This window comes from Podarcis cretensis, assembly GCF_951804945.1.
Source record: "Podarcis cretensis genome assembly, chromosome: 14".
In the NCBI taxonomy this organism is placed as follows: Eukaryota; Metazoa; Chordata; class Lepidosauria; order Squamata; family Lacertidae; genus Podarcis; species Podarcis cretensis.
In genome coordinates this window covers 41,747,136-41,965,857 of record NC_137183.1, presented here as the reverse complement: position 1 = coordinate 41,965,857, position 218,722 = coordinate 41,747,136, and the positions used below count along the sequence as shown (strand labels likewise).

At 43.7% G+C, this 218,722-nt stretch overlaps 7 protein-coding genes and 1 long non-coding RNA gene across 25 annotated transcripts; 4 read left to right on the top strand and 4 right to left on the bottom strand.

Moving 5' to 3' along the window:
- Window positions 1-4,378: 4,378 nt before the first annotated feature.
- VPS35L (VPS35 endosomal protein sorting factor like) lies at window positions 4,379-87,452 on the bottom strand. Of its 4 annotated transcripts, none has more exons than XM_079953724.1 (31): window positions 87,434-87,452; window positions 80,402-80,501; window positions 79,465-79,629; window positions 76,534-76,656; window positions 75,713-75,737; window positions 74,394-74,470; window positions 72,723-72,851; window positions 70,348-70,432; window positions 68,477-68,536; window positions 61,675-61,771; window positions 59,376-59,423; window positions 58,738-58,831; window positions 57,911-57,988; window positions 56,603-56,725; window positions 52,942-52,988; window positions 51,135-51,246; window positions 49,607-49,723; window positions 48,846-48,899; window positions 47,724-47,804; window positions 46,488-46,550; window positions 45,801-45,886; window positions 40,253-40,333; window positions 34,992-35,055; window positions 34,341-34,439; window positions 33,453-33,530; window positions 33,067-33,181; window positions 21,606-21,745; window positions 20,288-20,453; window positions 13,801-13,919; window positions 7,756-7,902; window positions 4,379-4,946 (listed from the first exon to the last, which is right to left on the bottom strand). In XM_079953724.1, coding segments are annotated over exons 1-31 (2,874 nt in total). In that variant the 5' UTR covers window positions 87,436-87,452; the 3' UTR covers window positions 4,379-4,847. The 4 variants fall into 4 exon arrangements, with proteins under 4 accessions (XP_079809850.1, XP_079809847.1, XP_079809849.1 ...); XM_079953721.1 differs by lacking the exon at window positions 87,434-87,452 and adding an exon at window positions 86,212-86,250; XM_079953723.1 differs by lacking the exon at window positions 87,434-87,452 and adding an exon at window positions 86,074-86,102.
- Window positions 87,453-89,197: 1,745 nt separating this feature from the next.
- Window positions 89,198-90,503, top strand: LOC307203377. The gene is made up of 2 exons (XR_013833207.1): window positions 89,198-89,314; window positions 89,712-90,503. It is a non-coding gene; the product is annotated as an uncharacterized lncRNA (long non-coding RNA).
- Window positions 90,504-90,949: 446 nt separating this feature from the next.
- Window positions 90,950-122,664, bottom strand: CCP110 (centriolar coiled-coil protein 110). 7 transcript variants are annotated; one of them, XM_079953682.1, is made up of 15 exons: window positions 121,901-122,662; window positions 116,898-117,055; window positions 111,421-111,549; window positions 108,117-109,731; window positions 106,860-106,987; window positions 105,312-105,495; window positions 104,924-105,051; window positions 103,771-103,887; window positions 102,851-102,952; window positions 101,083-101,199; window positions 99,409-99,503; window positions 97,224-97,286; window positions 97,021-97,080; window positions 94,911-94,993; window positions 90,950-92,272 (listed from the first exon to the last, which is right to left on the bottom strand). In XM_079953682.1, the coding sequence occupies exons 1-15, from the start codon at window positions 122,355-122,357 to the stop codon at window positions 92,220-92,222; spliced, it is 3,489 nt and encodes a 1,162-aa protein (XP_079809808.1). In that variant the 5' UTR covers window positions 122,358-122,662; the 3' UTR covers window positions 90,950-92,219. The 7 variants fall into 7 exon arrangements, with proteins under 7 accessions (XP_079809808.1, XP_079809809.1, XP_079809814.1 ...); XM_079953683.1 differs by having other exon boundaries at window positions 99,424-99,503; window positions 121,901-122,658; XM_079953688.1 differs by having other exon boundaries at window positions 116,898-117,050; window positions 121,901-122,010.
- A 964-nt stretch (window positions 122,665-123,628) lies between these two features.
- On the top strand, window positions 123,629-132,007 carry GDE1 (glycerophosphodiester phosphodiesterase 1). Of its 2 annotated transcripts, XM_079953976.1 has the most exons (6): window positions 123,637-124,012; window positions 127,432-127,607; window positions 128,421-128,526; window positions 129,425-129,517; window positions 130,200-130,411; window positions 131,522-132,007. In XM_079953976.1, exons 1-6 carry the CDS (start codon window positions 123,758-123,760, stop codon window positions 131,667-131,669), a joined length of 990 nt encoding a protein of 329 aa, XP_079810102.1. In that variant the 5' UTR covers window positions 123,637-123,757; the 3' UTR covers window positions 131,670-132,007. The 2 variants fall into 2 exon arrangements, with proteins under 2 accessions (XP_079810103.1, XP_079810102.1); XM_079953977.1 differs by lacking the exon at window positions 129,425-129,517 and having other exon boundaries at window positions 123,629-124,012.
- Window positions 132,008-133,161: 1,154 nt separating this feature from the next.
- On the bottom strand, window positions 133,162-168,598 carry TMC5 (transmembrane channel like 5). 2 transcript variants are annotated; one of them, XM_079953757.1, is made up of 23 exons: window positions 167,727-168,598; window positions 160,820-160,992; window positions 158,631-158,848; window positions 157,682-157,789; window positions 155,571-155,678; window positions 153,752-153,851; window positions 152,895-152,976; window positions 150,542-150,790; window positions 149,145-149,296; window positions 148,195-148,339; window positions 146,583-146,738; window positions 144,485-144,651; window positions 143,171-143,249; window positions 142,414-142,511; window positions 141,921-142,016; window positions 140,977-141,052; window positions 140,172-140,305; window positions 138,107-138,280; window positions 137,913-137,991; window positions 136,615-136,698; window positions 136,180-136,284; window positions 134,874-134,907; window positions 133,162-133,732 (listed from the first exon to the last, which is right to left on the bottom strand). In XM_079953757.1, exons 2-23 carry the CDS (start codon window positions 160,894-160,896, stop codon window positions 133,620-133,622), a joined length of 2,634 nt encoding a protein of 877 aa, XP_079809883.1. In that variant the 5' UTR covers window positions 160,897-160,992; window positions 167,727-168,598; the 3' UTR covers window positions 133,162-133,619. The 2 variants fall into 2 exon arrangements, with proteins under 2 accessions (XP_079809883.1, XP_079809884.1); XM_079953758.1 differs by lacking the exon at window positions 167,727-168,598 and having other exon boundaries at window positions 160,820-161,086.
- Window positions 168,599-179,000: 10,402 nt separating this feature from the next.
- TMC7 (transmembrane channel like 7) lies at window positions 179,001-198,343 on the top strand. 3 transcript variants are annotated; one of them, XM_079953776.1, is made up of 16 exons: window positions 179,001-179,114; window positions 181,511-181,754; window positions 182,238-182,386; window positions 183,527-183,694; window positions 183,814-183,899; window positions 185,476-185,621; window positions 186,881-187,028; window positions 187,922-188,095; window positions 188,835-188,989; window positions 189,654-189,771; window positions 190,021-190,118; window positions 191,073-191,256; window positions 192,698-192,828; window positions 193,625-193,780; window positions 195,256-195,334; window positions 196,622-198,343. In XM_079953776.1, exons 1-16 carry the CDS (start codon window positions 179,057-179,059, stop codon window positions 196,679-196,681), a joined length of 2,154 nt encoding a protein of 717 aa, XP_079809902.1. In that variant the 5' UTR covers window positions 179,001-179,056; the 3' UTR covers window positions 196,682-198,343. The 3 variants fall into 3 exon arrangements, with proteins under 3 accessions (XP_079809902.1, XP_079809903.1, XP_079809901.1); XM_079953777.1 differs by lacking the exon at window positions 179,001-179,114 and adding an exon at window positions 179,381-179,407; XM_079953775.1 differs by lacking the exon at window positions 179,001-179,114 and adding an exon at window positions 179,635-179,842.
- A 1,650-nt stretch (window positions 198,344-199,993) lies between these two features.
- LOC307203171 (uncharacterized protein) lies at window positions 199,994-212,299 on the bottom strand. Of its 5 annotated transcripts, none has more exons than XM_079953778.1 (9): window positions 211,960-212,299; window positions 210,419-210,503; window positions 209,466-209,645; window positions 207,932-207,981; window positions 206,359-206,470; window positions 205,942-206,090; window positions 202,952-204,311; window positions 201,581-201,711; window positions 199,994-200,132 (listed from the first exon to the last, which is right to left on the bottom strand). In XM_079953778.1, the coding sequence occupies exons 1-9, from the start codon at window positions 212,022-212,024 to the stop codon at window positions 200,036-200,038; spliced, it is 2,229 nt and encodes a 742-aa protein (XP_079809904.1). In that variant the 5' UTR covers window positions 212,025-212,299; the 3' UTR covers window positions 199,994-200,035. The 5 variants fall into 5 exon arrangements, with proteins under 5 accessions (XP_079809904.1, XP_079809907.1, XP_079809905.1 ...); XM_079953781.1 differs by having other exon boundaries at window positions 201,581-201,706; XM_079953779.1 differs by having other exon boundaries at window positions 211,900-212,027.
- Window positions 212,300-212,444: 145 nt separating this feature from the next.
- On the top strand, window positions 212,445-217,489 carry COQ7 (coenzyme Q7, hydroxylase). Its single transcript, XM_079954028.1, has 6 exons — window positions 212,445-212,586; window positions 213,732-213,931; window positions 214,849-214,963; window positions 215,062-215,201; window positions 216,207-216,275; window positions 217,329-217,489. Exons 1-6 carry the CDS (start codon window positions 212,460-212,462, stop codon window positions 217,404-217,406), a joined length of 729 nt encoding a protein of 242 aa, XP_079810154.1. The 5' UTR covers window positions 212,445-212,459; the 3' UTR covers window positions 217,407-217,489.
- The last annotated feature ends 1,233 nt before the right edge of the window (window positions 217,490-218,722 follow it).

Sequence of the window (218,722 nt, the reverse complement as noted above, 5' to 3'; positions counted from 1 at the left end):
TGCTTCCAAGCTTACTTTTCAGTAGCCCGGAGCACTGGGATTAGACCCACAGTACAGTGGTACCTCGGGTTAAGTACTTAATTTGTTCCGGAGGTCCGTTCTTAACCTGAAAATGTTCTTAACCTGAAGCACCACTTTAGCTAATGGGGCCTCCTGCTGCCGCCGCGCCACCAAAGCATGATTTCTGTTCTCATCCTGAAGCAAAGTTCTTAACCTGAGGTACTATTTCTGGGTTAGCGGAGCCTGTAACCTGAAGCGTATGTAACCAGAGGTACCACTGTAGTGACAGAATGCCCACAGCTAAAGAGTTCAGGAGAGACATGGGTTTGAAAAGGCTGAAGCAGCGGAAGCTGGGTTAGCTATGTCTTACCATGCTCCCAAAAAGCTGAACAAAAGATGTCCAGAAATGAAATGTCGACTGCTGCCTTTTGATTGACACATCTGTTGCCCGATAGTCAGGAGAACATGCAAAGTACAATTTAAATAAGCAGTGCACTTGAAACCCTGCGTCATCCGACTTGATCAGTCTTCAAGAGACTTTATGAAGAGCCGTGCATAAAATGGTTTGTGCAGCAGTGTCCCATTCAGGTTTCACAGAGCATTTGGGATACTTCCAGCATCCAGAGCTTCCATGTCTAAATCGGTTATTTTTTAAAATAAAAATAAAAATCCACAACCAATAGTTGGCATGAGATGTCTCAAAATACGATCCACCCCTTTTTGGAATAATCACAGAACTTTTTCATTGTAGTTGCTTTCTAGGTAAAATCAGGGGTTCTCAAACTGCTCTGTGGGCCATCAGTGGTCTGCAAAGCTTCAGGTGATCCGTGGCATGTCTGTGGATTTGTGGTTGAAGGCGGCACATCCATCACAGTAAATATTCATAGTGACTTTTAATTGCATTTTATTGCTGCTTTTGTTTCTTATGTTATTCATTGTATTAGTTTCACCTAATGTTCACCTGCTGTTAAGCTGAAATGATTGGGTGATGGAAGTAGGTGAAATAGCTAGGAGTAGCTTTGGGTCTGGGAACTGTTTAATTCCTTCCTTGTCAACAGTAATCCCACTCTCCCATCCATCTACTTTTTTATCTGTAGGGAGAAAGATACAGGGAACTTGCATCTTTTTCTCTTTGGTGGGGGGTGAATGGGAAATCTTCTGAGTGGACAGGGCAAGGAGAGTTAAAACAGGCCCTTCTTCTGTAAGCTTGTTCTCGGTTCAAGCTGAAGCCATGCCAGAGCTGCACTGCATCTTTTCCCCCTGAAAAGAATTGGCTGGGGGAAACAGCCATGGCTCTTAACTGTATCATGAGTTGAAGCCACAATGAACAGGAAACTCATGACATTCCTGTATGTTACAAATCGAGATCACAAGCCAGTCCTGTTCCAGCCTGCACTGTATAATCCCTCCCCTGCATGGTAGGAAGAGTTCCAATACGCAAGTTGCTTGTTTGCATGTTACACCTTCTGATAATGCCTCTTGCTTTTCTGAATGGAGGGGGGAGTGTGCATAGAAACTAGCCTACTGTGCAAAGGTAAGATTTGCATTAGTCACTCTGCCTACTTTTCCTCTGATCCCGCCCACCGCTGGCATGCAGCTTCTGGGTTGCCCCAAAGGGGCTGTGGCTGGACTACAGCAGCACTCCTTTCCATTGGCCAAGCTGGGATGTCGGAAGTTAAGAGTCCAACAACATCTGGAGTGTCCAGAATCCTCACAAGCATTAAGCTGCACTCAAGAAAACAGAAAGCAGTTCTAATTAAGTGGTGATTGGCAGTTTTGATGAGAGTTGATGCTGGTATGCTGAGGGTTGCACAAAGATTGACAGTATGAGCGACGGTTGGGCACTGGCAAGTCTCTACTGCCTCAGCCAGGGGGTCGATGGGATTTACCTATCCTGTTGGCTTGCCAGCTGTTGAAGCTGCACCTGTCCCTCTCTCTTTAAGAGCAGTTTGGTCTGCAAGAAGCAGCAACTGATTCCCCCCCCCCACTATATCTAGCAAAGCCTCAAGTTCCTGAACTCTGCATATCAAACCTTTCAAAGGCACAAGGGCAGACCTGCTCTTGGCTCCCCACCTCCACCAAGCTGGCAACCTACCTCATAGGTGGCCAGATAACTGCAATAGTTCCAAAACCCCAATATTTAATTATAGTCCTGTTAGAGCTGCCATTTAAAAACAACAACTTTAGTCTAGAAGCCATGAAGTCCCACATTACTTGTTTGCATAAAACATTCTGCATTGGGTTTGCCCAACTGACTTGTGAGTTGGTTCATCTGCAGATACGCCAGATCACACCCATCCCTTCCCCTCCACCTACTGCAGTCTATTATGTCCTCACATGGCAAATTGCATTCTGCCCAAAAGATGTTTGCTTGTTCTGCAAGCATAATAGCTTCCCCTCAGCTTTCTGCCCACAGCTTCCTTGGTGGCTGCTATTATTAAGGCAGTAGAATTCTGCTTGGCAAAATGGCTCAGCAAGTCTCATCATCCCCCTCCCTTTTATACACGATGCACTTACTAAGCCCCTAGCAACCACTCCCTTAACAGCAGCTGACTTTGATTTGTCCAGTTTTTGAACTCATTCCTAGTTTCCAGCATCCTTGTTCTCTCTGCCTCATTTTCTTCTGTCCTCAGATGCATGGTGCTCCTTCCTACACGACTCATTGTATAAGCAAAGCTTGCAGACAGACAGCTTAAACAACTTGTCCTTCATTATGTTTCTCTCCATGTTCCACTGAGCATGGGTGGGATTCCATTTGTTTAAACAGAATTACGAGCAAACCTCTATGGCTGATATTTCCAATGCAACACCAGCAACAAATACGTTTGCTCCTGCAAGGACATGCAATACCATGCAGTGACCTCATGGCAGCGATGCCATCAAAGGGCACTGTGCACAGTGCTTTATTGTAGCAAAAACCTCTTACCATACAGGACCACCAAATCCCAACTATTTTTCTTGAAAATGAAAAGGTCTGGCCAGCAGAGTTATCCTTAAGGACATTGCAGGGATACTCTAGTAATTGTGCCCCTTACCCTTTTAAAGCTCTTCACAATATTACTGCACCCTGTTTTGGCCCTGGCTTCTCACTGTCACCTCTGCTACCCCAGTTCCTGCACCCTCAGCTACACAAAGACCACTTGCTGTTTAACACAGGCCTGATGTAGCAGCCAGATTCCCTGGTACTGCAGAGCCAAAGGGAGGCACACTGGACTCTACCATTGGTCAGGGCAACCAAGGGTTACTGGGAGGCTGGAGCCTTTGCCTTCTGGTAAGAATATCACAGCAAGTCAAGAGCAGCTGCAGGGACCTTGCTTCCTCCCTCAATGCCAGAAAGGACAACTCTGCTGCAACCTCCTGGTGTTCTTGAACTATGAAACCAAAGGGAGGTACACACTGGCTTGTGCCATGAGCCATAGAATTAAAGGCTGCCAAGCCATGGCTACATTCTACCTCCACTGCTGGAGCTTGTATGCCTCAGAATACTGGTTGCTGGGGAGAGCGATGTCCTGATTGGGGGTTCCCATTGGCATTGGTTGGCCACTGTGAGAACAGGAGGCTGGACTAAATGAGCCTTTGGCTTAATCCCGCAGGCTCGTCTCATGACCTGGGTTTGCAGAGGTGAGCTTTCGTATTACAACAACTTGGTAAACCACCTAGAGAATCGTTTAGTTCAAGGGCTGGTTCAAAAACCTCAAAATAATGCTCCCTTTCTGGCCCTGTATGTGAAACTTTCTCAAGAGGTGTGGTCTTTATATGAGCATTGCCTCTTTTCCTTCTCAGATCCCTCCTCAGAACTCACCTTCTCTGCATGGCTTTCAGTGTACCTTATATGATCACATCTGTCCGCATTCATCTTTCCTGTGTTTCCCCAAATTGTCTATTTGGAAAGAGCAAGCTCTTTGCAGGCAGGGACATTTCCATTTTTGCCTCTCTAAGGCATCATGTACATTGCTGGTGCTGAACTGAAAGGTACACCCCATCCATTTTAATACGCTGCTCGCCCATTCTCAAAGGGATGTGTTAACTAGTAATTTAAAGAATTTTTTTATAAAAAGCTCAAGCTGCTCACATGGGCTTACAATCAAAAGGCAAATGAAGGCTGGGTTATGCAGCATAATAATAAGTGTGCCTAATGATTACAAAATAGCAGGCTAAGCACTGCTTGCAAAGTTCGGTAATGGGAATGAATACAAATGTGATGTATCCATGATTAGATCTTTTTTTAAATACAGCGATGCATTTTGAGCTTAGCCACCAAAGCTTCCGGGACACATTTGCTTCCAAGTATTTCTCAAGGTCTACCACAAACGCTCAAGAATCTCTCCATTTACATGATGCTTTAAAATTAAAAAAAAAAAAAGGCCCAACTGCAAGGTGTTCTGAGAGGTATATTCAAGATGAACGCTGAGTAACATCTCCCTGTTAATCAGATGTACAAGCCCATCTTTCAAAGGCTGCAGCACTCAAAAGACATTGCTCAAACATGCTGGCACAAGTTATCTCTCCTCTTTTCTTTACAGCCCCATCAGATTTGGATAGAAAAGTTATTTCCAGTCTGAAATTGTAAGATACTGTTTCACCGACCCCCAGTTAGCATTTAAATCACCTTTTAATGGTTAGTGGCTGTGCAGTGGGGAAACAAAACCTCATTTCAAAAATGATAGCACTGTCAGGACACATTTCCCTTCTGTCTCTGACCAAATAAATCTGTCACGCACCAAGGGACTCTACAAAATGAAAAAAAGATATTGAACTCCAATAACAGCCTAAGATGCAGCCTGGGGGGTTTATAGGCCTTAGAGAAGGACCCTCCAGCACATCCAAGTTCAAGAGGCTATGATTTGTCAGGTCCTTGACTGCAGAGGAAGTCTTGCAGCCAGATCGGTAAAATGGCTCAGCTCAGGGTGTTTGCTTTGCTTCTTGATGTATTCCAAGGTTTTGACCTAAGATAGAAAGAAGCGGGGGGGGGGGGGGGAATAAACAATGAAAATCAAGTCCTCTCTCTACAGGTAATGTGTATCTGCTTCAGGATGGGTTTGAAACCACTGAACAGTGTGGAAATTTGACAGTGCCCTAAGCAACATCTGTGGAAGTCCTCAAAAACCAACAAGGTGACAGAGGCTTCCAAACAGCAGAGTTTGGTGATAAACTGTGATGTTGTAAAAAGCTGCATTGGCACCAGCTGGCAAGGTGATGGGTGAAACTGCTGCAGTTCTCATCATGGAAGCTGAGGTGCTTTTACCTCAGCACCTTGCAGCCTGTGGCCAATACAGCTGGCCCCAGCCTGCTGCTCATCTGGGGATGTGTGTAAAGCAGGCGTAGGCAAACTCAGCCCTCCAGATGTTTTGGGACTACAACTCCCATCATCCCTAGCTAACAGGACCAGTGGTCAGGGATGATGGGAGTTGTAGTCCCAAAAACATCTGGAGGGCTGAGTTTGCCTATGCCTGTTGTAAAGGCTCCTGCCCCCAGCTGAGTGAGCCCCGAGTCCACTTCCACTCACGTGTGACCACCAGGTGACTTGGGGCTCCTTGGCTAGGCTGCTGGGGGCGGAAAGCTCCTGCCCCCAGCAGAGGCAGCCCTGGTGTCCCTGCCACTCGCGCTTGAGCAGCAAGGACCTTGGGGCTCCTTGGCCAGGCTGCCTCCACCTTCACTGGTGGGGGGGGGCAAGCAAGCTACCTTCCACTTTCGCCCCCCACTTCCCAAAGACAGACCAGTAGCCAAGTGCCTGTTGGGCTGTGTGGATTTGACTGCCTTAAGCCTTCGCCCATGCAGGTGCACTGCCTCTGTCCTCTGGGGGTTGCCTTGCCTGGCTGCCTTGCACCAGGAAGGTGGGCTCCATCTTTCTGGGCGGAAAGGCACAGCACACCCTCCCAGATGAAGGCAGGCAGGCGGTAGCCAAGCACGGCTGCAGACCCGATCCTGCTCCTACTCAAGTGCAAGCAGGAGTGGGGTCCTGGCTCTCTCAGCAGAGAAGGGCAAGCTTTGCTCTTCCCAGCTGAGCAGCCCCGATCCCACTCCTACCCCCATGCAAGCAGCAACAGGGTCAGGGCTCTTGCAGCTGGGTTAGGACCCCCATCCTGCCACTGGCTCCTGCAAACTGGTGGCAGTTGCCAATTCAGGGGCAGAGTGCGATTGCAGTTTCACCAGTGGTATATCGCCGGTGAATCCGCTGCCACTTGAGTCCCTCTGCCTCCAGCTCCTGACTAGTTTATTTCTTCCTCAACATGCTGGGCGGCAGAGGGACTCAAGAGCAATGATGCTGAGTGAAGTTGTCATCGCAGTCTACCCTCACATACTGGTCCTGGGCGAGATATATTGATATATCGCCCAGTGTTAGTTGGGAGCAGGGCTGAAATGCCCTGCAGAGCATCCTGACCCCTGAGCACAACCAAAATCAAAGGGCAGGCAATCTTGAAAGCTTGCTTAAGGTGTGTCTATTATGTAAATCACAGAGAAAGAAGCTGCCTCCTAATGACTTGAGCCTGCTCTGACCTGCAGCAGCTTACTGGCCCCAATTGCAGAAGGGGGTCTCTGTCTGTCTCTCTTGCTGAAACCAAGGCCCATTAACTGGAAGCAGCAGCATGCATTTGCCATGAAAAATGCATAAGCTCTGCCACTGGGCTATGGGCCATCGGTCAATCTGAGTTACCTTGGGAGCACAGCTCCGATTTTGTAAAAATTAATTTTGGGCACTTAAAAGTGCATGGAACACACAGCCCTGGGTTTTTACAATGCCACAAAGATACCCATTTTCCAGGTCTAAGGTAGGCAGTTGCACTTCCTAATGAACAGCACGGCTTATTCTGGGTAAATGCAGTTAGCAGCATTCTCCCTATATTTTCCTGAGGGGCATAGAGTGAAATGGAACAGCTGTGCACTCAGTGGTGAGTCTGACTTTGGGGGAAGGAAAGAAGTTACAAAAGAAAATCATCAAGCCATGCAAAAGTTATTTAGCAATGATTTTCTGAATTAAGGTCCATCTAGTCCATCGTCCTATGGCCAACCAGGTGCATCCTCAAAGGCAACAAGCAAGGCTTGAAGTCAATAGCCCTCCCCTGCTGTTGGCCCCTTGGCAGTTGGTACTGGAGTGGCACACGACCTCTGAAAATGGATAATTCCTATGGCAGCCATGACTAGTAGTGACTGAGGGATATATTATGTTACCCTATCAAGACATCCAGGTCTGTGAGCATCAACACATCTTTTGACAATGAATCACATGACTAATTATGTGTTGTGCATCTTCTCCTATGTCTGCTTCAAATCTGGTGCCAGTCAAGTTCACTGGGTGACCCTGAGTTCCAGTTTTATGGGGAAAGTGAGGTTGACATGAGGTGTCTTCTTGCTGTGCAGCTCTGCTTTTAAGTAGGGTGGCAAACTGGGTTTCAGGGTCCAGTGGAGTCAGGCATGAACCATTATTCCAATTAAAACAGGGAAGCTTGGATACACTAATTCGAAAAATTTAAATTATTAGACAATGTCGAAAGAGACAATTCTGCTAAACCAAGTCTTCTACAGATGGAAACAAAACAAAGCAAACTGACCCTTTCCCTTCATTGCCATTTGGTCCCATTTTTCCTCTCTGTAGCTATTTATTTTATAGCTGCCAACTCCTTGCATCTGATGAAGTGGATTCCAGCCCATAAATATTGATGCTACAATAAATCTGTTAAGTCTTTTAAGATGCTGCAAAACTCTGTTGTTTGAATACAAAGGTCACCCCCTGCCCAGCCTCAAAATCTGCCTTACCGTGATTTTTGTGTCTGCATAGCCGTGCCTCTGAGCCAGGTTCCACAAGTTAACAGCGAGCTGGTTGAGTTTGTTGTTTCTCAGGTCTCCGTGGGCCAAGATGCTATTGAAGAGGTTGAGGGCCAGCTGGCTCTGCCGCTTTAAAGTCTACAACATTTTAAAACACAGAATTCTTTTAGCAGACAGACATGTAGCTTGCAAGTTCATACACAGGGTTGCATGGGAGAGGAGAGAATCAACTGATGGAATGTCAGGCTGCAGATGTTGCATTTCATTTGGGACCATTTTTAGTTTTTTTAGCCTGCACCTATTGATTCATATCTACCTACTGACAATGCCACATCATGCATCTGATGAAGTGGACTCTAGTCCACAAATGTTTGTGCTATAATAAATCAGTATTAAAATTGACAAAAGACTTTTTCTTGTTTGATTACAGACATTCAACCAACAAATGTCAAGCCTTTTGCCTTGTTTTGAGATCAACATATAATGATAATAATGATGATAATAATAATAATAATAATAATAATAATAATAATAATAATAATAATAATAATTTATTTATACCCCGCCCATCTGGCTGGGTCTCCCCAGCCACTCTGGGCGGCTTCCATAGAAACCAAAAATACAGTAAAATATCACACGTTAAAAACTTCCCTGAACAGGGCTGCCTTAAGATGTCTTCTGAATGTCAGGTAGTTGTTTATCGCTTTGACATCTGCTGGAAGGGCGTTCCACAGGGCGGGCGCCACTACCGAGAAGGCCCTCTGCCTGGTTCCCTGTAGCTTTGCTTCTCGCAATGAGGGACCCGCCAGAAGGCCCTCGGCGCTGGACCTCAGCGTCCGGGCAGAACGATGGGGGTGGAGATGCTCCTTCAGGTATACTGGACCGAGGCCGTTTAGGGCTTTAAAGGTCAGCACCAACACTTTGAATTGTGCGCGGTAACGTACTGGGAGCCAATGTAGGTCTTTCAAGACTGGTGTTATATGGTCTCGGCGGCCGGCCCCAGTCACCAGTCTAGCTGCCGCATTCTGGATTAGTTGTAGTTTCCGGGTCACCTTCAAAGGTAGCCCCACGTAGAGTGCATTGCAGTAGTCCAAGCGGGAGATAACCAGAGCATGCACCACTCTGGCGAGACAGTCCGCAGGCAGATAGGGTCTCAGCCTACGTACCACATGGAGCTGGTAAACAGCTGCCCTGGACACAGATTTGACCTGTGCCTCCATGGACAGCTGTGAGTCCAAAATGACTCCCAGGCTGCGCACCTGGTCCTTCAGGGGCACAGTTACCCCATTCAGGACCAGGGAATCCTCCACACCTGCCCACCTCCTGTCCCCCAAAAACAGTACTTCTGTCTTGTCAGGATTCAACCTCAATCTGTTAGCTGCCATCCATCCTCCAACAGCCTCCAGACACTCACACAGGACCTTCACCGCCTTCACTGGTTCTGATTTAAAAGAGAGGTAGAGCTGGGTATCATCCGCATACTGATGAACACCCAGCCCAAACCTCCTGATGATATCTCCCAGCGGCTGCATGTAAATGTTGAAAAGCATGGGGGAGAGGACAGAACCCTGAGGCACCCCACAAGTGAGAGCCCAGGGGTCTGAACACTCACCCCACCACCACCACCACTTTCTGAACACAGCCCAGGAGGAAGGAGCGGAACCACTGTATGACAGTGCCCCCAGCTCCCAGCCCCTCAAGACGGTCCAGAAGGATGTTATGGTTGATGGTATCAAACGCCGCTGCGAGATCCAGCAGAACTAGGAAACAGCTCTCACCTTTGTCCCTAGCCCGCCGGAGATCATCAACCAGTGCGACCAAGGCAGTTTCAGTCCCATGATGAGGCCTGAATCCCGACTGGAAGGGATCCAAATGGTCCGCTTCTTCCAGGCGTGCCTGGAGTTGTTCAGCAACCGCTCGCTCAATCACCTTGCCCAAGAATGGAAGATTTGAGACTGGGCGATAGTTGGCCATCGTGGCCACATCTAAAGATGGTTTTTTAAGAAGCAGTTTAATAACCGCCTCTTTCAGGGGGTCTGGGAAGGCTCCCTCACGGAGGGAAGCATTCACCACCCCACGAAGCCCATCGCCCAGTCCTTCCCGGCTAGCTTTTATAAGCCAGGATGGGCAAGGATCCAGGAGACAGGTGGTTGGTTTCACTCGTCCAAGCAGCCTGTCCACATCCTCGGAGGTAACAGATTGGAATTGATCCCACTCAACTTGACTAGACAAAACTCTAGCACTCTCCCGCCCCGGCCCTGCTCCCACGGTGGAGTCTACTTCTTCCCGAATCTGAGCGATTTTATCTGCAAAAAACTTTGCAAAATCATTGCAGGAGAACATGTGGCCTGTACTGGGCCCCGATGTTGCAGGTGGTTCCGCTAAATTGTGAACCACCTGAAAAAGTCTCCTGCTGCTGTTTTCTGCAGATGCAATAGAGGCGGTGAAGAAATTCTTCTTCGCCGTCGCTATCGCCACTTGGTAGGCTCAACGTTGAGCTCTAACCTGTGTCCGGTCAGATTTGGAATGAGTTATCCACCACCGGCACTCTAGCCATCTCAACGATTGTTTCATTGCCCTCAGATCCGTGGAAAACCACGGGGCTGTCCGGGCTCCATGCAATCGGAGAGGGCGCTTCAGAGCCAAACTGTCAATAGCCCTGGTTAACTCCACATTCCAGCGGGCCAACAGGGAATCAGCTGAAGGGCCATCAACATGGGATAAAGCACCCCCTACCACTCTCTGGAAACCATTTGGATCCATTAAGTGGCGGGGGCAGACCATCTGAATTGGTCCCACCTCCCTGCAGAGGTAATTATGTAATCATGGATGATGGAGATAATACTATTTTTTATTTTTATCATCCATATGTCATCTTTTGTTTCTAAAGGGAATTGCATTTCCCTTAGGCTGAAGCTGCAATGAAAGCACTTGACTGACAGGCACATTAACCTACGGCTGAGCAACCCCTTTTGTTCCCTTATCAGCACCTCCCTTCATGTCTTCTGCCTACTTTAAATTTTTAAACCCTCTTGGAAACAACAGTGTCATTCTGCAGTATTGCACGCAACACTGTTAGAACACATTACAAAACAGCAAAAACAAAGGCAGTGTCACATAAACACTGACTTGCACATGCAGACTGTCCCTAGTTCAATCCCATTCCAAAGAATCTCAAGTAGGAAAGCTGGAAGAGATCTCATCCAGACACGTAGAGAGCCATAGTAAGACAATGCTGAGCTAGATAAGCCAACGATCTAACCTCAGTAGAAGGGAGTTTCATATGCTCATATATGTTTACCCTGAAGATGCTTCATAAAAGCACCACATCAGGGATTCTCTAGGGCAGCTGCCAAGCCCTAGAGGTGCTCCATAGCAATGCCAGCATTACCCCTGTGTAGTAGGCTGAATGCTCTTTTGATCATCCCCTTTGTCAGGATGCACTTTCTGTTCAACTTGGGAAGAGCAAGAGCCGCTTGCCCTCCCCTCCCCCCTTTTAGAGGCAGAGCTGCCAGCCATCGCCCCAAGGAATCAAATCAGCTGAAGAATAGTTGGAAGCTGCTGAGCCATTGTGGCTGACCTGCCACATTAATTAATGCATTTTATACTTCACCAGAGCCCTCTCTCAATTCACCCAGCCTTAACTGTTGCCCGGTGTGAATTACTGCTGAAGCAAGCAGGGGAAAGAAATTAAAACGCTGCCTAAACGCTGCTACCAGGACTACTCGCTCATGCGTGCACACATGCAACCCAGCAAGAAAGAGTTTATGTTGAATGTAACATAGGGAAAGGCTCTCCCAAGAAGATGTTGCTGCAGTTGGACATCATGCATCTACAGCTACCTCATTCTACAGTAACATTAAAGGTAAAGGTAAAGGTACCCCTGCCCGTACGGGCCAGTCTTGACAGACTCTGGGGTTGTGCGCCCATCTCACTTAAGAGGCCAGGGGCCAGCGCTGTCCGGAGACACTTCTGGGTCACGTGGCCAGCGTGACATCGCTGCTCTGGCCAGAGCCAGAGCCGCACACGGAAACGCCGTTTACCTTCCCGCTGGTAAGCGGTCCCTATTTATCTACTTGCACCCGGAGGTGCTTTCGAACTGCTAGGTTGGCAGGCGCTGGGACCGAGCAGCGGGAGCGCACCCCGCCGCAGGGATTCGAACCGCCGACCTTTCGATCGGCAAGTCCTAGGCGCTGAGGCTTTAACCCACAGCGCCACCTGCGTCCCTACAGTAACATTAGCCCTGCTAAAATCAAGCAACTGCTCTCTCCACACTCCCAATGAGTGGGCAATGAGAGATGTTCTTATACAGCACTTATATTGCTTTATGAGCTCATAGGGTGCATTGCAGTAGTCCTTTCTCAACGTTGCCAATGAACAAATCACTGTGGCCAGGCTAATGCTCTGTCTAGGAACGGCCAGAGCTGGCACAAAAGCTAAAACTGATAAAAGACACTTTTCACCACTGTAGACACCTCAGCTTCTAGTGACAAAAACAGTTAAAATTGCAGACTACAAACTAGATCCCATCCAGAACAGGCCTGAAAGCCACCCATCTTCACAGCCTGCACCTTGTTGGGATCTAATACAGTATAATAAGCTTGTCGGATCTCATCCAGCCCACCATTGCTTCCAGGCACTGGCACAGCGACTTCTGATTCAGAGCTGGGAATAATCAGTGTACCTATACCTCAAATGAACTCTCCCAGCAGCTTCATAGAGATGTCAAACCATACTGGGGACAAGATGGTAACATCCAGAAGGATGCCATGGTCAATGGTATCAGGAGCCGGTGAGAGCTCAAGGAGATTTAACAAAGATGCACCACTACCATATGCCTGCTTCTTTCACACTAAATGCCATTCATAGGGGCACCCAAGGCTGATTCTGTTCCAAAGCCAGGCCTAAAACCAAAGTGGATTTGGCCTAGATAATCTTTCTCCAAGAGTGGCTGGAGAGTTGCTACCACCCTCTTGAGTACCTCACCCCTAAAGGGGTTATTTGTGACAAGCTGGTACTTTTCACTTATCTTGGGATCCTGGGTGGGGTGGGGTTTCCCCCCAGGAACTGACAGACTGTCACCTCTTTTCAGGTTGGCAAGCATCGCACTTTCATGCAAGGATGCATTTTCTATACCCAGGACTCACCCACCCTCTTCTCAGCCTGCTCAAATTAGCCAGGATGAGTCAGGGCCAAAGGAATACATGGCTGGTTGACTTGTGGCCAGTTGACTCACTGCAAACACCTTGTCCACATACTCAAGCCTCAAAAGCTGACCCTCGTCCCACAGACCTAGACCAGATGGTACACTGGACACTTCAACCAGACTAGTGACAACAACAACAGCGTCAATGTCATCACAGAGACCTAAGCAGTCGTCCTTGCCTTTTGCACCACTCACACTCTGGCCATCGTCCAGCCTGTGTTATAGTCTGCAGCTCCCTAGAATACCAAGGAACAACGTGAGCTCCTCCAAGCTGGAGAAGCCACTGGAGTGATTGTGTGAATAGCCCACCAAATCTCACTGATTTTCAGCGAGACTAAGACCTCAGCAGAATCAAGAGCTCTGTCCACCACAAAATCTCCCAGAGGGTTCAGGAATCCAATATCCAAGGGCATACCAGCTTAATGGGCTCTCCACCCCTGCAGAAGGAAACCTGACACCATGAGACCAAACCTCAGCAGGAAATGGTGTGACCATAATAATGGTGTAAGTAAGATATGTTCAGAAGGAAAGGAAGGCGAGTAAAACTGAGGCACAGTTCAAGGCTTCATCAGTGGCCAGCAGCTTAGGAGCAGATTTCAGGCCCAACACAATGCTGGAAGCAAACTACGTAAAGTGTTTGTGCAAATATTTGTTATGTAAACCAAGTTCCCCCAAGCTGGTGTCCTCCAGGTGTTTTGGTCAACAGCTCTAATCTGCTCCGGCCAGCACTGATGATGGGTATTGTAGTCCCACCAAATCTGCAGGGGCACCAGGTTGGGGAAGGCTGGTCTAGACGGGTGTCCCAGAAGAAGAACCTAGTTTGCACCAACCTCATCCTTCCCAAGGTTCTTGAGATGCTCCAGGATCTGGGCTATCAAGGTTTCACACAGCTTGTTGGTTTCTGCCAGGAACTTGGTATCTCCACCATACAGGGTATCGTTGGATTCAACTGAGAAAACAGGTTTAGGAATAAAAACAGAGACATGGGTATTCAAGAACGCCTGACAGAAGACAAAAAAATAAACATTTATTGGTGCCTGAGTTTTATTTTCTTCCTCTTCCCTCCGTTTCGTGTGTGTGTGTGTGTGTGTGTGTGTGTTTAAGATTGTAAACCTGCAGGCATGTACTGTCTCGTTTTAATTGATTGTATGTAAGGCACTCTGGGAGCCATTTGGGCTGAAGCAAGGGGCCCAAATGCTCTAAATATATATATAAAGTAAGAATACCTACTTTTATTAAAATATTTATGTACCGCCCTCTCGCAAAACATCAGGGCAGTGCACACCAACATGAAGGCGTTACAAAGCAATACAAAAAAAATCTCAGAGCAATTCTGTCTGCCTTTCAGTTTTCCAAGTAACAATGGGTTCTATCCAATGCTAGTCCCACTCAGAGGAGACCCATTAATTCATTAATTTCAGTTGGTCAAAGAATTGTAGAGTTGGGAGGGACCCCAAGGGTCATCTCATCCAACACCCTGCAATGCAAGAACTCTCAGTAGGGCTTAGCTGGATACCACCCATTCCCAAAGGGCAGAGCCAGTGCATACATACATACACCTAAGCTTGAAAGTACTCCATCTGTAGAGTAAGCTATGGGCAAAGTAGAGTCTGAGCATCTTGGCACATAGTGAACTACAAAGTTGCATGGGCATTCAGAACATCCATGTAGGCATGACCTAGTGTACACTGATGGATCTGTTCTGTAACTTTTGGATGAAAATTCCTAATGACAAGTCTTAATTTGTTTTGACTGTTGGAAACCAAAAAAGTGGGGGGGGCGGATTTCATGCATACAAAATGCAAATACCCTCAGCAGATTGTACTAAAGTTCTAAGAAGACTCATCTGAAAATTCTGTTTCTGTTGGGAAATACACTAATGAGCCAAGTTTGTCTAATTATTCGGACTGATTAAAGCCTCTAAAGTTTCCCTTCAGAAATATGAAAAAGTCGTTCTTACAGAGTGCTCTTTGATTTTCAAAACATGAATGCTTTCTCTCACTTTAGTCTTTTCTTTCAAATTAGAACATTGATCACCGTTGACTTTATGGTACATTCAATAATTTGTTTTCAAAGAACGTAACATCTCTAAGACCAATTTTTATTTCACTTACACAAATATTTAAAATGCCAGAACAGTGTCCAAGAATTTGAAGCTTCTCAAAATAGTTTTCTCTGAAATATGTATACCCTGTTCCCCATGACTAGTGCCCAAAGCAGCATACAAGATATAAAAATCAGAAAAACAAAAATCAATAAAATTACCCATTCAACAGGGACTAACAAAGCAAGCTAAACATTATTATTATTATTATTATTAGGGAGAGAAAGCAAAACTTTCAGAAGCTGCAGCTTAAAATCAACCACATTAAAACACTATCTAAACACAGAATAAAAGAGCAGTCCCATGACACATAAAAAATTGCAATGTAAACACCAAGTGGGTGTGCTGGAGGAATGACAAAACTGAAGAAATGGAAGTGATTCTGTGTCTCCCAGGGCTTTCTAGACATCACCTCCCCTGTGACAGCATCCATCTATTTATTTAGAATACTTACATTCTGCTTTATAAAACCTCAAGAGGTTTTCAAACCAGTTTCTGAAAGATTTATTTGTTATATATTTATACCCCACCTTTTCCCCTGACTCAAGGCAGCTTATAAATAAAATAAGAGCAGCTAAAAACATAGGAAAAAGCAACAGCAACAATATTTAAAAAGAAGTAAACACACACAATATTTAACAACATACAGTGGTACCTCGGGTTAAGTACTTAATTCATTCCGGAGGCCTGTTCTTAACCTGAAACTGTTCTTAACCTGAAGCACCACTTTAGCTAATGGGGCCTCCCGCTGCCAGTGTGCCGCTGGAGCACGATTTCTGTTCTCATCCTGAAGCAAAGTTCTTAACCTGAAGCACTATTTCTGGATTAACGGAGTCTGTAACCTGAAGGGTATGTAACCAGAAGCATATGCAACCCGAGGTACCACTGTACAAGCACAACAAAAACAGCTTTAAAAATAGAATTATTTCTATAACATAATCTCATAAATTACCACATCCATGCATATACTACAACATGGAACACCATTAAAAACAGCTCTGGGCCAGTGGGGAGAACCTCAGACTCAGGGGCCCACTGCGGCCCTCAAAGACCTATCTGGCCCCTGGTTCTCTCCCCACTCATGGGCCCTGCTTTGTATCCAGACTGTTTTTCCTGACTTTGCCTGACTTGAATGCATTCTTGAACCCTGATTGGATGAATGACACAGAGGGGTGTGTGCAAATACTAGCCTATTGTACACTTTGCCTACTTCTGCCTTTGACCCTGCCCACCACTAGCACGTGGCCCCAGAAGGCAACGTGGCCCTTTGGCTAAAAAAGGTTCCACACCCATAACAGGAGTAGCCACAACGCTGCCAACCCGGGTTAAAGTAATTCCGAATGCCTCTTTCAGGTAAGTATTTGATTTTACAGAAATACTGGGATCTGCTACACAATCAAGACAGAAATCTTCCAGCATTTGCAGCTTACTCCAGTGGCCTTACCCACACTTCATTTAAGCTATCTGCAAGAAAGCTGTGTATTTTTAAAGAACTACTTCATCCACTGCCATGGCAAGAGAGAAAGCAGGACAGAAGCCAGCCTCCTTTCTTTTTCTCTCTCTCTTAGGGAAATGTCATGAGATTAAATGAGCTTGAGCATGCCTGCACTAGTAAGATATTATTATTAAAGTTGGGAATACATGAAGTTCTTTGAACCAAGCGCTCAAGAGTTACTGATGCAAAGCAGCGCTTAATCCCAGGTTTTGCACAAATAAGGTTTGCAACGTGTGGATTAAGTATTTAGGCTCTTTGTGCAGGATCATAATCCAATTGCACACTCAATACTTGCTTAGTAACCGAAAAGGATTTATCAAGCTGTGCTAAAAGGGAAAAACAAGCGCCAAACTGAGGCTGAAAACATGACCCAGAGTGGATCTTCTTTCTATTTTCATGTCACCTTTCTTCCAAGGAGCTCAGAACATTTTATATCACCAGCCTCTGCCAATCTGGCGCCCTCCTGTTTTGGACTACGACTCCCATCAGCCCCAGTCAGCACAGCATAATGCTCAGGCTGATGGGAGTTGTAGTCCAAAATATCTGGAGGGTACCAAGTTAGCAAAAGTTGGTGTGCATAATCCGCCACCCTCACTTTATCTTCACAACCACCCTGTGAGGTAGGTTAGGCTGAGAGAGACAGTGATTGGTCTAATGTCATCCTAGTCACACTGTTCTTTAGCTGAACTATGTTGAATCCCTACAAGGCAGGAGAGGGGGGATGATTCAAATAAAGCCCAGTTTGGGCATACTGGAGATGGGGGTTGGATTTGAATTCTTCTCCCACCTATGATTCCCCCCACTTTTTTTGCTTTGAGCAGCCACTCTTGGCAGAGGTTCCTTCTGGCCACCAACCATTCTGCAATCTGCAGATGAAGGGTGGTATACTAAATGAATGAATGGACGTGGCTTAAGGACTTCAAGGCTTCAGCTTCCCCACCCTGCTCATGCTGTGCATTAAGTCTCTCCTACGTACACACATACTTTGCAGGGACCAAGCAACTCCTGACACACCGGCCTGCTGCCATCACCCTTCTAGCTCTCTTTGCTAGGTGGGAGGGCCAGCTGCAAAAGCCGTGGAAGGTGAAGAGCCTCATCTTTTGGGCCAGCGACTGAAGCAGCGGCTGACATTCCTGCCTGCGCATCTTTCTAAAAGCACTGTGATTGCCTAGGAGTCACTATCAACTTCCAGGTCAAAACTGTGTGTGTGTGCACACGTCAACCAATCCCACCTTTCTCGCATGAGCCTTTTTTTCTTTTTACTGATTTTGTGTTTACATGTGGACCCCAAGAACCGAAGCCCAAGACGTGAGTTACCTGTATAAACTTCAAACGTGATACTATCCAATCTGAAATAAAATTGTAAGCTAAATTTTCTTGGTGTTGAAATCAGTTTTAATAAGGGATGTTGCACTACCAGTGTCTGTGGAATTCCCTGCCTATTAGCGTTAAGCAGGTGCCCTCGCTGTACTGTTTCAGCTGCCCACTGAAAGCCTTTTTGTTTCAGCAGGTCTACCCAGATATAGAAACTGAGTTACCTAGATCCATTTTAGAAGTTTTATTAATTTTATCTTTGTCTCTAATGATAGTGGCTCTACGTATATTTGTTTTTAATTAGACGGTGGGTTTTAGCTCCAATTTTTTTGTATACAGCTTGGAGAGCTTCTTGGATCAAGCAGTTTATTAAATCCTCTAAATAAATACATGCGTCTTTCTGCCTTTCACTCTCCTACATATTTCCAAGCTTTTACTACCGCTTCCCTCATGCTGGCTACTAATTGCCTGACAGGTCACTGTACTTAATTATAGAAGGCTGTTGATCCCTTGGCCTGCACTGTGACTTCAGCTTTGAACAGTGCCTTTCCCCAGCGCACACACAGTTGAAAGATACAAAAAAGGAAATTGAAAGCTTTAACTTTTTACTCTTTGGAAATAATGATTCCTCTCTTCTCTCTTTGCCTCTTACTGCCTTCTCCAGAATAATTATTATTATAACAATCATGACCATCATCATTACTATTAGACTTCTTAGTCCCTTGTAACCTGAAGGTTTCCAAACAACTTAAAACACAGTTTTAAATACAAATCTATTGTATCATAAAAAACAACAACCCCTTAACAGAATCCTGACTCTTGTCTCTTTGCAGCCCCACCAAACAAAAAGATGGAGCAGGGGGAGGTGGCAGTATAAGATGGATGCAGAGAGGACTTGAAGTCCTGAAATAAGAAACCTCATTTATACAACTCAGGGCAGAGGCTGGATCCAACAGAAGGGGTCTGTGGCTTCTCTTTGTCTCCAGGCCACCTTTCTGTTAACTGCCCAAGTTTACAGGCAATCTATCCACCACTAGCAAAGCAGGGCAGGGCCAGAGCCCTGGCCTCACCTGTGACTTCATTTACCCCTTTGCCCTCCATTTATCAGTCTGGCGTCAGGCCAAGGCACTTCTGCTTGCACAGCACTGGAAATCAGGCCCTTTCTTCTCTGCCTTCTCCACTCCAACTCCATTCCATACCCTGATCAGGTCTCATCTGACCACGGCTGCATGCCAGTCACGTAACTTTTATGCTGAAATAGCTCACCTCTTCCATCAGACCAAGCAACACTCCACTCCTTCATTGGCAATCCCATCCTCTCTGCATCCAGAGTAACTCCTCATGTTTACCTTTTTAAAATTCTCCACAGTCTTTTCCCCCTTATTCCCCTGATATATCAGCATCAGTGATCTTAACCGATCCACCTCTGGAACCTTCAACTGCCTTTACATCTTCTGCTGTCAAGCAACGCCATTCAATCGCCTTTGCTTGTCCATTAAGCCTGTCAGCTCCTAACAGAACACCTTTGCTAGCACCAAATCTGTCTCCTTGAAGCTTTCCTTTTCCCCCTGAAGCCACTGTTTAAAGCCGGAATGGGGGACCTACGGCCCTCCAGAGGTTGTTGGACTGCAGTTCCAATCACCCGCTTCCTCCATGTATTTACAGCTGCCATATTCATAAACAATTCCATCTTTGTGCATAGGGTAAGTGGTAGAGCACGGGGACATAGGAACCAGCATTGCACTGAGTCAGACCACTGGCTCATCTCACTCAGTATTGCAGACACTGACTGGCAGCAGCTCTCCGGGATTTCAGGAAGGGAGTCCCTCCCAGTCATACCTGGAGATGCCAGGGATTGAACCTGGGGCCATTTGCATGCAAAGCAGATGCTATACCACTCAGCTATTGTGGTATGAAGTAAGATCTCAGTCTGTGTGGTTCTAAATTAACAGGAAACTGCCTTATGTGGAGCCAGACCATGCAGAGCCCAGCACTGTCTCCACTGATTGGCAATGGCTCTCCAGGGTTTCAGATACCTAGCCTTAAATGCAAAAGATTCTGCACATGCTTTGCTCACAGAAGATCTTCGCTTCAATCCCAGGCATCTCCTTTTAAGAGCATTGGAAGTAGCAGAGCTAAGAAAGCCCCCGACTCTGGAGTAGAAATCAGGAGTAAACCCTGAATCATTGGCCAAGCTGGCTAGGGCTGATGGGAATTGTAGTCCAAAACTTCAGGGGCAGGGCACTAGAGTAGATAATACTGGGGAAAATGGACCAAAGGGCTGGCTCAGTCGAAGGCAGCTGCATTACTGTACACACAAGCAAGTCAGCATTTGGTACTGTGGCTTGCGGGAGCCTCATAATGAAATTCTGGGGCTCCCAGCATCAAAGCCTCCCTCTCTTACCTTTGTCTACGTGGTAGATGTAAGTCTCCTGACTCATTGCTGAGAGAAGATGCACGACATTTGTATAAATCCGGACTTTATCATCACCGTTATCTTCCCAGGTATAGTCCTGGATGACGTTCAGCAGCCCTCGCACAAGAAACAACACGCCTTGCTCGGGGTGGTCCTATGGAAAAAAACCACACACACTTAAGTAAGACCCAGTATAATCAAACAGGATTCTGCACTCCTGCCCCCCAAAAAACACTTCAGCCACCAGCAACATAACATCCTGCTTTGAGAGATTTTGTGCTGGCTCAGCAATGGTTAACCAAGCACTGTCATAAGCAGGTGAAAGGAGACTGAAGAGCTCTTAAGAGAGGCTTAGAAGCGCTCACCTTAACCCAACCGATTTCAGGCAGTTTAGCAGCATGCTGGCATGTTGTTGTTTTGTTTAACTTTGTTTCCGTGGAAGAGCATCAAGTCATGTGAGAGCCCCCACCTGCACTATGCAGACTGAGGTTTACCTCCTATTTCTAAGGAGCTCAAAAATCATGGAGAAAACGCTGGGAAAGGCAGAAAGCCTTCATGAAATCCACATGGCTCATTTCTGGCTCTTCCCAATTTGAGCCTTTGAAAAAACCCAAAGCACAAATGTTTTGAAAGAGCCTCGTTTCTGAGAGCAGCAAGTGGGGAGGGGGCGGCTGCACTCAAGTCCTGCTTGCAGAGTTTCCAAGAGGCATTAGGTTGGCCATTTTGAGAATAGGATGCTAGAGATGGCCTGAACAGTTTTTAGCTGTTCATATGCTCTTAAAGGGTTTAAGGACCGTCAGATGAACCCAGCTGGATGAAACCAAAGGGCTTACCTAGCCCAGTATTCTGCTCCAAAAAAATGCCTTAGGAAAATGCAAAAGCAACAGCCCTCTCCCATTGTTGCTCCCCAGCATAGTGCCTTCAATACTGGAAAATAATATATACCCACCTTGACTAGTAGCCATTGACTAGTCTTTCCACCCACCAGGCGACTGGGTAAAGGCCTTTTTAGTGGCAGCATCCAAATTCACCAATGGTCTGCCTAGAGCCAACCTTAATGTCATTTTGGTGTCAGGAAGAACTTTTTTAAAAAAAGAAAATTAGTTTGTTTTGCCCCCCAATTTGATTTTTCTAATGATTTTACACAGCCCTTATGTGTCTTCTTGTTGATATTTTATTTTATTTTAGAAACCCCCAACTGTTTTTGTCTTGCCTAGCTACATAAGCTGCCCTGATAGTATAACAGCGGGTTAGAAGAATAAGCCTTTCAGCCCTAAAGATTGAGTGGCTCATGCTGGCTACTTACAGGAATGATCAACAGAGTGGAAAAGAAATTGCAGAGGAATTCCAGGAGGAACGTTTCAGAGGACCGCATCTTCCCATCTATGTTGATCGTCTTTGGCACCTCGGGAACAAGGCTTATTGCCGCTTTGAAAAAGGCATCCGCTGCAAAGAAATCACAGCCACTGCTTTATGAGCAAGCAGAACATAGATTTATCGACAGGCCTGTGATTTTAAGTAGACCTGCATACAGGCTCAAATCTCTGCTGCACTATCCAGCAACCTGCAATTATTCAACAAGCAGAACTTGCAACAGAATGTTTCAGGGAACCGTGATCTCCTAACAGGAGTGTTCAGGATTCCAACTCAGTTATGCTCCCCTCCAAAATACTGGTTCTTAAAGACAAGTTAATTTGCGCAGTTAGCTTTACACAGCAACAGTGGTATTACATTTCCCATGGGCTACTAAGATAAGGAAGTCTATGGAATGCAATCACATCTGCCATTGCTCTGGTGTTACAAAACACACATGCTCAATGACTCTGTATATGACATTTTGTCACCAGAAAAGAAATAATCTGAATAGCATAAGTATCCAGTTCCACGGACAAGAATACTCTTGGCTTTCTAAAGTTACTTCAAATTACATGGGATGAATCTCCAGATCTTTTCTTAATTTAGCTTTCACTAGTTCGTCTGCTTAAGTCTATCCCAGCCTGGGTAAAAAAACAATCCCAACACTTTTAAAAAAAACAGTAGCAAACTCCTCAGCCCCCACCAAAAACATTAAACCCAGACACCGACATCAGAATAAATGCATTAAAAGGTCTGCATCATACAAGTAATACAACGTGATTAGTCTTTTGAAGGCTAAAACAAGCAGACTTGTGAGTATAGTGTCATACCTCCTCAAGCAAGAGATCATAGCCTAGGATATATTTTTTTTGAACACCACACATTGGAAAGGCATACAGAAAAACAAGAAAGCTGAAATTCGCCAACACTGTAAAGTGCAGTCAACCTACATCTTGTGAGCAAACAATCTTATTGATATTCCAAACATATTCAGAGACATTTAAATAATGATACTTCCTCAAGGAACACACACAAACAGAGAGAGAGAAAGTCTCAAAATATCAGCAGCAATGCAAAAAATATTCAGTCAATTGTTATGCCTTTTAACACAGAAACATAGCTGTCCTTCGTGTCCTATTAAGTCACATAGAGAAAAGCCCAGACAACTATTCCCTGCTTTTGGGGAGGGCAGAGAAGAGCAAAAAGGAACTGCTTCAGCCAGCAACTCTCAGCTTTAATTCCAATAAATTGCTTTTTGAGTCTTCTCAGGGCTACAGAAAATGCAGGGTTGTATCCAACTTAGTGCTACTCAGAGGAGACCCACTGAAAGTAATATGCCTAAATTAGTCACAAGGTTGTATTCAACGCTACCTCTAAAATGAAAGGACTTGGCTAACGTAAGTTCATTGCTTTCAATGGGTCAGAGTAGACCTTAGTTGGATGCCGCCCACCGGAAAATGGCTTAGCTGGTGGTCCTTACTCCAGAAAAGATGGGTTTCTGTTTACACTGATCCCAACGCAAACTGTAGGGAGGAAAAACCCAGCGGGAAAAGGAGCCAATCCACTTAACACTCAGCAACATTACTTTATGGGCAGGGGGGAAAACCCCTCTCCCTCCCTCTCTCTCACAGCAATTTGCTTTCTGTGCAACTGTCCTTTCATCATAAGAAAGCCCTGTCACCAACAAGAGAACCATGACACTTGTCTTGCACAGCCAAGCCACCCAGGACTACTCGCAGTTGCACTCGTAGGTTTGGGTCAAGGCAATTTGCTTCGAGTCCCTAAGGAAAGTGGACTGGCGTTCACCTTCCCATGAAGCCGACCATTTAACCACCTGCCTGCGCTGCATGGCCAAATTCTCCTCCGTGCTCACAGGGCGACAGCGAGAATTCAACCCCAGGTCAGCTGAATTGTCACCTTAGCAGAGAGGCGGCAGCCAGAACAAAGCTTGAACACAGCCGCAATTACTTCTGCCTCCTGAGGGAATCAGTCAGAAACAGACTTGAAGAGCCATCGCTCTGAACTACCAACCATGACACAGAGAGGCATATCCTGAGGCAACATGCTTGGCTAGGAAGGCATTTAATGTATATTTAAAGGCTGGTTTTCCCAGTACTCAAAATGGCGTACAGTATGTAAGATGTGGCTGGATTCCAACTCTCGTTCCTCCATTCATTTACTGCCTTTTTCTCCCGCCTTTTTCTCCAAGGAGTTCCAAGGTGGCAAACATGGTTCTCCAGCTCCTCGTTTAATCCCCACCCTGTGAGGTAGGTTGGAGACTGATCCAAGGTCACTCGAAGTGAACTTCATGGCTGAGTGGGGATTTGAACCCCAGCCTCTCATGTCCTAGCCTGCCACTCTAACCACTGCACCACACTTCTTCCCCAGTCGGAAGGTCAAAATCAGCACTCTGAATTGCTAATTGGATTTGCTCACACATCTCACCAGGCAGCGCTACTTAGCACCCTTCTTAGGATATTGTCAGTATCTGCAGAACCACGAAGGAACTGGCTGCCTGTCTTTTATTTTTATTTTTTTGACAGACGACCGTCTTTACGACAACATGAAAACACACAAAGGAGAAGCTGGTGGAAAGCGAAGGGAGGGGATGACAGCGGCCGGGTAACTCTGCCTCCACAGCCCACCTTTTGAGGGAAAGCTACTAATTTAAACCCAGCGTCATTTACAGTCCACTTAAAGCGGCTCCTTGCAAATATAGTTCCTTTACCTAACCTTGAAATATGGCGAGATAAATTTGAAATACGCAGCTCCTTATATAGGCTGTCCATTAAGCCCCCCTTTCCTGAGGCAAGCTGGCACTGCGTTTGATGGGGGTGGGGAGGTGAGCGTTCGCGGCAATAAATTGCCAATGATGCTTTCCTGGGCCTCAATTAATAGCTTGTGCACTGCACCGTATGCAAGCTACTTTACGCTCCGCTAAATTTCCCATTCTTCCCCGGCAAGCAGTGGATCTTCCTTCGTTCTGGCTGACCACTGGGCAATAAATCCTTCCATGGAGGCCTGCGCTATTTCCGCGTGTGACCTTCAGACAAGAAAAATTAATGCCCTGTTCTAACGGGGCCCAACTGTGCCTGGCTGCAGGGGAAATCACGCCTCGAATGTTTCCTTGCAAAGGCAGGGTTTCCCAAAGGCCTGCTACACGTCTGCTCTTGGAAGGCTCCAAATGGGCTCAGAGGATTGGGAGCATACTCCCCACACCTCTCTCCATTTTTCCTGTTCTCCTTTATTGCATTTATATCCCACCTTTTTCTTCACGGAGCTCAAGTCCCGTCCCTCCCATTTAATCCCTACAACCCTGTGAGGTAGGTTAGGCTGAGAGGCAGTGACTGGCCCACAAGGTCACCCTGTGAGCTTAATGGTGGAGTGAGGATTCAAACTCTGGTCTCCCAGGTCCTACTCCAACACTAACCACTGCACCACACTGCCTCTTTTGCATAAGACCCTTTTTAAAACCAGCTTCTGGGGCAATTCTGGAGGCTATAAGGTATTTGTGATCATACCATGTTTCCTAAAAAAGTTCAGAGTGGTGTGCACAGCTCCCTGCCCCCCATTTTATCCTCAAAATAGCCCTACCAGGTAGATTAGAGAGAAGTAAGCTAGGTCAGTGTTTCTCAAACTTGGGTCTCCAGACATTGTTGGACTACAACTCCCACCATCCCTGACCACTGGTCTTGATAGCTAAGGATAATGGGAATTGTAGTCCAACAACAGCTGGAGACTCAAGTTTGAGAAACATTGGGCTAGGTGATACATAATTAGGAAATCATGGTTTCCCAATGTATGGACAAGGCATAAATAGCCCTGGGCCCATGCACTCCCCCCTCCTTTTTCATAGCCTCAAGGAGGAAACCAGAAGTCTCAGCTTCTGCTTTTAAAATGAACCACAGTTTCTCGGTATGTCTGAACTGCAGCAACTATGGTTTTCTTTTAACTTTAGAGAGAACAAGCCAAGATCAAACCACAGCTATCCACAAGTGCAATGAAAGCCATTCAGTTCCAAATGGGTCAGAGACTAGATTGAAGGGTCTAATCAAATCTGGGGTGGGGGAGAAGAAGAGGCCATTGCAGTTTCTGCTAATGCCCCCTTTTCTTGGAATTAGAAAATATGCAGTACTAAAGCAGCAAATATAACAAGATGATGAAAAACATCAGGATTGAGGATTCTTCGTCCTCATTTCCGGATGGCCCAGAAAAGTAGGCCAGCAGAAACACAAATATTTCATCTTGCTGTGCTATCAGATAAGGGTGGGGGCAGCTAGGAATATTAGATCAGCTATAGCTCTGTGCACTTTTGAACTCTGAATCCAGATTCGGTCAGCGCAGTTGAGCAAAACAAATCCCACCCCAATTTCCATTTTTATCTGTCCCTCGGTGAAATTAGTCATCCAAGTTAGTTGGATACCTCTGGCCATGTGGCATATTATGCTTTGAGCCAAGCAAAGTTTTAACAGCTCAGAAAAGCATTATGTTATGACAAACCTACACTGTTTCACAATCACGTGCCTTAAGTGAATGCTATAAAGAGAAGTAGAATTAACAAATCTCCGTGCATTTTGCCCTCAGAGAGATTGCTAGCTTGGCCCAGGACATTACCCATTACAGGAAACATGTCTGGTGAGGATTCCTCATTACTCTGCAAAGTTACACTAAGTCCAAAACTGTGGTTCGTGGACCACAGTGATCCGCAAGATCCATTCAGGTGACCTGCAGCACGTCCACATTAAATATTCACATTGATTTTTAATTGCATTGCTGTTGCTTCTTTTCTTTCTTGTATTGTACTGTAACCTGAATTTTACAAAATGCAAATTAAAAAGGTAAAGGTACCCCTGCCCGTAAGGGCCACTCTTGGCAGACTCTAGGGCTGTGCGCTCATCTCACTCTAAAGGCAGGAAGCCAGCGCTGTCCGCAGACACTTCCGGGTCACGTGGCCAGCGTGAAAAGCTGCATCTGGCGAGCCAGCGCAGCACACGGAACGCCATTTACCTTCCCGCTAGTAAGCGGTCCCTATTTATCTACTTGCACCCGAGGGTGCTTTCAAACTGCTAGGTTGGCAGGCGCTGGGACCAAGCGACGGGAGCGCACCCCGCCGCAAGGATTCAAACCGCCGACCTTTCAATCGGCAAGTCCTAGGTGCTGAGGCTTTAACCCACAGCGCCACCCGTGTCCCTCTAAATGCAAATTATAACACAATAAAACACAATATAGGAAATAAAAGTAATAAAATCACACAGCATCTAGCACAGTGCTTTACATTTGCTGTAGCAGGCAGAAGGGGCCATTAAGGGCTCCACCAAGAACCACCAGCAAATTTCAAGTGACTCGTGGGGGAAACAGTTCGGGAGCCACTGCACAAAGAGATCCAGTTCAGTGTGCAGGGTCATGTATATATAGTGTGATCCTACACACGTCTTCTCAAGTAATAGTGCCACTGTATTCTGCTCTGGTCAGACCTCACCTGGAGTACTGTGTCCAGTTCTGGGCACCACAGTTCAAGAAGGACACTGACAAACTGGAACGTGTCCAGAGGAGAGCAACCAAAATGGTCAAAGGCCTGGAAACGTGTTTAGCCTGGAGAAGAGGAGGTTAAGGGGTGATATGATAGCCATGTTCAAATATATAAAAAGATGTCACATAGAGGAGGGAGAAAGGTTGTTTTCTGCTGCTCCAGAGAAGGGGACACGGAGCAATGGATCCAAACTACAAGAAAGAAGATTCCACCTAAACATTAGGAAGAACTTCCTGACAGTAAGAGCTGTTCGACAGTGGAATTTGCTGCCAAGGAGTGTGGTGGAGTCTCCTTCTTTGGAGGTCTTTAAGGAGAGGCTTGACAACCATATGTCAGGAGTGCTCTGATGGTGTTTCCTGCTTGGCAGGGGGTTGGACTCGATGGCCCTTGTGGTCTCTTCCAACTCTATGATTCTATGATTCTATTCTATGATTCTATGAACTCAAAGTTCAGTTGAGTCCCATTTGCTGCTGAAACCATCCAAGCCAGTAGGTAGCATTCTTTTCCATAGATCCCTTCCATCCAGACACTGCCTAGTCCACAGCCCACTTAACTTTTAGCAAGGTTGCTTTGTCATATGACTTTAGGACAAATTGCTGTACCCAGTACTGAAGAATCCAACTTTTTAGCTATGATACAGTTTGCATTCAACTGGCTGGCAAGGACTGTCTAGAAAAGCAAATACTCTGTTGAAATATAGGGCCAGTCTCTCTCTCTCTCTCTCTCTCTCTCTCTCTCACACACACACACACACACACACGCGATAAATAAAGTCAAAGCATCAGTCAATGATGACTGAAATTACTTGCATAATATTTTTAGAGTAACCGTCTCGTGTGTTAATCTAGTTAGCAAAAAACTAACTGCAGATCCACAAAAAATTGAAGTATGGAAGATTTTTAGTACCATGTGCAAGAGCATCTAGAACTAGTGTCAACACTGATAGTGAAAGGAGACAGTAAGGCAAATGGGAGGTAACACAGAAGCAGTGGGCACATTTCAGACTTCCAATCCAATTTCAAGACCCTGAATTCTTTTTTTAATGAAGTGGGTGGAAATTCCACACACAAGCCAAGGTGTACCTTCAGTAGAATTTCAGGCATCCATTGAAGCCTTTGGGAAAAGGCCGGTTAGAACAGGGAAGGGCTACAGCTCAGTGGTAGGGCATCTGCCTTGCATACCGAAGGTTCCAGGTTCAATCCCCAGCATCTCCAGGTAATAATATATTTATTTACGGCTATTAGCCCATAAAATATGTACAAACATAAAAACACAGAAGGATAAAAACCAATACATCTAACAACAGAAGGGGAACACCACGATGCAAGGGTGGGTCATTGAGCAGTGACAAATAACAGGTTGGGGCCCGGAAAGATCTAACAGACGGTTCACAGAAAAAGGAGAACTGGAGACGAAATCCGTCATGCACTCTCATCATAACTGTCCGATTAGTTTTTGTTGTTGTTGTTTTTTGGTGGTTTTTGTGTGTGAGATAACCGCATTCAGGAATCTCGCCACCTGCAGAGTTACAGAAGGATCTGTATCCTGCAAAAGGAGTGCGGCATGTGACTCAACAGGCCTGCCAACCAAGCGCAGTAAAGCAGGACCCAGGAATTTAGTCCTAGCTATGATATGTAAGGGACAGTTGAACATTATATGTGGAAGAGATTCAACTGTTTTCCCGTCACACTCGCATAGCGAAGACACCAAACCCTTGGAAAATCTGTGGCTCAGCAGGTTCGATGGAAAAACATTGAACCTTGCACGAATAAATGCGAGTCGGTGTGGTACAGATGAAAGAGATGACATGTATGATGGAAGGCCAAGTGGTGGGGTTATTCCATGATACCTGGGGGAGCAGACACCCCCACCCCCGGAGAGGTTGTGTTGATTTTCAATGTCTGCTAATCTTTGCTCGATAAGGCTTTTGGCTGAGCGTAGGTTCATCTTTAAGGAGTCCGCTGGGAAAATTCCGATGCTCAGTAGTTTGGCATGGATTTTTCCTACCCACGGGTTAACAAAGTCATCCCGCCAGAGGCACTGAAAGAGGTAATGGTCGGGAAGCCTATGCCAGCTGGACAGCCAATAGCCAAAGACTCGCTTCCAGATGACCGTCTCCAATGATGCAATCCTTAACTCCAGATGTATGGCTGCATTGCTCACACACATGGGGAGTTTCAGGAGGCGACGGAGAAACTGATTTTGCAATGTCCCCAGCGATGTTAAATTGGACCCTGGGGCCCAGAGCGGGGCAGCATAACAGAGGGTGGAAACCACTTTTGCGTGTTATTCTTCCTGTTGCATATAAAAGTAGTATCTCACACACACAAAGCACAGTTCAATGGAAACATGTACATTTTTAGACAAATGGGCCATACAGTTAAACTTTAGAAATGTTGTTCTGTAATTCTGTATAGTAACCCATCAGTTCAGGCAGCACACAATGGTGTGATTTCTACGGGCTTCAGGTAAAGTAAAAAAACAACAACCCTAGTATTGGTCTTGCAATTTGCATCACTCTCTTGATTGCTAGCCTTGGGCAAGAACACATACATGAAATATTTGATCCTATTTTAATTTATAGCAGAAGATGAATCACCAACAGTCCCAGCAAATGGTTTTTTTCTGTCAATAGAGTTGGTAGAGTTTTGGAATTGCTTCATGTTTCAACTCCCAATGATCTGTCAGGCACAGCACTCTGCCCAGTTCTCAATGGAGGTCTATAGGAAGTCTTACAGGAGCATATTTATACCTGAAGTAGCATCTCCAGGTAAGGCTGAGAGGGACGCCTACCCCAAACCCTGGAGAGCAGCTGCCAGTCACTGTAGACAATACCATGCTAGATGGGCCATTGGTCTGACTCAAGCAGCTTCCTATGTTCCTTACTTTGAACAAGCAAATGCACCCACTAATTATCCAGCGGGGTGAAACAATAGTGAATGAGTTAATAACCATAGCAGAGGAATGGAAAATGACTTCACACTGTGGTCTCTGCTTGGTTTGTCTACAAACAAGCCAAACAAACAGAAAGTGCACTGCACTGACTTCTCTATTGTTTTCGCAACTCGCTCGGATGGAACAGTCAGCTTTGCTCTAAATCCCCAATGAGGCACACGGCATCACGCCTAAACAAAGAAATAAAAACCAGTAGCCTTGCGGTGAAAGCCTTAGTCAGCATCTGATGTCAGCATGTTTGCATTTACAGCTGGAACTTACTAGCACATGTGCAATTCTGGCAACTTTTGTCATCTCCGGAAAGGGGCAAGATTTAACTTGCTTGAACTTGCACATGTCTGAAGCCATGCCGATCAGAAAGAACATGTCATACATGCACAGATTCTTCTATGCTCCACCCCCGCATCCCCAAAACAACCTATGGTCAAACTGTCATAAACATACAATCCTACAAGTCTAATCATAAAATGGTAAACATATGTAACTGGCTCTTCACTAGTCACATGATCGACCAAATAACTTATTATGAAGCTGCCTTGCCCTGTTTTATTATTCTGTGTTTATTTAGAGCTTATTTACCCTGCTCCTCAGCCAAAAAGGCTCCCAGGATGTCATGTACAATCAGAACAAGACATTACCTTCCTGCAAGCGTACAAAAAACCCAATGCATAGGCGGAAAGGAGCAGGGAGGGAAGAAGGAAATAAAATTCAAACTCAATTTCTAAACAGTTGTTCCCATAATGACCAGCTGGCAGGAGAGGCCTGGTAGAGCTGCACCTCCAGCAAAACTGATGAAATGAGCCTTGTTTGCTATCTCTTCCACTGAAGTAACTCTGCTGGAATGGCTGCCCCCAGATGGCAGCTGAGGGAGAGGAGGCCTCACACAGCCGGCCTGTCACACCAGAGCTGATGGAGGGAGGTCTGTGTTTCACCTGCTTAAACCAAAGGTCCATTGAACACAATGCCTACACTGAGTGGGAGCAACACACAGCGTAGAGTCTATGAATCTAGGACAGAGATGGGGAATCTGTGGCCTTCCTGATGTTGCTAAGACTACAGCTCCCATCCATGCTGACCCCTGACCACGCTGGTTAGGGCTGATGGGAGTTGTAGGACAGGTGGAAATCCCCATCCCTGATATAGTAACATAGGCTGCAGATTTATTCCAAGTCACACCAATGGTCTACCTGCCAGGAGTACAGCTTACACTCGAGTAGGACCCTGGCAGAGACACATGCCGGACTGGAATGTTCCCTCCCTCCTGATCAATCGTTTGGGAGCTTCATAAGCTTTCTTCAGCCCGAACATCACAGCAACCGATGCCAACTGACACCGGCACACTTAGGGATCCGCAGTGTTTGCACAGCTTTGCATGACAGACCTCAGCAACTCAGCATTTTGGCTAATCTACTTTATTTACATACAAACACACACAGAGCATTGCAACATGGCTCCTTCTCTCTCTAGCACCAGACAGCAAAGAGGAAAAGGAACAAAGGACAATTGTCCCACTTCACGGAACACAGTAACATAAACATCCTGTCTCTGTCACTTCCCACTCAGTCAATACACCACCAGGTGATAGACAAAAATCCCATGACTGCAATCACGGAGGAGGAATTCTAACACTACCTAGTTCAGCACTATCTGCACACTGAGCAGTGGCTCTCCAGAATTTCTAAGAAGAGTCTTGCCCAACCACACCAAGAGATGCTGGGGACTGAATCTGAGGGCTCTGGCATGCAAACTACCCACTGAGCTACAGCCCTTCCCTACACCATGTTGTAAGCTCATTCTGAGAAGGGACTAACCCCTTTATACATCTTTCAACCATCACAACCCTACAACAGGAAGAACAGCCCAGAGGGCAAATGTTCAGGACATCATCTTCTTGACTGTAAAAACGGCAACAACAAGAAGCCTCGTTCTGCTGGAAGAAGGGTGTCACACACTCTTGCCTTTTCGAGAATCCTGTATTGCTCTCCACTCAAAATGCATTTATAGGGATTCCTTGTGATATAACTTTTGCTACATAAACCATGACACTGACACCTGAAGGGATGTTTGGACTGCATCCAAGGCATCAGTTATGCATTGTTTCTAAAGCCTGAAGATGTTGTACCAAATACATCTAGCACAAAGGAAGAGCTTCCACCAAAACAAACGCCTCTTGGAAAAGAAGGGTTGAAATGTTTTATGGGACTAAACATGTAGCAGTTAAAGACTTTTCTCTTTTTTTTTTTACAGGCAGAGGAAGGTTTTGTTCTGAAGGAACAAAAACAGTCTCATTGTTAAGCAAATTAGCACGTCAGCATTAACGTCCTTACCACTTGCCAAAAATAATGCTAGAATTCTTAAAACATGTCACACGTTTGTATGCTCTGCTTGTTTTATGTCTTGCTTAAAAGCAAAATCCAGGCTCTGAGTAGTGTTATTTAATCATAGGTTCAGTAGCACTTTTAAGTAAAATGTGCGCATTCCTTAGATCTTAGAATTCCAAGCTCTTATCGTGCCATGCCTACACTCTTTCCTACACGATTTCTTTTTTTCACTAGCTGAATACTTTCCCTTAGCATGGAACACGGGAACATAGAAAACTGCCTTATACTAAATCAGACCATTGGTGCAACCAGCTCAGTCTTGTTCTAGAGTCTAAACTGACTGGCAACTGCCAGGGTTTCAGATGGGGGACAGTCCCAGCTGTACCTGAGATTCCAGGGGACTGAACCTGGGACCTTCTGCAATGAAGGGGGGTGCTATGGCCCTTCTCCAAAGCATATTGGTTCTGTGCAAAGGAGCCATGACAAGCAAAGGAACCAGCTCCTTCCCAACAGAAGCAATCCTCATGTGTTCCCACTGTAGCTAGAAAGACTGCTTCCTAAAATAATAACTTGTTTTACAAACGAAGAAAGATCATGAGGCTTACCTTGCGAAAGGCACTGGTTTGCCAAAGCAATCTGTCCAGAGTGCAGGTACAGATTGAGACGAGAAAATATGCTTGTCAAAGATGGAATTGTAATGAAGCAGAAGGCAACGCAAGCCTTAAAAAAAAAGGTAAGAAAAGTTTTCAAAGACTATTCTGAACATGTCTTAAATCAGAGGTTTGGGGAATCGTGGCCCTCCAGATGTTGCTGGGTGCCAAATCCCATCACCCCCACTTAAAATGACTAAAGTGTACTCAGAAATAGTGGAAGCATAAGTACAACCAGCCCACCCCCCGTGCTAAACCATGGTTTAGCGCTCTGGCCAATACAGACCATAGTTCATGCAGAAAAAATAAGGAGGAAGAATTCCTTCAGTTTTCACACCTACCCTGACAAATGCAGCCGTTTTTCTGGAATGATTCCCTTTCATCACTTTTCGCGTTTCCATCGCCAGCTGGTTCACACTCTGTTTTTAAAAGATTATGTTACCTACAGAAGCAACTCTGCAACTCAAACAATTCAAGGATTTCTCCAGCAGAAGTCAATGGAACTAAATAAATAACAAATATTCTTGTTTAACTGATATGAAATACAAGCTTCAGGGAAAATGAAAGAGCATACAGCTGTAATGATGTGCAAGGAGGGTTGTGCATACTATGTGCAAAAACAAGACCAAAACCCCACATGAAGATAACCAAAATTTGCCTGAGTTCAAGGGTACATTCCATTCAGGTGAAAACACTTCCAGAGCAAAGCAGGGCCAGTGAAGGAATGTTGCCTGGGGAGATGAGGTGTGAGCTGGGAAGGGTTACAAGGGTCAGAAAAAAATGGCTGGGGGAGTGTGCTTTGAAGTCCTCCACCCATGACTTAGGGACAAGAATGCCACCTTTAAAAATTCAAAACTAGTTGCTGTGCTAGTTTAGTGCCCAGGAGCAGTCAGTTTAGACTGAGGAAAAGTATATTTCAAATACTGTTTTTCCTATATGAAAGCAGGAAAGAGGAACACTGAAAATGAAGGAGGCAATTCAGGATATTCCCCACTAATGAGCTATCGGCTCATACGACTTTGTGCTTTTCAATTTGCAGGATGAATTCACCAGCAACATGCCAAATATCAATATAAAACATGATGTACGAATGCAAATTCTCTGCTGTTAAAATGCCAACAAAATTGACCTTGCTCTGTAATGAAATGCAAGGAATGACGGAATGCAGCAGGAAAAAATAGCTCACACAGCTCCTGAAGTCCTATTTCAACTTAAGGAAGTATGCTCACATGAATCAGCTGGACGAGAACAGGTTCCAAATTGCAAAACATTGATCTGGCTTCAACATAAAAACTCAGCTGCTGCTCAAAGTCACGGCCAAATGAAACCTGGATTTAAAAGATTCACAAAGTCATTTCTTATACAGGACTCTGGCATCCAGTTACCCATTCTTTCCATCTCATTTGATGCAGTGCAGCGCTAACTCTTTCATGCAGTATTGACCAAGCAATGTGGTTCATATCACATCTTTTTTTTCTTTCACTTCGTTTGACAGAACCTTTAGGAACACACAACTCTCTGATGCAATGGGGGCAAAACAGCAGCCCCACTGGATCAGAGCAAGAGGTCTATGTCACTCAGCATGCCTCCCCCTCCCCCCAGTGTAAAGCCAGAGGCTGCTGTGAAATTCACAAGCATAATTACAAAGGCAAGCCCTGCTGTGCATCTTCTAGCATCCTGAGGTATACTGCATCTGGCCATGGAAGGTTTAATTTAGGTGTCATAATTAAAAGCTAAGGGCCAAACTACACATTGCATCAGATATACTGTGCTTTCTTGTAAGCACACACACACACACTGCCAAAGCCAAAAACTAGCAGCCAGTTAAAAGCACAATTAAAATGCAGATTAAAACACTGACCAGCCCGGCAGATACTCACCATTCTCAAAAATCCATTTATCAAAGAGGCTAGCATTCGTTTTTCGTCTTCTAGTGTCAGTGCACTACAAAAAAGCATCAATATTTAAGAAACCCATCAAAAATAAATTGGTGCTACATTATTATTGTTATTATTGTTATTATTATTATTATTATTATTATTCATTTCCTTTCTATACCGCTTTATATTTTTAAGAAAAACCTCAAATTGGTTTATAGCATAAACGTGAGAAATGAGCCCTGTTGAATTCAGTGCGGCTTACCCCAGGGTAGGGATTGGGGAGGAATCTGAACAACTCTCATTTCAAAGCAGATTCACCCGAGCTGATCTGGATGGATCATGACCTGGGGAGAATCCCGAGGACCAAACAAAAGAGGCTGGGAGGGGCACTTTTGACTTCCTGGCTTGAGGTTCCCAACCCCTGAACTACAGCATGCCAAAAGATGTCTGTAGAACAGAAAAGTCACACAAGCAATGTCTGGAACGCCCCAGTCCTCAAACTCCTGCTTCACTTGACTTGCAGTCAAGATGGCGTCTTTCTACCTTGCTACCAAGTCCCATTTATCACAGGCAAATAGGAAGCTGCTCTATACCATTGGGTTTCTCTAGCTTCGTATGGCCAACGCTAAGTAGGCAATGGCTACCCAAACTTTCAGACAGGAGGTTTTTCCTATCCCTACCCAGAGATGCCTAGAATGAAACATGGGACCTTTTCCATGCCATGAATGTGTTCCACACACACACACACACACACACAGAGAGAGAGAGAGAGAGAGAGAGAGAGAGAGAACATGATAACAAGAAGAAATATAATACTTGTGCAGATCGTGAACCAAAATGAGATCAGCAAGTGCAGCAAATTGTGCAACTCTCAGTGATTTGCAAACTATGCTTTTACTTCTTTATAAATTTCACTGCATTGTGAACCAGGGCAAGTGGGAATAAATCTCTAGAATTCTAGAGTTGGAAGGGATCACAAGTGCCATCGAGTCCAAACCTCTGCAATGAAGGAATCTTTTGTCCAATGTGGGGCTCGAGACCACCACCCTAAGATTAAGAGTTTGCCAGCTAAGCTATCCAACATCTACTGTGGGACAAAACTGTTTTGGAAAATAGTTTGAATCCACCCTGTAACAGTGAGCAGTCACTGTTTGCAAATTACCAATTCCAAAATTAATTTAGGATAGGGCCATAGAACACAGCAAGGGTAAACATCTGCACTACAAAAGTAGCGCATCATGGTGTGATACACTGGGCGAAAACAATAGCCATAAACTGCTGGGATATTGGCAGGGGGTAGGGGGTAGGAAATTCAGTTTCACATCATAAGCATTTAATTTGGTTACCAAATGGGGAGGAAATAAAACCATACACATTCAGATGAAAACGAACTACGCTTAATTACAATTAAGTAATCCAGTTTAATCCTGGGCATGCTAGTCCCTGGTGTACCATTTTGCAATTCTCCTAGTGCAGACACCAGATGGGAACAGAGTAATTGCTCTGGAATACAAATTCAATTGGAAGGGAAGAGTGAACCTTCACCATGATTAGCTCATTAGGGTTTCGCCATCCAATACAGGCATAACAAGAAACTGATGAATGGTTTGGAAGATGCGTGGAAGGGAGCACTGGGTCCCCAATAAAAATTGCTAATTTAAAAACATGACCGCAAAGCAGCTGTTTAAATGACCCACACAGTGCTTTAGCTTGAGTAGAGCCCAAGCAGGAAAATGGCATTATCTAGTTCAACTTTTTAATCTAAAACACACTTTAACATTTGGAACTGCAATGGAAATGTTACCAGCACCTCTGTAAGGCAAGTCTGTATTGTCACTCCATATAGTAGACAGAGGGACTGAAGCTGGCTACCGTGAAAATAGGATGCTGGACTAAATTGGTTATTGGCCTGATCCAGCAGGGTCTGTTTTTGCTCTTGTGAGAGAGTGCAGCCTGTCTAAGGCCACCAAGCAAGCTCAGAGGGCCTTCTTGGTAGTGGCACCCACCCTGTGGAATGCCCTCCCATCAGATGTCAAGGAAATAAACAACTACCGTATTTTTCGCTCTATAAGACGCACCAGACCATAAGATGCACTTAGTTTTTGGAGGAGGAAAACAAGCAAAAAAAATATTCTGAATCTCAGAAGCCGGAACAAGAGGGATCGCTGCGCAGCGAAAGCAGCGATCCCTCTTGCTGTTCTGGCTTCTGGGATAGCTGAGCAGCCTGCATTCGCTCCATAAGACGCACACACATTTCCCCTTACTTTTTAGGAGGGAAAAGTGAATCTTATAGAGCAAAAAATACAGTATCTGATTTTTAGAAAGAATCTGAAGGCAGCCCTGTTTAGGGAAGTTTTTAATGTTTGATCATATTTTTAATATTCTGTTGGGAGCCGCCCAGAGTGGCTGGGGAAACCGAGCCCAATGGGTGGGGTATGAATAATATATGATGGTGATGAGGATGATGATGATGCCAGAGGTGACATTCAAACCAGGGACTTCCCAATTTGCAGCACAGGTCACATCCACAGCATACATTCCAAGCACTCTTCTAGGACTGTAACAGTCATGGCTTCCTCTAAAGAATCCTGAGAACTGTAGTTTGTTAAAGGTGGCTCTGTGAGTGGTAGACTACAGTTCTCAAGATTCTTTGGGATAAGTCATTACTCTTACATTTGCTTTAAATGAAGGATTTGGATGTGACCTTTTCCTTGGTCACTATTTTTGCAAAGCTTTGCAATACAGCTCCTTTTGCAAAGGCTGGGCAATCCAGTTGATGCAGGCTCTTGCAGATGTTGCAGAATTATTTCAAAAACAAAGCAAGATTTAAGGAAAAAACTGTTTGGCATTTGAATCCAACCAAGTTTCACTCCGAGTAAACCTCTTGAAATTGGTGGGTGCAAGTATGTCTTGTCCATTAATTTCAAGGGATCCGCTCTGAGTAGCGCTAACAGTAAACACAACCCAGTATTGTTACGAGTGCATTTGCTAGAACTTATTGCCCTGGTAACTGAGACCAGATTAACACCTGTACCAGAAGAAGTGCTTATGAAAAATTTCAACGACTGATAGTCCAGGGCAATTATTTTATTACTCCAGAACTTACTAATGATAGCAAGAATTATATGGATTCAGCACTAAAAAGTTAGTCCCATTCCTGCAATTAAGGAGTAGATGACCAAGAAATAGAAATGGACCAAATGGTTGTTATTGTATGCCAAAGAAATAGGCTGCATATTGAGATCCCTTTAGTTCAAAAATCATGTTTTCTGTTTATAGGAACAAGATTTACAGACATGGAAAATCATTTGTTTTCTTTAATGTGCTTTATTTATTTATTTTAAAAAGTGAATTTCTGCCTTTATTAGATAAAAGGACTAAGGAAGCAAAGATGATGCCAGAAACAATTAAGATTTTGTTCTCAGCAACACCACGACCTCCTGTATTGATCTCATCACAGTGTCGCACAGCAGTTTTGAATCTGGTGGCACTGTAGAGTAGCAGGAAATGCAAGTGTCTTTTGCATCTCCCTTGCCCATAAGTCCCACACGTTTCCAGGTAGGACTGGGAATGTCCTTCAGCTTAGCTTAGCTCAGTAAAAAAAAAGTCTCTTCTCTGAAAGCCCACACATTTGCACATTTGCTATGATATGTAAACCAGGATCAGGGCAAATCCTGCAATTGTGACCAAATAATGGAAGGGAAATTAGCATGGCTGGCATTTGAATGCAAATCTCTTAACTGGCACTTCTCAGACTAATGCGGCTATCTCTGAAGTTTGCACTTCTTCTAACATTGTGAAACAGTTCAAAAGTGCATGTGCATATAAGCACAAAAATGCATATATTCATGAAAATAATTTGCAAAAATCCACCACACTAGGGAATAAATTGCTGGCAAAAACAGGGATACCGTGGGAAATGCACATATAAATGCACGTGGGTTTTTAAGTGGGCCTTTAAATTCTTTTTGCAAAGCTGATGCAGATACGGAGGAAATGTGAACTTAAGATCAGAAGAATGAGAAACTCAGAGAAAGCAAGACCGAGATCCATAGATCTTGTGAGTAATCTTCCCTCCTTGCCTGGCATTAAAAGGCATCTATCAAAATGCGCCCCCCTCCTGCCCACTGAAGCAGGCAACCAGCTGAGCACAGAGACTGCCCAGGCACCACAAAGAAAATGCAGAAATGACATTTCTATGTTCTCTTCCTGTAAGTTCTTAGCATCCTTTTGGCACTAAGTATCAGGAGAGCCATGGTTTTCCCAGTAGTGATGTATGGAAGTGAGAGCTGGACCATAAAGAAGGCTGATCGCCGAAGAATTGATGCTTTTGAATTATGGTGCTGGAGGAGACTCTTGAGAGTCCCATGGACTGCAAGAAGATCAAACCTCTCCATTCTTAAGGAAATCAGCCTTGAGTGGTCACTGGAAGGACAGATCGTGAAGCTAAGGCTCCAATACTTTGGCCACCTCATGAGAAGAGAAGACTCCCTGGAAAAGACCCTGATGTTGGGAAAGATGGAGGGCACAAGGAGAAGGGGAAGACAGAGGACGAGATGGTTGGATGGTGTTCTTGAAGCCACAAACATGAGTCTGACCAAACTGCGGGAGGCAGTGGAAGACAGGAGTGCCTGGCGTGCTCTGGTCCATGGGGTCACGAAGAGTCGGACACGACTAAACGACTAAACAACAACAAATCAGGGGAGCAGCTTTTTGCTGGAAGAAGAGTACACAGGACAGAGTACGCATTTCAAAATGGCAAAAAAAAGCAGCATTTAAATGTGTTCTGTTATTTACTTCCAATATTTGTTTGTTTTTAAAATACTTGTCAGGTATAAGCATACCCATATCAATACTGTATTGTTCACTGGAGTTGCGAGTGCTTTTTGGAGAGGCACTTTAACTGACACCTGCATCTCACAAAAGCATTTTATTTTGTTTATCCCTTTTGACACTCTTAACATTTATTCCCTGCCGCCTCTCTCTTGCTCCACCCACAACCCATTTGTTAAGCTGTGAAGTCACCAGCACATCCCAGATCATCTTCTCTTTGTTTTGCATTTAGAACAAAGCAACATTTTAAGGAGCAAGCAGGCCAGTGCTGGTATTTTGTTTTCCTGCACACAGCCCTGAATAAAAGCAGCACATGGAAAAACAGTTCTCCAACCCTGAAGCCTTGGCCTCAGAACTGATCACAACAACAACAACCACCACCGTTTAAAATGAAATTCATTATAAGGAGACAGAGAAAAAAACCTTACTTCACAGAATCGTGCATTGTCTTGCACACATGCAGAAGGGCATTGAGTATGACAGGGTCCTTGGTTGGCTCCAGTTGGTGCCTAAACAACACGTTCGGAAAAACAAGAAGGAAAAATATTATTAGCAGTAAGGTTGAAGCTGTGGTGGTTTAACATGGGTTACGCAAAATCAGATTGGGGGGGGGGGAGGAAGCATATACACTTAAGCCCTATCAGCACTGTGCAGTTAAAGCAGTATCACACTACTTTAAACAGCCATGGCTCTCCCCCAAAGAATCCTGGGAACTGTAGTTTGTTAAGGGTACTAAGAGTTGTTAGAAGACCCCTATTCTACTCACAGAGCTACAGTTCCCAAAGTGGTTTAACAATCAATCCTTCTTCCCAGGGAACTGTTAGCTCTGTGAGTGGAATAAGGTCTACTAACAACTCTTTGCACCCTTAGCAAACTACAGTTCCCATGATTCTTTGGGGGGAAGCCACAACTGCTTGTAGTGGTATGATGCTGCTTTAAAATGCACAGTGCAGACAGGGCCTTACTTCTGAGCTCGGCACCTTGTGCTACTTACTGTTGTGGTGAAGTCATTGCAAAGTGATTCTAACACATACATTTTTATTTGGGGGAGGGGGGTATGGTGAATATTACTCTTGAAAAAGGCATTTAACAACTCGGAAACAGTTCAGAACAGTGAGCTTCCTTCTCGGGATAAACTGCTAGACCATGCCACAAAAAATAATGTAAGTGAAATGTTCCCCATGCAAAGCTGAAGTGACAAAAATAATCATGTGGTAACGCCAATCATGTCTTGAAAACTCTCCAAAACTACTTTAAGGATGATGATGTGGGCAACATAACAACCCCCATCCTCTGGGACACAATGAAAGTGGCCACCAGAGGAGCCTGCAAAAAGGAGAGGGCATCCTTTAAAAAACAAAACCTCCTCAAAAATTGGTAAATTAGAACAAGACATTACGACCCTCTCATCACACTCAGAAACAAACAGGAGCCAAAAAAACTCCTTAAAACTCAAAGAAGAAAAAAGAAGAGAAACTGACTCTCTAAAAATCAATAAAACAATGATTAACATCCTATACTCTAAACAATGCTTTTACGAATATGGAGGGAAGAACTCCAGGCTATTAGCAAACAAATGCAAGGGGGGGGGCACTCAAAACAGAATACACTGTGTCACTAAAAAAAGATGGTAACATAACATCCTCCACCAAAGAAATAACCTCAGAATTTGCTGGATTTTACGCCAATCTATACATCTCCCGCAACCCACCTGCACAGGAAATCAGAAGATTCCTAACAGGGCTGACCATGCCAACCTTAACTGCAGAGGAACAAGAATTCATGGACAGCCCTATCACCCCAGAGGAAATAGAGACAGTATTCAAAAACCTGAAACCACACAAAGCCCCAGGCCCAGATGGATATATGGCACTTTGACATTCAGCAACACACAGGAAGTTCTGCATCCATTGCCTTCTGCTCCCTAGAAGCTGCAGGAACACTTAGCATGGTAATTAGCAGTTCTTTCCATCTACGCGGATTATGCTTTCCTGCTGTGTAAAAGGTCTTGTCATAGAAAATAAGCATTCCCTTGAAGTGCTCTTTGATTATAGGGCATTAAAAGCTCTATACTCTATTTACTGCACAGCAAAGGTGTGACGAATGAACAAAAGAGCGCCTTGCTCTCTCGCACAACTCCTGATCTGGGAGAACAAAAGTACAATGGAGCCACTGCCACACAAGAGTTTGCCTTAGGACTGGGGTCACCATGGAGCAGACTTACCTAATGCTGTCCAGATGCTTTCAACCCCCTGATCTTAAAATGGTGGACTTGGACTCACTATGGGATCACAATCTGGGTCTAGTGTGAGTCACCATGGCAGTACAACCACCAAACAAATATACGGTTGTTGTTTTTTCAATGTATACGTTAAAAATACATGTGTGGACTAAAAGTGGGTCCAAACTACTGTTTGGGACTGCAACTCAGGATCCAGGCCAGATAAATGAAACTACTTCTTCACACTACAGTAGCCTTCCTCAACCTCGTGCCCTCCAGATGGATAGCTCTGTTGGTTAGAGCATGCTGCTGATAACGCCAAGGTTGCAGGTTTGATCCCCATAAGGGACAACTGCATATTCCTGCATTTTAGGGGGTTGGACTAAGATGATCTGCAGGGTTCCTTCCAATTCTATGACTTAAGATGCTGTTTTGAGGCTCCAATACTTTGGCTACCTCATGAGAAGAGAAGACTCCCCGGAAAAGACCCTGATGTTGGGAAAGATTGAGGGCACAAGGAGAAGGGGACGACAGAGGACGAGATGGTTGGATAGTGTTCTCAAAGCTACCAGCATGAGTTTGACCAAACTGCGGGAGGCAGTGGAAGACAGAAGTGCCTGGCGTGCTCTGGTCCCTGGGGTCATGAAGAGTCGGACACGACTAAACAACTAAGCAACAACAAGATGCTGTTTGCCCGCCCCCCCAAAAAAAAAACCCTTCCGTGAGTAAAAGGGGAAAATACACAACCCCAAGCTGTAGTCAAGATCTGGCCCTAATACATGAACCAAGCCTGAGATCGCAAGACAATCAATAATTAATCTGGAGTGAAAACAAAACAGAAGGATCAAAGGTAATAATAAATTCTGGAAGGTTTTGAAAGGGACAGCTAATCTAAGGAAATTTTATGGAACACAAAAGGTAAATTAAGCAGTAACCGAGAAGGAAAATACAAACAGCAGACCAAGCACACTCAAATCCCACAGGGAGGAAAATTTCACCCCGGGGCGGGCACACACAGACAGCTGGCACACGGTCCACAAAAAAACAACACACAACAGGCCTGAGAGAGTAGAATCAGACAGACTATAAACACAGCTCAAGGAGATGCCTTTTAAACAAAGGCAGGAAATGAGCTGGTATTTCAAGGGGCGAGTTCCATAGTAGCTACCTTGGAATGCCATCATTTCCTGCTGCTGAGTAGTAGGATGAAGACAACCTGGAAGGAGGTGTCCTAGCGCCCCCTCAAGAACTTTGTTTTACTTCAGCTCATTCAAGATACTGAATGTCATAGCAAAGCTGCCCACTCACTGAATTACAGAAGAAGAAAGAGGCAGCAAGGATGACAACAGCCCGATTCAGTGTGACCTTTTTATGCAGGGGAGGCTGCAGAAGAATGAAATGCCCTTGGGTGGGTTAATAGCCTTGGCTCTCCTACTCCAGGCTGTCCAGCCCCAGCTGAAAGGAGGGAGGAAATTGGTTAAAAAAGAAAAAAGAAAAAGACATCCAGCTTCTAAGAAAAAAGGAAACTGGATGAGGTCAACAGGCCCTCTATTGCATAAAAAGCCAGGTCTCAGCGGGAGATCAGTAGGGAACCTGAATGGGGGAGAAGAAGAGAGAATTCAGCCTGGCTTACATGACAGGCACCTCCTAGGAAGAAACACAGACTGCTCTATGAAATCCAGAGTTTGGCCAGTAGCTTATAAACAACCATGCAAAAAGCTAAGAGACTGATCCCGAGACCCAGTTTTGTTGCTCTTTTGGTTGAGATGTCCAAAATGAACCAACAATATAATGCTAAAGGCAAAGATGACGGAACTGCAAGCCAACATTAAGATTAGGAAAAAAAAGTGTTGCAAAGAATAAACTGTCACAACGGGGACAGGGAAGAGAAAATAGAACACAGACTAGATCAGTTGTTCTTGCTAAAATGTGCTTCTCGTACGGGTGTGGAGGGCACTTCCTGCCAGCACAGGCTAGTACTTTTATTTACAATAACGTATAATGCCAAGCCAATCAAAAGTGCATGTGAGAGTTTTATCATCCATCACTCCTGAACTGACACACTACCGCACGAATCAATGAGATACAACACTGCGCTCTTTATAATGGATTGAGGAAATTAAAACAAAAGCCTCCAGTTAACATTTCTGCGAAGTGTTTTCTCAAGACTCAGTTGTCACCACTTAACAACGTGAACCTGCAGTCTAAATATCACAAGGCGATAAAAAGGAAATTAAAGCCCCTTTGAGAAAGAATGCATTCAGCACTGAAAAAGAAACTATTTTGATTTCGTTTTAATTTAAAGTGCTGACTTTTCTGCAGTGGAGCCTGTAAGGCCCAGATGCTCATGTGTTTGCATCCTGCTATCACAGCGGCTGTCAGTGCAGCAGAGAAGCATATGGCAAAGTATCACCTTCAACCTATTCAAGCTGCTGCACAATGAGCGACAAATCTAGCAGCAGAAAGGCTTCATCCTTTCAAAATGAATTAATAGATTAATATCCTTTTTAAAAACCAACTTGAAGAGGCATCACCAATTAACCAGGAAACAGGTTTTGTAAGAATATAAACAAGCGGAATCCACACAGAAATACTGCAATGCACTCTCCCTTCCTAAAAGGAGAGTGCTTGTTCAGAGTTCCATCCATTCATCCCTCTTCCTCCCCACTGACTTTCATTTCCCTTTTCTTTTCCAAATGACAGTCAACATTCCATGGCAAATGCACATGCTCATTCATAACTGGGCAGGGAGTAGGGTCTCCCTTGGGTTTTTTGGTTGGTTTCTATTTTCATACTTCCGAAAACCCTGGGATTCTCCCAAGCATGTTGGATACCTCTCTCGCTTGTTTCTAGGTGGAACCTGTTTTGGCTCCATTTCTGTTGGCACTCACTGCCAGAGTTTGCTATTGTAAGGAGTGACAAAGCCTCCAAGATTGCAGGCAGCCTCTGAAAAGGATCATTTCCCTCTTCACTTTCACAGATAGAGGAATGTCTCTTCTAAGATGGTTATCAGCTACAATATATACCCGTACCATCTGAAAACTAGCAATATGGGTTTTCTTCTATTATTTAATCTGTGACACTAATAAGCAGAAAATGCATCAAAGCTTTTATTTTAGGAGCACAGGGGTCACACCCACATTTAAAGCACATGAACCACACATGGCTTCCCCCAAAGAATCCTGGGAACTGCTAAGGGTGCTGGGAATTGTAGTTCTGTGAGTAAGCCACAGTTCCCAAGAATCTCTGGAGGAAGCCATGTGCCTAAAATATGTGTTAAATGTGCTTTAGGTATGACCTAACTCTGAAGTGTCTGTATTTAACACACAAGTACATAAAGCTTGGCACACATATCTATTCAAGCCACAGGAAAATGGGAACCACCCTCCATAGCTTTGCAGCAAATGTGCATTCAGACAACAGGGCCTTGCATTTCTGTCTGCCCTTCCAGATCTGTTTGCTCACATTCAAATACACTGCTGCCTTGAATCCAGCATGTCTAACTGCAAAACATACTTTAAAACATAGCAAGACTACCCTAATGCAGTTCGTTTCATAATAAGCTATTTATATAAACATCAATAGGAATTATATTGTATTTAAATGCCCTTTTTAGACTAATCTTTAGTGTCAGCAGAAATACATTTCCATTGCCAAATGGACTGCAGACCAATTCACTCTGTCGCCCTTAACAACCCTTCAATAGATGGTCTAGAGTCTCTAGAGTGCACTTAATCAGAATACTTTATACTTACTTAATAAAAGCTTCCATGATGCACTTACAAACCTCCACTCTCACACTCTCTTTCTGGAACATATCCAAGAATGGTAAGAATTTCTCCTAAAAAGTCAACAGAAATACCACCAAGTTTAGGTACTAACAGCTTGAGCTAGCCTATATTTGCAGAATACCTTGCTTCATCTTGGGGGGCATGCAACTATGGTTGGGAATAAGCGCCCTGGGAGTCCAGGCATGCATGCTAACACTGAGCTACAGCCTCTGCCAGCTACAAACTGGCTGGGGAGCCGTAAGACATTGGGGACAAACAGGCAAGGGACAAGGTGTTGGACAGAAGGAGTCAGAACCGTTGTTTAAGGAAGTCATAAACTATTTTGAGAAGCCTTTGTGGCTGTGGAGCAGGATAGAAAAGCAAAACAAAGCCAATCTTGGTTTGGGTCTGGCTTTTGCCCATATGCCAGGTTCGTTGGGCTCTCCCAATGACTGCATAGTGAGAATGGGGTGAGCAGATGACAAGAGTAATTTATAGCTAAGGGTGGGGAGGACAGGAAGACCCAGATCAGCCAAATTCCCATTATTCCAGTTCTGGCACAGCTTTCGCTCCTCTGCCTTCTAGCTCCCCTCAAATTCTTCTGGAATGACCGACAAGAGAAGATGGAGGTTTGTATGGATTTGTGGTCCTAGTAGCTGTGTGGAAACTTACCAATGAAAAGAGAACGGCGAAGTCATGGAAATAGGTGATAACCTTCTGAATTATTGACTGGAGCTAAAGAGCAAGAAGCAGGAGAAAAAAGACACACACAGTAAAGAAAGTTCCTGTTTTGTCAAGTGTGGGGAACCTTTGGCTATCCAGATGTTGAACTACAACTCTATTCAGCCCCAGTAAGTATGGCCAATGGCCAGGGGAGATGGGAATTGTAGGATAGATGGAGAGAGAGAGAGAGAGAGAGAGATATCAGGCATGGCCAAACTTGGGACTACAACTCCCATCATCCCTAGCTAACAGGACCAGTGGTCAAGGATGATGGGAATTGTAGTCCCAAAACACCTGGAGGGCCAAGTTTGGCCATGCCTGAGATAGATAGATAGATAGATAGATAGATAGATAGATAGATAGATAGATAGATAGATGATAGATAGATAGATGATAGATGATAGATAGATAGATAGATGATAGATAGACAGACAGACAGATAGATAGAGATGATAGATAGATAGATAGATAGATAGATAGATAGATAGATAGATAGATAGATAGATAGATGATAGATAGATAGATAGATGATAGAAATAGATAGATAGATAGATAGATAGATAGATAGATAGATAGATGATAGATAGATGATAGATATAGATGATAGATAGATATCTGGAGAGCCAAAGGTTCCCCACAACAGCCTCATGCCAACTTTTACCCTTTCATTTAAATCCATGGGACTGTATCCACTGCTACTCAAAGACTCATTGAAATTAATAGATATGATGAACACAGGTTCGTAAGATTCCATTGGGTTTACTCTGAGTATAACTTAGTTGGATACATCCCACTGCTTCTTATTCAGTCTTTTATCAATCATGAACAATAAGCTTTCCTCTTCTTGCTGACATCATTTAAAACAATTGAAGACTATCAACAGGTCTCCTACCTCTATATTTGCTCTGGGCTCAATTTAGCTCATTGGCCTTACATGGTTCACAGTTACCTATTAAATCAGATACACACCTTTCATTTACTTGCATCAAACATTAGCCAGAATTCTCAAATAACAGTCCTGCTCAAAGTTGAGCCACTGAAATTAATAAATCTAAGTCAGACATTTCAAGTAATGCCAATGGCTCTCGTCTGAGCAGAACCAGCATTGGATACAACTCCCACTGTATATTTTAGTCTGAACAAAATCCTTTGTTTTCTTTTCTCATGGCTGCACTCTTCATTTACCTGGGGGTAGGCCTCTTCAAATGCCCGATCTGGAGTCATGTGTTTGATGACATCCGCCAAAACTGTATTGACCTCACGCTTCTGAAAAGGGCAAGTTAAATGCCATAAGGGAACAGTAGTGAAATAGTCATGAATTCAACTTATCAAAACCATACCATACAAAACAAAGACAATTACATTACCAAGCTAAGCAGCTAGAAGGCTTATTCCTACACTGCTAATCCAAGTATTGGGATGCTTTTGGAATCCAGAGAAATTGTTGTTATTTAAGGTCAATGAGCTAGAATTAATTTGAGCTTTAATCATAATCCATTACACCAACAAAACACAGGTACACAGAGATAAGAGTTTGTTTGAGGGGACTCTGTGTGCTGCTGCAACGGTCTGCTAAAACTCTGCATCTACGTCTCCTGTTACTCAGGTATAAAAAGGGAAGGGCTGTGTAAGGTAACATCATATGAAGTGAGACACTAAGTTAGCACTTAGCATCACACTTAAGAATTATCTCAGTGTCCAGCAGCATGCTGTCATCATCACAAAGAGGAACTGGGCTACAGCCAAATGGCTAGATCATAAAGATCTAGAGAGAGTGCGCATGAATCTCTGACTCCAATACAAACAAGAGCTCCACTGTGCGGCACTAAGTAAGAAAAAGATCCCTTTATCATAGAATCATAGAATTGTAGATTTGGACCCTGAGGATCATCTAGTCCAACCTTCAATAAAATAAACTTCAACATCTTTTAATGCCAGAAGTTTCATAACACTCTCTTGTTAAATCACAGGAGTCTTAAGGAAGTAAAAGCTAAAACTACAGTCATACCTCGGACGTTGAATACCTTGCGAATCGAACGTTTTGGCTCCCGAACGCCACAAACTGGTTTGTGAACGTTCTTTGGAACCCAAACGTCTGATGTGGGTTCCACAGCTCCTGGTTGGCTGCAGGAGCTTCCTGCAGCCAATTGGAAACCACGCCTTGCTTTCTGAACATTTCGGAAGTTGAATGGACTTCCGGAACAGGTTCCGTTCAACTTCCAAGGTACGACTGTACTCTCCTTATACAAGAAAGATATACAAATACTCTAAAAACAAAAACATATACATTCTTAAATCTACACATACCGTGAAGTGTCTACAGGTATATTCCACCCAGATTTCTGCACAGTTGATATAATCCTAAAAATCAATGAATGGACATTATGGTTTAAAAGCAGCATATCATATTGTATTTAGAGAGCTTTTAAAGCAAGCTCCACACCCCATCCTAAACACACTACTACAATCAGTCCCCAACGATAAAATAATCAGCTTGCTGAATTCTTTTTTAAAAAAACCTTTAATGTATCTGAAATGCAGTTCTTATATTGCTCTGTTCTTGAAACAAATTACTGAAATACTGGAAGGAGTATCTGGCTAGTTCAGTGGTCCCTAAACATTTTTACTCAGGGACTGCTTGAAAATTGGGAGGTCCACTTTGCAATTTCCCTGCCTGTTGTAACAATTGTAATGCACTGTGCTTGTTGCTGTACAATTTGTAATTGCATTTTTATTCCTTCTTTTATTTCTCACATTGTATTACAATTGAATTCCACAGAGTACAATATAATCTAGGATAAGTAACAAAATACAGCAAAGCGACAATAGCAACAGTCAATACTTATATTTCATAAGCTGCTCCTACCATTCATAGTTCCTGCTCCCACTATTCTTCAGACACACCACAGACGACCGGAATAAAGCTCACAGACTACTGGTGGTCCATAGTTTGGGAGCTCCTGGGCCAGGTAATACTCCCACGATGGAACGTGCAGAACTTGCAAAATATTTATTACAACAGTACATGGCTACAGCTGTGCCCAACTCATATCCTACCAACAACCCACCTGTGGGCTCTTTAACTTTGTGATAACCTTCCAGGCTTCATTTAAGATCTGAAGTCGATCTCCTTCTGGAGGGTCAGCTAAGGCCAAGTTTCTCCCCAAAGAACGAAAGAGAAGGTGCTGTGAAAATATGAGTGTCCATTCAACCATATCTGTTAGTTCAGGGATGATGATCCTAATGTGATCCTTGCGGACTGGGGATGATGGGAGCTGGAATTCAACAACATCTGGAGGACCACTGGTGCCACCCACATCCACACATTAGGGATTTCCATTCAATTTAACCGTAGCACAGCTTGCTATAAAATGATTTTGGGGTGGAGAAGAGAAAGACGTAGGGGAAACGGAGATCATCCCCAGTGCCTTAACTGCAACGGTCCTTTAGTAGGAGAACACAAGCATGGAGACACAACTAAACAACAGTCAGGTGAGGTTAAAGGTAAAGGTAAAGGTACCCCTGCCCGTACGGGCCAGTCTTGACAGACTCTGGGGTTGTGCGCCCATCTCACTTAAGAGGCCAGGGGCCAGCGCTGTCCGGAGACACTTCCGGGTCACGTGGCCAGCATGACATCGCTGCTCTAGCGAGCCAGAGCCGCACACGGAAACGCCGTTTACCTTCCCGCTGGTAAGCGGTCCCTATTTATCTACTTGCACCTGGAGGTGCTTTCGAACTGCTAGGTTGGCAGGCGCTGGGACCGAGCAGCGGGAGCGCACCCCGCCGCGGGGATTCGAACCGCCGACCTTTCGATCGGCAAGCCCTAGGCGCTGAGGCTTTTACCCACAGCGCCACCCGCCAGCCACTTAGTTGAACTTAGTCACGGCTGACTTGTCGCACTGAAATAAATGGGACAAAACTTAGCCTATGAGATTTTTAAAAATTTAATTCTGCATTAAAGGCAATTCTTCTGCATCAAAGACAAAAAGCCCCCCCCCCGTTCCTTCTTTTTTTAGATGAAGCATTGTTTTAGATGAAGCAATTTTTTAGGAGAGGCATTCCTCCTGTTTGAGCAGGAAGTGGAGGTACCTCTTCTAAGACATCATTTGCCATCTGCAGATTTTATTATCTGCTGTACAATTAATCAGAAACAGTATTTTAGTTGCTCAAGATATGTTTAAATCTACAAAATGACTAAAATATTACATCTCTTCTGCAAATCAGTTAGCTCCCAAGACAAGAGATAGCCACTGGCAAAGGAAAAGGGGTGTTAAACGGATGTATGATCCAAACAAGGATTTGCAGCTCTTTGCACTTATGTGACCTCCTTGCACTATAGCCTAGATGAGGGACAAGGAAATCTGTGCCCCCCCCCACCAACCACAACAAATATGGCTAACTTTCAGAAATTATTAGATGATCTGGAGGGCCACAGACACGGACCTCATGGCAAAACAACACCATTTCCATGGTATCTGGCAGAAATTAAGTGTCATACAAAAATATTTATCTATTGCAAAATTATCCTGGCACCTATAAAGCATGACACTGACATAAGCGGAGGTGCACAGCAAGAGGGGAGGGGAGGAACTTTACCTTGGGGAAGCCAGATTCGTCACACTCCTTAATCATGCCAATAAAATCCATAGACCTGGCAGCAATAAATTCAGCTCTGAAGGCAGACATGACTGAATTCAACAGCAAGGCGCTAGAAGAAACATCCCGATTAAGACAAGATATAACAGAAAAGGAAAAGGACTTTAATTTTATTCTTTACATTGGGGCACACACAGACTAGCAGGATTGTTGCACAAATCAACCAATAATTGGACAAGGAGAATTCACGGCATCCTATGACTGTTATTTCCCTCCCATGCATAAAAAGCAGTAAAGATTGGGGGGAAAGTAGGGATAAAAACACTTGCACAATAGATCTTAGCAGAGGTCTTGTTCTGTTGCCTCCTTTCCAGATACTGCCTTGCCTCTTCCCACTTCATGAACCAAGTTGGCTACTTTTTATTTTTTTAAAAAATCTGTGTCACTGTGGCCACAGACACTTTGCTAGTTCCTTTTCAGAGAAAGTTAAAACTGGATGGCGGGCAGTGGGTCCTGAGTTTCCTGTCTCTTTCCGCTCCTTTTCTTTAAATGAAAAGTGCTTGTATTGGGGGTTTTGTTTGGTTTGGTTTTTAAGACATTGTATACAGAGCAGCTGGTTGCCGTCATGACCTCTGACTCGGGCAACTATCCAGAGACAGAGATGGAAGCTGATGAGATACCAGCAAAGGAGCTGAAACGAGTTCAAGGCTCTGAGCTGTTTGCTGAAGATATGGACACCACCGTTAGGTGCCAGGTGAACACGTTCCTATTCACCTATGCATTTTGCCCTTAACTGGTGCTCATCTTTTGGGTGGGGATGGAACATGTCCTTGTTATGCTATAGCAGGATGAGCCCTTTTCGTTAATATTTTTTATCTTCTGATGCGTTTAAGATTCAGTACTGTCTGCTTTTTTAAAATAATAATAATGGCCTGTAGTTTTGAGACACCCCCCCCCCAGTAAGTGACAAGTGAATGTAACAATTAAATATATAAGCGCCCACTAAAGGAGATCTGAGGAAGATGTTTTTTTGGAACCTTGTGAGCTTCTGCCCATCAGAGTAGGCACGGCTGGGAAAGACTGACAAATGGAATAACACAAAGGCACCTTTGTAACGTTCGCAAATGTTCACGAAAGGCGAATCCTTCAAAAGGTCCCAGCTGAAGGAGGCTGACAACAGACAGAGTGTGTGTATGTGTGTGTATGTGTGTAAATTTGTTTATTTGGGTTTTTCAAATTAAAATTTTACAATAACATATCAACAAGGAATCTCCTGGAATTCCCTCCTCCCCTTTGTGGGTCCTATTGCCAGTTCTTTTCTCCTGAATATTTTATAATAACCCACATCTTTTGCATCTAAATTATGTCCAAAATTCACCATTAAACTATAAGTGTTATTCCAATCCCACTAACATTTTTAGCTGTTTACAATGGTTATTAAGATAGGTTACTAAGATTTCTGATTCTTCTGGTCATTTTTGCCATTTCAACATAGTCTATCAACTTGATCTTCCACGACAGGTTTTTATATAAACGCATCCACACTTTTTCCCACGTAGAGGACTTCCCTAACCCCACCCCCATAGGACTCAATAGCAGCATTCAGCTACCAATGGAGAAAGAAAAAGGAATGTTTTGAATAAACTTGTCCCGCCTCCATTGTGGGACAAGGAGCAAGGAGCAAGTCTTCCCCCCCCCTCCACTGGGCTCCAGAATGAAGCCCCTTCCAGTAGGACTCCTGTAGATTTAAGTAAGGATCAGGGCCCTTCAGAGTTCCCAAAAAAAGCCTTGCAAGCACACTACTTACTTGTTGCCTAGCTTCTTACATCTTTCCATCATTTCCGTCAGCAAAACCTACCAAAGATAAGTTCATGAGAATGAAAAACTAAGCATCCAACCAAAGCATTCATTATCGGAACATAAAAAACCCCACTCAACCATAACTTTCATTACTGAAACTTCAAATGACGTAGACATATCCAACTGTGACCCTGCAATGGGAAAGTGAAGGAGGTGCAGTTCGCCAATATTTCCTTTGTGGAAGATTCTGCTTCCAAATCTCTCAGCCATTTTGTTTTTGAACATGAAGCAAATAAGCATATTTGCTCCAGGTCAGATCAGATGATAGCACTACCTCTATACGAGTGTTACCCTGGACCACTGCCATCTAAGTTAGTGGGCACCATTAGGCCTTTGAATATTGAACAAAAACTCTGAAGAGGGAAATTACATTCAATCTGGCTGACCAGATGAACATACACAGCCTTCTAATAAGCAGCCCAACATGATGAGGATCCCTGGTTGTGTGGAAGAACCTATAAGAGTTCAGCTGCACAGGTCCCGGGTCCAAATAGCATCATTTTGTGGTCTGCATTGATGACCCTTTGCTAGTTAACAGACTAAAGGAACTCTCTCAAACATATGACATTTTAATCCAAAGCATGACTCTTAAAGAGAATTTTCCTGATTTTTAGTAGGACAGAGACGAAATCAATTATTTGGCTCCACCTATCATTGCTCCAGGGGGACGTGGGTGGCGCTGTAGGTTAAACGACAGAGCCTAGGACTTGCCGATCAGAAGGTCGGCGGTTCGAATCCCTGCAATGGGGTGAGGTCCTGCCAACCTAGCAGTTCGAAAGCACGTCAAAGTGCAAGTAGATAGGTACCGCTCCAGTGGGAAGGTAAAAGGCGTTTCCGTGTGCTGCTCTGGTTCGCCAGAAGTGGCTTAGTCATGCTGGCCACATGACCCGGAAGCTGTACACTGGCTCTCTCGGCCAATAAAGCGAGATGAGCGCCGCAACCCCCGAGTCGGCCACGACTGGACCTCATGGTCAGGGGTGCCTTTACCTTTATCATTGCTCCATCCTTGTCTATTATTGCCTCTGGCTCCACCTAGTGTTGGTCTCCTTGCCTTCCATCCTCCACCCACCCCACCATGTCAACGGATAGCAGCCACCCACCCTGCTGACATACACCAGTGTCAGGCAGCTTCCCATGTTCCTAAATCACAGCTCTCACTGACTATCCATGCAGAAACTGATTTCATTCTGGCACACATAGTTACCCTACCCCTCTCATTAGTTAAAGGGCATCTGCCTTCCAAAAGACAGAGGACAGAGATTTCCAGTTGTCCGCTCCCATTCAGGGAACATCAAATCGATCACTCCTTGCTATCAGCTTAACAAAAGGATGGTCTCCCAGTAGCCATGCTCCTATTCTTTTGCAGTGGGAAGAAGAAGAAAACAGGTTTCTTTGCAAAGCATCTGATTTAAGGCGGGAGGGAGATGTGGTGAGAAAACAAAGAGGCAAAGTCTAAGTCTGTGAAAGATTTCGTATTTCCACATGGCTGCATTGCCACTGGCTTGTTGTTTTTTAACGTTGGCACATGGCATAATACCTCGCGAGGAATTGAATTCTTGCTTAAGACTGTTTTGAGAAAAGTTATAACCGTTATGCTGATAAGAGTTTAAAAATAAAAGGAAGTGTAATTTGCATGACCAAGGTGAGAAAGTAGTGTGAAGAACAAGACTGGCAAGATCAAAAAGTAGGATAACAAGTTTCCTTGGTTTCTGCCAGAGAACATGCTGAGCTGTAAAAAAAAAAAAAAAAAAAATCAACACAAATGATGCATTATGACTACTGGTTTAGTAGAGGTTCTGTGTTGAGATTATTAAGCTGAAATCCTGCACTGACTGGCAGCAGCACTACAGGATTTCGGATTGGGGACATTACCAGCCCTACGTGGAGATGCTGGCACCTTCTGAATGCAGATGCTCTACCACTGAGCCAGAGCCCTCCACTAATAAGTACGCAGTTGTAAGAATGTTGGTTTATTTCTGTAGGTGCTTATGTTCCAATCCTGAGCACACTACTTTCCGCTGAAATCAATGAGATTAAGGTCACATCCATACCATATATTTAAAGTATAATTCTACCACTTTTAACAGTTGTGGCTTCCCTCAAAAGAATCCTGGGCACTGTAGTCTGTTAAGGGTTTTCACCTCACAGAGCTACAATTCCCAGCACCCTTAATAAACTACAGTTCCCAGGATTGTCCGTGGCTGTATAAGAGGGTTGGGTTTTTTTAGCTGTATGATGTGGATGTAACCTTTGTCCAAATGCTCTTTCAGCGCTGGTAGGCAAGCAGGGGAAAGGAGAGTCTATAAATATATATCACCCTCCAAGCTGGATGCCAATTTTGTGTGGATGCCTATTGAACAACTAGAGAGTTTATATTAATTTATATATTTAACTGATGTTTACTGTACCCTTAATGTTTGCTGACTGGGGTATTATTATTATTATTATTGTTATTATTATTATTATTATTATCATTATCATTACTACTACTACAGTATTATTATATTTCTTTTGCATTCATGTGTGTTTGCGCGTATGTGTGCATTTTTCTTTGTCAAATTTGCAAATTTGGCACAGGAAGGATTGGTCAAACATTCTTCAGTTCAACAGTCTATGGTCTGTCTTTGCTAAATTATCAGTAGCTAGATCATCCAGGTCAGGCCGCTGATTTGTGGGAACAGACACTATTTTGCAGAGCAGCAGCCTCAAATTCTAGAAATGCATCGGAACTCAGAAGCTACAAATTTTCCATCAACATTTATAAGCCTTGTCGTCAAAGTTGGCACTTATCTTGCACTCATGTGTGGAACTAACATTCAGTCTCCAGGTGTGTGAAGGGATGATGAGCTGCTTGTGCGTAAAAGCTTAGTCCCTCAGGGTTTGCTCAGCTTAGCAAAACTCTGTCTTTAGCGGAGCCCTTAAGCATGGCTCCCTCAGTCGCTGGCAGAATCCGACAGTGGGCGTTTGCGGAATCTCTTCCAACATAAAAGCTCCTTAATGGAAACGCGTCTTCTGGACTCTCGGCGTGACAGTTTCCGGCGAGGTGTGGGTGTCCCTATAGGAGGTCCTGAAACCTCCTCACTGTTTTCGCTGGAAGTGTCCCAGAGCCCTTCTTCCGACTCCCTTTCCCTCGGAGCTCCTTCTCTCCCCCTGCTGGTTCCTTCCTCTGCTGTTAAGTCTCTCCTAACCTCCTTGAGCCCTTCCACCACCTGCTCTGATGGCAGTTCCCTGACAAGGTGCTTTGAAATGATTCTTCAAAGACCTCTCACTTTAAAAACAGTTCTACAAAATCATGTGCCTCTTAAGCCACATTTCAATTTTACATTTAGTGGCTCTTTCTAATTAACATAGATGGTAGCTAGCTTTAAGAATAGAACAAGCCAGAGCAATACATATTATTCACAGCACTAGAACTCTACCTGCTAATGGTGCCACCTATGTAACCTGAAAACTTCACTGATTTAGTTCCACTTTCTTGGACTGAGGCTGAAGAAGCAACAGATTCTGATATCAGAACGTTTTCCATTTATACAAAGTTTAAATGCTGTACTAGGCCTCTGTTCTGGTTAAACGTTAAAATCTTTCCACAGTCAAAGAGAGTTCTTTACCTCTGCAGCCCGGTAAGAGATGCACTGTAGAATCCAATCTATTGCAGGAGAATAAAGGGTTAGATATAACGGGATCTCTACACACTGCACCACCAACTGATTCTGAACTGTATCCCCATGAATCTGTTAAAAATATAAAAGATAAATCATGATGGGGGTAGGAAAAAATAATAGTGTGCATTCATTAATGAGTCAAAACATTCAACACTGACTTCAAGGAAAATTGTAGAACCCCAGGATTGCATCCAATGATGGGATTGTTTTAACAGAAATTGCTTTCACTTGTGCATGTTGGGACACCTGATTTTTACTTACACACAAACACACACACCCCTGCCACTGAAGGAGCGTCTCCACCCCCAACATTCAGCTCGGACACTGAGGTCTAGCTCTGAGGGTCTTCTGGCAGTTCCCTCAGTGCGAGAAGCGATGTTACAGGGAACCAGGCAGAGGGCCTTCTCAGCAGTGGCATCTGCCCTGTGGAACGCCCTCCCACCAGATGTCAAAGAGAACAACAACTACCACACTTTTAGAAGACATCTGAAGGCAGCCCTGTTTAGGGAAGTTTTTAATGTTTGATATTTTATTGGGTTTTTAATATTCTGTTGGGAGCCGCCCAGAGTGGCTGGGGCAACCCAGCCAGATGGGCAGGGTAGAAATAAATGAAGAAGAAGAAGAAGAAGAAGAAGAAGAAGAAGAAGAAGAGGAGGAGGAGGAGGAGGAAGAAGCAGCTACTACAGCCACCTGCACCATAACCCATTCTATCCCAGAGGCATCCTACAACCTTCAGTAACAGTGTTTGGGGTGGCTTAAGTGGAAGGGAAGGGAATTAGTGGAAATTAGCAGAAATGCTTTCTGAATGGGGAATATCCCAAAACCAAACAGCTATGAGAACTCCCAGGACACACAATACTAGATTATTTGCTCCTCAATCCGCTACCCAGCTGCTTTCACCAAATCACACCCACCTGTCCCACACCTGATGTCCTATGTGAAAACAGGCATGGGCAGGTAACAATGCTGCTGCAAAGGAACTACTGGGAGCTGAAAGTGCATTTCCCGATTGTTCCTTCACACGCAGGGATCTTGAAGAGGCTCAGTGAATCCTTTTCAAGTTGTCAACTGATGTCATGTGACTGATGTCATGTGACTGACAAGAGGGCAGCCCTGTCCGTCTGTTAAAGTTGGCCCACAGCAGGGTGGGGGAAGCAAGGTTCCAGCTTGCAAGCCATATCCTGCCCACATCTGGGCTAACTGAGCAAACGCACACGAAAAACACTCCCAATGTTTACAGAATCTCTTACTTACTTGCTTAAAAGTCAGGAGGAAGTCAAAAAAGTTCTTGTTGAGGTTCTCTTTCAGATGAGGAGCTACTTCCATCCCAACCTACATTCAAAGAGCCACATAAATTAAGCCTAGTCTTTGTCTCTTCCGCTGCAACACAATCATGTATATTCATATACCTATTGCAAGATTTGGGGGTGAGGGGGGATCCACTTAAAAATGGCACACAAGGAAAATTAGATGAGTATTCAGACAAGGAAGTAATCGTATGGTGCAAGGTGAGTGCACTGTAAGAAAGCAGAAGAATGCAATATATAGCCAGTGTAATATTTCCTAGAAATAGGAAGTTGGCTATTTCCTAGTCTACAGAAAACTGCAACAAAACTGGTTGGTCTGGAGACATTCTGCTGAGTCTGCCAGATTATCTAAGATCAACCTTCCAAGGTCCTCTCTAGTCTGTCAATAAGAGATACTAGGTCGATTGGTATCATGGACAGGGCCTTTTCAGTGGTGACCCCATATCAATGGACTATTCTCCCCCAGGAAGAATGAATGGCCCCATCACTAGTGATTTAAAAAAGACTCGCAATACCTTTTTATTTCAAACCTGCTTTTTCTTAATTATTGTATGTTAATGAAATTTTAATGCTCAGTTTAAGGGATATAATGTGCACTTTAAACATTATAATTGTTTCCATAGAGTCACACTTAATTGTTCCATTATTTTGCATGCTACCTTATGAGGGCGGTTTATAAATATTTTAAGAACTAAAGCAAACAAATGGCACAAACTAGTCGAATCACCATTTCATGGAACCAACAAAACTGCATTTTAAAGAAGAAAATCTTACTCTGCAGAGATACGCCCTAGCATAGACAGCAACCAAAGGATCTCCTATTCCTCGGATCATGGAGGTCAGCCGTGGGAGACATTCAGAAATTCCTCTGTAAAGATGATTTGAGAAAGTAGGGGGGTGTTAAGATTAGCTTCACACTCAGGTACCATTTCACTTCTTGGCGGAAATTTATTTGACTGCAATTTATTTGACTCGTGATTTCAGCTGGCCAAGGATAACATCAAATACTTGGCAAAAGGGGACAGTAAAATATTACTGATGAGTTTATCCAAAGGCCACTGTAGAAAACAAAAAATACAAAGCCCAAGACTAAAATGTAACAATACGGATTGGCAAACCATTTTTGAAATGGAGATAGCTTAGAACAGCAGCTTGTGTTACGGCTTGAGCATCCTGTGTTGAAAGAGCAGGGAGGGCGAGAAAGAGTCAGAAATCCCACCAGACATGCCCAAGGCCAACATCCAATATAGCCTTCATATCCTAGGAATCTTTTTTCTACTTTTAATTCAAAAGACACCACCAGTGTTCAATTAAGTCATTGGTAGAAGCTAGAAAAATCTCTGGGCATAATTAATTTCCATACCTCCCCTACATTTATCAAATATTCATTTATCAAATATTATTAGCCTTACGTTTTGGAAAGAAATTTGTTGCACTTCAGTATTGCTGCTTCCACATAACTAAAATAAAGTGTCAAGGGGGGCAAGTTCAAAACAGTAAAGTCATTGGGATTATCCAAGGCACAGAGACCCTGTGTGAAACTAAACAATTGTTTAACATAACATAGGCAAACCTCAGAGAGCTTTGAAATCCCCTTTCCTTCTCTACTGTGATGGACAGAGAAGAACAAAGATTCTGCTTTCGCTTTTTATGAACTTCAGTTTAGTGTTACGTTGCCTCTGAACTATAAACAGTGATTCGTCTTAATTATAGCTTGCTTCAACAAATCAGCTTCTTAAAACTATGGTTTGAGGTTAGCTTGTTTCAATCAATCATAGTTAAATTTGGCCACAGGTTCAGGCGACACATTATCTATTATCTAGGGAAATAACATCTTAGGAGCTACAGTACAACTAACATCTGATGTTTCTTTCATTGACTGCAGACCTATATTCATTCTCTTGGATTAATAAACTTTAAAAATAATTTTTTTGCAGTATTATGAGCCAAGGAAATTCTAAATAACCTATACCTGCCACACTGATATTGCTACCTTGGTTCTCTCAGCCGGACGACAATGCCATATGCTGGTCATAAAGGTAAAGGGACCCCTGACCATTAGGTCCAGTCGTGGCCGACTCTGGGGTTGCGGCACTCATCTTGCTTTATTGGCCAAGGGAGTGAGCGTACAGCTTCCGGGTCATGTGGCCAGCATGACTAAGCCGCTTCTGGCGAACCAGAGCAGCGCACGGAAACGCTGTTTACCTTCCCGCCGAAGCGGTACCTATTCAACTACTTGCACTCTGACATGCTTTCGAACTGCTAGGTGGGGAGAGCAGGGACCGAGCAATGGGAGCTCACCCCGTTGTGGGGATTCGAACCGCCGACCTTCTTATCGACAAGCCCTAGGCTCTGTGGTTTAACCCACAGTGCCACCCACGTCCCTATGCTAGTCATAGAATCACAGAATTGTATAGTTGGAAGGGCCATTAGTCCAACCCCACTGCAGTGCAGGAATCCTGCCCACAGACATCCCTGGGTGGGCTTGAACCACCAACCTTCTGGTTAACAGCCAGATGCACTAGCCCACTGTGCCACCAGCCCCTCTTGGGGGAGTTAGCTAGGCAGAGACTGGAAGCTGTTAACGCCATACCCCAGTCTGAGACCTTCCCTCACAATAAAGTATGTTATGGCTCTGCGAAGTCAGCTATTGACTTGGGGATATTTTAGAGCGGATCTAGTCGCAGTAGTGCGGCCAGAGCATCTAGAGACCCATCTGATTCAGCTTACCTGGGGGCTGGGTTAAGGAGACAGGTAAAGGTGTTCCAAAGATGCTAGCTCACTTATAGTGAGCTAGCATCAGAAAGGGAATTGCACCACTTGAGATGGGCGGCAGCTCTGCCACTGCCCAACCCCATTCTTCACCCCCCCCCATCCTTCTCTTTCACCCCAATACACCCATCCCTCCTCATCTTTTTCTGCCTGCTACATTAGCAGTCGCAGTGATGATGGTTTCTCCACCACCCACTGAAACCATCGCTGCCGCCACCTCTTCCCTGCCTCTGTGCCCAATGCATTCTGGGTATGGAGGTCTGCAGAGGGCATGCGCCACTGCCATGGCTGAGAGAGGGTGACCTTGGGCCGGTCACTCTGTGAGCTTTGTGGCTGAGGAATGATTTGAAGCCAGGTCTCCTCAGCTTAGCCCAACTCTCTAAACACTACTTCAAATCAGCTCATGGGGCCGTACCCAATGCTATTCCTACTCGAGAGTAGACCTGCTGAAATGAATAGGCATGATTCCCCCAGCCCTGCTAATTTCATTGGATCTAGTCTGAGTAGAATTTAAGTTGGCTCAGTCTGTTCGACTTACTTTTACTTCAAAATAAAGAGTAAAAATTGCACACAACGGCTTAAGAAAGTCACCGATAATAATCATATCATTCTCGTGGGATAAAGAGCTCACTATTTCGTATGTAAGTTATATGTGACACGTAAATTTTAAACTTGCTTTCTTGTTGAAAAGATAACCACCTCATTTTTTTTAAAAAAGGATGCCTTGGCCATAGGCAAAATCTAGTCTCCATTTCAACCCTCAACTGTGAACTCTGCTGGCACCCTGGACAATAACTACAAGGGGTCTTTTGATACTCCTTTTTCCCCCCCTCCATGTGGAGAAACCTAAGGCAACACTATGATTTATTTTTTGAAGAAATTCAAGCCTAAACCAGATAACGTTTTCATCATCTTAAAGTCTCCTTCGGAAAAGGATACAATCTGGGAATGAGCTCTCGAATGGAGGCAATCTTGAAGAACCAGTTTAAACAGGTTTCTTTGGCAGTATCAACCACACTTTCAGGAGTAAAATTATCTGATAAAACAAGAAAAAAAGAAGATTAAAAACTAAGAACCTGCTTCCTTATTACGTTTCTGAATAAAATTAGCAGTGATTTAATTCGCATAGTTCGGGGGGGGGGGGATGGCACTCAAGAGTACTGATTAGAAAAATCACACACAAGAAGAGCCCTGTTGGAACCAAGGGAAGGCCTATTTTTGGTCTCTAAGGTCCAAAAGCAGGCTATGAATGCAACAACCAACAGTCCAATCAAATACGATTATTTCAGGCCATCTGGACAACTGTCTGCCACTTAGAGCTCGGCAGTAGTGGAGAACCTCTGTGGTCGATGAGCTGTATTACACCTGGTAAAAGTAAAGGTACCCCTGCCCATCAGGGCCAGTCGTGACCGACTCTAGGGTTGCGCGCTCATCTCGCTCAAGAGGCCGGGAGCTGGCGCTGTCTGAAGACACTTCCGGATCACGTGGCCAGCGTGACTAAGCTGCATCTGGCGAGCCAGCACCAGTGCAGCACACGGAAACGCCGTTTACCTTCCCGCTAGAAAGTGGTCCCTATTTATCTACTTGCACTTAGGGGTGCTTTCAAACTGCTAGGTAGGCAGGAGCTGGGACCGAATGATGGGAGCTCACCCCGCCGCCGGGATTCGAACCGCCGACCTTTCGATCGGCAGGTCCTAGGCTCTGTGGTTTAACCCACAGCGCCACCTGCGTCCCATTATACCTGGTACAGATCCCAAATTGACCCACCAGGCCTCTCCCCACAAACCACAGCCACCTGCCACACACCTGACGTCACATGTGCAGATGTGGCTACAAAGGAACATCCAGGCGTTTGCCATTGACGGAGAGCCCCACTGGTGCTGGGAGTGTGCTTTTAAAGCGGCTTGCTTTAATCTCCAACCAAGCTCCATTTTGAAAGAAGCCATTAGAATCCAAGTCACCTCCTGCAAACAGAGCATTTTCCTCTTGCAAACAAACTTCGAAAGGGCTCCCTGTGATCAGCTTCCAGCACCAATCAGCTGATTCAAAATTCCCTTCAGCTGAACTAGGGGTTCAACTTCTTTTTTAATTAACTGAGAACAACATTTATTTACGTGTACCACCAACAACACCAACAAAGCATCATAAACACAAGATGATAATTCCTCAGATGTTTGAATCATTCATTATTATTTTTCAAAACTATTGCATACTGGGCCGGAAATACTCCTCTGCTGTCCTGTATGAAAAATAATTCTGCAAAAAAAGATAGTGACTGGTCTAAAGTCACCCAGTGAGCTTTGTGGATGAATGAGCCCAGGTCTCCCATACTCTATAACTTTAAAAACAAGAGGTGTGTGTATGGGTGTGTTTAGGATCTAGTTCATTGTACAACAGGTGACATTTGTATTTGCTGCTCTACCCACTACTGCCTCTGACCCTGCCAACCCCTGGCATGTGGCCCCCAATAAGGCATGCGGCCCTTGGTCCCCAAAAGGTTCCCTAGTCCTGAGGTACATAGTGATATACAAAGAACAAGTACGGTATGTCATGTCCCTAGTTACCTACCTGGGAATAAAGGCCCCTGAATAAGATGGGATTTAACTCTGAGCAAGCATGCATGGGATTACATTATAACTGGGGCAACTACCATTCCTGCCTTTGCCGCATTCACAATGTTTATTCACATTTTCTCCACAGAGATTGTTTAAAAATGCAGGCGGGGGGAAAGTGGGCCTTGGAAGCTAACAGGCATTACGGGCCTGAAGCATGTTAGGTCATCAGCGTACAAAAATTTGCAGAGACTTAACTGCTCCAAGCCTTACTTTGCTGCCCACAAATCCAAGATAAAACCAATATGACACTGCAGAAGGAACAGTTACGTAACAGTCAATATTTAGAATTTGCTGTCTGCTTAAATTTTTGCCTTGCTGAACTTGGGGAATTAGGACTTTATATGCCAGACAGAGCTCTCTCGCAGTATAGTAAGAATTTCATAGAATCAAAGAATCATAAAATCATAGAGTTGGAAGAGACCACAAGGGCCATTGAGTCCAACCCCCTGCCAAGCAGGAAACACCATCAGAGCACTCCTGACATATGGTTGTCAAGCCTCTGCTTAAAGACCTCCAAAGAAGGAGACTCCACCACACTCCTTGGCAGCAAATTCCACTGTCGAACAGCTCTTACTGTCAGGAAGTTCTTCCTAATGTTTAGGTGGAATCTTCTTTCTTGTAGTTTGGATCCATTGCTCCGTGGCCGCTTCTCTGGAGCAGCAGAAAAGAAGTCTGGGGTTCTCAGCGCCGGTAATTAGTGGTATCCTACAAATATATTTACCTATTTTTATACAATCCTAAAAATTCTCGGAGTAGGAAGAAAATAAAATAATAAAGCAGCCAATCAGAACCAAGTGAAAACAGAGTAAAACTAGAGCACCGGTTACTGTGCAGATCAATCCTAATCCTTGATCTGCCACGTTGCAGGGGGATAAGATACTGTGACGTTTTCTATCGGCTACTGTGAAGGTTCCCATCGTATCCATGAAATGATGGGCAAAAGCTACTGCCAGTGGTATCTCTGCCAACAGCAGCCAACATAAATCTCTGTAACGGGTTTTTTTTGGGGAGGGGGGTGGCTGGGATAGGAGGGGATACTTGGGCACAATCTAGGCCTCTCTGTTGTACCATGAAAACCAGTCATTCTGCTTGTTAGCAATGTCACTTCAACAACATAGGCGGAGCCCAGAGAGAAAAGAAATCCTGTGGGACAAAAACAGTGTATAATATGAGAAAGAAATAGAGACGTTTTGTCTTTCTTACATCAGGCCTTGAACATAGCAGGGATAGATATATAAAATTAAACATACAGCGGGAAACAGCCCATCACAGCACATGCTACCTCAGCAGGCATCATGCTGTTGTACCTGGTTGCTAAGCAACACCTCCAGCCATTTCTCCCTTCTCAGTTAACTTACTTGAACGCTAGCAGAGTTAACTCTTAGCTTACACATGGAATGATCTCTGCTGCGGCACTTCCAATGCTACTGTGCTGTCACCCCCGCTTCAGCAGCAGCAATGTGGACAGAGCAGGAGCTCCATTACTCTACTCAGTCCTGCTGCTCTGATCTAGGTGTTAAGATTGAAGCCTTAGACTGGGAAGACCTAGGTTAAAATCGCTGCTTCACCAGAAACTCACTGGGAGACCTTGGGACAATTCCTTATTCTTCTCTCTCTTGGCCTAGCCTGCCTTGCAATGTTGTTTTAAGGATAAACTGGGCCCTTATGCTATTTCAAAAGCAATATTTCGTTAACTATTCAGACTGGGATCCACTATTAGGAACATCAGTTATTAGTTCAGGAAATTGCAAAGATACCAAAGACCTTTCATCTAATTCACCATCCTGCTTCTCAAAGTGCTCAGCAAGAAGTCTCTGGTAAGCCCAAAAGCAGGACAAGCCCCCTGAGTTGATGAATATCACCACATCTTGTGGAAAGAAGTTCCATAGTTTTAAGCACAGATAAAGGCTGCAGCTTCGTCAAAGGCATGGGTTTGAATTCCACCGCTGAGAGTAAATTGAGCAGCAGCTGTGCTCAAGTTGTCTATGGAGTTGGATTTAGGCTCCAGGCATTTCAAAGATATATTTTATCTTGGTAGTGTGCTCAAGCAGTGTAAGGTGCTGGATTCTGGCTCCAGTCTCTTTGGCAGCATGGGTTCAAATCCTACCACAGCCAGTATGCTTAGTGGGCGGATTGTGGTAAAGTGCCTGCTTAGAATGAAAGAAGTGCCATGTTCCGTTCATGACCCCTCCAGCTGGGCTGGGAGAGACCCCGGCCTGCAACCCTGGAGCCACTATGGTTTCAAATTGGATGGGCGACTGCATGTTGAGATTCCTGCATTGGAGGGGGTTGGACTGGATGACCCCGAGTCCCTTCCAACTCCACAATTCTATGGTTCATTGCCAAGTTGGCATAGCCAATACAGAGCAAGATGGACCAATGGCCTGACCAATGGTAAAGATCAGCGCACATTTTGCATGGGGAAAGTCCCAGATTTGATTCTTGGCGTCTCCGGTTATGATACTTTATTGAAGCTCTATACCGGCTTCCCTCTCCCAGGCAAGAAACAACAAAACACGTAGCAGAGATGGGAGCAGGGGAAGAACCACGTGAAGATCTGAATAGCCACTGCCAATCCAAAAGGACAATACTGGGAGAGAAGGGTAAACAGCTTGGCCTTGCATAAAGCCAGCTCCCTATGCAACAGCAAGACACACCGCCAGTCTTTTCACATTCTGGTTGACCCATTTTGGGGCCATCAGGTGCCTGGGATGGAGGAGCTCCTTTCGAGAAGGTGCTTTTGCTGACACACCTTGCACTAACAAATGAGCAAATCGGGCCTCATCCAATGGAAGCAAAGTGGGTCAAAGTGATTTGATATGGGGCGGCGGGAGATCTCTGCCTTCCGAGCACCTTTCCGCCACAGAACAAAGCAGAAGCGGCAGAAATTCCCATTCAACTGAACTGGAGCAGGGGCTGCCGCTTATTATTCTGCTGTTGTGCTGTTCTCTCCTCAAAAACGCCAAGCCTGTGCAGAAACTCAAGGGGGTGAGGGAGAGAGAGAGAGAGAAAGAGAGAGAGAGAGACTGCAATTCTCTCCCATTTGGCAACAGCCCACCCCTAAGCGCTTGAGGACTTTTATGTAACGAAGCACGATGGGGACCCGGAGTCCTTAAGTTCAAGCATGCCCTAACTGCCAAGGCGGTTAAGGACAAGACAGTGAGCAGCAGCTGTTGGGAAAGATGGCGCAAGAAACAGACTTGGATTAGGAATGTAAAAACAAGATTTAAAACCGGCTTCTTGCAAAAGAGGTACAGAAAATGGCACACACGCACCAGAATCAACCTTATCTACAAAATATAACAACGTATTATATTGTACTAAATTCGAAGCCAGGCTAGCCTCATTGGCATGGCCATAAAGCACCGGTTTCATTATCAGAGACAAAGTGTGTCCTTTCGAAACCTCTGCAATGATCCCCTCTCCTTTCCCTGCTTAGGTACATCTGGGTAAGCACAGTCTTCAGCTGCAGCCTCGGTTTCCTGCAGGCAGGGGGGCTCCGGTGCTAAATCAGAAGTTTTTTCCTTTTATTGGAATGGAAAGAATGAGAACAAAATACCAGTGAGCATGTTCTTGCTTTGCCCACAGCTGCTCAAGGCACAGAGGCTCCGCACAGGAAATTGCGCCTGTTTACACACACTGCGCCAGAGTCTCTCATGCCAGTGTGATTGCTGTAAGGATTTCAAGGCTCCTGTGTTTTTATTATTCTTACTGTTTGGTCGTCCTTTTTATACAGGCTTTGGGTGGAGGACGATCTAGCCTCAAAAAAAGGGAGCATACCAAATGAAACAGGAACACGCATTGCATCATGTGCTTGTGTGTGTGTGTGTGTGTGTGTCTGTACACACACACACACACTTACATGCATCTAAAAGAAAGAAAAGGCAGCTGCATTATAGCAAATCGTTCCACTGGTCCATCTCTCGAAGGTCTCACACGGGAGTCTTTTTCAGCCGTACCAGGAAGGAATTGAATCTGGGACAAAGTATTTGATCTACCACCTAGATATGGCCCTTCTCTCAAGACACACACGTACCATAGGAGATCAGAGACATCCACTACTTGTACAAGCATACATGTGTGCAAATGTGCTTTGCAGGGGGTTAGACTAGATGGCCCTCAGGGTCCCTTTCGACTCTACAATTCTATGAAACACACCTCTCATGCACAGACAACCTCCTGCAAGCACACACCAGTACAGAATAAAAACAAACAAAACCAGTATAAGTTACACTGAAAGTAAGCAGACCCTAGAAGCCAATTCACTTCTTCCCCTCAGCTTTAAGCATGATCACCAAAGGATTACTCAGATAAAATATCAGCTGCTGCAGGAGGAGCTAACATTCACATGTCTGGGCAAAATGGCTTCAACCTGGCACCAAAAAGGTGTCACTGTCAGTGCCAGGCAAGGCACGCTGGAGAAAGAATTCCACAGACGGGGCCAGGACTGAAAAGACATGTTCTGTTGTTGCCGCATTCTGCCAGTGAGGAAACGCAGTGAAGGGCCTCTGGTTATTTTGGTTGGCAAATAATGGGAAAATGCATTCTCCAAGGTAACAGGGTCCCAAACTGTGGCTTTATAAGGTTAAAACCATCACTTTCAATTGGGTTCAGAAAATTAAATGCCAGCAAGCACTATTGGGCCAGAATTCAGACCATCCGGCTCTGCTCAACATTCGGCTTTTGTCGAATTCTGCATCAGCTGCAGTTGCTGAACAGTCTTCCAGGGCAGCCCCACAAACAACACATTGCAGTAATCCATAATAGATAGACGTGTTCATATTGTGTAATTTTCAACAATACTGAATTTAAAAGTCTGAGCCCAAAGTCTGTATGTTTAGTTTATTTTTTAAAAAGTATGTATATATTGCTAACTCATACAGAAAACATCTAAGCGGTCTGCAACAAATATAAAACCACAATAAAATATAAATTTCACGGGATTCAACTGCAACAAATATGCCTGTGATTATAACCTAAGGGTTGTAGCCAGTTATGTTTTATTCAACGTAAACCCACCTGAATTAGTGGATAGGACCAATTCCAATGGGTCTACTCTACTCTGAGTAAAATTTAGCTGGGCACAACGCTAAATCTGCAAGTAAGTAGCACAGCAATAGTGTTACCTGGTAAGGAGCTGCGATTATCTGTGCACATGGAGAAGATTCTTTCATACACCAGCTTTCCTGCAAGGATTTTTTAAAAAGCTATTCATTCTTATGCATTTTAAGATACAAATGTAATGAACATAAACAGTAAGATAATGGGTTGAGATTTACGGGCTAGAGAGAATACATCTAGTCTTCAACAAGACTTCTATTCTAAATCCAGATTGCAAATCACGTTAAATGCAAAATTTGGGTGGAGATTTTGAGGGGCCGTTTGCACACAGCTCTAGTTTTCAACTTGCCAAATGCAACTGTTTCCTGTTACATTATACTGTCATCTAGTGGAGCCAAGTAGGCAACTTTAGTACTTCCTTTTGCACTTAAAACACCACTTCAAAGAAATGATTTGCCACCCATTTTCACTGAACGCAACATGGAAAGGAACATTTATTTTTCTCTGTATGTTTAGCAAAACTGACTGTAGGAAAACCTCTAAGCTGTTTACAAAACTGGAGGTTCCCCCACCCCTGTTGTAGATCCACAATGTCACCCAGAATGGAGATAAACTCAGAGAAGGCAGGGCTCTCTCCCAGCCCTTCCGGGAGATGCTGGGGACTGAAGCAGAGAAATTCTGCATGCAAGGCAAGTGTTCTGTCCCTGAGCTACAAGCCCAATGTATTCCTGTAGACAAATGTGGGGTGTAATCCACTGGGAGCAGTCAAGTACAACATTCCTTGTAATGCTAGAGAAGACATGTGAGGGAGTGTTTGGTTCAGCCAGTCAAAACTTTCTGTTCCTCCTGGTTGGAGCATCCTTCCTTTGCATGTGATAGAAGGTGGGTGTGATCTAACCTGCCCAGGTAACAAAAGGACGAGTCACGCAGCACACCTCTCTCTTTTTCACTTCCTTCTTTGTCTAACCAGCTTTTAGCTAGGACTGCTCTGCTAGCTCTCAGCTAGCAGAAGCACTGGAATTATTCCCCCATATGGGGGAAAACATGTACATATTTGTAACTGTCTGCCTTCAGGGATCCAACTGTGAACTGATGTAAGTAAACTTCTTTTATTGACTTTGAATAAGATTATGGCATCTTTATTATTTTAAGAGGGATTGAAGGGAACTTACCAGGAACGTACAATTCAACCTGAAGACAGATTGAATTGTATAAATAGTGAGAGGCTTACACAAGCCTGCAACCAGCTATCTGCTGTGGATGTAAAAAGGGGAAGGTAAACTCTGCTAAGTAAAGGAACTTGGCGGAGGCCCAATTGCAGTCTGAACTCCCAAGTCAGCTCAGATTCAATGGTGTTAAGCACAGCTCAGCCTCAGTTGCCACGGATGGCATTCTTGTGACGGCGGAAGTGGCACATGAACAGCTCTGCTTCCATATCAGGGTATGATCGGTGTCAGGTACCCAAGGCTGCAGCCAGGCAGTACAGAAAATAGGCTCAAGACATCTGTAGATGTTGTGCTAACACTACTTTTGGCTTGGATCCACAAAAACTATGATGAGAGGTTCCAAGGCAGATCGTGTTGCTCAGGTCACGTTTGTTGAGTCCAGGAAAGAACATCTGGTACTCTCTTTTATCTAACTGAACAAAAACATTTCACAGAAGTGAGCAAGTTTCAGTCGGTCAAGACCTTTGAAAGGGAAACGTCCAGTGTTCATTGGGGAGGGGCAGGAAAAACCACCACAAAATGCATTTCAAAGAAGATGATGCCACAAACAAGACAGGTGCTTGAAGCTTCGATGCAGCAGAAGGGCCGAATTATTTCATAGGCAACCTTCCAGGAGCCACAAACCAGTGCAAGATTTTTGTTGTCTTCCAAGTTTGCACTTACAAATTTCAATCTGAAAAAGGAGAGACGTTTGAGATGTCTGCACTTACCAAATGTGTCAAGTATGTCTGTTATTAAGACGAATTTGCTTGGATAAAACTGAATCACCGTTGTGTCTGAAAGAAGTTTAGAACACTAAGGAGGGAAAAGAGAAAGAAGAAATGACTAAGTTCACGTAGTAAAGAAAATATCTACACTAGGAAATTATTTTGAAGTGCCAAAAAAGGGATTCAAAACAGCATGTGACTAAGGGAGAGGCTACAGCAAAGCGATACATGGTTTTGTATGCAGAAGTTACCAGGTTCAATCCCTGGAAAGGCCTATACTTTAGCTCTAAAAGAGGCACTGCCAGTCAGAGTAAACTCTACTGAGCTAGATGGGGGAAATATATGATCTAGTAGTCTAAGGCTGCTTCCAATGATCATTCTGAAAATCAAACAGCAAAAGGTTGCCCAAAACATAGTGTTTTACTAACTCTCTTAAAACACGAAAGGAGTGGGCTTAGGAGGCTTCAGGGAGCTAGCTGTACAAGTTGGCGTTACTACTAAAAAGGCCCTGTTACTGGTACTGCTTGTCTTACCTATGAACATTGGAAGCTGCCTTTATACAGCTAGAGCACTGGTCCCTCTAGGTAAGGTAAAGGTAAAGAACCCCTGGATGGTTAAGTCCAGTCAAAGGCAACTATGGGGTTGCGGTGCTCATCTTGCTTTCAGGCGGAGGGAGCCGGTGTTTGTCCAAAGACAGCTTTCTGGGTAATGTGGCCAACATGACCAAACCGCTTCTGGTGCAACGGAACACTGTGACGGAAACCAGAGCACACAGAAACGCCGTTTACCTTCCTACCGCAGCAGTACATATTTATCTACCTGCACTGGCATGTTTTCAAACTGCTAGGTTGGCAGGAGCTGCAATAGAGCAACGGGAGCTCACCTCGTTGCAGGGATTCAAACTGCCGACCTTCTGATCGTTAAGCCCAAGAGGCTCAGTGTTTTAGACCACATCGCCCCCCGCATCCCTGGTCCATCTAGATCAGTGCTGTCAACACCGACTGGGAGCAGGTTTCAGACAGGGGACATCCCTAGCCCTAGAGATGCCAGGGATTAAAACTGGGACCATCTGCATTCACAGCAGGTGCTCTGCCCCGAGCTACAACTCTTCCATAATATACTCCAGATATATAGATATACCAGATGTCATTCCTCCCTAAAGGATAAGCAATCATAATTAAAACAGGGGGACCAGGCCCCTCCAGGTTTTCACAACTGTTGGCCACCTCTGTGTCAGGGAACTGACATCGGAGAGTGAGGTGGAGGCAAGGATCCCGAGCGATGCAGGAGAGGGGACCAGCAGAGGGGGAGGAATTCAGTGCAACACCAGCAGAGAAGGGAGGGAGATGGAGGATTCGGAGAGGGGTCTCCAAGACTCTTCGCCCGAAACTAGTGGAGAGAGTGCAGGCACACCTCTGCCCAGTCCTTCCTTGCGCAGACGGGTTCCGCGCAGGGAGAGTAGGCGGAGACTGGGCGTCAAACAACTTCTATGCTGGAAGAGGTTCAAGAAACGCCCACTGACGGATTCTGCAAGCGACTGACCGGCCACGGAGTGGAGGGCTGTCAGCCAAGGCATGGTTAGCCAGGCAATCTAGCCGAAAGTAACGGCAACTTACACACAAGTAACCCCTTATAACCATTACACTCTGCACCCCCATGGAACTAAAAGCAAGCACACCCAAAGATCCTGCTCAGACCACCCTCCCGCTGCAACAACCAGGGATGAAGAATTAAACAAAAATTGCAACGACTGCCTTTCCAAGCATTCCTTCTCCTGCCCACTTCTGCGTAGCTTAAGAGGCCCTTTCAATTCCACTCTGCCTCCTGCCCTAGAAGGTGCAATAGGCAGAGGAGGGGAGAGTAAAAGAGGCAAACAACCAGCAGACGGGAGGAAGGGAGACTGGCAGGTCAGCTGGTAGCCACCCAGAGGCTGGCATCACAAATTAGCATCGTTGTGCATCTGCTGAGGCTCATTCACCAGCAGGGCACCCAGCGCCTGCCCCTGCTGCTGCTCCTTCCTGTGGCTGCTTGTGGGGGCTTTGACAGGGTCCTAGAGCCTTCCTACTTCCTTCCCAAAGCTGGGCAAGCACTTTCTAGACTTTGGGAAGGAAGGAGGAGGGCTCAAGGACCCTGCCAGAGCCTCGCACCTCCTTCCAAAAGCCATATTACCAAGGTCCGCCCCAGGGTAACACCATCAAGAAAGAGGTGGGTCTGGCTCAGAGAGACGGGCATCTTGATCAAGGGCTAAGGGTCAGCGCTGCTCCTAGGCGTCCTTTTGGAGCCCAACAGAATTAACAACACCTTTAACACGCAATTTTCGCTATGCTTTAACCCCAATCATTATGATGTGCAGAACACGCTCGACATGTAACGCTAACCTGTATGACTATCTTTAGAGCTTTCACTTTTTGATCCGAGGCCCAAGCATCCTTCAAAGATTGATTGAGTTCTTCGATCCGGTTTGTATAATCTTGCTGAGTCAAGTTTAACAGCTCCTTTTGTGACCCCTGGAAAAAAGAAGGAGGAAGCCGTGTGCAAAACAAGTGAATTTATAAACGTATGAAAAACAAGGAAAGCTTTTTTTCCAAGAGCTTCCTCCTCTCCCTTTGGCTTCTGCAGAGCTGCCAAGTGGTAGATTACATAACAAAACTATCATTGAAATTCAAGGGCAGCTGGATGCGTTTGGCTCTCCTTTGAAGCAGGCCAGCAGCATCCTCTGCAGTCAAAGAGCACCACCGGGTTGCATGATTTACCCTCCGGCAGAATCTCTTGATATTTATATCGCTACAAATTGCAGGATCAATGCATCAAATGCTGTGCTTCTCAGGAAGCCGGTGTACATTGGGAAGTAGGGTGTGGGAAGACTGATGTTATTACGCTTTCTTTCTTTCTTTTTATTTTTAAAAAACTAGAAATCAAGCACTGGGCCACCGGAGGGCTCTGCTGCTGCTCTTGTTTTGAATAAATATTGTTAAAATCATGAAATGTGACCTGGAAATAAAGTGAACCAACAGAATCAAAGGGCTTCGGAGGAGGGGTCTTAAGGCAGGCATAGGCAAACTCGGCCCTCCAGATGTTTTGGGACTACAACTCCAATCATCCCTAGCTAACAGGAGCAGTGGTCAGGGATGATGGGAACTGTAGTCTCAAAACATGTCCACAGAGGCGCAGGTCAATTCTGTGTCCAGGGCAGCTGTTTATCAGCTCCATCTAGTATGCAGGCTGAGACCCTACCTGCCCACGGACTGTCTCACCAGAGTACTGCATGCTCTAGTTATCTCTTGCTTGGACTACTGCAAAGTGCTCTATGTGGGGCTACCTTTGAAGGTGACCCGGAAACTACAACTAATCCAGAATGCGGCAGCTAGACTGGTGACTGGGAGTGGCTGCTGAGACCATATAACACCATTCTTGAAAGACCTACACTGTCTCCCAGTACGTTTCCGAGCACAATTCAAAGTGTTGGTGCTGACCTTTAAAGCCCTAAACAGCCTCAGTCCAGTATACCTGAAGGAGCGTCTCCACCCCCATTGTTCTGCCCGGACACTGAGGTCCAGTGCCAAGGGCCTTCTGGCGGCTCCCTCGCTGCATGGAGCTAAGTTACAGGGAACCAGGCAGAGAGCCTTCTCAGTAGTGGCACCTGCCCTGTGGAATGCCCTCCCACCAGATGTCAAAGAGAAAAACAACTACCAGACTTTTAGAAGACATCTGAAGGCAGCCCTGTTTAGGGAAGCTTTTAATGTTTAATAGGTTACTGTATTTTAGTGTTCTGTTGGAAGCTGCAGGGTATAAATAAAAAATTATTATTATTATTATTATTATTATTATTATTATTATTATTTATATCTCAGCAACCAATTTTTAGATTACCATCCTTTCATGTATTTTGCCCTTGTTTTTTTCCCAGTCTGAAAACTGCTGCTGGCTTTATTGCTGTTTTTTTCCCCTCATTAGTCTATTTTGTTCCGTCTTGCGAGCTACCCTGAATATTTTATTTAAAAAGCAGGGTGGTGGGGTATAAATGTAGGGAAATGAAAGTGCTCGCTCACCTCTTCGAGATCATCCAGCTCTTCCAGCCTTGTCCGCACCTTCTCAGAAACTGCTGATCCAGGAGTTGTTGCTTTTCCTGAAGGGAATCACATACTGGAATGCTTTAAACTGCAACAGAGCTCAGTCGGCAAAGCATGAGACTCTTAATCTCAGGGTCGTGGGTTGGAGCCCCACATTGCACAAGAGATTCCTGCGTTGCAGGGGGTTTGGACTAGATGACCCTTGTGGTCCCTTCCAACTCTACAAGCCTGTGACCCTACGAAACCATTCCCAAACAAGCCACTGAATAAATTTGGGAAGGAGGGATTCGTTGCTAATTTGGGGCTGATGTACAGGCAGTGACAGTTTTAGGTGCATCTCATATGTGCGCGATTCTGAAGAGAGCCAACCACAGATGTGAACCAAAAGGTCATAAAAACAGGCAGAACAGGGCGGAGTGGGAGAGGAACAAGGAAGAACGAGGCGGCCTTGCTCAGGCCCCACCAACGCACGTGGGGCTCTGGAACATAACCCCCGTGCAAATCAGTCGCTCACAGGTAAAGGTAAAGGGACCCCTGACCATTAGGTCCAGTCGTGGCCGACTCTGGGGTTGCGGCGCTCATCTCGCTTTACTGGCCGAGGGAGCCGGCGTACAGCTTCCGGGTCATGTGGCCAGAATGACTAAGCCGCTTCTGGCAAACCAGAGCAGCACACGGAAACGCCATTTACCTTCCCGCCAGAGCGGTACCTATTTGTCTACTTGCACTTTGATGTGCTTTCGAATTGCTAGGTTGGCAGGAGCAGGGACTGAGCAACGGGAACTCACCCCGTCACGGGGATTTGAACCACCGACCTTCTGAGCGGCAAGTCCTAGGTTCAGTGGTTTAACCCACAGCGCCACTACATAATGCCTAAATCAGTGCTTCTCAAGCTATCTGATGTGATGGACTGGCAATTTTCTGCCCCAAAATACCAGGGACCATACTATGCTTGGTCCCTAAGGCATCCTACCCAACCTGGACTGTGGTGGAGTTGCTAGGGTCCTACAGTTGATTGCTCATGGACTGGTACCAGTCCACAGACCACCACTTGGAGCAGCACTAACCTAAATTACGTCTTTTAACGGGACGATGGCTATTGAAACTTCATGTTTCACAGTTAGATTATTGAGATATTTTGCACCTAATTTCCAGCTTTTCTCGTAACCATGCGCTGTGGAATATCTATGTGGCAAATTCAATATTCCCATAAGCAAGTAGGAAAATAGAAAACAATTCTGTGACATGTTTAAAACATTTTCCCCCCTTCCACAGAGCTACATATTAAAGTGACCACGTACCTTTTTCAGATCCCATACACAAGTTCTGCAATGAAACAAAACATGTGTTTTCAAAAGCAATAATTCCCAACAGCTGACAGGTGTAGTGGTATAACAAAAAGCCAGAACAATGTGAACCATGATAGGCTGTAATTAAAAGTTGTTAAGAGTTCTTAAGAGTAGGATGCTAAACTTTTATTTAAAATATTCAGGGATTAAGAGGGATGTTGTGTTTAACATCCTGCCCGAGGAACAGTTCTGAGACTCTCAAGCTCAGGCAACACATTGTTTCAGATGTAAAAGTGTGGTTTTACGGTAACCATGATAAAAGACAGGGCATATGGGATGAAGGCTTTTGTCAGGGCAAAAGGTAAATATGGATGAGCTCTGGGTCATGTCTGTTCCTTTTAATGGGTCTGCTCTCTATATGACTATCACTGGATACAACCCTAAGTTCAGTCGTGCTGCTTTAGGATGTAATCCCAAACCCACTTCCGGCCCAACTGAATCCAATGGGGCTTCCTTCTGAGTAGGCATGGTTACACTGCTATTTCCATGCCCATCCTACCCTCCCATGCACTAATTTTTAAGTGCCTTTAGGAATAAATATGCACAACAATTCAGAAGGATGCTATGCTGTTCTCTCAATGGCTTAAAAATGAACATTACAAACATCTGCTATGCTAAATCAAAGTTTATTGTATGTGCTTGCACACCCAAAAAGACTGGACCTACTTTCCTACTTTGTTGATATTATTATCATTAATTGTTGTTGTTGTAGTTGTTGTTGTTGCATTTATATCCCACCTTTCCTCTTGAAAAATAACCGAACGTTCACTCACAATGGAAAGCTTTTCGTTTGTTGTGTACCGAGCAAGGATGTCAGCCCGTTTGCTCGACCAAGGCTCAAAGTCACTGCCAACAGCCGAGGAATCATCTTTATCCCGTTTCTTTCTGGCGCTATCCTGCAGAAGAGAGAGAAGCGAGGCACAGAATCCTCCACGTAAATGAGACGTTTGGCCACTGGTATGTTGTTGTAAAGGCATATTTCATCATTTAAAAATACTGATAAATCTCACCCATATTTTTCAGGGCAAGGGTGGCATTGAGTTTACAGACACGCCCGTGCTGGGCAGGGCCAGAGGCAAATGTGGGTAGAGCAAGGGGTGCAAATTCTATCTTTGTGCAGTAGGCTGGCTCTTAAACACATTTGCACAGTCCTCTTTGTCCTCTAGGCAAGCGACAGACATTATCCCGGCTCAAGCACACACATTCCAGCCAGGCAAATACACTCAGGGTGTGGAGCAGGGCCAGTAAGTGGGTGTGGCCTGGGAAGAGTTCCAAGGGCCAGATGGAGAGACCCAGAGGGCCACATTTGGGCCCTGTGTCAGGGACTGGACTAAAGAGGAGGAGTGGTGATCTGCCCCCCCCCTTTTTGCTTGTAGCTTCCAGGGAAGAGGAAGGCAGTCTCGAATTACAACAGGGCTTTGATATAGGTCATAACATCATGTTGGAAGATTGTGGAAGGTTATGGAAAATTGATTTAAAATTCACAGATTGTTCCTTGTTGAAAGAAAACTATATGAAAATGATGTATAGATGGTATATAACACCAGGGCAGTTAGGAAGAATGTATAAAACCAGTTCAAATCTGTGTTGGAAATGTAAGGAAAAAGAAGGGACTTTTTATCGTACGTGGTGTGATTGTAGTAAAATAAAAAAAAAATGGGAAATGATATATAATGAGTTGAAGAAAATGTTCCAATTAACATTTGTAAAAAAGCCTGAAGCTTTCTTGTTAGGGATTGTAGGAAAAGACCTGCCAAGGAAATTAAAAAACATTTTCATGTGTGCAACAACGGCGGCAGGAGTCTTAATAGCACAAGAATGGAAGAATGAGGAAATCCCGACGAAAGAACTATGGCAAGAGAAACTTATGGATTATGCGGAATTGGCAAAACTGACACATAAATTACGTGACAAGGATAGCTGTGACTTTAAAGAAGAATGGGAACCTTTTACGAAGTACTTAAAGAAACAACAAAATGAACTGAACTCTTAGGCAGGTTTTGAATAAACATTCACAAACTCTTTATTGGTAATATACCGATAGACAAATTGAGGGTTTTTACAACTTTATAACAAGCAGAGAATAATATGTGCTGAGAAACCAGAGAGAGGGAGGGGAGAAAATGGGAGGGAGGAGGGAGAAAATGGAGGGGGCGGGGATGATGTATTTTTGATAAATTGTTATGTTGAAATTCCTAATAAAAATACTTTTTTAAAAAAGAATTACAACAGGGCTTTGAGGAAGATAACAGCTCAGAGACAGGAGAACAGTAGAGTTATGCAGTGTTAGGAGAAGGAGGAGGAGACAGAGCAGCTAGCTGACATGTCACTGGATAGCATAACCGACCCCCCTTCTCCCAAAGCGTGGCATTCGTTAACGGTGCAAGAACAAAGGGCACAACCACAGTTGGCCCCAGGCAGACGCTGTAGAAGCAGGTGTTGTTGTTAGAAGGGAAGAGGGGAGGAGCTCAGTGCGAGCAACTCCATCATGGAGGAATGATTGGATTTCTTTGTCTTTCACCATGATGACTGAATAAATCACAAGAACTTTCTTGTTTCCTCCCTGATTCTCGGTGCCATCGGGGGGGGGGAGAGGATTCCTCCAGCCTGACACCCATGATCCGAGGATTCCCACCCCTGAACACGGATAACTAATGATACACATCCTAGCAATGCCTGCAGAAACACGGTCTATTATTTGTGCATCTACTACTAGCAAAATCTTTCTTAAGCCACCTTTCAGGACATGAGAACCGGCACAAGGCAGTATGCAACGGTGAAACAGCCAGATGAACCTTCCTGCCTACCAAGAGCTTTGAAAGCACCTCTCTTGGTGGTGGCCAAGGCCTGCTTTGAGCCACCGGATGGCAAGCAGAACAAGGACATTCTCAGACATTTCCAGCTCACATTATGAAACAACCTTCTCCCAGCAGTATGCTTTTTTGCTGGCAATTAAATATACTTTTGTTCACTCAAGCATTTACTAAATTCTTAATTTCTTTTCCTGCTCAGTGATTCTCTGTCTGTTTCTAATTGTTTCCTGAATGCGTTTGATGTTGTGATGTACATCGCCTTGATACCTGGTTCAGGAGCAGTACTGCATATATATATATATATATGAAATAAAAAAGACACTATCAGTTAAACAAATATGCATATATACTAAGGTGGACAGTAGAATCTGATCTAAAGTGGAGCATTAAAAAAAAAATGCAACTTAAATAAAAAGTATATTGTTTCATAAAAATGAGCCAAAACCCTTTTAAAACAAACAATGATGGAGGAACATGAAATAGATTCTGTAAGTTAAGGGCCACCACCAAAAAAGCCCAGTCCCTGGTTCAGAGCAAAGGAAGCTGTCTCATATTGTGTCAGGCCACTGGTTTATCTAGCTCAGAGTGGCTGGGGAAACCCAGCCAGATAGGCGTGGTATAAATAATAAATAATTATTATCATCATCATCATCATCATCATCTACATTGACCAGCAGGTGACTCTCCAGGGATTCAAGCAGGGGTTTTCCCCAGCCCAGCCCTGCTTGGAGATGCCAGGAATTGAACCTGGAACCTTCTGTACCCAAGGCAGATGCTCTACCTCTGAGCTATGGCCCTTCCTCAATCCACCATCATTCCATTACAGGCCACAGTGCAGAGCTGCAGGCAGGCAGGCTCACAAGGATCTAGTCAATTGGACAGGAATGTTACCATAGTTGCAGTCAGCAGGGGATCTGCAGTTGCAGCAAACAATGACAAAGGATCAGTGCCGTCCAACACACTGCTCAGGGGATCCATCATTGAACTGGAAGAGGAGGAGGAAGTAGAGGAAGTGCTTCCTTTGCGGCCTAATTTCTTTGTCTTTGATTCCATTACCTGAGGAATACATAATAATAGTCAGAAGGAGCGCCAGATACTAACAAGACTATTTTTTGCACATTTACTCAGCCTTGCTTACTCCAAGATAAGTGTGCATATGAATGCAGCCGTAAACTGCTATCTTGCACCAAGGCTGTGCGACTGTACAACTGTCTACGCAGAAGCAAGTTCCACTGTGTTCAATAGGACTTACACCCAGATATGTGCATACAGAATTGAAGGCGAAGCTGCAATCCTCTAAACTGAGTTTTGCATGCCTAAGTCCATTGCTTTAGGCAGGGGTAGTCAATGTGATGCACTGCCGATGTTAGTTACTACAATTCCCATCATCCCTGACCTTTCCCCATGCTGGCAAGGACTGACGGGAGTTGTTATCCAGAGGGTACCATTTTGCCCAATCCCAATTTAGGAACACAATGGTGAAGAAATGAACTAGTTCTAGGCACAGTCTAACTGTGCATAGGATTAAGGAAGTAAATCGGGGCTCTAGCTTTATGAATCAAATCCACATCTCACAACTAGAAAACTGAAAATTCTAATAAACTGAAAATTTGTGTAAACTGCACAAATGGTGCACAGTTCCCCTTTTCCCAAAGTCTTCTTTAAAGAAGCAAGGCTTCTTCCATCAAGTGCTAGAAGGCACACAGAGATGGGCTCATTCCAGAGCATCAGCATGAGAACCAAGAAGGGTCTGTTCATTAGTTTGTCCCCGGTCTTCTGGACCAACATGGCTACACAGGACTGTTGAAAGGCTGCAAAGGAAACCTACTGTAATGGGTTTGAGTGGATGGTAGTCTCCAAAATCCACAGACACGGTTTCCAGTCTGCATGATTCCAATTCACGTACGTAGTTTCTTGATCTAGCATGCCTGAAGGAGAAAAGCATAAAGAACTTATAGAACTGAGATTTGGAAGCACACGCTGAGCATTCACGTGCAACGGTTTCTGGAGAAGAAAATCACAAGAAAATGTGATATCTCAAAAAAAAAATGCACCTAGACATTCCATTGTTGTGCCCATAACCCAAGTTTAAGGTGCCATTTAGATTCTGGCTTTCATATCTCAGTTTATAACACTGACCTAACTCCATCATTCTGTGCAAAAAGGAGCAGACACGTCACTTAGCTATGGTACCCACAGCTGGCAGCTCCCTATGGAAGCAATTTGGAGGACGATCAAAGTTTGTGTGTTGTGTTTACAAGCCACATTTTTCCACAAGAAGATGCTTAGAGAAGCACATGGCACAGAGACTGAGGATCAAACTAACATGACATGATAGAGACCTCCAGATACTCCCATCTGAATGGGTGCAAGTTACAGGGGGGCAGATTTCAGCTGAACATCAGGATAAACTTATTGACGAGAGTAGCAGCTTGACAGTGGAATAAATGACCCATGGGGTGGTGAGCTCTCCCTCACTGGGGGTGTTTAGGCAAAGGCTGGACAGCCATGCATATCCGGCACTGAACAGATCCCACCAGCCAGATCCAGTTCCCCACTCCTGTTTTATAAAGTCATTTGTGCTTGTGTGCCACTGACAGTCCTTTCTATTGCTTAGTTTCCATTTCTAAAGGAATACTTCCTTTTGTCTGTCATCTTTTACCCTTTTCTCATCATTCGAAGGCATCAAACAGAGGAACTGCCAGTGCTTCAATCAAACAAAAGAAGCTGCAAAGATTCCTTCTATTGTTGTCTTTATCAACTGTGAAATCCATCACATTACAAATCTGCTGCTTATTTTTAGCTGGCATAAACTTCAGGTGAAAAAAAACTGGGGGAAATAACCTGCCAGTCATGTCCTGCAAATCAACTGCATTTCCACAACTCTTCTAAGCAGAGACAACACTTATTCTAAAAAAGCATTCGACAAGGGCTCAGCCACCAACCGGCTGTGCAACTCTGAAGGCCAATTGAATCAGACAACCCAGCAGTGCTACTGAAAGGAACGGCTTTACAACCTAATGAGACATTGTAAAAGGAGGAGAAAAAGAACCCAGTGAAGGATGCTCATGCCTGTCTCCCTACATTTCTTAATCTCCAGTTTCCTGCCTGCCCTGTGCATAAATATTCACTTGAATGCACTATTCTCAATGTTTCCCCCACACTTCTGCTACTTTGCTGGCCCCTTGAGCTTATTAGCATTTGTAAGGACTTTCACAATTAAAACAGCACAGAGTTTGGGTGAGAGAGAGAGAGTTCCCTTCACCCTTTCACAGAAACAGCATTTTTGCTGGACCTCAGAAGAATCTAAAGCAGCAGCTGAAAGCAAATGCACACAGCCGAAACTTTAAATGCTGGTTTCTATTGCAAATTGCAATCTGGACCTTAGGAAATTGTGCCTGTTTGAGACAGCAAGATGACAATATTGGTACCTGGGACAACAAACAGAAGACCACTTCTAGCACAGCTTTTTGCACTCACTGGCTGGCTTTTAAAAGGTATCCTATGAATGCACAGACATCTTATGCAGCGACTAATTTTTACCGGGTGAACAGTAAAATGAAGAGAATCCTAGCCTTAGGTCATCCTGTGCACCAATCCCAGATTCACACACACAAAAAATTTACTCTAGCCAACACCTACATGGTATCTTGAAAAGCTGGCATAGCAGTGACCAGGAGGCTGAGCTATGAATCAGGAAGTCCTCAGCTTGAGCCTTCCACGTACCATGAACTCACCAGAAAACCTAAGCCGAATGACTCCCACTTAACCTCAGTCCCAACATCAACATCTGGAATGGGATGGGGACAGGGCATGTAATAGTACAGTCGTACCTTGGGAAGTCAAACCAAATCTTCTTCGGAAGTCCCTCCAACTTCCAAAATGTTCGGAAACCAAAGCGCGGCTTCTGACTGACTGCAGGGAGCTCTTGCAGCCAATCGGAAGCCCCATCAGATGTTCGGCTTCCAAAAATAGTTCGCAAACCAAAACAGTCACTTCCAGGTTTGCAGCATTCGGGAGCCAAAACATTCGAGAACTAAACTGTTCAAAAACTAAGGTACGACTGTAATGATTTAGCTTACTTGATTACAACTAGATAATGAAGTGCTTTGAAAAGTTACAAAGAATTATTACTATGTGTTAGTATTATTATTGGATTGTAATTGTGCTCGTGGAATGCCTTTCACTGATGCACCTCAATTTCCCCTCCCTCTGACCCCTTCCCCTACATCCCTGTCCCCCTCAAACTGTTCTGGAGGGTTGGCAGGCTCCCCAGAGCAAATCTGAGAGACGCACAGGAGGAGGGGAGAGAAGGGAAGTGTTGTTCCACAAGCGCAATGATTTAATTGGGCTCAACTCTAAATCTTTATTTTAAAAGCCAGTCAGCAAGTGGTAAATGTTACACTTTTGAAAGCAATTACCACTCAGCGATTGCCAAAGAGCCAGAATGGTTCAGCTTGCAAGCAAATTCTTCTGGTCTCATGATACATCACCAGTTTTGACAGCGGCTAAAGGGCAAAAAATGAAAAGTGACAAAATGCTGGGGTAGGAAGAGAAGTTTGAACCTCTTCCCTTGGCCCAGCACTCAGCTGGGGATAAAAATCGCCGTCTCCCCACCTACTCATCTGATGTCCAAGGAAAGGAAGCTGTGTGCCTGTGTAAGAACATGGACTGAATGCCCTCACTGGCAGCACACAGGCCTCAGAGGATTGGCCAAGAGTGAATGAAGCTGTCGTGCCCAAAAAAAGTTAGCCACTCCTGCTGGATAGCATGCTGGAACAGAGTTCAAATCCCCATTCAGCTATAACATAGTCCAGGGGCAGGGAAAATGTGGCCTTCCAGATGTTGATGGACTCGGCTCCCATCAACTCCAGCCAACATGGCCAAAGAACCAGGAGGATGGTAGTTGTAGTCCAGCAACATCTGGAGGTTCCCCATCCCTTATAGAGACCCAACAAATAGCCCCACATTGGGCAAAAGAAGAAGAAGAAGAGGAGTTTGGATTTGATATCCCGCTTTATCAGTACCCGAAGGAGTCTCCAAGCAGCTAACATTCTCCTTTCCCTTCCTCCCCCACAACAAACACTCTGTGAGGTGAGTGAGGCTGAGAGACTTCAAAGAAGTGTGACTGGCCCAAGGTCACCCAGCAGCTGCAGGTGGAGGAGCGGAGACGCGAACCCAGTTCTCCAGATTATAAATCTACCGTTCTTAACCTCTACACCACACTGAATCCCGCACCGCAGGGGGTTGGACTGGGTGACCCTAGTGGCCCTTTCCTACTCTACAATTCCATGATTCTATGGAGAGTCATTTTTTTCTTAAATCTCCAAACTCTATATTTAAAACTTGGAATATTGTCTCACAGGGAACTTGCAAGGGAAATTTAATTAAAGCCTTTAACAGGCAGAAAACATCCACATTTGCTTTGCAATTCAAAGACAGCCCATTCATCAAGCAAAGCACCATCCTTCTACATTCAACACAACTTATCTATAAACATAAGGCAAACGTATGCAGTTGTGTGAACAGCAGGGCCCATGTAATTCCAGTCAAGAGGCACAAGGGAGTGGCCATCTTGAAGTTATCTGAATTTCAAAGACCTCAACTTTATTTTATATATGGTACTCTTACCACTGTGCTCTCCTGCAATAAATAAAAAAGGGCCAGGAGAATCGGTGCAGTGGATTCCTAATACAAATCAACAGCGACACCAACTGGATGCCAAAGGGAAGTGGACTGGAGAAAAATATATATTGAAATTGCACATATATTCCAAAGTAGCTAAACAACTAACATGAGGAATGCACAGATCTCTAACAGAAGAACGAGAAAACTGTAGCCCTCCAGATGTTGTTGGATTACAAAACTCAACAGTTTCCACACCACATCCCTGCCTTAAAGTATTCAATTATCTAATAAAAAAATGTTATACTGTGTAGTGCCTCCCTGCCCTCATTCCCACACTTCTAAAGTAAGTGTACTCTCAGTTCTTTCTGTGGTGGTAAAACAGCTGACTTTAGACAGGGTTTTAGCCTAGCCTTCTGCCTGACATGCTAGATGTCCATGTGCAGGGAATGTATGCTGTACAGCAAACTGTTCTAGCAAGTGAGCACTTAGCTGCTATACAAGTTTACCACCTCATGGCACTGTGGTGTGGGTGCAGCTTTTTACAACAGCCTGCAACTTCTTCCTGACATGCTAGATTTCAATGTGCAGGGAATGTATGGCATATTGTCCATGGTTCAGCATCATGGACATACTTTGCAAGTATGCCTGCGCTAACCTCTTGTTTCCAGTTAGAACCCACAAGACATCTTGTTTCAAATGTGCAGTGTTTCTGTTGTCGCAATAGAAAACACTTCTCTTTTTGTCAGCAGTCAGTACATGCAATGTTGTGAAATAAAGAAAGTTAAGTGAAAATCAGAGGCATCTGTGTACAGAGAAAAACAAAGAAACACAGGAACTTTGCCTTATACTAGATCAGACTACATGACCATCTAACCCAGAGATGAGGAACCTGTGGCCTACCAGATTTTATTGTACTACAAATCCCATCATAATTGCCAACTCCCTATCTATGCTGGCTGAAGCTGATGGGAATAGGACATGAACATCTTCTGGAGGGCTACAGGTTCCCCAGCCTTGATCTAGTCCAGTATTTTGACTGGATTTCAGGCAGAAATCTTTTCCATCATCTGACACCAGATCCTTGTAATCTGGAGATACCAGGGCCCAAACCTGGGATCTTCAGCATGCAGACCCCACCACTGAATGAAGAGGCCAAAACTGTACATTTCTGTATTTCATTACCACTGGATCCTATTTTGGATTTTCTCTGTTTTTAATGGCATTTTTATCAGGGCTACAAAGGAAATATATATTGCAATAAATGTTGATTTATTTCAAGATACCAAGACCCACTTTGCTGTTGAAGCCTCTTTGGGCTTTAAACACTTATTTCCCCAAATACATGGCCCGTCACACCTACAATTCCCAAGAGACGCACCGTTAGATTTCTGCCTGTCTCACCATGGCTAAGGATTTCCAGAATGGCACCTGATATTTTATTTGTCACTACATTTACATCTCACAATTCCTCCAACGAGCTCAATACGGCATGCATGGGTTCTGCCTGCCTGCTCCCCATTTTAACTTTACAACAACCCTCAGAGGTAGGTTAGGCTGAAAGACAATGAATGGCCTAAGGGCACCCAGTGAGCTTCACAGCTTAGTGAGGGTTTTAATCCATGCCTCTCAGGTCCCAGTCTGATACTCTCGCCACAATGGCTTAAAATAACTTTATATTGCGGCATAAGGGATCACAGCAAAGCGGTTGCTGAAAGGCAGTGAGCTGCAAACGTGCCATCAGTAATAACTTAAAAAAACAAAAATAAAACTTAAACAACTAAGCACCACATAGCCTATTAGAGCCTGGTGTGCCATATCTGCCTGCCATGAAAGATAATAATAAATACCAGACACCTAACAAAAAGAACCCACCCCGCCCCAAACATGTCAGCAAAGCCTTGCAAGACAAAAAGGGAATTAAAGCGGGAAGCTGCCCGTCGCAAGCCGCCGTCTCCTCCTCCCAGCTTCTCTCTCCAAGACTATCTGCAAGAGAAGCTCCTCCGTCCTTACCAGGGGAAGGCAGCCATCTTGTCTCCCGTCACCTGACTCGCCCCCCTCCCCGCAGCCTCTCAGGCCTCTCGGCCCTTCCTCTGCGGAAGCGCAGGCGGCCATGATTGAGAAGGGCAAGTGCCAGGACAGCCACCAGGACGTGCAGAATCGTTTCGTTTCGTTGTTGCATTTCAGTGCACCGTTTTAGTAGGTGTTCTGTGTTTTTCATCTTGTCTTTTTATGCTGTGGACTGCTCTGAGATTTGCAGGCGATATATACAAATTTAATGAATAATAATAATAATTTATTATTACATTTGGTTGTCAGTCGCTTTGGGTTGCCTTGGGCAAGAGAAAGCGACTAACAAATTTAATAAAGCATGATGATGAGGATGACAAAAAGCGGCATAGTTCTTCCTCTGCCTATTTCATCCACCCATGACACCTACCTGCAGGTAGGTAGCCGTGTTGATCTGCCGTAGTCGAAACAAAATAAAAAAATTCCTTCCAGTAGCACCTTAGAGACCAACTAAGTTTGTTATTGGTATGAGCTTTCGTGTGCATGCACACTTCTACTGGAAGGAATTTTTTTAAAATTTGTTTTGACCTTTTAACCTGTGAAAGCAGGAAAGTTCGATTCAGTTGGCATCACAGCTGGTCTCCTTGCAGCTCTACTTGTGAGGTGGGAAGCTTCCTTTCTTTCATATTCAGGATGTTTTTCCATAAATATTTTATTTATTTGCTTTTCTGATAACATTCCACATCACCAAAGCATCAAACACAAACAAGACAACAAAGAAAATTCTTTCAAAGATTTTGAATAATCAACAAAAGATCAAAAAATATTTATTGACTTCCTATCCTCTTTTTCCATGGTTCCTTTTAACCCCTCTTTTCCTCGTGTTTTCTTAGTGTTTTCTTAGAAAGGTTGTTTTCTGCTGCTCCAGAGAAGCGGACACAGAGCAATGGTTCCAAACTACAAGAAAGAAGATTCCACCTAAACATTAGGAAGAACTTCCTGACAGTAAGAGCTGTTTGACAGTGGAATTTGCTGCCAAGGAGTGTGGTGGAGTCTCCTTCTTTGGAGGTCTTTAAGCAGAGGCTTGACAACCATATGTCAGGAGTGCTCTGATGGTGTTTCCTGCTTGGCAGGGGGTTGGACTCGATGGCCCTTGTGGTCTCTTCCAACTCTAGGATTCTATGATCCCGTCTGTCGCAACCACTTTTATATACTACTGGCATACATGGTCCTAGGTGAGCTTCATGGCTGAGTGGGGATTTGTACTCTACTCTCTCAAGTCCTCCTGGTCCAGCACTCTAACCACTACACCACTCTTTCCCCCCCCCTCCATTTTTCATCTCTTCAGCTGTCAGCCTCAACAGACATTTTCCACCAGGCGGGTCACTTTTGGCTCCAAGCAAGATTCCATCACATTCCATTCCCTGCTCTCCCAACCTTCTCAATCTCCAGGCAGGGAAGAATTGCCCTTAAAATATTATTTATTAACATCATTATTGTTAAAATTATCATTTATTAAATGTATATACCGCCCTTCATCTTGAAGGAGGTGAGGACAGGTGACCCCACCTAGGCCTGAAGTCACCCCCCCCCACCAGGCCTCAAAACTATCCAAAATTCCTTTCTGTCTTCTAAAAACCCACAGCTAAAGTTTTCCTGTGTTTTCTCACAGGATGCATAGGCAAACCGTTACTTTTATCAGTACAGGAGAGCTTCAAAAAGTGCAAAGTACTGGAAGACACAAGATCTACCCACCCGGGAAGAATGGCAGATGAAGGTGATGGACTTCATGGAACTGGCAGAAATGACTGGCAGAATCCGAGACCAGGGAGAAGAGTCGGTGGAAGAAGATTGGAAGAAATTTAAAGTTCATCTACAGAAACATTGTAAAATTAAGGAATGTTAGAAGGAGGCTGGAATGAAGTTATGTGGCTTTAGCAGAAATATTATAAAGGATTAAGTAAAAATAGATTGTTAATGGATGAAAGGAGGAAAGGTAAAGTTACATTATATTAAGATAAATTATAGGATAAAAATTGGGAAAGATGGAAAGGATTTGCTGAAATAGCTAACCGAACTAGAATACAAAAAAGGGAGGTGCGAGGTCAAGGAAACAAGCAAATGAAAGATAAGTTATGGGAAGGTTCGTTGTGTTTTTTAATTGTTTGTGTTTTTCTGTTTTTTATTTAAAAAAAATTCTATTCTCTTCTTTCATTATTGTGATGTGTTGTCAAGTTTTTGTTTAACTTGGAGTTATCTCTTTCTCTTTTTGTAACATTTAAAACTTTAATAAATATTATTTAAAAACAACAACGAGAGCTTCAAAAAGGGTAATGAATAGACTCTGTTAGAGCAGGCCTGAGAACTGAATCTTATCTCATTCTGTTGCAACATCTTGGACATGCTGAACGCAAGGCTTCTCACCCCCTTTCCTGGGAAGGGTGCCAAGAGTCCAATAGTCCCAAGACAGGAGCTTTCTGTTCATGCTCAGAGGAAACTCAACATGGGGCAGGACTCTGAAGGGGAGAAAGGGGAGGGAACTAGAAGGGGAATATATACTCTGTGCAAATGACTGTGAACCTGTGCTTGTTTTGTGAATCTATCACACTTGCTCCTTCTACCAGTTCATGGAAGGTAGAAATAAAGCTTTTTCTCCAAAACTATTCCTTGAGTGTCTGTTGACTCCCATTTTCCCTTTCCCAGGCGCAATATTCCCCCCCCCGAGGGCAAAGCCTCATAAGGCTACAATCTGAATGTCTCATGACAGTTTTTACAGGAGAAACACACAAAATACATAACGTAACAACCGCAAACAAGTAACAACCCATCCACCCCAGACATGTTATGCTGTGAACTTGTTTAAATGCTGTAAATGTTTTCTCCTTTCTTCTGAGAGGAGTGTTTGGAATCCCTCCAATCCCTCCATGAGATGTGCCATAGCAAAAAAGGGGGCTTCATGCACACAAAGAAACAGATATACCTCAATGTCTCTGTGGAGTCTGTGTGTGCATTAAAAAGTACCCTTTTGCTGGGTTAGACCAAAGGCCCACCTAGTCCAGAGGCCAACCAGAAGGTGGCTTCAGTGGTAGACTGCCTCTTGGGCCAGGTACAGATAGGTAGCCGTGTTGGTCTGCCATAGTCAAAGCAAAATAAAAAAATTCCTTCCAGTAGCACCTTAAAGACCAACTAAGTTAGTACTTGGTATGAGCTTTCGTGTGCATGCATACTTCTTCAGATACACTGAAACAGAAGTCACCAGACCCTTCTATATAGTGAGAAGGTGGGGAGGGGTATTACTCAGAAGGGTGGTGGGATTGGGTGATTGGCAGATAGCTGTGATGAGCCTGTTGACGACTCTTAACGACTGCAATAGGTCTTACAGGAAAAAGCAAGGGTTGAGAATATCAATACCTTCTCACCGCTTGCTTTTTCCTATAAGACCTATTGCAGTCGTTAAGAGTCGTCAACAGGCTCATTTTTTATTTTGCTTTGTCTTGGGCCAGGGCATTGTTTAGGAGTGGGGTTGTTGTTATGTTTTATTGCTGGCTTTACAAAGTTTAAAATACTGGAATAATCTCTGAATTTCAGATATTAATTCTTCATGTGCAACAGAAGAGAAATAACAACACTGATTACCATATTTTGTCATTTGAAGCATTCATACTAAGTTGGTGAACTTTATGCTACTTAATCTGTAGCTTGGGGATGGGGGAAATGCCCATAACTTAAGACTGTTTTTCTTTTTTTAAAAAAAGAAATTTGAGTTAAGAAAACACATACACTTTAAAGATAAAAAAAAGTTTTATTGTGCAATATGCTTAAGGGGAAAAAAAGCAAAACGGGTGAAAAGGAAAAGTATAAAAATACATTTTATAATATTGCATTCCACTCAAAATAAAAAAGTGAACTGAAAATTAATATAATAAATAAATATAAAATATATCAAATTACAAAAGCGATCCTGGCACTTGTAAATAGAAGGCCTAATGACAGTTGAAACATTTACATTTTAGTTGACTTTAAAATTAAAAAATAAAATAAAATAAAAAGTGTACTTAGGGTATCTGAACAAAGTAACAATTGGTCTGTACTTTTTATGTTAAAACTTGATTCTATTTACAGAATTTTTTTACTTCTGAATTAACAGCACAGCACACAACGAACAAGCTCTAGCAAAAAAAAGAAAATAGCACTGGCATATCTATTAAACGGTAGTGTATTTCTAATCTACAAGGCAACATCTGCAATTCTTAAAATTCGTTTAGCTTGTCAAGTCTTATGCTATTTCCCCCCCCCCCTTAAAAAACATTCAAGTCATGCAAAAGCTTTATGAGCCAAAAGTAAGCTCTAAGAACTACTTAGGAATCTAATAAATTAGAAGTGTTTGCATTGCGCTGCGTAAATTAACCAAAAGGAACCTTTTAACAGGTAGCCTGCAAGAGACAAGGCTATGCTTGGAGGACTGCTGAGCAGTTGGCTACACCACCACATCCTTTTGAATCAAAACTTGCCTCTCCAACAAGATCAGTTTAAAATACTGCATGATATAGAAGAGCATTAGAAGATACAGCTAATGAATAGGTTTACACCCATCCCCATATGAATAAATAGATGTGTGTATGTAAAGTCATCCCCCAATTGTTAATTTAACCCTTTTTCAATTTATGTTGAATAATATTTTGAGCCAGAACTGTAGTGCCAGATCTGAAGCGCTGAATATTTAACATAATATCAATACCAATTCAATATCATATAATCAAGTTTAATAGTTCTCTGTGCACTGAATAAGCTATAGCACAATTATCTAATGCCAGTTAGCAGATTAGATCTATACATTTCTCAACACGACTGCATTTGATTCGACATTTCATAGCCACAGCAAGGTCTAAGTAATTCTTCTCTTTCTAAAACAGCAAGTACAAATAACTTACATAAATATGTCCCTTTTTCAGACATGGCTTTGGTAATGTAAGAATTTCACTTTCTGGGAATCCAGATGGATTTAAGGCCAAAGCCAAGTTGCAAAATTCACGCATTATTCTTACAAATATTTCTTATTCCTCAGTAACAGCAACAGCAGAATTTCTTGGAGGATTAGCCCTCAGAAACCAAAAGGAGTTTGCTACAATCCTGTCCCCCAAATGGGAGGAAAGAGTATCCTTTTCTTCATAAAAAAAAAATCCAAAACCTTTCATTTAGAGAAAAATATATATACAAAAGACAAATGTGTAGTAGCAAAAGAAGCCTCCTAAATAATTGTTGTTACTATATTTTATACACACTTTTGTCCTCTTCGTATTTAGGGAGGGAAACTGGCAATTCAAAGCTTTGATTTGGTGAGATGGGGGTGCTAACTGCACATTCAAATTTGCCTACTACAAAAATCAAATTTACCATGGCAGGTGAAACCAGCAACCTGTATTTATGCTGCAAAGCTAACAGTGCCAACCACCAGAAATGCTTGACACTTCTTGTTGCAATGAAAAGCCAAAATTTGCCTCGCTGACTTTCAGTGGGGCCAAAGTGGCTTAGACTTGAGGCAAGGCTATGCATGGTTAAAAAAGCATGGCAGCTGCAAAAGACAATCAACACAGCTGAAGCTGAATGTTTAATTAAATATACAGAATGATATAGACAACTGTTAATGCAGAATGTACAAACTGCCATTTTGAGTTCATTTGCTGCACTATAAAGAGTGCAGCACAGGTTCAAGTTTGCAAAAATGTTCTCCTAAGAATCACCACATACATATTTTCCTGAGGATGTACAATGTCGATTACAGTTTTGAGTATAAGTTAATGGATACATGAGGGGGTTGAAACATGCAGGATAAATGCTTCTTCAAGTTTGTTGTGCTGTCCAGTTCCCTTTTCCTTCTGGCGGCTATCACTGAGAAATCTCGTATCACAAAACGTATCCTTGTTGATTCAAAGCATCATGTGTGACAGCAGGAAGACCAGAACCAACATTTACAGACAGATCAGCCGCTTAGCCAAGAGAATGCTGCCTTCTTAAGTTGTCACAACATTTGGCTTCTTTCTTTGGGTTTTTCCGGCATATACTCCTAAAAGCAAAGGGGAAAGAATTTTTTTAAAAAAATTAAGTGTTACTTATTTAAAATGTCTGCTGCGTGTTATAAGCAAGCAGTAATAATGCTGACGCAGATGAACTATCCCTTTATAAATCTGCATTTCAAAACTGTAATTGTATAAACACCTTCCATAAGTTATGTGAAAACTAACCATGCTGTGCATAAATGCATGGCAAAAAATAGTTATCAACACTGAAGAGCCATTTTTCAGTTTCTTCTGTTGTCAGTTGTATGTAGCAGCTGCTTCAGCGCTCAATAATTGAACTTCAAGGAAGCAGGACAGGTCCACACCAAGAAGGCCTTATCAGATGCAACGGGCAACGGCCTTCTATATCCATAGTACAGTCATACCTTGGAATCCATTCCGGAAGTCTGTTCGACTTCCAAAACTTTTGAAAACCAAATTGAGGCTTTTGATCCTGCAGCCAATCAGAAGCTGCGGAAGCCCCGTTGGACGTTTGGGTTCCAAAAGAACGTTCGCAAACTGGAACAATCACTTCCGGGTTTGTGGCGTTCAGGAGCCACAATGTCCAAGTTGCAGGGCGTTCGTTTGGGATCCAAGGTATGACTGTATAGGAAATCCACGCCTTCACATTAAGTGCAGAAAACACACCTGATAAGAGCCATAAAAAGTATCCAAATCCAGAAATATTCCTTTGTGGAAATTCTAACTGCACAGTCTTGAAATAGCAGAAAGCTAAGGCAACAGCAGATGGATCAAAACATTGGAAGCGCACATGAGTAAAAAGAGAGCATGAGTTTGTGATCTGTGTAAAATTATTCAAAACCCCCGTGACCTTCTTAGGAGAAAGTGTCACACATGCTACGTCCTGGAAAACAAAATTCACTAAGAAAAATTGACTTTTGCTTCACTTGGAACACCAGCATTCTTGCGCTTGGCAGGGACGAGTTTGCCCCATCCTTCAGTTTGGAAGAAGAGACTAAAGTTGGTCTCTCCCAGGGGAGGGGTTATTTGCTCACATGGGCTTGGATGCTCAATCAGACAGGGTGAACTGGCTGCTTGTATGGTTGTTTGGGCCTCGATTCAGCTATTTTGGTCTCCCCCCTCAACATTTAATCCTCACAACAACCCTGTGAGGCAGGTTCGGCTCTGAGAGGCAGTGACTGGCCCAAGATTACTCAGTGAACTTCAAGTCCAGGTGGGGGCTTGAAATTATCCTAATATAACCACAGGTTTGGATCATTTGTGCATGTTAAGCCTATAGGTCTAATTTTCAGAAACAGTGCTTGAAGACAAACGATGATCAGCTCTCAACTACGGAAGTGGAAAAGAAATGCTCATAAGAAATAAAATAATTATTTTTGCACGATTAAAAGATCTAAAAACAAACGATGGAGAACTATGTGCAATGCTCAAAGTGGAGGAAATTACAGTAGCATATGGTGCAATTCAGTGATCTTGAGCTTTTCTACCACTAAGGAATGCTTTCCATACCTATCTGTTTGCCACAGGACCAGCATTGGACAACATACTAAATCAGTGGCATTCCTCAAGTGTTAAATTCAAATGCTCAGAGGGCACAACGCCAGCCCATGTCCTTTGCTACGTCTTTCCCATCCAAGGAGGCAAGAGCCTCAGGACGGGGGAGAGGAAGGAGTGGGTGGCACAGGTGACAACAGGTGGGCCTCTCCTGTTATTGGCAGAGTCCTCGTCCATTTCTGGGCCCGATACACCATTATTCAAATGCACAACTGCTTCCTATAGCGTTTGGGAACTGTGACAAGCTGGTTTGATTTACCGCTAGTCTTTGTATTCCTGCTTCCATTGGTGCCCATTGTTCCTTACAGAAGAGCTAACCTGAGAACCTTCAACTAAGGGAGGATATAAATAGCTGAAATAAGTAAAATTCGTGTTTTAAGAGGATGAATACCTGAAGCAAGGTATTCACGGCACGACTGTGAAAACAGAATAAGCCAGCCACAATGGAAAAAGCGGGAGGATTCCTTCTGCATTATTTTACCCTCCTTTTTTGCAGATAAAAATTGACCTCTTTAAACTCTTCAGTCTACAGGACCTCAAAAACAATAGGCATGCACAGCATCATTAGTAGAATATATGGTAAAACAATACCTTTTACTTACCATATTATACACACACACACACACACACACACACACACACATATATTTATAAATATACATGTGTATATTTATGGAACAATATATATTTACATATGGAGCAATCATGCACAATAATGTAAGTGAGGAGTGTATGTGTGTTTCAGCCAGGAAGTTTATTTATTTTAAAGCACAATAGTATTCAGGCACCCCAAGAGTATTAATTGCAGGTTATCTATGCAAAACAGGAATACATACCATTAAAAAAATTAGGAATGCTCTGTGTCTGAAGCTTTTCCAAGTGTGATTATGTTGGAGTGTGCAAGTGGACTAAAATGAATCTATTGTATTCATGCAGTTGGGTGATCACAACTATGCTTTGCATTAATTTCAGTCAGGGTTAGTATAGCAAAGCTAGAGCATAGCTGGTGCAGCAACTGCAGAAACGTATGCTACTTAAGCCTCTTTATATGAACAACTTACTCTTTTCTTTGTTAAATAAGATCCAAGCACACTTTTTATTTTTACACACCTGAAAGGGCCTTGTTAGACACTCTGCTCTCTGAGGGCTTCTTTCTATTTTGCTCAGCCCCCTTCACTGAGGTCTTAGGGGTTCTGATTGAATATAAAAGGAGTTAATAAGTCACTTGCATCCAAGCTAAAATGCTGTTTCGAAAAACAACAACAATAATAAAAAATCGTTCTTTGCCAGAGTATTCCACAACAATACAATAAACTACATGGCATTCTGAAAATGTTCCTATTGTGGAATTCCCATTAATTAGGAACACAATAGCATCAATGTTATTAAAAAAACAAAATAACCCCAACCAGTTGATTCACGTGTTTATTCCCGACTATGGTTTGGCAACACATGAATAATTCTCATGCTCACACACTCCCACGTCACGCTCCGTTTTGTTTAATTCACAAGATTTCTATATTGCTTGATTAGAGTAAAACCTAAAAGACGTTTACGAAAAGAATAAGACCATAAAGTTAAAAAAACACTTAAAGCAATTATTTTTAAACTTTCAAAAATTAATTAAAACAAACAATGAGCTAAAAACCAGGTTAATACACATGTCAACACTCTACATGACTGGATTAGTAAGTTAATAATTGAGTTCTACACTTCTCTGCTGTTTTACTTAGGCAGTCCTACTTTAATTTAAGCTGGTTTGGAGTTGGAGGGGAAGCGACAGTAGCAGCTCAGTGCTAAATAACCTGTTTTGTGTGCAGCAGGTTCCAGGTTCAATCACTGGCATCTGCAGACTCCCATCTGAAACCCCTGTAAAGTGGCTCCTTATCAGTATAGACAAAATGGAGCTTGACAGAACAATAGCCCAGCAAATTATAGTCTGTGTGATCCTTCTAACCCAGGACTACAAACTATAGGTTGATCCTAGCTTGCAATCCAGCTTTGTAAGAGCCGGTTTTGTGGTTTGGATATAAACTGCGGTTTCTAGCTGAAGTGCAAGTAGCTGACTAAAAATAAAGCATGAAAGAGAAGGGAGGGGAGGAGGGAACATGCAAGCACAAGGCTTTGCTCATGGGAGTGCCAAACCATGGTTTTTAAAAATCATTTTTACTCATTTTTAAAAGTGCCCACATGATCTTTATAAACAAAACGTATTTTGATCAAAGGAAGAAAAATGTAACTGAACCAAAATTACATTGCAGGGAGCTATAAGATTGCAAATGGGAGACAAGATGAACCCACATGGCTAGATACTACAATGAAAGCTGGAAGGTTCAGGTGCCTTATTAGCACTACATCTTTGCACTGGTGCTAACGGTTTTTCACAGACCTCAAAAGATATCAGAATAAAGTTCTGATGTCCCCAAACAAGTTTGATCCCACCTTTTATTAAACCAATCTGGTATTAGGGCTAAGCTTTCAAACTGCAAATACAGTCATACCTTGGAAGTCAAACGGAATCCGTTCCAGAAGTCCATTTGACTTCTAAAACATTCAGAAACCAAAACATGGCTTCTGATTGGCTGCAGGAAGCTCCTGCAGCCAATCGGAAGCCACGGAAACCCCATCAGGCGTTCAGGTTCTAAAGAACGTTCACAAACCAGAACACTCAGTTCTGGGTTTGCGGCGTTCGGGAGCCAAAACGTCCAAGTGCCAAGGCATTTGGGATCCAAGGTACGACTCTACAACTTATTCAGGAAGAAGTGTTCTGCTTATTACTCTAATTCCAGCTAGTCCAATAAAATAGGCACCATCTAACCCATTTGGGGAGTGTATCCATTTTTCTTTCAGGCAATCGTAAGCAACACTCCTCAGAGTCGATTTTAGCCTGGATCCTTCCCCTGCAATATGTACCACGTACACCATTATTATTATTATTATTATTATTAATATTTTAAAATACTCTTTCATCCTTGAAAAATATCACATCACACATGGCTTTTGGAAACCCAAGTCATCTCCTCTAGACACACACTGAGCTGTAGCCAAACGATGGTTAGGTACTGTTTGAGAAACAAGTGCAAAAGTGCAGAAAACAATTCTTTATTGTTGCTTTTTAATTGTTAAATCTTTTCGGGGTGTTTCATGGAAAGTGACTCGTAAATGCAATAAACAAACAAATAAAAAGCATTTCAGCTACAGAAAGTAAGTGTGCTCTTACCCTTGTCTGTAAAGGAGTCTTTGAACAGGAGCATTTTGACCCTGGTTTGGCTGAAGAACTCTGTAAAGGAAGACTTATCATTAGAATCTTACAATAAGACAAACTATATTCCTAGAGAGCAGCAAAGGTCATGAGGGGGAAAATAAAGTAACCAATATATACTGCAGGGGGGGGGATATTCAAAAAATACTATTTTTACAAACCTGTTTTCTGGTGTCTTCTGTTTCAAAATTGTTTTTTTATTTGGCATTCCCATTTCGGAAGGCCTACAGAAAAATAAAATACACAGATATATGCAAAAGAGCTACTGGGATGGTGGGGGGGAATCAAGTAAATATTTGGTTTTATTTCCCACAGGTACCTAAACAGAGAAAGTCAGAAATTTGAATGCTCTACCAAAGAAAAGGGAAACCTACAGCCCGCAAGCCTATGAGGCCTCTTCCTTTGGCTCTACAGCCACTGTCCCACTTGTGTGGGGCAAGGAAAGATGGGGCTTGGGTGAAAGGGGCTTTGCAGTCCCTTCCCATTGCTAGAGTGCCGGCAAAGCCTCTTGCACAGCACTTTCCAAGAGCCTGACTTTCCAAGCGCTGATTGCCAGGTGTTTGTGAAGCACTGCGCTTTGAAAGGTGTTCATCCCTCACCTGTCAAAATCGGCCTATGAGGGTGGGGACATAAATATTTGGCCCACGGGCCAAGAAGGTTCCCCATTCCTTTTCTACAAGGGAGTACAGTAATACCGAGCACTGAACAAGAAGTTGCTCCAAGCATTTAGTGTACGTAGCAAGGATCCATGGTCTTGCTGGGATCAAGACACAATGCTGGTAACAACCTTAATCATAGTGAAGACTAACCAGGGTTGGAACTTATAACTATGATTTAAACCCTGTTTTGAGTGGGTTGCTCAAGAGACACACTGATTAGTCTTGGCCATGGTTAATTTTGGTGCTGAACTCATCCACTCTAGGCTAAGGGGGGAAATTGTGCCAGGGAGGAAAAATGTGTTCCAAGGATCACAGGGAAATGGCTGAGTATGGTTAGCAGAGAACAAACATTCTCCGAGTGCAGCCTAATCACCTTGGAAGAAGAAAGCATATCCAATATGCTCACAGATGTTTTGCTACCAGTTCTGTAGATAACTTGCATGTACAGTGGTGCCCCGCAAGACGAACGCCTCGCAAGACGGAAAACCCGCTAGACGAAAGGGTTTTCCGTTTTGGAGGTGCTTCGCAAAACGAATTTCCTGTGGGCTTGCTTCGCAAGACGAAAATGTCTTGCGAGTTCCTGCGGGGGTTTTTTCCTTCCCCACCCCTTTTTCTAAGCCGCTAAGCCGCTTATCCACTTATCCGATAAGCTGCTAATAGCGCTAATCCGCTAAGACGTCAATGGGCTTGCTTCGCAAGACGAAAAAACCGCTAGACGAAGAGTATCGCGGAACGGATTCTTTTCGTCTTGCGAGGCACCACTGTAATTAGCTTCCTGATAATCTCTTCCTCGCTGTATTTCCTAACGTAGTGATCCAGAAGCCAGACAGTCTGGCTTCAATCCCTCTGTAGTATCTGACATCTAACCATGCTGCAGGGCAGAATGTATGGAAAGGGCAAAGGAAAGCGGGCAAAGGGCAAGAGGAGGGGTGCAAAGTAGGAGAAAGATAAGGGCCTACTCTATAGAGATGTGCAAATACCTGCAGCAACCCACTTGCTTAGCAGACCAGAATAAACTGGGGAAAAGCTGGAGGGGTGTGCAACTCGGCTACAACAACAAAAATCTAGATTCTTATTTATATGAACTATTTGGGAGATATCAGACCCACTAAAGTAAATGGATGTGAGTACAGTCATACCTTGGTTCTCGAACGGAATCCGTTCTGGAAGTCCATTCGATGTTCGAAAACCAAGGCACAGCTTCCGATTGGCTGCAAGAGCTTCCTGCACTCAATCGGAAGCTGCATCGGATGTTCAGCTTCCAAAGAACGTTTGCAAACCGGAACACTTACTTTTGGGTTTGTGGCATTCAGGAGCCAAAACGTACCCGTACCAAGGGGTTCTAGTACCAAGGTACAACTGTACCTTGGAACAATTTCAATGCGTCTACTCTGAGCAGAACTTAGCTGTATACACCCCGAAGAAAGGATCTGGTAAATGTTCTAGCTATTTTATATGGAGGAGCATCCTGAATTAAGGTAATCCGTCAACAAGAGTTCCGATTCCTAAGTTTATGCCAATCATGATTCATCACTAAAGAAGTATGAGGCAGGAAAATGTTAGAACAGAAACTTAACTTGTTTCCTTCCCTTTCACAAGAATCACAGACGACTTAACATGCAACAGGTTATTCTGCCCACACATCTAGCCATGCACATCTAAATACACCAGTATATGCTTCCTTTACCGTTTCCCCACATACTTCATATATTTCTTCCTGTCCAGAGACTTCTGTGTAGCTGTAGAAAGTGTTGCTCTCTCTCTTGGGCCCTTTGCTTTATCCTAAGCAGGACAATTTTAGATATTAGTATTACTACTAATAAAACCTAGATTCAGACCAAAGCATAATCGGTACACATAATGTTCTAAAGGCTGCAGTACACATAATGGGACTTTATCCTGCATAAAGACACTTAAAATGGTGCTTGAGGTTTCCCCCCAGTTCCACACATTTTTATCAATTGAATCTCCAAAGAAATTCAGTTCTTACATTCACATATTACTTTTTTTATGCTAGCTTAATGTTCCCAGAGGATTTCAGGGGGGACCAAACTGAATTTAAAACGGGTTCTGCACTACATGGGATATAATCATTTATCTGTTGCTGGGAGACATGACTGTCCTTTCAAGTTTCTCTCTCTAAATGCTTTTTGGATTTCTGCAAACTTGGGTTTTGGGTTTTCCTCAGGGATGTAGATACTGCCCCCTTGTTTATTAGTGGCCCATTTTCCCTACAGCCTTGTAACCAATGACCAGCTTAGCTTTGCTATTGGGGAGAATTGTTCCATACGTGTTTTTATTTATTTATCTCTTTTATTTGTTGAATTTCTATACTCCACCTGAGGATCACCAGGCGGTTTACAATATAAAAACTCAAAAATATATAACGTAGCAACAAACAAAAACAATACTCCCCAACACAGTTTAAAAGGCCATAAACTGTTTAATCAGCCAAAGGCCTGGGAGAAAAGGAGTGTTTGTGGCAGCCTAGAGAACAGTGTGAATATTACCGCCCCCACGCAGGGCCGTCAGATTATTTCTCATCTAGGCTTCCACCCCTTCACACTGCCGGTGGGGGCACACCTGATGGAATGATCCTCCCTAAATAAATAAGTAAGTAAATAAAGGCTCTGCATTGAAAACTAGACCATGAGGGCCAATGATTCTCCTAAGCTTTCCAGCACTGGGAGAGCTGAGAAGTAGAGCATGCCCCTTCTGTTCTGCTTTAACGTCAGGCCTCGTCTCCCTCAACTCTCATCAGAGTGCTTCAGTGGAAGAGATAGGAAGCAAGGCTCATTTCATCAACTTTGCTGGAGCTGCAGCTCCATCGGGCACCTCCTGTCCCTGAATTATACTAGCTAGCCATTAAAGGAACACAGCTGCTTAGAAATTGGTGCCGAGTTTTGATTTTCCTCTTCCCTCCTGGTCCCCTTTTCCTTGTGTGTTGTGCTTTTTTAGACTATTTTTTTAAAGACTGTATTTATGATGATGATGATGATGATGATGATGATTTATTTAGACTGTAAGCCTAAATAAAGGCTGTCTTGTTTTGGTTGCATGTAAGCATTTTGGCTAAAGAGCAGGGTACAAAGGCTCAAAAAAAGTAGTAATAAAATCTTGGTTGAATAGCATTTTATCAGATGTGCTGTGATTTGCTGCTTTGCTCCCAAAGCACCAATCTGAGCTCCCTGGAAGAAAGGGGAAATAAAGAGGTCTCTGTCATGCACACATCTCTTGACCAACAATTTTCACCTGAAAGCAACCAGTAATATGAGCAATTCAGGGTCATAAGAGGGGGGAAAATATATTAGTGCAAAAACTAGCTAAACATATTCTTAAATTAAGCAGTGTTGCAACACACCAGTTGCCGGAGCATTTTTTCTTTGCGAACCTCTCGATCATGACTCAGGATACTCATTCTCTCAGACACTTCCATTTTGAAGAAGATATCATGAATGTCATACAAAGCTGCTCGCAACTGTGGGAGAGAAGAAACACCCATGAAATGCAATGGCAATGAAAGCCAGTGTGGTGTAACAGAATTATACTGTGAGCTGGGAGACCAGGGTTTGAATTCCCACCCAGCCATGACACTCACTGGATAATCCTGGGCTAGTCACTGTCTCTCAACCTACCTCACAGGGTTGTTGTGAAAATACAATGGGGAGGGGAGAACCATGTACATCACATCTGAGCTTGGGGGGTATATAACATGTAATAAATAACTAAATAATAAAATAAAAGGCAAGTAAATATTTTAAGGTCTGCCATTTAGTTAATTCTGTGGAACAACTAGATCCCATACAGACAGGATCTCAAATGTCTCAGGGTGTGTAGCATCTGGAGTAACTGAGACAGAGCTGACAGTAGTCCAACAGAAATCATGTCACTCTGTGAACCACCAAAGGTCAAGCATTGATACTAAGCTGAGCACAAGATGGAGAGACAATCTTGTGCCTCTCTTGAGAAGCCATTCAGGGCTAGAATATACAGAAGGGATGATATAATTTGCCCAAAGGAAGAATTCTCTGAAGTGTCAAAACATCCGTATCACTACAACAGAGGTTTAATTTAGACATCTTCTCAAATCATGGTTGAAAGATGCTCAACTACGGTTTGGCATTATGTCAGAATTCACAAACCATTGTTTGCAGTAAGTCAATAAAGCAAATTTAGTGAAACATGGTTTGAAGTGGTTTTTGCAAACCATGGTTTGCACTAGTCATGGTTTGTAGAGACATCTGAACCGACAAACCACATTTATGATCCAACACCTCTGGGGGCCACAGGAATGCCAAGCAGCTCCAAACCATGGATTGGCTCTTGTACGTTTGGAAGCTCAAACCACTGTTGGAGTTCTAAACTGTGTCTTGGCATGATGCATATGAAAGGGGGGAAAGGGAGAGGAGGCATTAATGCAGGAAACAGAAGAAAAACCCTCAAAATTGATTCATTAGGCCCATCAGATTTCAGGTAATTACACAGTAAAACACTTTGTAAAAGAGAATTTTGAGAACAGTGGGGGTTTTTTTTATAATGCCCTAATGAAGGGTCTAATCGACATTGAAACCCATTAGACCCAATAAACCTCTTTTCTTTTTTTGCACCAAGAGGCTTCAGCTCCTCCTGCCCCATGACATACACTGACCCAATGTAGAAGTCAACAGTCAACATTCAAATTCAATGTCTGACAGAGAAAAAGTAGTTACATGCAGTTCACGTCCCCTCTGCCTGCCTGAAAGGACATTTGGTTCTTATGGGTATCTGCCCTGGGACTGCAGAATCAAAGGGGAAGGACAATCTGGTATCAGCCAAAGGAAGAAAAGCCACCAATAGATAATGAAGTAAGAACACCAGCAAGGACAGGTGAGCAGGGCCAAACTGCTTATAGCTCACCAGCAAGTTCTGGCCTTGAAGACCTGATCTCCCCCCACCCAGTTTCCTTGTGTGTCATCACTTTTTCCTTGTAAACCTGATAGGCAGGGTCTGTCTTATTCTTCTTCAAGAAAAGGATGTGATCTGCCTTGGAAGACAATAACTATCTGAAAAGCAGGCCAAACATACAGTAAAATAATATAAATTGCACTAGCATAAACTCATAAAGGTGTGCATTTCAGACTATACATCACCTGAGCTGCCACTCTCTCCTGCAGGTTAGCATCTTGAGCTGAAACACTTCCTCTCTTTAACGGAGCTTCTGACTGGAAGTTTCTAATGAATTCCATTGTGTCCTAAGAAAAACCCACACATGTCTGGCTCAGCAATGGGGGGAGGAATTCATTTCCTATTGAATTAAAGAGCAAATCACCAGCAGATTGAGGGGAAGAGGTTACAGGGCTACGAGATGTAGGAGAAGATCTATTGCATCAGCTGAAATTACTCCACCCCAGGCTTAATGCACAGATGGAGGACCTTATGGCTCTCCAGATATCGTTGGCAGTGCAACTACTATCATTTTTTATCACTGGTCACGCTGGCCGAGGCTGTTCAAGAACATCTGAGAGGTCACAGGTTCCCCATCCCTGGTTTATTGAAATTGTTCTGTTCAAGGCCTCCTGATCTTGTCCACACTGCTCTATATTCTGCAGCTTTTCTTTTTTTAACCTATACTAAATACATGGTCATACTATCGAAATCTGCCAGTAACCCTCCAGCAGTTCCAGTGCACTTCACAAGTAAAATTACGATTTGTTTTAAAAGCTGCCTTGATTCCCAGAGACTCTCGTTCTGGTGTTGTGTGATGGAGGGGGCAGTGGTCGAAAAACCTGCAGCCTTCCAGAAGTGGGGATTAAGACTCACAGAAGACTGCTGGGTAGTGTGTGTGTTGGTTGAGAACTGGAGAGGAGCTGGGGGAGGAGAAAAGACAGGAGGGCTTGACATGCGGGGTGGGGGATATAAAGAACAGCTGGGCAAAACAGAAGAGGGAAGCAGCAGCGGCTCGAGTTTCAGAAAGGAATCTCTAATTTGTAAAATGGCTGTTGCAGATAAAAGGAAAACCACATGCATAGTGTTGATTACACATAAGGGCGGACTGCAGATGGCTCCTTACTTTCACAGTTTGCCTAAGCTGCTTCAGCTTCTCTGTTTGCAAGAGTCTGCGAGTTAGAAATCCTTTTGCCAGAGCAGAGATCTTGTTCAATTTTCTTTTCATCTCAGGACTGTACACCTTAAAGAGAAAGAGTAAGATGGTACCATGTAATCAGGAGTTGATATGCTCCCCGCTGACACACACACACATTTATGAATGGCAAGGAAGAAGAGAAGGTATTCTCCCTCTTGCGTAGCATCCAGGTTGAGCCAGGGGTCATCCAACAAGGCTGAATGTTGGATGATTCAGGACACGAAGTAGTTCTTCACAGAGTGCATTGTTAAATCTATGGAATTGGCTACAAGATATAGTGAAGGCCACCAACTTGATTGGTATTAGATTAAATTGATGGAGGGCAAGGCCATCAATGGCTGCTGGAAGTGAAAGCTCTGTTTTGTCTCCAGTACTGAGGTGTCTCCAAATACCAGTTGCTTGGGAATGTGACTAGGGAGAGAGTATTTGTGCTCTTGTCCCGCTTGCAGGCTTCCGGTAAGTATCTGACTGGCCACTGTGAACAGAACGTTGGACTAGATTGGCCTTCGTTCTGAGCCAGCATGACACTCAAGTTCATTTTACATTTATCCGTTTTTGTAATTTGCACATTTATGAACTGCTTCACAATCGAAAGTAACTGGAGCAATGTACAATAACGTAAAATTTCAAAAGTGAACTCAGTGAACTAAAAGCAATGAAACTATTTCTACAATTGTACGCTTACTATTCCATAAAATGGCATCGCCTTTAACAAAATTAGCAGAGTGGAGTTCAAACACTGTCCAAGATTTATCACATTCTGTTGCTCTCTTTGCCAAATGTGGAGTCAAAAGGCTGGACTGAACTAACCTTTATTCAGAGTAGAGCTACTGAAAATAGTAGATCTAAATCAGTCATGACCATTAGTTTCAATGAGTCTACTCTGAGTAGGACTAACACTGGATATAACCCATGCAGTCTGTATTTACATTTAATAGAAATGGCATACTGAAAGGGGTGGTGGAGGAGGAAGCAATTAACACTGAATTTAAAAAATACAGAGAATATTAGCAAAATTCAAATAAAAGAGCTTTTTCATCAAAGCTTTACTATGTACTCCTGTAAATAATGAGTTCCCCACCTGAGACCATCTCATTTTACTCCTGTTAATGGACCTGGTTGTTAAAACTGATTTTCCACTTGCTGGTGGTTCCCAAAGGTAGAATGGAGATTCAGCGGTCGAACCAGGCATAGTGGTATTGGCAAAACCTGCATTAAAAAAGTTTAAATCATGATTAAGCAAATGAATGTCCAGCAGAAATGCCCATGTTTTTCATACTCATTCATTTTTGGGGTGGGGTGGGGGGAAGCAGGGGAGAGAAGGAAAGATTTACTTTTTGCTCCTATATTCTCCATGTAGCCAGCACATAAAATTCCATTAAAAATTAAGGCTGATCTAAAGAGCAAGTTCTTCATGGATTATTTAAAATCAGGTTGCATATGAAAATCAATACGCTTTCCATTTTTACCAGCACACTCTGAGCTTGTGCTGTGGATGGTTTCCACTCGAGTCAGCACAGATTCCAACAAGCGAGTGTCACTGATCCTTCTCCACTCAAAATCCTTCCCACTGCCAATAGCAATTTGGGGAATGTCCGTTTCAGCAATTGCATTATTCTTCCCTTTAAGTCTCCATTCCTGTTCTTCTATCTCCTGAAGGATGGAAAAAATGGATTGGGTTACAACAACAAAAAAATGGAAATGCCTCTATTAAAACCTTCACAAACAATACCCCAAATGGCCGCCAATCAGTTGGTCTGTCTACATGCAACGGTGACCCTACACTTGTGGAACCTCCTCCTCTGCAAACTCTGCTTGGCTGCCTTCCTGGCAGCCTTTATGTAGACCCTAAAGTCTGTCTTAAAAAATCAACTATCAGGGGGCCGCATGTGAAAGTGAGCACAGATGAAGCACAACAGCAGGCACAGCCAGAAATGCAAATCTTCAAGGCTGCCATCCGAAAGACTTTTCCATCGACTATTCTGTACTATTTGCAGTTTTAAAATATATCTTTCATTGTTATCAGGATCAGTGAGTGGGATTCAAAATGGACAGGGGGCCCTGTAGGTCCCAGAGTTAATTCCCCCCACAAAATGGGCAAATTTGGAAGGAGCCTACAAATAGCTTTTTGGCATCACAATAAGGAATCCATGGTATGATCAGGCAGAAAAAAGGAATGGCTGCTAGCCGTGTTCAAACTACAGGGTCCGTTTCCCTCTGAATAGCAATTAATGGGTATTCAGAGCAGAGACCATGCTGTTGTACTCAGGTCCTGCATCTTCAGTCTTAAGTGCTTCCTCACTTCTCCACCACCAAAATTTTAAGGATTCTAATAGGACCTCTTAGGGTGCACAAGAACTTGTCAAGTGCTCTATTTATTTTCATACCTAAACACACACACACCTTCTCAGATAAGCACAGTGCGGCTTACATACAGTATGTAGAGAGTCTTTCATCCTGGAATCTTAACTTCAGCACCACAAGCAGAAAATATCCCAGCCCATGTGAGCTTCTGCTGCTGCAGACCCAACCCAACTCATCCCTTCCTTGTTCCTGACTGCCTGAAGTCTCTCCATTTGCTAACGCAAATGTGTTTGGCGGCACACACACACACTGAGCGTAGCAACTGTCTGCCTCCTGCTCATGGAACAATTCCCAACAGCTTTTATTGCCTTTTGGACACAACTCTGAAAGCTTACATTAATTATGCCACAGCCTCCTGGGAAGCCCTTTCCATCTCAGTATTAAAACAGCCCACCGACATGACCTGGTGCTTATTTTGCAGTGCTTTAATAATGGAGAGAGTTGTTCTACCTGGAGGCTAATGCGCATGCTTAACGTTTGTTCAGAACTAAGATGAAGATGAGCTTTTCCCCCACCCAAACTGCTCTCAGTTTAGATTTGTGGCTACTCTGGACGCAGTACCAAGAGACAGAAACACCATCAGCTTGTACAGACCAGAGTCAAAGATATTTTAAGATATTTAAAACTTAAGATATTTTATCTTGGCTGCTCACCTTCTGCAGCCTTTCTTGTTCTCTTTCTTGCTCAGCTATCAATAATGAGAGTTGCTGAGCATGCTGTTCTTCAAGTCTCTTCCTCAGTTCTTCAAAGGCCAGCATTTTCTGTTTTAGAGCTTCCTCTCCTAAAAAGGGAAAACATACAGGGAGCTACCGTTAAAGATTGATTGCAAAGGAAACCTGGCTTCTTGCATCACACAAAAGTGTCTTCGAAACCTTTTTTAGAACAAATTCTGACCATCCCCTTGTGTGAGTGTGCCTTTTTGTACGGATCCTAGGCCTTCGTATGTTTCTATAATGAGAAATTTTATACATTAATAATGAGAAATGTTATACATTAACAATCTGCACCAGGTTGTTTGTTCTCATCCTTTTATGGATGCTGCCTGTTGTTTCTGCCAATATATTGTGATTAAGAGTCATACAGCAATCAGCATTTCCCCCACATTTCTTCCCTTTTAATGGGCCTAAGCCCCTCAGTACTCCTAAAATAATCAGCATGGGACCCAATTCTTATTTATAGATTTTTAAATCATTGGAAAAACTGAGGTTTCAACATTTATGGCATAACAAAAGAAAGCCCCCTTGCAATTGTTGAAATGACTGTCAACTGGTTTCTCCTAAGGCTTTTCATTAAAAAAATAGTAATCCTGTAGGTATTAGAGATCGTCTGATTAAAGCCAGCATTGGCTGCTCCAATTAGCTTTCACAAAAATCCTCCCTGAAGTGTTTGTTGCTACTCAAAAGCTGCAATCCAAAGCCTACTGACTTTGAAGTGAAGCCCAACTGAAACCTATGGAACTCGCTGTCACCTAACAGCTTGGATCAAGGTGAAAGGCATGCAAGTCTACAGACAGGTCAGGCATCAACACACTCACACAACTGCCATGGTTCTAGAAGGGCCCCCCTAGTGCCAACACTTTCTCTAGGCACCCTGCCACACCAAGCAGCTATGAGCTGCCATTTTAAGTTTCTCACAATGCCCTACAGTGCCTGCCATAGCATCCCTCCAGGGCCTTGTGTAAGAATTAAAATGGCAGCTTCTCAAATGTTTGATGGTACCACCAGAGAAACTTGCAGGTTGGGGGTGGGGCTGCTGACATTGGATGGGGTCCACCAGGTAGCACTTTGCTGTGGGCCCTCTAACCCTGGAACCGCTCCTAACCTACAAACCCAAGTGGGCTGATAAAAAGTACCCTCTGGACAAATCTTAGTCAATCCAACCAGGGCTTGCTACAGAGGGCATTCTCTCACCAATGACACTCCTTTCTGATGTTTCGCTCTTGGCACCAGATCCCTCGGGACACCTTTGATCATGCAGCCGTCGCTCTCGTGCGCTGCTCTCTGCTGTCGCAACGAAAGGCACGTTTTCCTTCTGCATGTTCTCCGCGTCCAGCTCAAGCCTACGTTTCACCTTTTCAATCCCGCTCTCTGAAGTCTGCTCATTTCCGGGAGAGAGATTTGGGGTATCCATCTGATGCCTATGCTGCGTTTGCATCAGTAAGGGAGATGGCTTTTCGACATCGTAAGATTTATTGAGTTCTGTGGGCACGCCACATTTGGCTTTCTCCAGCAGGCCGATTTGCTTGTTAATGTTGACATTTGTTGTGTTTTGCGCTGTAATGGGACAACTGACCACGTGAACTTCCTGTGGACTTGGATGTGAAAGGCAAGTACCCGATGCCCTTGTTCCATCTAATTCAGACTCTCCTTCTACCATGGCACCAGCCGAGAACCTTTTGTTCTCTCGTTGAGCAACAGGAACCTGGCACACTTGCTTTCGTTTGCCAACCACCAATTCATCGCAAATGTCCGAAGAGCTCCTGTGAAAAGTGTGCATTTTGCTGGGGAAAGCAAGAGTAAAATCTGGAGTCAGTTTTGGCATAGGATCGGAAGCAATTTGCCGGTCACCAGCGTCTTGTGTGATCAAGTCCACAGCTCTTCCCTTTTCTTTAGGGCTTAATTCATACGCGTTTATTGGATTGCTAATGACAATGTGCCCCATTGAAGAAGGCCTTGGGCGTCTTCTGTGCATTTTGGGGCTCACACTTGGCTCTGGACTGGGTAGTTTTGAGTAAGAACCTGTGAAGCTTCTGAGAATGCTACTGTCACGTTCAAAGAAAAAGGTGGTTTTGATGTCCTCATCTGAATCCGAATCCAAAACAGGAGGCGTGCCAGATCTCATTGGTATATCCACTTTGGAAAAACTGGGCGATGCTACCACACCCATACTACTTTTGGGGACTGAGGTACTTTGCAAAGAAGTATTGGATTTAGTCATATTTGATGTGACCATACAACTTCTGCCCATCAACTTGCCCCTCTCTTTCACTGAGTCGCTCATTTTCACAGCATCATTTTCTTTGTCTGAATGGCTTTCACCACCACTTCTTTTTGAACTATTTCGCATGCTACGCCTGGTCTGTTCTCTCTGTATGTACTCTTTGGATTTTTTCAGGAGGTTCTGCAGACTCATGACGTAAGGATCTGGGCCTTCTGCATCAGGGGACACCGTCTCAATGCCTCCTTTCTTTACAGTATCGCTTGAAGACGAGAGGTTTATTGGATTGGAAAATAAACCTTCGGGGGAAGATGGGTTTTCAGAGGGGCTAGAGCAAATGTCCTTTGGTTTTTGAGGGATAAACTCCTCAGTTACTCCAGGAGAGTTCCCATTTGCTGCAACATGTAAGTCTGCTGGCTCAACCTCTGGTGCCGTTTCAGGTTCTGCAGGCTCACTAAGAACAACAGGACTTGGTAAAATGCTGTCTGACTGCATTACAAAGCCATTCAACACTTTGGATTCTAAATCCAAAGGAACATTCTCTGTGTCAGGCTGATCCAAATCACTTTTAATGGACGACTGCTTCATCTGTAAGGAGGGAAAAGAATGATGTAGGCTGTTCAGATGTTAAAAGTTATATAAATACAAGTTATTAGAACAGGTACAAAAAACACATACACCCAATTCCACACACTTAAAGGGGTTTTAATGTTTTTGGAACAGTTTAACCCATTCCACTCCAAAAAACAAAGCACATCAAACGGATTGTAGAACGAAAGAGAATGTCAGAAGCAAGTTTTTAAGACATTTGCGCCTGCTGGTAAAAGGAAAAGAATCTCACTGGTTACGTAGAAGACTTCTAAGCACATCTATAACAGCTCAGTGAATCCCAACAGTCAGATCAGCTGGCTTGCTCACTTAGCAAATAAAGGAATAAACAAAGGAATAAATGCATTTTCACATCTAGATTCAGGTGCTAGGTATAAGCATCTAGCTTTTATCTGCTAATTTTAGAGAGCCAATATGGTGTCATGGTTAGGGTCCTGGACTAGGTAGCAATTATGCCTTTGAATACCGGTTGCTGGGAATCACAAATGAGGAGAGTACTGTCACACACAGATCCTGCTTGTGGGATTCCCATGAGCATCTGGTTGGTAAATGTGATAACAGGGTGCTGGACTGGATTGGCCTTTGACCTGATCCAGCAGGATTTATGTTCTTAAGTTGCCTCTTTTGTTATAACCTGTGTTAAACCAGTCAACTTAGCCTGCTTCACACTTCGCAGTAAGGCAGATGTAAGCTCATTGTGAACATGCCAGCTCATGGAAAGGAGTTCAGACCTTTTCAGGTCAGCATGAAATGCTGACTAAGCCAAATTTTGCTTAGCGTGATGCCCCAAACCAAGGTTGTGGTCAATGTATCTCCTCAAATACAACTGGTTTCTATAGGACAAGTATTAGTTTTAGACTGTGGTTAAGGAAGAGAGACCTCAACCACAATCCTGGGTTTGGATGATGCTAAGTCAACCTTGGCTTAGCTGCCCTGCAGCACTAAGCTAAAAAGCTGAGGAGTATGTTTGGCTTTGAATGACAGGCCAACATGAGCATTGTGGTGAAACCTTCATGAAGCCAATTAGTTGGCTGGAAGCTGAGGAATGAAGTTTAAAAGGCTTGTATTAACTGCAGGGTGTTTAGAAGAAGGCTAACTGATTAGTATTTTATCCTCAACACATGCTCCTACCACATCTTTCAACTCCCAAGCTAGGTAATGGTTGCCATGCACCCAATAATAAACATAGCAAGAAAATGAATAGCTCATGTTTGGTCCCTATTATTACTTAACTGAACAAGTTGAACACAGGCTCCATTTAGCAAGTGAGCTAATTCAAGGGCTATAGAGTTTTGCTACAAGCCGAAACATTCTTTTATTGTGCCTGTCAAGGACTGTGAAGATCTCATTCACAGCATCCAGCTAGTATAGCATTAGTTGAACAGCCTCTCTTGCATACAAGCCACAATAACCAGTCTTCAATATTTATAGTGTACTAACAGCACAACCTGATCATGTTTAGTTGGAAGTTAACTGCATTTTCTAACCGCTACACTTTATTTACTGTAACTTTATTTACTATAGTTACTATTACCGGGGCTATTCAATATAAAAGGAACCATGGCGATTACAGTGGTGTGGAACAGCAAACAAAATCTATCTGCTTCCAAATCAGACCACTCAGACAACTGCTGTAACTACCTTTTCAGAAAGGCTTCTCAATCTCACCTGCACATTTTCCAGAATCTCCTGAACACGATTCAGCAAGGCTCTTTTCCTGGAATTCTGGCGCCAGAGTTCTAAATCCAGCGCTTTCTGTCTGTCTTGTTGTAGCTCCTTTTTTTTCTCAAGAGTAAGCTGCAAAATGAAGTCGGAGAGAGGGAGGAGATAAACATGTACACATTTAGAGAAGTAGCCCCACCCCTGACATAACCAAGCAGAGCAGCGCTGACCTACTGCATATTAAAGCAAATGAAGCAATACACATTACCATCTAAAGAGGTTCTCCCTCTGTTTTCCTCCACCCTCACCAGTAAGATCATTAGGCTCAGCACAAAATCACCTAACTGCACCACTAGTTATGTCCGCATGCAGTGAAGTATTTCTAGCGTAAACATCCTTAATTTCAATATACAAAACAATATGTTTGCTCCCAAAACAATTTAGGCAGAACAGTAACCTGCCTATTACCTACTTACTTACTTATCAAACCTTTATTAGGCATTATGCAGGTAAAACCATAAAAGGAAAATAACATATAAAAGCCTTGAGATATATATAAAAAGGCAGGAGTTGGCTACATACAAATATAAATATATACATATAGAATCAGTGGTTTTCCTTGTTAGCCTGCTCCTTGGAGGACTGCTGCCAAAAACTCGGCTACCCCCGCCGTTACCCTTTGGTCAGCGTCGGATAGGTAGAGTCCCACACATTCAGCTTGCTGGGGTTCCAGACCACCCGAAAGGGGGGACAGCACGCGTTGACGGAGCGTACTGTACAATGGGCAATGAAAGAGGATATGCTCTACAGTGTCCGGGACATTCATAGAACATCTGCAGAATCTCTTGCTTCTGGGAATGTTTTGATATCTTCCCCAGACAAATGCTGAGGGAAAAACATTCAAACGGGCCAGCATAAAAGCCCTACGTTGGGCTGGGATTATTAATTTAGAGACGTAATTGGCTCTGCAATCTAAGATATTTAAATCGTAGAATCTGGGGGAGCAAATTTTGTTTACAGCTGCCATAATATTTTGTCTCTCGACATCCTTTAGTCTAGTTAGGATATTATGGAGAATATATTGCTCATTAGAATTGTACAGGAGCTCCAGCTCGATGCCTAAAGATTCAATTTTTTTTTCAAGGTGCTGATACCATCTTGATTTATAAGGGTCTTTGAGCAAATCAGCGAGCAGACTTGATGGAGGGCAGCGAAAATGGCAGCGTAACCAATACTTTATTGAGGTGGACCATGCCCAGTATTCCATTGTGTGTATGCCTATTTCTGCACACATTGTTTCATATTTGATCATAAGAGGGAGTCCAAGAATACGTCTCAAAAAGCTGGAGTGAATCTTTTTTATATCACTGTTATATGCTTGGACCCATAGCGGGATACCATAGAATATCTGGGATTGCACTTTTGCTTGAAATATCTGATTGGCCGCAGGAATAAATTGATTACCTTTCTGATAATAAAAACGGGCAACTGCTGATGAGATGCACTTTGCCTGTTTTATGGCATTTGTGCGATGGGTTGCCCACCCTAAGTTGCTCTGGAATAAGATTCCCAGATATCTATGGGTTTTCACTTGTTGGATTTCTTGCCCTCTTATTTTCCATTTCTCTAATTTCCAACCATTCGAGAAGACCAAAATTTTTGTCTTCTCATAATTTATAGAGAGTTTGTTACATTCGCAGTAAAGGATCAGTGAAGATATAAGACGTTTCAGACCCAAGCTCGTTAGTGATAGTAAGACAGCATCGTCTGCGTATAATAAGAGAGGAACTGGTTTCTGATTGAGTTTAGGGGCATGTGATTCTATTTTTTGAAGGTAATCTGGCAAGTCTGATAAAAATAAATTAAATAGAAAGGGGGCAAGAATACACCCTTGTTTTACCCCTTTCGAGTTTGGGATGTCTGAGGAGAGGTGACCTTTGGTGTTAAGTTTGACTTGACAGGTATTGGAAGAATGTAGATTTTGCATTAGAATCAATAAGCGCTGATCAATTTTTAATTCTGTGAGTTTCCTCCACAACTTTGGGCGGTCAATTGAGTCGAATGCACCACGAAAATCTACAAAAGCAGCGTATATCTTAGATTGCCTTTGGGATCTGTATTTTTCAACCAGATGCATAAGTGTAAGACAGTGGTCTAGAGTAGAGCAACCTTTGGAGAAACCTATTTGTTCTTTCCCTGGTAAATTTAGATTTTTCATCCAGGTAAGAAGTTTAGATAAGAGGTGCTTAGCGTAGATTTTCCCTATCACTGATAGTAGGCTTATCGGTCTATAATTCCTTGGTTCTTTTGGGTCGCCATTTTTAAAGATTGGAATAATTATTGATCTTAACCATATCTCAGGTATGGTCCCATATTTATCTATAAGAGTAAACAATTGAGCTAAGGGTTCTGCCCACCAATCTATATAGGTCTTAAATAGTTCTATTGGTAGACCGTCTGGCCCAGGAGATTTCCCCGATTTGAAGTTTTTAACTATCTCTCTAATTTCCTCTTCCTCTACCCTTGGCCACTCCTGGAGTTTATTAATTTTATTTTTAATGGTTTCATTTCCTTTAAGTTCACCGTGTAGATTGTTAAATACAGATGTAAAGTATTGGGACCATTTAGATTCTGCAATTGGTGGCAGAGTTAGTTGATTTTCGGCTTTCAGTCCTCCGTACACTAGGCTCCAGAACGCTTTGTTGTTTTTACTCTGAATTGAGTCGAATAATTGTAGCCATTTTTGGGTTGCGTATTTCTGTTTCTTTTCGGCCAGAATATAATGGTATTTTCTTTTTTCATCAAGATAAGAGGGCTCTAGTTTAGTGCGATTATTTTTAAATGTTTGGCGCAGTTTTCTTTTTAGCTGGAAACATTCATCATCAAACCAAGGGCTAGCGCTATATTTAAGTTCCCAAACTTTAGGTGGAGTACTAAGCTCTACAAGCATTTGGAAGATTTCATTATAAATTTTAGGAATATCACAGTAGGAATTAGTGGTCTTTAAGTTGAATAATACTTGTTTTCTCAGGTTAGCTGTAAGTTTATGCCCCACTTCTGCACTCATTTCCTGGGACCATTTTAATTGGGTCATATGTTTGTATTGAGAAGGTTCTATGATATTGTGCTTAGTTATTTTGGTTTCGTCCTTTAAGCTAATAGACAGCAATAATGGCTGATGATCGCTTTCAGTGCGCGTTCCAATTTTGAGGTCCATGATCGAATTTATAATATTATAAGGGACAAGAATATAGTCGATGACACTGCATCCTCGGGGGGAGAAGTATGTAAACTCCCCGCTTCTATCGCCATTTGTTGAACCGTTCACAATCTGCAAATTAAAGTTGTTACATAATTCAAGTAGGCGTAAGCCTTCGTTGTTAACAACCCTGTCTCTGGAGAATCGTCCTATTTTCAGGGCATGTGCGATATCATTATCAGTATTCCAATTTAGTTTGCTACATAGTTGTTCATTGTTGGTTCCCACTCTGGCATTAAAATCACCTGCTATTATCAGTGAGGCATTTGGGTATTTATCGGACAGATTTTCTATATAAAAGGTTAGTTGTGACCAATTTTCACTATTGATGTTGTTTTTGGTTGGGGGGATATAGACATTTACAAGTAGCAAAGAGTCTTTTTTTTGGGTTAAAAGTAGAGCTTGTGCAAGTGGTAAACATATTTCTAGTTGCTTGATTTCAAACCCTAAGTTGTCTTTGATCATACAACAGAACCCTGCTTTCGGCCGGCCCTTCGTGTTTGTTTTCAATGCGGGTTTCGTATAGGAGATGAATCCGTTAATTTTAATATCTCTAGTTGACCATGTTTCTTGTAGGAGTATTAGTTCAAAATCCTTAAAGAAGTTCATTAGGTCTGGGTCTCCGTCTTTGTTTCCCCACCCTGCGATATTCCAGGACAACAGGCGTAGGATCCGTTTTTGGGTTGGTGGCTGGTTGACAGCATTTAGTCATTCTAGTTCTGTCATTAAGTCCAGCGAGGAATTTTTTCTTGTGCAGATACAGCCATTTGTCGCTGCTTTCGGTGGGGGACGTAATGGTGGATCTTTTAGATTCTTTTTTAAAGTGCGGGAAATTAGAATTTCCTCCCTTTCTTGATTTTCTTCCTTAACTGTTCCTTGTTCCTGAGAGATTTCTGTGGTTAGTGGGCTATTATGGACAGTAGGACTGTTTTTAGTCTCTACTTCCATTTCTTTGGCCTCATTAGGTGTTGAGCTCGGTGTGTCAGGTCTGTTGGAGGTCATCTTTTGTTCGGCAAAGTTAGAGTCCTTTGTGGTACTTAAATAAGGGGTACCTATTTCGTTTGGAGCTAGTATTTGATATCTCAGCCAGGAGTTTGTAGTCTCATTACTGGAGTTTTTCCTTGCCGTTTCATATTCTAAAGGCGGCTGGATTTGTAGCTCTGCATCTATACATTTGAAAGTTCCATTTGCAGCTCTCTTTTTGACTATGCATTTTGGGGAAAAGGCTGGCAAGTGTAAAGTTTGATTGTGTATTGTATCTACTGCATTTTGTTGACCTTGTCGGTGAATTTCGGTCAATCTGGCCTGTAGTTTCGTCAATTTACTGAGTATGTTTATTTGTTCTTTATCTGGTAGCTTGGCAAAATTACTCAGCAGATCTTCTTCTTCTGGGACTGTCCAGTCTATTGTGTCAAGGGCGAGGTTGTTATTTGATGCTACAGTCGCATGGTTTGGGAGCTTGGATTTTTCTTGCGTAATTTTCCGGGTAGCTGACTGCGGTTTCTCCCATCTACTGGGTTCTTCCACGGGGGTAGGGGAGATGTCGGCTTCTGGTGGAATGGCCTTGTTCATCTTATTCTGTCTTTTAGATGCAAACAATGGTCTGGGTGATATATCTTCAAAATGTCGGCGCGGAAAAATTCCTTTCTGGGCTAAATGAGCCTTTACCCTTAAGATTTTAGTTGGGATTCTATGACTACCAAATCTTAGTAGTACTTTTTTGGAATATCCGTCGTTAGTGAGCCTCTTGACTGCTTTTAAGTCAATGCTTCCGCCCTCAGAACCAAGGAGCAGATTTAGATGGTGTCTGGCCCAGAAAGATGACTCCCAGTAAGGTAGGGGTCCTCTATATGGAAAAATGTGGAGAACAATCTCACATGGCCTCAGTATCAGGTTGATTGAGTGAGGGGGGCTTCCTCTGATTTTTGACTGATTTAGAGGTATAAATTTGTATTTGTTCTGTTTATTTCCAGGGGTTGTTAAGGATGGCAAAAAGGGAGTGAGTTGCCTCCTTTCATCTGGGTTATCCAGCTTCTTGGAGATGTTTTGTAATTGTTCAAAGATTTTTTGAACTGTTTGAGCAGTCAATAGGCAGCATTCCTCCAGCAGCTCCACCTTTCTATCAATTAGTGCTTGTGCCTATTACCAACATGGTTAAGGCTTACTTGTTTCCTTTTTAATATGAATCATTATGAAGAATTTGGAGGGACAAAAGGCATCTTACCAGTGGAGAAAGCACAGGAATGCCACTGAACTGAATAAGTGAAATATATTTGTGCTGAATGGATGGAGAGGCTTCTCTCTGCAGTGGGTCACCTTGGATCTTTGCAAGCTGCTTCTTGCAGAACTCCTCATAATCCTCCATTTTATAAGCCAACTGGGCTGCAAAGAGAAATACTGTCATTCATAATAATAATAATAATAATAATAATAATAATAATAGTAATAGTAATAATAATCAAAAGTCAGGATGCATGCATAGAAAAGTTTCAGAAAAGCAACCCAATTCCACAATACAGATGCTCTGTGATATCCTGGGAGGCAGGTCACTGGATAGGAAACCATGCCTTCCAACATTGCTACCACTCTATTCGACAACACTGCAATGGGATTAGAAAAGGAATTTTAAGTACCAAGCCAACCACATATGAATTCTACCTTGTGCATGATTTCATAAAGTCACTTTGTCTGCTCCACATGCATATATGCAGATAATGTGAATGACTAATAATAATAATAATAAATTTTTATTTATATCCCGCCCTCCCCAGCCGAAGCCGGACTCAGAGCGGCTAACAGCAATAAAAATAACACAGCATTCTAAAATCAATTCATTTTAAAATCAATTCAAAATCAAATTAATGGCAACCATTGGGCTAGAGTTCTGTGAGGAGTACCAAAGGAGAGGGTCAGACTGTGCCCTGGCCAAAGGCCTGGTGGAACAGCTCTGACTAACTTGGTTCAATCCATACAGGAACTAGCTTCCCCTGTAATAAAACTCTCCCTATCCCATACATTAAGTATACAGGTGACTCTCAACTTGCAACAGAGTCGTGTGTAGTCAAAACACAATGGGTTCAAATGGCGGGTGGGATTACCAAGGTCTTTTTTCCCCAGACACCCGCCTGCTTTCTTCCCCCTCTCTGGGTTTTTTTTTGCCAAGTGTGCATAGCAGAATGTGAAATGTGTGTGAAGTTGCACACAGGCATCCGGCCACTACAATTTTTCTATCTCCCTTTCTCCAGATTGTGCCTAGGACCCCACATGTCGCCTATTTTCTTCTGCTAATTAAGTATTTTGTGATGCCCAAATCCATGTTTCTTGGATTTCCAAATGTGTCCTCATCCAAAAAAAATGTTCATCACCCTAAGATGATCAGTATGTAGGAGGCATTATGCAATACGCTGTACAATGTAGCTGGATTTTTCTAGTTGTGAAAATTAAGTGAAACATGTCGCACTTGAAAGGCATCATCCTGGAGGGGGACTACAGCTCAGCGGCAGAGTACCTCTTGCATGCAGAAGGGCCCACTGTTCAAGGTCCATCATCTCCGGTTAAAGAAGGACCAGATCAGGAGAAGGGAAAGACCTCTGCTGGAGACCCACAGCTGGAGTAAACCGTACCGCATAGATGCACAAACTGTCTGACCTGGTGCAAGTCAGCTTTCTTTATCAGCATTCTTTGCCCCCTTTAACCAGCACGACTCTGCAGTGAGAGTCTCTACCAAGTCACTAGAGGATGAGAAAATTCCAATGACAGCCAACAATCTAGAACTGCAGCTGCTCCTACAGAGTGCCAAGGAACCGGAATGCTGTGAAATAATGAGTGCCTGTTATCGTATGCCACGGGCTCGAGTTCTTGAATAGGAGGCCATCTCTTAGAAAGGGCAGGCAACATCCTAAGTAGAAGATTTCTGGGAGTGAGCAGGAAGAGAATTCCTATGTTACTTCAAGCAGCACACTGGTTCAATTATATCAGATATTTTAAAAATTTGAGAAGTGCACTGCAATGTGCCCCATGTTCGCTGTCACCCTGTGCCAACCTGAGCCAAGTTATTCTGATTCCCATTTTACAGAGAGAAAACTAGGGTAAACAAACAGAGAGACAGCGACTTTCCTAAGAACACCCAATGGGAGCAGCTTCACATATTCGAATTTCCACATTAATTCTGTCACATGCGATGGTCACATCTGCACATACATCACTCTAACCATAGGTTACATGAGCAGGGTTGGTCATGATGGCATTTCAATGCAAGTGTTCAAACCAAAATAGCTCAGGCAATTGATGGGTCTCAACAGTCCCTTAAAAAAGGACCAGTTTAAACTATGTGTGTCAGCTCCTTGCAGGGGTTTTTTAAGTCATCAACTGTATTGCTTTTAACCAATTGGGCAGTTAAACATTCAATTATTACAGCATCTCAACAACAGTGAACTCTTGAAACAAACAATTTACTGCAGATAATCATTTCTCCTAATTAACACACAACTGATTTATTATGATTACTTATATTCTGCCTCTGGGGCTGTGGTTTACATAAATAATCAAAATAAACTGAAATCAGGAAAAAACTATATCAAAACATAAAAACTCATTAGGATCCTTCCCACTGAGCAAGCTGGTTCTATTCTTTACTGTAAAGAAAACACTCTTGATAAAAAATATCAAGAGACGTATGGGATCTTTCCAACTGCACTTCACAAGATACTTTCCAAAGGTATAGCTCTAATTAAGAAGCCATGAATGAGTCTGCAAATAATTAACTGGTCTAACAGGAGTGGGGAACCTTCCAAGGACCACAATGCAATAGTGGGCAGGGCCAAAGGCAAAAGTGGGCGGAGTAATTAATAGAAATTTTTACCTTTGGTGAGTTTCTACACATACATATCTATCCCTCTCTCTTCTACCCACCCTCTAGCATAATCAGAGTTCAAGGACCCATTCCAGTCAGAGCAGGGCCAGTGAGCAACGTAGCCTGTGGAGACTCCAAGAGGTGTGGAGAACTGGATTCAACACCCAGGGCTTGATGTTTCTGACTCTGCTCAAGTAGTTTTGGTACTAGCCCCACGCCCAACTCCTATTCACCATGAGGTACCAAATTGTCAAGGAAAAAACAAACCCCCACACCACAAGGGCAGGCGTGGCCAGATTATTATTTAGCAACAATATAAAGTGATCTCAAACTCTTTGCAGAACAACTGAAATCAGTGGACTTAAAGAACTTAAGCCTATTTCAATAGGTATGAATAACACTAGATATCACCTGAAGTCCTTGCCCAAAAGCAGGATCCTGCTACTCAAAGAGTAGCCACCTTGTGTTATTCTATCTTCTACAGTCTTTCCAATCAAGGCTTTAAACAAGTGTAATACTTCAGAGAACTGACTCTGAGCATGTGCTGAGTACCATTATTTTCCCATTGAATAATAGGAGTCCATCCCTCACAATTAGAATTAAAACCGCTTCTCTCAAACCTAGCTCTCTCACACCTTTATCAATATATTCTAACTTCTGAGGCCCTCCCAAATCAGCACCATCGCTGCTCCACAGCTGAAAGCACAGGGATCCTTGTACGCATGCAAAGATCTGTGGACGGGGCACCAAGCCAACAACAGCATTAGAAAGAGGAAAACAATGGCATTAGAAAGAGGGAAACAGAACAAGATGTCTTCAATTCTTCCTTAAAAAACACACGTACGTAAACACCATTAGAAGCAAACATTTTGGGATGAGGGGACGCATGTGCAGTGTGCACAAATCTAAAATGAATCAGTGGGGGAATCCTCTATGTAGGTACTCAACCAACCCTACATCTTGGTCTCTGAGCAAAGGAAGACTTCCCCCCCGCTTCATGGAACTTTTCAGCCTGCTTCCACATATTATGTACTTATATGCACAAGCCACACCATCCCAACTCAGTCCAAGATCCACTGAATTATGGAAATGTTGATAACATTTACACCCCACATTTTCCATAAGAACTATAAAGCAACTTACAGTAGAAATAGGAAGAAACAACCTTTCCCCCCCCCCCAGAAACCAAAGTTAAAAACAGCAATAATAGAAAAATTACACGGAACTGTAATAAACAGCAGCAAAACTCAGAAATGAAAGTTCCCAGCAGTTCTTAATGCAAATTCTGCCCCAGTTGTCCTGTCAAATAAATAAAAAAGGTAAAGGTACCCCTGCCCGTACGGGCCAGTCTTGACAGACTCTGGGGTTGTGCGCCCATCTCACTTAAGAGGCCAGGGGCCAGCGCTGTCCGGAGACACTTCCGGGTCACGTGGCCAGCGTGACATCGCTGCTCTGGCGAGCCAGAGCCGCACACGGAAACGCCGTTTACCTTCCCGCTGGTAAGCGGTCCCTATTTATCTACTTGCACCCGGAGGTGCTTTCGAACTGCTAGGTTGGCAGGCGCTGGGACCGAGCAGCGGGAGCGCACCCCGCCGCAGGGATTCGAACCGCCGACCTTTCAATCGGCAAGCCCTAGGCGCTGAGGCTTTAACCCACAGCGCCACCTGCGTCCCGTCAAGTAAATAAAGGGACCACCAATTACAACCTTCTTCTCAGGTTGCTAACTCTTGAATAGGTCCCTGCCTTTAAGAGCAGAGAACTGGCCTGCTTCAGCCATGAGCAGGTGTGGCACATACCTATTGTGTGTATATCAGTTACAATTGCATTGCATATTGCACAGTTATTATTTTTACTTTATATTCTATCTGTCTGGGTTGCTTTTTAAATGCTGCTTTGGTTGATTATTGTATATTATTCTTAATAATACTGTACTCATGTATAAAGCCACCCACCAATAAACACTCCCATGCAATAAACTACTGAAACACACAACATAAAATGTTTTTAAATGAGCATCAAACAAAAAATGCCCTTGCACAGATGCACCGACAAACTAGTTCACAGCACAAAAACCCTATCAAATGAAAAAGGCCGAATATATACCATTTCTGGGTTTCATTCTTAAAGAGGCCATGCTTTCGCAGGGGGCACGAAGCATTTTAAATACCAAAACATTATTATCCTTATGCATTTTAAATAGAATGACCATTACGTGAAGCACTGTTTAAAACGGAGGAAGATTACCAGTTTTTTGTCAGGGGCAACTTTATATATGCGTTTCTTTCTTTCTTTATATAAAAATAATGAAACCTACAGAATATAAGCATAAAGGCATAAAACACGTTTAACAAAGAGAAGATGGGGCGTTCCTTCACCTGCTGATTTCTGCAGAACAAGACGCCGCTCAAAGGCGCACAGGCCGAGGCAGCTCGCTCGGCTCCTCTTCCCGGTCAGTTGGCAACCCTCCTGCTTTTGGGAGCGTCTCTCGGCCTCTTCCCCTTCAAGGCTGCCGCCGTCCCCGCTTCTGAGGGAGCCCGCAAGGTGCGCGCCGCCTCCTCCAGCCAGGTGGCTCCTCCGCCGCCGCCCCCAGCCGAGCGGGACGCGCTCCTCGCCCGCCACAGCCCGGCCCCTGGCAACGCCAGGCCTGCCCTCCGCCCCGACACGAGCCCGCCTTCCAGCTTCCGGCTTCGCGGGACAAGAAACCGCGGCAACCAGCCGCCAACGGCTGTCACTAAGATACCGCGCTGGGAGGAGAGGAAGGGAAACTACAACGCCCACAGAAGCAAGGAGGGGCCCGCAAGGGCTCAGAACGCGGAAGCTTGCGCTTGGCATGCTGGGAGTTGTAGTTTTTAGTAGCTCGCCGAGGCGTTTCGGTTTTAATTAGAAAAAGAGCCAAGGGAAATAAGCGGTACCCATGTTAATGGTGTTTTAATTCCCACAGGCTTGCTGCAGTTTCTATGATTCCGAAAGCATTGCTGTTTGGACCCCTTATTTGCCTCTGCTTTGCTATTTCTATCTGTTTTCTGTGATGATTTTGTTTTATGCTTGATTTTGCGTGGTAATAATAATACGTTAAAGTTAGAAAAACGGACTTGGGTTTATATTGTAACTTTAGGTTGTGAACTGCCCTGAGACCCACATATTTATTTATTTATTTATTTAATCAATAAACAACAACAATAGTAGTACTAGACTTAACGTTCGCCATTGTGTGCTGCAAGTTGTAGCCACGAGTCCAGCTCAGACATTTAGATGTGTTCCAAAGGAAGGAATTCCCTCCCTGATTTCACTATTACGCCTTGCTGACTCGTCCACACATGATGTGGCAGTTTCACAGGGCGTCAAGTCCCTCTTTGCCCCTTCCCAGAGGTAGATGCTGAGAACCGCTGCCTGCATCCCGCATCAGCCTCAGCCAGCATGGCCAGTGTGATCGGGGTGAATGACACATGTAGCATCCTTGTGATACAATGCAATTATACAGCATCTGTCTACACGAGAAATAAGCCCAACGGAGTCCAACAGGACTTCCTCCTAGATATAGAATTTCAGCATTAGTAAGTCTTAGTTGATCAGTTTGTACTTTCTATGTTGAGGGTGACTGCTTCGTAGGGCATTGGGGGTCAGAACCAAAAGCCAGTGGGGCTACCCACTTTCCCTTGGGAAGGTGTGGTCTCCTGACAAGGCCTTCAACACACTGCTGCTTCCAAGACTGTTTAAAGGACTTGGGGGGGGGGAGTTTCTGTTTCGTTTTGTTATTATTTTTATTGTGTTTTTTATGCTGTAAACTGCCCTGAAATCTTCGGGTGAAGGGTGGTATACAAAAGAAAAAACAGAACAAAACGGCATCATAGTGCCCATTGAAGGAGGACAACAACAACAACAACAACAACAACAACAACAACAACAACAACAACAACAACAACAACAACAACAACAACAACTGCATGGTGTGGACTTGGACTTGGCCTGCGCAGCTTCAAGGCAGAGTTCATTCTGAATGCACGGAAAAGAAAAACCCGCCCCTCGCCTTAATCCTTCGCTCCATATTGGCTGGCGGCCCGGGCAGCTGGGCGGCGATTGGCTGGGAGCCGGCGCCCTCGCCTCACTATTATGCTGTCAAGGCCCAGGTGAGCTTTGCCTCCTCGGCGCCCGCCGCCTTCGCTGACAGTTGAGGGAGCGGAGGGGAGGGGGCGGGGGCGACTCCCCTCCGCCTGTGGGGCCGCCGGGCCGCCATGTTCTGCTACTCCGAGGGGCTGCTGGCCGCCTTCTCGACGGTGCTGCTGGCCGCGCTGGTGCTGAGCCGGAGCGCCGTGCTCTCCTGCCTGCTGACGGCGGGCCTCTACCTGGTGCTGCGCCTCTTCAGCCTCGAGCCGGCGCCGGTCCAGCGAGCCCAGCTGGTCGTCCAGCCGCGCGGCAACCCGGCACGCATCGCGCACCGCGGCGGCGGACACGACGCGCCCGAGAACACGCTGGCCGCCATCAGACAGGTCAGACCCCCGAATATTTGGTTCTCTTTATTATACCACATCTTCTTCCCCCCATCCCACCCAAAAAAAAAAAAAAAATGCGAGGGAAAAATTAATTACAAATTAAATATTCTTTTTTGGGGGTGTTAAGGCATCCGATCGGAAATAAAGCCATGCCCTGCAGGGGACTGTGGTGGTGATGGCGAAACAGAGCAGAGAGTGAAGGAAGGAAGGCAGGAAGCAAATGTTTTAAACCCGGTTAGAGGGTGTGGAAGGGACTTGGGGTGTTTAACCCATTCCCTGTTGCTGGAAAGGGCTTCAGAGTAATGCCACAGCATTCATTGGAAAAAATTTCCCCATACAGTGGTACCTCGGGTTACATACGCTTCAGGTTACATACGCTTCAGGTTACAGACTCCGCTAACCCAGAAATATTACCTTGGGTTAAGAACTTTGCTTCAGGACGAGAACAGAAATCATGCTCCAGTGGCACCGCAGCAGCAGGAGGCCCCATTAGCTAAAGTGGTGCTTCAGGTTAAAGTAGTACCTCAGGTTAAGAACAGTTTCAGGTTAAGAATGGACCTCCGGAATGAATTAAATACTTAACCTGAGGTACCACTGTATATGCTTGTCGCTATTGTACCTGAAATAACACATGGCATGCATTGTTATTGTTAACATGGTATTTTATTACAGCCATATCCTAAAGCTATGTTGGCAGTCATCGCTGCATTTTACGGAAGCAGCTGTCACTGCGTGTAATAATTCTTCTGTCCTGCATCTCTTGCCATTCAGTTTCATCAAAATACCCTGGGTTCTAGTACTAGGAGAGGGGAAGAAAAATTCTTTATCTATCCACTTTTTCCTCACTTAACCTTTGCTCCTTGGTAAATTGCTCCAGCTTCGTGATCGTAGGCAACTGATCATAGAATCAAAGTTGGAAGGGACCCTGAGGATCATCTCTAGGGCCTAGGCCAATCCCCACAATGCAGGAATATGCAGCTGTCCCATCCAGGGATCAAAGCTGCAACCTTGGCGTTATCAGCAATACACTGTCACCAACTAAGCTATCCAGCTCATTTCCCAACATTGCCCTTTTCTGCACCTTTCCCAGCTCTCTAATATTATTTTTGAGTTGTGGTGATCGAAAGTGGGCATAGTACTGTTATTGCAAGTGTGGTCCACACCATAGATTATGCAAATGCATTATGATAATTGCAGTTTTATTTATTATACCTTACCTTTCTCTATCCCTTACCACTAAAAGCCAGTTTAGGGAGAACTCTCTTAAACAACTTCTGGAAGGTTCAGGGGCTTAGGTATAAACGAAGGGGACATTCTACAGTGTAACATAAATAAAACGGGGGAAGTCTAAATTTTAGTTTGCTTGGAGGAAGGGGGATGCACAACAGAAGAAGACTAGAACAGGGAGGGGTCCAAAAATCGTGCATCTTTCTATTCTGTTTCATTGGTGTGATTGAAAAGTATGCATCCTCTTATAGAAGCAACTCTCCTTGTAGAAAAGAGAAACTACGAGGCAACTGCAGGCTCTTGTGGACTATGCAGCAGTACTGGGATTAAGCCCATCTTTTGTAAGGAACATGCAAACACAAAAGAACAAGCCTGGATTTTCTCTTGACCAGGAGAAGTAACAGACCATTCTTCTCTTTAGTGGGCAGATGCTGACTTTCCCACCCTAGAGGGTTGTGACTTACCAGGAATTTTAGAATTTAGGTCCAAAGTTAATCTCCACATATTTTATTTTATTTTATTTTAGTCTGTCTGTCTGTCTCCCCTTCCAAGAAGCTCAAGGTGGCAGCATATATGGTTTCCCTCTTCCCTATACAGTATTATCCTCACAGTGTTCCTATGAGGTAGGAATTTAAGTAGACTAGCAATGAGTGTTAAATTCTGGAATAATTGTTTTAAATTCTGGAATAAGAGACCTAATTTCAAAGTAATGTTCCAGTGCAGACTTGCAATGGAATAGTAAACCTTTGAGGTTTATAACCTGTCCTGAAGCTAGTGGTTGCAATTAAATGTGTGACAAATAAGGGAAGGTAACCCTCACTTGCTGTACTAATGAGAGTGATTAAAGCATCAAGGAACCACAGGGATTATTGAGATCAACTGAAACCTAAACAGAGTAAGGAGATTAACAAGGGAGATGAGGTACAAATATTTGTGAATCATTAGTGGTAAATATAGTAACCTTCCACTTCCCAAGACAATCCATTGCAAACTCATTGAGGGGAGATGCTGTTTACTCCTCTGTTTCTTATCTGTTCTGCAAATCAGATAACTGACTTCCACAGTCTTTGGTTGGACTTTTATGAGAATTAAAGTGTTTCCTTATCTGTGAGCAGGATACACATTGCCTCTCATTGTTTGTTCACTTCACTATAAAGATAAGAAACTCAACATTTAAAAACAAATACAAATTGTAAATTTTTCTTCTTTGAAGAACCCAGCAAGATTATTATTTTTTTCAGTATCAATGTCAGAAAAGAAAAAGCCTGGCAACCCTCTTGGTGACACAAGAGGACACATCCCTTAAAGAAATCAGTACACATTTTGCAGGATATCTTCCCAGAAAAGCTTTCAGAGATAAAATTAACTTCCCTCACATTCACTCTGCAGGTTACAGAAGAGAGCACCTTCATTGTTTATTATTTCTTTTATCTGAAGGCTTGTCTCCTTCCAAGTTACAAACCAATCTCACCTCAGATGTTTGGGTGTCTTGGAGCAGAGCGTAACCTGATGATATTAATGGGTGGGGGAAATTGTGTGGAACCAAGTGGCCCATTAGAAACCCTGGATCCAAACCATTTAGTGTTTTAAAGTTGATAACCAGCACTTTGAATTGGTCTTGAAAACACACTAATGCCAATTGAATACTTTGAAGATATTAAATAACAGGCCCCCAACAGCACCATCTCAGTTTGTTAACTAACATCTAACCCATAACAATCAGTTAAGGGTTTTTACTCTCTAAAATCTGATGAAAAGCAATCCTAGAGTTGGGTGTCACCCACATAATGGTGATCATATCTCCAGATGACCTCTCCCAGCAGTTTCATGTAAGCATTAACCGGCATGAGGGAAAAGATACTGTACAACCTTGTGGATCTCCACAGGCCAATTAACAAACAAGAAGCTGAACACTTAATCCCCAGATCTGCCTTCAGAAAACTGTCCTTTAGGCTGGACAGGAACCGGTACAATTTTGTACTCCGAGCCCCAACCTGGCCTGGCAGTACAAAAACACTATACTATGACTGATGGTACTGAAAGGTCTTGCAGCACCAACGAAAGTCAGGTCACAGCTGGTTTCAGTTTTCCCATTTCTAATGTGATGGTAACAAAACACAGATTACAATGCAAAATTTGCATTGTTATCCAATGTCCTGTTTAAAGCAGTTTGTTTTTTGTTTATCAAGGCAGCTGAGAATGGAGCAACAGGGGTGGAAATTGACCTTGGATTCACTGCTGATGGCATTCCTGTCCTGATGCATGACGACACTGTAGACAGGACCACGGATGGGTCTGGAAACTTAAACAGCTTGACCTTTGCTGATATCAGAAAATTTAATCCAGCTGCTAAACATAGATTATGGTAAGTGAGCAATCTGAAGAACACCTTCATTCATACCTGGAAATACAATATTTCTGTACCATTACATAAAACGTTTTCTCTTACAGCCTGATCCTATGCATGGCTATGTGGAAGCAAATCCCACAGAAATAATTATTTCTTATTCCCAAATAAGTATGTAGAGATAAGTGGTTTGTGAAGATGAGCGCCACCTGTTCCCCTTGATGTAGCGATGGATGGGAAGACCTGGCTTCAAGCCACCTCTCAGCCACGAAGTTTATTGGGTCATCTTGGACAAGTCACTTGGTCTCAGTGTAACCTACTTCACCAGGTTCTTGAGAAGGTAATAGGTGGAAGGAAAGAATCGTGAAGAATGGGTGGGAAATTCTTCCAACCAGATCTGTTTTCTGTCAGATAATTCCAAAATACTGTAAGGGTGCAGCTTTGGACTGTTCACAAGCATCACCAGCAGAATACTACTGGATATAATAAGCTTGGACTGTTTACGTTTTGGTAAAAACACATACTTTCTTGATTATTTTAGTTCTTTCTAATATTAGGTCACAGTCGGAGCCATCTGTCTTGTAGATTTTATGGGAAATAAGTATGCTTATAATGGAGTCAGGTGACTGATAGGTGGGTGGTCCCATCCACCTGTCAGAGTTGGCCCACGAGGTGAGAGGAGATAAACATCTGGTTCACCAATCAGAGAGGCCCCCACCCCTACCTTAGATGCTTCATGGTGATAAAAGTGAACAGAAGCATTATTCCTTTTTTTGATGTAAATGTTTATGCAGGAATGCACACAATTAAAGTTTTACTATTTCTCGGTAGGAGGGATTATCGTGGAGAAAAAATACCAACTTTGAAAGAAGCTGTTTTGGAAAGTATGCATTACGATCTCACAATCTACTTTGATGTCAAGGGCAATGCAGACAAGGTACCATTTTCTTCCACTGTGCTGAAGCCTCACATTCTTGTGGGACAGCACATGGTAGAGGTCTTCCATTTGATCAGATCTGAGAGATCTTTCTTAGTAAAACATTAATGCAATTTTACCAAGACAAGAAGAGCATTTGTGCTGCTTCCTTTTCAGCCCATTTACAATCATAGCTGATTTACCTCACCTTTGGTCTTATTCATAGTGATATAATACTGAATAACTTAAGCCCCTTTCCTTTGTGGGTGAGACTAGTTAAAAATAAGCTTGAAACAACATTTTCTTTAAGTTGTAGATGTGAGGTAGGGAAGGGGCATTTATCCCGTTTTCTGGCACTGTGCACAGGGAATTATACATGTATGTATATATGTATGCATGTAGATGCCTTATATATAGTCAGACTGTAGATCTGCCTAGTCCAGCCTTGTAGTCCAATAGTTGGCAGCTTTCCAGAGCCACAGACAGGGGTCTTTCCCAGTGCTGCTGCTACCTGAAATCAGTCTTAAATGGTGATGCTGAGGACTGAACATGTCACCTTTAGCATAGCATGTACTCTAATACTGAGCTACTGGTCCTTTTCTGAATCTGTCTCTTACGTACTGAACCAAAATGCTTGCCAAAAGCAAATATTCCACTGGAGCAAATTGGGCCTTCCTTGATGTATGTCTCAAACAATAATTTTATCTTTGTATACACACCACTACAATAGCAAGTACCCTTGTCTTGACTAGAAGTACCTAAGCCAGCTGAATGGCGAAACCAAAGGTCAGCATTTTGCATTCAAAAAAAATATGCAATCCTTTCCATCTCCAGTCTGACCTTCAGGCTATAATAACAAAATTTCAAAATTACCTTTAAACTGCTTTGCACTTCTTTCATGTAACTTGTTTCCTGGCAGGCAGTTGCAGCCCTAAAACCCCTGTACTTGGAATATCCTCGGCTGTACAACACTAGCATCGTTTGCTCTTTTATGCCGGACGTTGTCTATAAGGTACAATTTTTCACCTAAGTGTTCCGTTGTTGCCATGGTAAGATTTTAATTTGGGTAATTTCAGCCTTACACGTACATAATCTTACGGAAGTGGGGAGGATATGTTAAAGATTGACAAAGAGGCCTTCACTTTAAAATCTTGAATAATTCTGTCCACTGTGAAGCGTCATATGGACTCCCCTCATTTTGCAAGCACAGTGGGGGGGGGGTTTGTATGGGTCATGGATAAAGGAGGTCAGGGCTTACTGAAGACAGCTTATGCAGGACCCCCCAAAACCTAAAATCAGTCCTAAGCTTGCTTCATGGGGGGGGGGTGTACAGGTACCCAATACAAGCAACCCTAATCATTAGTTTAATTGCTATAAACCAAATAGTTTTAAAACTATTCCAGCTCGCAGCTCTTCAAGGCAGATACATAATTTGGGAAGTAAATAAAATCAGTAAGGTGTACTTCTAAGAGTATTTAGGTTTGTGGCACAAAATGTCTGGACTTCTTTAGCAAACATGATGCAAGGTTGAGTTCCAGCCTTTGACTCTTTCTCTACAAACGCCAGACTACCAGATATAGCAAGATTACATACCATCAAAGTCAAGCTTGAAATGATGAAAGTCAAGTCTCCCTTGCAATATCAGTCTTTGTACATCAAAATGTATTCATTTGTTTCTCTGCTTGGCCTTGTAGATGAAGCAAGCTGATAGGAATGTTTTAACAGCTCTAACCCACCGACCATGGAGCTTTAGTTATTTTGGAGATGGGAAGCCTCGCTACACTTCCTGCTGGAAACATTATTTCATGATGATGCTGGATGTCATTTTGGACTGGAGCATGCACAACTTCCTGTGGCACTTCTGTGGGGTTTCCGTTTTTCTGGTGCAGAAAAATTTCGTTTCACAGTAAGCAGAAAACCTTGACTATACTCTGGGATAGCCAGTGGGAGGTGCCCTCCAGCTGCTTGTTGGACTACAAGTCCCATCAGTCCTGATCACTGCCTATGGAACCCAACAACATCTGTAGGGCACTGTGCTGGCTATCCTTTGTCTAACCCACCCTCAGCTAAGATATTCCTCAAAGGATCGGGGGCGGGGGGATGAGGGGGGAGGGTAGGCATACACCGAATCATGCAAGACATAAAAGAACAGAGTGCAGGTGTCAACAGTGGGTGCCTGATGAGCTTTTATTTAAACCACCCTAACTGTATGGGTGGGACGCAGGTGGCGCTGTGGGTTAAACCACAGAGCCTAGGACTTGCTGATCAGAAGGTCGGCGGTTCGAATCCCTGCGACGGGGTGAGCTCCTGTTGCTCGGTCCCTGCTCCTGCCAACCTAGCAGTTCGAAAGCATGTCAAAGTGCAAGTAGATAAATAGGTACCGCTCCGGCGGGAAGGTAAACAGAGTTTCCGTGCGCTGCTCTGGTTTGCCAGAAGCGGCTTAGTCATGCTGGCCATATGACCTGGAAGCTGTACGCCGGCTTCCTCGGCCAATGAAGCAAGATGAGCACCGCAACCCCAGAGTCGGCCACGACTGGACTTAATGGTCAGGGGTCCCTTTACCTTTACCTGTATGGGTAATTCTCATTTGTAGTACTTGTAAACAACCTTTCAGCGTAAATAACCTCTTATGGTAGCTTGAAAAGGCAGCTTTGTGCAAGGGCAGGATAATTTAGCTCCATACACATAGCCAAGGCTTTCAGGTGGGAGGATACCTGGGTGCTGCTTCCTCAGCGAGGGCACTGGGGACATGGAGGGAGGCAGGGCTTTCAGCTGGAAATGTACCTAGGCATGCTGCTGTTTCTCCCTCTGATGGCCTCAATAATTATCCCTAAGAGATGGTTTCCAATCGAATGCCACACCTTAACTTAAACAAAATAGGGGGGAAAGATTGTGGGTTAAGTACCAAAAAGATGGCCTGCTGTTACTATAGGGAACATGAAATAATAAAGGTTTGGTTTTAATTGCAGTCACTTGCAGTCTTCCCTCACATCATTTCTGACATTATCCTTTTTAGGGAATATGTGAGACAGTGGTCTTCCAAAGGAATTCAAGTTGTGGCTTGGACAGTCAACACATTTGCTGAAAAAATGTACTATGAAAATGTTCTCCAGGCCAGCTACATCACTGACAGCTTAGTGGAGGACTGTGACCCTCACTTCTAGTCTTTAGCCTTTGCTGGATTTTTTTGGGTTTCTTCTTTAAAGCAAACTGAAGTTTGTCAGCAGTGGAACTTCAAGGATTCATACTGATTTTCTTGGGACTGAATGATCACAATGCAAAGTGGATCCAAATGTTTCTTTTCATCATGCTGGATGGTGTCTTAATATTACAATCAATTTTAATCCTAGCAAGAAGAATTGAGAGCCTAAGAGAGGGCTGTGCAGCCCTTTTGAAAAATCAAGTTGGTTTAATGCAGGTGTGGACTTGTAGAGGATTGACACTTTTTTTCTAAATTAAGCTGCATTTTTGAAATAAATCAATGCTAGGCCTTTACCAATCACTGACATGACTTGAAACACATTCATTAGCCTGTACTTAGAATGAAATAGTAGGAAAACAACTGCATATACCTCCTCGTCTAGTCAAAAGACAAACCAGTTCCCCAAGGCGTGGACCAGAAAGCAAGAGAAAATCAAAGCATTTGGGAGGCTGGAAGAAATTAGGCCAGGTGTTGCAGGTTGCAGTACTGCCTTATGGGTAAGTGGGTGGCTAGGTGCAACAGAATCCTCCCTGGGGGATATGAATAAGAGGCATTAGCTGAAAAGCAAGACCTGGCAACAACATGGAGCAACACCACAGCCAGGACTAGACTATATATGGGTAAGTAGGAAGAGATTTGGGGGGCTCAGTTTAGGTGCCAATTTGAATTCACATTTGGCACTGCTTTTGAAGCAACAAGTTAAATCTTACAAATTAGGATCTGCTCATCTGATCAAGATTCTTTGCAGGTTGTCCTTGCACTTTACTATGAAAATGCATGAAGTACAACCTATTCCAAAGTAATAGCTTTCAGAAGATCACTCAATAACGCACACAAAGGAAATGCCTTTACTATGGAAGTTGCTTATGTTAGGGAAACTAGAAACTACCTGACAAAGTAGAAGCAAAGAAAATACGACCACTTGGGGAGAAATGGATGCTGAAATCTAGTAGGGATACAGAAGCACTTGAAGAACTAGGAGTACACTAGGAAGGGCAAAGGTTGTGCCTTAAACTCTGCAAACCAGCTTTTCACAGGAAGAAGCCAAGCACCACAAACAGCTGAGCAGCAAGAACTCGCCCGACTCCTGTTGTAGATGCAATCCTGATTCCAGCAGCCAGGCACTCCTCAAAAGTGCTCTTGATTGCAATTCATACGAGTAGTTTGGCTGGAAGGAATTAGCTGGGCCAGATGGCAACTGAAGCAGCCAACCATTGATGTAGGAGAAATAAGAGGGTCCTTGTCAAACAATTTAAAAATGTGCAGCTGCAAAGTCACAGCTAAAACAGGTTTCTGTTTTCCAAACTTACATTACAACTTTTTTTTTTTGCTGGTTATGTAGCCATTGTTCTCCAGAAAAGGTTGGAACTGCACAGAGATGAAGTAAGATATATGTAACCAGATTTAACATTTCACAGTGATGACACAATGCATGTTAATTAAAAAAACAGAGCTCTCATTATCATTCTTTATAAATGCCTCTAATCTCTGTAAAAAAATATTCTGATCAACACAGCAAAAATAAAGCATTTCAGAAAGATTACAACAAATATTTACAGACCTGTACTTGGCAGTTATTAACCGCAATAATTTACACTAATCCAGTAAGAAAGTTCCATGAAAAAGGTATTTAATCTCACATCTTTCCATATGTAGTCAATCCTGTCCTGGATTCTGTTGATGAGCTGCATCCTGTTTTAATTATGTTTCACAATATTTTCAAAAAAATTATAATAAAGCAAAATTGCAACCAGTGAAAAAATACGTTTTTTAATGCAAAAAGCCTTGGTTTTCAACACCATGCTTCATTTGTCAATTTTCAAAAGTGCAGACAGATCCTTCTAAGGCCTCAGTAGTGCAAATAGCAAAATTCTCAAGAGTGCTTCTCTGTCCATTTTGCACTCCTCCACTTTCAGGAACTTTCATCATCTCCCATTTCCCATTCAGCCTCTTGCCTGGCTCTCAAAGCCAGAGCCAGAGCTTCGGAAGCTGTAGCATTCTTGGCTGGATGGCTACTCTCATGAACTGCAAGCAAGACAAGATGGCAAAGAATCAGCACTCATATTTGAAAGAAGTTACCCACATTCCTAATCAAACCATGGCACACATGGAATGGAGATTATCTATTCACAGCCCCTTTTGTTAATGCCTCTCTTGGTCATTCACATGTTTTTAACAAGCATCCTTAAACTGAACATTGGTATTTTGAAGAAAAATCAGCTGTGTGTCCCAGATATGGAATGCACTCCCAATCTGGATTGGAACCCTATTTCCTCCAGAAGATGAGGCATACTGCAAGAATTACCTTCAGGGGTAAACGGGTGGGTGGGAGAGAGATCGTTGGCAGGAAATTTGTGGGACCCCAATCCAGACTGGGACTGTGCTCTGGACGACAGCCCATAGATCATTTATCTCCAAGGCAGAAGTTGCTTTTTAAAATTGGAATGATGATTTTGCTAGGTTCAACCAGTAGTCCACCTATGCTGATACACTTTTTCAAACAATGAGCTGGTTTGGTTGTTTGCTCCAAGCCTCTGGCTTGTGTTTTCCCTTTCTCTCCTCCACTTCCAATTCCTGATTCCAATGAGCCATAGTTCGCCCCACCATCCCATATCACCAAACCAGTTTCTGCTTCCTCTCCAAAATGGAATTGAAAAATCACCGTTTGAAGTGGCTTTCCAATCCTGATAGGTGGCAAACACAAACCATAGTTTGCCAATTCAGATGTTGACAACAAACTATAGTCTATACCATTCCTGACCAGGTAATCATAGCCCTATTCAGGTATTAATTTCTGAACACATGAAAAGGACTGTGGAAAGATGTGGGGCTAGCCCCCTTCCCTCAACAGCACATGAAGTGGCCACATCCCCCACATTACATTACACATGGGCAGGTCAATCTGAAGGGAGCTGCCTAACGCACATAAGAGTCGCTACAGAGATGGGGACCCTGAGTTTCCATGTTGGAAGCATCATGCATACAATATAAGCCTCTTGACTACGTCAATAACATGTCAGCTAATGCACTGTGTAGTTCTGTGTAGGGGGAGAGCCAGCCCTGCGCCCTCCTACTAATAGCTGAATGCCTGCTTTAGATCTTCAGAGAGCTGGGTTTTCATTTTTTTGCCACCTGCTCTGCCTATTTGCGCCAGGCTTATGCTTACCACGAGAGAAGCTGGTCATCTGAGGTCTTGCAAGCTAAAGGGAAGAAAAACATAGCAATGTAATAATAGACAGATCCCCATTTCCTTATGTCTAAAATGAGGTGAGGGAGTTTCGGAGCTTTAATTGCCACATTCTTTATTCCCCAACTGATTGCACCTTGGAAGCACTCTCCTCCATTCTGCTTCTCCAGCCAGGATCTATGATAACATCTGTTTCTTGTGAGTGCCAAATCAACTATCAGAACACACCCTGGAGATTTTCCATGTATTTCCACACCAACTACCACCACCACCAAGGGATTCCAAATCAGAACATTCGCTTTGGTCTGCTCTTGCTTTAACAATTGATTCCGCCACTGATAATTAAAAGCACTTGGCCCAATGCACTTCAGTGCTGTTCATGCTGCTGAATACCAGTTACTAGAAACTGCAGTGCACAGAGACTGCTGTTGTGCTCAGATCCCACTTGAGGGCTTCCTATAGGCATCTGATTGGCCACTGTGAGAACAGGATGCTGGACTAGATGGGGAGCTTCTCCGGGGAGCTACTATTGCACAATTTCTAATCTTCCTTTGTCCTTGCGTTCCAGCACTGAGAAGTTAGGGACATAATTCAAGCACTGCTGGGAACATGGGCTGCTGAGGAAGGACTAGGCGGCTTTGATTTCCACCTTTTTGCCACCTACACAGGCAGCGTAAAGACACCAAATTGTGAGGCTGAAAGCAATAATTGGAGTTGGAAGGAAGCTCAAAGGTCATCCAGCCAAGCCCCCTGTGTTTGAAGTGGGAAATTCACTACCACAGCACCCCCAATATGTGGCCATCTAGCCTCCCTTTAAATGTTTCTAACATCACCATTCTAGGCAGCCTGCTGCGCTGTCAAAACAGCTTCAACTCTGCCAGGAAGCTCCATCTAATGTTTAGTCTGAATCCTTTTTCTAGAGCTCAGAAAGGGCAAGAGGATGGGGGTGGAACTAGAATCAGTTGGCTCCACTCATCATTAGCTCTGGCACCACCTACTGTTGGCTTCCCTGCCTTCTGCCCTATCAGTGCCAACAGTCACCAGGGATGGGCTGACTGCAGCTCTCCGGGCAGGAGCTTTCCCCAGCCCTACCTAGATACAATGGGAATAAACGTGGGACCTTCTGCATGCCAAGCAGATTGCTTGACAACTGAGCTTGGGCCTGCAAACTCCAATGGCCAAAACTGGACAAACAATACTCTTGGTGAGCTCTAGAAGAGTGGTAAAAGAGTTTCAATTCAATGCAAACGCCCAGAGGTCCTCTCTCAGTTGCTGTTGCCATTACCTCAAAGTAAGAGTCTCGTTCCTCTGTTGCTGGAGAGCTTTCAGTGGAGTTAGGCAATGGTGCAGGTACCCGCTGTCTAGTTGACTGGCGCACAGATGAACTCCTCTGTGTGTGCAGGGGAGAAGTATCAAAATTAGGTACACTGTGTATACTTAACCACACTTCAGGGTGGATGGAAAGGATTGCAACTACAAAAGTCTTAACTCAAGGCAAGTCTTGTATCCAAGACTTAATACCTAAGGAATTAAGCCTGCACGCAGTGCAGGTACCTCCAGTGGCCTGGGATTTCTGTGCGATCGCTACTGCCATCTAGTGCAATACTAATAAACAACTTGCCATGTTGCATTATGTATTCCCCCAGATTATTAGCCAATTGTTTTAACGGCCCATAATGAATAAGGCAGTATTTTACAAGCCCACATTTTCACAACTAACCTGTGGCTGCTCTCCCCGATTTTGAAGTTTAGATGCCTGCAGCGCACGTAATTTCTTCAACAGGAACATTTTATCTTTACCTTCCTATACACACACAAAAAGTGAGTACAGTATTAGAAGATGCAGTGGGGAGATGGATGCATTTGATACTTCTTCATACAGCAATTTCCCCCTTACCACAAAAAACGGACCCTTTCAGGTGTGGAAATAGCAATCCATATTGTACAGTAAACACGCTTTCGAAAAAATGTGTATACTGGCCACATTAATTTTAAAGAAAAATGAGCTGTGGGGTCTCTCTCCAGAAGATTGTCGTTACAGCTAGCAGCGCCATTGGGAGGACGGAAGATAGCAGGTGTTTTGGCAGGAAATCTGAGAACAGCCATGGTCTGGATTGCAGGGCTCTGATCCAGAATATCCCCCCCCCCCAAATAAAGGCCCTCCCCTCAATCCCAAAATAAATGCAGTCAGCACAAGCACACTTTTAAAAATAAGTGTTTAATGCAATGTCTTCTTTAGCCCTCTATGTTGTATTCAGGTGCACTGAATCAACTGTGCACTGCCCCCTTAAGCAAATCCCAGCCTCCCTCCTCTTTTACCTTGGCTTGGGGGAAGCCCCCAAACTCCACCTCTTCGACTGGCTCTAAGCAGCAGTCAAATTGGTTACATGGGTAACCAATCAGAAATGTCAACACTTCTGTGCATTTTGAACCCAGAGGGAAGAGTGATGGTCATGGTGTCTGGTGCTGGTATTTTTTTTTTGGGGGGGGTGGAGGGAGGGAGAGTGAGAGCTACTTATTGAAACCCTTTAGTATGCAGAGTGAGCAGTCTTTAGCTAGTAAATCTTGGTTAGAGAGTAGACTTCACCAATTGCGATCACACACAGAGGGAGATGCATGGAGGAAAAAAAGTAATAAAGTTGTTTACTGTAGGAAATACAAAACTTGGAGAGAAATGTTTGTAGTTCCAATCTAACTAATCTAGAGATGAACAAATAGTTAAAGATGACCTCTCATATTGAGGTCCAAGGGAGAAGTAGGAGGAGGAGGAGGAAGTTTTAAACAGGATGTAAAGAAAGTTGAATCAGTCTAAACAACAGGGAGACAGAGAAGGAAGCTGATAGATTAAAGGTACAGGAATAGTCTGAGGATGTGAATGTCCCTCACTGCAGCTACCTTTACCCCGTGAAAACCCCTTTTCCAGAAGCTGAGTTGCACCCAAACATCCAACAATGTAAAATTCTGTGCCAGAGAATGAGTAGCCAAACTAAAAGGAAGCCTCCCCAGCAACATACTCACATTGATGATCTGCTCTTGCAGAAGTTTAACCATTATTTTACGCCCATCTATTATTTGCCAGTAGAGGTAGGTGATGATTCTAAAACAAGAGTTTAAGAAATTAAAATTAGCACTTCCATTCGCAAATAAAATAAGATCTACCTTTTCTTATTACATTGCTAAAATAAAGAAACACACAGCTGACAGGAACTTACAAAACAATGATGGAGAGGATGAAGAAGAAATGCACACTTTCAATTAAGTTGTGATAAATCCACACAACCCATCTCGAACTGGGATAACTGGCGAGTATTCCCATCCAGCTGGAAACAGACTCGAAGACAGTCACCAAACCACGGAAAGGGCCACATGTCTTAGAAGGCTCCAACCTGGGCAAGGAGGGGAGGGGAAGGTTTTTTCAGGAAGAGGTCCACATATTTTAGCACGCACAGAACAATGACATGGATATGATTCACGATGAAATACCCCTGCTGCATTCTAAAGCCTAGTGTAAAACCATTTCCATAAACGTTTGGAAGGAGTGTTGTTTTTGTTAAGAAGATTTAATTAAGGATATAAGGAAGCTGCTTCATTTAAAAAAATGGTCTATCTCACACAGCACTGACTGGCCCTTAGAGGTTTTTGGCTCAAAGAACAGGTCAACAGGTCATCTTCCCTGTTTTCAGCCTGGGCCAGGGTGAGGTCCAAAACAGAGTGGAAGAAGCACTGGGGAGGAGACTATTTCATGGTTTCCCTTCCTTGTCAATTTTTCAGCTCAGAAAGACAAACCACACCATTTTACAAAGTGCACACTGCTTCCTGTTAATGGAGTGCAATCTCCTTTGTTGAAGGCAGGGCTGGGGCAGAGAGGCCAGGATGACCAGATTCAGCATCAATTGTTGGGAATCTCAGGTGAGATGCCCACACAGTAGAAGTAGCTCCCAGTACCATCACTACACTGAAGGAGTTCAGATATTTACGGTTGCAGAAGATAAGGCTCAGTAAAACAGTTCTGAATGTAGATATATACAGCTTGTAGATTATGGGAGATACAGATATATACAAATACATAGAAGTACGAAGTATTTCTAAATAAGTTCAGCAATTCAAGACATAATACTAGACAAGTAGCACTGACTAGGGATGTGGGTGGCGCTGTGGTCTAAACCACAGAGCCTAGGGCTTGTTGATCAGAAGGTCGGTGGTTCGAATCCCCGCGACGGGGTGAGCTCCCATTGCTCGGCCCCTGCTCCTGCCAACCTAGCAGTTCGAAAGCACGTCAAGTGCAAGTAGGTAAATAGGTACTACTCCGGTGGGAAGGTAAATGGCGTTTTAATGTGCTGCTCTGGTTCGCCAGAAGCGGCTTTGTCATGCTGGCCACATGACCCGGAAGCTGTCTGCGGACAAATGCCAGCTCCCTCAGCTAGTAAAGTGAGAGGAGCGCTGCAACTGCAGAGTCGTCCGCGACTGGACCTAATGGTCAGGGGTCCCTTTACCTTTTTTAACACTGGCTAACAGACAGACACACCACTGCACTGAACACAGATATAGTCGGGGCACTAGGCTGTTAGTGTAGCTATTTGCTTGGCTGTACTTGCACCTGTGATTAGCTCATTCATGGGGTGATTTACACCTGCCCTTGCTACAAACTCTTCCTCTGCGTGATGCAACCAACCCCTCACAAAAAATATCAGAAGCAAAGACTAAAACACTAAAACAGGAATAGAGAACCAATGGCCCTCCAGATATTCTTGGAGTCCAACTCTCTTCAACCTCAGGCAGCACAGCCAATGGATGATGGGAGTTGTAAAAGGTAAAGGTAAAGGTACCCCTGCCCATACGGGCCAGTCTTGACAGACTCTGGGGTTGTGCGCCCATCTCACTTAAGAGGCCAGGGGCCAGCGCTGTCCGGAGACACTTCCGGGTCACGTGGCCAGCGTGACATCGCTGCTCTGGCCAGAGCCAGAGCCAGAGCCGCACACGGAAATGCCGTTTACCTTCCCGCTGGTAAGCGGTCCCTATTTATCTACTTGCACCCGGAGGTGCTTTCGAACTGCTAGGTTGGCAGGCGCTGGGACCGAGCAGCGGGAGCGCACCCCGCCGCAGGGATTCGAACCGCCGACCTTTCGATCGGCAAGCCCTAGGCGCTGAGGCCTTAACCCACAGCGCCACCTGCGTCCCTCAGCAATATCTGGAGGGCCACAGATTCCCTCTCTGTATACAAAAAGCCTTGGGCAGAGCAATGTAATCTGACAAGGAGAAGGAAGCAATCCTGCTTACCTCCAGACGGTGACTGCTATGACAGAGAGGACTCCAGTGAAAGATGGGAAAAAGAGCAGGAAAACAAAGAGGGTGTTCATCTGAGAAGCTCTCCAAGCTTTGCGAGGGGGCTGGCAGTTCCTCATCAGACTCACCTTTCAGGAACAAGGATGAAGAGGACGAGCATTTCAGGACATTCAGTGGGAAATCCATGCATATGCCATTGAATCAAAACAATATGTAAGGTCAAACAATACATTAAACATGCTTTTTTTAAAACAAAGAAAACAAAGCACTGGTGGCTTTCCAAAGAAACCACTATGTGGGATCCCAATCCTGACAGGAAACGTGATGTATTCCAGACAGGCGAAAACCACCCAGGAAAGCAAAGCAGGGCTGGCTAGCAGTTTGGCCTGGGGCTGAGGAGGGATTATTATCTGGGGTGAGTCCCAATGGCCTTATAGAAAGATCTAGACAGCTGGTTTTGGGCCTTGAGTCTGAGATTCCCCAATCCTGGTGATGTGGGATAACCAGCCTGATATAACTGACATGCTTAAGTCTGATTCATGCATGAAGGGGTTAAGACCATAGAGTAAGATGTCGTGCCAGGCTTACCTCACAGTGGAAGGGACTGGATAACCAAGATTTCTATGCTGGGGAAGAAGGACGTTTTGGAACTCACAAGGGCATATTTTAAAGGTCTATGTTTCCACATTTTACTTGCTGCATATTTTGTTATTTTAAATCTCTGCTGGGGTTCTCTCACCAAACAGTAATTGCCCCAAACCTGGATCTTGGCATCCATGGAATTCTGAGAAGCTAGTACCTTTTTCACCCAGAAGATTATGAAATATGATATCATCTGAATGGCTGGAAGTAGAGGTGAGTAGAAGACGCCAATCCTTCAGGAGAGAGAGAAAAGGGGCAGGAAGAAATCATCTCAAAGCTTCTCTTTGCACGACACAAGGTATAAACAGAAGGCATCTCACTATGCGAACATGGCTTAATGAACAGTTGTGTGTCCAAGTGAGACCACCCATGTCTCAGCTAGTGACTTGGATATATAACATCCATGCAATTAAATGGGGGAAAATAATTTAAGACATTATTAATATGAAATAAGTTGCTCTCGATCCCTCTCTATCGTTTTAACAACATTTAAAAGGAAGTCAAAAGCCTTATTTCAAACCATGTTAGCAGTTGTATACTATAACTAAACCATATGAAAAATATGTTAGGACTACAGGCATGCACCAACCACGATATTTGGTTCGGACCCTGACTTGCTGCTAGACCTCAGCCTGAAGAGGTCTGAAGGCTTCCCAGAGCAGCTCAGGGTCTGAGGCCAAGTCCAGGAAAAATTAGATTTAGCTCTCCACAGTCGGCATAAAAAAAAATGGTCGTAAGTGATTTCCTTTTGACAGCAGTGGGTGCAAATTCACATTCATAGAAGGTCCTCCAGAGTGGATAAAAGCCTGCTAAATGACAGGGATTCAACTCTAGGCAGGGTTTGTGCTGAGCACAGTTACAGTTTGAGGCTTAAAAAAAAAAAAGGAATTTCCTTTCAATTCATGAAATATGCAGCCAGTATCTAAGTACTGCAACAGAGCTGGGGCACCCATGCCCATCCAGATGTTAGACTGCAACCCCCATCAGCCCCAACCAACAAGATCAGGGATGATGAGAGATTTAGTACAACAACTGGAGGGCCACACATTTCACAGCTCTGTATCTCACAGAGATATTATGGGTAAGATTATTTTTACTCACCATGTCAAAGTCTGTGCATAGATTAAATCCAAAACATTCCGAGCAATGTCAAATTCTGGCACGCCAAGTTTCTTGCAACATTTGGTCCCAACGATTCTAAAAGCGGAACAAAATTATTTCGACACTCCAGACTTTTCCAACAGTCCTGCAAACCTCCAATATATATACCCTCCGCCCAAGTTGGGAAAGTAGCCAAGAGCCCAATGAATCAGCTGCATGGTGAGAAGCCGGAGGTCTTCTCACAGGTAGAGACATTCATACACTTACAACCTGGCATACTAAACAGAAGCACTTCATGCTGTGACAGTTTGTTGCAGGCCCCACCTATGCGATGCCAAGAAGCACTGCGGGAGAAAATGAAACAGTTGTGAAAGAGCAAGGAGGTTAAGCAGAACTAAAGGAGTATGTCAGGATGGAAGGATCCCCTTGGCAACACTGAAAAGGAAACAGCACAGGAATTTTCCTCGTACAAATGCAGAATCCGTGCACGTACCTCCGCAGAAATTCTCCAAAAAAAGATCCCAGTAAGCAGCAAATGAATTCAGCCACAAGCAGCCTGTAGATATCTTGGCCAACCAGAGTTTCCCAGCACTGATTAAAAGAAAATAAAAAAGTTTATGAGTGTGTGCCAGAGAGAAGCAATCAACTGGCAAATACAAGAACTCTCCGTCTCCTTGCTATCTGTAATACGCCTGTGTAAGCCTGCAGGCAGAGACAATCATAGAAGTGATTTTTTTTTTTTGTATGCTACTCTGATCACCCTTTTGGCTACAGGGTATGGTATAAGTGCTGTAAGCAAGTAAATGAATGAATATTGCTTCTCAGGCTTTTGGCTAAGATCATGTGCAGTGTAATAAATAAAGCAGAAGCTCTGGTGCATTTCGGCACGGCTGTGACCACCAGGCACATCTCGTGATGCCCATCTTAAGAGCTGCCTACAGCTCACCTTGGCAGTGGTAAGCAAGTGTCTTGGACTATATCACCTCCGACTGTGGATAACGCTTCCCCCAAGAGAAGAAAAATCACCATTCACACATTACACCAAGGCTCAAAGAAGGATAGGATATGGCCTTTCTCCCCCGTGAAGCAGCCTTCAAGCTTGCCAGCTTCCACCTCCAGCCTGAAGTGATGCAGCCCCAAAACAAATATTTTTACCCTCTCTGTTGCTGTCTGAGAGAACAAGGGAAGTTTCTGTTATCTCCTTATACTTAAGATCCGCAGAAGTTCAGAAGCAAACTGGAAAGCCTTACCTCTGCCTTTGATGCAGGCACTTCGTTAAGCCAGTAGTAGCACAGGATCCCAACGATTGATATTTTCAGAATAACGTTCCTACAGATGGGCAGCAGTTGCCGTCAGAATTCAGCAGAGGGACACAGCACAAGAAAAGTACTTGTGGGCAGTATCAGATCCCTTTTGGAAAATGTATTCAATTTTTTACATTTATATCCTACCTTCCCTCTAAGGAGCCCAAGGTGGCATACACAGTCCTCCCCCTTCTCCATGTCACCTTCACGACAACCCTGTGAGGTAGGCTAGACTGAGAGTGAGTGTATAGGGAAGATTTTAACATCTGATGTCTTATTATGCTTTTAGATTTGTTGGAAGCCGCCCAGAATGCCTGGGGCAACCCAGTCCAATGGGCGGGGTGCAAATAAAAAAATTATTATTATTATTATGGATGCTTTAGCTGAGATTCCTGCACTGGACCAGAGGACCCTCAGGGTCCCTTTCCAACTCTATGATTCTATGATTATTATGAAACTGTGGAATTCACAACCATCTTTAAAACATGGTTATTCAGATTCAAGGAAGATAAGGCTATTATCCATGGCTATTTCTACCTCCACGGTTGGAGGCAGCAAGCCTCCGGAAAAAATGTAATTAGGAATCACAAGTGTGGTAAGCATCATTTGCTCTACTTGCAGGCTCCCCATGGGTATCTGACTGGCCACTGTGGCAGCCGAATGTTGGACCAGATGCGCTACTGGCCTGATCCAGCAGGACTTCTCTTAAAGCCTCAGACACACACCCCATAAAAAGATTTCCTAATGAACTCCTCCTATGCAAGTATTGTTATTCGCTCACGCAGTAGGTAGCAATGGCTACTGACTTGTATGGTTTTAACAGAGAATTAGACAAATTCATGGAGCATGAGGCTTCCAGTGGCCAGTTGGCCATGATGGCTATGTTCCAATTTTATTGGAGGAAGGATGCTTCCGAATACCAGGTTGTTGGAATCACAGGTAGGGAGGGTGTTGCTGTGTTCTGATGCTGCTTGTGGGCTTTTCGTGGACCTCTGTTTGGCCACAGCAAGAAGAGGACACAGGGTGTAGATGGACCCTGGGCTTGCTCCACCTTAGGTTCTCTCCTTAGGTTCTCATGCAAGGCTTCACAGATGCGGTTCCCACGAAGTCACTCACCCATGCCCTAACCAGACCCAGCTTAGCTTCAGTGAAGATGCTGCATTGTGAGCCTTCCAATCTTGCCCTGGATCTGGTTATTGAACTTGGACCAAATAAATGGTACTCTAGGGAGACAGGGAGCATGTGTGAAGACAGCAATACCTGACAATAGCAGTGTAGATCTGGTTTCGGGGAGAAGCGAATTTTTCAACAAAGCCAAAGGAGGAGTAGAAGAAAGGCACACCATGGTTGAGGAGGCTCACCACAATGGGCAACACCAGGGTAGCAGCTTCCCTTTGCAGCTCATTTTTACTCTCATCAAGAAGTAACTTTGGGAGAGGGAGACAAGAGGGAGAAGCTATTTATTTCAGACATCAGGTTTACCGCCTGCTATACCATCAAAGAGAACACGATGAAGATGTTTTATAGGTGGCATCTGACACCATCTAAACTTGCCAAGATCTGTAAGTTAAAGTCCAATCTATGCTGGAAATGTGAGAAGGCTGAAGGGACAATGTTTCGTGTTTGGTGGGGCTGCGATAAAATTAAGAAATTTTGGGGTAGTATTCATGAAGAGCTTAAACAGATGTTTAAAATCTCCATAGGAAAGAAGCCAGAGGCGTATTTATTAGGGATACTAGGGAAAGATATCCCACAGGAAAAGAAAAGAAACTTTTTATACACCACCGCCAGAATAGTTATTGCTAGGAATTGGAAAGGAGACATTATACCTACAAAAGAAGGTTGGATATGTAAACTTAGTGAATTTACAGAATTGGCAAAGTTAACAGCAGCCATAAGACAAATCAAAATCAAGCAGGCTGTGTGTGTTGAGTTATTAGTCCTACAGGGAGCCCAGAATACGGTGTGGATTTGTTAAGCAGGGCTAGGGCAACCTTTTTCAGCTCAGAAGGAAGGCTGTGTTCCCTTCTGAGCAACCTTCCAGAGGCCACATCACCTGCAAGGCATGGAAATGTCACCTTTGTATTGTAGGCTGCTTTCTGTACATGCTCACACACCCTTCTCTATCCTCCAGGTAAGCAAGAGGCATTTTCGGAGTCCAAGGACACATTTCAGCCAGGCAATTACACGCAGGGAGGGTGCAATGCAAGCTAGTGACAAATGTGGCTGGAGCGGGGCTGTGGCATGGGGAGAGTCTCAAGGGCTGCCCCTTAGAGAGGCCTGGGAGAGACATTTGGCTCTGCCCCACGCCACACCCATGGGGCAGAGCTAAGCATGACATCATAGGGACATAGGAAGCTGCTCTATACCAAGTCCGACCATTCATCCATCTAGCTCAGTGTTGTCTACTCTGGCTGGCAGTGGCTGTCCCTGCCTTTTGCCCCACCAGTCCCAACAGGCAGCAGCCCTCATTGCTCTGAGCACACAGCCTTGTAAGAGCACTGAAATATACTCAGAGTCAAGAGTGGATTTCACGCCGAGACCATATAACACCGGTCTTGAAAGACCTACATTGGCTCCCAGTACGTTACCGAGCACAATTCAAAGTGTTGGTACTGACCTTTAAAGCCCTAAACGGCCTCAGTCCAGTATATCTGAAGGAGCGTCTCCTCCCCCATCGTTCTGCCCAGACACTGAGGTCAAGCTCCGAGGGCCTTCTGGCGGTTCCCTCACTGCGAGAGGCCAGAGGGCCTTCTCGGTAGTGGCGCCCACCCTGTGGAACGCCCTCCCATCAGATGTCAAAGCGATAAACATCTACCTGACATTCAGAAGACATCTGAAGGCAGCCCTGTTCAGGGAAGTTTTTAATATGTGACATTTTAGTGTATTTTTCATCTTTGTTGGAAGCCGCCCAGAGTGGCTGGGGAAACCCAGCCAGATGGGCGGGGTACAAATAATAAATTATTATTATTATTATTATTATTATTATTATTATTATTATTCCCCAAAGTATCTACTTTATATACATTATTTACACAATGGGCTGAACGTGACTGGCTAATTCCGGAATTCTCCTGTAGGCCAATCAAGTTGTGGATTCACTTCCATCTGGAGCTGGATTGGGTGGCTCCTGCAGACCAATCATACTGCTGCATTGTTCTAGGACCAATCAGACTGCTGCATTTTGGATCCTATTGTTCTAGGACCAATCAGACTGCTGCATTTTGGATCCTATTCAACTCAGTACATAACAAGCACACTCGCTTATTTCGCAAGCAAAACACAGGGCAGGTAATATTATTATACAAAGGCATAAGCAGAAAAAAAATGCATTAAGAAATAAATCAAAGGACCTTACATTTAAGTTAATGAGGCAGAAGTAGTAAATGCCAGCGCATGAACCAGCTGTCGTTAACAGCGACACAACCCAGGCCGCCAGGTGAATGAAGAGCCGGTTAATTTTCTGGCGCTGAGAAAGCTTCAGATATTCAGTATTCACTTCCGACAAGGTCTCCTGAAGCCGGAACAATTAAATATGATTGTTAAGGTTATGGGAGATTAGCAGCCAAACCTACCAAATGCATATTCTTGCTAGTTAGAATGAGAAGGGGCTAGCATCACACAGCTGTACTGCGGATCAGCAGATACTCAGGCTATAGAAACAAAATTGGTATGGAGGGCTCTGTATGATGTCACTTCCCCTCCTCCCCAGAAGAGGAAGGAGCATCTAGTACTTCTTGTTCCTCTTTCTCTTCCTTTGACCGGTGTTGGATGCAGGCATGCACTTGTTCTAGCTCCAAGCAGATGTCTGAAGCTGGTTACACAGTAAATATAAGTATTTTGCCTGCATAGTTTTGACTGCTTCCATTGCTGTGAAGCAATGCAAGATTATAAGTAAATTATATTTTAAACTTACTTCCCAGGTTGTTGCCTGATTCTTTGTTCCCTCAGGGTAAGAGAGGGAAAGCCAGCTTACTTCATAGCTGGACTTGCTCAGAAACGAGGTTTTACAGCCTAATTCCTATGCTTTTAATTTTGCTGCCAAGAATGGGACTTTAAAATCTGTTCAACTCACACACGTTGACGCCTGGAGGGATAAATTGCAATTAATATATCCTCTCCTACCCAATAAAATCCATCTCACACAGGTTTCTTCATCATAAGGTCCTAGGGCATTTTGCAACCAAATACAAAACTGAGGTCAGCTAAAACGAAAACTAGTTACAAAGCCATATGATGCAGCTCCGGCAAATGTTTCAGATAAGCTAATTTGTCATAAGCTATAATGTACGGTAAAGTAAGAAGGCGACAACAACCCGTTCACATGGGGAATCAGCCCTCGCTTGTTCACCAACTCTTATCATGTGGCTGCAACATAAGCATATTTACTCATGGGTAAGAAAGCCATACACACGCTCATATTAAAGAAAATAAATATAGCTATCTAGTCCAGCATCCTCTTCTCATAGTCAGATCCAGCCCAATATATCCTGCTGTCCAAGGCAAAGGACAGTATATACTCTCTCTCCCTATTCCCTGCGCAAAAGCCAAACAGATTGGCAGGTGCATCTTCAACACCGTAAAGGGAGCAGCACCCTCCGCTTCCCCCGAAAGATGCTTTCTAGATGATGCCTTCTAGATGAGGGAAAGCCTTGTGACATATGCTCAGATGCATCCTCATTGCTGCCTACATGGCAGCATCTGCTGCCTGAGGTTGTACTCTGTCTAATGGTAGGGCCAGCCATGCTCATAGTGGCCCACCTGTTGCTCATGGGAATCCCACAGGCAGAATCTGAGGTCTACAGTGCTCTCCTCACTTGTGATTCCCAGCAACTGGAATTCAGATACCAGATGTTGTGTATAGCTGTCCTAACCTCCTAACCTTATCCTCAATGACTGTAAGCGGATGACCATTGTCTAAGTCAATGACCGTCACCAAACCAGCAAATTCTATTAGTTGAACAGCATACCTTTATCTGAGTGCTGAGATTCCTCTGTTGCAGCTTCACAGCTTTCTCATTAGTTATACTGAAGTCCCAGACACAGAGAAGTTTGGCAGCATTTCCAGCGTACATCTGGGGATGAGCAAAGTTGTTGCGGAAGGACTTTGCCATGCTACAATGGTAAAAGCGAAACATGGATCAGCAGTTGTATGAAAGCGGGGACAGAAGCATAGAAAATATTAGATGAAAAGCAATAAATTGCACAAAGTGGGACCTGCAACAAATGTTGCAGCATGAAGTACTCCTGCTGCAGAGCCACTAGTCATACCCTTTTCCAGGACACTCCATTCCATCCCTTCTCAATTTCCTGTCCCCGCCCCCCACCTGAGAGATAGAACCATTGTGTGGTCACTGTTGCGTCCCCTTAACTTTTTATGTGGGCAAGCCTCAGGGATGTCAAGTTTGCCAATACCTCCCCTTGTATGCTTGAACGGTGCTGTTTTGTCTACATAAAAGATCGGTGGCACCCACAGCACTCACGTCAAAATCCAAATGCACCCATGGGCCTAAAAAGGTTGGCAACCCTTATGTTCACTCAAAAGGTTGGAAGGCTGATGGCGATACTGTGTAGTGAAGTACAGATGGCTGATTTCTTTCCTTTTTTATTAAAGAAAACAAAAATTAAGACACAAGAGGCCATTTTGAGCAGAGAAGCAGCAAGAGAGGGTGGATTATTCTGTGACCCTACAGATGTTGTCGACTACAACTTCCATCATCCCCAACCACTGGCCACACTTGCTTGCGCTCATGGGAGTTGGAGTCCAACATCTGGAAGACCACTAGGTCTCCCATCCCTGTATTATATCAGCTTTCAAACAAGCGATCATTTTTAGCACTCAACAATATACTAAAGAGCAATCTCCCCCCCCCCATTAGAGTCACCTTTAAATCCAAGAGAAATCTAAATCTCACTGTACCTGTAGAGCAAGCTTAAGAAGCAGATAATAAAATAGATTCCGATGGTGAAAATATAGGCCAGCTGCATGTAATATGGAGAGTTGTTCTCGTTTTCAGTGATGGTAGTATTGGTGTAAAAACCGTAATAGAGCACAGTGTCACTAAAATAACCCTGAAACAAAAGAAGCATAAATGTGGCTCAAGCAAGTTAACGAAAGGTTTCAGTTATGAACATGAAAATGCCATACAATGCGGGGCTTGTTCTGTTTTGTAACATGAGAAACTATGACACACGCTATTGGTTATATCATTGACATGTCACTGAGAGGATAAAGAGGAACGGCCTGTGGCTGTGCCTGTGGCCCCCCAGACGTTGGGACTCCAACTCTCATCAGCTCCAGCCAGCATAACCAATGGTCAGGGATGATGGGAGTTGGAGTCCAACAAAGACCTCACCCCTGGAGTGATAAAGCAATGCATGCACACTTTTGCAAAAGGGTTGTTCATTACATCACAAGAGCCCAGATTATGAAGAGCAAGATAATGTGACAAAGGAAGGAAGGAAATAAGACCCCACCAGATGAGCAGGGTATAAATAATAAAATTATTTCAGCAGAAATGCTTTAGAGTTCAGCCAGAGGTCTAGAACACAGCACGGCTGTAACTGCACTGCAAAGCATCCGCTGACAAGAAAACCCAACTGCTAGCTGCTCAGGCTGTAGATGGCTGCATACAGAATTTCAGAAGGTTTAAAGGGAATAATGGGGGACACACAGATGCAGTGTGCAGTCCTCCTTATGCCAACTTATAATGGAAAAAGCCGGACTGCAAACACTGAAGTAGACCATTGAGCCGATCCAGGTCAAAATCTACCCAGAAGTGATCAGGAGAGTCTACTTTGGAATCTGAGGACAGATTCCTCCTCCTCCTTCCCCATTCCAAGTGCGTGTGAGAAGGAGACCAAATGGGATTGGTTGATTGGGTGGTCCAGTCAATTTTAGACATGGTCTCTGTCTCTGCCACCAGTACAGTGGTACCTTGGTTTACAACCATAATCCATTCCGGAGGTCTGTTTGTAAACCAAAACAGGTTATAACACAGGGCACACTTTCGCCAATGGGGCCTCAAAAAAAATGTGTTCGTAATAAAAAAATGGGTTGTAATTCAAAAAAAGGTTACAAAAGGGACACGCACTTCCGGGTTTGACGTGTTTGTAATCCAAAACATATGCAAACCAAGACGTATGCAAAACTGTATGTGGTACCAACACCGCTCCCATTACAAAAAAATGTTGTCCAGCTCTGCTTTAGGCAAACTATATTTTAGAAGTCCTCTGTAGTACAAGGCTTACTTATTGGGGGTGGGGGTGGGGAACAAGCCCACATGAAACCTATTATTGTTTTAAAAACGCACTTACAGCTCCAGTGAAAAACTCCAGCCCCAGAAACGATAGGTTATTTGCTCTCGCTGCTATGAGCTGAGGGATCGCAATAAAACTGAAGTTCACAAGGAACGAAAAAACGTTGAACATCAGGAGCCACGTCAGGAACACGAAATAGGAACCGACGCTGGTCCCGAACTTTCCGCCAATGTCTTTTAGAATCTTCTGCCAAAGTTTGAGGAGCTGAAAGCAGTCTGACAAGCCATTTTTAAACTGTCGAAAGGACTAGGAAGAGGAAGGGGGAGAGAGAAAAAACAAAGCATCAAGCCTTTGGGTAACATCTGGGCCAATTCTGTTTTTGTTTGTTTGCTACTTTAAAGTGGGGGTCACCAACCTTCTGTGACTGATGAGCCAATGCCATCTGCATTAAGCCCAACTTCAGTTCATATGTGAGAAAATATATTGCGACAAGTAGTATTTTCATCATAAATACTAAGAGCAAACTCAACTCTCCTTAGGTAGCTGAACCAATTCCACACATGCAAGAAGCAGGGAATCGTCGGGATTGGGGGGAATGCGAAGATTTGCAGAAATTGTGGGTGGGGGGGGGCTTTAGGAGGAAACAACTCTGGAGGAGGGGAACCCTTACTTAAAGAAAAATCCCAGCACAGGCACAGACTGCTAGCAAACAGTTGGGGGTGAGAAGGAGGGGATGGAAGACTTAACAGGAGCATTTATTGCTGCAGCATTACAGCTCCCACTTGCCCTTTATTGCTTTATTGCTAGAGGTACTACTGGTAACACAAAGAGCAGTGAAGGCAACAAACACTATGTCTTTCACTGATAGCAAAGTTAAGTAGGGCCAGGCAGTAAAAGGCGCTCCTTCTCCCAAATCAAGGTGCATAGTACCCAAGGCAGGTTAGATTATTTGGCCCCTGAGGCAGATGATCACACAAGCCCCTTTTTATCTCTGCCTTCCTGGAGGTACAAGTGCAATACAATCATCGCGTGCTTAACAAGTCTACTGCCCTTTCATGACCTGTTTAGCTGCCTGAGGTTACTGCTTCCCTCAATCTATGGATGAAGGGTAGAATTCTGATTCTTTTTGAATTTTAATAGGAAGTTTCTACACCCAATACACAAAGCAAGCCATAGTTATCCTTTGAAATTCAGATTTCTCGAATTTTGCAGTGCATTTCTCCAACCAAATAATGTCTTTCAAAAGAACATGTATTCAGGAAAGCACTCACAAAAATGCATATATTACAGAACACAACAATGCACTATATTGGGGAGAAGTGTTTACAAAAAATGTGCATTTTAGTCAAAATGGCTGTATTTTTGTATGGGAGCAAAAATGGGAATTTTAGGAGAGATTTGCACTAAAAAGCTGGCAGACTTTCATGAGGGGTTGTTGTTTTTTAAAGTTGCAAGCAGCTGTGAAAATGTGGAGAGCTGAGATGAAGATTGGAGAAATGAGAAAGGGAAATGGGCAGATTTACCCACCCCTAAGTTTGTTTAATGATAGGGTCGGACTCCAGATTGTCAGTAATATAAACCAAGAAACGGTAAGAGCCTAGCCTATTGACTTCAGAAGTAAGTCTCATTGTATCAGCAGGGCTTACACCCAAGTAATCAGGCACACAACTTCAACCAAAACCTGGCAAAGCTTTCCTGACCAGATATTTTTGGGGGTGGGGAAGATGTTGTTGTTGTTGTTGTTTAGTCATTTAGTCGTGTCTGCATGTCCGACTCTTCGTGACCCCATGGACCAGAGCACGCCAGGCACGCCTGTCTTCCACTGCCACCCGTAGTTTGGACAAACTCATGCTGGTAGCTTCGTGAACACTATCCAACCATCTCATCCTCTGTCGTCCCCTTCTCCTTGTGCCCTCCATCTTTCCCAGCATCAGGGTCTTTTCCAGGGAGTCTTCTCTTCTCATGAAGTGGCCAAAGTATTGGAGCCTCAGCTTCAGGATCTGTCCTTCCAGTGATCACTCAGGGCTGATTTCCTTCAGAATGGATAGGTTTGATCTTCTTGCAATCCATGGGACTCTCAAGAGTCTCCTCCAGCGCCCTAATTCAAAAGCATCAATTCTTCGGCGATCAGCCTTCTTTATGGTCCAGCTCTCACTTCCATACATCACTACTGGGATTTTTCCCAGTAGTGGGGAAGATAGTTGTGTGTAATAGAGGACATCAACACACCACCTGCATGCTAATTTTGCAGTAGCTAATGGTCCACTTCTATTTATCTGACTTGGCAGGCTCTAGAGTGCCCTAAAGAAGACCCCACCACTCTGAAAGGACACCCTCACCATATCACATCAACATTCTTTAAACATTTCCACGGAACACTTATCTCTCAATGACAGCATGCGACACTTACCAAAGCTGTGTTGTAGAAGCACTGTGAGCAACAGTTAATCTGCCTGTGGGACTTTCTGGTTTTCTCCAAAATAACACTATCCCTGTGGAGTTGCAGGTGGTAAAAATTATATGGGGGAGGGTTACTTCCAAAGTTTTGGCTTGCTCTAAGCAAGGATAATGCATATGTCTAATAGCTTTTTGCATGTTCAAGGTATTCACTTAATTACTACAAGTTTGGAAACTAGCAACAAATCCTAATCCCTCTCCCATCTCACTATTTTGGGTAGACCTAAATGGGACACGGGTGGCGCTGTGGGTTAAACCACAGAGCCTAGGGCTTGCCGATCAGAAGGTTGGTGGTTCGAATCCCCGCGACGAGGTGAGGTCCCATTGCCTGGTCCCTGCTCCTGCCAACCTAGTAGTTCAAAAGTACAAAGTGCAAGTAGATAAATAGGTACCGTTCTGGTGGGAAGGTAAACGGTGTTTCCGTGCACTGCTCTGGTTCACCAGAAGCGGCTTAGTCATACTGGCCACATGACCCGGAAGCTGTACTCCGGGTCCCTCGGCCAGTAAAGCGAGATAAGCGCCGCATCCCCAGAGTCGTCTACAACTGGACCGAACGGTCAGGCATCCCTTTACCTTTTCAAAAGTTACACTAGCAGACATTAAAGTCTTATTAGGTGTATACTGGCACTTTTAATTTCCATTGGCAGTTATAAAAAAGACATCAGAAAATTTTGGTTAGCTAGTCACACATAAATAAGTATGTGAACTTACAATTAAGAGAACATATTCTTAAATTTTTGTATGCTATTGGCCCCCTTTCCAGTCAAACCTTTTCCACAGAACCTGCAACCACCAGTGATTTGGCCTTACCTGATCTCTCTCTTTTCTTTCATAGGCTTTGGAATCTTCTGGATTGCTTTAATCCTTTCACTGGTGGACATGTCTGCAAGATCACCAATTAACTTTTCTTCTGCAAAAAAAAAAAAGAAGTATTTGACACCTCCCATAATATATTTCCAAGTTATTTCACAATAATAATTCTATATAAGCAAGCAATTAAACATATACAAACAATTAAAAACAATGTTGCATGTGAAAAACAATCAGAACAAATACAGATACAGATTGGGATAATATATTTTAGAAAGTGGCTTAAAAGCCCTTCAGACAGAGCAGGCAATACCAATAGACAAGGGCATCTGCACTATACATTTAAAGCACTAGGATACCACATTAATACAATACAAATACAATTTGGGGAAATACAATTCATTAAGGAAGGGTGCTGAGATTTGCTAGAGACTCTTATTCTGCTCACAGAGCTGCAATTCCCAGAATTCCCTGGGAATAAGGACTGATAATAATAACAATAACAACAACAACAACAACAACAACAACAATAATAATAATTTATTTATTCCCCACCCATCTGTCTGGGTTTCCCCAGCCACTCTGGGAGGCTCCCAAGAGAATACTAAACAGAATAAAACACCAAACATTAAAAACTTCCCAGATGTCTTTAAAAAGTCAGATAGTTGTTTATTTCCTTGACATCTGATGGGAGGGCGTTCCACAGGGCAGGCGCCACTCTGGAAACTGTAGTTCTGTGAAGGGCTCTCCCAGCAACTCCCAGCTCCCTTAACCAGCTTTGGTTCCTATGATTCTTCGGGGGAACCAAATAGTGGTATCATAGGGTTTTACATGTACAGGGCAGGTATGGCCAGAGTGATGCGGCTGCCTCGGGTGACAGGCGCAGGGGAGCAGCAGCCAAGGCGCTGTGGCGGAAAGAACTGGCTGTACCCTCTAAATAATCTTGCTGCATTCAGGAGTAGTGGAAGATGCTGTCCTGTCAGCCAATGTTGAAGTAAGATTCAACTTCTCTGCATGGAATAACAAGGGGTTGCCATGTTGTCCCTTGCCTTAGACTCCTCCTTATAGTTCCACAGTAGAATAATTCTTTGGAAAATCCCTTCCCCTCCCCCCAAGAAAATTATTGCTGTAACAAAAGGAAAGGAACACTTATTGTGGCACAGTACGCTTATGTCTTGCATGGGGTCATGTTCTGGTGATGGTGTGTATATGCAAAAATGCCTATACATGAACCACCCCGTTGGAACTGCCCTCAAACAACCATCCTCAACTTCCAAGCAAGATGGAGAGCTTTTAAGCTCTCCACCTTGCTTACTGGGCTCTGGGATGCTCTCATGAGATCTCATGGGACCATTTGAGTTCCTGCGAGATCTTGCAAGAGCACCCTAGAGCAGTGTTTCCCAACCTTTGGTCTTTGGCAGTTTTTGGACCACAGTTCCCATCATCCATGACCACTGGTCTTCCTAGCAAGGGATGATGGGAGTTGTAGTCCAAAAACAGCTGGAAACCCAAGGTTGGGAAATGCTGCCCTAGAGCAAGGTAAGCAAGTCCAAGAGCTTAAAAGCTCTTTCCACACTGGGAAAACCCAGCACAAAAAAGGAGCTTTTAAGCTCTCCACCTTGCATGCAATTAATTTGCAGGATTTCAAGCAGCTGGCTTTGAACCACACAAGGTTGAAATCACACAAGTAAATTGGGTGCAAGATGCAATTGTACTGTAATGATTTAATAACACATTGACCAACAACACTGGGCCTCTAAAAATTATTTCCATAGGAAACCTGAGAGGAATGAGAGAAAAGTTGGAAGAATTTATTTACCATCCTTTTTCTTGGTCTCTTCATATCCTGGGTCTGATCGAAATAGACTAGACGGTGTCATGAAGACCGTATCAACTTCTTGCCTGTGACGTCTCTGGATTAAGTGAACTGAGGAATTAACCAAAGCACCTTTTTAGTGAACTTTACAAAACTTAATAAATGAAGCACTGATCTAAATAGATTTGTTTTCATACAGCTTACCTTCCCAGTGTAATATGCTAGAAGTCTACTGTGGGGAGAGGTAAGGTGTATGAGAGCCTAACTAGGTTATATAAGATCACTTATATAAGCTGTTAAGAAATTTTCTTATATGTTATTTCACAGTTTCCCACTTTAAAAAAATTAAACTGATTCTTTTCCTTTTCCATAACTGGTTAGCTAAAACCCTTGAGTTTTCATTACCAAGTTCATAATAGGATTGTTTAAGATATTGAATGGTCACAATTTTGGGGATATTTAGTGAGTAAAGCTGTTTTATTTTCCCGTCAGTAAGCACATTTACTAGATGCAATTTTATGTTATCCTGTTCCTAAATGTCTACAACTAATGGTAGACAAAGGACTTTACTCTCTTGTTTCAGTGTACTGTGTTACTGATAAGAGTACCCCAAACCACAGCCTTGAAGGTATCCCATACCAGTGCTGGAGTATGAAGACCAGTGTCATTAAATGCCAAAAGCCACTGGGATTTCCTTAAGCAAGCTTTGTTGAACCAAACAGTTCTGCTGTTAGGAAATTTGAACCTGCCAGCATATGGGCAGCCAATGCACCCCCATCAATTAAGCCACGGGATTGTGTTTACCTGCTATATTCAGTTATGTGCATACACTTCAAAATTTGAGAGCAGCAGAATCTGAATACCATGGGTACTTATACCTTCCACTTCAGAGCCAGAAGATGCAATTAATTGGTCTCTAATGGTCTGGGAACAACATGGCATTTATTCACTGCAATCTTCCTTTGGCAAATGATTTTAAATATTATTCCTGGCCTAAGTGGAGGTGGAACGTCTGAAGCATCTGTTTTTAGGTAAACCTTTTCCAGGTCTTCAACAGTCTCCATGTTTGAACTTAAGAAATTTGTGGTGGCTGAAGTATTTTTGCCCCAAACAAATTTCTCCTGCAACCACTTACAGTAATTGGGCCAGAATGCTTTGTGTCCAATGTGCTGCCTGGATTCTCAATATTTACATGTTTATTATTCAGCTGGTTCTTTGGGGAATCGATTTCACCACCCAGAAATAGGAGGTTTCAATAAGAAAAGAGGATCTTTTGTTCTGTTATGAAGAACAAAATAGCTTGATCTTTGTCTCTCATGAATGAAGGACATTACTACTTTGAAGGGAAATGGCAGATCTTAGCTTGGAAAGAATTTCATCCCCATCCCTAACATAGGGCTGCCATATTTCAAAAATCATGACGCAAAAACCGCCACCGAGCCCAAACAGCCCAAGCCAGAGAGTTTAAAGACATCACTCACAATTGCATTTCTTGTTTTATGCTGAGGTAGGACAACTCACTCTGAGGAAGAAAAATCACACTGTGGAGAATGACTCCGGTCCCATATATCTGAAAGACCACCTCCTTCCTCACAGACCCTCTTGGGTACTGAGATCGGCACAGGGGACCCTCGTGCAGTTAGTTCGTCTGCCCTCAGAGGCTCGAGGAGGGTGACAGGACAGGGCATTCACTGTGGTGGCCCCCAAGTTGTAGAACTACCTTCCACAGAAGTGTGTCTGGCACCTTCATTATACAGCTTCTGGAGAATGTTGAAGACACATGTTTTCCCCCTGGCTTTTGACAACTGAAGTGTACGTTTTTATAATTGTAAGCTGTTTTTAATAGTTTTTAATAGTGTGTTTTAATTCTGTAACCTGCCCTAGAACCTAAAGGTAAAGGAAACAAACAAACAAACAAACACCAGGATGCATGGTCTCTATATCCTTTAGAATATACTTCAAAAAACTTTTCATAATCAAATGATATTTGCCTATTCAGTAAATTTTCTTACACAGTATTTAAAATTCAAATCAGCTGTGAAACCTACTCTGAATAATTTTTGATATCAAAACTTAAAAGTTTCAACAATGCCATTATATCCCATAAACCTTACCTCCATCAGGCATATCACCCAGTCTATGTGAATAAGGATCATTCAGAAGATTATTAGCAGTAGGCGACCTCTGTATTAATTCTGGTTCATACTCAAATGAAGGATTAACTAATGAAAAAAAAAAGAAAAGTACAGAAGCAGGTTGCATCTCTTCTTGTAGTACACACACACACACACACACAAATCCAGGGGGAAAGCGAGGACCCTGTAGCACTAGTTTTCTGGGTCTAGAGATTTTGTACATTTTTGCATGGAAGAGCATTCAATCACATATATGCCCCGCCTCCACTCTGACACAGTACAGCCCAAACCCAAGTGACAGCCAGGGCACAACCGAATTCACAAGCTGTTTGCGCATGCACACACAGACCCACCTTTTCCAATTTCACCAAAAATAAAATTGCATATATTCAGAGATTTTACCCCAGTTTTTCCATCATGTGTCCTTTTTATTAGTGGGGGGGGGGAGCCTAGAATTCTGCCGAAGCCAAAATAGTAACTCACAGCCAGGCATCCCTAGTCCCGCCGGCAGCTGTGCAGATACTTACACAATCAAAGTATTAGATATATTACAGTATTCCCTGCATTTCTGACACACAAGTTTTAGAGGGCTGTTGTCATTTAGCCCAAAATTGCACCAGCCACACACGGATGAAATTTCAACAGGCTTCAAGGATTTTGCACAAATAAATCCTAAATTTGATGTGGAGGAAGACACCCAAAACAGTTCAGTATGCACTGAATGCCTACAAAAGGCTGACTGTTTTTGGAGGGATGGAGAACTAGGAAAGATGTATGATGGAAAGGAGCGGCTGGGGTCTTTAAAACATCAACATTTCATGTGGAATCCTTTTCTTGCGGTTCCCACTTGCATTTTTCCATTACAGTAACCTCAAAATGTTCTGCATTATTCCGTTACAACTTGCAAACATAAAATGCAATGACACACCATGAGAGTTTCCATATGGATTTGCACTGGACATCTCGGGCACAAAATCTGTCCGTCTGTATTCATCATCATCAGATGGAGTCTGCATCGAGCTCATAGGCATCAGCACAAACGAGCTCCGTCCTCGTTCTTCAGCGTTGTCATAATCAACATCGGATTCGTAGGGAGAGGCGCCGTAAGGATTAAAACGAAAAGAAGTGCTCCTCTGAGAGGGTCTTCTGTGTGAAAAATAAAGAGGGGGGGGCAGTAAGCAGCTACCTGGAAGGAAGTGAAATATAGGCATTGCTTAAAGGTAAAGGTAAAGGTACCCCTGCCCGTACGGGCCAGTCTTGACAGACTCTGGGGTTGTGCGCCCATCTCACTTAAGAAGCCAGGGGCCAGCGCTGTCCGGAGACACTTCCGGGTCACGTGGCCAGCGTGACATCGCTGCTCTGGCGAGCCAGAGTCGCACACGGAAACGCCGTTTACCTTCCCGCTGGTAAGCGGTCCCTATTTATCTACTTGCACCCAGAGGTGCTTTCGAACTGCTAGGTTGGCAGGCGCTGGGACCGAGCAGCGGGAGCGCACCCCGCCGCAGGGATTCGAACCGCCGACCTTTCGATCGGCAAGTCCTAGGCGCTGAGGCTTTAACCCACAGCGCCACCTGCGTCCCTCAGGCATTGCTTAGAAAGGCCTAAAAATGTCAGAAGAACCCTGATGGATCTGACTACAGGTCTGTAAAGCTAACCACCCTCTCACTATCTCAGGATGAAAGGGAGTGTGCGTTTGTAGGGGCAATGATTCAAAGGCTTCATGATTAGAGGCAGTTCTCAAGGGCGCCATTTGCCCATGGGCGCCACACTGGTGGCCCCAGGACTATGTAGTTCAACTTCCTGTATCTCACAATGGCTATTCAGATACTTCTGGAACGTCAACTAGGTAAGGTAAAGGGACCCCTGACCATTAGGTCCAGTCGTAACCGACTCTGGGGTTGCGGCGCTCATCTCACTTTATTGGCTGAGGGAGCCGGCGTACAGCTTCCGGGTCATGTGGCCAGCATGACTAAGCCGCTTCTGGAGAACCAGAGCAGCGCCCGTAAAGGCCGTTTACCTTCCCGCCGGAGCAGTACCTATTTATCTACTTGAACTTTGACGTCCTTTCGAACTGCTAGGTTGGCAGGAGCAGGGACCAAGCAACGGGAGCTCACCCCGTCGCAGGGATTCGAACCGCTGACCTTCTGATCGGCAAGTCCTAGGCTCTGTGGTTTAACCCACAGCGCCACCTGCGTCCCTGAAATGTCAACTAGAAGGACACAAATTCTCCTCCTCACAATCTCCAGCAAGTGATAGTGCGAGGCATGCCCTCTCTGATCTTAGAGGTAGCATATAGCCCACATGACTAGTTCCCACTGATAGCCTTTTCCCTCCATATAACCACCTAAGAGTAGCCATCTTTGAGCATGACCTGAAAAAGGCTTGGGGAACCTTTGGCCCCCAGCTAGCAAGGTCAATGGTGATGGCTGATGGGATTCGAACCCAATAACATTTGGAGCGCCAAAAGTTCCCCAGCTCTTTTAATGAGAATGTGAATCTTATTTTGAATGTATGTTGCATATGTAAAATGTTGGTGTCTGCGACACTGGTGATATTGTGTCTTCTGTGCAATTAGTAGAGGTCTCCTCTGAGAGACCAGAAATGCATATCCTAATAAGTCTGAAATGCAGTGGCAATACATGCTCCAATTGGCTGTGTAGTTGTGAAGGAGTTTTCCTCTGTATGTTTGGTTCAAGGTTTCCCTGCTATGTAGAAGGCAGGGACTACAGGTCTCTGGTCCTCTCTTCTCAAATTATATACTGTTTTCGTTCATTTTTCTCAGTGAGGTATTATTATCTGGATTTCTTTTCTCTTTAGATTCTGCCTGTGTTACAAAAGAAACTTTGGTACCCATGAGGACTAAACATTCAGTAACAGAATGCTGCCAATCAGGAAACAAAAACAGAAGTCTGAGTAAATGAAATGGCTTACTGGAGAAGGGTGTGTTTTGCTGCCACCCTGAACAGAAATACTTTTACTTGTAATAAATAATCTAGATATCAATTCACAGAATGAGTAGCTAGGTTTATTCTAGGAACATGCATCATTATTTGCTTTGTTAATTCAACAATAGCAACCGCTTAGTCTTTCATATGCTATACAGTACTTCAGACTTACATTCTGTCAATCTCTAGCGTTTCAGAGTGGTGATAGTCTGGGTTTTCAAAGGCTTCATTATTGTAGTGGAAAGACATGATGCATCCAAATCTTTGCCTTCGTATGAAAGATGTTTAGAAATCAACTTGGTGGACTGTTTTCAGTTTTTTATTGGGCGAAGTTTCATCCCGAATCTATTTTAAAAGAAATTAAATTAAAATACGTTCCAGCCAATCCTTCACACTCACACCCTCTTGTTTAACTCTTTAACTTTAACTCTCTCTCAATCTCTCTTCCCCCCCCCCCCCCGCCACACACAGAGTTTTCTCAGTTAAAAATCACATACCTTCTCAGAAGTCCTATGAGGAGTTGAACTGGGCATGTTTTACTTTGCTAGAGGGTTCCAGGTCCCCTATCCCTAACATAAGAGTTACACAGAGCGATCACAACTAGTAGCCACTGATACCCTTGTCCTCTTTGAGTTTCTTTCCTTTCCTTTTAAAGCCATCAAACTCAGAAGCCAGCATGTCTTCTTCTAACAATGAATGTCACAAATGCATAGGGTTATACCCAGTGTTAGCCTGACTCAATGTGCTATAATTCATGGACATTACTTACTGCGGTCCATGAATTTCAGTGGCTATACTCTATGTTGGATATAACCCACTAAAGACTGTGTGAAAGATAGCTCCATTCATCCACCCCAAATCTACCTGAATTCAACTCATTGGGTGTCCTTGAGCTGTAGAATTTTGGGATGATGGTGGCGGGAAACCACAACAGTATGTTATATGCTGAATACTACATTCCGGTGTGGATGTACTATATCAATGAACCATGGTTATGAGATTGGGAACAGGTGAAGGGATTGCATACTTTCTCATGAGAATCCAGACCCTCCAAGTGTCCCTATATTCCAGGGACAGTCTCATATTTACAGAAGCCATCTCTGATTTAATCAGTTAATCAGTTTCTGATTTAATCCTGCTTTTCCTTATATGTCCCTATTTTCATCAGAGAAATGTTGAAGGGTATGGAGTTATGTAACCCACAAGCCAAGGAGATAAGTAACTAGACAACCTTTAGAAGACATCTGAAGACAGCCCTGTATAGGGAAGTTTTAAAAACAAATGTTTAATGGTTTCTTACGTTTTTATGTATGTCGGAAGCCGCCCAGAATGGCTGGGGCAATCCAGTCAGATGGGTGGGGTACAAAGAATAAAATTATTAATATTATCACTACTGTGGAATGGGACACCCCTATTTTCACTGGAGAAACATTGGAGAGTATGTCTCACCCAGCTTAACTAAAGATCAAATTACATAAGCACTAACATTAGCTGTGGTTAAGTGCTGATAACAGAGCCTGAAATCTCAGTTTTAAACTTTGGGTTAAGGATTACGGTCTTTATATTTATGCTAATACTTTGGTTTATGAACTGGTTGAATTGTGGATTGTTTTGTATTTTTATTGTTGACCCCCCCAGCCCCATTTTTTTTTCTTACAATACTTAAAAATGTATCTTTCAGTCTGGGGACAAATTCCGTCTAACAGCACTGGGCCTCAATAGGAAAGCCACAATTCTTTCTTCTAAACTGTGTTTTTGTCTTCAGGTTAGGATTAACCTGTTCTGGCCTTTTTATGTTATTCCTATGAGATGACATGTTTAAGCTTGCCAAAAAACCAAACACAAATCCCATCTTCAAATATCCACTACGTCACTTAGAAACCACAAGGAAATACTGAGTGCTAAAAGAGTTAGCAATCCTTTGGCATTTGTTCAGCGAGACCAGGAAAGGTAGAAATGCTTTCATGGTCCTCAAGACAAAGGTCAGCCATTTTACTTGAACATAAGCAGCCTACCCTCTCTATCGGGTCATCAGGAACTTGCTGTCAGCAAAAGTTCCAGGTGGCAATATAAAACATGGCAAATAAGTTAATACATTCTTTTACTCGGACTTCGATACCAACACGATACCAACACCATCAGCAAAACTCTTTTTCTTCCCAGAATCCTGAAGGAAAGTGTTTATGCTTCTACAAAACTAATTTGTGTAATACAGAAAGGAATAGTTTTTCTCTCTCTCACACACACACAGCCTTGATTCTGCTCTCTCCAGCTACTTTTTTTTAAAAAATTATAATATAAATTTTATTTTCAATGCAACATTACAACAAAAATTACAAACATTGAATCCAAAATAAAACTATACAAACAAGAAAGAAAAACAAAACACAAAAAGGGAAAAAGAAAAAAAAGAAAAAAGGGGGGAGCATACATCTACAAATAAAACCATATCTTCATTCTAGTCTAGGCATTCATTGAATTTGACATATGTGTGTATATGTGTACTTGTCAAATTCAATCTTATAGTTAAATAAAGTGTGTCATTTTGCCCTCAGTCGGTATGCCACCTTAGCACATCATGCTATTATTAAGTGATTTAATCACTGAGGTCAAAACAAACAGGACAAGCTCCAGGATCAAGGAGTCCCTTTGCAATGTTCCCTCCCCTCCTATATATCCTACCTGCCCCATACATTTGAAGCAGTATCACACCACCTTAAAGAGCCACCACTCCCCCCCCCCCCAAAAAAAAAATCCTAAGAGCTACAGTTTGCTAAAGGTGCTGAGAATTGTTGGGAGAGACCCCATTGTCACCCTACAGTGACAATTCCCAGAGTTCTCTGGGAAGCTCTGTGAGGGAAAGGAGGGCAATGGCTGCGCCAGAAAAGAAAGGGGGGGGCACAGAAGGGGCAAGGTATATTTCTCTGGACTCATTTAAGGTCGTTCTTCCTTGTCCCTGCTATAGACTTGTAGCTTCACTGGCTCTGGGTATTTATTTATTTTAGCTCATTCACTTTATTGTTTTCAGGATGTTCTCAACCAACTTGAGCAGCGAGAAACCGCAACCTCAAAGTAATAGCCTGAGCCATCAGTGAGGCTCTTTTGCTTCTCAGGTTACATCGAACTGAATACTGTGTTTGCTACCAGTTCCAGGTTATAATTTAATGAGATGTATCGCTTTCAAGAACTTCACCGACCAAGTTCATTTGGAGCAGGAAGGAGAGGAAATTAAAATATATGGAATCTTTGTTTGCTTTTAAAGAGCACAGCAATTGCATTAGCAATCTCTGCAACCATGATATCTTTTTAGAAAACTATTTCCCATTAAGATAGATCAGGAAGGCTGAACCACAGGCTGCCTTCTCTCTTTGGTCGTTTGGACTCTCTCCACGCCACACATCTTAGCCTAAATTTACATCCATTGCCCACCCACTTTTGACTGCCTTCTTCCACACAACTGCACCCCCACCATCACGTGCCCACCCCCCTTCCAGAAATTGATTTGGCCCTCAGCAAACAGGCAGGCTGCATATATTCGAAGCACATTTCCCCCCCTCCAAAAATTCTGGTTGCTGTAGTCTACCCCTCATAGAGTTACAATTCCCAGCAACACTTAACAAACTACATTGCCTAGCATTCCTAGAGGTGGGAAATGTGCTTTAAAGATATATCATATACACAGCGAGAGATAGAGATATTAGTAACCACACCTTGATTTACAGAGAAATATGCTTTTTCTCCACAGACTACCTTCTAGGTTTCTGCTACTATGGGGCAAATAAAAATGTTCCACTAACGCTAAAGAAGTATCCTGAGTTTGGCAAGTAGTGCAGAGCCAAGGGGTGCTGTTTTCAGAAGGACAGTTGTGAAATAATATGGTTCACAGCCTTTATCATGTTCTTCCCCATAAAAATACAGTTAAGGTAGGCTTCTAGATGGAAGGAAAACTGAGGCTGAAGGTTAATCCTCATAGAAGTACAGAGCCAGCCCTACCACTGGGCACCATAAGACATCTTCCGAAGTTTCTAAGTGGGTAGGTTGGCAGCCAGGTGTGGAAACTGCCCATAAGGTAAGGAGAGCTCACCTGAGTTCAGATCCTGTTCTGCGCACCTTGATTCCTGAGAGCATGATGCTCATGCTGATTAGAGCAGACATGTGGTGGGAGCCAGGCTTTCCAAGGACTCCCCACAACCTTCGGAGCAGTCTTTATCCCAATCTACAAGCCCATCCACTTGAGCTAGCTACCATGAATAGCAGCCAGCTCATATCCCCACTGTACATTTAAAGCACTTTTAAAGCATATGGCTTCCACCCAAAAAAGAATTATGGGAACTGGAGTTCACCCCTCATAGAGACGCAATACCCAGCACCCTTAGCAAACTACAGTTGCCAGGATTCTTTGGGGGAAGTCATGTTCTTTAAATCTGCTTTAAACAGTGAGAAGATTATGGTTGTGGGGATCCTGCTGGGGGTGGGCTTAGGCAGATACTTGAATTTCCCATCTCCCAAGGCTGGAGGTCCAAGATGAATGCAGCAGACAAAGTTGCAAATTGCAATCCTGTACCCCAGGTACAGGGAAGTTTTTCTTCAGCCTGAGAGCCACATTCCCTCATGAGCATCTTTCTTGGGGTCACACTGAAGTGGTGGGTGTGGTCAGAGACAAAATATAGATGGAGGAAGATGGAAAAGTAAGTGGAGCAACAGATGTGACTCTTACATTAAGGTAAAAGGTAAAGGACGCCTGGACGGTTAAGTCCAGTCAAAGGCGACTATGGGGTTGTGGTGCTCATCTCGCTTTCAGGCCGAGGGAGCTGACGTTTGTCCACAGACAGTTTTCCGGTTCATGTAGCCAGCATGACTAAACCACTACTGGCATACGGATGACCGTGATGAGTGCCAGAGCACACAGAAACGTTTACCTTCCTGCCAGTGCTACTTGCACTGGCGTGCTTTCGAACTGCTAGGTTGGCAGGAGCTGAGACAGAGCAACGGGAGCTCACCCCCTTGTGGGGATTCGAACTGCCGACCTTCCAATCAGCAAACCCAAGAGACTCAGTGGTTTAGACCACAGCGCCACCCACGTCCATATACTCTTACATTAGGCCTCATCTGCACTATACATTTAAAGCAGTATCACTCCACTTTAAACAGTCATAGGTTCCCCCAAATAATCCTGGGAACTGCAATTTGTTAAGGCTGCTGAGAGTTGTTAGGAGACTCCTATTCCCCACCCAGAGCTACAATTCCCAGAATTCTCTTGGCAGAGGGTTAGACTGTTAAACCGTTCTGGGAATTGTAGCTCCTGACAACTTTCATCACCCTCAACAAACTAGTTTTTAGGATTATTTGGGAGAAGCCATGACTATTTAAAGTGGTACAATACTGCTTTAAATATATAGTGCAGGTGGGGCGTCTGTACAGAAGGCCAAATTCCAGTGACACAAAATCTAGACTATAACACACAGAGGAGGATGTGTCACAATTTGATGACACATTTCAGTCAGGCACTTCTGAAGGAGACAGGACATGTGCTGCTAAGTACCGGTATATTAACATCCTATCGATTTCTACAAGGACTAGACATACTTTATTTGCCTTGGGGCACCACCTGTTAACATAAGCATTGCAGTTAACTGATAAGGAAGAATAACATATTACATAAAACTCCTTCTACAATAAAGCAAGCACTAAGTTTACATGTGCAAGCACTTGTGTTTATATATGCAGTTTTGAATTTCTTCAGCTGCAACCAAATTTTAAGATTTTATAAGACTGAGAAAATAAATTGGAACCTGTTTTTTTTTAAGTTACCTGTCCATCAGCAAGGATAACAGCTACGCTATTTTATTTTATTTCACAACACTTATACACTGCTTTATTTTAATAAAAGCTCTAAGTGGTTTTATTATCATATCCTGCTCTTTTCAAAGACCTTGGCATACTTATAGCTGTTGACACTAATGTTCGCTAATCAGCCTTGCTGAAAATTCCCACCCCCATCAGATCATTATGCTGTTGTTCACTTCCTTATTGACTAAATGTCCAAAGGTGGATTATAAAAATTACACAGATCCTTTGGGAGCAAAAAGGAAGCTGAGAAATTTTCTTTAAAGCAGGAAGAGTTTTCTATTACAAACCACTTTAACAAACACTCATCAAACTCAATAGGGCCAACTTCCCAAAAATACATCTAGGATGGGAACGTTAAAGTTAAATACATCTTTCAAAAATCTAACCAGTCACTGTGTTCTTTCTGTACTTCCTAATTGATAGCTTCTATATCCCAAACTCCCTGATAAAACACACACACACAAAATACTACAAAATACGTACAGTACACAAACACACACAAGAGGGGGTGTCCTCAGGGGGGAAAAATGGAGGAAGGAGAAAGTATAACACCAAAAGTGTGAAGCAGGCTAGTTTCTCAGTAAGAATAATGCTTGTAACAGTTTGCATCAGATCTCGGGTTTTACAAAAGCTAGAAACTTATTCCTTTTCTCTATTTTGTTTTAATGAAACCTGGGAATCTGGGGGTTAGGGTTTTCCAGAGGAAGCAACAGTCTCCATTTCCCACCTCTGTGGACACCTATATTTTTATCTGTATAATGTGTTTGAGTGTGTTTAAGGTCTCTAGGTCTCTTTGTATTTCGGTGCTAGCACTGGTACAAAGTCAGCCCTTTACATGAAGACCCTGGCAATGAGAGAGGTGCAAGAGTAAGGAAACTCTGCATGGGCGTCCTGACGATTTTTTAAAAACTACAAAGTGATAGCAGACAGGTGAGAGTAGGCTAGTTTCTCAGCAAAAGGGGGAAAAGAAAGAATGCTGCCTGCACATTTCTTCTCGTAACTCAGACTCTACAAATGCTAGAAAATTAAGCTTTTTAAGAGCTGAAAGCTGAGTATCTGGGGAGGGAGCCCCCTCGTCCACGCCCCCTGCGGATGCCCATGGAGCCGTGGGAAGCGCCAGGAAGGGAAAGAGGTTCTCCTGTAAGACCACCCACGCGGTATAAACAAGGTGGGAGAGAAATAAGTCCTGAAACAGACAAGGAAGCAGTAATGGTGTCGTGGCTTCTTACCTCTTGGAAGGAGCCGGCTCTCCTCTCCACTCAGGGATGCAGCAGCTGGCTAGTGGATCCGGCCCCCAGCGGGAAGGTTTTGCTAGAATGTTGGAAGCTCCGCTCAAGTCATCATTCTGGTCCTCTTCTTGGGCTGCTGCTTTCTCAGGAAGTGACTGGCAGAGAATCCCAGGTAAGGGGGCGGGGGGGGGGGCGGGTGGAGAGAGGGAAGGGTTCCGCCCCCCGGCAGATCAGCAGGTGCCGACACCTTAAGCTGCCCTCGTCCCCAGCAGCAACCCACCCACTGCCCCGCAAAGGCACAGTCGCAACACACAAAAGTGGTGCGTTAAAGGAACGTCTCGTCCGGGCAGCTGAGGTTAGAGCAGCTCTGGGGGACAATCTCCGTTCCTGCATCCAAACCCCGGGATTTCCCCCTCGAAGCTCAGCTGAAGGTTTGCTAGCAGTAATTGCAACGAAAGTCCACCCGTCCACCCCGTGCTTTGCCTGATGCTTAACCTGTTGCATGTTTTCACTGGCGTGTTCACATTTCCGCATAACTATACGCATTCAATTCTTTGTCCGAGGTCTGTGCTATTCAACGTGAGTAGGCAATATAAAACCACAGGAGACACAGAGAAACGTTGCTGTGTTGCGTCGATACTGTACTATGTACTTGTTCTCACACGCCAACGCCTCAGTTGGGTGGTCGAAAAACTCACCTAAGAAGAGGCCTGCTGGATCAGGCCCAATGGTCCGTCTAGGGCAGTATCCTGTTCCCACGCAGGGCAACCACATGCTCATGAGAAGCCCATAAGCAGGATCCGAGCAGAAAAGCACTTTCCCCTCTTGTGATTTACAGCAACCAGTATTCAGAGGTGTACTGTGTGGAGGCAGAACATAACCATTAGGGCTGGTAGCCATTGATGAGCCCAATCCTTCATGAAGTTGTCTAATCTCTTAAAGTCACCCAAATTGGTTTATTATTATTATTATTAAATTTATTTATTTGGTTTTTCAGATTAAAATTTTACAATCACATTTCCAACATACAGCATAAAAACTAGATTCCGAGGAATCTCCTGGACTCCCCTCCTCCCCTTTGTGGGTCCTACTGTTAATCATTTCCTCCTGCATCTTTTACAATACAGTGGTACCTCGGGTTACGTACGCTTCAGGTTACAGACTCCACTAACCCAGAAACAGTGCTTCAGGTTAAGAACTTTGCTTCAGGATGAGAAGAGAAATTGTGCTCCGGCAGCGCAGCAGCAGCAGGAGGCCCCATTAGTTAAAGTGGTGCTTCAGGTTAAGAACAGTTTCAGATTAAGAACAGACCTCCGGAACGAATTAAATACTTAACCCAAGGTACCACTGTAATCCAAATCTTTTACATCTCCATTATGTCCGAAATTCACCATTAAGATAAAAGTGTTATTCCAATCCTACTAACAATGCTAGCTGTTTACAATGGTTTTAAAGATAAGTTATAAATTTCCTCCATTCCTTATTAAAATGTTGGTCTTCTTGATTTCTGATTCTTCCGGTCACTTTAGCCATTTCAGCATAATCCATCAACTTAATCTGCCATTCTTCTGATGATCATCGCTACATTTTTGGGGGCTGTAACCAAATACCGGTAAGTTCTACTCAGAGAAGACCTGCTGAAATTAGTGGCCCTAAGCTAACCTTGTCCATCAATTCTGAGGGCTCTACTACTCTGAGCAGGATGGATACTGGATACAACCCATAGCTCATGTCCCGGCGAACCAAACAGAAGCTTAGCATTCAATGCTGCAAGCCAATGTGTTCATTGGCTTACTTCCAGGGAAGTGTGCACAGGGTTGTAGCCTATGTTTCTCAATTACATCCACCAGAGGTCTGCAGCTTTGGAATTCAAACATCTATACCAGAGCACACCAGCAGTAAAATCCCACTCTCAGCCCATAATCCTCAGAATCTCACCTGTTGGGCTGGATGCTCTTCAGGATGGCTGGCTCAAAAAGGAAGTGTGCAATCCTAGACACATCTATTCAGAAGTAAGCCCCGTTGCATAGGAGCCAACTCCTAGTGGTCTTGGGGGCTTCGGCCCCCACAATAAAATAATTGAAGGGACCGAGCCCCCACAAAGTTGATGGGCATTCCCATTCAAATGGTTTATGTGCACTGCCTCATGTGATCAATTTTGCGGGGCGGGGCTTACCTGGGCCCCACAATGTTTTATTCAAGTTGGCACTCCTGCCCCACTGAGATCTAGAAAGGCACAACTAAGACTAAGGAAGAGGAAACTGGCAGTCAGTGCCACCTCCTGAACTGGTTGTAAGTAAGAAGGCAGATCAGCTGGGATTTGGCTGAAGGTGGGCTGAGGTTGGCGGAAGGGGGGCAGTGCCCCACTTGCCCTAATGGACCAGCCTCCACTGTCTCTAGACTGGAAAAAAGGCTTGTGTCTGAAACCCTGAAGAACTGCTACCAGCTTGTCGACAATATTGAGCTAGATCCACCACAGCATTTGATTCCACTTAAGTGCAGTTTCATGTGTTCCTGCGGATGCTCACAGAACCCTGGTTTGAACAGTGCTGCGTTGTGGTAGCTTGTGTTTAACCACATTGGTGTAGTTAACACTACGCCAATTCCTGCCACAGAAATAGCAGAATGGCCTGAGTTCAAAACCTCATTTAGACTAGTCGACCTCACTTTCTCAGTGTAGCCTACCTCAAAATGGGCTGGTGGAAACCAAATACTCTGCTTTGAGAAAATTTGTCATTTAAATGAGGTATGGCACTGAGAGCTGAAAGGCAGGACAGTATTAATATTAATAAACAAATGCAATCCCAAAAGTAACAATATATGAAAAAGCATAGGATGGTGCTCCTACCTATGCTCCTTGGAGAAAAAGGGTGGAATAAAAATGTGATATAGGTACTGGTATATTATATTACATTATACATACTATTATTATTGAATTGATATTCCCCTATTCTTCTTAAAGTAGGACAGGGTAGCATGCAACAAGCAATAAACAATTTGATTTAAAAATAAATAGAAACAATTCCAATACAGATGCAGAGATTTATGTATATCAGCCTGGATAGCTCAGTTGATTAGAGTGTAGTGCTGTTAACGCCAAGGTTGCAGGTTCGATCCCTGTATTGGCCAGTTGCAGATTCATGCATTGCAGGGGGTTGGACTAGATGACTCTCAGTGCCCCTTCCAACTTTGCAGTACCATTCTATGATTCCATGTTATGACTCGGAGCTTGGATAGTTCTGTGCAAGTGGCTTTGCCGGCTACAAGGGTCAGGCTTGGAAAGTGCCGTGCCTTTGCCTACACCATTTCAAGCCATGCAGGCAAAAAGTGCCTCATCTGATGTCATTGTGTCATCAGCTGGTTGACAGGTGGGTAGCCTTGCCCACCTGCCAAATGTGACCTGCAGCAGGTGAGGGAAATAGAGATCTGGCTTGCCGGCTGGCTCCAGCCTCCAATATTAGATGAAAGGAGTGCACTGACATACAAAGGTGAGTCTAATTAATTTGCTCTTTCTGAAACAATATGTGAACCGAAATACAGCCGGCCAAAGAAATTTGCATAGAGTTTTGCAATGCAGTTCTGCAGCCAAGAAATGTGTGCAGAAAAATGCATATGTTAGTGGAATCAGCATACAAAAATGAATCATATTAGGGGAAATTGCTTTGCAAAAGTGTGCATAATAGGCAACATTATATATTAAAAATAGTATTTAAAGAGAATTGCACTAAAATGCTGATGGATTTTCAGTATACCTTTTTTATTGTAAATTGATGGGGGGAAACTGAATTCAAGGTGGGATAAAATGAGAAACTGAAAGAAACCAAAATTGACAAATTCACTCACATACTCATACACTATGCCTATTTTGATCCATATACAACCCTACCTGATGCTCCACTGTTGTGATTTACTGGGGCAAGAGGGGAGCTGCCAACTGTTTTCTTATGTTTAGATGTCAAAAGTCTTAGGAAGAATGATTACTCTGCTGAGTTCCTGTTAATCTTGTAAGAAATAACAACCTGTAGCTTGGAACAATCAGTCTGGAACATGTGGATCTTTGCTTGAGTGCAGTGCTACAGAATGTTCCAAGCATCTGTATACCTGTACTGGAGGCTTACGTGGGCACTGTGCCATCGGGCTGAAAGCAAGGCCAAACTGCGGCTTATCGTTTCTATAAACAGATAAGCGGGAAGCACTTTCTTGCTGAATTCAGTGCTTCATTCCTGCTATTATCCCCTTCAGTATAAGGAAATAATAGCTATGGCCAATAATTGGCTATCTTGTAACTTGTGTCAACTCAGAATCATAAATAAAACTGTGAACTTAGCTCTGAAAAGTGCTAAGAGTGGTAAATATGAAGTGAGGAAGGTATTTCACTCTAGGCTCAAAACTGGTCAGTTGTAAATAAGGGGTCCACCTCCACTGCCATGTCCTTGCCTCTTAGCGCACCCCCCACCACACACTAGAGGGCGGTACTGTCCACTTTGGGAACCAATGATCTAGATCCATTTCAATCTGGATTCAGGACTGAGCATACTTTGGTGAGCTTGGTGGGTGACCTCTGTTGGGAGAGGTACAGGGGGATTGAGACCATGTGGCTCTTACTAGATTTTTCATCAGCTGTTGACACCATGGATCATGGAGCCCTTCTAGACCATCTATCAGGGGCAGAGTTCACACCCGGGCACGCCACCTGCATGCAACTCCCAAGCCTCCCCTAGGCTGTCAAAATGAAGACAAAGCGGCGCAACTCCCCCGTTCCCCTGACGGCTTGGGAGTCACGGGTGGCATGCTGAATGTCACCCCCCTCAGCAATGACACCCGGGGCAGTATGTCCCCCTGCCCCCCTTCCTACACCTTTGCTTAACAGCAACTCCCCCATAGCTGCTGAGGTCCTCTCACAAATTCTGCAAAAACAAATTAGAGATGGTAAAGGTAAAGGTACCCCTGCCCGTACGGGCCAGTCTTGACAGACTCTGGGGTTGTGCGCCCATCTCACTTAAGAGGCCAGGGGCCAGCGCTGTCCGGAAACACTTCCGGGTCACATGGCCAGCGTGACATCGCTGCTCTGGCGAGCCACGGAAACGCCGTTTACCTTCCCGCTGGTAAGCGGTCCCTATTTATCTATTTGCACCCGGAGGTGCTTTCGAACTGCTAGGTTGGCAGGCGCTGGGACCGAGCAGCGGGAGCGCACCCCGCCGCAGGGATTCGAACCGCCGACCTTTCGATCGGCAAGTCCTAGGCGCTGAGGCTTTAACCCACAGCGCCACCTGCGTCCCAATTAGAGATGAGCTTGCAGTAAATCTGGGAGAGTTGTGTACAGCTTTTAACCAAATGAAAAAACAACAAAGCCAGTGAACCTGATGGGATACATGCCAAAGTCTTCAAAGTGGGTGGAATTGAACTTACACAACAACTTCACAAGTGCATCGAAAAATCTGGGAGAAAGAGGAGATCCCAGCAGTCTTTAGCCAAAATTATCCATCTCTTTAAAACAGGTGAGAGAACTGATTGTGGAAATCATCAAGGCATCTCTTTATTAGCTATGGCTGGCAAAATTATTGCAAAGATCTTAGCAAACTGTCTCCTAACAATATCCGAGACTACCCTTCCTGAATCCCAGAATGGTTTTCGACCTTCTAGGGGGTCAATGGACATGATTTTCATTGCTCAATAGCTTCAAGAAAAATGCAGAGAGCAAAACCAACCCCTGTATATGCCATTTATTGACCTGACTAAGGCCTTCAACACTGTAAATTGTAATGCCCTGCAGACTGTCCTTCTGAAAACTGGCTGCCCAGATAAATTTGTGAACACCCTTTGGCTCCTCCATGATAATATGACATCAACAATCACAGATAAAAATGACTCTCAAAGTGGACCATTCACAGTGGGATCAGATGTTAAACAGGGTTGTGTTATCGCCCCAACTCTATTCATTATTTTCATTGCCATGATCCTACACTTTGTCGAAGGGAAACTCCCCACTGGAGTAGAAATCATATTGAACATATGGAAAGCTCGTTACTCTGAATAGGCTGAAAGCAAAGAGTAAGGTTACAGTAACTTCCGTCATAGAGCTTCAATATGCTGATGACAACATAGTGTGTGCACACTCAGAGGCTGACCTCCAAACCATCCTAAATATATTCACAAAAGCTTATGAAAAGCTTGGCCTATCACTCAACATCCAAAAAACCAAAGTGTTGCACCAACAAGCACAAAACAAGCCCTCTGCAGTGCCACAAATCCAATTCAATGGTGTAACGTTGGAAAGTGTCAATCACTTCTCCTACCTGGGCTTTCCACAAGGGCCGACATTGATGCTGAAATCCAGTATCACCCAATTTCTGCGAGTGTAGCTTTCTCCTGATTGAAGTGCAGAGTGTTTGTGGACTGGGACATTCACAGAGAAACCAAAATGCTTGTTTACAAAGCTACTGTACTACCAACCTTACTGTACGCTTGTAAAACATGGACCACTTATAAGCGCTATCTCCAACTCCTTGAAAGATTCCATCAATGGTGTCTCTGAAAAAGTTACACATCACTTGAGAAGACAGGTGAACTAATGCCAGTGTTCTGGAAGAAGCAAAGATCACCAATGTCAAAGCAATAATTCTTCAACATCAACTTCATTGGACTGGTCATGTTGTTTGGATGCCTGATTATCATCTTCCAAAGCAACTACGCTATTCCAAACTTAAAAATGGAAGGCGTAATGCTGGTGGTCAACACAAGAGGTTTAAAGACTGTCTCAAGGCAAATCTTTAAAAGTATAAACACTGATAATTAGTAAACACTGGCCTGTGAGAGCTCCAATTGGAGACCAGCCTTTACCAAAGGTGTCATGGACTTTGAAGACACTTGAACTCAGGACGAAAGGGAGAAACGTGCTAAGAGGAAGGCACATTTCGCAAATCCTCACCGTGATCTTTTTTTTTTTTTTTTTAAATGATTTTTATTAATTTCCAATTTTTTATCACATACAAAAAAAACAACATAAAAACAAACAAACAACAAACTCATATTTTCTTAACCTTATTTTCGTAACCCTCTTTTCCCGGACTTCCCCATACCTTTCCCTTTTTGCATCCTTAGTTTAGTACCATTATTCAGCAACCTATCTTACCCAATTAAATATAAATTTGTCCTCTTTCTCTATTCCACCCTAAATTTTTAAACCCAATTATCGCTGCAATTCTACGTCTTCTTTTCCCTCAGCATTTTAACACTCCTCAGTTTTATAATAATTCTTAAGATACATCTTAAATTTCTTCCAATCTTCTTCCACAGTCTCTTTCTCTTGGTCGCGGATTCTGCCGGTCATTTCTGCCAATCCCATAAAGTCAATCACTTTCGCCTGCCATTCCTCCAGCGTGGGTAGCTCTTGTGTCTTCCAATACTTTGCTAGAAGAATCCTTGCTGCCGTAGTAGCGTACAAAAAGAAATTCTTATCCTTCTTCGACACCAACTGGCCGACCATACCCAAGAGAAATGCCTCTGGTTTCTTGTTAAAGGTGCACTTAAGCACTTTCTTAATTTCATTATAAATCATTTCCCAGAAGGCCTTAATCTTTGGGCAGGTCCACCAAAGGTGGAAAAAGGTACCCTCAGTCTCTTTACATTTCCAGCATTTGTTGTTGGGCAAATGGTAAATCTTCGCAAGCTTGACTGGGGTCATGTACCACCTATAAATCATTTTCATAATGTTTTCTCGTAAGGCATTACATGCCGTGAATTTAATACCTGTGGTCCATAACTGCTCCCAGTCAGCAAACATAATGTCATGACCTATGTCCTGTGCCCATTTAACCATAGCAGACTTCACTGTCTCATCTATTGTATTCCACTTCAACAGCAAGTTGTACATTCTTGATAAATTCTTAGTATTGGGTTCTAACAATTCTGTTTCCAATTTCGATTTCTCCACCTGGAAGCCAATTTTCCTGTCTTGTTTGAAAGCCTCCATTATTTGAAAATAATGGAGCCAATCTCGTACCTTGGACTTTATTTTCTCATAACTTTGTAATTTAAATTCACCACCTTCTTGTTCTAAAATCTCAGAGTATTTCGGCCAATTGGTTGTCATATTAAGTTTCTTTACTTCCTTAGCCTCCATAGGTGAAAGCCACCTGGGAGTTCTGTTTTCCAGTAAATCTTTATACCGTATCCATACATTATATAGTGCTTTCCTGACAATATGATTTTTAAAACCCTTATACACTTTAACCTTGTCATACCAGATATATGCATGCCAACCAAAATTATTGTCAAATCCTTCCAAATCTAGAATGTCTGCATTTTCAAGAAGTAGCCAATCTTTTAACCAGCAGAAAGCTGCCGATTCATAGTAAAGTCTTAAGTCCGGCAGGGCAAACCCCCCTCTTTCTTTAGAGTCGGTAAGTATCTTAAACTTGATTCTGGGCTTTTTGCCCTGCCAGACAAATTTAGATATGTCTTTCTGCCACTTCTTGAAACAGTCCAGTTTATCAACAATTTGTAATGTCTGAAACAAAAATAACATTCTAGGCAATACATTCATTTTGATCACAGCAATTCGACCTAACAAGGAAAGCTTCAGGTTTGACCATATTTCTAAATCTTTCTTTATCTCAGTCCAGCACTTGTCATAGTTGTCCTTAAATAAGTTCACATTCTTAGATGTCATGTTAATCCCCAGGTATTTTACACTCTTTGCCACCACTAACCCAGTTTCCTCTTGGAATCTTTCCCTTTCAACATTTGTTAAATTCTTTTCCAATACCTTGGTTTTTTGTTTATTCAATTTAAATCCTGCGACCTGGCCAAATACTTGAATTAATTCCAAAGCTCTTTTGGTACTAGTGTCTGGCTCTTGCAAAGTCAGTACTAAGTCATCTGCAAAAGCCTTTAATTTGTAATGTCTGGCTCCGACCTGAATCCCTTTTACCAGCTGATCTCCCCTAATCATATTTAATAGGACCTCCAGGACCGATATAAAAAGTAATGGGGATATTGGGCACCCCTGACGTGTCCCTTTTTCTATAGGTAGTTCATCCATAACCACATTATTTACAATTAACTTCGCCTTTTGCTCAGAATAAATTGCACTTATACCATTTTCAAACCTTTGGCCTACCCCCATCCCGTGGAGATTCTTTTTCATAAATTTCCAAGATATATTGTCAAAGGCTTTCTCCGCGTCCACAAAAATTAAAACTGCCTTCGTATTAATGTTCACTGTCAACATTTCTATAATGTCAATTATATTCCTTACATTAGTAGATATATGCCTACCCGGGAGAAAGCCTGCCTGGTCTTTATGAATCTCCTCCACCAGCACCTTCTTTAGTCTTTTTGCCAAAATGTCTGCAAAAATTTTGTAATCCACATTAAGTAGTGATATAGGGCGGTAGTTCTTGATCTGTTTTTTATCAACCTCAGTCTTTGGTATAAGTGTGATGAAGGCTTCTTTCCACGTCTCAGGTGCCCTTTTCCCCTCTAATATCTCGTTGCAAACCTCCTTAAATGGCTGAATTATCCAGTCTTTCAAGGCTTTGTAATATCTGGAGGTTAGTCCATCTGGCCCTGGAGATTTCCCCAGTTGCATGTTTTGAATGGCACCCTCAATTTCTTGTTCAGTTATTTTCTCATTTAAAAACGCCATACTTTGTTGCGAAATTTTTTGTAATCCATATTTCTTAAGAAATTCTTCAATGTCTCTTTCGTTTTCCGGCCCTTGTGCATACAGTCTTCTGAAATAGCTCTGAAAGCAGTTACTGATCTCATTTGGTTTCGAAATATTCTTTCCATCTACCTCCAAACTTGTGACTGTGTTCAATTTCAGTCTCTTCTTCAATTGCCATGACAGGAGTTTCCCACATTTATCTGCCGATTCAAATGTCTTTTGTCTCATTCGTTTAATTTTCCATTCAATCTCCTGGTTCATCAATTCCATATATTGCTTCTGATACAACTTAATTTGTCTCAAGATCTCATGTGACTTTGGGTTGGATCTCAGTTTCTTTTCACTGTCTTTTATCCTTTCCAAAATTTTGTCTTTCTTCTCCTGTTGTTTCCTCCTTTTCAAGGAGTTCTGCTGTATCAAGAAACCCCTCATCACGGCCTTGCTTGCGTCCCAGATCACTCGTTTCTCCACTTCTGTCCTTAGATTTATCTCAAAATAGTCCTTCAAAGTCTTTTGGGCCTTTTGGTACACCTCTGGATCTTTAAATAGGGTGTCATTCATTCTCCATCTAAAAGAGCCAGCTGTTGTTGTTTTCATTTCCATCTTTACTGCATTGTGGTCGGAGCATGTCTTTGGGCAGATTTCCACTTTCTTTATCTTAGGAGCCATCCCACTAGTAATCCATATTTGATCTATTCTTGTCCAGGTCATCTGTGATTCTGAAAAGAATGTTCCCTCCCTCTCAAGGGGGAATCCTCACCGTGATCAACTCCCACCCGGAAATCTATGTCCCCACTGTGGAAGAATGCATGGATTGAGAATTGTACTCCAAAGCCACTTATGGACTCACTTTTAAAACAGTGTTCATGGAAGACAATCTTACTTGACTACGAGTGATCGCCAAAGAAGAAGACTTTATTTCCTGAATCTCCTACACATATTGATAATTTGCTCAGCTTAACAGATACTTTGCCAGACAGTATTTGCAGGGAGGTGTAAGCCCCTACAGTCCAAGGACAATTGGAAAGCTTTTCTCATTTTCCTTCCTCCTTGCAGAGAAATATTTGAGGTCTATTTGGGAAGATTGCTCTCCTGTACTATTTCAGACCATGTGGTTTATATACTTATGTGCCTGCCTTGTACATTCATGAACATTTACCGGTATTCTATGTATCTGAGACCTTAGAATTCTGATTAACACTAGTAAGGCCGTTTCCCAAACAATTTGACACCATGTTTACACCTGACAGGTGTCTCCAGTGTCTATATGAGGCTATAAGGCTTTCTGAAGAGTCAGGTGGGTTATTATAATTGCTCTATACAGTATAATGTTAATGGAGTCGTGATTATCTTGGAAGGCGGCGCCAGTTCTGGGGGTGACTTCTAATACCTAAAACTTTCAAAAGGAAAAGGGAGAAGAGCCTCAAGCGTCAGCAACAACGCGAAACAAACGACCGTGAGTTTCGGGCGGCGGCACCACGAGGCGCTGAGGCCGCTCCCCGCCGGCCTCCCTCACAACAATAATATCCGGCCCAGCTAGCGGCCGAGCTCGCTTCCATTGGCTCCCCCGGAGAGGGCCGGAAACAACCCGGTCAGGACCTGAGGAAGGCGGCGGAGGGCTTCGTTTGCGACGACGGCGAGAGGCCGCCCGACAGCCAGCATGGGCGAGCGGCTGCCGGGTGCCGCGAGGCGGGACAGCCCCGGCTGGGGGAGCAACGGTGGGTCGAGGGCGGGGCGGGACGGGGACGGCGTTGCCGGCCTCTTGGGTGTCTTACTTGGGAGGAAGTTCCGTTGAACAGCGCGGGTTTGTTTTGGTTTTTTACTCTCGCGTAAAACGAGTGGGCAACGGCGGCGACGGGGGTCGGCCCGGTGAGGCACTTTGGGGCGCCGTGGATGCGAAAGGGGTGGCGGGGAAGAGATGGGGGCTGCTCCTCGTTTGCTCCGGCTTCTTCTCAAGCGAACCGAGTCGCTTTTTGCCCGCTTTTGGCAGGTTGCAACTCGCTATTTGCAGGTAGCTCGCTTTTTGCAGGTTGCAACTTTGCTTTCTTGGGGAGTAAATAAATCCCACGGGCTTCTGTTCCCCTGTTGGATCATGCTCAGGGTAGGCCCTTTTTAATTTTTATGAATGGGCCGGAGTTAGCCGTGGGTTGCAGCCAATGCTAGCCTTTGCGCAAAAGGTTAAGATGAATATGCACGACTCATTTCGGCCCTTGAATTTTCCACGGGTCGACGCTGAGTTCAGTTCCGAGTGTGATGCAGCCCGCTGAGGTCACCTGGGCGTTGCTTCTGGGTAAACCTGCTCCGGGATCATGTTGCGACTCTGCGGGAAACGTTTTAAAAAAATGTTTCCGGTTAGAGCGAATTTGTGCTCTTAAAGGGGTTCAAAATCAACAAAATGTTGGGGGCCTGCGAGTTTTGTGCTTCACATCATCGTGGAGAGGCCTGAGTGGGTACCATCTAAAAACTAACTAGAGAAACATCGGTTTATTTGTCACGGTGTAAAAACTCTGTTTTTACAGAGTGGCGCAGGTGGACGCAGGTGGCGCTGTGGGTAAAAGCCTCAGCGCCTAGGGCTTGCCGATCGAAAGGTCGGCGGTTCGAATCCCTGCGGCGGGGTGCGCTCCCGCTGCTCGGTCCCAGCGCCTGCCAACCTAGCAGTTCGAAAGCACCTCCAGGTGCAAGTAGATAAATAGGGACCGCTTACTAGCTGGAAGGTAAACGGCGTTTCCGTGTGCGGCTCTGGCTCTGGCTCTGGTCAGAGCAGCGATGTCACGCTGGCCACGTGACCCGGAAGTGTCTCCGGACAGCGCTGGCCCCTGGCCTCTTGAGTGAGATGGGTGCACCAACCCCAGAGTCTGGCAAGACTGGCCCGTACGGGCAGGGGTACCTTTACCTTTACCTTAAAAACTCTGTTGGCTAGAAGTGCCACTTCATCAGTTTTGTGAAATGGTTCAATTTAATGATGTGATCATTTTTAGCAGCCTCCTTTGGGGCCCATACCTGAGGCTCAGAGAGAGCTCATAATAATAAACATAACCAATGCCCTTTTAAAATGTGCTGGGGAAGGGGGATTCTTGGGTTGTTGGTCTTTTTATCATGTATTTTGTGTTTTTATCTTGTAAACCGCCCTGAGTCCTGTAGGTATAGGGCGGTATACAAATTTAATGATTAATAATAACAAGAATATATGGTATTGATAGCATTAATAGGAGTGATATTAATGTTAATTTAATAATGGGATAGCTGCTAATTTATTTAGTGCTATCTAAATTAGTCCAGAACAACAGCCTTGTTCACATGGTGAACTATGGCTTACCTGGACTTGCTGGCTCCCGATGAGATTGCTGCTCCCTGGGCTTTTTAGGTCAGTGCAATGCAGCAGGCATAGGGATGCAGGTGGCGCTGTGGGTTAAAGCCTCAGCGCCTAGGGCTTGCCGATCGAAAGGTCGGCGGTTCGAATCCCTGTGGCGGGGTGTGCTCCCGCTGCTCGGTCCCAGCGCCTGCCAACCTAGCAGTTCGAAAGCACCTCCGGGTCCAAGTAGATAAATAGGGACCGCTTACCAGCGGGAAGGTAAACGGCGTTTCCGTGTGCGGCTCTGGCTCTGGCCAGAGCAGCGATGTCACGCTGGCCACGTGACCCGGAAGTGTCTCCGGACAGCGCTGGCCCCTGGCCTCTTAAGTGAGATGGGCGCACAACCCCAGAGTCTGTCAAGACTGGCCCGTACGGGCAGGGGTACCTTTACCTTTTTAATGCAGCAGGCAAGCCAGGATTTGCCTTACTGTGTCATCTGAACTCTGCATCATGGTTGAAGTCTCTTATCGTTAATCACAATCTGTAGCCAAGGTTTTCCTATGATTACAGGTCATGGTTAAGGATGCTTACTATGCGATGCAAACCAGGTGTTAGAGGCGCATATATTGTACATGGGCACATGGCACACTTCGTTCCCAACACCACCACCCTCCCTCCATGGTGGATCATCCGACCCCCTGCAATGCAGGCATATGCAGCTGTCCAGCCGACCAAACCTGAAACCTTGGCATCAGGACCATGCTTTAACCAGCTGAGCTTGGGAGCTAATTTGTTAACCTTTCCTCCCTTTACTTTCTGCAGAGGTTTTCCTTCTTGACTCACAGTATGCAGCACCAACTGTTGCCTTTCTGCAAGAACTACCCAGTTACCAGTCTATGTTGAGGAGGAGAACTTCAGCTGGAGGATTGCGGGACTACCGCAGTTTAGCACGGACAGCTTCTGGCGAGACCAGCAGTCTCCTGGAAAGGGTTGGACCAGGAAGCCCAGGCTCTGCACAGCCGCTGAGAGAATATGCCTTAACTATCGCAGAGAAGAGAAGATTAAGGTTAGAGAGAGAAATTCATTGAGCTGTATAGTAGTTGTGGTAGTGGGATCCATTTCTGGGTAAAAATTGCTTCTGGGAAATGGATTTTATTAATTTCTAAAATTGTTTCTAAATGGCAGTAAGTCATTTTGCCTCCACCATGCTCCACCATTGGTCCATGTTCAAGGAACTTAGGTTAAGATGACGTAAGTAAAAGAATCCAAATCTTTGTGTTAAGATGAAAAATTAATTCCAAAAGTATAACCCTCCCCCTTCAGTTTATGATATAGGCAATGGCCATTCGCAGTTCTCACTCATGGTCCAACAGGCATGGAAATTGTAAGCTAAGGGATTTTTAACTTTATATGTTATATTGTAAATTGCTTTGGGATGCATCATGTGCAGTTATTATTTTTGTTTTTTTTAAAATAATCCTGCATTTTCACCAGTTCTAAAATGAAACCCCCAATGATCTTGTCATGTTAATTCGTTTTATCTTATTAGGGAAATTCAGGTGGCTAACGTAAGATACCTGTCAGGTTGGCATCAGTGGAGGCAGATAAGTAGCAAATCATGGAAAAAAATTGTAGAGGATACCAGAGAACTGTCATCTTACTTTGAACTTTGGGGACATGACATCCGCAGTATTGAGGGTATGTTCTTTATTAATTTGTATGCTGCTTGATTTTGTTCCTTATTTTCATTGTCTTTTTCACATCTTTTATTCAGTTATTTAGTGGATTTATAAACTGGTTGACTGAGAAACCGTAAAGAAATTGCACAAATGAAATTGTAAATAAGACACAGCTAAAACCCACAAACAAATTAAACATAAAAATACAAAAAAACCTCTAGGTTAGATTACTGCAATGTGTTATATACTGAGGCTGCCTTTGAAGATAGCGCAGAAACAGCAGCTTCTGCAGAACATAACAACACAGGTTATTTCCCAATTCCTTCCTTTTTCAGCTCTCTGCCTTTACAGTAACTAACTTGGCTTAAAACAGTAACCAAAAGTACAATGCATTTAAATAAGCCAGTTTTAAAAAGAATGCACTAAACGTTCAGACAGACAAATCTGTCACAAGTCACCCAACCCACAACTGCAGGATGAGGCAACTGTTCAGATCTTCAGGTGATGATCTGAGCCTTGAAAAGAAGAAGTAAGAATAAATATCATTGCTTCAAATTCCTCCTTTATCTCTGTGTATTTTTGAAGTGGTGGGTGGAGGGAAGATAACCAGCCACCCTCAGAATCTCATGATGGAGGGAACAGCGAGGGGGGCAAATGCTTGGGAAAAATAAAAATGTTTTTGCCTGGCAAAGGAAAGATTCCAGTGATGGTGACAGACAAGGCCACTTTGGAAGAGCGTTCCACAGCTGAGCGGGCTCCCACTGAAGAGGTTTAGCATGTCGTCCAAACCTGGGATCGTGCTTAAAGTTTCTCCTGATTAACCATGATCTGTCACCAAAGTTTGTTGTTGTTAAGGAACAGAGATCTTGACCACAATTCCAGGTTTGGACAATATGATGAGCCAAACCTTAGCTGCTGTGCTGAGCTAAAAAGCCTGTGAAGGAACCAAGTGGTTATAATCTGCTCCTTGGGAGGCAGTACATTAACACTAAACCATGGTTTGGCTTAGTATTATGTGCAAACGGAGGTCATTCAAAGGGCCCACCTTTCTTCCACCATGGAACTTGAGGCAGGGTACTTGGGACTGCATCATGCGCACCCACTGTTTTACATTAACAGTAAATGTGTTCATTCATAAATTAAATCTTTCTTTCCATAGGGAAGTTTGGCACTGGGATCCAGTCTTACTTTTCCTTTCTACGATTCCTCGTGATCCTGAACGTTGTGATCTTTCTCCTTGTGTTCACCTTTATCACCCTTCCTAGTGCCTTTTACAAACATGGAACGGTCAATGGCAGCTACGTCCAACTTCCCCTGAAGAGCATAGGTAACACACTTTCCCTACTAACTTGTTTTCTGTTCGCAAGTACAGAGATAGCAGACGAGCATCTGGCTGTTTTCACTCCTTCTGTTCAATTTATTTTCTTTTGATCTCTTTATCTACAGAGCACCACTGCACAGTTTATGTTGTCAGTGGTACCAAGGGACTTATTTACTTCTACAGTTACGTTATAGATTTGCTGACTGGCACAGTAAGTATTTGGACATATATTGCTAAATCCAAAGAAGCAGATTAAAAAAACAAAACAAAAGCAGAGGGTTTCATTAAGAGGTAGAAAGCCCCCCTCCCTCCCTCCACCTTCTGGGCAAAATGGTAAGGCTGTATTGGGCAGGGTAAATCTCTAAAGCTAAGCTCTTCAGAGTAGAAACTCTCAGGTTGCGTACATGCTGTACAGTTAAAGTCAATTCGCCCCCTCAATGAATCCTGGGAACCTGCAGTTTTGTTAAGGGTGCTGGGAATTTTAGCTTGGCAAGGCATAAACTGCCATTCTCAGGATTTTTTGGGGGTGGGAAAATGTGCTTTAAGTGTACGGTGTGTATGTAGCTTTACAATGCCATGCAAGCACTGGCCCATTGCTTCCTGTTAAACCAGCTTTGATCCGTCGCCTTATATTTTGGCTTCCTTAGAACCCATTAAACATAGTTGCCTTACTTTGACAGGTAAAGATTTATCCCATTCAATGCAGCCTTGCCGCTTACTCACTCACTCGTGCAGAGCCACTGCTTGCAGGTGCCTGAAGCCTGTGCATGTATTGGTTTATTAAGCAGATACAGTGGTGCCCCGCAAGACGAACGCCTCGCAAGACGGAAAACCCGCTAGACGAAAGGGTTTTCCGTTTTGGAGGCGCTTCGCAAAACGAATTTCCCTATGGCCTTGCTTTGCAAGACGAAATGTCTTGCAAGTTCCTGCGGGTTTTTTCCCCTCCCCCCCCTTTTCCTAAGCCGCTAAGCCGCTGATCAGCTGATCCGCTAAAAGCTGCTAAACCGCTAATAGCGCTAATCTGCTAAGCTGTCAATGGGCTTGCTTCGCAAGACGAAAAAACCGCTATACAAAGAGCCTCACGGAACGGATTAATTTCGTCTTGCGAGGGACCACTGTACTTGTTTTTCTGAATGCGTCCATAGTGTGCATGTGACATACATTACTGAATGTAGAACTTTGCATCCTGAGAACCCCTTCTTTAATTTTAAGTTTTTTGTCCTTCTAGCTGTAGCATTGTAAAATTGTTTTATTTAATTGTTACATTAAAAAAAATTACTCCTTGGAAGAGTTTTCCTCCAGAAACCTTAGGGCAGTGTATATGGTTCCTGCCTCTCTTCCCTTTACAGGACAGCTGTACTACATAGGGTGGCATCCAATGAAGTAGTTTCCTTAATTCAAGGACCTTGGACTGCGCAGTGGAACTTCTCCCTCCCTCTACTTGGCCTCCCCTCATGTTCCTCTTAAATCTGTGCTGGGGATTTCCCCAGCCCTCCAAGGAGGGCATGAGGGGAGTTTGAGGAGAGGTAGGGAAAGTTCGGTTGTGCAAATGGAAATGCTTGTGCCGGTTGAGCTACTTCATTGGATACCACCCTTTGGGACTCTTCCAGTTTATCTTGATTTACACAGCTGAAGGCTTTTCCTTATAGGTAAAGAGCTTTATTGGGGGTGCAACACCATCTGTTTTCAAATAGTTGCTTTTGGCACTTGGCAAAGGCTCCAGAGCATGTTTGTAAACCGTTGTGTGTTTCTATGTAGTAACTTTCTTCTGTGCTAAATTCTCGCAGGGCTTTCTGGAAATGACTAGTCTCTTTTATGGCTATTACACAGTAGACACCATCTATTTTGGCGTCCTGAAATACCATGTGCCGCTTGCCTATTTGCTGACCACGCTGGGTTACCTTTCATTAAGCTTTCTCTGGATCGTGAAAAGGTAAAGTTAGCCTGAAGTATGCGCTGCGATGGCCCATTTGGGTCTTTCCCCTGCATTTCTCTTATTTCTTCATGATCTTTTCTCCTGTCACTATGGTTAATGTTCAACATACTTTAGTTATCCTTTATTTATGCTGCAGGCACAATTCCTTTAAAAAAAAACCTTAGAGGGGTTTGAGGAGGTCCTTGCTCTGCCAGTCTGGTCAGGAAGGTGGGCGGCCCTTCCTTCTGGAGAAGCAGCAGTGCTAAAGGCCCCAGGAGGAAGTGCCATCTGATAGGTCAGGAATTCCCTTCACTCCCACCCCAGAGACTCTCTTACTTGATAAACTGGGCTGAAAATGATGTGGGTAGTAAAACCGGCAAGGAGTTTCCCTGTGTTGTCTAGTAGTGCCTTTTGTAGGTTTGCAAAGATCTCTTCTGCTTGAGTTCAGCGGGACTTGCTTCCTAGTAAGTGTGTGTAGAGTTGCACTCAGGGCCGGCCCACCCTTGAGGCAAAATGAGGCGGCCGCCTCAGGCATCAGGATCCACAGGGGCAGCTCCTGATGTGGATCTTCACTCACCCCCTTCTCTCGTGGTGAGGGGGAAAAACATTTTGTGGTTACTCTCAGGGTCTGGCCCTGATTGCAATCATGGCTTACTTTGTGGCAAGTAAGAGCTTTGCCTCGTGATCAGTAAATCCTTTCATAGAAACTGGTACTGGATTGTATCACTAGGGACTGCTGGGGGGTGGGTACTGAATATTTCAGTGCTCCTCAATTTTAAAAAAACCCTGCATACCTGCTTTCTCCCTGACATTCTCAAGATGCACATCTTTACACTTGGTGTATATTGGGACCCACCCTATTCTTCCGATCGTAATTCGTTAAAACTGTTTTCAATGTTGTATTTTTAATTGTTGTGACCCGCCCTGGAACCTTGGGGTGAAGGGCGGGGAATAAATCAAATTGGTAATAATTCTAGGGAGTGTTTATAGATAGGTAGATAGTCAAACATTTAGAAATATTTTGTTTTCAGCTGAAGCTATACAGTAGAGCAACAGGAAAATCATGAAATGCTTTTTGACTGTTTCGTCCCCTAATAGTGTAATCCTGTGCAGAGTTACTTTGGAGGAAATTCAGTAGAATTAAACAGCACTTAATTCTGAGTGTCTATGGGTAGCATCTGGCTGTGAATGAGTATACTCTTCCATGTACTCGTACAAAAATGAAAATCTTTAAGTTGCTAATCAAGCATTTCATTTTTCGGGGATGCTTTTTCCAGATCTGTCGATGGATTCAAACAAAGCTTGGTACGCAACGATGATCAGTTTCAGAGTTACTGCAACAAAATATTTGCTGGCTGGGATTTCTGTATTACAGATGTAAATGCTGCACGGCTCAAGCATAGCAGCTTGCACTATGAGCTTAAAGTGAGTGTACCATTCCGTCTCTTTATAATGATCAGGCTGTGACTTGCCATTGCAAATGTACCTCAAACAGTACTACCTAAACACCAGAGGGAGGCAGCAGCAGGTCTGGGGAACTCCCAAGGTTTGCAGAATTGCAAAAAAAAGGGTAGGGGGCAAAACAGACCAGTGGAGAATGCTCAGTGACCATGGAATGCTGTCTGACTTGTGGAGGTGTGGGTGGGAAACCAGGTGTGGATGGAACAAATGAAATGGAGCGGCCAGAATCTTGAGCAGCAGAACTCTATATAGCAAATTTTTCTTGCAGGGGGCTTGTGTGTATCCCCCCCCCCAAAAAAACCCCCATGTGCTTCATGCATTGAAGGGGGTTGGACTAGATGACTCTCATGGTCCCTACCTACAATTCTATAATTATATGATCTATGTCAAACTGGGCTATGTGTCATAATACACATAATACCTCAATTAAAGTGAGAGAGAAATCTAAATAAATAGCAGTGAGTGAATCATAGCATAAACAACATGTAAGAAAAATTGAGAAACTAGTCTTACTGTGTAAGCCTGTCTGAGCCTTCCGTGTTCAGTGGGGCTTACTCCCAGGAAAGTGGGTGTAGAATAAATAGCAATTATAGCAGAAGTAGATGAGAGGCTTCAGCAGAATGTCTCTGGCATCACATTTGGCCACCAAGAGAAGAGTTAAATGCTGGTTTTAATTCTGAATTTAAAATGGTTGTAAGCTGCCCTGGAACTTTGCTCATGAAGGGTAGGTAATATGTTTAGTCATAAGAATAATAAAGAATGTTGTTAACCTGTTGTTAGCCTCCTTAGGGATCATTTGACCAAAGTTGGGGTTTAGTTTTAAAAAATATCATTGGTGAATGAATTTCTGTTTACAGACTGACTTGGAGGAAGAGAGACTAAGGCAGAAGGTCGCAGAAAGGACCACCAGAGAGAAAATACGCATCTATTGCTTGAGAATATTCCTAAACTGCATTGTCCTAGCTGTTTTGTCAGCTTGCTTTTATTCTATCTATAGAGCAACAGTCTACTCACAAGAAAACATTTCCAATGTAAGTGGCATGGCAGATTTTTATAAACAAATCTCTCCAGGCAGGGCAAGCAATGGGAATAGCTGTCGCCATTTCCAAGGAGTTGTAATTGCACTACAAATATGGTGCCTCACTGGAGAATTTTATCAGAATGTCCAGTTTAAACTCTGACAAGCTGTTATTAGCAGTAGAACAGCCATGGAGAGGAACGAAGATGCCAGAAAGGGAGGCTGATGAGCTTAGGAATTGTGCACCTTCCCACGCAAGCAAGAGGCAGACACTTGGGGGAACTTAAAAGTACATTCATGGGAGTTTTGCAGCTGGTGTCTTGTGTGCAGATACAGGGATGCTATCAGCTAGAGAGAAGTACACAGCAGAGGGAATAGCTGACAAAACTAAAGAATCGGGGACCAAGTGTGTTTCCATCTGCTGGGAAAGAAGCTGTAGTTGCTACTCTAAGATCAGGTCAGCAGGAAACAGGTCTTGACGAGTTGCAATGTGAAAGTTTCTATGCTCTGCCTCCATGTTTTGAGACAGTAATACTTCTGAATACCAGCTGCTAGAAGCCACAGGAGCAGAGAGGGCTCTTGTGCTTAGGTTCTGCTTGCCGGTTTCCCATGGGCATCTGCTTGGACACAATGGGTGTGAGAACAGGATGCTGGACTAGATGGGCCATTGGCCCATTTTATGAGTTCTGCAGCTAACCAGAGAAACAACTCCCCCCTTTGCTTTTGCTTTTGCTTTCTTTCTCTCTATGCAGGACCACAAACCAAGATTTGATGATAACCTCATAGTACAGTACTTACCTTCCATGGTGATTACGATGGCCAACTTTATTGCCCCATTAATTTTTTCAGTTCTCATCAAATTTGAAGACTACTCACCAGCCTTTGAAATCCGGTTAACGCTGATGAGGTAAGCATTTGCGCTGCTCGATTCCGTAACTCAATATCGAAATAGAACCTTTTCCAACTCTGTGCACCTGCTGCCACCTATTCTGGTGTTCTTAGGTCTGGTAGCGCCTTGTGGCTGGTTGGGCTTTGCTTAATTGTGTGTTGTCAAAAGGTCACTCTTTGTGCTTCTAGGTTCATAGCTGCTTCCAAAATTGAGTTGCGTGACCAAACATCATGCCACACCCCGATGACAACTTGCAGGAATAGAAGTAATAGTGTTACCTCTGCTGCTCTGGGCAAGTGAGAGAGCAGAACACTTTGGCATGTTGACTCCTCGCTTCTAAGAGATCATGGCAGCAGCTTTAAGAGCATGGATTGGCTGTGGGGAAAGGAAGAGAGGTGGATCAAGGGCCCAGTAGGAGGGGAGATTCTATGAGATTCCATCATGGATTGAAACTGATGAAATGGGAGGGAGGGATCCCTCCCCTAAGCTTTCTGTGCAGAATCACCTTAGCCAGTTGGCTTCCTCTCCTTGACCTTTTGCATTAGAATGCCTAAAGCTGCAGATTTTAACAATCTCATGGATATCTGTTGCTTTTCTGTAATCAAGCCCCTGGTATTGCAAAATCCCCATAGTATAAAACTTGGACAATTAATTGGTGTGTTCCTTCCATTTTGTTTTGAAGGTGTGTCTTTGTGAGGCTGGCCAACATTGGTGTTCTCTTGTTCTCACTGTGGACTCGAATCAGGTCCTGTACTAATGCAAAATGCATGGCCTGTGGATACAACTATCAGCTCTACCCTGTAAGTAGATCTATATGTGAACTAAAATGGGACGTGTGAAACAAGGTCTTCCTTTCCATTGACTGTCCTTAAACCCCGCTTGGAAGCAAAGGAACCCTGGCAGGAATTGCTCACCAGAGTGAAAAGCTTTTCCAGTAGCTTTGTGAATTTTGTTTTAGTGAGATGACAATGCAGTGGTGTTTTATGATAATCTTAAAACATAATAATCAACTGAATTTATTTTGATAAACCCTTTTCCTTTCCTTTCAGTGCTGGGAATCTCGAGTTGGCCAGGAAATGTATAAGCTGATGATCTTTGACTTCATCATAATATTTGCTATTACGGTCTTTATTGACTTTCCAAGAAAGTGAGTATAAACTTCAGTGAAGAGGCATTTCCTTTCTTTACAGTTGAAACACAATTTAAGACCAAAAGTAACCACTTTCAGTTTTGTTTTGTTTTAAAAAATGCTGTTTCCTGTAATGTTTAAACTTGGGTATCTGTAGTTTGTGAGAAATGCTGTGCTAGCAAGAAAAGCCAGAATCATAACGGTCACTTCAGGTCCTTGCTTGTCGTGAAACCATTGCTACTTTAAGCAAGCCACGGTTGCCTGAGTTTGAACATCACAGGGAATTGCAGTTAGTGGATGCCTCTAATCTCCTGGCGGGCATGAAAGAAGGGGAGGGGTCTGGGAACCATAGGCTCCCAAGACTTTATTGCATCTCATTTGTAGAGAAACCATGGTTTCCTGTTCTGCCTAACTTGGTCCAAATACTTAAGCTTCCCCTTGTGAATCCTTTATTAAAAGATGAACTACAAAAGTAAAGGTTTTTGAAAATATTAAGCGGTATTTAAACAAATAACTGAGCCACAAACCATAGATAAACCTTGGTTAGTTTGGATGGAGCTAAACCATGAGCCTGGGTTTGGCTGACATGCTATGCTAAACCCTGGTTTACTCATCATGCTGCAGTAGCAGGACAAGCTAGGAGGAGTATTGGGACCATGAGCGTCACTCTTGGAACTTGCACATTCATGCTAAGTGTGTATGAACTTGGGACAATATTGGGGGTTGGACCAGCCTCAAATCTCATGGCAATAAGGGAGCCACAGGTTAGGTTCAAGAGCAACCTCGGAAATTTTTTTTTATTTGTTTCCGACCTGGCAATATTTGCTCAACCCCACATTTCTACACCATGCACTACCTGGCTAGCTACGAATGCACTTATGTTTCTTACATTTTACTTCTATAAATGATGAAAAGGTTCATTTAGTTTTATTGCTGGACCGTAAAGTAGGGCTTTTTTATTACTGTTCTTAGGTTGATGGTTACCTATTGCTCATATAAGGCCTTCCGGTGGTGTGGTCTGCAGGAGTTTGCCATCCCTGACAACGTGCTGGAAATTGTTTACGGGCAAACTATCTGTTGGATTGGGACTTTCTATTGTCCTCTTCTCCCTGCCATCGCAGCAGTAAAATATTTTGTCGTCTTTTACATTAAAAAGGTACCTGGTCTTTTTAATGCTGACTGTTGCCTAGGTGTATTTGTAACAACAGTTTTAATAATTTCCATCCTGCACCCAACTTGTAAATAGAAATAGAAATACTTTATTGTCACTGTACCACTTGTTTACAGTGAGATTAAACAAGCCCCTCCCCGCAATATTTCAGTCCTTGTTACACTCTGTGTGCTGTCGTACAACCGCCAACCCCGAATGTCAGCTGCAATGTTGCTGTCTTCCATTCAGCAGCCTCACGGCCCACAGGTAGAAACTGTTCTTTAACCTGTTGATGCGATTTATCATGCTTCTACATCTGCCCGAGGGCAGGAGATTTAAAAGGTGCTGGCCAGGGTGTGAGTCATCCCTGAGAATGTTCCTCGCTCTTCTGAGGCAACGGTCTCCTGAGATGACATCTAGCGGACTCAGGGGATAGCCCATGATACCATGTGCTGTCTTCACCACCCTCTGTAGGGAGTTTCTGTCCATGGCATACCACACCGTAATACAGTATGAGAGAACATTTTCTATCGTGGACCAATAGAAGGAAATAATCAGTTGCTGTCTAACATTGTTCTTTCGCAAGACCCTAAGGAAATGAAGTCTCTGTTGGGCCTTCCTAACCACCTGGGCTGTATTGACCTTCCAAGTAAGGTCTTCACTAAGATGGACTCCCAGGAATTTAAAGGAAGAGACTCTCTCCTCACAGCCCCCCCCCCGATATACAACGGGGCTAGCTCCCCTCACTTCCTCCAACACCATTTCCTTTGTCTTGCCAATGTTTAGGTGCAGATTGTTGTCTGAGCATCATGTGGATACCTTTTGAACCTCCCCCCTGTACTCAGATTCGTCTCCGCCTGTAATTAAACCCATTATGGTGGTGTCATCCGCAAACTTAATAATTGCAGAACAACCATTTTTGCTCTTGTGCAAATTCCTTACTTGTTTCTCTTCAGTCAGGTACAGAGGGGGGTGGAGCTTGCCGCCCTCTGCACGTTAATTGTATTACAATTTGAATTCTGTGCAATACAATAAAATACAACAGAAGAAAGAAAAGAAAAATGCAATTAAAAAGCATACGGCATCTAGCACAGTGTATTACAATGACCACATTGAGGCTATTGGCAATTTTAAGTCTGGGGGGAAGACGTCTGGGGACCACAGGAATAGAGGTTAGAATAGGAATCCACAACTGGACATTGCTGGGTAAAATCTGGCCCTTCAGGGTTAGGCCTGAGCCCCACTTGCTAGCCCAGATATGCAAGGTGCTGGTTCAAATGACATTGGGAGTAACTGACAGGTGATTGGTGTGTGTGTGTGTGTTTGTGTGTGTGTGTGTGGCCTTCCCTCTTCTTTTCCTCAAAGTGCCTCCCCACTATGCGAAACTAGTTCCTCTCCAGGAGCCCAAACTTCTGGCATCTGGGCTGAGCTCTTTTCTTCTCTCCAGATTAGTCTGATGCATACATGCAAGCCTTCAACGCGGCCCTTCAGAGCGTCCAGCTCCAACTTTTTCTTCCTGGTGGTGCTCTTGATTGGCCTCATTCTAGCTTTCATTCCGTTGGGACTCAGCATGACGCAGTAAGCAGTCCTTTTAATACAGCTTTGCCTCTCTGTTACTGTGTAGCTGGGAGGGGAAATGGGCTTCACCTGGGTCTATCCAAGTCCACTTATGTGCCAATGTTCAAAATCCTGAGTTGTGATGACAGCTTATTTCACTGTAGAAATGGTGAGGGGAAAATACACTTGAGCTAAAAGGCCTTGGAAAATAAAAAGGAATTTTCCTAGTGCTTAACGAACATTTTTATAGGTGTCATATAAGCCTTTCTGGGGGGGAGAGTTTCCTAAGCAGAAAGGCTCTCCCCTGTCTCATTTCAGAGTGTGGGGGCACATCTACCTTCTGAATGGGGGCTCCTGCTATCTGAAGACACTGGAGTAGGGCTTCATATGAATCAACCTAGACCCTTCTGTCATCTCCATGTGCCCCCCTCTGTGGGAGGTCAGGAGGATGGCATCACAAGAATGGGCCTTTTCAGTGGTGGCTCCCTGCTTGTGGAATGCTCTCCCCAGGGAGGCTCACCTGGTGCCATCATTAATTACCTTTAGTCACCAGGCAAAAGCATGTCTTTTCTGACAGGCCTTTGGCTTTTAATTATTTGCGGCCTTCTTCAGCGGGTGGGATGTTTTAGTTCTGTCTTTTAAAAATATGATCAAGTTTTATATTTTATTGTTTTAGTTTTATACTGGTTTTAATGTATTCATTACTTCATCATTGTTTCAAGTCATTTTGAGTTACTTTTGCATTTAAAAAATGACTAATAAGCTTAATTAATAGCAATTTTCTTGCACATGCTTCCTTCCTTCCCCGCTTAAACAGCATTCCCTCCTCAAAAGCGTGTGGGCCTTTTGTGAATGTTAACCGTTCGTGGGATGTCATAGAACATACGGCGCATCATTTCCCACCAGTATTGCAGAAGGTTCTGAATGGCATTGTGTCAGAAGCGTTTGCAGTGCCGTTCTTTATGGTGGTCTGGTAAGCACTGGCCAGGCTGGCCTTGATCTCTTCCATGTTGTTCTTCGGTGTTGTCTGGGGTCAATAGAAAAATGTCCCCAGTACACAGCTATTGGATCATGTTCAATGTAAATGTACCAGATTTTTATTGCGGAGGGTGGGGTGGGGATGCTGAGCACTGCTATGCATAAGCAACCATTGTATATTTAGTTGAAAAAGTTCATACTGCTGGTGTTTCTGCGAGTATGATGTCCATATGATATCATTAGGTATATTTGTAAAAATAAAAAAAGATCTACTGTATCTTAATAATGTGTCTAGCTGCCACCCTTTCCCCCTCTAACTCTGACAATCGCTTAGCACTATATAGAGCAGTGTTTTTGTAGTCAGTATTCTTATGTTGTGCATGATACCGCAGTTGTGTGCTGGAAGCACTATTTTATTAATATCACTGCTGTTCCTTCGTTTATTTAAAGGATTTTTGTCCTGCTCTTCAGCGACAAAGGGTCCGAGAGCAGCTTATAGTTCAATAAAAAAACAAGGCCATTCCTCTTCTTAAGCTTAGAATACTGGTCCCTTATTTAGCTTCAGTTGCTGAGGTCACCATTGGCAGGCATCTGCTGTGGGGAAAGCAGCGCGGACAGTGTTGCACCTTTGCTAGGGTTGAGTGTCCCACGTACGTTTGAAGGTGCCCTGTACTGGGAGGCCACCGGGCTGACTGGCTCTGTACTGGGAAGGACTAGCTTGGGCAAAAAACTCCTTGGGCTAGGGTTTTCTAAGCAGGGACTAGATAAGGATGCAGTACCCATGGATTCCCTACATTGGTTGGGAGTTGGACTAAAATACCTTTTGAGATCCTTTCCAACTCTGATTCTGTTGTTGAGTTTGATTGACATCAGACCTCCAAGGCCTCCAGCACTGGTCCCCTTTCCCAGCCCTGCTGCCTTTTAGATCCTTACATGCAACCCCAATTATAGCAGTCTTTTGACACTGCAATGCCTCTCTTCTCGTGGATTTCATTGTTCAAATACTAAGAAGAATGTAGCTGGTGTAGGGCCCACGCCTTGGATGCAGATGGTCCCAGGTTCAGTCCTTGGCATCTCCAGTTCAAAAGGTTGGGTGGCAGGTGACAGGAAAGACCCCCTGCCTGAAGGCCTGGAGAGCAAGTCAAAGATGACAACACTGAGTTAAATGGACAAAAAGCTTGAGCTCGTATAGGGCAGCTTCCTGTATAAATGCAGAAAAAGGTCATTGGTTAGTTAATAAGTTTATGGCCCTAAACATCCATGATAAACATTAAATTGCTATTGGAGACAGATTACTGGGTTTGAGGAACTCTTCATCTGTCTTGTTGAAGTTGTGCCTGCATTTGGTAGCTTGGGAATCCTTACTATTATTTTGTATGTATCTCAATCTTCTGGATGCTGTTTTACAAAACTTGGGCCTGCATTGGTATTAAACTGTCCTGATGTTTGTGTTTCTCCATTGTTTTACAGCCTTATTATGTTTTATTTCATTGCCTTGGCTGGAGCACATAAACGAGTTGTTAATCAACTCAGGGAACAATTAGTTATGGTAAGTTTAAATCAGTGTTTCATCTCCCCTCCCCAAATACTGCGTGCACAAGTTGTCCTGATAGTCCAATGTATGATGAGAGCCATCTTTTTTTTTTAACCTGCTAAATATTTGTTGTGGGATCATAGGACATGATGTCACATTAATACCTTGGACAGATTACTCACATGGGATGTCAACCAAGGCCATTGCTTTGTGTAATTGACTCCTAGGCCCCGCTATCACTCAGTGAACTCTGCAAGAGTTTGGCAGGGTTGCTCCCCCCCCCCCCCCGTTTTACATATTCTGCCTCTTTAAAATGGTGCACTGTGTTTTTGTTTTAGCTTTAATCTTGATGGCTAGAAATACATTTCTGGGCTTCAGAGAGAGCCACAAGCTGCAACCCATGGAGTCAAAGGCCTACACCAGCCTTTGCCAACCTGGTGCCCTCCAGATGTTGGACTACAACTCCCATTAGCTGTCCTGGTGAGGGCTGATAGGAGCTGTAGTCCCAGCATTTGGAGGTATCTGAACGCAGTCTTCTCTGGGCTTCAGTAAGGCAGGAGATCATAATGAATGGAGTAGAAACTGAAGTCTGGCCACACTCTAAGGAGTAACAGGCTGAAGGGTGGCAACAGGAATTTTGAGGGAAGTGGAAGGTTGTCCTTGACCAACTGACCTCTGGGAAGATGCCCCCCAAACTTTCTGCCAGTTTGCATGTTACAGTGTAAAGGGCTGCAGTACAGTTTTTTTAAAAAAATGAAAATCTATGCATGCATTTCTTTATTCAGAGCCAACTGCTGTTCAATCACCGTGTTTTGCTTAGGTTAAGGGTAGGGATGTTCTTGGATGCCAGCTCCCATTGGCCCCAGCCAACATGATCAATGGCATGGGTAGGCAAACTAAGGACCAGGCGCCGGATCCGGCCCAATCGCCTTCTAAATGCGGCCCTCAGACGGTCCAGGAATCAGCGTGTTTTTACATGAGTGGAATGTGTCCTTTTATTTAAAATGCATCTCTGGGTTATTTGTGGGGCTTGGGTATTTGTTCATCCCCCCCCCCAAAAAAATATAGTCTGGTCCCCTACAGGGTCTGGGGGACAGTGGACTGGCCCCCTGCTGAAAATTTGCTGACCCCTTATCAATGGTCAGGGATGATAAGAGTTCAGCAATATCTGTCTGAGAGGCCATAGGCTCCCCATTCTGGTTTAGATCTTGCTTGGTAGGGGACTTGCACTTTATATTGAAGGAGAACTTTAAATACTCTACTTTTTGTATTCCCCATCCCGCCACCCAATTTCTGCCTTAGGAGAGTCGTGACAAGCTCTTCCTGATCAGGAAGCTGACTGAAGCTCAGAGACTTAGCTGAGGTGCCTTTTCATGCCTGCTGCCTTTGGAGTCGTTTTTTTGGAGCTGCTGTTCAGGGGATGCTAAAAAGAGAACTCTAGTGCCTTGAACCTTGAGCCAAGTGACTTGGAACTTCATCCTTGGGCCAGTGTAACTTGCAGTAGATGTGGGTCTCCTACAGCTGTTCCAATATCTGTGTCCGGATCCGGGGCTGGTGTGCATAAGTGAGTCGTTGATCAACTCAGGGAGCCATTTATCATGTTGACCTGTTAGGCTTCTCATTGAGCATGCACCCCGTTTATACAGGATTTCTGTATTTCTGTTTGTGCAGAATTTACTCTTAAAAATCGTGCTCAGAATCTCTACCATTGTAGAGGTCTTTGTGAGGTTGTATCTTTATTTTCATTGTTTACACTTTAAGCCTCTGTTTTTCATGGGTGTTTTAAAACTGTTGTGAACTGCCTTCCCTGTCTTGACCAGGAAGCTCTTTGTAAAAGGTTCTCAGTGTTGTTTTCAATGCCATTCCTTTTTTTATTTTAAAAAAATCAACTTTTATTAATCAGTTTTACTTAATAACATGTAAGTACATCATTCCTAATGGTAACTGCCTGGGTCTGTGCTGGTTCAGCCACATAACAGAGTGTATGCAGTGAAATGTAGTCCTTCTAGACTTCTTTGATGGAGAGGATTGGTTGATCACCTGTCCAGAACTTGGTATGTGCTTGAGGAAGGGAAGATACATTACCTGTCTTTAAGTACGACCCCCCAAAATGTTAGGGAAATTATCTCTGCTGCCCCAAATCTTCCTGAAGACTTGCTGGGTATAAACTAGGCATGTATTGTGCTTCAACCCAGAATCTGACTTCTGTTGATTTACTCTGCCAGATGGTTGGATTTTGCATACTAGATAAGAACAGCTTTATGCTGAAGCCTATATACGTGTCCCAACTATATACTTTGTTTTGTTTTAATTGCTGCTTTAGGAGAGCTGTGACAAACTCTTCCTAATCAAAAAGCCAATGGAACCTCAGAGGCATAGCTGTGAAGCCCTGCCCATAGGTCCCATGGTTCATGCGTTCCATGGCCATCTTATAGAAATCACTTAAATCCAGGGTCGGAAAGTTGTGGTCCTCCAGGTGTTGTTAAGACTACAGTTGGTCTTGCTGCGTGGGGCTGATGGGAATTGGAGTCCAACATCTGGAAGGCCACAGGTTCCTTACTCCTTCTGTATTCACTGGGTATAAATATAAGCGGCAAGGGACAGGAAAATGCTGATAGCATTATGCTTCAAAACAAACGTGTAGATGCTCAAGTCATTAAGTTGAAACAAAAAGATTTTTTGTAATGAGATGGGGATGGAAGAAAGGACGTATTGAGGTAGGTTTGTAACTATATAGTTACTCAGAATCCTCAGAAACCTTGGTTTTTCAAATTGTAGAAGGGTCAGACTATCAGGTAACAGCCAGATCCTTGGCTGGAATTAATTGCTGTGTTGAAATAGAAGCCAAGGGTTTGCTAATCTTTGGCCTTTATTAAGTAGCCATGTTTTCTTACTCTATTTCCGTTTTGGATAATTGTTGCATTAAATGGCACACCTCAGAGGTACTTAAAAACAAACAAAGAAATATTATAAAAAAGGTAATGTATATATTAATTAATGCTAATAAATATATTGCAGCTGCTTTATGGAGAGTTGGCTTTTATTTCTCTTTGACTACATTATTCAGCTTTGTCAAATCATATTACCCAAGGGTCAAGCTTTCAGCACAACATTAAAGCAACAACAGTTGAACACTTCAAAATCATGTTTGCAAAACACAGGGCATAATCTGACCAAAGTTTAAAAACACTTAGTCTTCTTTCAAGGAGACAGCAGTATTTTGTCCTTATTTCTGAGCCTGGTAGAAGATTCTAGTCAGTCTAAAGTAGTGGTTCTCGGGCGGGGGGGGGGGGAGGGGGGGGGAGGGATTCTGAGCCACACTTTCAGAATAAAAATCGGCTTGTGCCACACCAAATTTTTTATTGATAAGGAATACATTGGAAAACAAAAAACAACTCCTAGCAGTGCTTGATTTATAACATACAACACAATTACTTTATAATATGACCATGGGACGTTCATAAGATATTAAACAACACAGCTACCTAAGAACTTGAATCATAAGAACTTATATAATTATAAATGAGCCTCTTACATATATATCTTAAGTACCTGTATTTATTTATTTTTAGAAAAAGCAAAGGACCCCTAGATGGTACCTTTCCCCTTAAGTATGTATACAAACTCAGAGGTGTGAACTTGCTTTTGCTAGGTAATCTCCTTGATATTAGGTCTAATTTGAGACAAATTCATCTCCTCAACACAAAGAAGCCTTTCTCTTTTCTGATCTTTAATATTTGGAAGACCCTGTTCACAACAAGACGTAAAGAACTGTAGAAGAATAGCCAATGCTCTTGAAGAGAGACATGGATAGATATCCCCCCCCCCAAAAAAAAAGTTTTCAACTATGCTACTCTGAAATGTTTAAATGTTTCTTTGATTGTCCTTGAATCTTCCTGCAATACTTGCCATCCTTTCCTGCCACACCCCTTGAGAACCACTGGTCTGAAAAGAAGAACTTCACACAGTGCATTGTTGAACTATCAGATTTGCTACTGTTGAGAGTCATCCATTTAGATGGTTTTTAAAAAGGGAGGGAGATTCATAAAGGGTAGTGCTGTCAGTGGTTTCTAGATGTGGTGGCAATCTGCAAGCTCCAGGTTCAGAGGCACCAGGCCTCCGAGTACAAGTTGCTGGAAAACAATGGGTGGGAGTTTTGCTCATGTCATGCTTGCAGTCTTCGTGAGAGGCATCTGTTGGTTACTGGGACTATACAGACCTTTGTCCTGATCCAGCAGGGCTCTTCTTAAAATGACAATTTCAAAATCTTTCAACACTGGGGATTAAACTGTCTTAAAAAATCAGAGCTCAGTCCCGTCGATTTCAAGAGTTTATGGACATTATGGGCAGATTTTGTTTAGAGGTCAGTTCTTCTTTCAATCTTTTAAGAAGATTCCCACAGTGGAAACAGCTTTTTTCGTTTCAGGTGGGTGATTTTATCAGCTGTCAAGATTACAAAAATAAAACGGCACTCTATTCATACCTGACACAAGCATCAGCCTGGGCAGACAGTCACTGGAATTGGAGAGGCATTGGGAGAAAAATGCATTTGAGATCTTAATGCTACTGATTTGATTTCCATGAACATAGCTAATAATGCATTAAACAATCGCAAGCAGAGTGGTTAAAAAGAGCGATGGCTACCATGCCTTTTTTATGATGAGGAAAGAGATGAGGCAACAATTAATGTGGTCCTCTTGGAGTTGGGGATCTGCACTAAAACGACTGGGGGAAGTGAGAAAAATAAACTATTTGATTGACGCAGGCACCCTCAGTTCCATGATCCAAGTCTCTTCTCGTCTCAGTGGGAGAACTGAAGGGAGAAAAAGCAAGGATTACAAAATGGACTTAGACAGGGAGAAAATGACTGGCTAGGCCATGGGTCAGCATACTTTTTCAGCAGGGGGCCGGTCCACTGTCCCTCAGACCTTGTGGGGGGCCAGACTATATTTTGAAAAGAAAAAAGAACGAATTCCTATGCCCCACAAATAACCCAGAGATGCATTTTAAATAAAAACACACATTCTGCTCATGTAAAAACACCAGTCAGGCCCCACAAATAACCCAGAGATGCATTTAAATAAAAGGACACATTCTACTCATGTAAAAACACGCTGATTCCCGGACCATTCGTGGGCCAGATTTAGAAGGCGGTTGGGCTGGTTTCGGCCCCTGGGCCTTAGTTTGCCTACCCATGGGCTAGGCTATGATGTAGCTCAGATGGCAAAACTGTTCCTGAGTGAAACAAGGTGGAGCATCCTTGCACTGAACTAAAGGAAAATCAAACCCGACCAAAGTCACTTCCCTAGCTTTGCTCTATAGACTCTTCACCCAAACAAGGAAGTAAAACTGAAACATAATGTTCGGGTACGTGGAGATTAAGGAAGCGAAACTGAGCATTAAGCTTAATTTACAGCAGTGAGAGACACAACAAAAGTAACCTTACTACCCTTCCCAGCAAGGAACAGTTTTTAAAAAGACCTTCTGAATGCTTCCTCTTCCCATCTGATCACTGCCCAGGAAAAAAAAAGTGGTGGGTTTTGTTTGGTACTGCCCTGCGTCCCTAAATTTAGCCATAGATCCCAAGTATTTAAAAGCCTCAAAGGTACTCCACTCTGAACCAAATAACACACATACAAACAACCACCACATGAAACCACATGTTATTTAAACATTACTCTTGAACCAGTGCATTCACCAGAAACCAGTCCAAGCATGCTTTCCAGAATTCTGTAACCTGAGCTTTGGCAGACATGCGCGGGGAGGGTATCTATAAGTGGGAGGCAGCCACATAATGCTTTTCTGCACGCTTGAATAATGTGGATATACTGCACAGATGTGAGCTTTCAGACAACCTTAAGAGCATTGGGGATGAAGTGCTTTCTCACATGTACAGGATTCATTGAATCATAGAAACTTAGAGTTGGAAGGGACCCCAAGGGTCATCCAGTCCAACCCCCTGCAGTGCAGAAATCTCAGCTGAAGCATCCATGGCAGATTCAGTCTTTACTTCTTCCTTTGCTTTTACCCTGCCTGTATGACCAGATGTTAATGGCAAGAAAGGGCTGCTAATTCATTAGCCATCCATATGTTGAATGTAAGTGGGGAGAGAGTGGTGGTGGTTGGGGACTTATCCCTAGGCATAATCTCTCTGGCCAAACTATGAAACCGTGATGTTACAACACACCTGGAAACATCTAGAGTATCATATTTTTTAAAATTCAAAGTTGACATTCTCCAACAGGATTAAAGTTTTCATACCTTGGCTTTTTGCTTTCTTGACAGAACCTATCTTGACATCTGCTGGTCTCTTCTGGAATCACCTTCCAAAGTTTCTGAATAAGAAGTTCCATGCTAGGATCAGTGTTGTTTTCCTCCTTGTTGTTTCTGCTCTAGGATGAAAAGCACATGTAGGTAACATTTAGATAATAGGGAGTTAGCACAGATTTCTGTTGGAAATGTTAGATTATCCCTAATTCAGATGTCAGGGCAGTTCCTATGGAGGAGATCTTCTGGCCCAGGGTTAAGAAGACTTCAGGCTTGCTGGAACTATTTTGTATTTTACACAGCCCCCAAGATCTAACAGCTAGAGCCAGGTGTGTGTAAATATGTGCACACAGTTCAGCAAAAGTACGTCTCTTTCGCATGAAGTACGTATGTTGTAGCAGAGGTAAAATCTTTAAAAACAGGCACCTTGGATGAATTTGCACAATAAACGGGATGCACTGTTCTAGTGCATATAAATAGGTTGACAAACATATATTTAGCCCTGGAGAGAGAAGATTGAATGGGAACAGTAATCACCATCTATTTAAACTCTATAAAATTGCAGGAGGCAGCTGTTTACATCAGCGTCTGCCATAGATCAACATAATTAGATCTACTGCTTATGCTGTCCAGCTCTTATGTCATAGACCAGAGGCTGCCAACATCATGCCGTCCAGTTGTTGTTGGACTACAACTCCCATCGACCCCAGCCAGCATAACCAATTGTCAAGGATGATGGGAGTTGTAGTCTATTGATAATGTGAGGGTCACAGGTTTCCCACCCCTGTCCTGGAGCCAGTAATCACGAGAAAGCACTTCAGGCTGATACAAAAGTTTTATTCATAATGATGTGGGGCTGCTGAGATGGTACGATGTAATATGACGAGAGCCATACCCCAGATGTCCACTTTGACAAATAACATATGGTAGAAATGAATTTGTCTGTGTCTTCTGCTTCTGCCCATCCTGAGCAAGACCTATCAAATACCCCTGAGGCAGCATCACTCTAGTTCACTGAGGGACATTTATATGGTGGATCTGATCTGCCTAGTGCCGATGACTGTGGTGTGGCTACCCACCACTACCAAGTAAACTCCTCAGAACAGGTGAGGATGCATCAGAAAGCCCTTTCCCCAAAACCTACTTGAACATGAAGATAGAGAATGAGCCGCAGCACTAGTAAGAGACAAATGGCAGATTGGCTCAGAACCTCTTGAGCTGCCCAATAAATCATAACCGATCTGCCCAATTTTAAAAGATGGGTTTGGCCTAATTAGGCAGCTTCCAATTTTGCTGAAAAGTAATGGGAAACCTCATTCCAGAAGCCAAGTAGAAGTCATTAAAGCACAACTTCAAATGCCTTACCATCTGTTCACATAGGCCAGTTAATGATCTGGCACTCAGGCTGCTAGAGGCAGATGAAATGGTGAATTCTTCTTCCGACTGCTCACTTTCCAGTCTTTCTAAAATAGTTGCGGTTTTAACAGGGGGTCCCAGACGTTGCTTTTCAGGAGCTTGACACACACAGTAACTCAGTAGTTCTGAACACCTGCAAGCACCTGGTGTCACTGATGGGAGAGACATCATTTGCTTATCCTGGGACTCTTCTAAAGTAACATCCTGCATCTGTGTGGTATTGACAGGGTCCTCAATGGCATAGCTGTCCCCTTCTTCCTCTGAAGAGAAGAGCTGGTCTAAAAGATGGTGTGTACTTTGGTTTCTGACATTTCCATCGGTATTCATAGACCTATTCATAGTTAAACTTGGTGGTACATCTTCTTCCAATTCCTGGCACACTTGATACAGAAAATGCGATTCACGCTGGACCAGGGGGATATGGTCATTGTTCTGATCCTCTTGAAGACCTGCCAAAATCCCAGTGGATACTTTATTGGTGGCAATTGACTGATTTGCATCTTCAGGGCTTCTTAGGTTTTGCAGGCTACAACTTTCCAAAGAAGGGTGTTCCCAAGCAGCGGTGCCAGGAATAGACTCTTCTTGAAGTGTTTGAAAATGAACCTGGCGGCATTCAGGGTTCCTTGATACTAAATCACACCACTTTTGCTCATTCTGAGGCCAGTCGCTTTCAGAGTTTTCCACAAGCTTGCTTTTCTGATCACCTTGGCTGTGTATTTGATTGCCTTGCCCTTTAAGAAACCACCCAGAAATCGGCGTGGGATCATATTGCTTCTGAGTTTTTTCTAAGGACATTAAACTCTGGATACTTATCACTTCAGCGGTCGATTTTGCAGAATATTTTGTGTTGCGTCTTTTTTCTTCTCGATTACTCCTGGAACTCTGGATTGGTCTTGTATTCAAAAACTTGCTTGCTGGAGAGCTCTTAACTTTTGGGACTGTTTCTGTGGGTCTGAGAGATGACTCTTGCCTTTTGATTTTAAGTGGTTTATTGGAAGGTCCAGCAGAATTCTCTGCAAATTGCTGAGTGGGTGAAAAGTTCTTCCACTGAGCATTTGACTGCTTATCTTGGTGTTCAGACATTGCTGAGGAGGTTCTGCTTCTAAGTATACCTTTCCTAAATGCTTCGTTTTGTCCAGTTTGCAAATTTAGAGCTACGGACCTTCCATCATCTGAGCTTATATCACTTGCTTTAGGGGGAATTTTCAAAAAAGGCCTGTTAGATTTCTTGGAGTTGTTGGAAGTGCTTGATGTTTCAGAAGATCTCTTCACCTCTTTCCATTTTTTCCCTTCGCGGTTTCGTTTAACCCTGAAAGACACCAGAAAATGAAAACATTTTAAAATCCCATTCACATTTTTTGAGAAGGACTTCTTGAAAAGCCAGGAAATAAATTAGAAGATCAAAGGTGCATCCCAACGAAAAGAAGCAATCCTATATTCACATTACACTGAGGCCAGAAATAAGCCACTGCTATTCTGGTGTAATGACCACATATCCAATGATATTCAGCCCAAGAGGGGGAGAAACTCACAACCAGAATATATGAAAAAGATGCTTAAATGTATCAGATACATCCTTGGTATCTCTAGAAACACCACCATAGCCCAATCAATCATTCCCCCTTCCCCAACACACAAAGGCAGCCAATGAACTTGTGTCAAGGGCATCCCACATCCTTGCATCATTCCTCCTCTCTCACACACACAAGATAATGCCACTGTGCCCCCACTCATCCCAGCAGTGCTAGAAGGTCAACTTTAGGTGTGAAGGGGGATGCTTGTGTTGCACAAAGTTGACACAAGATCTTCATCAGAGTCAAAGGAAAATCTAGCATTCCGCAGTTGGGTTAGGGATGCGGGTGGTGCTGTGGTCTAAACCACAGAGCCTAGGGCTTGCCGATCAGAAGGTCAGCGGTTCAAATCCCCATGATGGGGTGATCTCCCATTATTCGGTCCCAGCTGCTGCCCACCTCGCAGTTCGAAAGCACATCAAAGTGCAAGTAGATAAATAGGTACCGCTCCAGCAGGAAGGTAAACAGCGTTTCTGGGTACTGCTGTGGTTCGCCAGAAGTGGCTTAGTCATGCTGGCCACATGACCCAGAAGCTGTCTGCGGATAAACGCCGGCTCCCTCGGCCTATAGAGTGAGATGAGCACACAACCCCAGAGTTGTCCACGACTGGACCTAACAGTCAGGGGTACCTTTACCTAAACCCAGCAGAAATGAGCAAATATCAACACTAATAAAACTGTAGGATCCCTTCATCATGTCACCTCAATGAAAAAGCCTAACAATCCCAGAGATGGCTCGTCCACTGCTAAAAGGAGGAGATGCCAGGGCAATTAGGCGCCCAGAGAAAACTGATCCATCAGCTGCAAGGGAAAGGAGGAGGTGGGAATACTTTTCTGAAAGACAAAAAGCAAAGAGAAAGAAAGAAGACGGAATCTCAGGAGGATAGGAAGCATCATCGGGCATGTGAAATGGTTAGTCTAGGGATGGAGGAGACATTTGATTCAGTGTACATTTAAAACATGATATGCAAACCAAAACACAGCCATCCTTTAAGATCTGCACTTAACCCTGTTATGGGGTGCATTTCTCCAGCTAACCACTGTTTACCAAAATGTGGATAAAAATAAAGGTATTAGTGATAAAAACATGTACTATATTAGGGGAAATTGCTTGCAAAACTGCACATTAGTCATGTAAAAGTGTTTTTTAGGATAAATTTGCTCTAGAAAGCTGGTGAGTTTTCATGAGGATTTAAAAATAAAATAAATTAGCAAATTGCTGCAAGATGTGAATAACTAAATTTAAGTTTGGAAAAATGAGGAACTGGTAGAAAGGGACAAATCCTCCCATCTCTGGGTTTGAATGTATGGAATTTGGGGCAAAGGTTTCTTTCAAGATGCCAACTGGCATGCCACCATGCTGCCATACCTTCTTGCTTCATCTTTGTGAGAAAGTGTGGAGGAAAGACCTGCCTTGCTGCCACTGTCCAAACTTTGAATGTTTTTTGCTTCTTTTCTCTTTGAGGTTGAAAACCTTTCTTGGGTTGTTTCCATTTCTCTCGGAGAGGCCTCAGAAGTCTGGAGAGAGAGAGAATCAACATAAATTCTTGAGAAATGTGTTTTTTATCCATTGAGTTTGACAGAGAGATGTGTTCACAAAAACTGTCTACTCTCAACTCTAGAAGTAAAACAGTAGCAGAATTATTGCTGGGAGATGTTTGCTAGAATGCAAAAAAGTCAGCTGACTTCTTTCCGTACGTAAAGAGCAGAAAGGAACAGTGACAGATTTTAGGGGAAATGCTTAACAATTTTGTCAATGTGTGAAAGAGGGTGACTTGATACACACAGCAGCAACTATTAGCTTGGAAGCCGATGAAATGAGTCTCCGTACTTCTGGTGCCATACATGGAGTAGTAGTTATATGTTGTCTGGAGGGAGTGCTCTGCAGATTTTCCTGCCTGATGAAAAACAAAGGTACAGTTAATTAATGCGAAGAAAAATGCCGATATTTACAACAAGCAGGCCCAGCTCCAAGTTTTGGGGGTCCTGGGCTGATGGGGGTGCGTGCCTGGCAAAGATGATGGTAGCACTGCTGAACAGAACTGGGGATCGCATACACAAACTCACTGCTGGAGCTGCTGGCTGCTCACTTGCTTACAAGTGGTGGCTCTGGAGAGGTGCTGAAAGGAGCTATGAGCCTTCACATGTACAAACTCCCTGACAGGGACATAAGAATCTGCCTTACCCTGAATCAGACCATTGGTCCCTCTATCTGAGGACTGTCTACACTGACTGGCAGCAGCTTTCCAGGGTTTCTGGCATGGATCTCTCCCAGCCATACTTGGAGATGCTGGAAGTGAACCCAGGATACCTTCTGCCTGCAAATCAGATGCTCTATCACTGAGCTACACCCCTTCCCTGACGCCACTGGCTTAAATATGATTATCTGTCCCCTGATGTGTGCATGTTGGGGGCAGCGTAATAAAGGTGGCAAGGCTGTAGAATCTGTGTATGCAGCTCATAACTCTGCTCAGTGCTGTCCCCTGTTACGATATGGATGCAATGCAGGGGGCAGGGAAGAGGGTGGGTGTTCTTCTCACGTTTGAGAAGAATCGCCGGAGACCTTGCCTGCGCCTGCTGGGGAATGCAGCCAGGGAGGTCAACAGGGAATCAAGCCGGGTGCCTAGGAGAGTTGCCAGTTCCTCCTGATAAAGGGCTTGATATCCCAACATCCCCAGCTGGCACTATGGGTGGGCAAGTGGCCAGCTAGCCACAGTACCGGGCAAGGCAGGTCTGTAGTGCCTGCCTATTTCACCCAAATGCCTGCGGGCCCCCAATATAGCATTGCTACAATCAGAAGGATCAGTTGGGAATGAGAGTGACTACTTCTACAACGCCTAAGCCTGTGCTTCTTCAGTAGTGAATCCTAAGTCTCGGCTCCCGTTAAATTAAAAATCCTGACATTAGTGTTGGGGACTCCCAGTAGTTACCCAAGCATGCCAGGTGCTGGCGCTGGGCCTGATTACAAAACCAACAGCTTTCAATAGGAGAGACTGGACACAATTATACACTGTCATCTCAAAATGACAAAACCATAGGATCCAGCTGCCATTTTGCACAAGCAGGGGCTGCATCCAGAGCATCCCAGTTTGGTTCAACCAGCAGCTGTGGTTGTGTGAATCCCAAATCCACTGCCAGTAGCTCACAGACACGGCACATGTGTGGCAGCTGCAGTGGGGCGCTTGAGTGTGTTAATGCAATAGGTTTTCTTTCATACACTCAACTACTATAATTTCAGGGAGAAAATAATTTGAGATTATTCTTGGGTGTACATTTGCATTATAGCATGCTAGCAATCAGCAGGGCAGCAAGGGCTTCTGCTGATCATTAGGCAACAATTAGACAGCAATAGGTTTTACCTTTTTGTACTTTTTGCTTTGCCCTCGTTTGTTCTATCAGGTATGTAATCCTACAAATAAAGATGCAGACCATGTTACTAACTTGTCTAATGCAAGTCAAAACGCTAGATGCTTTGGGAGCCTAGAAAACCACCCAGTTGCACTGTATCTCTTTTCATAATGAATCCCAATTTTGCAACGATACAAAAGCCTGCAGCAAATGAGCTGAGTCCTGGGGAGCAAAATTAGTAGGCAGCAGAGGATGAGTTTTCCTACTGTCAATTTATTTCACTGTTAATTTGTATGTCGTATTTGTTGTTATAGTCGTATTTGTTTTATCATTCTCTGTTTTTGTTTTTAAGCCTTCTCAGCAGCTGTCTCTTGGTAGCCACTGTTTTATTTTCACAAAATGCCCTGGAGATAAGTCAGAGGAGAGAGAAGTAATGGCCTTGATCACAACAGACAGCCACGCTCCCTCATCCCACCCCTTTCTTCAAAGGAGCTCAAGATGGCATACACAGTTTCCTCCCCTCCCATTTCATCCTTGCAACAACCCTATGAAGGTGGTTAAACAGAGAGATAGCAATTTGCTCAAGATCACCCAGTAAGCTTCAGGAATGAGTGGAGATTTGAATCGAGATCTCCCCTGTCTTAGCCCACCACTCAGCTGCTCCACCATACAGGCAGGGAACTGCCTTGTTCAGTGGGAGGAAGGAAGCGGAAGAGGCACTCAATCCTAGAATCCTAGAGTTGGAAGAGACCACAAGGGCCATCGAGTCCAACCCCCTGCCAAGCAGGAAACACCATCAGAGCACTCCTGACATATGGTTGTCAAGCCTCTGCTTAAAGACCTCCAAAGAAGGAGACTCCACCACAATCCTTGGCAGCAAATTCCACTGTCGAACAGCTCTTACTGTCAGGAAGTTCTTCCTAATGTTTAGGTGGAATCTTCTTTCTTGTAGTTTGAGATGTGTAATGTCAAACTGCAGTTTGGCGTTATTATTTATTAAATTTAAATCCCAAAGGAGCCCATAGCAGCAAACAACAAGTGACAAAACAATGAAAGCATTTTGAAAACAATTCCAATATAGATGATGGCTGGAAAAGTTCTCTGCTTAAAAGGTTTGTGGGAAGAGGAAGGTCTTCAGTAGGTGACAACAAAGACAGCTCCTGTCTAATATTGAAGAGGGGGAATTCAAAAGGGCAGGTACCATGGAACTGAAGGTTGGATTCCTATATTGTGCGGAACAGAACTTGTGAAAAAAATGGTATCTGCAGAGGGCCTCTCTTGCAGAGCACAGTGACCAACTGGGTATATAAGGAGAGAGATGATCTTTCAGGTATCTTGGTCCTAGGCTGTAGAGGGCTTTATACACCAAAACCAGTGCCTTGAACTTATTAAGTGTGAACACACCTACTGGCTGGATACACACTGCTATTTCCCATATGATGGCTCTACCAACATACACGGCAGATGATTCCCCAATCATGAAATGATATGTATTTAAAAGGTGGTATGCATAAAGAAATAGAGAAGAGTGATTCTAAATATTACTTGTGCCATCTTTTTAATAAGCTTTTCCAAATCCTTTTGCTTTTCTGGGCTTTTCTGCAATTTTCTGTTGCATTCTTCAGTGCTCCCCATAAAGGCACGTAAGGATGCTTCCAATTTAATCTCAGCAAAATTATGTTCCAGCTCCCGGTTTTCCTTCTGCTTCATCAAAAATGCTGGATGCTGCAAGACCAGTAAAAATGAAGATTCTTAGAAAACTATTTAGATTGGGGAATCTTGAGAAACTCTACAAGAAAGCTAATAGGCTCAAATCTACAATACACAAAACTAGTTTTTGTGTGTGCGTATTCAACATTAAAAACCCACTTTTCTATATGCAAATGTCAAAATGCTCAATCATAAAAAAGAAAAAAATCCAATGCATCTCACTGGTATTGCAAATACCACTCAAAATCTATAAATTTAGGCTGCAATCCTAAACACATGTTTGGATATAAATCCTATTGAACTCAGTGGGACTACAGCCATATAGGATAGAGTGGGGGGCAACCCAGCCAGATGGCCAGAGTATAAATAAGATCAGACACTGTGCTGCTGTCAATGGACATGGCTAGGATGGCAAGGCACAAGGGTCAAGTTTGCTACCATGATAATCCCCATCAAGGCCAGATGCAGCATAACAACCCAGCAAAGACCAAATGGGGAGAGGCTAACAATCAGCCACCACATGATAAGTTACAACAGGAGTAGGCAGAAGGTAGATCTACTAATGAACATTTTCTGGTAAGCTAATTAGTGTGTACCCTCCAGATGTTGCTGGAACTCCCTTCATACTTAGACTGCCACCCCCAAGCCTGATTGCAAGTGAGAAGATAGGAAGGTGGGGAGCTGCCTGAGGTTAGTGGGCCAGTGCCCCCCTTTCCCTAATGTACCAGCCTTCATTGTGTGCAACAGATGTGATTTGGAAACCCACACATACGTTAAAAAATATTTACCAAACGCAAACTTTCATTCTCATCATGGATGATTCCAGATGAATCGAAGGAATCTTCTTTTCTTTGTACATCAACATAATACTTTCTAAATGGGGGAAAACACATTTTTTCCTTATTTAAAAAAAAGCATAATTGCCATCTGGCTATGCTGCTCCCTTTGCCATCATAACATTCAAAATCACAAAGCTATCGTGAAGAGTTCGGGAGTGTCAAGATGCTTCTACTTCCCTGTCTAATTTTGCAGTACAAATTTAGCATTTAAAGATCACGTATTGGCCTGGGATGATGGTTGAAGCGTTGCCAAGCAGGATGGAAAGGGCAGATCTCCAAGGTAGCAATCCTACACATACTTACCTAGGCATAAGTTCTATTTACATATGACAGTGCTGTGAAGTACCTGTCTAGGTAAGTAGGGAATGTGGATGGGGCCATTGCCCTGAACATATTTTATAAGATCAGACAGCTGTATACTGCAAGCCAAATGTCTGTTCAGTTGTGCTGTGTGGCTTTATAACTAGGGTTGCTAGATCTTAATTTTAAAAAAATTAACATTAACATTTATCAGTCCCTGATGGTCAAGTGTGCTTGTGGGTTTTCACGATCATCATGGGAGCAATGATGAGACCCAGTGTGGCACAGTGGCTAGAGCACTGAGAGACCAGGGTTCAAATCCCCATTTGGCCATGAAGCTCACTGTGTGACTTTGGACCAGTCGCTGCCTGTCAGCCTAATCTACCTCACAGGGTCACTGTGAGGAAAAATGAAAGAAATAAGAATGTATGCTACCTCTTGAGCTCTTTGTAGAAAAGGTGGAATAAGTGTAATAATAAATAAACATATTAAGCTGTTGTGTGCTCTGTACTGTTAGGGTCATGTCAAAGTCCTTTTGTATTTATTAATTAAATACAATTGACTCTAAAGAAAAACCCACAAGGCAGATTACAAATAATTGTATAATTATGTATGTTGCTGGTGTCATGGGTATATATTATTAATATAATAACAATAATGCAACTATATTATGCCTTTTTTTCCCCCTGACAGGAACTCAATGAGCATTACCGATAAAAGAACAGCAGTGAAAAACAGGGGGCGGGGGGAGAGAACCATTAACAGGCAATTAAAGATTAATAGAATTAAAGCATGCACACACACAAATATATATATATATACACATACAATAATTACGAATTACAAATTACAAATAATTACAAATAATTGTATAATTATGTATGTTGCTGGTGTCATGGGTATATATTATTAATATAATAACAATAATGCAACTATATTATGCCTTTTTCCCCCCCTGACAGGAACTCAATGAGCATTACCGATAAAAGAACAGCAGTGAAAAACAGGGGGGGGGGGGGGAGAGAACCATTAACAGGCAATTAAAGATTAATAGAATTAAAGCATGCACACACACAAATATATATATATATATATATATATATATACACATACAGATAATTACGAATTACATTTCTGCCCCCGTTTCCCACCCATTGAAGCGCGCGCGCACACACATGCACACTCCTTACAGCCTGTGGGCCACCGAGCGGGCCAGTCCCCGGGGGGACACGGAGCCCCACAGCAGCGCCGCCATCGCTTCAGCCCTCAGCGCTGGGAAGGCGTTCGGTGGTCGCCATGACAACCTCAGGAGGACGCGGCTCCCGAGGAATTGACGGTCGGTTTCTTTCAATGGGGGAAAGGGAAAGGCGAGCGAGGGCGGGAACCAAAGAACTCAGAGGGGAACACAGAGATACGAAAGGTCAGAGCTCCCACGCCGCGCGCGCGCGTGCGTGTAAGTAGGTAGGTAGGTGCGTGCGTGGGTAGGAACAGGAGTGGATAAAGCGAAATGCCTGTAATGGGCTGTCAGTTTCTCTCTCCGCTCGGCGGCAGGCAGAATAAAAGTTAGAAAGGACCCCGGAAAGCTGCAGCTTTCTGTAAGTCTACATCATTATAAATCTATTGGGACTAAGCAATGTTGTATAATGGCTAGGAACGCGAAGGCGACTTTGGTCTGTCTTTCGTTGCTAGAATGGGCGCGGTTGGGCAGGCCGATGGCTGCGACGTCATCAGTCCGCGCCAGGCACCCGTGGGCGGGAGGATGGCGGCGGGGCTGCAGCTGCTGCGAGCTGAGTGCTGGCGGTCCCTTTGCAAGGAAGGTAGGGCGGGAGGGCGCCCTTGACGTAGCCGCCCCTCTCCCGGGATGTTCTCCTTCATTCCTCCCCGGTGCTCCTTGCCGCCCTCTAAACGTCCTCCCCCCCCCCATCCGCCCTGCCCTTTTCAGTCCCCTTGACACACCCTCGTTCGTCGCAATGGGTGGCGGTGAGGGGAAGGCGCTCTGTGTACGCTCAGAGGCACGCTCGGCCATAGCTGCATGATTTAGATCTTACTCCTTCAGGATGCAGTCAGGTCTCTGCAGCAGCTAAAAGAATAGTATGCTGCAACAATAATATTTAACGCGTTATAACTCTCGTATTTTAACTTAGTAAAATAGTATTGTTATTAATGATATACTCACTGCTTTTTTCGGGGGGGGGGGGGCGAATACACCTAAACATTTTGTGAATCTTTGTACTTTGGTCCATTTACTGTATTAATTTTTCCCGATTTGAACTATAAAATGGTGATTTTCTGGAATCAAAATGAGAGTACCCCTAAACATTTTTTTTTTAAAGATTTTTTAAATCTCATTATTAGTAATACTAAATATTATATTTTCAGATTATTATTATTATTTTTACAAATAATAAGAATGCTAATAATTTATTAAGCAACAAGAAGGACCAAGTGGACAGTTCTCCCAGTGAAAGGATGTACAAAGACGGGTCTCCCGAAGATCCAAAGCTGTTGTTATTATGAAGGCTGTCATCCCGATAAAGAAGTCTTCCTTCATTAATTGAAGGAGTGTTAGTTAATGCTTTTTCTATAAATTCATAGAAGGAACTACATTCTTAAAATCAACTCCGTTTTTAAAAGATTATGTGCGAAACATTGCAACAGGCACCAGCCTTGAGGATGTTTCTCATTTGCTGCTCAGAGGGAAATGCTTCTTTTAAGAACACCTTTTCCACCTGCAGTTTTTATAATTAGTAATAATAATTTAATTCCCTGGAAAACCCCTTCCAATTTAAAGTGATTTTATGTCCTTTTTAGTTGATTTAATTGAAAGACTAACATCACAGCTGTACTTATTACTAAGTAGTAAAAACTTCCTGGCTGCCCTCCTCCCGCCCCATTGTTAGTGAATAGTGACAGGATTCTTGTTCTGACTTTTTTCTGATAAATAAAATGTGTGTTTTTACAGGTGGAAGAAGAAGATGGCATTTGTCATCCTTGCACTCACCTTACAGATGCTGTAGTACTGGAACGACCTATGAAAACATCAATAAGCCAGTTATTGACCGTATAATCAGAGTGGATCATGCCGGGGAATATGGGGCGAACCGTATTTATGCAGGACAAACGGCAGTGCTAGGGAGAACTTCAGTAGGACCAGTTATAAGGGTGACTATTTCCAACCTATACCTGTATTTTTTTCTCCAACCCTTCTTGTGCTATATTTATTTATTTATACAATTTATCACCCACTGTTCTTCACCCTAAGGTCCCAGGGTGGGTTACACTATTTAAAACAGAACATTAATATTAAAATACAATATTAAAAAATGTAAATGAAGGCCACCAGATATTATGGATACAACAATTTATGCTGTACCTTATTGTACACCATTTAGAATCTATAGTATTAAGTAACACGCCTGCTCACTCTTGACTTTTGATACTTAAGATGCATATTTTTAAGACCCAATAATTTTTTGTAATTTTAAGTTGTTTCAAACTGTTTTTTATTATCTGTTTTGATCCTGATATGGAGTGTTCCGCAACCCATTGTTTTCCAGTTCAGACATAACTGCAAACAGTGGTTTGGTTGAATGGTGATGTGAGGCAGGCATGTGAGGAAAGGAGGGTGCTTATGGTAATGGGCTTTATTCCCAGTCCTCCAAACCATGGTTCAGAGTACTGTGGTACCTTGGTTGTCAAACTTAATCCATTCCGGGAGTCCTTTCGACTCCTGGAACCGTTCGAAAACCAAGGCGTGGCTTCCAATTGGCAGCAGGAGCTTCCTGCACTCAATTGGAAGCCATGTTGGATGTTTGGCTTCCAAGAAACGTTCGCAGACTGCAACACTTGCTTCCAGATTTGCGGTGTTTGGGAGCCGATTTTTTCGGGAGCCAAGCTGTTCGACAACCCAGGTACCAGTGTATTGGAGAGGTTTCATCAGAATGCAACAATAATGAAATAGTGTTGAAAATGACAGCAGCGCTCTTAAGTCTATAATGTATCCTGAAGGTTGATAGTGGGGAAGATTTTCCTTCCATGTTACTGCAGTTGTCTTGCTGAATGCCATTTTTTTAATGCAGAAAATGTGGGATCAGGAAAAAGACCATTTGAAAAAGTTCAACGAGTTAATGATCTTGTACAGAGTCCGGCCAACCATTCTGTTGCCTTTCTGGAACATTGCGGGATTTATGTTAGGTGAGGCTAAACCTTTTCGCTCTTTCACCTTTACTTCTTCATTTTTAATTCAAATACATATATGGGGCAGGCGTTTTATTTCAATGACTTTGCAACAGGTGCTGGAACTGCCTTGCTTGGAAAAGAAGGTGCAATGGCTTGCACTGTGGCTGTAGAGGAGAGCATATCTCACCATTATAACAACCAGATCAGGACACTTGTGGAAGAGGATCCAGAAAAATACAGAGAATTATTAGAGGTGTGTTTTAATCCATGGTTGACTAGTTTTACAGTTAAAGTTCCAGGGGCTGAAGTGTAAAATAAGCATTTTTAAAACAAACATTTGGGATAACTTTTGAAGGGTGACGGGAGGGTCACAAAATCTGGTGAGTTCCGGCTGAAAAAAAGCCCTGCTGCTGAGAGCTGTTGGGAGAATTCCATTTCCTTCACAAAGTTACAGTTCCCTGAGTGGTTTGACAGTCAATCCCTCTTTCCCAGGGAACTCTGGGAATTGTAGCTCTGTGAGGGGAAGAGCAGTCTCCTAACAACTCATGGCACAATCAACAAACTACAGTTCCCAGATTCTTTGAGGGAAGCCATGACCATTTAAAGTGGTATGGTGCTATTTTAAATATATAGCGCAGATGGGGCCTAACTTACCGTATTTTTCGGCCCATAGGGCGCACCTAGGTTTTTTTGGGGGGGGGGGAATAAAGAAAAAAAATTATTTCCCCCCGAGGCGCGGGGCTGGGGCAGGGGAAGACCGAGCTTCCCCCGACCCCAGCCCCCAGAACAGGCTGCTATCCACAAGCCTGGGGAGCCTGGCGGGAACTCCCGCCGGGCTCCCCAGGCTTACGGATAACTGCCCGAAATCTGGGGCGCACTCTTCAGTGGCTTTGGGATGTAGGCTGCTATCCACAAGCCTAGGGAGCCCGGCAGGAACTCCCGCCAGGCTCCCCAGTCTTGCCGATAGCTTCCTGAAGTCTGGAGAGCAAGAGGGGTCGGTGCGCACCGACCCCTCTCGCTCTCCAGGCTTCAGCGAAAGCCTGCATTCGCCCCATAGGACGCACACACATTTCCCCTTCATTTTTGGAGGGGAAAAAGTGTGTCCTATAGGGCGAAAAATACGGTATGTTCCTTAGCTTCAGTGGGTTTACTCTTGAGTTGGGCTTACGGGCTACAACCCTGTGTGTTCTGGCATCTCTGTTCACTTGCATGTAAGACAGTCAGATATCCATCTGGTATGTTTTTGTTTTTAAACAAGGTAATAAAGAAATTCAGGGATGAGGAGATGGAGCATCACGACATTGGACTTGATCATGACGCAGAACTGGTAGGTGCCAATTATTAACTCCCCAGGCTATCCATCATGGCTGGTTTTAGCACCTGGAATCCATGTTAGTGGATGGTTCCTCATCATCCTGGCATGGCTCACCACAGATGGCAGCCCTAAGTCCACACATGGATAAATCACTGGGGCTGTGAGCCACCCAATGTTTTAATTATCCCCAAGGTAGCATCGCTCCAGGTTCCTCTTGGAAATTTTAACCGGAAGGCCACCATTTAAATCCCCCAGAATGCCATTGAATTATGCTTATGTCGAGGCCAATGTTAACTTTTAAATGGAGAACAGGTCTTGCCTCTCCCCAGTGACAGCTGGCCAGATGCCCCCAAGATTGCAGGGAGTTTCCCAGAGGGCACTTCGATTGGGTTTCGGTTTGCAAACCTGGATCTGACTCTATTAAGGATTTCGGTGCAGTGATGTCAAATACGGAGACTAGGTCTGGCTGCTTGCACACATGGACCATTGGTTTAACTCTGTATAAGGCGGTTTCGTAACTACCGTATTTTTCCGTCTATAGGACGCCCCCATGTATAAGATTCCCCCTATTTTGGGGGAACTCAATTTTTTAAAAATGAGGGGCGACGGCCCAAAGTTGTTGAGCCCCTCCCTGCAGGCAGCTATGGGCAGGAAGCCCTCCCTAGATCGTTTCCTGCCTGCAGTGGCATTGGGGGAAGTTGTGCTCCCGCCAACGAGCTGGCTGGTGGTGTGCAGTTTCTCCTCCCCCCACGCAGCTGCGGGCAGGACCTCCCCCCCCAGATTGAGTGCCATTGGGGGAAGCCGTACTCCTGTCAACCGAATGGCTGGCACGCCCTGCTTCTCCCCCCCCCCCAAGCCACTATCCGCGTATTGGACGATCCCAGTTTTTTGACGTAATTTTTGAGTCAAAAAACCTCGTCCAATACACGGAAAAATACGGTACTTAGTATATGGTCTCTTGGATGACAGTTTTGGAGTTTCTACAGTGGCACAAGACTGAATTATTCAAACTAAGCTGCAAAGTGTATTAAATGTCCCCCCCCCCTCTCTCTCTCTCTTCTATAGGCTCCAGCGTATTCCATTTTGAAGAATGCTATACAAATGGGATGTAAAGCTGCAATTTTTTTATCGGAAAGAATATAGAGAAGTTTTGTGCAATAGTGTAATAACAGTTTTGAATAAATGGATTATTATAGCACCATTCAAATAATATAAAAGTAAAATCACACAGTGGTGCATCTTTTTTCTTCCTGTTCTGTCCATACAAGCTATCTTCTATCCATACAAGCTATCTGTCCATACAAGCTATCTTTTGGTGCTTATAGCAGCACCAAAAAACAAACAAACCCTAGGGTTGATGGGATGGCATGATACCTTGAGCAAATAATTATAGTTTGATCTTTCACTTGGTAAGAATAATAATTATATCTACACATAAGATAGGTAACTGCATTTTAAATGTAAGTGAAAAGGTGTAAACATTCACAGCATATATGTGGTAGTATAGAATACACGTACCATTGTAGCGATCCAGATCCTTATCAGGATCAGATTCGACTTGTCAAAGTCCCTTTTCCCTCTGGTTGTAAAAGGGAAGCAGGAGAAGGCTTCCAAAAGCTTTTGCAGATCCAGCCCCCTCCCCACTACTGAAGATCAGGGACTTAAAGTGTGGAGACTTGCAGAGGCTCTTGCAAGCCTCCTCCCTCTTTCCTTTTAAGTTCCTAGGTTCTTAAAAGGGAAGATGGAAGCAGCTTTCAGAACTTTGTGAGTTTCCCCCATCCCCCTTACATCTCCAGTCCTGTACCAATCTCATTCCAGTCTTTAATCAGCTGATGAATGAGCAGAAATTGAATTCTGCTTCCCAGGCTATATAAACAGACAGTGCAGCCAATGGAGGATTAAATTGGGTTGGCCTGCCCATCAGCTGATGTCACCGGTGATGTCAGTTGATGGATGGGTGTGGTTTGAGGGGGGCCAATAGCCCATGCCCTTGAGGCTCCTCACCCCTGCAATCGTTGGAGGGAAATAAAACAAGCATTGCTTCCTACTATGATGTCAACTATTCATGTTGGCTACATTTAATTGAAATTAAGTCTCATTGAAACCAGCGCTGAGGAATCAGGTTTAGGATTGAGGTGCAAATTATGTTGCAGTTGTAGGATGTGTGTGTCTTCATTCCAAGTAGGGAAGAAAATGTCATTTAAATATTTTTACCAGGAGTTTAAAGTGACCGCGAGCAGCTTTATTTGTGCAAGGCCCCTGCTTTGGGAAAGGTCAAGTGATAGCGAAGAAAACCATGTTGGACATGTGTCGAGTACACCCGCCCAATGGCCTCTGATATGATGAGGGATGGGCAAGCAAAAAATAAAATAAAATGCTTTTCTACTTTGGAGCTAGGTCCCATCCACACTGTACAGTTAAAGCACTCTTACTACTTTAGGAATCATGGATTCCAACCC

Coding starts and splice junctions, on each gene's coding strand:
- VPS35L (XM_079953721.1), bottom strand. Junction 79,630..80,401: donor ATCCACTCAAACCCATTACA/GTAGGTTTCCTT, acceptor TGTATTCCTCAG/GTAATGGAATCAAAGACAAA. Junction 70,433..72,722: donor CTCTAAAGATAGTCATACAG/GTTAGCGTTACA, acceptor TTCCCTCCTTAG/TGTTCTAAACTTCTTTCAGA.
- GDE1 (XM_079953976.1), top strand. CDS start 123,758: ATGTTCTGCTACTCCGAGGGGCTGCTGGCCGCCTTCTCGACGGTGCTG. Junction 124,013..127,431: donor CGCTGGCCGCCATCAGACAG/GTCAGACCCCCG, acceptor TTGTTTATCAAG/GCAGCTGAGAATGGAGCAAC. Junction 128,527..129,424: donor TCAAGGGCAATGCAGACAAG/GTACCATTTTCT, acceptor GTTTCCTGGCAG/GCAGTTGCAGCCCTAAAACC.
- CCP110 (XM_079953682.1), bottom strand. CDS start 122,357: ATGCCAAGCGCAAGCTTCCGCGTTCTGAGCCCTTGCGGGCCCCTCCTT. Junction 109,732..111,420: donor AGATTCTGGAAAATGTGCAG/GTGAGATTGAGA, acceptor CCCTCCTTACAG/ATGAAGCAGTCGTCCATTAA. Junction 97,081..97,223: donor CAGAAGACACCAGAAAACAG/GTTTGTAAAAAT, acceptor CTTCCTTTACAG/AGTTCTTCAGCCAAACCAGG.
- LOC307203171 (XM_079953778.1), bottom strand. CDS start 212,024: ATGGCGGCGCTGCTGTGGGGCTCCGTGTCCCCCCGGGGACTGGCCCGC. Junction 210,504..211,959: donor CGCTCGGTGGCCCACAGGCT/GTAAGGAGTGTG, acceptor TCCCCCATTTAG/AAAGTATTATGTTGATGTAC. Junction 204,312..205,941: donor CACAAAGATGAAGCAAGAAG/GTATGGCAGCAT, acceptor GGTGTCTTTCAG/GGTTAAACGAAACCGCGAAG.
- COQ7 (XM_079954028.1), top strand. CDS start 212,460: ATGGGCGCGGTTGGGCAGGCCGATGGCTGCGACGTCATCAGTCCGCGC. Junction 214,964..215,061: donor CATTGCGGGATTTATGTTAG/GTGAGGCTAAAC, acceptor ACTTTGCAACAG/GTGCTGGAACTGCCTTGCTT. Junction 216,276..217,328: donor TTGATCATGACGCAGAACTG/GTAGGTGCCAAT, acceptor TCTCTTCTATAG/GCTCCAGCGTATTCCATTTT.
- TMC5 (XM_079953757.1), bottom strand. CDS start 160,896: ATGTCTTTCCACTACAATAATGAAGCCTTTGAAAACCCAGACTATCAC. Junction 143,250..144,484: donor ATCTACACTGCTATTGTCAG/GTATTGCTGTCT, acceptor GCCCATCTGTAG/GAACGTTATTCTGAAAATAT. Junction 141,053..141,920: donor TATGCACAGACTTTGACATG/GTGAGTAAAAAT, acceptor TCTCTCCTGAAG/GATTGGCGTCTTCTACTCAC.
- TMC7 (XM_079953775.1), top strand. CDS start 179,650: ATGCAGCCCGCTGAGGTCACCTGGGCGTTGCTTCTGGGTAAACCTGCT. Junction 188,096..188,834: donor CACAAGAAAACATTTCCAAT/GTAAGTGGCATG, acceptor CTCTCTATGCAG/GACCACAAACCAAGATTTGA. Junction 189,772..190,020: donor ACAACTATCAGCTCTACCCT/GTAAGTAGATCT, acceptor CTTTCCTTTCAG/TGCTGGGAATCTCGAGTTGG.